General features: G+C 34.4%; 19 protein-coding genes, 1 long non-coding RNA gene, 1 other non-coding gene and 10 pseudogenes across 23 annotated transcripts; 15 read left to right on the top strand and 16 right to left on the bottom strand.

Moving 5' to 3' along the window:
- Positions 1 to 16052: 16052 nt before the first annotated feature.
- Positions 16053 to 19546, top strand: LOC120151765 (homeobox-leucine zipper protein MERISTEM L1-like). Its single transcript, XM_039164129.1, has 11 exons — positions 16053 to 16182; positions 16524 to 16789; positions 16892 to 17009; positions 17089 to 17277; positions 17363 to 17800; positions 17887 to 17988; positions 18056 to 18256; positions 18339 to 18534; positions 18619 to 18890; positions 18972 to 19067; positions 19150 to 19546. Exons 2-11 carry the CDS (start codon positions 16569 to 16571, stop codon positions 19513 to 19515), a joined length of 2199 nt encoding a protein of 732 aa, XP_039020060.1. The 5' UTR covers positions 16053 to 16182; positions 16524 to 16568; the 3' UTR covers positions 19516 to 19546.
- Positions 19547 to 22851: 3305 nt separating this feature from the next.
- On the bottom strand, positions 22852 to 29006 carry LOC120151855 (polyadenylation and cleavage factor homolog 4-like). Its single transcript, XM_039164180.1, has 9 exons — positions 28471 to 29006; positions 28287 to 28388; positions 27930 to 28187; positions 26224 to 27027; positions 25656 to 25797; positions 24613 to 24933; positions 24215 to 24318; positions 23585 to 24132; positions 22852 to 23079 (listed from the first exon to the last, which is right to left on the bottom strand). Exons 1-8 carry the CDS (start codon positions 28756 to 28758, stop codon positions 23650 to 23652), a joined length of 2502 nt encoding a protein of 833 aa, XP_039020111.1. The 5' UTR covers positions 28759 to 29006; the 3' UTR covers positions 22852 to 23079; positions 23585 to 23649.
- A 33436-nt stretch (positions 29007 to 62442) lies between these two features.
- LOC120151707 (glucose-6-phosphate/phosphate translocator 2, chloroplastic-like) lies at positions 62443 to 64291 on the top strand. Its single transcript, XM_039164087.1, has 5 exons — positions 62443 to 62581; positions 62617 to 63140; positions 63229 to 63454; positions 63541 to 63763; positions 63883 to 64291. Exons 2-5 carry the CDS (start codon positions 62622 to 62624, stop codon positions 64106 to 64108), a joined length of 1194 nt encoding a protein of 397 aa, XP_039020018.1. The 5' UTR covers positions 62443 to 62581; positions 62617 to 62621; the 3' UTR covers positions 64109 to 64291.
- A 9562-nt stretch (positions 64292 to 73853) lies between these two features.
- On the top strand, positions 73854 to 75480 carry LOC120151721 (annotated as a pseudogene).
- A 6397-nt stretch (positions 75481 to 81877) lies between these two features.
- On the top strand, positions 81878 to 82679 carry LOC120151749. Its single transcript, XR_005518643.1, has 3 exons — positions 81878 to 81926; positions 82022 to 82111; positions 82553 to 82679. It is a non-coding gene; the product is annotated as an uncharacterized LOC120151749 (long non-coding RNA).
- Positions 82680 to 102678: 19999 nt separating this feature from the next.
- Positions 102679 to 103976, bottom strand: LOC120151847 (probable serine/threonine-protein kinase PBL23). Its single transcript, XM_039164177.1, has 4 exons — positions 103938 to 103976; positions 103693 to 103882; positions 103199 to 103590; positions 102679 to 103124 (listed from the first exon to the last, which is right to left on the bottom strand). Exons 1-4 carry the CDS (start codon positions 103974 to 103976, stop codon positions 102882 to 102884), a joined length of 864 nt encoding a protein of 287 aa, XP_039020108.1. The 3' UTR covers positions 102679 to 102881.
- Positions 103977 to 103978: 2 nt separating this feature from the next.
- Positions 103979 to 104905, bottom strand: LOC120151734 (probable serine/threonine-protein kinase PBL23). The gene is made up of 2 exons (XM_039164108.1): positions 104659 to 104905; positions 103979 to 104151 (listed from the first exon to the last, which is right to left on the bottom strand). Exons 1-2 carry the CDS (start codon positions 104792 to 104794, stop codon positions 103979 to 103981), a joined length of 309 nt encoding a protein of 102 aa, XP_039020039.1. The 5' UTR covers positions 104795 to 104905.
- Positions 104906 to 118228: 13323 nt separating this feature from the next.
- LOC120151709 (cardiolipin synthase (CMP-forming), mitochondrial-like) lies at positions 118229 to 120777 on the top strand. The gene is made up of 8 exons (XM_039164089.1): positions 118229 to 118730; positions 118809 to 118875; positions 118986 to 119060; positions 119159 to 119210; positions 119697 to 119782; positions 119906 to 119980; positions 120205 to 120299; positions 120381 to 120777. The coding sequence occupies exons 1-8, from the start codon at positions 118255 to 118257 to the stop codon at positions 120472 to 120474; spliced, it is 1020 nt and encodes a 339-aa protein (XP_039020020.1). The 5' UTR covers positions 118229 to 118254; the 3' UTR covers positions 120475 to 120777.
- Positions 120778 to 125199: 4422 nt separating this feature from the next.
- On the bottom strand, positions 125200 to 127682 carry LOC120151735 (annotated as a pseudogene).
- A 2249-nt stretch (positions 127683 to 129931) lies between these two features.
- On the bottom strand, positions 129932 to 131304 carry LOC120151708 (mediator of RNA polymerase II transcription subunit 21-like). Its single transcript, XM_039164088.1, has 4 exons — positions 131004 to 131304; positions 130838 to 130915; positions 130686 to 130737; positions 129932 to 130146 (listed from the first exon to the last, which is right to left on the bottom strand). Exons 1-4 carry the CDS (start codon positions 131208 to 131210, stop codon positions 130070 to 130072), a joined length of 414 nt encoding a protein of 137 aa, XP_039020019.1. The 5' UTR covers positions 131211 to 131304; the 3' UTR covers positions 129932 to 130069.
- A 911-nt stretch (positions 131305 to 132215) lies between these two features.
- LOC120151755 lies at positions 132216 to 134665 on the bottom strand. The gene is made up of 2 exons (XM_039164118.1): positions 134611 to 134665; positions 132216 to 133607 (listed from the first exon to the last, which is right to left on the bottom strand). The coding sequence occupies exon 2, from the start codon at positions 133604 to 133606 to the stop codon at positions 132905 to 132907; it is 702 nt and encodes a 233-aa protein (XP_039020049.1). The 5' UTR covers position 133607; positions 134611 to 134665; the 3' UTR covers positions 132216 to 132904.
- A 1260-nt stretch (positions 134666 to 135925) lies between these two features.
- LOC120151846 (uncharacterized GPI-anchored protein At1g61900-like) lies at positions 135926 to 139894 on the bottom strand. Its single transcript, XM_039164176.1, has 9 exons — positions 139883 to 139894; positions 139499 to 139829; positions 138314 to 138493; positions 137624 to 138226; positions 137207 to 137452; positions 137047 to 137058; positions 136716 to 136859; positions 136561 to 136605; positions 135926 to 136350 (listed from the first exon to the last, which is right to left on the bottom strand). The coding sequence occupies exons 1-9, from the start codon at positions 139892 to 139894 to the stop codon at positions 136274 to 136276; spliced, it is 1650 nt and encodes a 549-aa protein (XP_039020107.1). The 3' UTR covers positions 135926 to 136273.
- A 2939-nt stretch (positions 139895 to 142833) lies between these two features.
- LOC120151737 (ATP synthase gamma chain, chloroplastic-like) lies at positions 142834 to 144384 on the top strand. The gene is made up of 2 exons (XM_039164109.1): positions 142834 to 144194; positions 144301 to 144384. Exon 1 carries the CDS (start codon positions 143023 to 143025, stop codon positions 144154 to 144156), a length of 1134 nt encoding a protein of 377 aa, XP_039020040.1. The 5' UTR covers positions 142834 to 143022; the 3' UTR covers positions 144157 to 144194; positions 144301 to 144384.
- Positions 144385 to 164714: 20330 nt separating this feature from the next.
- LOC120151865 lies at positions 164715 to 164802 on the top strand. The gene has a single exon (XR_005518648.1). It is a non-coding gene; the product is annotated as a small nucleolar RNA snoR114 (small nucleolar RNA).
- Positions 164803 to 171883: 7081 nt separating this feature from the next.
- LOC120151844 lies at positions 171884 to 175294 on the top strand (annotated as a pseudogene).
- Positions 175295 to 178301: 3007 nt separating this feature from the next.
- On the bottom strand, positions 178302 to 180708 carry LOC120151714 (lactoylglutathione lyase GLX1-like). 2 transcript variants are annotated; one of them, XM_039164094.1, is made up of 9 exons: positions 180651 to 180708; positions 180254 to 180390; positions 180005 to 180129; positions 179719 to 179783; positions 179427 to 179639; positions 179149 to 179196; positions 178923 to 179030; positions 178668 to 178820; positions 178411 to 178452 (listed from the first exon to the last, which is right to left on the bottom strand). In XM_039164094.1, the coding sequence occupies exons 2-9, from the start codon at positions 180367 to 180369 to the stop codon at positions 178411 to 178413; spliced, it is 870 nt and encodes a 289-aa protein (XP_039020025.1). In that variant the 5' UTR covers positions 180370 to 180390; positions 180651 to 180708. The 2 variants fall into 2 exon arrangements, with proteins under 2 accessions (XP_039020024.1, XP_039020025.1); XM_039164093.1 differs by lacking the exon at positions 180651 to 180708 and having other exon boundaries at positions 178302 to 178452; positions 180254 to 180369.
- Positions 180709 to 183591: 2883 nt separating this feature from the next.
- On the top strand, positions 183592 to 186318 carry LOC120151733 (glucan endo-1,3-beta-glucosidase 1-like). Of its 2 annotated transcripts, XM_039164107.1 has the most exons (5): positions 183592 to 183791; positions 183881 to 185155; positions 185752 to 185779; positions 185878 to 186080; positions 186119 to 186318. In XM_039164107.1, exons 1-4 carry the CDS (start codon positions 183722 to 183724, stop codon positions 186032 to 186034), a joined length of 1530 nt encoding a protein of 509 aa, XP_039020038.1. In that variant the 5' UTR covers positions 183592 to 183721; the 3' UTR covers positions 186035 to 186080; positions 186119 to 186318. The 2 variants fall into 2 exon arrangements, with proteins under 2 accessions (XP_039020038.1, XP_039020037.1); XM_039164106.1 differs by having other exon boundaries at positions 185878 to 186318.
- A 6088-nt stretch (positions 186319 to 192406) lies between these two features.
- On the top strand, positions 192407 to 193722 carry LOC120151843 (probable F-box protein At4g22030). Its single transcript, XM_039164175.1, has one exon. The coding sequence runs from the start codon at positions 192407 to 192409 to the stop codon at positions 193625 to 193627; it is 1221 nt and encodes a 406-aa protein (XP_039020106.1). The 3' UTR covers positions 193628 to 193722.
- Positions 193723 to 194001: 279 nt separating this feature from the next.
- Positions 194002 to 195636, top strand: LOC120151853. Its single transcript, XM_039164179.1, has 2 exons — positions 194002 to 194451; positions 195288 to 195636. The coding sequence occupies exons 1-2, from the start codon at positions 194169 to 194171 to the stop codon at positions 195491 to 195493; spliced, it is 489 nt and encodes a 162-aa protein (XP_039020110.1). The 5' UTR covers positions 194002 to 194168; the 3' UTR covers positions 195494 to 195636.
- On the bottom strand, positions 195575 to 197104 carry LOC120151852 (annotated as a pseudogene).
- LOC120151851 lies at positions 195575 to 200200 on the bottom strand (annotated as a pseudogene).
- Positions 200201 to 213716: 13516 nt separating this feature from the next.
- LOC120151842 lies at positions 213717 to 228889 on the top strand (annotated as a pseudogene).
- Positions 222447 to 224719, top strand: LOC120151752 (pyridoxal phosphate homeostasis protein-like). The gene is made up of 7 exons (XM_039164117.1): positions 222447 to 222746; positions 222862 to 222928; positions 223123 to 223169; positions 223433 to 223520; positions 223821 to 223954; positions 224036 to 224134; positions 224476 to 224719. The coding sequence occupies exons 1-7, from the start codon at positions 222462 to 222464 to the stop codon at positions 224548 to 224550; spliced, it is 795 nt and encodes a 264-aa protein (XP_039020048.1). The 5' UTR covers positions 222447 to 222461; the 3' UTR covers positions 224551 to 224719.
- On the bottom strand, positions 225067 to 228380 carry LOC120151751 (glycosyltransferase BC10-like). The gene is made up of 10 exons (XM_039164116.1): positions 228029 to 228380; positions 227832 to 227948; positions 227656 to 227756; positions 227309 to 227392; positions 227059 to 227140; positions 226685 to 226765; positions 226443 to 226484; positions 226152 to 226211; positions 225801 to 225947; positions 225067 to 225595 (listed from the first exon to the last, which is right to left on the bottom strand). Exons 1-10 carry the CDS (start codon positions 228311 to 228313, stop codon positions 225416 to 225418), a joined length of 1179 nt encoding a protein of 392 aa, XP_039020047.1. The 5' UTR covers positions 228314 to 228380; the 3' UTR covers positions 225067 to 225415.
- An 8198-nt stretch (positions 228890 to 237087) lies between the features above and the next one.
- LOC120151753 lies at positions 237088 to 241653 on the top strand (annotated as a pseudogene).
- Positions 241654 to 241740: 87 nt separating this feature from the next.
- On the bottom strand, positions 241741 to 244920 carry LOC120151841 (subtilisin-like protease SBT2.4). Its single transcript, XM_039164174.1, is given in 13 exon segments — positions 241741 to 242162; positions 242220 to 242402; positions 242405 to 242491; positions 242571 to 242838; positions 242923 to 243262; positions 243325 to 243508; positions 243511 to 243628; positions 243720 to 243789; positions 243872 to 243938; positions 243941 to 243966; positions 244058 to 244455; positions 244542 to 244683; positions 244775 to 244920. Coding segments are annotated over 13 exon segments (2442 nt in total). The 3' UTR covers positions 241741 to 241749.
- A 2428-nt stretch (positions 244921 to 247348) lies between these two features.
- Positions 247349 to 249909, bottom strand: LOC120151740 (annotated as a pseudogene).
- Positions 249910 to 261940: 12031 nt separating this feature from the next.
- Positions 261941 to 263175, top strand: LOC120151798 (uncharacterized protein At4g22160-like). Its single transcript, XM_039164151.1, has 2 exons — positions 261941 to 262489; positions 262989 to 263175. The coding sequence occupies exons 1-2, from the start codon at positions 262044 to 262046 to the stop codon at positions 263035 to 263037; spliced, it is 495 nt and encodes a 164-aa protein (XP_039020082.1). The 5' UTR covers positions 261941 to 262043; the 3' UTR covers positions 263038 to 263175.
- LOC120151797 lies at positions 262978 to 281681 on the bottom strand (annotated as a pseudogene).
- LOC120151840 lies at positions 274577 to 277555 on the bottom strand. The gene is made up of 5 exons (XM_039164173.1): positions 276988 to 277555; positions 276290 to 276439; positions 276048 to 276209; positions 275316 to 275818; positions 274577 to 275230 (listed from the first exon to the last, which is right to left on the bottom strand). Exons 1-5 carry the CDS (start codon positions 277553 to 277555, stop codon positions 274577 to 274579), a joined length of 2037 nt encoding a protein of 678 aa, XP_039020104.1.
- LOC120151839 lies at positions 280060 to 283431 on the bottom strand (annotated as a pseudogene).
- Between the last annotated feature and the right edge of the window lie 4927 nt (positions 283432 to 288358).

Below are 288358 nucleotides of genomic sequence, written 5' to 3'. Positions count from 1 at the left end.
ATATATATATATATATATATATTTATATTGAATCTAATTTTACATTTATTATATTGGTGGTTGATTTTATATGCAGTATATATGTATGTGTGTGTAGATTATAATTATATCTTCAAAGAAATTTGACAGAGAAAAGTAAATAATATTAATAACATTGGTTTTTATTAGGATTGTAAACGAACCCGGTTCGAATTTTGTTGATTTTGATTCAACTCAAAAATTTACGAGTTTAAAATTATGAAGTTCGATTCGAGTTTAAAAAAATCAAAGCTCGACTTGAGTTTAAAATTTTCAACTTCTACTAGAAATTAAAAATTAAAACTTGACTCGATGTCCAAAAACCTTAAACTTGATATATTTTAGAATATATATATATATATATATATATATATATATATATATATATATATTTATATTGAATCTAATTTTACATTTATTATATTGGTGGTTGATTTTATGCAGTATATATGTATGTTTGTGTAGATTATAATTATATCTTCAAAGAAATTTGACAGAGAAAAGTAAATAATATTAATAACATTGGTTTTTATTAGGATTGTAAACGAACCCGGTTCGAATTTTGTTGATTTTGATTCAACTCAAAAATTTACGAGCTTAAAATTATGAAGTTCGATTCAAGTTTAAAAAAAAATCAAAGCTCGACTTGAGTTTAAAATTTTCAACTTCTACTAGAAATTAAAAATTAAAACTTGACTCGATGTCCAAAAACCTTAAACTTGATATATTTTAGACTTAGTTCAATTGAAGCTCAAATTCGAGTTCGAATATGAACCTTAAGTTCATAAAAGAGTTATTTTGTATATTTTTAAAAAAGAACAATATATAAATATTAACATTATTAATAATTTAATTTAAAATTTTAATATATTATTTTTTTCGAGTTATTTAATTTTTTTTACATAAATATAAAGAAGGAGAAGAAAAGAAAGAAAGAAAAGAGGAGTGGGAACCACAAGTGCAGAAGACTGGCCTCATTAATGTTACATGGTCAATGCTATGTTCCCCTAACACTAATCTGCCTATATCTTTTGAAATTTTCTAAGATGTTGACGATTGAGCCGCAATTACTATTACTTTCTTGGTAAATTACATCTCATGTCATTATATTATAAGTAAATTTACAATTAGAATATTATATTTTAGAAAGTGAAAGTCAAGTCAAAATCAATTTTCCCAAATCTTTTCGAACATGTCCATTTAACTTTTATGAACATGTTTATTTAACATTGACAAACATGTTTTTTAATGGTCAACAATCAACACTCTCCTTTTACCTTTTCTATTTACAAGTTAACAAAATGATGAAATTACGCTACTAGCCATTAATTTATTTAGATTTCACAATTTAAACTTCAAAGTTTACCTTATGTTAAATTTAGTCCGTATTTTCACTAATATTTAAAATGCAAAAATAAAATAGAAGAAAATGAAAAGGAGAACCGAGTAAACGAGTCAATAAACAAGTTTATAAATAAGTCAATAAATGTGTCTGTTTGTACACAAACAAATCTGACACACATATATTAGTGTTCGTTCGTTTATTAAATGAACATATAAATTTTGTTCATATTTGTTTATTTAGCATAATAAATGGATATAAATGAATGTTATACGAACGATTCACAAACATTTTGTAAAATGTTATGTTCATTTACCTCCGGTAAAGAAAGCAATTAGCTAATCCTTTCCAAGAAATACATCAAAACTATGCATACTTAAGACAAGTTATTATTGTTGGTAATGCTCAATCCCGCATTGAGTGGGAAATACATTGGGATTGGGTATTTAAGGTTTACATTCTCAACTCCCTTGTTGAGTGACAGAGAAAAAGGGGGCCTTCTTGCGTGTTGCATCCGTCTGTCCGTCTCGACATGGCTCGTGGCTCGTTGCAATATGTGTTTTCGACATGTCTGTACGGATTCTCTATCTTTTTAAAGAAAATTAGTAAGGAATTTTTCTCTGAAAGAACAAATAAAATTGTGAAATAATTTTCAGTCTAATATTTATAGGCTATGTTTGAATTAAATTTCAGAGCGTAACAGTTGAGATTTTTTAAATTTAAACCAATTTCTGGAATTTAAATAGATTGTTTTACATCTCTGTTCAAAGGGAATTAACAACTGATTATTATGTCACTTACAGGAGTTACAATAATAATATCATGAGTTACAAATAGCTAGAAAATAAACTACGAATCTGGACTATTTTGAGGCCATGTTCATTTGTTTAAATCAGAAATAAATATGATGCATGTTAGATCATTTTGCCCTTGACGTGAAGCCTATAAATCGAGAGGCTATTCCATCTTCTCAACTCTATCAATTCACTCTCAAATAATTCTCTCAAAAGCTCTTACAACTACTAAGAGATTTCTGGCGATCTAAGGAGAAATACCACCGACAGTCCACTCCAGTTCCGGGTGTGCAGAATTTGGAGTGATCGTGTTAACATCGGGGGATGATCCGCCTATTAGAGCGATTACACACATCGAGGTGATTCCGTTTCTAAGTTAGTGGTCCCACTACGTCACGATTAAGGGTTTTGAAATTTTCCTTTAAATTTATTATTCATAGTCAGTGCTAATGGTGTGGTTTTGCAGTTCATATTTCCAACAATTTAGAAACAAGTTTCTCTTGATATACTGCAAAATGTCTACACCACTTAGCAAGTTGATTCCAGGTTTATCAAAGCTCGATGTACTCGACGGAAACAATTATCGAAAGTGGTCCCAACACATCCTTATATTCTTCGAGCAGCTTGATGTTGATTACGTGCTACTCAAGCCTCTACCAACCACGTTGGTAATCTTGACTACAACTGATACTACATCTATTAGAGATAACGTGTTACCTGATGTCAATCCGGATACAACCGTGATTACCAATGGAAAGTATGAGAAAGAAAATAAGATAGTTTGGGGTCATCTCCTAAGTCACATGTTAAACAAATTATTCGACATGTTTCTTAAGGAATGAAGTGCAAAGGTTATTTTGGACACGCTCGAGAAAAAGTATGGCGAGATGATGGGGTATCAAGAAGTATGTCGTCGGAGAGTGGCTCAAATTCCAGATGATGAACGCCAAGCCGATCATGTATCAAGTCCATGACTATGAGAACCTCTACTCTGACATTATGAAAGAAGGGATGCATATGTGCGAGGTGTTCTAAGCAAATATTCTAATCGAGAAACTCCCCAAGTCATGGTCCAACTACCGTAACTTTCTCAAACACAAGAAGAGGGATATTTTGCTTCAGGAATTGTTGGGCTATATGAAGTTTGAGAAGGTCAACCACTTGAAAGATAAGGTGACAGATTATTTTACTCAAATGTCTTTTAAGTCTAACTTGGTTGAATATGGCGGTGCCTCAAGGTCTAAGTTCAAAAAGATCAAGAAAAAGGGATTTCAGAAAAAAGACGAAACCAAAGAAAAACACCAACTTCTAGAAGCCATCCAAGACCAAATCTGACGGAAGGACCCTAAAGTGTTATATCTGCGTCAAGCTGGTCACAAGGTGTACCACTCTCAACACAATTTAGACCACCATAATGAGAACAAACCACATCTAAACATGGCAGAGGATAATGCTAGAGATGTCATAGCAGGGATGGTTTACGAAGTCAATCTGGTGGATAACATTTTTGAATGGGTCATGGACACTAGTGCATCCCATTATTTCCATGTAATGAATGATTTATTAACTGAGTTTGGTGATAGAAGTGCTAGACCAAGGCAATATTTTACTCAAGCTGAAATCGGGTAAAACTTTAGCTCTTAACAATGTCCTGTATGTACCTATCATGTGTAGAAATTTAATAAATGGAAAACTTTTGAATAAGGCAGACATTAAGTTAGTTTTTGGGAAGATAAACTTGTACTATCCGATAATGGTGATTATGTTGGGAAAGGTTTTCTGAATGATGGTTTATTTTTCATAGAAAATCAACTTAATGAAAATAAAACTACCACTTCTGCTTATATGATTGAATTTGTTGATATGCACCATGTTAGATTAGGACACATTAACATTCATGCTTTAAATAAATTAAGGAAAATGAATGTTCTGCCTAAATTAAACTTAACTAGCTTTAACAAATTTGAAATTTGTGTAGAAGACAAGCTTGCTAAACATCACTTTAACATTGTTTCTAAGAGAAAAACTGAATTGTTAGAACTTGTTCATACCGATCTAGCAGACTTTAGAAACACTGAAAGTAATGGAAGAAAATACTATTATATGACCTTTGTAGATGATTACTCAAGATACACAAAGGTTTATCTTCTTAGAACTAAAGACGATGCTTAAATCTTCTTTCTTATTTATAAGGCAGAAGTTGAGAATCAGTTAGATAGGAGAATCAAAAGAATTAGATTTGATAGAGGTGGTTAATACATATCAAATTTCTTAAAAGATGTGTGTGAGAAAAATGTCATAATTCACGAAACTTTCACTCCTTATTTTCCACAACAGAACGGTATAGCCAAAAGGAAAAATATAACTTTAAAAGAGATGATGAACTCATTGTTGATAAGTTAAGAGTTTTCTGACAACATGTGGGGGAAGTCATTATATCAGCAAATCATATTTTGAACCGAGTACCTCATAAGAAATTAGATTTCACCCCATACGAACTGTGGAAAGAATATGAACCAAATTTGCAATACCTTAAGTATGGGGGTGTTTGGCTAAAGTAAGATTTCCATAATTCAAGAAGTCCACCATTGGACCTAAGACCATTAATGTTGTATTTATTGGGTATACAACAAACAGTGCCACATATAGATTCATGTTCTTGCATGACCATTCTATTTGTGAGCCGAGAGATGTCATTTTCTTTGAAGATTCTTTTCCTTTAAAGAAACCTAAACTGAATGAAGAAACACAAATAGAAAACATTTCATCTACTTCTTCTAGTGTACCTCTTAGGTCTACTCAAGCAATTGAATTCGAACCTAAAAAAAGCAAAAGACAAAGAACTGAAACATCTTTTGGACCAAATTTTATAACTTCTTTTATTTATGAGATAAATGATTTAGACACCTTGTCCGATCCGATAGCTCGAGTCTTTTCTAATAAATAAAGATATGAAGACTTACGATTATGCTATGAGGTCGATCGACGCTATTTTATGGAAATATACGATTAAGGATGAACTAGATTCGATAATGTCTAATCATACGTGGAAATTGGTGGACTTGCCTAGAGAATTCAAACCGCTTAACAACAAGTGGGTCTTCTAGAAGAAACTCAAACCACATGGTTCAATCCAGCGGTACAAGGCAAAGCTAGTTGTCAAAGGGTTTACTCAAAAGTTTGGTTTATACTTCTTTGATACTCACTCTCCCGTGACAAAAATATCAACGATTCGTGCATTTTTTGCACTACCTTCCATTCACAAATTGCAAGTACGTCAAATGGATGTAAAGACTACTTTCTTAAAAGAAGATCTAAACGATGAGATCTATATGGAGCAACCTCTAGATTTTGAGACATCTGGTATGGAAGGAAATGTGTGCAGGGTCAAAAAGTCTCTTTACAGCCTTAAGCTAGCTCCTAAATAGTATGAGAAATTTCATAGAACTATCCTTAGTTTTGCTTTTTTTTGTGAATGGTTCGGATGTATGCGTGCATTCAAGGATGTTCGGTGTTAATTGTATCATCATAAGTCTGTATGTTTAATCTATGTTGATTTTTAGTATGAACATTGAGTCCATTAACAAAACAAAGAGTTTCTTATCCATTAAGTTTCAGATGACTGATATGGGAGAAGTTGATGTGATATTGGGAGTCAAAGTCACCAAAATTGAGAAGGGATTTTCTTTAAATCAAATGCACTATATTGAAAAAGTGTTAAAGAAGTTTGATAGATTTGAGGTCATCCTTATTCGAACATCTTATGAATCTAGTATATATCTCTTCAAGAATAAAAGGAGTAGTGTTTCCCAAATCGAATATGTTAAGATAATTGGGAGTCTCATGTTCTTATTGAACTATACTAGGCATGATATTACATACTCTATGAGTATACTTAATAGATATACCCATAATCCGAGTGGTGAACATTGGTTTGCTCTCATACGCTTACTCAAGTACCTTACGGGTACGATGGATTAGAGACTTGAGTTTGTTGGCTATCATGTCGTGTTAGAAGGATATTGTGATGCCAAATGAGTTTCTGATAATGATGAGGTCATCTCTATGAATATGTATATTTTTACTTTATGAGGAGCAGTAATCTCATGGAAATCCACAAAGAAGACGTTCATTGCTCGATCTACGATGGAGTCAGAGTTTATTGCACTTGACTTGGCTGGGTAGGAAGTCAAGTGGCTCAGAAATTTGTTAGTAGAGATTCCTTTGTGGGGAAGACCGACACCTCCAGTCTCTTTGTTGTGTGATTCATAAGCTGCAATAAGTGTGGCCAAGAACTAAGCTTACAATGGTAAGGAAAAAACACATTCACATAAGACATGAATCGGTTAGACATTTGATAAGGAATGGAGTACTCGTTTTAGTGTATGTGAAGTCATAAAGAAACCTAGCAGACCCATTTACCAAAGGGATAAGTCAAAAATTAGTCATAGATTCGTCGAGGGGGATGGGTTTGAAGCCCATTGGTTAAGAAATTCATGGTGGATACCCAACTTAGTTATCTAAGTTCAATATGGTCAAACTAAACCAATGAAAGACTCATAATGTACATTAATCAATTTATCCCAATCACAAATAATGTACATACTTAGGATGAACTTAATTGCTCTTAATAAATTCATAGCCCATGTTTTAGGTGGTATTAGTAAGAAAGACATGATGAATTTACCGATTTTGGTTGAATATCTATTCTGAATAAGTTCATAACCCAAAGTTGAGTGGGTAGTCCTAATTGAGAAGGACAAGTTTAACTTGCCGCTAGAAAGTGTTGAGTTTTATGAGAGAAAAAAACTCTTAATGAATTCAAATCCTAAGTTCGGATGATCCTAGTGAGAATGGCATATTTAATTCACCGACTAAATAGGTTGAGCTGTTGTATAAGCTCTTAATTATTTCACAACCCGATTTTGGGTGGTTTATGTCGAGATAAACCTGATGAAATAACCTACATAAGTGAGAAGAGTTAGCCACCTTCTATGAAAAAAGGTGGGTCGTTTCTCTAGTACACTTACTAGAATCCTGAGGTAATATGGCCAAATATATACTTTTATATATATATATCTTACACATTGAGGACTCAGGTGGATGGAGGGGTTAGTTGTGTGTTATGAGTTTACCCCATCTTAGAAAGTTAAAGACTAGTTTCACTTTTCTAAGAGAATGATTGCTCATTATCACTATGTATTAGTTCAAGATACGTTCACTAGTACTTAAGCAACAAATCTCGCTATTGCTCTTCTAGAAAGATTTTTTACGAGTTTCAGAAAAATCCTTTCGCATTAGTGGGGGAATGTTGGTAATGCTCAATCCCACATTTAGTGGAAAATACATTGAGATTGGGTATTTAAGGTTTACATTCTCCACTCCCTTGTTGAGTGATAGAGAACAAGGAGGCTTATCGCGTACCACCGCTGTCATCCGTCAGAATAGTCTCGGCTCAACTCGTGCTCATTGTCGTGGTTGAGGTCGTAGCTCGTAGCAATATATGTCTTTGACATGTCCGCACAGATTCTATCTTTTTAGAGAAAATTCGTAAGGATTTTTTCTCTGAAATAACAAATAAAATTATGAAAGAATTTTCAGTCTGATAATTATAGGATGTGTTTGATTTAAATTTTAGAGTGTAAAAGTTGAAATTAATTAGTTGCCATTTTGATTTATGAAATTTAAACCAATTTCTAGAATTTAAACCGGTGAACCGTTGGATGTATCTGGACTGTTTTACATCTCTGTTCAAAGGTAATTATCAAATGATTATTATGGTAGTTACATGAGTTACAGTAGTACTATCAGAAGTTACAAACGGTTGAAAATTAAACTACGAATCTGGACTGTTTTGAGGCCATGTTTATTTGTTTAATCCTGCCGTTACAACAGAGTTTAAATCCAACAATTAAATTAGAAATAAATCTGATGCATGTTGGACTATTTTTCCCCTGATGTGAAGCCTATAAATAGAGAGGCTAATCCAGCTTCTCAACTCAACCAATTCACTCTCAAATAATTCCTCAAAAGCTTTCACAGATGGTAAGAGATTTTCGGCGATCTAAAGAGCAATAACATCGACATTCCACTCTGGTTCCAGGTTATGGAATTTAGAGAGATTGTGTTAATCTCGAGGGATCATCTGTCATTTGGAGCGATTACACACATCGGGGAGAATTTGTTTCTAAGGTAGTGGTTCTACCACGACACGATTAAGCATTTTGAATTTTCTTTTAAATTTATTATTCCCAGTCAGTGCTAAAGGTGTGTTTTTTCAGTCCATATTTCCAAAAAATTTGAAACAAATTTCTCTTGATATATTGCAAATTGTTGACCCCACTTAGCAAATTGATTCCAGATTTATCATATCTCGATGCACTCGACAAAAACAATTATCGAAGGTGGTTCCAGCGCATCATTATATCCTTCGATCAACTTGATCTTGATTATGTGCTACTCAAGCCTCCACCAACCACATCGGTGATCTCGATTGTCGTTGATACCACAACTACCGGGGATAACATGTTGCTAAATGTTAATCCCGATATAGCCGTCATTACCATTGGAAAGTACAAGAAAGACAATAAGACAGTTCGAGGCAATCTCCTAAGTCACATGTCAAACAAATTATTTGACATGTTTCTTAAGGAGTGAAGCGCAAAGGTGATTTGGGACATGCTCGAGAAGAAGTATGGCACGAATAATGCGGGCATCAAGAGGTATGTCGTTGGAGAGTAGCTCCAATTCTAGATGAATGACGCATAAATCAAGTCCATGACTATGAGAATATCGTCTCCGACATTCTGGCGGAAGGGATGCATAGGTGCGAGCTGCTCCAAGAAAATGTTTGATCGAGAAACTCCCCAAGTCGTGGTCCTACTACAGTAACTTGATAAAACACAAGAAGAAGGATATTTCGCTTCAGGAATTGGTCACTCATATGAAGATTGAGAAGGTCGACCACTTGAAAGATAAAGTGATAAATAATTTTAGCCAAATGTATTTTAAGTCCAACTTGGTTAAATCTGGAGGTGCCTTAAGGACTAAGTTCAAAAAGACTGGAAAAAAGAGATTTCAGAACAAAAAGACAAAACCACAAAAAAGTACCAACTTCAAGAAGCCAGTAAATACCAAATCTGACGGAAGGACATTGAAGTGTTATGTCTACGATCAAGCTATTTACAAGGCGTACCAATCTCAACACCGTTCAGATCGCCAAAACGAGAAAAAAACCATATATGAACATGGCGGAGGACAATATTGGAGATGTTATAGTCGCGGTGGTTTCCAAAGTTAATCTAGTGGACAACATTTCTGAATGGGTTGTGGACATTGGCGCATCCCGATATTTCTGTGCAACAGAGTTCTTCACTGAGTTCAAGGATGGGAACGATGGTGAACATGTGTACATAGGAAACTCTAGCAGCTCTGAAGTGCTAGACCAAGGCAAGGTTTTACTCAAGCTGACACCCGGTAAAACTTTAGCACTTAACAATGTCTTGTATGTACATGCCCTGCGTAGAAAATTAATAAGTGGCGTAATTTTGAATAAGGTAGGCATTAAGTTAGTTTTTAGGCGGATAAACTTGTACTCTCCCGTAATGGTGATTATGTTGTAAAAGGTTTTCTGAACGGGGTTTATTTGTCATAGAAACTCAACTTAATGAAAATAAAGCTACTACTTCTGCTTATATGATTGAATCTGATGATATGTGGCATGCTAAATTAGGACACATTAACTTTCATGTTTTAAAGAAATTAATGAAAATGAATGTTTTACCTAACCTAGACTTAACTTGCTTTGAAAAATGTGAAATTTGTGTAGAAGCCAAGCATGCTAAACCTTACTTTAACACTGTTTCTAAGAGAAATACTGAATTGTTAGAACTTGTTCCTATTGATCTATCAGACTTGATCTATCAGACTTTAGAAACGCTGAAAGTAAAGGAGAAAATCACTATTATATGACCTTTGTAGATGATTACTCAAGATACACAAAGGTTTATCTCCTTAGAACTTAAGAAGATGTTGAAAACTTCTTTCTTATTTATAAGGTAGAAGTTGTGAATCAGTTAGATAGGAGAATTAAACGAATTATATCTGATATAAGTGGTGAATATGGATCAAATTTCTTAAAAAAGATATGTGAGAAGAATGACATAATTAACGAAACTTTCACTTTTCATTTTCCTCAACAGAGCGGCATAGCCGAAAGGAAAAATAGAACTTTAAAAGAGGTGATGAACTCATTGTTGATAAGTTTTGGGTTGTCTGACAACATGTTGGGGGAAAACCATTCTATCAGCAAATCACATTTTGAACCGAGTACCTCATAAGAAATTAGATTCCACCCCATAAGAAATGTGGAAAGGATATGCACCAAATTTGCAATACGTTAAAGTATGGGGGTGTCTGGCTAAAGTAGGATTGCCAGAATCTAGGAAGTCCACCATTGGACCTAAGATTGTTGATGTTGTGTTTATTGGGTATACAACAAATAGTGTCACATATAGATTCATGTTCTTGCATGATCATTCTATTTGTGATTTGAGAGATGTCATTTTCTTCAAAGATTATTTTCCTTTAAAGAAACCTAATGTGAATGAAAAAACACAAATAGAAAACATTTTATATACTTCTTCTAGTGTATCTGCTAGGTATATTCAATGAATTGAATTTGAACCTAGAAAAAATAAAAGAAACAGAACTGAAACCTCTTTTGGACCATATTTCATAACTTCCTTTATTAATGAGATAAATGATTTAGACACTTTTTCGATCTGATAGCTCGATTCTTTCTAATAGACGAAGATTCGAAGACTTACAAGGACGTTATGAGGTTAATCGACACTACTTTATGGAAAGATGCGATTAAGGATGAACTAGATTCGATAATGTCTAATCATAATTGGGAATTAGTGGAATTTCTGAGAGGATTCAAATTGATCATCAACAAGTGGGTCCTCTGGTTTGATCCAGCAGTACAAGGCAAGGTAATTCATCAAAGGGTTCACTCAAAATTTTGGTTTAGACTTTTCTGATACTTACTCTCCCATGACAAAAATCTCAACGATTTGTGCATTGTTTGTACTAGCCTTTATTCACAAATTTCAAGTACATCAAATAGATGTAAAAACTGCTTTCTTAAATAGAGATCTAAACGAAAAGATCTATATAGAGCAACCGCCAGGTTTTGAGACATATGGTATGGAAGGCAAAGTGTGCATGCTCAAAAAGTCTCTTTATGGCCTTAAGCAAGCTCCTAAATAGTGGTATGAGAAATTTCATATAATTATCCTTAGTTTTGTTTTTGTTGTGAATTGTTCAGAGCAATGCTTGTAATCGAGGATGTTCGGTACTGATTATGTCACCATAAGTTTGTATGTTTATGATATGTTGATTTTCAGTACGAACATTGAGTCCATTAACAAAACAAAGAGCTTCTTATCCACTAAGTTTCAGATGACTGATCTGGGAGAAGTTAATGTGATCTTGGGAGTCAAAGCCACCAAAACTGAAAATGGATTTTCTTTAAATCAAACGCACTATATTGAAAAAGTAATAAAAAAGTTTGATAGCTTTGAGGTTGTCCCTTTTCGAACACCTTATGACTCTAGCATACATCTCTTCAAGAATAAAAGGAGTAGTGTTTCCCAAATCGAATATGTTAAGATAATCGATAGTCTTATGTTCTTAATGAACTATACTTGGTCTAATATTACCTATGTTGTGAGCAAACTTAGTAGATATACCCATAATCCGAGTGGTGAGCACTTGTTTGCTTTCATATGCTTACTCAAGTACCTTAAGGGTACGATTGATTGAATACTTGAGTTTGTTGGCTATCCTGCCGTGCTAGAGGGATATTATGATGACAATTGGGTTTATGATAATAATGAGGTAAGTTCTACGAGTGGATATATTTTGACTTTGGGAGGAGCAGCAATCTTGTAGAAATCCGCAAAGAAGACGTACGAGTTTATTGCTCTTGACTTAGCTGGGCAGGAAGCCGAGTGGCTCAGAAATTTGTTAGCAGAGAGTTCTTTATGGGGAAGATCGATACCTCTAGTCTCCTTGTTGTGTTATTCACAAGTTGCAGTAACTGTGGCCAAGAACCAAGCTTACAATGGTAAGAAAAGACACATTCGTATAAGACATGAATCGGTTAAACACTTGATAAAGAATGGAGTACTCACTTTAGAGTATGTAAAGTCATAAAAGAACCTATCAGACCCGCTTACCAAAGGATTAAGTCATAAGTTGGTCTTAGATTTGTCGAGGGGGATGAGTTTAAAGCCCATTGGTTGAGGAATTTATAGTGGATACCCAACTTATTTATCTAAGTTCAATGTGGTCAAACAAAACCACAGAAAGACTCATAATGTACATTAATCAATTCATCCCTATAACGAACAATGTACATGTCTAGGATGAGCTTAATTACTCTTAATAAATTCATAGCCCAGACTTTGGATGGTCTTAGTGGGAAAGACTTGATGAATTTACCGATTTTGGTTGAATATTTATTCTTAATAAGTTCATAACTCATAGTTGAGTGGGTAGTCCTAATTGATAAGGACAAGTTGAACTTATCTCTAGAAAAGGTTGAGTTTTATGAGAAAAACAACTCTTAATGAATTCAAATCTAAAGTTCAGATGGTCCTAGTGAGAAGGAAAAATTGAATTCACCAATTAAAGACGTTAAATATTTATTCTTAATGACTTATTATCTCAGAGTTTGGGTGGTTCAATTATAGTGAACTTGAAGAAAGTCAACATACTCTTTGTGATGTTGAGTTGTTGTATAAGCTCTTAATTATTTCATAACCCGATTTTGGGTGGTTTATGTCGAGATAAACCTGATGAAATAACCTAAGTAAGTGAGAAGGGTTAACCACCTTCTATGAAAAATGGTGGGTCATTTTTCTAGTACAATTACTAGAATCATGAGGTAAGATGGCCAAATATATACTTTTGTATATATATCTTACACATCGAAGACTCATGTGGATAAAGGGGTTAGTTGTGTGTTACGAGTTTACCTCTATCTTAAAAAGTTCAAGACTAGTTTCGCTTATCTAAGAGAATGACAGCTCATGATCACTATGTACTAGTTCAAGATACATTCACTAGTGCTTAATCAACTAATCTCGCTATTGCTCTTCTGGAAAGATTGTTTTCGAGTTTCAAAAAATTCTTTCGCATTAGTGAGGGAATGTTGGTAATGCTCAATCCAATATTGAGTGGGAAATGCATTGGTATTGGGTATTTAAGGTTTACATTCTCCACTCCCTTATTGAGTGATAGAGAAAAAGGCAATAAGTGTCTTCGTTCTTCCTTCTCGGCTCGGCTCGTGGTCGTGGCAGTACGTGTCTTCAACACGTTCTCGTGGATTCTATATTTTTTAGTGAAAATTCGTAAGGAATTTTTTCTCTAAAAGAACAAATAAAATTGTGAAAGAATTTTTAGTATGATATTTATAGGTTGTGTTTGATTTAAATTTCAGAGTGTAAGTAACGTAGGATGTATTTGGAATGTTTTACATCTTTATTTAAATGGAATTAACAGCTGCTTATTATGCCAATTACAGGAGTAACAGTAATAATAGTAGGAGTAACAGTAATAATAGTAGGAGTTACAGACGACTGGAAATTGAACTATGAACCTGGACTGTTTTGAGGTTAGGATCATTTGTTTAATTCAGCTATTACAATAAAGTTTAAATCCAACAATTAAATTAGAAATATATCTGATGCACATTGTACCTTTTTGCCCCTAACGTGAAGCCTATAAATAGAGAGGTTATTCCAGCTTCTCAACTCAACCAATTCACTCTCAAATAATTATCTCAAAAGCTCTCACAACTACTAAGAGATTTTTGGTGATCTAAGGAGCAATACCACCGGCAGTCCTCTATGATTCCGAGTGTACGAAATTTGGAGTGATCGTGTTAACATCGGGGAATGATCTGCTTATTGGAGTGATTACACACATTGGGGAGAAATCATTTCTAAGGCATTGGTTCCACCACGACACGGTTAAGGGTTTCGAATTTTTCCTTTAAGTTTATTATTCCCAGTTAGTGCTAACGTTGTTGTTTTCCGGTCCATATTTCCAACAATTATTGTCACGTAAAAAACATACTATGCATACTTAATTGTGAACCCTTCTAAGTTATCATAATTTGATATTTAAAAGTTTAATTATAAATTTATGTTAGCTAAAGTTGATCATATTCTTAAGAGTAGAAAAATATTTTCATTTATATTAATAACTTCTGTAAATTTTTAAAATTATATATAATTATCCTATTATCTATTCATTTATTATCATAGAGTCCAAAACTTTCTTACAATATTTAAAAAAAATCAAAATTTTTACAATTAATGACGTAATTCTATTTTTAAGTTAACCTAAGATATTCTATAAAACTAATTATCTTTATTCTTACAATAAATTTGAACTTTATTGTAATTCACATATAATTGTTTTATCACACAAGTGATTTTTCTAAAATAATTATTTTAATAAAGAAAGAGGATGAAAACTATGGAATAAATCTATTAAATGTCATCTGTGTTAAAAATTAATGTTGTTTTATATAAAAGTTCTAACTTCGAATAGTTATATTTGCAGAGTCTGTGTACGTTATCAATTATTAGGAAATATTGTGAACATATTATATATTTTAATGACTCATATTATTCAAAAAATATAAAATGTGATTTTTTAATGAATAAATTTAAAGTTCATGTCTATTAAAAAATTGTAAAAAATTATTAGAAAAAGCATGAGAGATATACAATAGTATGGTATTTATATAGTTTAAATATCACATGGAAAATGACATTAATTTATGGAAATTTATACTGTTTTTTGAGATGTTGGTTTTGCCTTTCATTGTCTATAATTAATTTATATATACATATATGTCTAAGAAAGAGACGTGACTGAATTTTGTTTGAAAATTATGAGATTTGCAGCATAGATTTTGGTAGGCAAGCATATGTAGTAGATGCATATGCACGCGTTTATCAACATTATTATGTATATTATAATGCTTCTGAAATCTGCAATTGATTATGAGATTTGCAGCATAGATTTTGGTAGGCAAGCATATCTAGTAGATGCATATGCACGCGTTTATCAACATTATTATGTATATTATAATGCTTCTGAAATCTGCAATTGCAGAACAGCCTATACTCTTCAGACTCAGCCTGTATATACTGTGCTTATATATATATATATGCATGGTTATTTGAAAAAATCTATATATATTGAAGCTTGGGGGTGAAAACCTAGTTGAATGCTTTGGAAAGTAAATTTAAACAAAGGGAAGGGAAGGTGCTTTTTTCTATATGACTAGCAATTAAAGCTCTCACCCACCATTAATGCTCTGCAATTAACTCCTCATCCTCCACCTGTTTCTTCAATTCTCTTCATTTTTCTTCTCTACCAATCTCCTCTCTATTGGTGGTAGGTTTCTGCCAAAAACCACCGTGGCCGTGGGATTTTTTCCAGTGAACGCGAAACTCTTAAAGACCCTCGATCCTTTTTCATTAATCTTTCTCAACAAATGCTCAAAAAGGGTTTCCCTTTCGTATTTTGCCTGTGACAAAGTCTTTACTCTCGAAACCAGTTTTCTTTCCCCTGGACCAGCTTGTTAATTAATGGCAGCGTATCTTTGTTGACAACATTTTTCTCCATTCTCCCTTTCATATATTTGGTTATATAATATTTTGCTAAGTTAAAAAGAGCACACGAAAGAAGATTTTATACATTTCAAATCAAATTTTATACATTTCAAATCAACCCTAATAAGGAATCCGAAGCCTAGAATCTAACAAGCAGGAAGGGGGCAGATATATGTAACTTGTACGGCTGCTGCTGGTTAGGGTTTTAAAAGTCATCGGCTGTCTATGTTTCCCAACATGATGTTTCCAATGACCGACTCAATGCTGCATTTAAGACGAGAAGATTATCGCTCTATGCTCTCAGTCGTCTTCTCCAATAATCTTTAAGGTAATCTTTAGCTGCTAGTTTCTTTCACTTCTTCCATGGGGATAGAATAGCTTGGTTTAAGAAATAAATGGTTGCTTTTATGGTTTGACTTGTTGGTTATTTGAAGAAAGATCCTTCGATAAGCGAACTTCGGTACATGGATTACAGCTCTATGGTTTACTTGTTTTTTTTTAGTTTGTACTTCCATTAAGCACCGGTTTTGACTTTTTTATTTTCCTTCTAGACTTTTTTTGTACTTTGTTTTTAGTTAGCTGTTTTGTTTTCTTCTTAATCCTTTATTATTCTCTTTTGCTGTTCAACTGTTTCTTTCTTCCATTATTTTACATATGTTGTCTTGGCAGAACTCAGAAACTCCATAGGCGTCGATATTTGAGCATTTCGTTATCATGTTTAGCCCCAACTTATTCGACAGTTCCCATATGTTCGACATGGCTCATAAGACCTCTGAGAGTGAACTAATGGGGAATATCAGAGATGATGATTATGAGATCAAATCTGGTACTGAAACCATGGATTCTCCATCGGGGGATGATCAAGATCCTAACCAACGCCCCAAAAGGAAGCGTTATCATCGTCATACACAGCATCAAATCGAGCAGATGGAAGCGTAAGTCTTCTTCTTCATCTTCTTCTTCTTCATTCTTTTTTTTGGCCATTGTTCATCTTTGGAGAATGAATTCTTTTGTATTTTTGAGACTTTTTTGCTCAGATTCTTTAAGGAGTGCCCTCACCCCGAATATAAGCAAAGGAAGGAGCTTAGCCGCGAGCTGGGGTTAGAGCTTCTACAAGTCAAGTTTTGGTTCCAAAACAGGCGAACCCAAATGAAGGTAAATAACCAAATATCCATGTCTATGTAGTAAGATTTCATATCCTAGCTTAACTGCTAGATTTTATCTTCATAAACAGGCCCAGCATGAACGCCATGAAAATGCTATATTGAAGGCTGAGAATGAAAAGCTCCATGCCGAGAACAATAGGTACAAGGAAGCTCTCAGCAATGCTACATGCCCCAGCTGCGGAGGCCCAGCTGCTCTTGGAGAGATGTCATTTGATGAGCAGCATTTGAGAATAGAAAATGCTCGGTTAAAGGAAGAGGTAAATAAAAAATCCTACACACTGACACCCTTCTCTTCTTCTTTTTTGTATTTGCTTATTATGTTTCTTTGTTCTTCTTTTACAGATTGATAGGATATCTGGAATAGCTGCTAAATATGTTGGCAAGCCTTTATCTTCCTTTCCTTACCTTTCTTCTCACTTACATTCACGCTCTGTTGATCTTGGAGCTAGCAATTTTGGGACACAGTCAGGATTCGTAGGGGAAAGGAACCGCAGTGGTGATCTTCTAAGTTATGTCTCTGGACCTATAGAAGCAGACAAGCCTATGATTGTTGAGCTTGCTGTTGCTGCAATGGAGGAATTAATCCGATTGGCTCAATCTGGTGAACCACTGTGGGTTCCTGGTGATAATTCTACAGATGCATTGAACGAAGATGAATACTTAAGAACCTTCCCGAGGGGAGTTGGATCAAAACCTTTGGGGTTGAGGTCTGAAGCTTCAAGGGAATCTGCAGTTGTCATTATGAATCATGTCAACCTAGTTGAGATTCTCATGGACGTGGTACGATTTCATTTTCATTTCCAAATTTTGGTCCATTACACAAAATTAGATGATCCACCCCACTTAATAAAATCATTGATTTTCAGAACCAATGGTCAAGTGTGTTCTGCGGTATTGTTTCAAGGGCTATGACTCTTGAAGTACTATCAACTGGTGTTGCAGGAAACTATAATGGAGCTTTGCAAGTGGTAATGAGCACTTCGATTCTTCTTTTTTTGTCGATTCGGCCTTAAGATTAACATGTTTCATTTTCAGATGACGGCCGAGTTTCAAGTTCCTTCACCACTTGTACCAACTCGGGAAAATTACTTCGTGAGGTACTGTAAGCAGCATATTGACGGAACTTGGGCAGTAGTTGATGTTTCCTTGGATAATTTACGCCCTAATTCTGTGTCCAAGTGTAGAAGAAGACCATCTGGTTGTTTGATCCAAGAATTGCCAAATGGATACTCTAAGGTAAGTTACTCTCTTTCAACTCATATGTATATGTACATGTATATGTATGTGTATATTATGACTTATTTTCCTGATACTTCAGGTTATATGGGTTGAGCATGTAGAAGTGGATGACAGAGCTGTCCACAACATATACAGACCAGTAGTTAACTCCGGTCTAGCTTTCGGAGCAAAACGTTGGCTGGCGACATTAGATCGACAGTGCGAACGTCTCGCGAGTTCAATGGCGAGTAACATTCCAGCAGGGGATCTATGGGTAAAACAACATTTACCATCTTGTGTTCTTATAGATACCTTGTCGACTGCAATGCACTTCATGTGACTCTGACGTTAACATTCGGTTTACTTATTGATCTCTGCAGTTATAACAAGTTCAGAAGGGAGGAAGAGTACGTTGAAGTTGGCTGAGAGGATGGTGAACAGCTTTTGTACCGGCGTCGGTGCTTCTACGGCCCATGCTTGGACGACTCTAGCGGCAACAGGTTCCGACGATGTACGAGTTACGACCCGGAAGAGTATGGATGATCCAGGCAGGCCTCCTGGTATTGTGCTTAGTGCTGCAACTTCCTTCTGGATCCCAGTCCCACCGAAAAGGATATTCGATTTCCTAAGGGACGAGAACTCTCGAAGCGAGGTACATTAAGCTTCCAATGTAGAATTCAAGCACAAATTTGCAGAATATATACTAATTTGCAGCTTGAACCTGAATTTCTAGTGGGATATCCTATCAAATGGTGGCCTAGTTCAAGAAGTGGCTCACATAGCCAATGGCCGTGATCCAGGCAATTGTGTCTCTTTACTGCGAGTAAATGTAAGTCGGCAATGGCAAGTTAACATTTCCATGACAGTCATCCATTATGCTAACATTTTCCGATTGTAAATCCAATCCACAGAGTGCAAACTCTAGCCAAAGCAACATGTTGATACTTCAAGAGAGCTGCACTGATGCCACAGGGTCCTATGTGATATACGCCCCGGTCGATATCGTCGCGATGAACGTCGTCCTAAGCGGCGGTGACCCGGATTATGTTGCGCTGTTGCCGTCCGGTTTCGCAATTCTTCCCGACGGTCCAGGACATGACGGAGGAGGAATTCTCGAAATCGGTTCGGGTGGCTCCCTCCTCACGGTTGCCTTCCAGATTTTAGTTGATTCAGTTCCAGCTGCAAAGCTCTCTCACGGATCTGTGGCTACCGTCAATAGCCTAATTAAATGCACAGTTGAAAGGATCAAAGCTGCCGTAATGTGCAGTAGTGCTTAATAAACCAAGCACAGACCATGTGCTTAATAAACCGAACATAACTTCATCAGTTGTAATATTAGATATGGTAGGAGAACTCACCATTTTGAGAACACTACGAAAATTTGTCTAATTTCTTTCCGTTTCATGTGCTATCGTTGACGCATTAGTTTCGACTCCTGTTTTTTTTTTCCTCCATCATCAAACATTTTGTTAGATTCTGATCTAATTTGTGATTTTTATTGAATAGTTTAGGTGTTGCCTTTGTTATACTTTGTTTTATGCATTTATTGTTGGACAATGAGGTGTTGTTGAGTATGCTGGACCGCTAAAGAATTTTGTAAGAAATTAGTTTATTCTACATGGGGATGGGCATGTACCACAAATCCGACCGGTTCCGACTCAACTCAATCAGGTCATTTTTTTATAAAAAAAATTTGGGTTTGGGTTGGGTTTTTTAGAAGTTGTATTCGGTTCGGATTTAAAGTGAAAAATACATGACTCGACCCGTCCCGGAAAAATATAATTTTACCTTCTATATTTAGGGATTATTACAATAACACCCCTTTATATATTATTAGTTTTAATTAAATCCCTATATTTATTGAATAAAATAATATTTTTTAATAAATATATTATTTCAAGTGGGATCGGGTTCGGATTTTATCTCAAAAGTTCGGGTTGGGTTTAGGTCGGGTTGAGGATGTAAAATTTTAAGGTCGGTTGATGATGTAAAATTTTTGGGTCTGGTCTGATCAGGTGGATGATGTAAAATTTTTAAGTCTGGTCGAGTTGACAGAACCCGAAACGTGTCCATCCCTAATTCTACCTAATGTTATTGTTGATCCATAATCGTTGCATTTGAATAAAAAAAGAGTTTTTGTTGTTATTTAGATTTTTTAACCCTAATTCATATTCATCACTCCTCCATGTTTACCAATTAATCTCCACCAGTCATCGTCGATCTCATCTTTCTCATAACGTATTAGAGTCATTTCAGCTCGTTACCAGTAATCATGACACTGCCTTGTTAGTCGACGATCGACTTTCTTCATCACGAGTTTCATTTGTGTCATCGATTGCTTCCTCTATTATTATTGTAACACCTCAAAAATACTAGTCCAGAAATTTTTAGATATCAGATGATCGAGTAATAATTCTTTTCTGATAATTGTTCTGATATTTCTGAATTTTCAAACATGAGATTAATTTTATTAAATAAACGGGATTAAACTATAATTTGCCTCGAAATTGTTTAAGAAATAAAATGTGATAAATGAAAAATGGACCCAAAGTAGAAAAAAAAAATGAAGGCTTGATTTAAACTTGTATTGTATCCACATGCATGTTTTCTTCTTTTTGTTAAAAAACTTGTATCCACGTGATATGATGGACCAAAAGTGGTTGAAATTAATCGATAGATGGATATCCATCCACGCAGGTCAGACCTAAGGGAACGGGTGGGGCGGTCGTCCCCTAAAAATCTAAAATTATTATATATTTTAAATTTTTTATGTATTTTATATTAAAAATATGTTTTCATTCCTTAAAATTTTATAAGTTTAAGTTCACCACTGCGTCCGTTCATGCATCCACGTGATATTAATTAATTAATAGGACCACTATTCTGACAAGTATAAACCAATTTCATCGTACCATTTGGTTGCGTCCATGGTGATGCTGAGTTCCCAGCTTGTGTTGCTTCTGTACTTTTACAGGGTCATAAAGTCTGTTCAAATCCAACAAGCTATTGGTTCAGTGACAAGAAATGATGTAAATTTCAAACCATCATTTAAATTTACATATGCATGTGCAAAAAAAAAAAATGCTGAAAAGTAACGTATATAAGTTCAAATTTCGTACTAAAAAAAAAGGAGAAATTGCCATTGCTGGTGTCGAGTGCAATAAAAGCTCAGTTAATATGGTGTCGTATAGTTGAGCCCCCGAGACAAGTGTAGTAGCTAGTGATGGATGATGGCCGTGGAGCCGATGACTGCCGGCATGGTAATCGAGAGCATTGTAACATATACAAACTGATTCCATTAATACTTTTTTTGTATAAAGAATGCCAGCATCGATTTTATCAGGCTCAAGCCAGTACACCTAAGTTCATCTCCGGTCCAAAAATCACGAAATTCGACCTAAACCCAAACTCGAGGTCAAGTCAACACTTAGAGTTTGGGAACGTCTATGGGAGTGTTTTTAGTTCAAAATTATGTTTGGAACACAAAAGCATTCTTAACCAACTCATTTTCAGTTAAATAATCAGTTTAAAACGTAACTATTGATTTAAATCAAGAAACTGACAAACTACCATATCCCTAAAATTTCGATCGACCATCGTTCTCATGCTCATATATAAACTCCCTAACCGTTTACACAAAAGGGGAACAAACAAACTGAAAAAAGGGGGGTGACATTGGTTGTATGGTTTTTAGCGATTCCCAGTGACTGGAGCAACGTTTTGGAGATTCAAACAGTGTGAAAGTTCATCGAGACAAGGAGAATCACATACCTTGAAACTAGCTCAATTCGATGGTGGAGGAGCGAGATCGGAGATCAACAACGTAAAGGTCTAAAGCTAGATCTACATGCTTCGAAGTATTTTCCACAAAACAAACACCGGATCCTTCTTCAAGGCTTTGAGACAAACCGATTGGTAAAGTTCAGTGGCATTCGGCCGCCGTTAGCTGTGGATGATTGATGAAGACAGATGATAGCGACCATCAGTGTAGGCGGCAACGACTAGCCAAACTTCTATAGAGAAATCAAAGATTAAAATTTTTTAAACTTGTAAATGTCAATTGATCATTTAGATATGAGCTTTTAAATCTGAAGTTATGAGCAATGAGAAAAACTTTTAACTTCTTTGATAATCATATAAATGAAATATTTTTTTTTCAGAATTGGAGTTATAGACATTTGACATAGGATAAAAGATTACACCTTCCACATCCCACTTGAAACAAAATGAGACCAAAACAAGATAAATTCAACAATTCAGTACACATGATTTCAGAAACGAAATCAACCAAATCTCACGACCAATTGGAGTTTACATAAAGATTTCAAATCCTAAGGGTAAAGGGATTGAATCTGTATCCTGTTGCTGCTTCAATCAGAGAGCCTTTCTAACAGCATCTGCAAATTGAAGCTTCCCATGCGACCCTGCAGAATATCACAAGGGCAGGAAAAAACAAAGAGACACAGAACAAAGCAATGTTCCCCATATAACATGTTTACGATGCCAAGCCGTGCGACAACTGTCGACACTATAAAAGAATGTTTAATATGTTCCTCTGTATGTTTTTGCAGGAAAGAAACAAGGAGAATGCAACAAAATTTAGGAGCTGAGGAAATCTGTAACCTCTTTTGCTGCAAGATAATGTGCATGATACAAGTTCAACTATACATGTACAAGGTTTAGGCATGTAGCCAAGCTACTGCAAGGACCAGCATTAACATAAAACTTAGCAAGAGCATACCACTAACATGAAACTCAAACCAAGTTACCCAAGCTTAGATGCCGATCTACTAAGATTAGCTCCGCAATCTTTTTCTTTGAGTATTGTCCTCAGGATTTCCCTGTAAGTAACAAGAAAATATAAGACAAGATGAACTAGATATAAATATTTACATAACTCAGCTTGTCACGACATCCTCTCGGCATTTAGAAAAGCAAGAATAAGATGATCAAAACATGTTTATAATTGCAGCCTTGCAGGAACAAGAAGCCCTACATGCAATTATAATCTTGAGGTATAACTCATGGTAAATTTCTGTATTCCTGAAAACAAACAAACCAAGCCAAACCAAGCCAGATAATATCTTGTCTCACTTCACCCCACTGATCAAGCTCCCACAATGTAATGCTAAAATATACAAACGAGAAGTATCCCACCCATGTTCACTTCTAAAAATTATCAATATTTAATTCCAAAACAAATCTTCTTTCGAAAATTTACACAAATCGCATTTCAGCCTGAACATGGAATATGATGAAATAACAGAATGATCTACTAAAAGATAATATGGGCAAAAGGGAAATAAATATGGCAATGCAATTAGATGTAAAAATAAAAATACCTACCCCATCATATCCTACAAAATCTTCAGGGGGAACCACACTAGATTCTGACCTGCATTTAGCATGCACTATGGACCTAACTGTGATCTATCAATGCCTTCCACTGATCCATTGGGTGCATTCATGTAGACAGCCCCTCTATACATCCACTCCTCTGTTTCATCACTATAAAAATCATCAAAAGGCTCACCACATAATGCACATATGCTCTGATCTTCATCAGCGGGAACTGCCAATTCTTCATCATCCTTCTTTTCTACAATGTCCTCAGTAGGGAAAAACCCAGGAACTGAATTAGTTCCCAATGCTTCCGCACCACTAAGCCAAATACTACCACTCACAAACCACTTCCGGGAAGGCTTATGCTTAAGGTTCTTAGACATCCGATTTCTTGTCACATGCCAATCCATATGAGTACTATGCTCCTCTTGGAACTTGAACCGAAGGCCACATGTTGTGCACTGCCTTGGAAGATCAGCATATAAAGAACTTATAGCAGACTCATGTCGCACCTTGAGGAGGTCTGCATCAAACTCAAGGCCCAAAGAATCCTACAAAATAAATTGCTTCATTGAGATAAATTTCACTACAGGAAATATATACACCACAGAAGAACCTCATCTAAACAAGTACCTGTGTGGTAGTTGGATTCGTCAATGAAATCAAACCTTGAGCCATGAGGGAACTAATCAAACCAGTAAACGCACCACCCTGAGGTTGGTTAGGAAGCAGTGGACCTGCATTTTGAGAGGCAGTAATCATTAGAGATGCCGGAGGAGGACCAAGAGGGAGAGGTGGCATGGCTCCCCCCTGAAAATGTAAAGAGCCAGTGGGCATATTTGGGATAGATGAAGGAGGCTGTGCAACAGGCATTGAGTTAGATGGGACCACACTCATAACAGCGCCTCGCATTTGGGGAGAATAACCATGATTCAAGGATGGTGCCAATAAGCGAGAAGGTGAAGGTCCAATTGCAGATGAAAGGAAACCATCACAAACATCATGAGGAAAGTGTGGGTGCAAAGAAGTACCATGCAATGAGTTCCGTTGTTGCAATGCAGAACGTTGTCCAGGAACTTGCGTTGCCATTACCAAGCTTTGATCTTTCCTTTCAAGACCATCAAACTGTTCAGGCATATATGGATGTTCGTTTTGACCCTGATTCAAGGCAGCATTGATAGGATTCAGTGAATCAAAATGACTCCTGCCATGCTGCTGCAATGAATAGTTAGAGTGCACAGTCGGTTGCTGAGACTTATGAACATCTACTGGGGGCCAAACCCCACTTGTCATTGGTAAAATGGTCGGCTGGGCTCCAACAATAACAACATCAAGGCTAGAAGAAGCAGATCCTGGCACAAGTAGGGCTGTAAATGAGACGAGACAGATCGAGCTACTCAAGATCGACTTGATCAAGGCTCGATAAATACTCGTATCGAATGAACTCGACTCGAGCTCGACTCGAGTCCTTAACGAGCCGAAACTAGCTACTTGATATTCGAGTCAAAAAGCTCATGAACAGCTCGAAAATATAATATATTAAGATTTAAAAAAAATTATTAATAATATAAACATTTTTGTATTGATTTTTTAAAATAATACAATAAGATTTTCATGTATTTAAAGTTCAGGTTCGAGTTTGATGCTTCAATCGAGTTAAGTTTAAGAATATTTTTTTTCATTTCGAGCCTTTTCGAGCTCATGAGCTTCAGTTCAGGATTTCAAGTTTAAGAATAATATAAACATTTATGTATTGATTTTTTTTTAAAATACAGTAAGATTTTCATGTATTTAAGGTTCAGGTTCGAGTTTGAGGCTTCAATCGAGTTAAGTTTAAGAAAAAAAAAATTCATTTCGAGCCTTTTCGAGCTGCTCATGAACTTCAGTTCAGGATTTCAAGTTCGAGTCGAACTTGAAAATTTTAAGCTCGCGAGTTTTCAAGTCTAGTCAAGCTCCATTTCAGAGTTTTCGAGTCGAGCCGAGCTCAGCAATACTCGAGCTCGACTCGGCTCGTTTACACCCCTAGGCACAAGAGCAGGAGAGACGATGTTGTCCCCAAGTAAGGAGGATATACCACTAGCTGAAAAGGGCATTTGGAAATCCCTTCCTCTTCCTTTGGCATGAAGGGGATGCGATGACTGGGAAAAAGAGTATGAGGAACTCCAAGCATCCTGAGGATAACGCGAATGTTGAATCGTATTTAATCCACGACCAGACTGCAAAAAATAAATTAAAATGTGTAAATGTAAAATGGAATATATCAACTGACAGCATAAATGTCAAATACATAAGAGATACACCGCAAAACTATAAATTGACAAAGAAAATGGTGTCTGGAAATTCAGAATGGACTAAACAACAGAGAAATGAAAAGCATAGAATGCCAAACAGGCTGCACCAGCACACAAATCCTCACGATTTATGAGATTTTATTTTTGAATCAACTACAAAAAAATTAAGTTAGAGGTCGGTGATAGAAATATCACCTGTGATGAGAACTAGAATATCCACCAGTCTACATAAGTAGAAAAGATAGGGAGAGGAAGCAAGCTTTTCTTAGTACATATATATCTTGTGTTGTATTAATACTAAGAAGGATGTTTGAACAACAAAAGGAACAGATAAAAGTTGAACTAGCATACACTCAGGGAAGAAACTGCATCTTCAGGAATTGCTGAAGAATCATCAACAAGGGTGCGACTGCTCCTACTATTAGACTCTATTCCGGCAGGTCTTGCTCCGATGCTTCCAAAAGCGGGAACAGATGACACTGAAAATTCATTGCTCCTTCGAGCTGTTAATGTTGGGCTCATATCTTCCCAATCAAACTCTTCCTCTTCAGTATTCTGCCATGATCTTGGAGTCACCTTATTTCCCAATCCATTTACATCCAACCGCTCAACATGTATAGGCTTCCTGTTAGGCATTCCTTGTCCTCTATCATTACCATATGCATCTATTAAAGCCCTGAGTGTTTGGCGCTCATTTCCATTACTAAGCTTGTATGCATTCAAAGAGCTTTCAGAAGAATTACGGTAATCTCCATACAAGTGCTTCTTCTTCCACTCTCTTGTTTCATCATCTCTGATGGTTCCTCTTCTACATCCAAAATCAAAGCCAGGCCGAAATGGAGACGCTATCTCAGCAAACCTTCTAGGAGAATCATCTGATGGCAGATCATCAACTTCTGATGATATTAGTCTATCAGATCCAGTCGTTGATGATGAGAAGGGTCTTGAAACTCTGGAAGCTGAAGAAAGTTGTGGCTTCTTAGCCCCAATTGCAACAGAAGTACGCCCAACATTTCCAGTTGAGCTCAATCTTTGTACACCAATATGTGAGGATGGAACCACAGTATGATCAGAATCAAATTCATCGTATCCAATGTTATGTTTTTGACCATACAATTTTTGACCGGAAGACATGCTTCTTACATGCTGAGTATTCTGCGATGATTGAGAACATCACTTCAGATGCTATTCTGTACAAAGCAAGCATATAAAAATGCATGTACAGTGACACAACAAACATATTTTTAAAAAGATTTCCCAACGTGTTTAGCAGTCACAGTTAGCAATCCTAATCAATAGCAAAAGAGCATACGATTTGTGTCAAAAGAAAGACATTTTAAACAAAATTTAAGGAAAAGAAGCACAATGCTCAACACAAAGTTGGGAAGGAACAGGAAGGGAAAAGGAAAATTTAATAAAAAAGCCATATAAGCGCAGTGGAAAAGACAATAAAGCTTTCCAGCTTTCCCACTACATTCCCTCAAAATCAGAATAATAAGTTACTACAGCCCAGTTGTTCCAATAGATCTAGATTTTAGATTTGTAAGTTTCTTAAAGTAATTGCACTCATAGATTTCTTGCTCTTCATCTCCATTGTTCTCTTGAAGTTCTAGAACTAAAAAACCTGATATCATGCTGCTCACCAACACTGAACAGATGATAAAACAAAGTTTACTTTTACTTGCTGAAGTCCCATGTTAAGGCTCTCATCTCATAACAATGTTCCAACTAATTCTCAGCAAATAACTTAACAGAAAGAAATCTTAATATATCAATTTCCCTAAACATCCCGGCAACTCTACCCCTCATTCCAGCCCATCCCCAGTGATCAAAATATAAATCGGCTTTTACCACTTTCCTGAAGTACCAAAAACAGTTCTGTCAAGAAGGATATATAACTGCAAGCAGCATCTAATTCAAAGAAATTTTCAAAAGAAAAACATGATTTGTAGTTATATCCTAAATAGTGCATGTGTATACAACTACAGAATGGAGCAATAAGCAAGAATCTACTAATAAAACAGAGGATACAAAGAAGAGAGTTTTGCATTGCTTACACTCTCTTCACCTGACTGTTGTTCAAACTGCCGCAAGTACTTAGGATTAACATGTATGCCATGTGCTGGACGAGGCGATTCGGAAGTCTGCAGGGAAGTTACAGTAGACGATTTTTGGCTTGCAGGTTGAGCAAATTGTAACTGCATCTCGATTTCACGGAGGACATCAGGCGAAAACACAGTAGACCACGTACCAAATAAATGACGCATTGCAGGATGCATGTTAGGATTAACTTGCCTGTATGCCTCACAAAATACCTACGAAAATGAAAACCAAAATAATTAACTAAACGTATAATCAACATCAAACTAATGGTAAAGAAATGAACTTTATCAAAAATATTGCCATTGACTCACCTCTGGCAAACGGGAAGAGAAATACCTAACATATTCTCGGCCAATATTTTTCACAATGCTATCTAATAGATATAAAGAAGGAAGTTTCTGCTCTACTGGAACCTGAAAGCAATAAATTTGAAATTGATTTTTAAAATGTTCAAATCACTAAGCAGCTACAACGGAAAACCTAATTTTAACTAACCTCAATAATTCGGGAGCAAATAGCATCGGCAATGCCTTCGCCGTGCTCTCGCTGTTCACCGGCAATGATCGTGAGATCAGTAATTATCGGCTTTGAATTGAAAGTAAGTTCCGATAACACAATCTCGTACAGCTGCAAAATCTCCTCCGTGGTCAGCGTTGCCCCTAAATCGTCATCGGCGACACATCCGGAAACCCTTAGTTCATCTTCCCGTTGCTTCAATAAAGCCTTGAACCGCTCGGATATCGACGGCAGTTGCTTTTGCGCTAGTTCATTGGGCATGGCCATGATGTTATTGCTACAGTTGATATTGGTTTAGGGGGGAAATGGTGATAAATTTCTAGGGTTTTCTTCGGGAAAGTGCGATTTTCTCCGACTCCACGCATGTATCAGAGAAAAGAATAACCGGAATGGTGAAGGGATTAGTGGGTGCCGCACATCGCCAATCGATGAGGATTAAATTAGGGTTTTTGTGGCCAGCATCGAGCAGGAAACAGGTGCTGTTTTAGTGTGTTGCAAATATGAGTCTGGTACTTTTTTTTCTTTTCCTGAGATGAGAGAAGATTATAATAATAATACTATTATAATGTAAAAAAAAACATCCCTAGATTTGGTTTAATCCACGGTCGAAACGAAAAGGACGTTTCTATGGGGTCCACATTCCTATGACGTGGATGTTATTAATTGGCGTACAGATGATTTCCCGTGAGCAGGGACACAGACAATAACGGCCCAGAAAACTTGTAATAATATTACGTAGGATAAGATTTTTCATAGGACATACAGCAAATGTATTTTTTTTTTTTGAGAATATATTATTCTTTATTAGTAATTGATTTTTTTAGGAAGGAAAAAACTATAGGACTCGTTAAAAATCTCTTCTAATCATAGGAAAGGAAAAGAGTGTCCAAATCTATTAATCAAAGATTAAGTACATCGTTTATAATTTCTTGAGAAATAATATCAGGACACACCGTTTCAAAAAATAAAGAACCACTCGAAAGTAAAGCCCAGTTAACTAAGATATGAGCAACTCGATTACATTCTCTAGAGACATACATAATACAAAAATAAGGATGATCCTAAAAAATAGTACGAGCCTCCTGAACATACACCCCCAAGATAAAAATATCCATAGAAGTTCGTGTAATCTTATTGATGAGCAACAAAGAGTTAATTTAAAACTGAACATCAGACCATCTCATATCAATAGCCATCCTAAGACCTGCAAGCAAGGCATAAAGTTCCACAAATCCCGCCTAAAAATATCCAATAGAAGTCTGCCAAACCACCACAAACCTGCCCACTCTTATCACGAGCAATAACTCCAAGAGCTTCCAGTCGTCGCTCCTCAACAAATACACCATCCATATTTACTTTGATGATCCCCTCCAAAGAGGAACCCATCTAGTAATTATATCAGCAGTTCGCGACGTATCCATCCCCATACTAAGAGACTGTAAATAATCTTGATGGAGTACCTTAGCATTGGTCACCAATATCCAAGTCGGTTGCAACCTATCATTATGAACAAAAGTTCGGTTATTCCAAATATTCCATAAAATAGTCAAATAACCAGCAAAAGAGTCAATTCCAAGAATTGAAAAAAAATCCTCCAGCCATAAAAGAGAACTATCTGTAGTACTCAAATAGACAGAAGCAGGTAAATCCGCCATACGTAAAACCTCCAAAGTTATGGGCAGTCCCTCAAAACATGTACAATCGTTTCCTCCCCAGTAGAACACAGAGAACGTAAGCCATCATTTAAACCCGCACTTATAAGGAAACTACCTAAAGGCAAGGCATTCCGGCCTACCCGCCAAGCAAACACACGAATCTTAGGAAGAATTTTCAATTTAACTATAATTGACCACAATTTAGATTTCCTCTCGTTATCATGAGATCATTTATGTAACCACCAATAACCATATCTAACTCAATAAAGACCCGAATCATGATTAGCCCAAATAATAATATATTTGGCACAAGGTGCAATAGGAACTGAAAGGACCTGTAAAGCATCGTCCCTTGAAAACAACCTATAAATCAAAGGTTCATTCCAAACATTAGTACCATCAAGCATAATATCAACACAGGAGAGAGGGTTAAAATCAAAGTCAGAATAACTCTATGTAAGACAAACAGCTTTGGAGCCACCCCAGATGTCATGATAAAACCGTTTATTACTACGAGCACCAATACGCCATAAAAGACCCCCATGCAGCTCTTGTAAGGTATGATACAATCCTTTCCAAGCATAGGAACTTCTGTCTTTTAATTTAGCATTCAACAGATTACCATTTGGAAAATATTTAGCACAAAACACCAGAGATAGTAAACTATCCAGATCTTTAATAAAACGCCATAATTGTTTACCCAATAAAGCCAAATTAAAACTATGCAAGTCCCGAAACCCCATTCCACCTTCTCTTTTAGGTTTGCCCATTGTTTTCCAAGCTACCATTGGCAACCACGTTTATTAGCATCACCATATTACCTACAAAACCCTAAACTAAACTCTCATGAAGCATATAGCATGATATAATATACTGGGGAAGAGCTTGGGCGACAGCTTTAATAAACATCTCCCGACTGCCATAAGAAAGCAGATGCTTTGTCCACCCGTAAATACATTTAGACACCTTTTCCTTCAAATAACCAAAGGTATTTCTCTTATTTTTTTTCCAATGTGAAGAGGAATACCCAGATAGTAGCCTAACTCAGACACTTCACCAATACCCAAGATACACGAAATTTGGACACGACATCCTTGACTTGTACTTGGACTAAAATATAAAGACGAATTCTCAAGATTAACTTTCTGGTCAGATGCAGCTTCATAAACACAAAGAGCATTACGAATAGCAGAAGCCTCTTTCACATAATTTTTAATGAAGATAATGTTATCATGGGCAAAAAACAGGTGAGTAACCTTATGCCCATTCTGACTAACCCCTAATGCCACGAATCTGCTTTTGATCTTGTAAAGAGTTAAGTAGAATAGATAATCCTTGAGTACAAAAAAGAAATAAAAATATAGATAAAGGGTCCCCTTGTCTTAAGCCATATTTTGGACAAAACTCTTGCATAAGGCTACCATTGATACGAACGGAAAAAAAGACAGTTTCCACACATCGCATAACAAGATTAACCCAATCAGAACAAAAATCCAAATTTAACATAACCTTTCGCAGAAAAGACCACTCCACTTTATCGTACGCTTTCTCCATATCCAATTTAATGGCAGCTTCTTTATTCGGACCATTCTTAGAAGAATTCATATAATGAAGAAGCTCATGTGCCATCCAGATGTTATCTGATATCTGACGACCAGAAAAAAGGCAGCTTGTGTCTCATTAATACAAAATGACATAAGACCCTTAAGTCGACCAACTAGTACCTTAGAAACAATTTTATAGACAACATTATAAAGACTTATCGGTCGCAGGTGCTTTATTTGTTGAGGATTTTAGATATGAGGGTATAAATTTAAAATATTATATGAAAAATTTAGAAATGAAATAGTAATCGAGAAATTTGAGAGAGATGATGATAGAATTGATAACTTTTATAAAAAGAAATATATGATCTTTATTTTGCACATTGATCAGTGTGAAATAATTTTAAGAAAACTTGTTGTAATTTTTTAAAGGCATAATGCAATAAAATAACCCTAATGTTTGACAGTGGTGTCAAACTTGCTCGTATTGTATTTTTTGGAACATTTGACCACTCAACGTTTAGTTTTGAGTCAAAAACAACCAACAGTGAATGAAAACCGTCAGTCGGCTGACGGTCAACGCCTGATGCTGACAGGGCACGCTCACATGGAGGGAAAAGTTGACGTGTATGTCTTGCTCATGGTAATTGATGACGTGGCATTGCCACATCAGATTTTTAAAAAAAAATAAACTTTGTTATTTATATTTAATTAATTGTTGCCAATTAGAAAATGACACTTGTCACTCTCTGATTGATTTTTGGTTAATAAAACAATGAAAATGTGAAATGCATGGGGAGTGACTCAAACCTGGGTCTAAAGGATGAAATGAAATTCACTTTGCTACCATATCAAGCTACTTACTTAGTTATTTAATGAAACAAAACCTATTTAATAGATGATTCAGTTTGAATTTAATGAAAAAAATTAAAACACTTGTTGCTATTCCCCTTCTCTAATAATAAACGTCATCAATCACCCTGAGCTGGACATCCACCTTAACTTTTCCCTCCATGTGTTATTGCCCCTAGCATCAGGCGTTGACCGACGGTTTCCATCCACTGTTGGTTGGTTTTGACCCAAAACTAAACGTTGAGTGGTCAAATGTTCCAAAAAAAAAATAATACGGGTAAGTTTGACACCAATGTCAAACGTTAGGATTATTTTATTATATTATACTTTTTTAAAACAACATAGAGAATTGTGAAACCCGAAACATAAAATGCCATAAGAGCTGATTCAAGTATGCCCATGGAGCATGCACCATTAACTCGTACAAAACTCACTGCATAGCACGACGAAGGGATAATCAACTGCAAAAGTCACCGTATCCAACTCTTCAAGGAGAAAGGCAACTACGGTCAGCCCATAGTCACGAACACGATAGCCAGGGTCGTAGCTGAACTTGGATAAGAGGGACACCTATTCGAAACTTAAAATAAAAGTCTATTTATTTTATGTGAGTAGTTCTATACTTGGGTGTTCAATAAAATTCATTGTTGTTTTTTATTTGAAATATGATATATTTATTAGATAATTTATTAAGCGTAATAAAAAATACAATTTACAAGTAGATTAGTTTACTTTTTTCTTACTCTTATAATTCAAATTTTCTCCACATTTGTTATTGGAGGTCTAATATCTATGTTCGTCCATAGGACACCCAAATCTAAAAAACGGACCTGACGATAGCTCTTCTAAATCACTTGTGTCTGGTGGAATACAATCTGTAAATTAACAATCCAAAGCCAAACAATACTAAAATATGGCCTTATATGTAGGGACGAACGTAAAATCTTATTTTAGTTATACGAACTTAAAATTTTATATTAAGATTTTAACGAGTGCACAATTATATTATTAATAAAAAAATAAAAATAAATAACTAAATTATAAAAACCTAAGAGTCTGTTTGGTTTTAAAAAAATATTGATTATTTTCATTTTCATTTTCTTAGAAAATAAAAAACGTCGAAGAAAACATGGTTGGTTGTAAAATTAGAAAATGATTTCTGGAAAATAAAAACAAAAATAAGTGAAAATAAGAGTGTTCAAACGGTTAATTCGGCCACCGACCGAACCAAATTACCATTAACCGAATTAACCAAACTTTTTTTAACCGTTAATCGAACCAAACTTTTTTTTTGAAAATATTAACCTAACCGAACATAGTTCGGTTATTTCGGTTGGTTAACCAAATTAACCGATTTTTTATAATTTTTTATAATTATATTAATTTAAATATAATAGGTTTATATTTTTTATTTGAGTTAAAAATTAATTAGGTATTGACAATTTAATAAGTCTATTGTGATTAAAAAATAATGGGTATTAATTTTAATGTGTTTGAGCTTAAAATATGTTTATAATACATATAATATTTAATAATTTTGGTTAATTGACCGAATTAACTGTTAACCTAACATTGAATCAGTCGATTAATCCGGTTAAAACCGAATAGTGAACACCCCTAAGTGAAAATACGAAAACATAAAAAATATGTTTTCAGTATTTTCATTAAAATTGTTTTGAAAAATTGAAAAATAAGGAAACATGATATCTAGATTTTTAACTTACACAAGTTTAAATCATTCTAACATTAATTTTTTGATTTAATGATATTTGAAACCCTCAAACTTTTATAAAAAATCAATATGGTCCCTAAACTTCTTTTTACACTCAATGTAATCCTTAAATTAATTTTTTAATAATTTAATTGCGTAGTATTTTTATACTTAATGTATTGATTAATAAATGTTTGTATTTTATTTTTTTAATCTAAATAATTATTTAATTTTTTAAATTAAATAAGTCCTCAAATTTTTTAATAATCAATTAAGTTCATCTATTACATCATCGTCCATCGAGTACTACCACAACAGTATATTGAACGATCACATCAAAATTGTAGATTACCATACAAGTTTATAAACTAACATGTAAGTGTCGTGACTGTCAACGTTTAATTCCTCTATTTAAAGGGTTGGATTAATTTTTTTCTAAGTTTAAGAATCATATTTGGTGCAATAAAAAGTCCAAGTGTCGACAATCATTTTTTTCCGAGACTATATTATTATTATTATTATTATTATATTACAATTATTATTATCATATTATTATTATTATTACAAAAAAAACTGGGAGCCCATTTACAAAACCTGAGGCCCAGATCCAGACATCGCCCAAGACTCGATTCAGATACTTCTAGGGTTTCCATATCTTCTCCAACTGCTCCCTCCAACTTGTCGCCGCCATGACGTCATCGCCGCCTCCAGGTGCTCCAACCAAATGCTGCCACGACGCTGCCGCCTCCAACAGAAGGATCCAGAAGAAGTGAAGATAGCCACACACTTCATCATCTATATGGTGAGTCACCATTGTAGATCCGGTGACTCACCAAACGAACAGTGTTTTGAGAGCTATAAAAAAGCCTTGATTTCCCTGTAAAAAAGAGAACACAACGGCAAAAACGGGAAGATAGCAATCAACACCAACGAGCAACAAACAAACCGAAAGGAGAAGAAATGAGAGGAGATCTTACCTTCGTCGAAGCCCAAACGTCGTCGGAAAAGTTATTTTACCGAAGGTAAAATCTTAGATCTAGGCCGTTTTGAAGTTTTTTAGGGAAATATGAGGGTGGTTTCGGGTTTAGAGTATTTCGATCTACAATTTGAGCTAATTTGATTTTTTTTGACCGTGAATAGTTACCAGAATAGTAACCGGCGACGATGAATAGTGACCGGGCGGAGGTTTTCGACTGGTGATCGGCCGGTGATTGGAGCTCCCTCCGGTGAGGGAGATTAGAGAGAAGTGAGAGATTCTCTCTCCTTAGAGAGAGAAGCAAAATATAGAAAATGAGAAGAATTGGTCTTTTTGAGCCAAATTTGGGGTATTTATACACTCCTCAAAACTACGTCGTTTTGGGGAGGGAGTGTGTGTGCAATTTCAAGATTAATAAATCACGTCCATGGTCTCTATATTCTGTTATCTTCTATTATAGTCACCGAAATCAGGTTTCTATATCTTTTAATTTTGTCTTCACATTTCATTTATTTTTTATTTTAGTCACTACCCGTATATTTACATATATTTAAATAATATTTTAGGATTATTTACACTTTTAATATATATATTTTATAATATTTTGAATATTGACCAATAATTTATATATATTTTAATTTAATCCTATATTATTATTTTGGTTATTATTTAATTGTAACTTTATTTTATTTTTATTATTACCTTTTATGTTTAAATATTTTAAATCTAGTACTTATCTATTACTTTTTATTTTAGTCACATATGTATCCTAATAATATATACTAGTTTTAAAATAAAATAATGAATAATTAAAAATAGTAATAAAGACACAAAGTGCTAGCATTATTAATAGTAATAATAAAAAATTAAAAAGGTAGAACATTATAATTATGGATGCTCCACTTTAAAAGTTTTATTTTAACATAAGGTAGAACACTAACTTTTGTCCATAAATTTGGTCATATTTTAATACAATCCCACGTTTTTTTCTTAATTTTAATGTTTCACTTAATTTTTTTATTTTTTTCTTGAAATATGTATTTAATTCTCTTAATTTTAATATTTTTAATATTTTCATATTATTAGAGGATTATTTACAACTATAGTACTTTGCATATTAAGTAGTTATAATAGTAACCTTAATTTTTATATTTTCTTGATTAAATCATTAAAATTATTATATGTAATTGGGTTATATTATTTTATACAATAAGTCATAAAATGTTTTCTTAACTGATTAGGAAAGTATTTTAAATGATTTGTTGGTATAAAATAATATCCTTACTATTTTTACGGGATCATAAATTGAAATTAAATACAAATTTGTTAATTTATTACAAAGACAATAATTAATAAACAAAGATACCAATTTTGGGTGTTGTGGAGTGTTAATATACACCATACGTAACTGAATTCTGAACTCATTTTCTGGTAAGTAGATCTTTTTTGTGTTATTTTAATATTTTTTTATAAATTTTATTAAAATAACATAGTATTTTTTGTGACCAATCACACGTGGCGACTCCACAAATTGTGTTTTATCCTATACCAGAAGGAAAACATTTACTTTTTTAGACGAGATTTAGAAAGCAACGACACTTGTTTTCGCCAGGCGAAATATCGTCTCGACAGCTTGGTGACTCCGCTGGGGACCTTTTTTTAAAGAGAGTCAAGTCACCAGTTTATTAATTAATTGTCTTTGCAATAAATTTAAATTTGTTTTAACTTAGTTTTTTTCCCTTAATTATTTTAATAATCATTTTCTATATAAATAGTTGTACTAACTGGTTTGCTATTGTTTACAGATTTAATTATTGGTCGTTAGAATAAATTAGCAGGGTGTACATTATTTTCCTTTTTATGTTTTTCCTCACTAACTGTGCATTGCATTCATGACATGAGCTAAAACCCCGCTCTATACCATTTAGCTTGAATGAGAAACTACTCCCTCATATGGTTTTCACCTCCGTATGGGATAGGGGACCATTCCTTGAGCTCACACCTTATGTTCCTCGTGTGGTTTACACCTCCATATGGATATAAGAAAGTGTGTTCCTTCAAATTGAACTCAGTCCGAAAGTCTGTAATGGACCAGGATTGAGGGCTTGGTAGTCCAAGGGGGCACCAACAAAGGACAATTCGTTGACCCTTTTTACCTTGGAGCCAAAACCCAGCATATAATAAACCTAGAACTTGAGTCTAGGTGGAGCCTAACCCAAATAAGTCTCGTAAGGTTAGCATACAAGGAAAAGCATGTTGAGTCTTTTAATTTATGCATTATTACTTTATTTTCTGAATAAATATATGTGAACTAGAAATCATGCGGTTAGGTTTATTTTTCCAAACAAAGCATGGAACTAGAAAACATGAGGTTAGGATGTATATATAGATACCATGATAGATAGGATATTTTCCTTCAATTAATTGGTACTAACCATTTTATTTTTTCTTATTTTTATCTATTCTGTAAGATACATTTTTTCTCTAATTTGTTTATATTGATTTATTTTGTTTGCATTGCAGGATCATGGCATGATTCAAAGGTGTTGATTTGTGAGTGGTCATCAAAATAAAAGGTTTTCATTATGGATAAAGGGTTTCATGATCAAGTAAACTATAACACAGCTAGAGGATGGCATCGTATGTCTGTCAAAGAGCAAAATGATATACGAGAAATAAGAGAGCAAATGTCCAAGATGATGGATAGAATATCTGTTTTGGCCAAAGGAAAATAGACTTCTACACAAAAAGAGAGAGAGTTCAATGAACATAATCTTGCAATATCATATATACAAGGGACTTGTGATCCTAACCAATTTGAGATATCACATACATCCATTCATATCAACAAGTTGTCTGGAGATACCAAGGAAATGGTGACAACTGTAGAAGTTCCCAGAGATGAAAAAAAGTCATGCAATCAGAATTCATCGGTATTTAAGAGTCTTTTCCCAACATCGGAAGCTCAAGACCAATCCAAGATGAAAGGTGGTTATCATATTAATGATATCCCTATACCATATAAGGAGTTGTATGAAAAGCTATTAGAAGTGCTCGAAGTGGCTCCGCATTATGTGAAACCGTGGCAACCTCCATATCTAAATTGGTATGACATCAATTTTCATTCTGAATATCATACCGGAATTCAAGGACATTCCATTGAGAATTGCACCTCTTTCAAGCATCGAGTTCAAAATCTTTTGGATTATGGAATTTTAGAATTCGAGGTAAAAAATCAACCTAGTTTGGTTACTGATTATCCTATCAGGTTGATACCAAAAGTATTCAAAGGTAAAAGTGTCCAGAAGGAAGAAGATCTGTAGAAATATGAGGCTCAAGTTCATCATTTGAAAATTGAAAATGATAAATTGAGTACATAAATAGAAACCATACGTGAGGATTTCCAAAAGATCAGTCAAACCTTTCAAAAGGATGGTATGGGAAATACCTTGGAAGAGTGGATAACAGGGGTCATTAAACTGAAAAATAATTGTAAGACACACAAAGGTCTAGCCAAGAAGTTTTCTCATGATTTTTGGATTGCAAAAGAAATATTCAATACAACTGTCATCAATTTAGAAAGATGTCAAGTCGAAAATCAGATGTTGAATAGGTCCATTACTAATATGGAAGCTTCATATCAACGCCATAAGCAAGAAAATAATGTTGAGTTAGAAGCCACTAAAGCCAAGAAGAAGACATTGATGAGGATTGTAGATGATTGTAGAGATCTTATACAAGGGCTTCATAACCACAAAGATTCTTTTACAAGAGAAAATGAGCAATATTGTTTGCAAATCCAATAATTAACCTGCAAGATGAAGGAAAAAGACAATGTCATAAAGGAAGTTGTTGTCCAGGCAAGCAATGTGGCTCATAAATTGATTGATTTAGTTGGCTTTATGCAAGAATTAAAGCAGATTGTCAACTCAACACCTGAGCATGAGTGGAAGATAATTTGACTTTTGAGGGAAATAGAAAAACTGGGAGTTAAAGTTATCCCTTATCTGTAAAGTTTGTTTGATGTATCAAAACTTTTGTGTTCAATGAAAGTTGTTTTAAGATAATCACTCTCGAATTACACCTTTTGCATGCATGCATGTGCATTGCATAATTTGCATTCCCATTTCTGCATTTTCGCATTTGCATCACAATTATTCATTATTTCATTCATTAATTATAAGAGCATGTAAATAATTCATGAAAGGTTTTATAGTAGTAAAACCGAGATCATTCATTCATATTACTGTATCATCATGGAGTAATCTCATGAGGGATCACAAGATCAGCTGCAAGAATAGTTTGACGGGTTACATCAAGAGACGAATAACGAAACATTGGGATCTCTACAAGATGAATCGAATCATATGGTCCAAGTAATGGAAACTAAGACTGCTGATAAAGAAGAGATGACCGTTAAAGAGCAACAGTGCTATTAGGTCAATGCGTCAAGGATGATAACATAATCTGGGGCATCCCACTCGAACCTAAAGAATAAACTCATTAACTATGTACAACATGAGAAGGGATTCAAGCAGGTTGAGGAATCAATCAGAAATATGAAAGGTGTTAATGCCTCCCACAAAGAATTAGAAGTAAGAGAACTAAGTTTGGTTCCAGATCTAGTTATCCCCAAAAATTCAGGATGTTAATTTTGAGAAATATAATGGCACCAGTTGTCCCCTAATCCACTTGAGAATGTTTCGCAGAAAAATGGAAGGGTACCTAAATGTTGATGATTTATTAATTCACTCCTTCCATGATAGTCTCGTTAGGCCAGCAATAGTATGGTACAATCATTTGAAATGAGAGCAGATTAAGAGATGGGTTGATTTAGCTGATGCATTTTTGGGACAATAGCGATATGTTAAAGGCTTAGCTCCCAAACGTAAGGATCTTCAAGAAATAAGGATGAAAGCCAATGAAAGATTTAAAAAATATGCCTTAAGATGAAGAGAAGTGGAAACACAAGTTCAACCTCCCATGATAAAAAAAGAGATATCATATATGTTTCATGATTCCCTTCCAGCTCCTTTCTATGAGTTAATGCTGGCAAGTTCGAGGGATGGATTTAAGCATCTTGTGACAAGTGGAGAATTGATTGAAAATGCAATCAGAGAAGGAAACTTAAAAGTCACATCCAAAAGCCTATCTGATCAAAAAGTAAAAGTTGATGATGTGAATGAATGTCACATCCAGAATCCCCGTAATCGCTAAAAAATGAGTAATTAGTGGTTCAGACCGACCAAAGAAAATCTCATGATCAAGAAATACTTTGGAGGTATTCCAAACTTCTATCTCAGATCTGTACACTCATTTGATTAAGAGTTAATACATCACATCAAGGCCAATAAAAGTGTCACCAAACCCTTCTGCTCATAGCTATGATCAAGATAGTGTTTGTGATTTCCACTTAGGGATACTTGGACATTCTACGGGGAATTGTAGGTCACTGTTAAAAGAGATAGAGATGCTTGTTGATAATGGGGCATTGACACGAGAATTAGTGGAACAATGGATGACAAGCTCAAGTGGGGCATCAAAGCATGATTAAGTCAATTATTATTACATTAGATGAGTAATAGGACATCTTAATCAAAGAAGAGATCATCTTATCAGTCATAGAGCTTTAACTTATTTTTCAGCATCTTGTTTGAACTTTTTCTTCTCAGTCTTCGTGTAAATTTGTGTTGCTTTTATGGTTATGAGCAAGGAATCAAATTTTAATATTGAACTTTTCGAGTATCATGTAAATTAAATATTTTTTTTAATTTTTGAAGACTTATAGATCTTTGGCAAGTGGTAAAATTAGACCTCTCATATTCCATACAATTTCCTGATCTATTCTTGGTCCTTATCAAAACCAAATCCTGACATTACATTTATCTGAGACTCTGAAGTAATGTCTCTACCTGTTTTTGAGACAACAAATCCATATGTTTACACTCTCGGGTAAAGCTGATTGGTTTATGATATTACCTTCCACCATATATATGTGGCTTCAAAAGTCACACATTTGTTCTTCCAAATACAAAATCGTCATACTGGTGAAACCAAAAGACCTCAAAAGTACCAAACCTACATTTATATGTTAACCTTTTTACAAAAAGAAACGAGATGATGCATCATGAATCAACTTGTCAAAGAGAATCTCGAAATAATTGGGGCATTTTCGAAATAAGAAGAAGAAGAAGTAGATGGATTAATTTAGATAAATATATCATGCATTAATTACATTGTTTTCATGTAAATAAAAGTTAATCTTGAATATTCATCCCCTTGGGATATCTCTTTTCACAAAGATTTTTGTGTATGAAGTGATGAACGGCCTTCTTTCATTTATCCCTTCGCAAAAAAAGAAATTATATCCTTTATTATTCTTATTTGATCCTGAATATTTTTCTTCTGATTCAACCCTAACCAAGAATCACGCTCCACACTGGGGGGCAAGGTGAAGGATATCTGTTCACAGGAATAAAGATATTCAATCCAGTTTTATTACGAAGGCAAATCTCCATGAAGTAAAGAGAGTTTTGAACTACAAGGTATGTCAAATACAAAGTGCTTGAAGATCAAATCCAGTCAAGAAAGAATTTCTAAAATGAAAGAGGAAAATGATATACTCGAAGCAATTGAAGTCTTCTACTCATCTATCAAAGAAAAAGAGAAAAGAAAAAAAGAAGAAGAAAAGAAGAAGAAAAAAGAAGAAAAAAGAAATTGAATCAAGATGGGTGACTCATTGAGCTTCAAGCTACAAGGTTGATCAAGTGCAATCAGTTCACAGATTCATTTTCAACAAGAAGCACAAGAAATGTTGGAGATATGAGGGACCAGAAAAAGAAATGATCCAAGACAAGCAAGGCAAGATTGAAGGCATCAGAATGAATTGATCCTTGGTTTAATTACCCTTAAACACTCGTTTGGGCCTTTTATCCCTTTCTTTCGGAACCATAAGCCCTGGCCTACGTTACTTACCTGAAAAGTCCATTCTAATCATACATGGATTTATATGTGAAAGAGACTAACTTAAGATTTTATTCTGCCTCTCAGGATTGATTTTTTATTTGCAAAAAATTGTTTTTTTAAATCTTTAATGCATGATATGAAAAATGATAAAAGGGGGTTCAAGATATAAATTTTGAATAACATCTTGAAGCCAAATGAAGATTCGAGTTGAAAACCTGAACAGGCGGCTCGAATATTGAATGGTGCAATAATGATATAAGAGACGATCTTAAGTTCTTGATGAAGCACCGCACATCCCAAAAATGTTCTTGAGAATCTGGAACCAAGAAGTATCTCTATGAGATGAGCATAACAACCATTTCTTCAAGTTAGTGGACACTTAAAGAGACATATATGCTAGACCTTACTTTACCAGAATCAACTTACACCTTAAATCAGTCAATAATTTTGACACATGCCATAGGACTATGATTTTTGAATGATTTAAAAGAGTAGTTGATTTATTTGATATTCATTAAATTCATGCTTATGATTTGATTCAATTGTGAACTTGTAAGGGGTAATACTTTACAAAATTCTTTCATTTTTTGATAAGAAATGAGAAAAAACATTTTTAAACAGGACATTCTCAAATGAGGAAGGTCATTGAAGCAAGTTGATGCCTGATATGCCTCTATTGGAGAAAAAGAATGAGCGATGTCAAAATAATGAAGCACTTCACATTCTTAAAAGCAAGTGGTCCAGAAAATCAGGAGGGCTGGAGGAGAGAACTTGTAACATTCTCTTGTGATTGTCTCATTCAAAAAATGTCACATATCCCAGTGCATAGAAAAAAAGGAAAGAATACAACCACTCAAGCAAAAGATGACCACCTTATTCAGAAGATGCACATATCTCAGACATTTCTGTCAAAAAGATTGATCACTTCTTAAGTTTGTGACAATATGAAGATAATCTCTCAAGTTACTTGACAAGATTGTTGTTTAATAACACCAGAATGAGAGCATTCAAGATTAACAAATTTGAGCACGAATAGAGCCACAATGATCCATAAATGAGGCATTATCAAAGTTATACATCGTGGGAATCATGAGATTCAAATTCAGTGGACATTGAGAGTGAACCTTTTGGCTTGAAGGTTGGATGTATTTTGAAAGTCCATTTTAACCAAAAATAGAATGTTGGGACATTTTGAAGGCCCATTTTACATAGAAATTATCCATGTGGGGCATTTTGAAAGCTCATATCAATAAGAAGCAAATGTTGGAGCATGATGAAAGTCCATTTCAATCAGAAATAGGAATGTTGACCCATTTTGAATGTTCGTATCAACAAATGTTGGGGCATGGTGAAGGCCCATGCCATCTTTCAAAAAGGTAATTGATTTGAACAAATATTTCCAATGAGATAGAAAGATATGAAGAATGAAAAATGGTGAAATAGTGACAACGGAGATGACCATATATGATCATTTTATTCATCATATTGTTGCATTATACTGGTTATTTCACCTACATTAATGCTGACAAGTTAAAGCATCCCACTTGTAGTCTCAGTGAGCTTTGTTCTTAAGTAATGTCCTACAAAAGCTCCGAATGATATGCAAAGAGCTTCATTGACAAAAAAAATTGGGCAAAAGTCACAGGAAAGAATAAATGTGTTGTCAAATGTTCTACGAACCAGTAACTATGGTGCTAAACCAATGTTACAATCATATGGTATTCCCATTTGTTGACCCAAGATGAAGGTTGTATGCTACAACTCCAAGGGGTAAAAATGAGAAATGATAAAGAATACTTTCCACAGAAAAAGGGCATTGAAATTTTCAAGAAATTAGTGAAACCAACTAAGATTGAAAAATGGGTTGTTGCTTAAATGTCTCAACATGATATGGTACAAATAATCTTGTTCGAGATCTAATTAGATGTGGAGACATGAAAGGAATTAGGATAAATTTTCTTTTGATGTGTTTCAAGAGTCAAATTAGAACAGCAGTTGTTATCCTAATTAATCTTTGCCAAGATACATTCTTCAAAGATGATACATTCTCCTTTCAAAGATGAAAACTTTATTGGATTTCTACACAAGTTCAAATAAACAAATTCGGTTTTATCACAGACAAAATGGGGCAGCAAGGTCATAATTCTGAGTATGGCAAAAGTTTCATGAATGAAACAGTTCTTCTTAAAACAAGGAAGACGCAAAGATACAAGTTGACCAGATGGTTATTCAGAAATGCAAGCTTGATAGCATAAAAGTTGCTACATTGATATTTGAAGTGAACTCTGGAAAGGACTTATTAAGTGGAAGAAGATTGAATTCGCCACTTTGAAGTCAAATGAAGATTGAATCGACATTTTGCATTCATAAGAACATTATTTGCATAAAAGATCGTGCATTACATTTGATTGCATTTGAATGAATATATTTTTATGCAGTGACAAAATACCTTACAAGTATAAGGTAGAATTCAAACCAAATGAAGGAATCATGTTAGGAAAGGCAAACATCTGAAGAATAGATGGATGCAATTCACAGAAGAAGTATTATTGGGGCATGCCCAACCAACAAGTTGTTTTGGAAATGAGAAAATGATTTTCAAAGTTTCTCATTTAATCTTTGCTAAAAATGAAATTATTGAAAAGTAAGAAGTTCCTTACTCAGTAAATTATTTCCCACAAATTTTTAAAACCTCCGGGTCATTTGTAAATCCTCCGGGTGATTTGTAAAACCTCTGAGTCATTTATAAAACCTCCGGGTCATCTGTAAAACCTCAGGGTGGGATGTTTTCTCATGAAAATTAAATCTTTCAAGTGATTTGTAAAACCTCTGGGCCATCTATAAAATCCCAGGGTAAGATGTTTTCGTATGAAAATGAGAAAACGATTACCAAAGTTTCTCATTTAATGTTCAAGAAAAGTAAATCCTCCGGGTCATCTATAAAACCTCAGGGTATGATGTTTTCACATGAAAATGAGAAAGTGGTTACCAAAGTTTCTCATTTAATTTTCAAGAAAATTAAATCCTTCGGGCCATCTATAAAACCTCAGGGTAGGATGTTTTCGCATGAAAATGAGAAAGTGATTACCAAAGTTTCTCATTTAAAGTTCTAGAAAATTAAATCCTCCGGGTGATTTGTAAATCCTCTGGGTGATTTGTAAATCCTCCGGGTCATCTATAAAACCTCAGGGTAGGATGTTTTCGCATAAAAATGAGAAAGCGATTTTCAAAGTTTCTCATTTAATGCTCTAGAAAATTAAATCCTCCGGGTAATTTGTAAAACCTCTGGGCCATCTATAAAACCTCAGGGTAGAATGTTTTCGCATGAAAATGAGAAAGCGATTTTAAAAGTTTCTCATTTAATGTTCTAGAAAATTAAATCCTCCGGGTAATTTGTAAAACCTCTCGGTCATCTTTAAAACCTCAGGATATGATGTTTTCGCATGAAAATGAGAAAGCGATTTTCAAAGTTTCTCATTTAATGTTCAAGAAAATTAAATCATCCGGGTAATTTGTAAAACCTCCTTGGTAATCTGTAAAACCTCAGGGTATGACTTTTCGCATGAAAATGAGAAAACGATTTTCAAAGTTTCTCATTTAATGTTCTAGAAAATTAAATCCTCCGGGTGATTTGTAAAACCTCCGGGTCATCTATAAATACTCCGGGTAATTTGTAAAACCTTCGGGTCATCTGTAAAACCTTTGGGTATGATGTTTTTACTTTCGATTTCGTAATAAAAATAAGTAGCATGACGAAAATATATTGTTTTTTTATCTTTGGTCTACTCTTGTTAACACAAAAATGAGCAAATGGGGGCAGTTGTCGACAATCATTTTCGTCAGAGACTATATATTATTATTATTATGTTACAATTATTATTATCATATTATTATTATTATTACAAAATAAATTAGGAGCCCATTTACAAAACCGGAGGCCTAAATCCAGACCTGGCCCAAGACTCAATTCAGATACTTCTAGGGTTTCCACATCTTCCCCAACTGCTCCCTCCAACTTGCCACTGTTATTACGTCATCGCCGCCTCTAGGTGCTCCAACCAGATGTTGCCACGCCGTCGCCGCCTCCAACAGAAGGATCCAGAAGAAGCGAGGATAGTCGCACACTTCATCATCTATATGGTGAGTCACCATCGTAGATCCGATGACTCACCGAACGAGCAGTGTTTTGAGAGCTATAAAAAGCATTGATTTCCCTGTAAAAAAAAGAGAACACAACGGGAAGATAGTAAGCAACACCAACGAGCAGCAAACAAACTGAAATGAGAAGAAAGGAGAGGAGATCTTACCTTCGTCGAAGCCCAAACGTCGTTGGAAAAGTTGTTTTATCGAAGGTAAAATCTTAGATCTAGGTCGTTTTGAATTTTTTAGGAAAAAAAGAGAGTGGTTTCGGGTTTAGGGTGTTTCGATCTACGATTTAAGCTATTTTGATTTTTTCCTGGTCGTGAATAGTGACCAAAATAGTAACCGACGATGGTGAATAGTAATCGGCCGGTGGTCGGAATAGTAATCGACCGGTGGTCGGAATAGTAATCGGTCGGTGATTGGAATAGTAATCGGCCGGTGGTCGGTCGGTGACTGGAGCTCCCTCCGGTGAGGGAGTTTAGAGAGAAGTGAGAGCTTTTCTCTCCTTAAAGAGAGAAGCAAAATTGAGAAAATGAGAAGAATTGATCATTTTGAGTCAAATTTGGGGTATTTATACACTCCTTAAAACTATGTCGTTTTGGGGAGAGTGTGTGTGTGTAATTTCAAGATTGATAAATCATGTCCATCGTCCCTGTATTCTATAATCTTCTATTATAGTCACTGAAATCATGTTTCTATATCTTTTAATTTTGTCTTCACATTTTATTTATTTTTATTTTAGTCATTACCCGTATATTTACATATATTTAAATAATATTTTAGGATTATTTACACTTTTAATATATATATTTTAATATTTCGAATATTGACCAATAATTATATATTTTTTAATTTAATCATATATTATATTTTGGTTATTATTTAATTGCAACTTATTTTATTTTATTATTACCTTTTATGTTTAAATATTTTAAATCTAGTACTTATCTATTACTTTTTATTTTAGTCACATATGTATCCTAATAATATATACTAGTTTTAAAATAAAATAAAATAATGAATAATTAAAAATAATAATAAAGAAACAAAGTGCTACCATTATTAATAGTAATAATAAAAAATTAAAAAGGTAAAATATTATAATTATGGATGCTCCAACTTTAAAAATTTTATTTTAATATAGGTAGAGCACTATTTTTTTCCATAATTTGGCCATATTTATTACAATCCCACGTTTTTTTTTGTCTTAATTTAATGTTTCACTTTTTTTATTTCTTGAAATATGTATTTTATCTCTTAATTTTAATATTTTTAATATTTTCATATTATTAGAGGATTATTTACAATTATAGTATTTTGCATATTAAGTAGTTATAATAGTAACCTTAATTTTTATATTTTCTTGATTAAATCATTAAAATTATTATATGTAATTGGGTTATATTATTTTATACAATAAGTCATAAAATATTTTCTTAACTGATTAGGAAAGTATTTTAAATGATTTGTTGGTATAAAATAATATCTTTACTATTTTTATGGGATCATAAATTGAAATTAAATACAAATTTGTTAATTTACTGCAAAGACGTTAATTAATAAACAAATGTACTAATTTTGGGCGTTGTGAGGGTGTTAATCCTTTCCCATACGTAACCGACTCCCGAACTCATTTTCTGGTAAGCATACCTTTTTTGTGTTATTTTAATATATTTTATTAAAATAACATAGCATTTTTGGTGACCAATTACACCTCGATAAAATAATTGGTGGTGACTCCACAAATTATGTTTTATCTTATACTAGAAGAAAAACACTTACTTTTTCGAGACGAGATTTAAAAAGTAACGACACTTGTTTTCGCCGGGCAAAATACCATCTCGACACCAAGTATTACACTAAACATATTTTTTTATGTTAATGGCACTTTTTTGTGCTATTGCTTATAACAAAATTTTGTGTATTTTTTTTAAATATAATTGATGTCCAATATACATTAACATTATATTTTTATTATAAACTAAAATAGATTTTGTGTTATGAAATCTTTTATTAATTTTATTGTTTTATATTTACACGATTCACATGATAAGTTTATGTAATGAATTTTTTTAATAATTAGTTTAATTTAATTATTTAATAGTTATTTGTTTATTTCTATTTTAAAATTGAACACAACATAATTTCGTTTGTATATGGCATTTTGTTAGTCGTCGATGTTCGTACCGGATGGGACTGCAATTAAGGGGAAATTGTTTTTCCATTTGTCCGTTTTGGATATTTTTTAGATTTTTCTTCTCGGTATTTGATGTTTGGAGACAATGGAATTATTCGTCTCTGTATACCGTTACATCAATTGTTTATGCTATTGTTCATCAATCCATCGCTAATGCTCACCGTTATATTTTACATATGGTAATCAGAATGTATTTATCTAATATGTATATAACAAGACATTGTTAATAATGTTTTATTTGGCTAATGATATATGAGAAAAATATTGTTCCCGTTACTTTCCCATACCACCAGAATTACGATTAATCATAGTCATCTTTCTTATTATGTTGGTAAACATCTCAAGGTGAGATTGTCTCCGAAGTACAACTTCCGGTAAAAATCACGGACACACCATGAACACGAGCATGAACGAACATGAACATGATGGTATTTTCTTTAGCTCCACTTCGTCTCTTCTGATTCCAGTTCTGGTTTTTTTTTCCTTTTCATCTTCTGATACTGAATCTGTGTATTGTACGAAACCCAAAGCTTCATCGTATTGTTTTTTGTCATGGTCAATGGCGGATGCAAGGCTTGTCTAAGCTTGCCCGAATTTTTGCGTATTAGTTATTTATTTTATTATTGGTGTACACTGAAATATTTGGTGGTAACATTTGTTTTTGGGGTTCGATGTGTGCAGCCGGAGCTTTTGGTTATGGATCACTGGCACTAAGCCTTGGCAATAGATTCCTCCCATGTAGTGGTTCTCCTCTCTTCAGAAATGAAGCTGGTTGTGGTTCATCATCATGCTTTAGAGAGAAGTGAGAGCTTTTCTCTCCTTAAAGAGAGAAGCAAAATTGAGAAAATGAGAAGAATTGATCATTTTGAGTCAAATTTGGGGTATTTATACACTCCTTAAAACTATGTCGTTTTGGGAGAGTGTGTGTGTAATTTCAAGATTGATAATCATGTCCATCGTCCCTGTATTCTAATCTTCTATTATAGTCACTGAAATCATGTTTCTATATCTTTAATTTGTCTTCACATTTTATTTATTTTATTTTAGTCATTACCCGTATATTTACATATATTTAAATAATATTTTAGGATTATTTACACTTTTAATATATATATTTTATAATATTTCGAATATTGACCAATAATTTATATATTTTTTAATTTAATCATATATTATTATTTTGGTTATTATTTAATTGCAACTTTATTTTATTTTTATTATTACCTTTTATGTTTAAATATTTTAAATCTAGTACTTATCTATTACTTTTTATTTTAGTCACATATGTATCCTAATAATATATACTAGTTTTAAAATAAAATAAAATAATGAATAATTAAAAATAATAATAAAGAACCAAAGTGCTACCATTATTAATAGTAATAATAAAAAATTAAAAAGGTAAAATATTATAATTATGGATGCTCCAACTTTAAAAATTTTATTTTAATATAAGGTAGAGCACTATTTTTTCCATAAATTTGGCCATATTTTATTACAATCCCACGTTTTTTTTTTGTCTTAATTTTAATGTTTCACTTTATTTTTTATTTTTTTCTTGAAATATGTATTTTATTCTCTTAATTTTAATATTTTTAATATTTTCATATTATTAGAGGATTATTTACAATTATAGTATTTTGCATATTAAGTAGTTATAATAGTAACCTTAATTTTTATATTTTCTTGATTAAATCATTAAAATTATTATATGTAATTGGGTTATATTATTTTATACAATAAGTCATAAAATATTTTCTTAACTGATTAGGAAAGTATTTTAAATGATTTGTTGGTATAAAATAATATCTTTACTATTTTTATGGGATCATAAATTGAAATTAAATACAAATTTGTTAATTTACTGCAAAGACGTTAATTAATAAACAAATGTACTAATTTTGGGCGTTGTGAGGGTGTTAATCCTTTCCCATACGTAACCGACTCCCGAACTCATTTTCTGGTAAGCATACCTTTTTTGTGTTATTTTAATATATTTTATTAAAATAACATAGCATTTTTGGTGACCAATTACACCTCGATAAAATAATTGGTGGTGACTCCACAAATTATGTTTTATCTTATACTAGAAGAAAAACACTTACTTTTTCGAGACGAGATTTAAAAAGTAACGACACTTGTTTTCGCCGGGCGAAATACCATCTCGACACCAAGTATTACACTAAACATATTTTTTTATGTTAATGGCACTTTTTTGTGCTATTGCTTATAAAAAAATTTTGTGTATTTTTTTTAAAATATAATTGATGTCCAATATACATTAACATATTTTTTATTATAAAACTAAAATAGATTTTGTGTTATGAAATCTTTTATTAATTTTATTGTTTTATATTTACACGATTCACATGATAAGTTTATGTAATGAATTTTTTTAATAATTAGTTTAATTTAATTATTTAATAGTTATTTGTTTATTTCTATTTTAAAATTGAACACAACATAATTTCGTTTGTATATGGCATTTTGTTAGTCGTCGATGTTCGTACCGGATGGGACTGCAATTAAGGGGAAATTGTTTTTCCATTTGTCCGTTTTGGATATTTTTTAGATTTTTCTTCTCGGTATTTGATGTTTGGAGACAATGGAATTATTCGTCTCTGTATACCGTTACATCAATTGTTTATGCTATTGTTCATCAATCCATCGCTAATTGCTCACCGTTATATTTTTACATATGGTAATCATGAATGTATTTATCTAATATGTATATAACAAGACATTGTTAATAATGTTTTATTTGGCTAATGATATATGAGAAAAATATTGTTCCCGTTACTTTCCCATACCACCAGAATTACGATTAATCATAGTCATCTTTCTTATTATGTTGGTAAACATCTCAAGGTGAGATTGTCTCCGAAGTACAACTTCCGGTAATAAAATCACAGGACACACCATGAACACGAGCATGAACGAACATGAACATGATGGTATTTTCTTTAGCTCCACTTCGATCTCTTCTGATTCCAGTTCTGGTTTTTTTTTCCTTTTCATCTTCTGATACTGAATCTGTGTATTGTACGAAACCCAAAGCTTCATCGTATTGTTTTTTGTCATGGTCAATGGCGGATGCAAGGCTTGTCTAAGCTTGCCCGAATTTTTGCGTATTAGTTATTTATTTTATTATTGGTGTACACTGAAATATTTGGTGGGTAACATTTGTTTTGTGGGTTCGATGTGTGCAGCCGGAGCTTTTGGTTATGGATCACTGGCACTAAGCCTTGGCAATAGATTCCTCCCATGTAGTGGTTCTCCTCTTCAAAATGAGCTGGTTGTGTTCATCATCATGCTTCAGGTTTGTGTTAGTTTCGATTTTTCATTGTTTCTTAATTATTACATTGAAAATCAGAGTTTTGAATGTTTTTAACATGTATCTTTTTGCAGATAAAATGTAAAAATCCAAACTTGTACGACGGTAAAGGGACAAAGGTAACACTAATTGATCGTAATTACGATAACCGAACCGACTTTATTCTTAATAGCAAGGATTCAAATAGCGGCCGGGTAACGGTATAACAGTCGTTATAACGTAATTACGGTGGCTGCCGAAATCACTATCGCATAAAATAGCAATGTGAAGCGGAATTACACTAATAGTGATGAGATGCGATCTTAATTTAATGGATAGCGGTCAATCGTGACAATAACAGACTGCTATTTCGCTATTATTCCGTTATTTTAATTTTTAGGAAAAATATCAGTTTTTTTTTAAATCAACTCATTTAGGAAAAATTCACGACCGCGATAACCGTAATGATCACAATAACATCTATTATATCTGTAACTAGGGATTTAAATAGCGTTCGCAGCCGCGTTTTTGGTCGCGTCGCGTTTATCCCGGTTGCGAACATAACAGATGCCATGGCGATCACTGCAGGTGTCGCGATCGTGAATTTTTTTAAATTTCGCACAATTTATCCTACAACATAATAATAAGCATAATAATAATAAAAATATACATTTTTAATGATTTTTAGAATACTTCAATTTCAAAAAACTGAAATTCGTATATACTTAAAGTTAAAAAATGTATTATTGAACTTGAATTATTATTTAATTACATTAGTTTATCATGATAATAAAATTGTAATGAGATATGAAAAATGAAGGTTAAATGTGAATGGAATTTAAATAAATTTAAAGAACCACAAAATGACTATATTAATAAAATTTAAATTTAAATTGTAAAAATTAGATACTGGAATTAGGACTAAATTAAAAAAAACTAAAGTTTACATTCTAAAAAAATGATTAAATTCTAAATTCTAAAAGAGTAGGGATGATAAATTAACATATCACTTAAATATATTTTAAAATTTACTAAACATATTTAAAAAAAAATGGGAAATGGGAGGGACGACCCAAAAACACACAGATATATTATATATATATATTATATATTTGAATTGAAAACCTAAATATATATTAATAGTTAAAGAAAATTCCAGATGGTAGACCATCTCTTTAAGGGATGTTTAGATCAAGGAATGTGGGATTTACATGGGAATGGAATCAACATTCACATGTTTGGTTGGCCGAGAATCTCATTCCCGGTAATGTTTTATTACCAATAGTAGATTTTTTGGGTATATTACCAGAATGTCGTTATCTTTCTTTCCTTAGGTATTGTTGGATTACCGCCGTTTTGGACTAAATGCCCTTAAATTTTTTTTCTTTCAAAAATATTCTTCTTCTGTCATTGAATAATAAAAATTCTACGAAGGTTAAATTACAAATTTATCCTTAAAATTTTAGATTTACAAAAAAATCTATATTAAATTTTATACGAAGTTTAGGGTTCAAATAAAATAATTTCATGGCCATGGCTAACAAGGGCAAGACTCTAGATATTCTGAAAGCAGGGATTTGAACATCGAATACAAAGGATACATTGGAATATAAAAATCAAACTTAGTTGTTAGAGTCGAAGAATCAAGCCAAAAAAACATATATATTACATACAACTTAAACAGCTATACCAAGGTTGTCGGATAGAGTTATAGCCATTGATGTAGCTCGAGTGGTGATAGAGAAGCGACAACGGATGAATGAATGTTGCTCTTGTTGAGAATCAACATAGAAGCTCTAGACTTGATAAAAAACGAGAGAGAATATTGAGATGATATGGGAGGTAGCAAGGAGATAGTATGTAAGATTTAAGGTTTGCAATAAATTGAGAAAATTGAAAGATTAAGACAAAATAGATAAAGATAATATAAAGACAATGAAAGATAAGGGTAATGGATAAGATAGAATAGGATACTTAGTCAAATTAGGATTTTCAACAAAATTGATCCAGACACAAAACGAGACAAGAATGTAGGCGTTAGTTATATGATATTATAGGGAATATAAATATGAAAACGAATTTGAAAAATAATGAATGGATAAGAGAAAATTGAATTTGAAATTTTCCCCTGATATGTATATGTTGTCGTAAAGCTTGTGGAGACGATGGAGATGGCGTGAATTTGATGATGATGATGGATGATGTAAATAGATAGACAAGTGTCCTATCAAACCCTCCTAGTTACAATAACTAGGCAAATTCGAAAATACGACTCTAATCAGCCCTCCTAATCGCAATGAATAGGCAAATCGGAGTGTGAAGATCTCTCTCTCAAGAACTCGAAAGAATTGAAAGAAAAAAGAAGCTTCGAAGGTACAAGACTATCAGCTCTTACAAAAACGATCTCTTATTGTATTGAACAAAAGAATAAACTTGATGTTTACAATGATGGGATGAGCATCCTTTATATAGGTTTTGAGGAGTCCTAGTTGTAACATGATTAAGGAATAAAATAAAAATAAAATAATAATAAAAACTATCATGTAAGGTGGCATAGCTTATGATAAGCAAGGTGATGGAGGGTGATTAGTTATCTGCATACATTGTCTTTACTAAAATGATCATATCTTGAGTTCCCGATATCAAATTGATGCAATTCAAGAACCATTGGAAAGCTAAGAGATAGACGGTCGTAACCCCAAAAGACATGTGGACCAAACTACATCAGGATCCCATTCAAAAAGCAGTCGTAAATATGCTAATCTTCTGTTCTTATTTTCCAAGGCTTGGTCGTGTGAGTCCTTCGGAAGCGTTAGTCCATCTTCCTTTGACGTGAACCTTGTGATGCATGTATCAGGTGGGGTCTTCTTTGATATAGAACTCCATGAATACAAATTATGGGGTTCATTGGGATACAAACAAATTCCAGAAGAAGAAAAAGAACCAAAATTTACCATATTAAAATATGTGTTCAGTGTTAAAAATATTTCTAAATCTACCACTTGTCATGGTTGAAACCCATAAAGATTCAAAGTGCTCAGCCTAAAAAATATTTATAAATCTACCACTTGCCATGGTTGAAACCCGTAAATACCAGAGTTCTGGAGGCTGCTAAATATGATAAGCCACTCAAAACAAAACAAAACAAAACAAAAGGATGTCAAGTAAATCTATGGCGATTTCGAGAAGATGAAACAATGACAACTCATTTCACCGAGAGAACATCTCACGAGTTCCGTCAATTCTTTGTTCACGACAGGCAATACAAAGAAACCAAAAGCTCATTGTCAATGTTGTTGTCTTCTTCGGCATACGTAACGTTAGGACGAACGTAGAATTTTATGATAGGGGGAGTGGATTTATAAAATTTAAAGGGATATAAATTTGTAAAATATTAAAGATGAAAAAAATAGATTTTTTAAATAGAAATATAAAGAAAATATTTAAAATTTATAGGAATGACCATCCTCACTCGTTCGATTCCCACTTAGATCCATCCCTAAACGTAAGCCATGATCAAAAGAGCCTTCATCGTTTTTAAGATCATTTTTAAGCAAGAAAGTATACAATTAAAGGATATGGAAATAGGGAAATCGCCATCGAAAAATGAGATAGAGAGAAAGTTTCAGACAATGAAGAAAACAAGGCGAGTTGAAGAAATGACTAGAGAGACAGTGAAAAGTGTGACGAAAAGAAGCAGAGATGGGCACGGCACTCAAACTCAATGAATTTTAACCTGATTTGGTTTTATTAGGTCGGGTGTTTTAGATTATGAGTTCAAATTAGAAAAAAATAAATACCTTATATATTTAGGAATAACTACAATAATACTAATCTATATATTATTTTTTTCAATTATATCTCTATTTTATTACATAAAATTAATATATATATATATAGTACGTCATATCTAGTGAGGGTTTTATCTCAAAAGATATGTCGAAGTTACCTTAAACTTAAGTCGGATTAAATTTTAAGTTGAGAGTAAATTTTTATCGGATCATGTCAGATTAACCGAAAACACAATCCAACCCAACTATTCCCATCCCTACGATGAAGCAATGTTGGGCACAAATGACTGCATGATAACATAAACAATTAGAACCAAAGCCTTCTATTTACGATCAATCAATGCCTGTTCAGAGGACTACCTACCCTGAAAAAAATCTAAGGTTCCTCTCATACCAAATCATATAAATCACCGCATTCCACGCAAGCTGGAGCACAATTGTAAGAAGGAAATAAGCCTGTCTCTAGTGGATAACTGATTCAACACAGCCATCCAAGAGATCAAAGAGACACAAAGAGTGTCTAGGGATGTGAACATCATGCCACAATAATCTATGCCAAGCAACTTTATCCTTAGGGACTCTAACAACATTCCATAGCTCATCATTATCAGGCAAAGAGTTAGAAACCATACCAGCCGAAACCAACGCCCTTAAAATTTAATTATTATTTGTATAATTTGTCACGTTTTTATTAATTTATCTAAATTTTTGTACAAATTATAGAAACATATTTTTGAAAAAATAATTAATTATTGAAACCCTAAATTTATCGCTTTTTTCTTACATTACGTCTGACTTTTTTTCTACATTAATGCTTAAATTTTTATTATGGAACATTTTTTATCCTATTTTAATGGTAAAATTATCCAAATAATGTGATGAAAAAAATTATTGATTGATTTGGGATATATGAAAAATTATTTTCTCAAGTAAGATAAAATAAACAACGTTATCTAGAAGACGTTGGAAATACAATACGTCTTTTAGAAAATGTGAAGACTATTATGTGTCTTCTGTATAAACTTGTTGATGTAGTTAGAGAGAAGATGATGAATACAAACATGACTCCTAATACTGAAGACGCATTATCGTCCATGACCGAACTAAAAATACGTTGCGCTCCATACGTCTTCTGCATTGCACTATAACCTCGCACTAATCCAAGAAATAATTCTTGGTGAAAATTATTTTGGAAAACTTTTTTCCCAACACATTATCTCTATCATTTTACCTTATTCTAATGATGACATGACACCCTAATTTATGATAGTCATGTACAAATCTCCCTCTGTCCGGCAGGATACCAACCGTAAACATTCCGAAGTCATATAACATTAGATTAATACTAATTGTTAGGAGTGTCCAATCAGTTAATTCGATTAGCCGACTGAATGAATTATCTAATATCCATTAATCAAATTTTTTTTTCTTTTAGTCGTTAATCCGACCGAATTTTTTATTTTTTTTAATTGAACCGAACTAAGTTCGGGTAATTAGTCAGTTAATCGCATTAACTGAAATTTATAAATAATATTTACTATATATTTAGTATTTTCAGGTAATTTTTTTAATAGTTAATCCGACCCTTTTTTAATCGTTTTACTATTTTTAACATTTTTCGGGTAATTTTAATAATTTTTTAATCTTTTTACTGTTTTTAACATTTTTAATAATGTTCATAATTTTTAATTTTTTAATAATTTTAATATATTTATTCATATTTTAATAATATTTATTCATTTTTTAATTTTTAATCTTTTTTTAAACATACCATAGTAAAAGATTACAAGGATTATGGAAATAAATCAAATGGATCATGCATTATCCAAGTGATATACTTACCATATCCAACTTGCAAGGCTCTTTAGCTCCAAGGGATGGGCTAGCTTGGTTCTAGATAGGCCCAGGATATTGTTGATGTGGTCTTGGGCAACTTGGATCGGACTCAGGGTTGAATATAGATCGGATTTTTAGTCAATTTGATTCGACTCAAAAAATATATACCCTCTAATAGAAGCTTGATCCTACTCGGTTAAAGTGATTTTATCCGATCTGAAACCTAACTTGCCTTTCGAGATAAAATCATAACTCAATCCGAATTGACACAAATATGTTTATAAAAAATTCTAACCTTTATTTGATAAAATTATGGATGGCAATAGGTCGAGTTGGGTTAAGTTTTTGATCAATCCGAGCGGACTCGAAAAATATATATCCTCTACCCGAACTTGATCCGATCTAAAAATTATATATCCTCCACCCGATTTCGACCTGACCCAAATTTTTATAGTACATATTCGACCAGTTTTGATCCGGTCTGATATAAAATAAGGACTTAATTTTAAAAAATAATAATAAATAGAGGAGATACTATAGCAATTATCCATAAATTTATTTAAAGAAATTACATTATTAACTCGGGTCGAGTCTAAGTTTTTCACCCCCATCCGAATCTGAATCGATCCGACCTCACTCTCTTAAAAAAATTGACCCTAATCAACCCGAACCCATTTTTTAAAAAAAAATCTGACCCTATCATATCGAGTTAGATCATAACCCGTCGATTTCGGGTTAAAATGACATCCCTATATAAAAATAGAGATCTAACTGGAAAAATAATATTGAGAGAGATCATTATAATTATTCTTAAATACATAAAGTATAATTGTATTATTTTATGGATTGAATATTTTTCACCTTAAAATCGAATTCAACATGATCCAAACTTATTCTATAAAAAATTGTTTCGACCCAATTTAAACCTAACTTTTTTTAAAAAAATTAACTCCATAGAATTAGTTCGAATCAAAACTCATCAAATTCATATATTATGTCCATTCCTAATCGCACTGGTCTCGACCCCGAACTCGTGGTTCATGACATGATTATATCTGTAATTAGAGAGGAAATTAGACGAAAGTTAGTGACGAGGTTCGTTTTTAAATCGAAAGTAGTATAGAGATTGAGTGTCACGAAATTAAAATACACAGGTTTAATTAGAATAGTATAAGAATTTATTAAATTATTTTAATAGTGAAAAATATTATATTTTTTAAAAAAAATTTGAATTTGAGTAGTTACATTTATAAATGTAAATGCGTGTTATCAATTAATAAGAAAGGAACAATATAATTAGAATTCATGAATATCCAGTAACATATCTATGTGTAAGCTTAAGTAGTTACGTGTTCACTTTGAAATTCGAATTTCTTTATGCTAGTTTTTTATTGTAGTCATGATATCCACCCTGAAATTTTATTTGTGTCTATCTCATATAAAAATTTATATTGTTAACATACACGTGTCTACTCTTATATTTGTGTTTATCGTGATTGGTAATCAAAGTTTTTGCATTTGTATCGTTTTTAAAAAAATGAAGAAGATTGTGAGGAGACGGAAGTTGAGGCAATTTGACAGTAGGGGTGTGGTTGTTCGTGGTTTTTCTGCGAAGGTGTTCGTTGATGATCGGACTGGGATTGTTAAATGAAGCGAGGGCAACGTTTCGCGTGGGTGAGGATTTGGGCGCTGCTTTCTCAGTTTTTGGAAGAGTATGTGACTTTAAGTTTGGAGCACTTTGTGCTCTCGGTTATAGATAGTGGATGAGTTTTTCGCGTTTAGTAGAAGGTTTGTGTAAGGGCAGAACTAGTATAGATCTAAGTCGTTGTTTTGCTATGGCCCGCGATGGATTCGAGTGTTTTGGAGTTGTTCATAGTCCCGTTCCTTTGCTGTTTGGTTGGCGTTGATAGGGTTCAGATCAATGTTTAGTAACCTTTGATAAGCATATACTCTACTATCTTTTGTCTCAGTGATTGTTGCATGATTTTGTTCTTTGTTTTTGGATGTGTGTAGTTCCTTTTCGAATTTCTTTCAGGGGTAGTGTGTAGCTACATTGATGTTGTCTTTTCGGGTTGTTCTAGTGGTGTGTTATCGACTGTTTTTCTTGTGGTTCCTTGGTTATTGTTGGACCTTCTTCCATCCCAATGTTCACTCTTTTTCCTCTACATAGAATTAAAGAAGTTTTTTAATGAGGTCCTTGAGTGGTGTACTTTGTGAATTCTAATACAAAGTAACCATTTTTCAAAAAAAAAAAAAATCAACCACCGTTACTTATCAGGTCTTTACACACTCCGTTTACGGGCCGTTCTTCGTTCAATGCCATCAATGACACCTTTCTCACATTGGTGAAAGTATATTCGTTTGTAAACTCCTTGAGGGTCAAATTTGGAATCCCAAAGGACACAGAGGTGGCCACTTGCAGCCATGAGGGGTTGGTGAAATGTTTTGAATATCACAAAGCCAAAGCCCGTAAGACATGTCATTGGCTGTTGGGATCGTCTGTCAGCCACAATTACAATGAAACAATCTCATGCTCACCCTCCCATGGGGTCCAAACGACAACATGTTGAGCCTCACGTGACCATTCCCACGTCGATATCACACCACACTATTCAAGGTTGTCCCAACTGGAACACCTACGTTTACATCTTGCACCAGCCGTCGAAGGGTAAATCAATCAAACTTATTTTTTACTATTTTTAATTTAGTCCCTATATTATATTCAATTTTCACTTTAGTATCTACTGTCTTTTTAGACTTATTTTACTACCTTTACTATCATTTCTTTCCAATTTACCCAAGAAAAAAGCAAACAACCTTTAATAAACAACGTCAACCCAATAATGCTCAGCAGCTCAAGGACGGAGCCATTAAAGAGTCGAAGGGGCTTTGCCCTATGGGTATATATTCAGTTCGGTTCGGTTCGGTTTTTTTATCAAATATTGAACTGAACCTAAATAAACGGTTTTTCAATATTTAAACTGAAACCGAAATCGATTGGTTAAAAAACCGAAAAAATCGAAATCGATTTTTTCGGTTCGGTTCGGTTTTTTAATGGTTCGGGTTTTTCGGTTCGGTTTATCGGGTTTTCAATGAAAAAATCACTTGAAACTATAAAAAAAAATTTAAAAAAATTGGCTATTCGGTTCAATATAGAACAAATTGGTTCCATATGAAAAATCCGAACCGAACCGAATCAAAAGAATAAAAACTTTAAACCGAACTAAAAACCAAACTGAACCGTTTTACTCGGTTCGTGTCGATTTTTCGATCTTCTCAGTTTCGTTGCTCAATCCTACTTTGCCCCTTCAAATTTTTTGGTATAATAATATTTTAGGCATTTTTGTTTAAACATTAATTAAATAAAATTCTCATAATTTCTAAATTTAAGTAGTAATATATTTTTATTCTTTCAATATAAAATAATTTATTTATTTTTAATTTTTGAATTTAAATATTTAATAGATTTTTATGACCATCCTAACCAAGTTTACTCTATTAATAGTCGTCAAGATTCGAACGTCTAATCTTATTTAAAAGATCTAATATCTCATCATACTAAATCATGTTATTGTTGGTCTATTTTCCATTGTTTTAAGAGTGAAAAATTTGGATCCGTCAAAATAATACAGCATGGAAAGTGCAACATAAAAAGAAAAACGTGGGGCATAGATATTAACGATGAAAACGAGCATATGACCAAAAAAGAAGATGCAATTGTCTGTGTTGTTCATTGAGATATTTTGCATTGTTTGGGCACGTGTCTCGACATGGTCAATAATGGGGGAGCTGCAACCAAATTAGCGGTGAGGAATTGAGAGAGCTGTTACATCAACTTCGATGGCAGGAATTGGGACATTTGGCAAGAGTTTTTCGAATTATTAAGTAATTTATTTTAATTCGTTAAGAATTTCAGTTAAATTCGATCGAATTATTTATTAAATTTTGATTAAATTAATCTTAAATAACTTGTAATCTATCTCTGTAGGGTCCTATTTGGTATGTCCACAGGGGGCTGAAGGCACATAAAAATCATATGAAATTGCTCTGATTTTGCCGATTTGGAAATATAAACACTGCCTGCTGCTATGGTATAAGTGCTGGTGGGGCAGAAACAATGTGGAAAAAACGAGGAAAAGAACGTTCAGGATTTTCTGGTTGCTGCATGCTTACACCTGTCCATGAATTAGGTCAGGATCCGGAATTTTAAAAAAAATTATTATATGTGGGTTTAGACTTTAGTTTGCAACATATTTGGGTTTCTAGTTTCACCGTCTGTTATGATGTCAAATTATCTGATAATGTTAAATCTACATAAAATCTATGTGGTGATGTTGGGTAAACGAGGGAACATATCTTCTTTGCATGTCCCTTCTCGGATGGTATATGGAAGGTTGTCTTGAGATTGGGCAATCTTCGGGGTGAGGGTGGGTCGTGGGTAAGGGAACTGTCTGGGGCTGTCACCTATTTAAAAGGTAGATCCTTCCTTATTTTCCTGTTGAAACTTGGTTGGAATGGCTTCATCTAGCTGGTATGGAGGGAAAGGAACTGCAGAGTTTTTAGTAATATTGCTAGTTGGCATGAAGATATTTTTGCTTCTGTTCGTGATATTGTTAGAATTAGATGCATTTATGTACTTTCTTATTACACCATTTCATCTTGAGTAACTGGAACAGTCATGAGTTGACAATTACAACAATTTGTAACTTCAAATACTGAAATGAGAAATCAAATTTCTTCAAGTGTTGTAGTGTAAAAGTAAACAATTTGGGGGGTCAAATATAATTTAACCCGCTTTTCTTGTCATAAAATTGAATGATATTTTGGTAAGAAAAGGTGAAAAAAGAATCTAACCGAGTAACCGTTGGGAGCAACCGCAGGAGTAGACAAATGAAAAATCAACACTGCCGCCTCATCTTGGAGGCGTCTTCTTCTCCCCTCTGCTCTTCCCTATAAATTCCCTCTCTTCTTTCCTGCCTAACCCAAACCAAACCCTTTCCTTTACATTCCATTCCATTCCCACATTCTCTACAATTAAAGCTCAAATCTCTTGAATTCATCTTTCAAACTCTGTTTTACCATCGAAGTTCCGGTTTTTCCAAGAAAATTCACGTTCCTCTCAGTGTTAAAACTATACAAAAATACTATGTTTTCTTCAATAAAACACTCCCCGTCTTCTTTCACCTCCACAGATTTCTTCCCCAAGAAACGTTCAATCCCCAGACCCCAATTCTCTCCGTTACCCATTATCAAGAACCTCCATGTTAACATCCCCAGCCAGTCTTTCTCTTCTCATAAACCACTCCACGTTTCCTCCATCGAGAATCTCGCGGTTTCGAATAAGACCCAACAAAGAAAAACAGAGTGTCATGCCTACGAAGCCGACAGGTCCAGGCCTCTGGACATAAACATCGATTTACCCGACGAGGAAACAAGTCTTGAAGCAGCTAAAAAGATTAAGATCGGGATTTACTTTGCTACTTGGTGGGCTTTGAATGTTGTTTTCAATATATATAACAAGAAGGTCCTCAATGCCTTTCCTTTCCCTTGGCTTACCTCTACTCTGTCTCTTGCTGCTGGCTCTTTGTTGATGCTCATATCTTGGGCCACTCGAGTTGCTGATGCTCCTAAAACCGACTTTGAATTTTGGAAGACCCTTTTCCCTGTAAGTTTGAAATTTGAAGTTGCAGAAAAGAATTTTTAGAAACATATAGAGAAATGGACAGAATTGATGTATGGATTATGTTTTTCAGGTTGCAGTGGCACATACTATTGGACATGTAGCAGCAACCGTGAGCATGTCGAAGGTTGCTGTTTCATTCACACACATCATCAAAAGTGGTGAACCGGCGTTCAGTGTTTTGGTCTCGAGATTTCTACTTGGTGAAGCGTTTCCGTTGCCGGTTTACTTGTCGCTGTTGCCGATTATTGGTGGTTGTGCGCTTTCGGCTTTCACCGAGCTCAATTTCAACATGACAGGTAAAAAGGGAAGCTTGATTAACATCAAATCTATGCCTCAAATTTCCAAATACCGAGGTTTGCAATCGTTTATTGTGTTTACATAGGTTTCATGGGGGCCATGATATCGAATTTGGCGTTCGTTTTTCGCAACATATTCTCGAAGAAAGGAATGAATGGGAAATCAGTCAGTGGGATGAACTACTATGCATGTTTATCAATGTTATCTCTGTTGATCCTTACACCTTTTGCAATAGCTGTTGAGGGTCCTCAGCTTTGGAACGTTGGCTGGCAGAAGGCAGTCTCACAAATTGGACCCAATTTTGTCTGGTAAATTGCCAATCTTTCTTTCTTTTGGCTGTTTTTAAGTGATTCAAGTAACCCTTTTTTATCTCCTTCAATGTGCTGCTTAAAATCAATTCAAGTAACCCTTTTTATCTCCTTTGCAGGTGGGTGGTAGCTCAGAGTGTGTTCTATCACTTATATAACCAGGTTTCATACATGTCTCTGGATCAAATATCTCCCTTGACATTCAGCATCGGGAACACGATGAAGAGGATTTCGGTTATCGTCTCGTCTATCATCATCTTCCACACGCCCGTTCGACCGATCAATACTCTTGGAGCTGCCATTGCAATCCTTGGAACCTTCCTTTATTCACAGGCGAAGCAGTGAGAAAGGTGCAGCGATTTCGAAGATTTTGGTGAACTGACATGAACGATGATAGAAGCTCGATGAGATGTATATTAGGAAGGAATTCATGATAGTGGAAGCTTTTTGATTTGTTGATGCTGAGAATGGACTTGGTTTTGATGCAATGCTTGTGTTTATAGTGAAATAAGACTAGTTTGTTGATGCTTGCTGTGCTTTGAGCTATGCAAATTTAATAAAATCATGAACACATTATGAAGGATACAAGCCTGCTATAAAAGAAACTGTAAATTTATACCAAATTCAAGCAATTCTCTTATCCCATGCAACATCATCTTATCCCATGCAGCCGCTGTGAATTCCTACAAAGCCAAGTACCAGGTATGTCAATGGCACTAAAAAAGCTCTAAATGCACCATTGGCTTTAATGTGGACTTGTTTACGGATCATGTCCCCTTTAATCAAGGTCTCCCTGTACCCTCGAGAGGGTCGGAAAACATAGCTTGGAGACTAAAACAGCCTCGTACGACACTTTGAGAACACAATAGCTTCCGATTATCGAGGAATGACTGAGCAACCGCGAGATCCTCCAACGTCTTCAACTTCCATAGATGTTCCAATAGCAATATTTAAAAGTGTAACTTTCAATGCAGGTTCCTAGACCCTGTTGTTTTTGGAAGATATCGTCCTGAAATGTAAAGGATATTAGGATCTATTTTATCGGAATCTTCGACAACAGAGAAGGAAATGCTAAGAAACGATCGGATTTCGTCTGAATCAAACTCTAATTCGAGTTATTATGTCCAGGATTGTGTTTGTATGTTCTCTCTGTGTGAAGTGTGAACCGGGGACAGGAACCCCAAGGACTGAAGGGTTATTGGGACAAACGTCACAGAAAAACAGCATCCTTATAGGAGAACCTGTACCTGTATGTAACCTTACTCTTCCGTCTGTTGAAATGTCACGATCGACTGACCGACCGGGTACTCCCATACCATTTTCCCACACACACACATCACTTGAGGTTTGTGTGTACAGCGCAGCCTGGGGAAATGAGAGTTCCCGGTCCTTTGGTCGGTCGGTCGTGACGTACTGGCTTAGCATCTTAAACCAGAAGCTAAATCCTTTTGCTATGCAGGCTGATGTGGACTGGTATATGTTTACCCTAGAGGAATGAAGAAGATCATAAACTACCTTAAAAGAGATCCAATAGAATCCCAATGATCATTACAGAAAATACTAGGATAACATCAAAGTGTCATTTAAAGAATTAAAGTTCAATTTCAGTGACCAAACCAGATCCACCATTGAAGATTCCTTAGAAGACATCAAACGAACCAAGGGCAGCAATCAGGTGAAAAGAAAAACAAATAAGAAACAAGCGAACATCCATTACATTGCTCTGTCATTGCTAGACAACTTCGAATGGCAATATTGGTTCACGAGTAGATTCGGACTTCACTGTGTTAGGGATCGAACTTTTAAAATTTTGGAAGAATTAAATATTAAAATATATATTTAAAAATTTTCAAAGGAAACTGCTGTCCTTCCTACTTCTCTCGATCTATCATTGCCTATAACCAGAATAGGTAAAATGACAAAGAACTCCAATGAAGTTGTCACTAAATAAAATAAGAATATCTTATCAAGCACGTATATTTTATTAATCATACATTGTATTTCCGAAATATCATATCAAGCACGTATAATTTATTAACCATGCATTATATTTCCGAGCACGAATTAAAGTGACCTTTGTAGTAAATGAATTGTTGTTATTCTTTGAAGACTGAGTTTAAGTACCATAAATACCACGGGTGTAAGCGATTAATGTCGAAAAATTGAGAGTTATCTTTGAACAAATACTACTATGTACTTACCCCAAATTATTAAAAAACAAAATACATTATATTTTTTAAATCATTTCTATATACATTGACAGTGAATAAAATATTGGATGAAACTATGCTTAGTCATGGGGGCAGTATACCCAATTCCTTTTATTAATAATATATATATATATATATATATATATATGAATCAAACGACCGCGATGGTAAAAAAATATTATTATTCCTTAAAATTCTCATGAATGTTAGGGGTGTGAGTGTTTAAAGTCAAATTGTTGATATTTTTTAACATATATTATCTTATATTTATCTCATATTAATAAAAAAATTAATTAGGCCCTTTAATTTTAATTTTAATTAATTTTAATTTTTATTATTAATTACATTTTTACCTTTTTGAATTAGTATTTTATCTCTTTAGTGTTGATATATATATTTATTTCTACAAATCCTAAATCCTTAATAAAATACGTAATTTAATATAAAAATAAGTGTCTAAATTATACTCAAAATTAACTGCCTAACAAAACTTTTCGCTAAAAATAGGTGTCTAAAGTTTTCTTCATTACACTTTTAGGCACTTATCGTTAAAAAAATCGTTAAGTGATATATGTCACGTCCAGATTTAAAAAAAAATAAAAAATATTTTTATTTTAAAAAAATAAAAAATATAAATATAACACGTTCCATTTAACGATTTTTTAAAGATAGACACCTAAAAGTATAACGAAAAAAACTTTAAACACCTATTTTTAACGAAAAATTCTTTAGACAGTAAAATATTTTTTGAGACATAATTTAAACACCTGTTTTTGTATTAAGTCTAATATTAAAATTAAAACTTGTGAAAGTATATTTTTAACTGATTAAAATTATAAAGCCATATTAAATAGGAGAAAATGTAGGTTTATTTGAGTTTCTTGAAGAAGAAACATTACTATTCATATTGTCCTTCCCGCCAAAAATAATCCTAATCTAATCTCCTTTTTTTCTATTAATTAAAAATTATACTCTTAATATTAATATACAAACGCCACCGAATAAAATATTTAAAGGATTAATACACTTTTTATGTGCCTACAGTTATATTTTTTAAAATTTTAGGTTCATATCGTTATAATTATTTTATTTTTTAGTTTTTAATAATAAAAATATTATTTTAAAAAAATAATCTTGGATTGTCCCTCTTCCTCTCATCCCCACCGTTGATAGAGAAGGGTAACCACCGATCGTGTTTTGTTCGAAGAATGAGGAATTCAACGGTGGTGGCCATGTAATGTACGGACGACTGTATCCGTCGAAAACAACAACGAAAAACCTAGAAATACAATGACATTCACGACGTTTTTCACGACGCTTGGGGGAATGAGTTTTAGTCGCGTCGATGAGACGATTCTGATGATGTCATCGATGACAGCCATGGATCGACGGTGGCCGATCGATGGCAAAAGATGTAAAATTTAGGGTTTTTTATTCTTTTAAATTATAATATTATTTTTTTAAAATTTTATGTATGTGACACGTGTCAGGTAACGGCTGTTACGGTTCATGCACCTGAAAGTATAACGCTGAAAACGTTAGACACATATTATTAACAAAATATTCTTTAGGCACCAAATTATATTTTACGGTATAATTTAGACAATACAAAATATATTAAGCTATATCTGAAAATATTAACTATTTTTATGATTAAATCAATCTAAGAGCGGATCTATCATCCAAGTCCGAAGTCCAGCTCGATACATGTACCTAGAGTTGGGTATATGGGTTAAGGCCCGCGGGCTACCCGTTTAACCCGCGACCCGTGCATGCTTCGGGCCTCAAAAATTGAAGATCGTTTAAATTGTGGGCTTTTTAGCCCGGACCGTTAAACCCGCGGGTTTAATAGGTATAACCGCGGGCTACCCGTTAAACCCGCTAAAGCCCGCTTAATTTAAAATTTATAAAATTTTAGAGAAAATAAACTTAAAGAATTTTATAGAAAAAGAAAATAAATTACCTATAAATATGATGTTACTTATAACTATTGTAGTTCTTAAATTTATTAGGGCGTTTGTTATAATTTTACCGTTGCTTGATATTTTTTTCATTTAAATATACATCATTATTATTTTGGTATTTAAAGATCTTTTTATTTAATTTTGACCTTTATTTTTTTCGTGAAGTATGTTATCCATTTTGTTCTTTAATTATAAAAAATCACGTGATATTCTAATAATATATTACATGACACGTAATATTTGGATTAAAAATAAGAAAGAAAAGTAAAAGAAAAAATTGAAAATATATTTTTCAACTTTTAAAGACTTTTACAAAATAAATATATTTTAATAAATTAATTACTTATATTTTATCAATTTTAGTATAATTGTATCTTTTAAATTTACTCTTATATTGTAAGTATTTTATTTTATATTTTCATATTATGTTTTAGTATTTCTCTAAAGTATCCATAAAATACAATTATTAGGAATACTTGACAACTTTCTTGTTAGATTTGTATAATGTTTGACTTTGTTGAATTTTTATGTTTGAATTTATGCTTTCAGACACTTATGTGTCTTCATATTATAGCCTTGAATAATCGTGTTTTATAAAAGTATAATGTGGTTATTGTTTTATTTGTTTTTCAATTTGGTGATATAAGTGAATATTGTTTTTTTTTTAATTTAAGTTTAAGTAATTATATCATTATATATATATATTAATGATTAAAATATTAAAAAATATTAATTTATAATCATTTCTGGCTATTTAAAATAAATTTAAATATTATTTATTATTTTGACGGTGTTACCTTCCTTTTCAAGTTGCTCGATCATTTTTAAAGGTGTAGTAAGTTAAAACATTATTTTTATTGCATTTAAAGTATTAAAAATTATTTTTATTAAACGGGCCGCGGATAAGCCCGTTTAGCCCGCGGGTTAAATGGACGGGCCGCAGACCTTAAAATTCAAAATCGTTTATGAATGCGGGTTTTTTAGCCCGCTCCGTTTAAGCTCGCACCGTCAAAACCCGCGGGCTAAACGGGCGGGTAGCCCGTATACCCACCTCTACCTGTACCTAAAATTTTGGATTGTTTAAAATATGAGACAAGACATGAATTCTATTAAATATATATTGTTATATAAAAAATTTGATTTTATGTAATTATACTAAAGACAAGCATAAGACCTGAATCTGATGGGTTCCGAATCGACCTGATCGGGTCAAATTTTTTTAAAATTCGGGTTCGGGTCGGGTTGAGTCAGGTTTTTTTCCCCAAATATGATGTTCGGGTCGGGTCGGATTCGAGTTTAGGGTGAAAAATACTCGATCTGTCCCCCAAAAAATATAATTTTACCTTATATATTTAGGAATAATTACAATAATACCCCTCTATATATTATTTTTTTTTCAATTAAGTCATTGTTTTATTGAATAAATATAATGTTTTTTTTATTATTTCGGGTCGAGTCGGTCGGGTTCGGATTTTCTCTCAAAAAAATCGGGTCGGGTTCGGGTCGGGTGAAGGATATAAAATTTTTGGGTCAGGTCGTGTTGGCCGAAACCCGACCCATGCCCATCCCTAAATTATACACAGTATATAATTTCATTTAAAATTTATAAATTATTAAAATTGATATTAACATAACAACATTTTAGGTTTAAATAGTATATATAAATAATTAGATCTATCTAATATATAATAAATAGATGTAATTATTTTAAAAAATATACATATTAAAATAAAAATAATTTTTTTTGACAAATTCTAAATCTAATTCTAATTTTATCTAGAGGGGTTAGGAAAGAAAACTCTAAAAGAAGGAATGAGAGTGCTCCTAATAGGTCTAGAACCCATAACCTAAGAAAATACGAAGAAACAAAAATGAGCAATTTGACCATCTAGCCAAATTTAATTACTTATTAAAATCAAAGTTTTATGTATATAATTAAATCATATCATAATTTATATATCACATTATATACAATTTATATATCACATTATATAATTGATCAAACTTTATGTATAGTTTTATTATTTGTCTTAAGAATATGTTATTTATGTTAAAATTTTAATAGTAAAAAAATAAAATTATTAAATATTCAATTGGAATTAATAAAATTATATACATCAATATAAATTATTAAACTATAAACGAATTAATTAAATAAAATTTAAGATTCACATCTCACATGGCATATCAAAATTGTGTAAATATGATTTAAGTGGTGAGCAACTTGATACCACTTAAGTAAATCTTGAGTTCGAGTTTCCGTGTATATAAAAAATCTCTGTTGAGAGACTCACTCACTAAAGCCAAGTGTACGATACGGGTCAGTTCAAACTAATCAAGACAAAACCGTACAACCGGGAGGAAAAAAAGTAAACATGAATTATATGACACTAATATAATGACCGGATCAAATTCATGGATACTTCTATTTAGAATACGGTAATATATATATTTAGTACTTAAACTATTAATTTTGTTTCATTTTATTACATAAATTTTTATTTGTTTTAAAATCGTACCTAACATTTACTTTTTGTTTCATTTTAGTATTTCGCTGTTAAAATCTTAACAACACTACATTTTTATGAGTAAATTACACCATCCATCACTCAACTATCTTCTCACTCCTATTTCAGTCACTAAAGTTTAAAAAATTTTATGAGTAAATATTTAAAGGCTTAATACACTTTTTATGTGCCTACAGTTATATTTTTTAAAATTTTAGGTTTATACCGTTATAATTATTTTAGTTTTTAGTTTTTAATAATAAAAATATTATTTTTAAAAAAATTAAAAAAATAATCTTGGATTGTCCCTCTTCCTCTCATCCCCCACTGCTGATAGAGAAGGGTAACCACCGATCGTGTTTTGTTCAAAGAATGATGAGGAATTCAACGGTGGAGGCCATGTAATGTACGGACGACTGTAGCCGTCGAAATCGTCGAAAACAACAACGAAAAATCTAGAAATACAATGACATTCACGACGTTTTTCACGATGATTGGTGTAATTTCACGATGAGTGGGGGAATGAGTTTTAGTCGCGTCGATGAGGCGATTCTGATGATGTCACCGATGACGGCCATGGATCGACGGTGGCCGATCGATGGCAAAAGATGTAAAATTTAGGGTTTTTTATTCTTTTAAATTATAATATTAAGTTTTTTAAATAAAATAAAATTAAAATTTTATATATATGACACGTGTCAGGTAACAGCTAAATTTAACGGCTGTTACGATTCATGCACCTAAAAGTATAACGTTGAAAACGTTAGACACCTATTATTAACAAAATATTCTTTAGGCATCAAATTATATTTTACGGTATAATTTAGACAATACAAAATATATTAAGCCATATCTAAAAATATTAACTATTTTTATGATTAAATCAATCTAAGAGCGGATCAATCATCCAAGTCCGAAGTCCAGCTCGATACCTGTACCTAAAATTTTGGATTGTTTAAAATATGAGACAAGACATGAATTCTATTAAATATATATTGTTATATAAAAAATACCCGACCAGACCCTAAAAAAATATAATTTTACCTTATATATTTAGGAATAATTACAATAATACCCCTCTATATTATTTTTTCAATTAAGTCATTGTTTTTATTGAATAAATATAATGTTTTTTTATTATTTCGGGTCGGGTCGGTCAGGTTCGGATTTTCTCTCAAAAAATTGGGTCGGGTTTGGGTCGGGTGAAGGGTATATATTTTCAGGTCAGGTGAAGGATATAAAATTTTTGGGTCAGGTCGTGTTGGCCGAAACCCGATCCATGCCCATCCCTAAATTATACACAGTAATATAATTTCATTTAAAATTTATAAATTATTAAAATTGATATTAACATAACAACATTTTAGGTTTAAATAGTATATATAAATAATTATATCTATCTAATATATAATAAATAGATGTAATTATTTTAAAAAATATACATATTAAAATAAAAATATTTTTTTTGACAAATTCTAAATCTAATTCTATTTTTAGCTAGAGGGGTTAGAAAAGGAAACAAAAATCAAAGTTTATTATTAAAATGAGAGTGCTCCTAATAGGTCTAGAACCCATAACCTAAGAAAATACGAGAAACAAAAATGAGCAATTTAACCATCCAACCAAATTTAATTACTTATTAAAATCAAAGTTTTATGTATATAATTAAATCATATCACAATTTATATATCACATTATATACAATTTATATATCACATTATATAATTGATCAAACTTTATGTATAATTTTATTATTTGTCTTAAGAATATGTTATTTATGTTAAAATTTTCATAGTGAAAAAAATAAAATTATTAAATATTCAATTGGAATTAATATAAATTATTTTACCCATTTTAAACGAAAACGGGAAATAGTTTTTATGTTAGTCGTTTTATTACATAAATTTTTATTTGTTTCAAAATTGTATATAACATTTACTTTTTGTTTCATTTTAGTATTTCGCAGTTAAAATCTTAACAACACTACATTTTTATGAGTAAATTACACCATCCATCACTCAACTATCTTCTCACTCCTATTTCAGTCATTAAAGTTCAAAAATTTTCAATTTAACTACTCAACTTTCAAATTACTACTATTTTAATCTATCCAATTTATTTTATCAATATTTTTATGAAATGGCATTTTTATTATTTTACTAATATATAATTAAAATAAAAATTATATATTTGAAAATTAAGAGTGATTAAATTAGGAGTAATCTGAAGTTAAGTAATTAAATTAAAAAAAATTAAACTTTGGTGACCAAAATAAAAGTGAGTGAAGAGATAGTTAAGTGATGGATGATGTAATTTACCCATAAAAAGGTGTCAGGTACAACGATTCTGTTAAACTTTTAATGTTGATATACTAAAATGAAACAAAAAGTAAATATTAAGTATGATTTTAAAACAACTGAAAGTTTAAGTATTAAAACAAAAAAATATAATTTAGGTACTAAATGTGTAATTCATCCTTTATAATATATTAAATATAGAGCTAATACAACAGTTAGTCCTTTTACTTGGTAATGTTTTCTATATCGATCTCTAATTTTTTTTATCTCTGTTAATTTCTGAATTTGACAAAAAGTCAACCTCTGAGAATTAAAATAATTATATAAAATCCAAAAAATAAAAAATGATGTGACATAAAATCAAGGTGGTGGATCTGTTCCTTAAACATAATCTAAAAGACGTGACAAATAAGTATTTTTTTCCTAATTAAGGCATGAACGAAGTTAACCCTATCGTATGTGCATGTGGTAGGTAAGCAGCTCCTGCTGGCATTAATCCCTGTTACCGTTTTAGGTTCACCCCATCAACGGACAACCACCAAATAATTCACACATTCATCCCCCACCTAATCATTAATTTCAGCAAACACCAATTTACAGTATCACCCCTATAGTTTGTCTTGATTCTCAGTTTGGTCCCTATAATATATGTTTCCCATAGCTAATTGTCTCTTCCAACAAATAGTATCACCCTTTTAATTTGGAAGGAGAGAAAACCCGAGAGAGGTGCCTAACGAGTAACTAACCGTTATCGACAAACTGGTTCGAGGTGGTCGCCGGTCGGAATCACATTGCGGAATAATGCTTTGATAGATATACATGTGGGTGCCTAACAAGTAACTAACTAAATCGGCGCCTGCAATTTGATAAACTAAATGGCCGAGCAATTAGCATACATACGTAGGCATGGCCGCTGATCCAAGAAATTAGCTGTAAAACAATGTAATGTGTAATTGGCATTAAATCTTAGTGACCCCAAACACCGTTGACATTTCATTTAATGAAAGAAATTAATGTACAGATAGCCGGTGGATCCAATTCATTTAATTCTCACTCTTTTTTGTTCTATAAAATCTACCACCAAAATTTTCATTCCCGTGCTGTATACTACCTCCGATTTAATTGTGAAGAAAAAGATGGAGTTCATGGACGTTTTCGTCGTTGGTTTGGCACTTATTTTAATCCGTCTGTGGTGGCGGCGTTGGTCGGTCACCGGTCGCAAACGTAAGAATCTTCCCCCTGGACCGCCTGGTTGGCCGTTGGTTGGAAATTTGATTCAGATCATCCTCCAACGTCGACATTACGTCTTCATAGTCGGCGAGTTACGTAAACTGTACGGTCCGATTTTCACCTTGCAAATGGGGCAACGTACCATGGTGATCGTTACGGATTCCAAGCTCATCCATGAAGCCCTGGTTCAGAAAGGCCCCGCTTTCGCTTCCCGACCACCGGACTCGCCGATCCGGCTCGTGTTTAGTGTCGGTAAATGCGCTATCAACTCTGCCGAGTACGGACCTCTATGGCGGACCCTACGGAAGAATTTGGTCACCGAGCTGATTACCCCTACCAGGGTGAAGCAATGCGGTTGGATCCGAAAATGGGCGATTGAAAACCACATGGAGAGGATCAAAAGTGAGTGTGTTGAGAAAGGGTTCGTTGAGGTAATGAGCAATTGCAGGCTCACTATATGTAGCATCTTATTTGTTTATGCTTTGGTGCAAAGATCTCCGAGGAACGTATCAAGAAAATCGAGAGCATACTCAAAGATGTAATGCTCGTAACATCGCCGCAGCTACCGGATTTCTTGCCGATCCTTACGCCGTTGTTTCGACGGCAAATGAAAGAAGCTAAAGCATTGAGAAAGAGGCAAATTGAGTGCTTGACCCCATTGATAAATAATCGAAGAGCTTTCGTCGAGAAAGGTGAAAACCCTCACCAGGAAATGGTGAGTCCGATCGGTGCAGCCTATATCGACTCACTCTTCGGACTCGAGCCAGCAACCCGAGGTCCATTGGGGGAAGAAGAGTACGTTACTCTATGTTCCGAGGTGATCAGTGCCGGTACCGATACGAGTACGACGACCGTCGAATGGGCAATGCTTAACTTGGTTATGTACCAAGACATCCAAGAGAAACTTTACCAAGAAATTGTGGACTGTGTTGGGAAAGATGGAGACATCAAAGAAGACATAGAGAAAATGCCTTATCTCGAAGCCGTCATTAAAGAAACGCTCCGGCGACACCCTCCGGGGCATTTCTTACTATCTCATGCAGCTATAAAAGACACTGAGCTAGGTGGCTACACAATTCCAGCTGGGGTTCACGTTGAGTTCTACACTGCATGGATTACCGAGAATCCGGATATATGGTCGGATCCGGGTAAGTTCCGACCCGAGAGGTTCTTGCAGGGTGACGGGGTCGGCGTGGACGTCACCGGTACTCGCGCGGTGAAGATGGTGCCGTTCGGAGCAGGGAGACGGATTTGCCCGGCTTGGAATCTGGGCATTTTGCACATAAATCTGTTGATAGCAAAGATGGTTCAAGCTTTTAAGTGGGTTCCTGTTCCGGATGCTCCACCCGATTTAACCGAGACTTATTCTTTCACTGTTGTGATGAAGAACCCGCTCAAGGCTGTGATAATGCCTCGGTAAAGATTAAAATTGAAACCCTAATTAGACTATATACCTATTAATACTTTATATATTTTACTTCAATAATATATTTGGCATGTTTTGTTTCTTTGTTTCAGTGCTTAATTATGTATTCATCATTTAATTTATAATTGTTTGTAAAAATTCCCGTCACTTTCTTTTTGTGATAATGAATACGATCTAATCGAATCATAAATACAACTATCGAAGCTACAACTGTCACCAGATAATTGAAGTGTGTAGGAGACTATTGAATTTTGGTTACCATGTACATTGTATTATTGGCAAAGGGCAGGTGAAAGTTAATAAAGTGTCAGCCTTGGGGTATAGGTAACATTCAAAGCTAGAACATAAAGTAGGTGAAGCAAATACTTGTAAGAAAATCAAATATTTATATTTTCTGAATTATCTGAAGTCGAAAGCCATTTGAATTCACAATTTAAATGAATAATATAAATTTATATAATAAATGAATATATTATCTGTACAATATCTAGCATGTTTTTCCAACACTTCTGATAATTACACGAAATAAGATTATGACTATTTATAAGAAAGATATGATAGTAAGACTTCAAATTTTGCTCTAGTAGACCACGTAAATATATAATAGATTTGGTATATACATTGTAGGATGGGTGTTCATTTTTCGGTTTTAACCGAATTAACCGATCGAACCGAAATAGTTCGGTTAATTAGGTCGACTGCCGAATTAGTTCGGTCAGAGAATGGTTAATATTCTTTTTCAATATTCAGTTAATGGTTAATTCGGTTCGAAATCGATTAATTAACTGAATTAATTAAAATTATTAAATATATTATATATATTAAATACATATTTTAAGCTCAAAACCATTAAGAATTAAGACCCAATTATTTTTTAACCATACTAGACTAATTAAATTATTAATACCTAATTAAATTTTAACCTAAATTAAAAAATACTTCTATTATATTAAATTTAATTTAATTAAAAATTATTAAAAAAAATTCGGTTAATTCGGTTAACCGACCGAAATAATTGAACTTTATTCGGTTTAGTTAGTATTTTAAAAAAAAAGTTATGTTTGGTTAACGGTTAAAGAAAAAAGTTCAGTTAATTCGATTGATGCTAATTCGGTTCGGTCAGCCACCGTTTTAACCGATTGAACACCCCTATATTGCAGCTGGCTTTGAAGGTTATGACACTCTTGTATAAAGAGGAAATTGATTCTTTGAAAACTGTGATAAACGAAGGAGTCGATTTAGAGGTCTTGGCTAACAGAAAGCTAATAGTTTCCGGAGATCATCTCCAGAGGTATAACACAATTGATCTATACGAGATAAAATATCCTTCGCCTCTCAACACATATGATTCTAGGATTTTCTCCATCAATCTTAATAGAGTATAGTCTTAAATCCTTTTACTTTAAAATGAATGTCTTTTTCTTTTCAGTATCTTCAATATTTATTTTACAATCATTTCAACCAAAACCTTATGTAAGTACATTTTCTCATTCCTTGAAATTCCTTTTCTTAAGCATGAGTAGAAAATATTTAATAGCAGATATTATGGTAGCAATAAATAAATAATTAGCTGAATATAAAACAAAACATAAATAAAGTTGAAATTCACATTTTAAGTAAACAAATAAATTCAAAATTATGGCTAATCTCTATCTCAAGATACCAAACACTACTTTAATATCAAGTCTTTGGACAATAATGTTAACAGTAAACGATACTCTTGTTGTAGTAATCAAACATTGACAATAAGCTATGTCGAATAAAAGATTAATCTTTTGACTAATGTAATGCTCACATAAAATACCTTATAATTGTCACATATTATTACCACATGTGTCGCTTGAAATTCCGCCAATTATTAACTTTCCTTTGGATCCATTAATAAGAAAAACATAATCATCTTGATATTTTAAATAAATCAATCTTCACAAAAGATTTCACTTTGGCGACATTATGTTTCAACTATTCTATCAAAATATCAAACATAGTTATAATATGAATTAATTTGTTTCAAAATATATATTATAATAACCAACAATCAAACTGAACAATCGAATTGAATATATACATATATTGTATTAATAATATAAATAAAATCATATAAATATTGTCAACCAATCAATTTCTCTTAATTTTTTCTTTTATTTAAATTAAAAGATAACAAAAATAATAATAAATTTGAATACACTTAAACATTATCTCGAGATATCAGATACTCCATTAATATTTCATCTTTAGAAAAAATATTCACCTTAAGTGGTATCAGATGTGGTAATTAAACACTAGTAATAAAAAATCTTCTTTTGGGCCGATTTATTACTTACACATTGTTGAACCATGTTTTATAATATTTTGATATAACAAATTAAGGAAAAATGTTTTTTGACTTGAATTGAATTTATTCAAAGTTTTCAAAAATAAATCAAATTCCATTAAAAGTGAATTTGAGAGCAAAACTGATTTTCAACATACGTAGTACTAATACTGTTATTACATTATTGATACTATATAAACAGTATCGATATTGTTCATGTGGTACCGATACCCTAGGTAAGAGAAGTATCGATACTCTCAAGGTAGTACCGATACTACCAGCTTGGTCAAATCCAGAATGCAAAATAGGTACCGATACCCAAAGGGGTACCGATAATACTTTACATAGTAGTATCGATATCATGGTCATAGTATCGATACTGTTAGGCCCCAACGGCCAGTAACGACTAGTTTTATTTAAATATTATAAAGGTAGTATCGATACTCCTTATAGGAGTACTGATACCCTCTGTCCTGAGCAGTTTTATTTTGCACGAAATTTCATCCCCAACGGCTAGAAACGACCACAAACACATTCCAACATATAAATACAAGTTGATGACACTTGAAGAAGAGTTAGAACACCTATCCAAGCAATCAAATACAAGAGAAAAGCTTTTTCACTCTTTATTTTATTTCTATTGTAAATAGTTATGTTTTGTGAGCTTTAATTTGTAAACACCCTACCTTGTAGAGGTTTTATTGTTTACTTATTGTATCCTTTTGAAAAGGGATTTTTGGTTCTAGCTAAGCCCTTGAAAAGCTAGGGAGTTTGTAAAGGTTGTCTCTTTGTCCTTGAAAAAAAGAAGAACAAATTAGTGGATTTGTTGGAAAATCCTAAGTGAGGAGCTTAGATAGTGGATGTAGACTTGGTTGATAAGTTGAATCACTATAAATCGATGTGCAATATTGTCTATCTTTTCTTTCTCCTTACTCCCTAAACACATATTGTTAATTCACCCTTCTTGGCACATTTTCGGTTGTCAATTGAGCTTCATAAATCCCAACAATTGGTAGCTTGACTCATTAGAAGGCTTCACATCCTTGAGACGATCCTTGAAGAAGCTCTACCGATTCCCGACTCAACCGACAATAAGAAACTGATAATAAGATGGCTTCCACCTCCAACTCGTTCTACATGAAAGACTATCAATCTATCAACAAGCATCTATATTTCAATGGAGCAAACTACCGTCATTGGAAGAAAGTAATGAAACCATTAATCCAATCCAATGATCTTGACTCATAGGTACTTTTTATAGTGTTCCAAGTTTAATATGTTTCTAAGTGGTTCTTATATTTTGACTAATTGAAGAACAAAAATTCTAGAGATTTTAATTTTTCTAGTTACCCATGGATTCATGAGTATCTCTTCTGATGTAGGCACGAAAAGATGGTTGGCTCTATCTTGATACTGGGCAAGTTTTGATTAAGAGTACATGCTCTGTGGACCGAACTGAGGAAGCTTTGAGTACATTGATACCTATGCTTCCTGAGATTCAGTATTTTCGGTTTAATCCAGGTATTATATCTTTTGGTTCCTTGATGGGTGTTGGAGTTTGCAACCCCCGTTGATGGCTCCACTCTCAATCACTTTCTTCAGCAAACCATTTTCTTATAAAAAAAATCATCTTGGAATTCTTTCATTTGAAATCTCTCTTTTATGAAATAATTATGGAGTCTTCATTTTTTATGGTTTCCCTTGCAGTTGATGAACATTGTGACATGGAGCTGGATGAGATTGATCCAACAGTTTGGATGAAGTTGGAAGCTTGCGTAAAAGTCTACATCGTAAACAATGTTGAGGCCTTGAAAAATGCATGTGAAAGACTTCTTCTGCCCTTTGCACATGATGAAAAGTGGACAGAGTGTTGGGAATTAAAATGAGAACGAGTAATTTCCCTATAACCAGATTAGTGAGAATACGAAATAAAAGCGGAAAAATAATACCCGAAATTAATAACGGAGTTCAGCCAATTATGCCTACGTCTCCGGACTGCTACAGATCTTTTACTAAAGAGAGAAAATTTACAGGGGTTTACAAAACACTCACTACTCACAAGAAAACTCTCTAGTATTAGGAGAAAGAAACGATTTGGGATGATTTTGAAGCTAAATGGGTTAGGGTATTTATAGTTGAAGCTTAAGGACTAATCTTATAAATACCCTAAAGTCTAGTGACTAATTACAAAATTTACCCTTCTCACTTTCAAATATAGTTGCACCGAAAATTGACAATTTCTGTGCATTAATTTGCACTTTCGGTGCAACCCCTTTCTATGACTTGTGCAGCCCCTTTTTATGACTTTTAACAATCTCCCACTTGAAGACTGGTTTTAATCTATCTTCACACCTCGATCAAAGCAACAGTATTTCTAGTTTTGTTATTCTAGCATGCCAACTGAAGCTGAACACAACTTCAGTTTGTCTGTAGTCACCACCCTATAAACCCACTTGTTATTGGGCAGTTTCTCTGTTGTTGCCTTGTCCCTCAACGTCTTGGCTTCCTTCGACTCTTGTCTACTAGTCTTTGAAGGATTGTTCCTCACTTGAACATCCTCGGCAAGCCCTTGCTTCAACCCTTCTCTTAAGATGGTCTCTGAAGCCATGTTCTCTACACGAACATGCTCGGCAAACTCCTTGGACACTGACAACTCCTCCTGCACTTGGATTCTACTTGCCTTGGCATAAATGAACCTTATTGAGCCAACTCTTAACGCCTCTTCAATCCTGGGTTCGTCCTCTTCTCTGGACAACTCGATCTTGGGCTCATCCATCACCTTGGATGACTCGGCTCCCATCGGGTAATTTTGCAATAGTTCTGGCATCTTAAGTCTGCGCCCCCTTGTTTGCTCGACGCTTACCCTCAGCTTATCATCTTTGACACTCAAACTTGTGCCAAGACTGCACACATCTTCCCCAGACTCACCATCTGGTTCATCATTGAGTGGATTTTCTTTTCCACTCGAGGAACAACTTTCCTCATCCTCTTACTTGCCTTCTTCACGGAATCTCTTGCCGCTACCCTCGGCTTTCGGCTTTTCTTTGGAAGTCTTGTTCTTCTTGACTCCAAATTCTTTGATGGACTCAGCGGTTGTCAAGGCTTTAGACAACTCCTTGACTTCCCTTCGCTCCAACACTCTCTTCGCCCATGGCTTCAATCCAACATGAAGGTGAAGAACCCATCTTCTTTAGTCAAACTTGGGACTTTGAGCATGAGTCTTCTGAATCAACTCACATAGTCCTTAAGTGTCCCTTTATACCTGAGACGCCTCAACTTGGACCACGCCTCCATCCTGACATATCAATTCAGAGAATTTGAAATATCAATGTTTTACCATGGCAAAGGTGCCAAATGCAGGTAATATGCCTTGTTTTCAATAGTTCTTATATATTCTAATTTTCTGGGTGCTCTGCTGAATCTTTTTAATTTATTTCGCGTTGAGCTTTGCTAGATGAGAATAGCCCTTCATTAGGCTGGAGGCGAATGTACTACTTGTTGAAGCTTTGCATAGTCCTGATTCTGGAAGAACTGTGCACCATGCTCCTGCACTTGAGTCATTTTGTGTTCGAACTGGAATTAGATTATCTCTTTTGCATGATATATCTGGGTTTTCAAAGACATTACCGGCAACAACATTTCCAACATCATTTACCTCTCCTCTGATCACTGGAAGCTTTCCTTCAAGCCCCCTTTTATTCGGTACTGACGGTGGCATGCAGAGGCTTGGCCGAATTGACACTGTACCGCCTTTAAGCTTGGATGGATTACACTCTGGAAAAACAGCTACATCACCCCCAACTTCTCCTTCAGCCCCTAGGCAGCTCTCTTTACCTGTGCGGTCTTTGCATGAGAAGTTACAGAATCTACCACAAGTGGGCATTATACATTTAACCCTTCAAAATGACTCAGTTGGCTCAGTACTAAGGTCTAAAAGACCCTCATTTTTGTGTAATTACTTTTCGGTGTAGCCTTTGCCTCATCCTAACCTTCTCGATGTTTCTTTTTTCTAGTTGGCAAAATGACGTGTTTGTTGTGGCTGAACCTGGAGAACTGGCTGATAAATTCCTGCAAAGCGTTAAGCTGAGCATGTTGTCAGTATTACAGAGCCAGCGTCAGAAGAGTGTCTCGTCTTTTGCCAATGTTACAACTATTGCTGATTTGATCCGCTTTAAACCATACTTCCAAGTTGGAAACATTGGACGCCAAACCCAAGTGTGCATTCATTTCCCATTGCTTTCAGTGTCTTGTTAGTTCTTTGTTATCAAATCTAACGAACTCTAGTGTGATTTTCTTGACATCTTTTAAAGGTCATGGAAGATGATATTGAAATTGCGGCATACATGTTTCGACGTACAGTCCCTTCTTTGCACATGACACCTGAAGATGTTCGTTAGATGGTATGTATATTTCTCTCGCTTGAACATCTGATTTACAGATCAAAGCACATGATTCCACAGGCCTATCGATGCACTCTGTGCTGCTTGTCTTAGGGCAATATTGCATTCACAGAATTAGTGCAATTTTCTTTATTTTAGTTGCTTAAACCTTCTCTAGATCTGGATGGTCTTGCCAAACACATGATAAATGCCTCTAAACGTCGAATGAATCGAAACATGTTACTAAGACCATGAGGATTATATTTTCTATAAATCTGTGGTATTAACTATCACCGGCTTTCAGACAAATGACATCCATTCTTGATGTTGTTCATGTCAACTTAGGGCCATTGGCGTCTGTCAATGGCGCCCGGAGTCTTCGTTTAGATGTTTTATATTATTTTATTTTTGTTCTCTATTGATCATGAACTGTGATTCCCGTGCTTGGTTGAATAATACTAGGTTGGAGCTTGGAGGGATAGGATCATAATCTGCATGGGAATTTACGGTCCCAACGCAAATTTGATCAAGGCCTTTCTAGATTCCGGGGCCAAAGCTGTTATATGCCCTGCAGCTGAGCCCCATGATGCATCAGTCCGGCTAGTGACTGGGACAGTGACGTGGAGAAGAATGAGGACCTTCCTACAGGTTTTGGTGATGAAGAAACTCGATATTCCGGGAAGGCGCAAGTCTCGACGTTGCCCTCAAAAACGTGCTCGCCTCCAATCGGAAGCTAAGGAATTGCTGTCACCTTCCCAATGTAAAATAGCTTGTCGAATAAATCCCATAAACATTACAATAAAAGGAAAGAGAGAGGATGTAGCATGTGTATGAATAATTACAGAAAAATAAAAGGTGGGGGGGGGGACCATTCGGTTTTGGGGATTATATAAAGAAAATCATTTGTGGTCTCAACCATTCATTACATGAACAAAGTCTAAGATTTTGACATTTTTTTACTGGGATGATATAGAAATTTAAATACCTTGTACTCATTTAAACCGTATGTCACTTTTGTCGAAACGATTTCTTAAAAAACAAATTTAATTTTTAATTAAGTTTGATTTAAAAGATCTTGTCTCGATTAATTTAGGTTCCTTTTAAAAATCAAAATAAAACAAGGTTCGGGGAGACGCCACCAATCTTTGATTAGGGTGTGATTGGGCACCCAAAATGTTTTGTCATTTTAATAAGATTTAATTTAAAAATTATTAAAACAACGTCTTAGGTCCGCGTACCAAAAATTGAGTTCGGAAGTTGATTACACGTGGCAAAGGATTAGCACCCTCACAGTGTCCTAAATCAGTACTTAGTCGATTGATTAGTTGTCTTTGCAATGAATTTTACAAGTTCAAATTTAATTTAATTTAATTTAAGATCCCTTCAAAAAATATTCTTTGAATTTTAGGACAAAACACAACAATATTTGATTATTTCCTATCGAGAAGAAACAACATCTCATGCCTTAAAGTAGTCAATTCTTACTCCAATCGAAATAAATAAATATTAAAATTCCATTCTAAAATTCATTATTAATTTAAATTTCAAAATGCATGAACAATGTTAAAATAAGTCGATTCAAATTAAAAATTATCAATCCTTTTAGAAAGAAGAAGGATATTCAATTTTTTTAAAGACGTCGAGATCAGACATTTTATAAGTTCTAACGATATTTTCTCGAAGAATTTAAATAGACGAACATTCTTTTTTCTCTCGTTCCCAAATTTTAGGTGTGGTCAAATTTTAGGTTTCACTTAATGGGATACACTTTCATTTTAAAATTATTGGAAGTAACTTTCTTATACGTTAAGATAGTCATTTGACAACAACCCTAAAATAAAAAGTCATTACCCTTAATTCAATTATTTGAATCAAATCGAGTTATACTTATGAGGGTGTTGCACATGTTAATTTTGAAAGGATAAGTAAAACCTAAATCGATATTTACAAACAAACATGCTTATATAAACACATAAAAACATGAATTATATAACATGCCATTTTATCTATATTAAGATTAATACTAAGAATAATTCAGAACAAATATCATAATCAACAAATCAAATATATATCAAACCAAGTACAAATAGGAAGAGGACCAAATCGTAGTACGGGCAACATGCTAAATTCGAATAGGTAAATGTGAGCAACCGAATGACTTAAACATAGATTGCACAAAATAAGGAGTGTAAGAATAAAATACTGAAAATAGATAGGCATAAATTAAAAGGATGAAACATTCAACGAACAAAAATAAAATAGTGACTAAAGTAAAAGAATAACAACTTTGAAGTATCAACAGTAGATATGGCTAAGAACAAGTATCAATGTAACCCCCTCATATCGATGCAGGTAACCCGATCCGATCCGGGGTGTCACATTAGGGCCACCGGAGCGACCCACCGTAAAAATCTCGGAAATTTTAAAACTTTTATTAAAACATGTAACTCATAAAATGATTTATCAGTGTTCAGAAATAAAACAGATTTTCAGACTCATACATAAAACAAAATGCAATTACATGCACTAGTACGATAGATGCATACTCTGTAAGCAACACCGGAAGAACTTCCTTACTGACGTCGATAGATGCACTAGTACGATTATTTTAACCTGAAAAGGTGAGTAACAGAGTGAGCTTTAGGAAGCAAAGTAATACAATACTACCAGTTGTTGCTACACGACATGCAGATAAATGGAAATCCATATACTTTTCCTTATTGAATAAGACGTATATTGGTTTTCGGGATAATCTGGGGTTCCACTGGTAGTTCATCGAGTAGGAGCCATAAAAATCTCAGTTCATAGGAAACATTCATAGAATCACGTTTTCAGGAGATCGAATAGGATGTCTAGTGGGTTCCAATCAAAACCAGTGAAAATATATAAATCTTTTAAAACCATACCTGAACCCTCCAACCATATTCCATTATGCAGTTTCCCATAACTGCATCCATAAGGGCTTACCCTGAGTACACAACAAAAGGGAGCCAACCTAATAGAGTATCTTGGGGCTTGAGAGCCTACCCAAGAAAGATTTCAGGCCACGGGGCCTATCTAAGAAAGATCTCAGGGCCGTAGGGCCTACCTAAGAAAGATCTCAAGGCCACGGGGCCTACCCAAGAAAAATCTCAGGGCTGCAGGGCCTACCCAAGAATGATCTCAGGGCCGTAGAGCCTACCCAAGAGTCACATTAGGTCTGTAAAGATTTACCAGCTTGATTAGAGTTGTACCTCCATATTCCAGTCCTAACCAAAATCGATATCTCAAAGATACAATTTGTACAGTAAACAGAATTTCTATAAATCAGTAATTATCATAATCATATACTACTGAAAACCAAATAATCAGATAACAGTCATAGTCCATAAGCCATAAGCCATCACCAGTAAGTCGGTGCATCAATAAAACAGTAACTCATAGATTTCGGTGTACCACATTTCAAAACATATAAACAATTAAGTAGTTCATAGGGAACACACTAGAGAGTCCATATAGTTTTCAGAGACACTTGGCAATTATCAGAATGGATAACATGAAACTGATAAGGGAGAACGAAGATTCAGAAATTTACACTCTATGTCGATCAATCGAATTATCAAACAACTCGAGTTGTACAACTCCCAGAACTAATGCTTATCGACTGGTCAATTCATTACCCTTCCAGGGTATTCACTCTTTAATACAAAAAATCCTTGTTCATAGATCATCTTCAGAATCATCGCTGGATAGATTTTAAGGGAAAAACATATATTATAATGGTCTTTATTTCATTTCCACATTGTAACAACATCAGAAATTATCGACGTAATTAATTATTGGTTCATAACCCATAGGGATGGTACATCATATAAGTTCATCCGAGTTTCCAGACTTATCCAATTCACTTGCTTAATCCTCAATCATTGAGGTTACTTAGTTCATTTAGTAGTCACTTTTATCCCGGTTACTTCAGAGTTTTCCAGAGTAATTCAAACGTTTCTAAATTTTGGATACATGTTGTACTTTTGTTCAGTTTAATTCTGTATTTATGGTTGGTTTGTCTAACGAATATCCACTTCTTAGTATTGAATGCGCTCTAGATTGAGCTGAGTACTCCCAGAATTATCATCGATCAAAACTTAAGGAGACGAGCAAACATTCAAGTGGTATCTATGCCATTCAGGTACTGACATAGCATTAGCGTTGGTCGACCGGCTTAAGTCGTGTTCCATAAATTTTAAGGGCAATGCAACATCCATGTTTATTTGGATTCCTTAATTAATCCAAGACATTTACTTATTCTTGGTCATAAGGGTATTTTACTCATTTTGGTGCTCAATTTTGTTCCTGTCATTTCATAGCTTGAGGATATTCAATCCTTCCTGTGCTTGATGAAATTCGTGGGTCATTTGCATTCCATGGGTATTTTGTTTATTTTATAGATACATAGTATTTCAATCATTTCCTTCTGTTCGATCTTATTATTTAATTCGTCCTTATCATCTATTTCAGTCTTTTCAAATAATTCTGACAAAGGAGCACCCTCAATAAATTATCCTTCACGTATTTACTCACAACTCGGAGATTTATGGATTATCACGAATTTTCTGAACAAAAGTAAGATCTTAACAATTAAATCAATAATTCAACGATTTAGGCATAACTTCCAGGTACTTTCTCATTTCGGGTCAACTAGGCTACTTTTACCTCTCAAGGGTAATTTTGTAATTTCTTAACAAAATAATTTCGATATTAACCCCTAACGAGGATAATTATAATTTAGATAACCTAGGATTAATTGCTTTTCTGAATAATCTCTGAACTTAAAATTATTCCTTATCAAACATCTAATTCTTTATACAAGCCATCAAAATTTTAATCAGTTTCGAATTTTTACTGCATTCGGATCGAGTGTAGGAATTAATTAACTACACAGATGAAACCAAACATGTTTATTCATGCATTTACCAATATCAACATGTTTTATAAAAGCATGAAAATGTAGTAATGTATTACCTCGATTTTCATGGCACGCCGATCGAGCAATAAATCTCCATTTGAACGCCCTCCATCTTTAATTCAATGTTCAATAATTACTTAGATACATATCAAGTGAAATTTTATAAAAAACGGAGCTTAATTCCGAAAAATAGATCGAATCGGGTGATTAATCAGGGAAAAACAGCTTATCGAGTTCTAATTTAGCGAAACGGACTCAGAACGTCAAAAAACGTCAGGATAGGTATACCCGGAAAAAGTCAATGCCAGTTAACGGTCAACGAGTCTGGTCGAAAAGTCGGGTCAGGTCGGACCAAGTCGGGTCGGACAACCCATTAAGTTGTCCAAAGGGTCCAAAAAATCCCGTAAAAATTTCTAAAATATTTTATGGCATTTTGAGACACTTACCAAGCTCGGTTCATAATTTTGAATGGCGGGGAGATCGATTCCGAAACATCATAAACTTTAACATCCTCACATCCCTCACGCGCAGGCGACGACGGAGACAAGAAGGGCACTGGTGAACTAACGGGTGGCCGGATCGACCTGAATCGACGAAAAACCAAAGGAGATTAAGTTAAATCCGACAATATTTCCGATTGAGATTTACGATGAACGACACCGATTCACGATGATAGGTTTGACGGCTTTTGTTCATCGGTCGACAACGAACACGATGGTGGTTTCGGATCGACGAACGGTGGCCGAACAGTGGAGAAATCGTAGCTCAAAGTAGTTGACTGGGGGAGAGGAAATGGGAAAAATAATCTGAGAAAACCAGATTACACGAGGGGAGAGAGTTTATAATTCCACATGTAAGAAAAATGGGTAAATTCAGGAATAAGTTCCTGAATTTCTTACACTTCCTAAAATAGTATGTAAACTTTGAAATTTTATAATTTAATTCTCAATTTCTCCTAAAATACCAATTAAATCCAATACTTCATAATTTCTAAAATTTATCCCCTAAATTGGGGTGTTACAATCAAAATGAAAATAACACAAAATATAAGCACTGGAAATGATAATAAACCTACAAACATACACAGGATTAAATTGAAAAATTCTGAAAATGGCATGTCAAATCTGCAAACAGATAAAAACTTCAAATAACTAAGCCTAAATACTAAAATAGAAAGCACAAAAACAATGAGATAAAATCAGGAATTCAAAAATTATGGAATAAGACCAAAATGCAACAGATTAAAGTTCGAAAGAGCTCTCAGACGATTAACCCCCCGACCAGATGCGGGTTACCTTAAACCCCGAAATGCTTTCATTTTGGCAATAATATATGAATAATATTTTGGGTAAAAAAATGTACCCTACCTCATTTGGCTTTCCCCTTTTTTCCTTCATCCATCGTTCTCTCTATCTTTCGCCGTCCCCTTACTTTTTTCATTCCTTTTCACTTTTTCTTTTTCACTCTTATGTGTGCCGCTCCTCCTCTCTATTCTGGTTAAACTCGGTAGCCACCATGGTTTTCACCGAACAACTACCCTGACAAGGGGCTAAAAATCCATCTAATGGCCTCTATTCAGACCCCAAACTCTAATCTATCCTAACCCCGATAAAATACCTCTCAAAAACCAAACCAAACCAAACCCCCCAGGATGCTCTTGGCTGAATGTTGAAACCACTCGAAAATGACTAAAGAATGAAGGCTTTACCTTTGACTCGATGGAGTTTTACTTCCGAGCGATAACGATGGAATTTTTTGGACCGAAAAGGTAAGAATTTTTCTTTATGGGATTATTATTTGGTTAGTTGGTTGTTCACTCATAAAAGGGAGGATCATTTTGGTTTCGTTCTTGTTGTGTTTTATCGTTCGAGAGAAGGAGATCGATTTTTGATCCATTGCTAAGTTCTTAGTTTTTTGCACCCTATAGAAAAGAGATACCCCATCTGTTTGTTGATTATTGTTGTTGTTATATCCCCTCCGTTCTTTTTTAATTTTTCTGATATTTTTATTGTTTGCATGCGAGGGACCATTGGAGTTTTGCGTCTGGGTTGCTCTGCCCATTGTCGAGGGAATGTGGTAGGGGGAACATACGGTTGTTGCAGGTCCTCAAGTAAAACAGAGGCGTTGCACGGGCGTGTGGAAGCTTGGGAGGAGTGTGTGTATCCCACGCGCGAATCTGAACGGTTTGATTCTCCCTGTTTGAATCTAGATCGTTGGATCACTGATTGGATTTATCGGTTGTAACACGTTGGCGGTGGCATCAATATTCTAGGGTAAACAAACCCTACATCATACCTTATCTGGACTGTTGGATCTATCCTTCATCTGACAGTTGAGGCTTGGCGACTCTAGGGACTTTATGGAAGCTAGGGTTTCCTCCAACCCCTAAAAATGCGTTTGATTCACGGAATATAAGATTATAAGTGTGAATAAAAGATTACCAGGGAATAGGATTACTGGGAATGTTGTATTTGTGTTTGGTTGGTTTAGTAGAAATGTAAGATTATCATGTTTGATTAAAGGAATAAAAGATTATTGAAATGTATATTTTACCAAATTGTTCTTATTATATATTTATTTTTTAACAAGTTGAATTCTACTATAATATTACTATAATTAATTTATATATTTTCTTTAAAAATTTAAATTCATAAAATTTTTATAATTTTTATAATTTTTTTTACAAAATTGAAAAGATAAATAAGTTTAATGAAAGGGTAAAATTTTATTTTAACCCTTGAATTTTATATAAAATTTTAATTATGAACTTTTTTTTGTAAATCTAAAAAAGCAAATTTATCCTTCGCAAAATTTTTATTATTCAACAACAAAAGAAGGATAATTTTGAAGAAAAAAATTTAAGGGCATTTTAGTCCAAAATGTCGGTAATCCAACAATACCTAAGAGAATGGGGTAATCACATTCCCGGTAATATACCCAAAAAATACACTATTGGTAATAAAAGATTACCGAGAATAAAATTACCGACCAACCAAATGGGGGAATGAGGATTCCATTCCCCGGTAATATCTTATGCCGTGAACCAAACTGCCCCTAACAGTTAAGTTGTTTGCTTCCCAGGCCTCCAGTCCGATTGGACAACTTGCATTTGGGTATATGGGTTACACATTTATAATACTTGGGCCTATAACCAAAAACCAATGGTTGTTTCAAATTTCAGCCATCATTTCACATATGTAATATAATATATTATATTATAATTAAATTATATATATAGTTACAACCCCGACATTTAAAATAATAATATCTATAATATATGGACACACCCACATGATTAATAAACAATAATAACTACTAACTTTCCCATATCAATAACACCATATATATATATATATATATATATATATATATATATATATATATATATATATACACATGCATAACTAGTAATAATAACTAATATGAACCTATATAATATACACACGCAAATGAAATTTGGACAAAACTCCGAACAAAATGAGTATCTACAAGTTTCTTCATGGGTTCTGGGATCTGACCCATTGGCTAATGTTATGTATGAAGGCCATGCCCAATTATCTCTCTACTTTTGTATAGGATTGTTTCATTTCTATTTTTTTCACTTTGGGTATTTGTGTTTAATCCTTTATCATAGCTTAATACCATTACCATGTAAACTATAATAGAAATTTGCGGGAAATAAAAATATATTTTTCTCTCCTCTTTTGTTCTTTTTCTTTAAGAAATTGATATTTGGCCATTTAAATATATATATATATATATATATATATATATATATTCCATCAGGCAACTGTAAAGGTGTATGAGCAAGTAGTACATTGTCTGGTCGGATCAAGATTTGAACCCAACAGACTGAAACTGTTTTGTACAAAAGCTTCTATTATACTTTGATTGTTGGTCAGAGTTTTAAGAATAAGAGAAAATCGCCTCAGTGACCAAAAATGCCTTATAATATACGATTTTAACCAACTTTTTTTGGATTTGCCAAAATGACCAACAAAATCGCAACGCGAAATAAAAATCGCAACGCGATCCCCAGAATCGCAAATCAGTTTCCAAAATCGCAACGCGATTCTTGAAAATCGCAATGCGATAGTACAAATTCGCATTGCGATTTTACAGAATCGCAACGCGAATATGAAAATCGCAACGCGAACACATAAATCGCAACGCGTATCCGTAAATCGCAACGTGTATCCGTAAATCGCAACGCGTATCCGTAAATCGCAATGCGTATCCGTATATCGCAACGCGTATCCGTAAATCGCAACGATAATCCGTAAATCGCAACGAGAATCTGTAAATCGCAACGATAATCCGTAAATCGCAACGAGAATCTGTAAATCACAACACTGAAATTTTGGGTATATAACTACGCAACAGCAGCAAATCATAAACTAAATCCCTAAATCGCAACTCATTCCATCTCCATCTATCACTCTCTCCGGCGACATCCGTTCCTATATCCAACGACATCCTTCCCAATCCGGCAACAGGTTTTAGTTTCGCAGCTCGTCGTTTAGTAAATTAATTTACAACCATGAAATCATCTAATGTTGATCATGTTTGGATAGATTTGTGTTTTGGAGGGTCATGGGATAATGTTCATGGTGTTTTACAATATGCCTTTACCATGAATCTTCAACTAAAATTGTCTTTACAAAAGTTAACTTATGAAACTCTAATGCTACGTGTTTCAAATAAATTGAATTTAGAGCCCCTAAGTGGATTTAGGCTATCTTATCAGAGAAATGGTAAAGTTTATTTGTTAACCGACAATGAAGATGTTGAACGATTCATTGCTTACATTAGTGTTTCACAAGATGATGTTACATTGTATGTTGTTGAACCTAGAAGTAGTATTGTTGGGTCAGTAGCGGGTAGTAATCAACTAAGTTTTTCTCAAAACCCACAACCTTTCTCTAATCCAAATCCCAATCAACTTTCAGCACCAAATTCCGGTTTTCGTATTGACCAGTTAGACGATGATGAGCCAACAGAAAAAATTGTGAGTACTAGTCAGTATTCGAAATTTGGTCTTGGTCAATATCCGACTTTGATATTGGTCAATACACGGATTTGATGATGTTTCAGAAGAAAACATACCCTGCGTGTAATGATTTTGATATTGGTCAATACCCGAATTTTGATGATGAAACAGCCGTTGCCGAAGAATGTATTGTTGATGATAATGAGGAGGAAGTTACGACTGTGAATGAACACGTTGAACATCCATTCTGTAATTCATATAATCCTGAAGAAGAAAAAGAAGAAGAAAAAGTCCCCGAAGAAAGGAAAATGCCACGGGCGTATAACTGGAATATGCCAGAATTACTTCAGATACCGGAAGAAGAGTTGGTAAAGAAAGCAGTTGATTGTTACACAAAAGTTATTCGTATCAAGAAAGATGATTGTTTTGATACAAAGGAAGACTTGAAGATAGCTTTGTATACGAAATGTGTGGAAGATGGTTATCAACTAAAAGTTAACAAATCAAGCAAAGATCGTTTCGAAACAAGGTGTATGATTGACAAAAACTGTACGTGGCGTATGATTGCAAAGAGAATAAAAGATTGCGAAATGTTTCAAGTTAGGAATTTTATTGATAAACATACATGTTCAAGAACCCAAGTTTTTCCTCACCATAGACAGGCAAACAAAAAGGTGTTGGGTGGTTTTCTGGCTGAGTTAATGTTTTTGAATGGCAGGGTATATCGGGGACATGAAATTATGACTGACATGAATGCTCGGTTCAAGATTAGTATATCATATTCTCAAGCTTGGAGAGCCAAATGTTATGCTTTGGAATTGTTGAGGGGGTCGCCAGAAGCATCGTTTGCCCAACTGCCGGCTTATTGTCACAATTTAAAGCTGAAAAATCATGGGTCGGTAACTCATATCAAAACAGATAGAGATGGACGCTTTGAGTTGCTGTTTATCGCCATTGGTGCTACGGTTAGTAAATCAATATAATTTTGTTGACTCATTTTTGTTAGTTACATGCATTTCACATTTAAATGATTATATTTCTTGTGTATATTATTTTGTAGATTCGTTCGTTTATTACTTGCATGCGCCCAGTTATTATAGTTGACGGAGCACATTTGAAAGGTCGATACCTTGGAGTAAACTTATTACTTGCATGCGCCCATGTTCAAACACTTTGTTTCAAGTACTGGATAATAACTTAAATGGGCTAGTCGATCTAAATGCAAAGACGTGTAGTTGTATGAAATGGCAAACATCTGGTTATCCGTGTGACCATGTTATAAAAGTTGCGATTCATTTAAACCAAGATGATTCAAGCGCATACGCTATGGATTGCTACACTACAGAAGTTTATCGACAGACTTATGCCGAGATTGTCTACCCTATTCCACATCCTTCTGAGTGGGACATACCAGATGACTTACAAACAGTTTTGCCACCAGCCATGGACAGAAGGCTACCTGGCCGACCAAAAAGTCACGATCGTATACCGTCTAAGGGTGAAGAGAAGAAGAGATCGACATGTAGTCGGTGCAAGGAAAGTGGTCATACAAAGTTGACATGTGGATCACCAGTGCCATCAAAATCATCTTTTCCTCTACCAAAATATGGATCCTCATCAAAATCCAAAGCTCATATGGTGTCAAGCAAAAGGCAATCATCTTTAAAATCCCAATCACAATTGGCTTTACCTTTTGGGACTGTTCTTAGGTGATTTTTAAATGCAAACGTTGTATTATGTGGATTTTATGTGAACTTTTAACATTTTCAGTTGAATTAATGACTCAGGCCAACCATTTTGACTTAACCAACTCTTGTTATTCAGTTGTTATCACTTATTAGGCATGCATTTGACTATCGCAACACGGAAATTACAATCGCAATGAGAGAATCGCAATGCGAAATGAAAATCCCAACATGAAAATCGCAATGCGGAAATGAAAATCGCAATGTGAAATGAAAATTGCAACGAGAGAATCGCAATGCGGAAATGAAAATCGCAACGAGAGAATCGCAATGCGAAATGAAAATCGCAATGCGAAATGAAAATCGCAACGAGAGAATCGCAATGCGAAATTAAAATCGCATTGCGATTCTCTCGTTGCGATTTTCATTTCCGCATTGCGATTTTCATTTCGCATTGCGATTCTCTCGTTGCGATTTTCATTTCGTATTGCGATTTTCATTTCGCATTGCGATAGTCATTTTTGCCTTCAACATAATGCAGATTGAAATCAACAAAATCAACCATTACATTTCAATCAATTAAACAAGCACAAATAAGAATTATGTTCGCATCAATTACACAAATCAACTTTTACAAATCATCTTTTACAAATCAATTAAACAATCAAAAAATAAGCAATAATTCTTATTTCCGATCATCTATTGAATCAACTTTACAAATCAATTAAACAATCAAAAAACAATCAATTAAACTATTGAATCAACTTTTGCAGCCATACATCATTTTCACGCAGTTCACTTCTGAGATTAACCTGCAGAAACCAACATTTGCTCAAACAACACTTTCTACACATCTAAAACCTACAAACAGCAAATTATTGAATTCTAGGTACTTAACCAAACATTTTCAAACCAAAAGTCTATAAACTTACCAATTGTTTATGGACATTTTTATAACGCGGATGCAGGTAGGCAGCATCTCGTATATATCGATTTAGCCATATAATGCCGAAACCACAAGCCTACTGCAGCTCTATCTCTATCGGTGGGAGGTAGATACTTGGTGTTTCCCGTCGTCAAACGCTCCAACGCCAAGCATACGAGAGGACCACAATCTCCTCTGGCTCCGCTCGTTTGTTGTGGCGCGGTCTCGTCTCTAATAACTGTAATATTGAGCTTCTTTGGCTTCTTGTTTCCAGAACGAGTCCAATAATTGATCGCATCCAAGAATTTAGCCAAATGAGAGCTCCATCCCTTAATAACATCTCTTAAATCAGCCAATGATGTAATTTATCATGTTGTCATACACTATTGTCTTAAGGGATGGGAGCTGAAGCTCGACGAGAATCCAATGTTTACGTTCCAAAACAGGGATGAACACCTGCAATCATAAGTAATAATTCATTCATTTACGCACTTATTTCATAAAACCTTTAAACTTAATCTAAAATAAATACTAACCTTATCGACCTCCCACCATGCAGGATAAGTTTAGCTTGTCCATTGCCCAAATCAAATGATTCATCTCGTGCATTCTTCAAGTGAACGGCGTTAAAAGACGTCGGCATAATGTATATCGTATATTTTTATTTTCTTAAGTTTTCTTATTATTAGAAGACGTGTCACCTATGCATCGATATGCTGTTTTACAAAAAAGACATATATTAGTGACTTACATAAATTTAAAAAAAATTAATCAAATTGAAATATAAGAAAAATATAAGACTTACCCCCCCATCGAAATAGCCATTGTCTTCGACCCCTAATAATACGCCCCACCAAGACCGATCAAGCAACAAATAGATATCATCGGTGAGCTTGCATATGTCAGTGAAACACCCTGGCTCCGCTCATGTAGATAAAAATCAACTGCGGTCTTAGCCCAAAGGGTGTTATCCAGAATTGTGTCCGGTAGTTTGTTCCCTCTCCTCTTCAGATACCGGTATGGTACTGGCCGGTAACTCATACGAGAGCCAACTTGAATCCATCATGTCCGGCACGTCAGAGGGTTTCTCAAGAAGCCTACATATGACGCCATGTGAATCGGGCTCTTGAATGGTGGGAGGGACCTCTTCAATGATGACAGTGGCCTCTTGAACGGTGGGAGGGGACTCTCGAGGAATGATAGGGGGGGCCTCTTCAACGATAGGAGTGGACTCTTGAGGGATGACAGGCGAGTCGGGCTTCTTCTTGCGGTGTCTTCGCACTATTGGGGTGTACGGAGACTTAATAGCACGTGCACGCTGTCTGATGCGTGAACTCCGTGCAAGCATAACCCGACGTAAAGCATCCACTCTATCAGGCCGCTAAATAATTAAATACAAAAATCAGTAAATAACAGACATGATATTAAACAGTGAAAACAAAGACAAATATGTTTCAAACTTGCATTGTATTCACCCAAGTCATTATTCTATCATAGTTCACAAAATGCATCAGATAACAAAGAAAAATATGTTTCAAACTAATACCCTGAAGTTAGTATTTGTCTTTGTTTTGTCTATTGGTTGAAGTAATGCAATCCATTCAAGTTTCAATTTGCAGAAGAAGAAATAGTTTACTTTCGCAACACGAAACTTAAAATCGCAACGCGAAATGAGAATCGCAACGAGAAACCAAAATCGCAACGCGAAACCAAAATCGCAACGCGAAATGAAAACGCAACGACAGAATCGCAATGCGAAATGAAAATCGCAACGAGAGAATCGCAACGCGAAATGAAAATCGCAATGCGATTTTGGTTTCGCGTTGCGATTTTGTCGTTGCGATTTTGGTTTCGCGTTGCGATTCTTTTGTTGCGATTTTCATTTCGCGTTGCGATTCTCTCGTTGCGATTTTAAGTTTCGTGTTGCGAAAGTAAACTATTTCTTCTTCTGCAAATTGAAACTTGAATCGATTGCATTACTTCAACCAAAAGACAAAACAAAGACAAATACTATTTCACAGTGTTAAAGAATACACAGTTTAGCAGAATTGGCAGCAACCGAACAAATTTACTTTCAACCAAAAGACAAAACAAAGACAAATACTATTTCACAGTGTTAAATACACAGTTTAGCAGAATTGGCAGCAACCGAACAAATTTACTTTCAACCAAAAGACAAAACAAAGACAAATACTATTTCACAGTGTTAAAGAATACACAGTTTAGCAAATTGGCAGCAACCGAACAAATTTACTTTCAACCAAAAGACAAAACAAAGACAAATACTATTTCACAGTGTTAAAGAATACACAGTTTAGCAGAATTGGCAGCAACCGAACAAATTTACTTTCAACCAAAAGACAAATACTATTTCACAGTGTTAAAGAATACACAGTTTAGCAGAATTGGCAGCAACCGAACAAATTTACTTTCAACCAAAAGACAAAACAAAGACAAATACTATTTCACAGTGTTAAAGAATACACAGTTTAGCAGAATTGGCAGCAACCGAATAAATTTACTAAGCAATCTAAGTGAAATGGCTAATCTAAGTGAAATTACGAGTAAATTTATCATTAAGTTAAATATGGAAAATCTTAAACTTACCTCGTTGCGTAGAGTATGAACCTCATTCTGCAACGATACTATCATCTCACGTAGAGCGGCAACCTCACCACGTAAAGTTGACACCTCCACACGCCATGCACCATCGTTATCGCGTAGAGTACCGATCTCCTCACGCAAGGCATTGACCTCATCACGTAACTCATCCCGTGGAGGTGGAGAACAAGGAGATAAATGTCGTGGCCTCTTTACCGGTCGCCTATCATGAGGTGATGGTGGAGAAGAGGCTCGATGATGTGACGGGATAGGTGATGGCTCGTTCTAGAGGTGTATAGTCGGGTCGATCGGGTGATGGCTCTGGGTGAGGTGATGGCTCTCGAATTGGAGGAAGTGGATGCTGCTCATCATCCGTGCCATCAAAAAACTCTGACTAGCTTGCCACCAATCAGTGGCAAGCTCTTCCTCCGTGGGTGTCAGACTTTGTAATGGAATGTTGGCCTCCTAACAATATAAAAACTCAAACAAAGTTAAACGTCTACTATTAATAACTTGTTTATATATTATATGAAAGTATTTGTGTTAACTTACATTATTTATTGTCGCATATGGTATTAAGTCTTCCCAATCCAACAGAGTTTTCCTCTTCCAGGAAATAGCCCTGGGAATATCATTTGACGTTTTTATTGCATATGTACGCATGCTGGGGAAAGCCTCGAATATCCAAATCTACAAACAATATAATAACAAAATTAGTAATTGTTAAATAATTAATTATAATTTTAGAAACATTATATAGAAATTCTTACCTTAAAGGCCCAAACAAAGCCTGACAAAGTGTATTTCGACCCATCGCCACGCAAACTTTTGCGGTCATCAAAGGCAGTAGACAACTTAGTCCAGGTAGCTTTCCATATATACGAACCCCACGGAAACAGATTCCATGCATTCAGGTCATCTACCAATATTATTAGCTCCCGAGGAATAGGTTGTCTGGCCTCTTTGCCTAAAAAGCTGACATACACAAGTAGTAGAAGGCATACTCGGACAACATCGACGTCATCCATCCGAGTGAAACCAGCTTTCTTATTAAACAATTTCTTCAGGTCGTCGACGTGTGGTTCGGCTTCTCCATTGACTCATCCGGAAAAACCGGGATAACCATGATGGGCGAGCGATATGACGAGTGTACCGGCCTACATCATCGTGTCCGAATCGTAGACCAGTGATTAAGCAGAACTCCTTCCGCCCAAAACAAGTATACGCTGGTGGAAAATGAAACCATATCTCTTCCTCACCACGTTGTATACTGTCGGGTAGATTTGATGTCATGGTCTGAAGCCACAAATGGGTCAAATTAGCATCTCCACCCGGATGCTGTACTCTCAGCCATGGCCCGAAGCAGGTTTCCTCAAACAATTGTCTTTGTGCAGGTGAAAGCTTCGAAGCAATTGTAGTGGCTAGGCTAACTTTATTCCTTAATGTCAATGAAGCCGAAAAAAATTTCTACAAAAATAATAAACATACCAAGTTAGATATACCAAAAACTACACTGTGAAGATATACCAAAAACAATAAACATAAAAAGTAGTAGTTTATTCTTGAAACTAAAATTTGCAACACTGTTTTGTCTTTTGGTTGAAATGAAAATCGCAACGAGAGAATGACTGTCGCAACGAGAGAAATGAAAATCGCAACGAGAGAATCGCAACGCGAAATGAAAATCGCAACGAGAGAATCGCAACGCGAAATGAAAATCGCAATGCGATTTTGGTTTCGCGTTGCGATTCTCTCGTTACGATTTTCATTTCGCGTTGCGATTCTCTCGTTGCGATTTTCATTTTTCTCGTTGCAGATAGTCATTTTCACGTTGCGATTTTCATTTATCTCGTTGCGACTCTTCTGCAAATTGAAACTTGAATGGATTGCATTACTTCAACCAAAAGACAGAACAAAGACAAAGACAAATACTAACTTGAAAATCGCAACGAGAGAATAGCAACGCGAAATGAAAATCGCAACAAGAGATCGTAACGCGAAATGAAATCTAAGTGAAATGGTTAATCTATTATTGAAATGACCAGTAAACTTATCATCAGTTTCAATATGAAAAACCTATAATAATGCAAAAATTTCAAAATAAAAATAATTAAAAAAACTAACCATCGGAGGTTGATTTTCCATTTCTGAATATTGTGAGGGATTTCTGACCGTGAATGGTTGTGAGGGATTTCGCCGGAGATGGGGACGGAAATCTTCGGAGATGGGGACGGATTTCGCCGTAGAGAGTGAGAGATGGAGATGGGACTGAGTTGTGATTTTAGGTTTTAGGTTATGAGTTGCGATTACGGGATTTTGTCTTAATATTCGTTTTTGTAATTTGAAAATAAAATACGCGTAGCGATTATAATGCGCTTTAAAAATCGCGTTGCGATTTACGGATACGCGTTGCGATTTTACGTATTGTCGTTGCGATTTACGGATACGCGTTGCGATATACGGATACGCATTGCGATTTACGGATACGCGTTGCGATTTATGTGTTCGCGTTGCGATTTACGGATACGCGTTGCGATTTATGTGTTCGCGTTGCGATTTTCATATTCGCGTTGCGATTCTGTAAAATCGCAATGCGAATTTGTACTATCGCATTGCGATTTTCAAGAATCGCGTTGCGATTTTGGAAACTGATTTGCGATTCTGGGGATCGCGTTGCGATTTTTATTTCGCGTTGCGATTTTGTTGGTCATTTTGGCAAATCCAAAAAAAGTTGGTTAAAATCGTATATTATAAGGCATTTTTGGTCACTGAGGCGATTTTCTCTAAGAATAAATGTAAGGGTCGTTTGTTTCATTTAAAACGATAAAATAAATTATATTTTCTGGAAAAAAAAATTGAAAAATATTTTTTGATGTTTGGAAGATGTTTAAACAATTTTTCTACTTGTTGATGAATTTTTTTCAAAATTATTTATTATAAATATTAAATAAAATAAATAATATTATTTGTCATAAAACTTAATATTATTATTTTTAAATATTAAAATAATTTATTTATTAAAATATTATTTTTTATAATTTTATTAATAAAATATTAATATTGGTATATTTTATTGAAATAAAATATTATAAATTATATTAATTATTTTTAAAGTAATATTAAAAATATAATATTATATTATTAGAAATATTAATAAATATATTTTAAATATTTTAATAATTAATATTTTGATTAAAATTATATTAAAATATTTTATTAATATTAGAATCATAAAATAAAATTATTTTAAGTATTTATTATTTGAAATGAAAAGTTCGGAAAATGACTTACGGAAAATCAGACCATAAGTCATTTTTCAAAAAATACAAAGAAAATTATGTTGACCAAGAAAATGTTTTACGTTGACCAACCAGTTTTCTCCAATCGAACACTGAAAAATGAGGAAAATATTTTTCAAAAAACGTTTTACGTGAAACAAACATATCCTAAATTCATTGATCGATTGGTTTGACTTAAAGTTTATTATGGAGACATTTATTTCAATCTAGACTTTTTCATCTGTAAAACGTTGGGATTCAAACACTTAATCTGAAGAGTGTATGTGTCTCTTACCTCACTAGACCAAGTAATAATTGATGAGTTATTTTTATATATCAAAAGTTTTATATCCAAAAGTATCTAAAATATCTAATTTTTTACTTAAGTACCTAAATATTTTTTTATCAAGGTAGTACTTAAAATTATCATTTTCAAAATAAATATTTAAATATACTACCTTATAATTACTTAAACTAATAAAAAAATGTAATTATAGATTGGATTTTTTACATAAAAACAAAGCAAAGGAGAGAAGTCATCGGCACTAAGAGCCTACCTTATGACCCCTTACTAATAACCTAAAATTGTAAATAAATATGCAAATTGTGTTTAAATAAAATAAACAAATTGTAAAGTTTATTGTTAATCTTACTGAACCGGATGGCTAACGTTATTGATTGGAATTGGGATACATATGGAATCCATATTTGATAGATTTTGATATAATTATATAATTTTAATAAAAATTTTAAGTTTAGATCGAGTCGAGAATTTTAAAGTGTAATAATGAATTAAATTTGAATATAGAATGAAAAATAAATTATTTTACCAATAACTAGTTTGGTCTAATAGAATGAAGCACTAGATCCCTTGAGTAAGGCTAGGGTTCAAATCATGACGATTACGAATGGAGCAAACTGGGTTGGGAGGGTCACCTTCGCCTCTGTAGTACCTATTCGGATTAGTCGATCAATAGATTCGATACCATGATTATACCAAAAAATTATTTTATATAATTAAATTATAATAATACATCATCTATCTTTTAAGTAGTTCTCTATTTTATTTCATATATATATTTATATTTAGGTCGGATCAAGATCATATGAGAACTTTTATTTAAAAATCAGATCGAGTTTAAATAGATGAAATTTCTTTAAATTCAAATCAATAATAAACAAAAAAAAAGTAAAAAAAAAAACTCGAATCAAATTCAAATGAATGAAAAACTGAACAGACTCTTGCCCATTCCTAATTGAGATGAAGCGAACCAATCCTAAAATCAGTGGGAGAATAGTAATTTTCTGGTAAAGGAAAAAGACAGAAAATCATCCGGAAACATGCATTGCAATTTGCATGCTTTTCACTGAAAATCACAAGCAGGCAAATGATGATGTCAACCCCTCAATTATGCAGAAACTCATGCCGTCCACTTTAACAAAGCTAACTACTTTATGTATGTCAAGAGAAGATACTCTCAAATCCAAAACAAGCAGGGGCCACCACTTTCTTCAACCTAAAATACCCTCCAAAAAAGGCCAAGATGCTGCATAAATCCACCTTCAAAGACGCCATCTTTTTCCCGGAGAAAAAAATGGTCTCCTCCGCCGCTGGTGGTGGTTCGGCTCCTATTGCTATAGGCACAGGGAACCGTAGGATCACTTCTCAAGAAGGAAATCGAGTACTTCGCCAAGTTCGAGTAGAAGCACAGGGTACTGTGGGTGGTAGTAGTAGTGGTAGTCATGGGATCCGGTGTACGAGTGGAAATAGATTGCTCGAATTGTCGTTCAAGATCGGGTTTTTGGTTCTCGATCGTCGGCTGGAACAGAAGAAAGGAGATCACGCAACGACGGCGGGTTCTTACCGAGTATGTGTTCTGCAATCGAAGTTGCAGACATGAATCGGTTAACAGGATCCCTGGTTCAATTACAGGATCCTTAAAACGATGTCCTAACTTCCGTGTGATTGTCTCTTGTTGCTTGGGAGAGAAGAAAAATATTGTTCGTAATATGGTTTTATGTTTCGAAGATGCCGATCGAACAGGGTTGAAAGAGGGCAACACTCAGGAGCATAGTCCGGATATGCAAATCAATTAGTTTGAGAAGAAAAGAATGAAGTTCATATCAATGAGCCAATTACAAATAACAAAATGAATGATGTCTGCAATTCTCCTACCGTCGAATCAACCAAAACACGGCTTAGAAATGGTTACGGTTTCGAATACACGAAACACGAATGCTACCGGAACCATTACAGCCCCTTAAATCAAATTATCTAACTGACTGACAGTTTTTTCTACACAAACATCATCCTAGTACTGTTATGAATGACTTGTAGATTTGATGATTCTGGCTCTGGTGTTGATTGTTTTAGTCCGGCAGCTCACTATTGTTTATTTGCGATTCAGCATCGATGTTTTCATTTTCTTTCGGCCTGGCTAGGTACTCGATGGCCATTATGACATCCGCGATCAATGGTCGGGTCTCGGCATCCTCCTGAAGGCACATTGCTGCAACCGCGAGAGCTTGACAAAGACCCTTCAAGGGGTAATTCCCTTCGAGCAGGGGATCGGCCATCGATGTGAACTTCTTTTCTTTAAAAAATGGCTCTGCCTGCAAGATCATGTATGATAAATTAAACTCACAATCTATCTAAAACCATGCAAATGTCATAATTTAGAACATACCCAAGCAACCAGGTTCTGTTCTTCGATCGGTCTTTCGAGATCTATAGCTCTCCTCCCCGAGATCATCTCCAGAAGCACTACGCCGAAACTATAGACATCCGATTTTGTTGTCAGCTTCCCTGTCATGGCATACTCTGGAGCACAATAACCATAGGTCCCCATCACCCTTGTTGATACATGTTCCTTCCCTTCAGTTGGCCCTAACTTTGCAAGTCCGAAATCGGAAAGTTTGGGATTAAAGCTCTCATCCAGTAAGATGTTCGACGCTTTAAAGTCACGAAAAATGATCGGCGGGTCGGCGAAGTCATGTAAGTACTCTAGTCCCTTGGCTGCTCCTACAGCTATTTTCATCCTTGTATGCCAATCCAGTGGCTGCTCACCAGGAGCTAAATCTGAACAAACATATGACATTCTCAGAACTCAAGTCCAGGAAAAAAAACGACTCCGGCAACGTAACGAGCACGAAACAAGTGAAAAATAACATGTGACATTGCCTAGTAGATGATTTTCCAAAGATCCATTAGGCATATATTCATAAACTAAAATTCTTTGATCCCCGTCTGCACAATATCCGATCAGGTTGACGAGATTCGGATGTTGAACCAGACTTAACATGAGAACCTCAGAGAAGAATTCTCGACTTCCTTGCATTCCATTTCTATCAAGCTGCTTCACAGCTACAACCTGACAGTAAAAAAAAAAGCATTGAACTATTAGATTATGAAATAATCCATCAAACGTCAGTTTCAGACAACAAATGGAGAATGTTCGTATACATGATCAAGGATTCATGTATCCTTGGTAAACCCTGCCGAATCCGCCTTCGCCGATCAGATAATCAGAATTGAAGTTGTCTGTTGCAAGAAGAATTTCCCGGAATGTGAAGATACGAGCCGAAACTTTCGCTTTTCCGATCTTCTGAATTTCTTCAGCTATCTTCTGCTGGCTGCCATCTGCACATTGATTAACATGACTAAAATTATAAGTTCACCAAGGTTGGTAGCATAAAGATATATCTGTGTTTCCATTCGGCTTACGTTACTCGTATTCAGGTTGAGTACCGACACTAGTCTATTTAAAGGTCTTTGGAGGATCATATTCCCATATCGATATCCAAATACGAGTCAGTCCTATGACAATACAACTCTTGATAATATGATCCTCCAAAGACTCATATTTGGATATCGATATCCGATACGATTACGATTAAGGGTTATATCTTCATATTCATATTCGATCCGCCATGCATGAACAAGTTTATATATATTTACCTGCTTCTGTATACTTTCAGAGAGGAATAAATGATTAACAACAGGAGTTTAGCCTACATACATACATATATATACATACATACATACATACATACATACATAAACATATACATGCACATTATATCAAATAAACAAGATTCTTATAGCAGAATCGTTCTGTAAGAATCAAAACATGAAAAAAATAAGTACCTGTTTTGAGAGACAAAGTATGCATGAAAGACCTAAATGATATCCCACTGTAGGAGGTGGTGTTGGTGTGTTTCTTATTACGAGAAACACCGCGATGATGATGCTCCTCAGACCTGCAACAAGACAACCAGCTCATCTCTTGTCTTCTTAAGATTTAACCCCTTTTCTCAGAATTCTTGCCTTGAAAAATATTTTCTTTTTAATGCAAGAACTCTACGGAAAACCCTATGTTCCAAAAAATCGTTGAAAACAAAGGAGAAAAGGGTAGTTAGAAATAAAAGATCCAGGGAAACAAATATAGAAGAAATTAACTGAAAATTCCTTGTTCATATATAGCAATGGATAAGTATTAGTTTTAATTTAATTTCTATTTATCAACCATTTATCAACTTGCTTAGTAATATATCTGTTTTATTTTGTTAAATTTACTTGTTTTTCTTAGATAAATATATAAGGCTAAGATGAATTTGAGAATATACATTTATTATAATTTTTCTTCCAATTTTATTTGGACAATTTATTATTATTCTAACCTCTCAAATTGATCGGCCAAAAATTGAAGAAAACTGAGGCAGTTGTTTGGGATTTCGACGAGCGTTCGAGAATTCTTTCACTGCTAACAGTGGAGCTTCTCGAAGTGTGGTTGGTCGAATTTTAGTCGAGGGTGAACGATGGTCACGACGGTGTGGGCAGTGCAAGGCACGACCACTGAGAGAGGGCTGATTGGAGCTCGAATGGAGAGGTTTAAAAACATTATTCAAATTTGTTTTAGAGATATTTTCAAGCGGATTAATATATAGTTAAAAATGACGTAACTGATTAAATAGGTGTTCAGTTAAAAATATTACTGTAAATGTTATATGTTTTCACCGAAAATATTATTTGTGTTGGTAATAATAATGGTAATAATCAATAATATTATCGTGGTATGTAAAATGCGTCAAAAAAATATCGACTTTAACATAACTAATTAATTACTAGAAACATTATCAATCATAATAACATAACAGATAACACTTTTGTAACGTAATAGGTAGCGTCTTTTTAAAACTGGCGGGGTCTTAAATCCGACGATAACAAAATAAGTTAATTATTTGGTTTGTTATCGATATTATTAACATATTAGATAATGCTTAAAATGTTATTAAAGTTTAAGTTAATGGAGTTTTAGAAATTCGACGATAACACAACCAGTTAATTACTGGAAACATTATTAACCATAATAACATAACAAGTAGTGCTTATTTAATGTAATAGGTAGCGTCTTTTTAAAGCTGATGGGACTTTAAGAAATCCGACGATAACAAAATATATTAATTGCTTAATTTGTTATCAATATTATCAACAAATTAGGTAGCGTCTAAAATATTATCAAAGTTTAAGCTGATGGGACCTTAAAAATCCGACAATAAAAAAATAGGTTAATTACTTATTTTGTTATTAATATTATCAACATAGATAGCGCCTATAATGTTATCAAAGTTTAAATTGAAGGGGCATTCGAAATCCCACGACGATAAAATATGTTAATTTTTTATAAATAAATATTAACATACTAGGTTGCGTCAAATAATGTTATTTTGAATAAAGAAATATATTACAATATGGAGTATTAAAGTTGTGTTTAATGATATCGGTAGGATTTAATATATTACGTATATGTGGATTATAATTATTTTTAAAATAAATATCGATACTACTATGATCTGATGGTCGATAATTTAGCAAATTAATACTTTAAAGTAAGCATAGATACATTATTATTAACATTTAGAGCATCCATACTTTCGAATTTTTAAAATATTTCAAACGGTTAAGTTGTATATATTTATCGTTTACATACTGTCGAAACATATCCATACTTTAGAGTAAGTATGAATACATTATTATTAACCATTAGAGTATTCATACTTTTAGAGTAAGCATCCATACTTTCGAATTTTAAAAAAATATTTCAAACAGTTAAGTTATATATATTTTACCGTTTACATTATTATTAACATTTAAACAAATCAGTAGTTAGTTTAACATAATAGGTAATATTTATTTAATGTAATAGATAGAACATATTTAACATAATAGAAACACCTATTTTATTTTATTTTTTACATTATTATTAACTTTTAAACAAACAAGTAGTTAGTTTCACGTAATAAGTAGTGCCTATTTTATTTTATCTTTTACATTATTAGTAACCTTTAAACAAACAGGTAGGTAGTTTAACGTAATAGGTAGTGTCTATTTTATTTTATCGTTTACATTATTAGTAACCTTTAAACAAATCAGTAGGTATTTTAACGTAATAGGTAACGCCTATTTTATTTTACCGTTTACATTATAAGTAACCTTCAAGCAAACCAGTAAATAATTTAACATAATAGGTAGGACCTATTTTATTTTAACATGTTAAGTTTTAAATATAAGTATCGATACATACAATATAGGTATGGATATTTTTTTCTGGACAATAGTTGGACATAACTTACTGTCGAAACAGTGTCCATACTTTTAAAGTTTATGTTTCAAATTTTTTAATAGTTCTTCATGTTTTCCACCTACAACATTAATTTAATAATTTATTTACACAAAAAAAAATTATTTGATTATTTAGATTTTTTATTAAATATTGTTTAGAATTTAAATTTAACAATTTAACTAAAGATAATAATAAATAGAGAAAATAACCTCAGTGACCAAAAATGTTATAATATACGATTTTACGAATTTTTTTTGGATTTGCCAAAATGACCAACTAAATCGCAATGCGATCGATAATTCGCAACGTGATCTCCGGTATCGCAAATCAGTTTCCAGATTCGCAACGCAATTCTGACTATCGCATTACGATTTTCCAAATTCGCATTGCGATTTTCCTAATTCGCAATGCGAATACGTAAATCGCAACGCGAATCTGACTATCGCAATGCGATTATGACTATCACAACGAGATTCTGACTATCGCAACGAGATTCTGACTATCGCAACGCGATTTTGACTATCGCAATGTGATTCTTACTATCGCAATACTGAATTTTAAATTCGCAACTCGATTTCTGAATTCGCAACACAAATGTTTTGGATATATAACTACGCAGCAGCAGCAACTCATAACCTAAATCCCTAAATCGCAACTCATTCCATCTCCATCTATCACTCTCTCTGGCGACATCCGTTCCTATATCCAACGACATCCTTCCCCATCCGGCAACAGGTTTTAGTTTCGCAGCTCGTTTGTTTAGTAAATTAATTTACAATAATGAAATCATCTAATGTTGATCATGTTTGGATAGATTTGTGTTTTGGAGGGTCATGGGAAAATGTTCATGGTGTTTTACAATATATGTCTTTACCCATGAATCTTCAACTAAAACAGTCATTAAAAAAGTTAACTTATGAAACTCTAATGTTACGTGTTGCAAATAAATTGAATTTAGAGCCCCTAAGTGGATTTAGGCTATCTTATTAGAGAAATGGTAAAGTTTATTTGTTAACCGACAATGAAGATGTTGAACGATTCATTGCTTACATTAGTGTTTCAAGTGATGATGTTACATTGTATGTTGTTGAACCTAGAAGTAGTGAAGTTGGGTAAGTAGCGGGTAGTAATCAACTAAGTTTTTCAACCCCAGTTTATGGTGCTCAAAATTTAATGGTTCTACCACAATTTCATCACCAAGCAAATATTGTTTCACCACATTTCCAATACCAAACACAATCTCAAAACCCACAACCTTTCCCTAATCCAAATCTCAATCAACTTTCAGCACCAATTCTTTTCGTATTAACCAGTTAGACGATGATGAGCCAACAGAAAAAATTGTGAGTACTAGTCAGTATTCGAAATTTGATCTTGGTCAATACCCAGACTTTGATCTTGGTCAATACTTGGATTTTGATGATTTTTCAGAAGAAGAAACAGACCCTGCGTGTAATGATTTTGATATTGGTCAATACCCGAATTTTGATGATGAAACAGTCGTTGCCGATGAAGATGTTGTTGATGATAATGAGGAGGAAGTTACGCTTGTAAATGAACATGTTGAACATCCATTCTATAATTCATATAACCCTGAAGAATAAAAAGAAGAAGAAGAAATCCCCAAAGAAAAGTCCCCGAAGAAAATACCACAGGAGTACAACTGGAATATGCCAGAATTACTTCAGATACCGGAAGAAGAGTTGGTAAAGATAGCAGTTGATTGTTCCACAAAAATTATTCGTATCAAGAAAGATGATTGTTTTGATACAAAGGAAGACTTGAAGATAGCTTTGTATACGAAATGTGGAAGATGGCTATCAACTAAAAGTTAACAAATCAAGCAAAGATCGTTTCGAAACAAGGTGTATGATTGAAAAAAACTGTATGTGGCATATGATTGCAAAGAGAATAAAAGATTGCGAAATGTTTCAAGTTAGGACTTTTATTGATAAACATACATGTTCAAGAACCCAAGTTTTTCCTCACCATAGACAGGCAAAAAAAAGGTGTTGGGTGGTTTTCTGGCTGAGTTAATGTTTTTGAATGGCATGGTATATCGGGGACATGAAATTATGACTGACATGAATGCTCGGTTCAAGATTAGTATCTCATATTCTCAAGCTTGGAGAGTCAAATGTTATGCATTGGAATTGTTGAGGGGGTCACCAGAAGCATCGTTTGCCCAATTGCCGGCTTATTGTCACAATTTAAAGCTGAAAAATCCTGGGTCGGTAACTCATATCAAAACAGATAGAGATGGACGCTTTGAGTTGCTGTTTATCGCCATTGGTGCTGCGGTTAGTAAATAAATATAATTTTGTTGACTCATTTTTGTTAGTTACATGCATTTCACATTTAAATGATTATATTTCTTGTGTATATGATTTTGTAGATTCGTTCGTTTATTACTTGCATGCGCCCAGTTATTATAGTTGACGGAACACATTTAAAAGGTTGATACCTTGGAGTAAACTTATTAGCAGTAGCCATGGATGCTAACAATGGGATACTACCAATAGCTTACGGGGTTGGCAAATCTGAAACCTCTGATTTATGGACATGGTTTATAGGGCATCTTAGGGATTGCATAGGTCCTATTAGCAATCTGAAAATCATATCGATAGGGCAAACTCAATGACAACGCTGTTAGAAGGTGTTTCCAGATGCTTTTCATGGACTTTGTGGTGTCCATTTGTATAGAAATCTAAAATCAAGGTCTGCTGGTATAAAAAATCACAAATGGACATACTGGAAGGCTGTAAAAGCTTATCGGGAAGTGAATTTTAATAAGCATATAAACTGTTTAAGACATGTTTTGCCTCAGTGTGCTCAAACACTAGAAGATGTCGGGTTTGAAATATGGTCAAGAGTACATCAACTTGGAGCAAGATATGGTTTTATGACGTCTAATAGTGCAGAATCAATCAACGCTCTAAGTCGTCATTCCCGGAAATTACCCATTACTATGTTAATGGAGTTTTTTCGAGCCTCTATTCAACAGTGGTACTACAAAAGAAACCATGCAGGTATTATTTCTTTAAATTCGTAACTTATCATATATTTTACTAAGTATATTTATTTAAATTTACAGGAACATTGGAACATCGTGTTACACCATGGACTGAAAAAAGATAACGAAATGTGTTGTGAAGTCAACGTCATGGAGAGTTGAACCATGTTCAAACACTTTGTTTGAAGTACTGGATAATAACTTAAATGGGCTTGTCGATCTAAATGCAAAGACGTGTGGTTGTATGAAATGGCAAACATCTGGTTATCCGTGTGGCCATGTTAAAAAAGTTGCTCTTCATCTAAACCAAGATGATTCAAGCGCATACGCTATGGATTGCTACACTACAGAAGTATATCGACAGACTTATGTCGAGATTGTCTACCCTATTCCACATCATTCTGAGTGGGACATACCAGATGACTTACAAACAGTTTTGCCACCAGCCATGGACAGAAGGCTACCTGGCCGACCAAAAGTCACGATCGTATATCGTCTAAGGGTGAAGAAAGAGAGATCGACATGTAGTCGGTGCAAGGAAAGTGGTCATACAAGGTTGACATGTGGATCACCAGTGCCATCACAATCATCTTTTCCTCTACCAAAATATGGATCCTCATCAAAATCCCAATCACAACCGACTTCACCTTTTGGGGCTGTTAACTTAGGTGATTTTTAAATGCAAACATTGTATTATGTGTGAACTTTTAACATTTTCAGTTAGGCATGTATTAGTAACTTGAGTTTGAACATTGCTATGATATGTTCAGTTGTTATCACTTATTAGACATTCATTTGACTATCGCAACGCAAATATGACTATCGCAACGGAATATGACTATCGCAACGCGGAAATGACTATCGCAACGCGAAATGACTATCGCAACGAGAGAATCACAATGCGAAATAAAAATCGTAACGAGAGAATCGCAATGTGAAAATGAAAATCGCAACGCGAATTCGTTGCGATAGTCATTTCCGCGTTGCGATAGTCTGTTTTGCATTCAACATAATGCAGATTGAAATCAACAAATCAACAATTACATTTCAATCAATTAAACAAGCACAAATAATTATGTACACATCAATTAAACAAATCAACATTTACAAATCTTCTTTTACAAATCAATTAAACAATCAAAAAATAATAATAAGAATTATTTCCTCATCAATTATTGAATCAACTTTTGCACCCATACATCCATTTCACGCAGCTCAGTTCAGGATTAACCTGCAGAAACCAAACATTGAATCAACAACACTTTCTACACATCTAAAACCTACAAACAGCAAATTATTGAATTCTAGCTATTTAACCAAACATTTTCAAACCAAAAAGAATATATATGTTTAACAACACTTGCATTTGACTTACAAATTATTTATGGACACATTCATAATGCGGATGCAGGTAGGCAGCGTCTCGCATATATCGTTCTAGCCATAAAATGCCGAAACCACAAGCCTACTGCACCTCTATCTCTATCGGTGGGAGGTAGAAACTGTGTACTTCCTGTTGTCAAACGCTCCAAGCACATGCATAAGAGAGGACCACAATCCCCTCTGGCTTCCTTCGTTTGTTGTGGCGCGGTCTCGTCTCTGATAACTGTAACATTGAACTTCTTTGGCTTCTTGTTTCCATAATTAGTCCAATAATTAATTGCATCCAAGAATTTAGCCAAATGAGAGCTCCATCCCTTAATAATATCTCTCAAATCAGACAATGATATGTAATTTATCATGCTGCCATATACTATTATCTTTAGGGATGGGAGCTGAAGCTCGACGAGAAGCCAATGAGTACGTTCCAAAACAGGGATAAACACCTACATCGAAATGTAATAATTCAAATTGTGCACTTATTTATGAACACCTTTAAAATATTTAAACAAATAAATACTAACCTTATCGACCTCCCACCATACAGGATAAAGTTTAGCTTGTCCATTAGCCAACACATATGATTCCTGTCGTTGATTCTTCAAGTGAACTACGTGAAAAGACGTCGGCATAATTGTATATCGCGTTTTTTTATATTTTTCTTCAATTTCCTTACAATTAGAAGACGTGTCACCCATGCATCAATATGTTGTTTTACAAAAAAAGACATATATTAGTGAATTACATAAATTTTAAAAAAATTAATCAAACTGAAATATAAGAAGAAATATAAGACTTACCCCATAGAAACCGTTGTCTTCAACCCTAATAATACACCCCACCAAGACCGTTCAATCAACAAATGCATATCATCGTTGAGTTTGTATATGTCAGCGTAACACCCTTGGCTCCGCTCATGTAGATAAAAATCAACTGCGGTCTTAGCCCAAAGGGTATTATCCAGAATTGTTTCCGGTAGTTGTTTCCTCTCCACTTCATCTGCCGAAATGGTACTGGCCGGTAACTTATACGAAAGCCAACAGTCATCCATCATGTCCGGCACATGAGGGGCTTCTCAATAATTCGATATATTACGCCGTGTGAATCGGGCTCTAGAATGTTGGGAGGGACCTCTTCAACGATAACAGTGGCCTCTTGAATGGTGGGAGGGGACTCTTGAGGGATTATAGGGGCCTCTTGAACGATAGGGGAGGCCTCTTCAATGGATTCTTTGCACTATTGGGGTGAACGGAGACGTAATGGCACGTGCACGCCGTCTGATGCGTGAACTCCGTCTTGCAAGAAAAACCCAACGTAGAGCATCCACCTTAGCGGGCCGCTAAAAATAAATTAATACATAAATCAGTAAATAAACATACATGATATTAAACAGTGAAAACATAGACAAATCTATTTCAAACTTGCACGGTATTCATCCAAGTCATTATTATATCATTGTTCACAAAATGCATCAGATAACATTCCAGAAGTAAGCACTTATATAAACATTTAAAAGGACAACATATAGGTTTAGTGCAGGTTCAATGACAACATAAAGAGTAGTAGTTTATTCTTGAAACTTAAACTTTCAACACTGTGAAGTTAATATTTGTCTTTTGGTTGAAGTAATGCAATTCATTCAAGTTTCAATTTGCAGAAGAAGAATAGAATCTGAAACTTAAAATCACAACGCGAAAATGACTATCGCAACGCGAAAATGACTATCGCAACGAGAGAATCGCAATGCGATTTTCATTTCGCATTGCGATTCTTTCGTTGCGATAGTAAAATTCGCATTACGATAGTCATTTTCGCATTGCGATAGTCATTTTCGCGTTGCGATTTTGTTGTTGCGATTTTCATTTCGCATTGCGATTCTGTCGTTACGATAGTCATTTTCGCGTTGCGATAGTCATTTTCGCATTGCTATAGTAAACTAATTCTTCTTCTGCAAATTGAAACTTGAATGGATTGCATTACTTCAACCAAAAGACAACCAAAAATAAATACTAACTTCACAGGGTTAAAAAATAAACAGTTAAACAGTATTGGTAGCAACCGAATGAATTTACTAAGCAATCTAAGTGAAATTACGAGTAAATTTATCATCAAGTTAAATATGAAAAATATTAAACTTACCTCGTTGCGTAGAGTATGAACCTCGTTCTGCAACGATACTACAATCTCACGTAGAGCTGCTACCTCACCACGTAAAGTAGACACCTCAACACGCCATGCACCATTGTCATCGCGTAAAGTACCGACCTCCTCACGCAAGGCATTGACCTCATTACGTAACTCCCCTAACTCATCCCGTGGAGGTGGAGGTAGAGAACAGGGAGATAAACGTCGTGGTATCTTTTCCGGTCGCCTATCATGAGGTGATGGTGGAGAAAAGGCTCGATGGTGTGACATAATAGGTGATGACTCTCGTTGTGGAGATGTATATTTGGGTCGATCAGGTGATGGCTCTGGGTGAGGTGATGGCTCTCGAAGTGTTGGCTGCTCATCATCCGTGCTATCAAAAAAATGCTTACTAGCTTGCCACCAATCAGTGGCAAGCTCAGCTTCTGTGGGTGTCAGCCTCTGTAATGAAGTGTTGGCCTCCTAACAATATAAAAGCTCAAACAAAGTTAAACGTTTACTAGTAATAACTTGTTTATAAACATATGGTAGTATTTGTGTTAACTTATATTATTTATTGTAGTATACGGTAGTAAATCTTCCCATTGCTGCAAGGACCGTTTCCACTTCCAGTAAATAGCCCTAGGAATATCATTAGAAGTTTTTAATGCATATGTCTGCATGGCGGGAAATGCCTCAAATATCCAAATCTAAAAACAATATAATAACAAACATTAGTAATTGTTAAAGAATTAATTATAATTTTGGAAACATTATATAAAAATTATTACCTTAAAGGCCCAAATAAAGCCTGACAAAGTGTATTTGGAACCATCGCCACGCAAACTTTTTCAATCATCAAAGGCAGACGACAACTTATTCCATGTAGCTTTCCATAGATATGATCCCCACGGAAACAGGTTCCATGCATTTAGGTCCTCTAACAATTTAATTAGATCATTAAGAATAGGTTGTTAGGCCTCTTTGCCTAAAAAGCCGGCTTGCAAAAGTATTAGAAGGCATACTCGGACAACATCGACGTCATCCATCCGAGTAAAACCATCTTTCTTATTCAATAATCTCGTCAAGTCTTCCACGTGTAAATTCGGCTTCTCCGTTGACAGCTCAGGAAAAACCCGGGAAAACCATGATAGTCGGGTAATATGTCTAGTATACCGATCTACATCATCGTGTCCGAAGCGTAGACCGATGATTAAGCAAACTCCTCCCGCCCAAAACACGTATACGCCGGTGGAAAATCAAACCATATCTCTTCATCACGACGTTGTATAGTCTCTGGTAGATCGCTAGTCATGGTTTGAAGAAACAGATGGGTCAACATAGCATCTCCACCCGGATGTTGTACTTTCAGCCATGGCCCGAAGCAAGTATCCTCAAATATTTTTCTTTGTGCAGGTGAAAGCTTCGACGCAATTGTTTTGGCCAGGCTTACTTTATTTCTTAAGGTCAATTGAGCCGAATAAAAGTTCTGCAAAAACAATAAACATACCAAGTTAGATATACCAAAAACTACACTATGAAGATATAACAAGAACAATAAACATAAAGAGTAGTAGTTTATTCTTCAAACTTAAATTTGCAACACTGTGAATTTAGTATTTGTCTTTGTTTTTTGGTTGAAGTAATGCAATTCATTCAAGTTTCAATTTGCAGAAGAAGAATAGTTTCTGAAACTTAAAATCGCAACACGAAAATGAAAACCGCAACACGAAAATGATTATCGCAACGCGAATTTGACTATCGCAACGCAAGAATCGCAATGCGAAATGAAAATCGTAACACGAAAATGACTATCGCAACGTGAATTTGACTATCGCAACGCGAAATGAAAATCGCAACGACAGAATCGCATTGCGATAGTCATTCTCGGTTTCAAATACTAAAATTGAAAGAAACTTGAATGAATTGCATTACTTCAACCAAAAGACAAAACAAAGACAAATACTAACTTCACATGGTTAAAGACTAAACAGTTTAGCAGTATTGGCAGCAATCGAATGAATTTAATAAGCAATCTAAGTGAAATGGTTAATCTATTATTGAAAACACCAGTAAACTTATCATCAATTTCAATATGAAAAACCTAATAATAATGCAAAAATTTCAAAATAAAAATAATTAAAAAAACTAACCCTCTGTGGTTGATTTGGTTGATTTTTCATTTCTGACCGTGAATGATTTCGCCGGAGATGGAGACTGATATCGTCGGAGATGGGGATTGATTTCGTCGGAGATGGGGATGGATGTCGCCTTAGAGAGTGAGAGATGGAGATGAGACTGAGTTGTGATTTAGGGTTTTAGGTTATGAGTTGCGATTACAGGATATACTGTGGACGGTTTAGTGTTCGATATATTAATATATTCGTGTTTGGAATTTGAAAAAAATACGCGTTGCGATACGAATGGCGCTATGTAAATCGCATTGCGATAGTCAGATTCACGTTGCGATTTACATATTCGCATTGCGATTTACGTATTCGCATTGCGATTTACGTATTCGTATTGTGATTTAGGAAAATCGCAACGCGAATTTGGAAAATCGCAATGCGATAGTCAGAATCGCGTTGTAAATCTGGAAACTGATTTGCGATACTGGAGATCGCGTTACGAATTATCGATCGCATTGCGATTTAGTTGGTCATTTTGGCAAATCCAAAAAAGTTGGTTAAAATCGTATATTATAAGGCATTTTTGGTCACTGAGGTTATTTTCTCTAATAAATATGTAATTCTATGTTTATTATTTTTAATTTAATAACAATATATACCGTAACATAAAAATAAGTCATTAGACGCTTATAATTACTAAATTAATATATTAAAACTCACTCAAAAAATAATCCTAAATTAATATTTTCCACAGTGAAGTAAATATAAATACTTATATATATGTACTAATACCTACCGATAACCAAATTTTACCGGTTATCAAATTTTTTAATAGTCCTTTATGTTTTCAATCTACAAAATTATGAGTCTATCAACATTTCAGATAGTGCTTTACCGAATTTATTAATTATCTTATTAAATTTTTGGTCATGTCGTATATTAGTTCGTATTTGTACAAACCCCAAATCTCCATGGCAGCACCTTTCACATTTTTTCTTAGCGGATAGGAGAGGGTCAAATCCAAGTTTGGGTCCTTAAACTTTTACAAATTATGGAAACAACCCTAAAATCTTCAAAAACTCACAATTTGGTCTTCAAAATATATTGATTAAACATTTAAAATTAAGCTTAAAAACTAGGGTGTGACAATTATTATTCTCTCGTCCTTTGTCATACACTATTATCTATGAAAGCATATCTGGTTATGAATTATAGGAATCCATCAAACGATTTCAGTTGATAAAAATATATTATTTTTTAAAGATTTGATTAAAACAATTATATCTATATAAAATATATACATCGTTAATGACTAACAATACTATTTATTTTCTATTTAGCTAACACCTTTTTTCTTTTGAATCTGGAATTTTTGTTTATAACACCTGTTAGGAGACTGCCATTATTAAGGTTTTAGTTTCACTTTAGATGCCCTTAATCATTTTTGGACTGCTCTACTCCTATTGAGTCTTCTAGTGGTTGTGATTTATTTATTATTCTCATATTGATTTTAGTGTTTTGGATTATTCTACTTCTATTGGTTCATTTTAAGATATAAACTTTTAATTTTTTCAACATCATATTTAAATTTAATTTTTATTTCATTTTAGTACATGTCATAAAAAATTTTAGTTGTTATTTCATTTTAGTACTCGTTCAAAGTTTAATGTTAAGTTCTGAAAAGAATGAAAGTTTAGGTACTAAAACGGACCAAACGAAAGTTTAGATATTAAAACGGACTAAAGTGATGGTTTAAATACTAAAAGCGTTAAGTTTTTAACTGTGAGTACTAAAATGAAATGAAAACTAAATATTAAATATGATTTTAAAAAAATAAAAGTTTAAGTATTAAAATAGACAAAAACTTATAACTTAAATACTAAATGCGTAGTTTACCCTATTTATTATCACTCTGGAACTAATTCTAAAAATGGATAGTAAATGAACTTTTTAATAGAAATTGCCCTATTCCAAAAATAGTATTGCTTGAACTAGGACTGTAAATGGGACGAGACATATCGTGAGCTATTAGAGATCGATTCGGTCAAAGTTTGATAAATACTCGGATCGAATGAACTTGACTCGAGCTCAAGCTCGACTCGAATTCTTAACGAGCCGAAACGAACTGCTTGATACTCGACTCGAAAAACTCGTGATAGCTCGAAAATATAATATATTAAGATTTTATTTTAAAAAATAAATTATTAATAATATTAACATTTGTGTTGATTTTTTAAAAAAATACAGTAAGACTTTTATGTATTTAAGATTCATGTTCAAGTTTGAGTTTGAAGCTTTAATCTAGTTAAATTTAATATTTTTTTTCCATTTCGAACCTTTTCGAGTTACTCACGAACTTTAATTCAAGATTTCGAATTCGAGTCGAGCTGAAAAATTTTCGAGTCGAGTCAACTCGTTTATACCCCTAGGTTGAACCCTTGGGTCTTGCCATTCGAGAAAGCAATGCTTTATCAATGGGGATTTACAGGTCTCTGCAAACCATAATTACCAAAAACCCTACCAAAGCCCGAACCTTTTTGACTGCCGCACCGGCGAATTCAAGTACAACAACTTACGTAATTCCACCTCTCTTCCACAGCCGAGTCTCGCCGTTTTCTCCGTCGCTTTCTAAATTGATCGCTCCCTTCAATGGCCCTCTCTTCCTCTCTTCCCCGCCATGGAAGCTCTCTCAATCGGCCACTCCGTTTTGGGGGAACGCCACCGTTTTGAGAAAAGTCCAAGCGTTGAATCTTGACTTGATTAGAGGCGGCGGAGCTAAATTTCCGGTCAAGCTACGATTTGGGTCGGTCTTATCAGACCCTAGTGTATTGGATCGGGTGGAAAACGAGAAACGAGGTGTTAAGGAAAGGGGAGCTGTGGTTGAGAGTTTTGTGAATTTGCCTAATTTAATTTCAATGAGTCGATTGCTTTCTGGCCCTTTGCTTGGATGGTAAGTTTTAAAATCCATCTTCGCTTTCGTTTTTGATTAATTAGTTTTGAAGATATTAGTTCAATGAATTAATTGTAGGGTGATTGTGAATGAAATGTACGATCTTGCATTTGTGGGATTAGCCATCTCTGGTGCAACTGATTGGGTATGGATTCTCTGGCTTTTTCATGTATCAATCGAAAATAAGTAATTCTCTACTTTTTTGTAAAAAAATAATGATTTTTTTAAAATCATTTCTACTGTTTTTACCCCTAGTTGGATGGGTATGTAGCTAGAAAGATGAAGATCAATTCAGTAGTGGGTTCTTATCTTGATCCTCTAGCTGACAAGGTAAATAACTGATGCCACTTTACCTCTTTATAGGTTCTTGTGACTTTGCTTGTGAGTTTCATTTTACAAGTGGTTTATCTTTGATCTTGTTGGTATAGGTTCTTATTGGATGTGTTGCTTTGTCGATGGTACACAACAATTTGTTGCACCGTAAGTTTAACCCGCAGTTGTTTAGATCATCTTCAATTCTCTGGTTATCGGTGGTAGTTGAGATATTGAGGACTTTACATGTTTTAATCGATACTTTCAGACACTCCTTACATTCATAAACAATTGTGCCATCTTGCAAATGCAGGAGCTTTCCTCTGTCGAATGCTGAAATTTTTTCGTAGCGGACTAAATATTTAAGATTTTGTACTACTTTCCCGTAGCGTCACCACTACTGTGTCACAAGGATAACTTGGAATTATCATACTGGAGGCTTATAGTTATAGGTTATATCAGCAGTTTTTTTCTAGTACTTCCTTAATCTCGATTCCTGTTTCACCTACCTTTAGTACAGGGGATTGCGGGTTTTGAGAGTTGTAGTTATCTGTGAATGTTATTTGATATTTAAATTTTTTCACGCCTAAAAGGTACTATATTATCTGCAAACGTTTGGTGATGCCTATCTTATTAGTTTTCTTTGCTGTAAAGCTGGACTTGTCGGGCTTGTTGTCTTGCGAGATGTTTCTCTCATTGGTGGTGCAATGTACCAAAGAGCTGGTAGCTTGGGTTGGCAGGTGAAGGGCTTAACTTGCACTTTACTAGCGCATGCTTTTGTTCCAATTCTTTAATGGCTTGGCTAACTTCGGTAATCGTTGATCTAAATCTTGCCTTTCATTGTTGGATCATCTTTGATTCAGTGGAAAAGTTGGCTTGATTTTGTCAATCTCGATGGGACTAGTCCACAGAAGGTTGAGCCTCTCTTTATAAGCAAAGTAAGTATCATCTTTTCTTTCCCCGATTGGGTGGAATACGGATTTAGCAATGTATTCTGCAGCACTTTGGCATTTTAACATTACAAAAGACGGTGACAACGAATAAAATATAATGGCAAGTCATGGACAATCATAAAACCATCTATTGAATGCAGAAAACCCTGAACTCGGCTTGTGAAAACAGTTAATGCTTCCATATCTGAAAAAACTTTGAATTTTCACAGGTTAACACAGTTTTCCAGCTGATTTTAGTTGCCTCGGCTCTCCTTCAACCCGAGTTTGGGACACCGGAAACTCAATCGTGCATCACATACTTAAGGTAAACTAACCGACCATTTGCTGATTATATCATAAATAAATCACAGGTCGCAAGAGCTTATATTTCATGACATGTCTACAGTTGGTTAGTGGCTGCAACAACAGTAGGTTCTACCTGTGCATACGGAGCGCAACACATGAGAAAGGGACCAGGTTCGATGACGAGAAAACCTTAGGTTGAATTCTTTGTTCAACACGAAGACAATCAATGAGTTCCTTCGCTTTCAGAAGCAGCCAACGTGTGAGCATATAGAGTCATAGATGGGAAGAAAGGAATAGTTCATGAGCCAAGGGAACTTATTGGATGTCTGTAAATAGCCGGCACCATCTTGTAATAAAAGCGACAAACAATTACGAACACAGATTCACAAAAGCATTGCTTATAGAGTAACTTGAAAGTGTAACTTGTAATGTTTTGTTACTGATGTTTAAGCTCTGTTCAAGAGATAATGCCAAGTTTTCAATGTGGATGATTTGCATTATGCCTGGATTCAAGAGAGAACTGCCCCTATCTCCTTTGGATTATTATGCATGGATTTAGACATGCTACAACACCCCTAATATTAGATTATCTTTAAGTTAAAACATGCCTTGATTCCCCCCCCCCCCCAGAATATCAATCAATGTGGTACAACATTCACCCAAACCCGGAAAACATAGGTGACAGGCCTAAAACTGTGGAGTGCAACGATCAAATGGTTGCCACTATGGTCACTGGGCTTCAACAAGCAATCCTACTGCTCTAATGCATTGTGGCCATAATTTGTGAGCTAAAACCAGACTTGGTCACTAAAAAGAAGACAGATTTAGGGTTTCCATCTTGGTTCATGTGGTCACTCACCATGAAACTAAGCAAATTTCTATCCAACAAAACAGGAAGAAAGAATCGAGTTCTGCAAGGAAAAAGGGTAAAAACATTGATCTTGTGATTGTTTCAGAAAGAAACAGGAAACTGGGATTTGAAACCTTCTGATCTGGAATCGGACGCGCTACCGTTGCGCCACGGATCCTGTTGTTAGAAAAGCATACATATATCTTAGATATATAAGTAAATCTCAGTTTGTTTCGCAACTCCCTTCATCATCACCAGGTGACAATCAATCTGAGCATCGTATCGAGAGGCAAATTAATAATCTCAACAACCTAGTATGTATGAATTTGGACATGCTACAAAGTTATTGTTATACGTGATGACTGATGAGCATTTATGTTTGTCTTATATCCGCTTTTAATGGTCGGATAGATAGGATATTTGTGAAGACATGGAAGCAAAACCTTCCCAACTGTATTTTTCTGGATCAAAATCTATACCTCGAATGAGATTTAAATTTTTATTTACACAATTAATATTTTCATCTAATTTTGTTACTAATATTTTTATCAAATTTAAAAATAAATCATTAAATTCATTAAAAACTCCATTCGTATTCTTCCACAGACTTAAAAGTATGTTGAAGAACATTGGAAGGAAGAAAAGAGTGTCTCATATTTTATTAAATAGAATACCAATTACATGTGGTAACATCGAACCCTCATATGGGAATATACACCATTACAAAAACCAAATCACCTAAAAATCTTCCATCTTCAAACAAAAAGCCCCTAAGACAATAATCCTATTTCTAAAATAAACCTCAAGATGTAAGATAACAGAAAAATAAAAACCAACAATTACAACCACAAACTAAAAAAACACCTCTGAATACAGCTACCGAACAGTCACGACCCAATTGGAGGAATAAGTTCTAATGAAACATCACAATCTTCAGGGACCCAAGAATTAGGTTTAAAGGAAGGATCAACTACATCCACCAAGATTTTGAATAAATTATCACCGACCTTCAACTCCAACAACTCATCAATTCTCCCTTGAGCCTTAGTGAGTATTTGGAATTTTGCTCGATCAAAAGACGTTGGAAACTCACAACTGTTGTCGATTGCAATTAACTTGCCCCACTGAGTTGCAATGTTTTTGAAGGTATCCCAATTCCAACTGTGAAAATGAATACCTTCGCAAACTACCCACATACGACAACACTCCACCACTAGGCTCTCTGACCAAGTTTTTACTCTGGAAAACCATTCTGCTAGAGTCTCTAACTTATCATCCTTCACGCTTCTCAACGAATCAGAGTCTTCAAAAACCATTAGAACTACATTTCCAACAACTCTCATTAGCGTGAAACCAACTAATCCTTTTGCTTGTATCTGGTTAGCAAGATTACCAATTTTGATAAAGTTCTTGAACCACCCCACAAGACAATTACTCAACACGTGAAGTTTATCATCATCCACAACACTCTCAACTTCACAGTATTTATTCCTCGAACTATCTTCCAACCCAGACTTACTTTGAACAATTATCGAGGACTTTCGCCAGTAAGACTGTCAGGGTTTATATTTAGCCAAAGAGACTCTAATTTTGCTGCCATAAATAAGATTACCATTCATCATTGAAATCGCTTTCCTTGCTTCTTCAATTATAACATAGCGAATAAACCTAAAGCGAACCCCATTCGAGTTTCTTTTTTTTGAGAATGAAGACATCAATAACTTGACCTTGTGTGCCAAATAAATAACCAAGTCTCTTCCAATGGATCTTTTCCGGTAGGTTCTCAATGAATAACGTGACACATCCACTTTTATACCCATTACTACCATTTGTATGAGCTTCCTTCCTCCAATTTTGAAAACCGTTTCTTCTCCTTCTCGCTACTTTAGAAGATTTTTCATTGGAATACCCCTTCGTAGTTATCTCCCTGGTTCCATGGCGATCTACATCAACAGCAGAAAGAGCAGGAGTTGCCTCTACTAACGAAAGCCACTCAATCATATAATTCCCACCTTGCGAAGGAGACATACCACTGTCATTAATCCTAACAGCAGGTGGTTGATAGTCTAATGTTCCTTTAACAGAACATTTTTTCAGAGATTTGGTTGAAAGAGGACGTTCACCCGACCTCTCTGAAACTACTCTTAAATTTTACTGCTTTTGGGGCATAGAAAAGTGCCTGTAGGTAGTGTCGTCGGCCTCAACTGTCCAACCTGCCTCACGGGCCAAGGCGGCCAGTACATCGTTCATATTAGAATGCTCTGAAAGATGGAAATTACCATATTGCCTCATCCGGCCAGCATACGTCTGTTGAAGGCTCACATGTTCCATTTCCGAAGCTTTGTCCTCTCCTTTTCATTCTCCCTCTCACGTTTTTCCTTACCGGAGTAGAAGAAGTTGTTGCTTCGTCAGTCCAGAGGGAGTACAAGTGGGGTTCACAGAGGCTACACCTGCCGCGGTTGTTGCAGCTAACCCACTAGTTTGCCTGTGTTGAGATGGGCGTAGGGGTTCCATGGAGAGATATGGGTAGCTGGAAAGAGGATCTTGGAAAAAACAGAAAGTTTGGAGGATAGGGTAATTTCTTGCTGAACCAGTGCACTGGAAATTAATGGAGAATATAACCGATTCTCGACACTAGGAGAGGTGGGTTTTGGTCGCGAGAAGAAGCTGAGTCTGTTGGTGAGGTGGTGTCGACCACGAGCGGCGGGAAGATGCGAAATCGGCGGTGAACTTCGTGAAGATCTGCGTCGATAGAATGACTCAATTGCAAATCTAAGGCCAAATTTGGAAACCCCCAGACGATCTTCCTTGGAAAAAACAGCTTCAAACTATGGTCGGAGTATGGCGGCGAGCGGCTGACGACGGTCGGCGACAGAGGATAACGGGTGGATGACGGTGGCAAAAATAATTCAAAAAAGCCTTGGCTCTGGGCTCTAGAGAGAAGCGGGACCTTCTCTCACTAGCTTTTAATCTATTTTACCTGTTGTCTTCTATATGAAATATTAATTAAATAAAAATATATAATTTCTTTAAATAAAACAATACCAATACTTCATTTTAAAATTATAATTATAATTAGTTGTTACGATTACATATAATTAACTTATATTGGAAATTAAAATAGATTATTAACATTAATTTTATATTAGTTCATTGTAACCTAACTTTGTGTTGAAATGTTCTGGAAAAGTTCTATTAATAGTAGAAATAGGTCTCGACTTTTAGGGAAGTTGTGCGGCAGTTTTAATATATAGTTAAAAGAAATGTTATCGGTTTTGTTATTATTTAAATAACAAAATTGGTAAAAAATAATCAAAATATTATTATTTTTACCGGTTTTAATTACTGATATAGGTAAACGCGGTAGAAAAAACCTGATTAAAAAAATAATATTTTAGGTAACGCTTTACCGAAAGATTTTTTGTTAAAAATATATGCTTAATGTTTTATCCGTTACACTTTTAGTGTCTTCCGTTTAAAAAAAGCTCAAATGACACATGTCACGTTCAGATTTTTTTAAATATATATTTTAAATAATATTTTATTTTAAAAAAAAGTTAAAAAATATAAATACTACATGTGTCGCTTAACGATTTTTTATAACGGTAAGCACCAGTGTAATGGACGAAATTTTCTATAGGCACTAAAAAATCAATTTAAGATTTAGTTTAGGTACTTAGAAGTGTATTGAACCTCAAAAATAAAGTAAAAGGACTGATAATAGCTGAATGCAAGTCAAAAGTTAAGAGGGTTTAGCTTAAATAATAACATTGTCATTGCTCATGATATTATTGCCTTTAAACGTGCCTTGATTTGTTTCTAATATATCGGTGCTCTGCAACATTCACCTTATAAAGCAAGCAAGTGCACCCTGCTGATCTGCTGCCTTGTGACCATAATGGGAGAGCTACACTCAACTTCATCTCCAAAGATTTGGGTACTTTCCACCGTACAAAGAAACATAATTAGGGTTCACTTATCTTGAAACTAAACAAGTTTCAAGCAACCAAAACAAGAAGATCAGGGTTCTGCAAGGAAGAGGGCTGAACATTAATTTTGTGAGTAAATGTCACGAAAAGCACCCAGTCTAGGTATAAATTACAAAAATATATGGATCCACATAAATGCAGTAGGAACTATATACATTGCTAATGCAAAACCAAGATATATTGTTCATAATTAGCATCCAAGCTTGAACATTTTTCTACGAAATGGCGAACCACACTTTGCAGAGATCAAACCGGCCAAGGTAAGCTCCATTGGTCTAGTCTCGTGGAGGGCGGACTAATTAATCCCTGGGAAGTTCCTCTGCGGGTGGTGGAGCAAATCTCACATTTGCAGGCTGTGCTACCACTACATCCTCATCTGCAAACAGTGCTTTGATGAGAGATGGAGTTTTTAGGGGCCTGCGACCGGTCATTCGGGGATATACATCTTCGAGAAAATAGTATGCATGACCGGCTATCATTCCCTGGATAAATAAAACATTTAATTAACAAAGAAAGGACAAGAAAAATTAAGAGATAAGAACAAGGGGCAGTCTATAGGACCACTGCATAAATTATAAAGGACTCTCGTGGTCCTTATACAGCAGATGAGAGCAAGCAACTTTCCCCCTCAAATCAGGACTCACATCGAGACCTCTCCAACAGTGATGATGATATACGATGATTATGAAAAGCTTAGTTACGCTGGTAAAGCTTGTAGTCACTCAGAACACACAAATGGATTTCAGAGATATATATGAAATTTATGCTAATAATACCATGCAAATATTTCAACATTAAAGTAGGCTTAGGAAATGGAAACGCACCAGGAGATCCACCCAAGCACTAGCACCAACAAGGACAGAGAATCCCAGAAGCACCTAAAAGACATACAAGGAAAAGAAGCAATTATAACTCTGCAACTAGGCAAAGTATGATAAAACCCAAAAATGCAGAAAGTATACTAAACTCTTTCCCGATGAGAAAATTCACCCTAAGCACTTTTTCTTTGTTTCTTCGGAACTTGTAAGTTCATAGATGAAACATGCTCAAGAAGAATAAGAAAAAGGGGATGGAATAATAAAAGCACTCACCCAGGGCAGGTAAGCTGCCGTAAAGGTAAAAAGACCCAGAAAACTCATATGTATAAAAGGATTCTGCTTGCTCCACACATAAACCTACAAGTTTTAGAAATAAGATGGCTTCCAAAATGGCTATCAGAAAACATAACCGAATAAATTGTGTTTTGCACGTAAATGAGTGCAGACGGGCTTACCATCATGAATGTCAGTGAATTGCTTAGAAATATGATTCTTGCAAATGATGCCGACAGATAAGGTATCATTCCGCCGATAAGCACAATGCCAGTTAAGACAGAAGCTCCAAACAAGAGCATGTAAAAGAAATCTGCAGTCCTTCCCCTAAAAGTGTTCTCTTCAAGGAGTTTGCAGTATCGAGCAAGAAAGAACATGTGAAACATGAAATCCAAATCTGGCATATAAACGAGTACCATGTTAAAGGTGCTAATCGATTTGAGAGAACTAAATTCAATCATAATCACATAGACATGTTTGGATAAGCAATACATGGTGATATAGAATTGATTTTATTCAAGCTTTTAAAACAACTAGAATATACAACTCCATTTCCATACTTTCACCTAAAAAAATTGGAAACATAATAGAGCCAGCTCTTGCTGTTTCATTAGGAGTATGTTTACATATTGAGCAAAAACATTCACCGCATTTTCATAATATCGGTCCACACGGCATAACAATTCAGAGATATCATAGCAATCAAACATAAAAGCACATGGAATTTACCCATCTTGCGGAAGTATAGGAAGTTAGTAACGAGGCGCCAGAATTGATAATGTTTAACCACAAGCTTAGGGTTCAAGTACAGATTATAAGGTGATATTATCTGCAAAGAAATTCGGATTAGCACAGCAATGAAAACACGTTCTAATTGCTATAAAAATCAAGATGGGACCATAAATAAAAAGGTGCCTATTATACAAAAAAAAAAATCAACTTTGCCTGCCCAAATTCATAACTTTCTTGAAACATGAATGGAAACCCATGGATCAAATTCAATGTGAATCAATAAATTTCATCAAATTGAGATAAACACGGATCAAATCAACCTAAAAAAAACATACCCATTAGCATAGAAACTTAAAAAAACGTGTCCAAATTATTCAAAACTGAAACTAAGCAATCAAAATCATTGACCAGATTGAAAAAAATAAATAAACCCCAAAAAAATGGAAAACGAGGCATACCTCGAGAGAGCAACCAATAGTGATAACAACAGCAGCTGTGAGATAAGAGCGGGTGATACCGGCATCTGCTTATACCATTCTTCAATGGCTTGAGCCATTTTCTTTTAATTTTACAAAATAAAAGAGAGCTCCTTCTTGAAATTTCTACAATAATACAAAAGAACCAAAATAATCGAAATGCTAATTCGATCAAATTGCTTAATTGATTTTCACTTTGTTTTGGGGGGGATTGAAGATCGAAACAGATTCTTTTTTCCCTTTCGGATAAACGAGATCTTCTTTTTGAAAGAAGCAAGAAGAAGAAACGGATTGTGAAAGGGCATAGAACATATAATAGCTGTAATGTTTTTGTTTAATGACAAATGCAACGCGAATCAGAATGCGCGTGGCGGGTACGAACCACCGGAATTGCTTTTTGGTGGGGATTAATAACTTGTAGGTAATCGCTCCTAGTGTTAAAATGAGACGAGATAGATTATAAATTATTCGAGATTAATTTGTTTAAAATTTATAAATATAAATTTAAATGGGTTTGACTCGAGTTCTTAACGAGTCGAAACAAATTATTGATATTTGATTTGAAAAGTCGTGAGCAAAAAATATAATATATTAATATTTTATTTTTTAAAAAAATAAAATTATTAATAATATTAAATTTATGTGTTGAATTATTTAAAAAAAATGTTGTATAAGGTTTTTATATATTTAAGATTCAGGTTCAAGTTTAAGTTTGAGGTTTTAATAGAGTTAAGTTAAATATTTTTTTTATTTCGAGCTTTTTCGAACTTTTATGAACTTCAGTTCATGATTTCGAATTTGAGTCGTGCTTAAAAATTTTAGGATCGAGAGTTTTCGAGTCGGATTTTATTTCAGAATTTACAAGTTGAATCGAACTCAACAATTCTCAAACTCGACTCGTTTAGAACTCCTTATGCAAGGCCATACTCCCTTTCAACTCATGAATTTTAGTTTCATTGTGTGATTTAATTTTTTATTTAATCAGATATAAAATATTTACGAAATGAAGATACACAGTGGATGTACGGAACAATTTAATTTGTGCAATTTTTTCTTCTTCTTTTTTTTTTCCCTGCGTAGCGATGAATACTATGAAATTCAGTTTATAAAAAAAGGGTAAATTACAATTTCAAACTTTACTTTCTCTCCTATTTTGTTACTATATTTTTAATTTTTTTATTTTACTCACTGAATTTTACAGATTGAATCATTTTACTCATTATGTTATTAACTTTTTAACGGTGTTATGAGATGATACAAACATCAAAATGACATTGTATTGAAAATTCAAATATACACCAAATCGACGTCGTTTCGAATTCTCTTCTTTCCCCCCATCACGTCATTTTTCATTCCGACCATCGTCGACCGTCATTGATGGAAGTCATGCGATCCCAAAATTCATAGGTCAATTCATCTCGACCCTCTGAGTTCGAATCTGGTAGTTACTTCACCGGAAAATATCTCAAAATCCATGAATATCAACTTAAACTTTTCTATTTCCTCACTTTCAATCTCCGATTCGTAGACTTCGAAGCAAGTTGCGAAAAAATAAAGGTCGAATTCGGGCTCAAAGTATCGAGACGAAACGACCCATGAAATTTAGACTGAACGGTAAAACTTGTAGCGTCAATTTTTCAAGTTAACATTAAAACTTTTTGAGAATTGAAATAGTGGCACAATATGATCCACATAAAGGAACCCTAGAAATCAGCGAAGGCTAGTTTGATGAGCTAAAATAAGATTGAATCTACATACTTACGCCAACTCTTAAATTGCAGGTATGGCAACAGCCTATTCTCTGAAATGATGTGAAGAACTTGCGGCTTCGGGTGCAATCGACATTATACCTAACAGATTTGCTCGGCCAGTCGGACCATCCCCGATCAGGAGGTTCTAAAGCACTCATAAACCTTGCTCGTCATCCGCATTTGACCGAAGTGCTATCAACACTCCTCCATCGGTAGACACAATCTTATGGGAAATGCTAAGGTTTTACTACTTCCCCCTAATTCAAGATAATGCTACATATTATGTTTGTTTGTTTCTGATTTCGCTATAATTTATTGCTTCCGAGATCCCGAAGAAGATATGTTCGAATCCGAAAGCTGCACAAAGGTTCCCTGCTCTTTTGAAGAGATACACAATCTTGTTGAAGAACTTTCAAGGAAATTAAACATTGAAAAAAGGTTAAGATTCTTTAACCATGAAGCTTGTTTCCTTCAGAAACCCTTTCTACCATAACTTATGTTCCTTGTCCTACAGGAATCCTTGTACTGTTGCCCTAAAAGAGATCGCAAATAGTTATCGAATCCAGTAATCATCAAATCTGTTTGCAAATGTCGACATTGAAAATGTGTTATATGTGACTGATTCAGATTCTACTCATTGAAATGAAAATGTTTTGAATTGTGGGAGATGCACACTGTATATAAAGCTGGCAACCAGTGAGCATGTCTTCATTTCATCTTGAAACCGGTACCTAGTTACTAATCGGCAAGCATAGCTTCATTTTATCTTAAAACTGTGCAGATATGTTTTTTCACAAACATCAAAAAGAGTAATTTGATTGAATTATAGTGCAGAAGCAAAGCCCAGATGGAGCAGTTTTATACAAACTTAAGTATACAACAAACCTTCGCATAAGGACTTCAATCTGGTTTCTTCAAGTTCAGACAATTATCTGCCGCTTGACTGAATAACTCCTGAACCTGTTTCAATTCCTTTTCTGGAAACAAAAACAAGGAAACATTGTACAGATAGTTAAGATGGAACCTTTCTTCGGAAGTATAGTCTAGAATCTACATCCACAACTTCAACTCAGGGAACTCGATTCTCCAGTCGTACCTACATGGTTAACTTCCAAGACATATACGCTGGAGCAACATATATAGCAGTTGAAATCGAACTAAAAAGGTCGGGGAACGACCAAACAAAGCTAACATCCTCCTCCTTATATACATCACAAAAAGCCAGAATCTAAGCAAACATGGCAACTATTGTCTAGGTCTTAAATATGTACTACACCTAATTAGTATTATTTTCATAACCATCTTTCCCTTTCTCTTTGTTCATTAAGGAGGCAGAAACTGGGAGAAAAGTCACTCTGTTGCTATCACCTAAGAACATGTAAGATGATTTTATTGCCAGGACTATCCGATTTTCTTGAAGTACTCCGGATAAAGATTCGGTACAGATATACGATTCATACAAAGTATCCAACACACAATCATGTTAGAATAACAAAGGATGTGGAAAAAAATGTACCTGCAGCCTCCAGTTGCTTCTGAAGTTCTTGACCCACAGCATCATTTTCAGCCTGGAAGACAAATGAAGAAAACAAAAACGACAATCAAAACAAAGAAATTCCAACATGAAATTCAGAAACGAATAAACAATTGGAGACTCTTTATATTTACTTGTAGTTCAGCAATCCTTCTAAGCTGAGCTTCTTCACCTCCCTCCGAAGGCGGAAGCGCAGCAACCAACGCATCAAACTGTGGAAAACAAAGAAGAAAATACCAGAAACAAAAATCATTTGACATTCCCACACAATATCTAATCATTGAATTCACCCATTCTCACCTGTTTAGCGGCCTTGACAAGAGTGGCGCTCATAAGCTTAGGTTGTTCGGCGAAATTGGTTGGGTCCTCGGTGGGATTGGGAGGCGGTTCCGGGTAATTAGAGGAGAGTCTAACGGGTGGAGCATCTCGTTGCAGTGTACCGAAAGTGTTGAAAGCTAGGGCTGCTATTGAATTCACTTGTTCTTGTAATTGGGAAATGATATCCATCTTCTTCAAGAGAAAACCCACATATTATGAAAAGGCTTTGCGGATGTTAACTTCAATGAATTCGTCTTGAAGCTTCGTAAACTGTTTGAATCTGAAAACCCAGTTGAATCTTGAAGGGGGGGGGGGAATCAATTAAAAGGACAGAGGAGGAGTCATTTGGGCCGGGCTTTCAGCTTACATAAAATTTTCTGCTCTTGACCCAATGGAATCATGTATAGGTCATACCCTTCCATATATTTTGGTGAACTATGCATTTAGTATATAAACTATCAGTTTTGATATGTTTTAATATCTAAACTTTTAATTTTTTCAAGTTATATCTAACGTTTAGTTTTTGTTCATTTTAGTGTCCGCCGTTAAAAACTTAACGTGTTTAGTACCTAAACTATCATTTTAGTATTTAAGTACCTAAACTTTCAATTCAAAACTCAACGTTAAACTAAAATGAAACAAAAGGTTTTGACAAAATTAAAAATTTAAGTACTAAAATGGACCAAAACTAATAGTTTAGGTACTAAAAAGTAATTTACCCTACTATTTTTTCCAAAAAATAATAAATTTGGCTTTTTTTTTGGCTAAAAAATTCATACAGGATAAAAAATTAGGGGAATACAAAGTTAGGGAAAATATTTACAATCTAAGTGATTGTTAGAGTAGATAAAAACTATAGATACATAAAAAATTATAATTAAATCCTAAATCCTAAACCCGATCCATATAAATCAAGTAACTTTAATGGTTAAGTGACATGTTATTATCCCGACCAATATGAATCAAAATTAGAGGATAAAAGCCTTGTTATTATCCCTAAAGATCTTGAGTTCAAGCACCAAGTATGGAGATATCTAAATTAACCGTTTGCTTTAAACCCTAAAAACCTAAATTTTATAGAGAAAACCAACCTTATCATATCAGATGGAATCAAAATCAGACAGATTTTCCTTTTTTTGCCATCCCCAGCAAGCATGAGAATGGTTAATGAAGTAGAAATGAGAGAAGTTAAAATGTAAAATGCAGAGAGTATCCATCACAAATAAATCCAAATTAGACAGAGTGCTTATCTAAATTAAGCATTTGCTTTCAACCCTAATCTACTCTATCTTTCATGCTCATCCTGTTTCCGCCTTTAATTTCCAGAACTCCAAAACCATGCATGTGGTGTTGGAATGGCATCTTTGGCATTAGACTCCACACTGTAAGTTTCGGCAGTCATTGTGGAACTGTTAACTTCTGGGACAACTATTGTCGGAAGAACGAATTCTTCAGCAGCAGACTCGGGTTCAAGCGGAGTAGTTTCTTCCCCGAATATCATTATTGGTAGGCTGGTCATGGATGCAGAAAAAGGAGCTGTTGCCGTAGTTGTAATATCGTCGCTTGCAGATAAACCATCCATGCGAGACGTGTTAGCTCCATTTTTAATCTTCTGAGCAAGCTCCAATCGAGTATCCTCGAAATATCAATATCTTGCCTTGATGAAGCCTTTTTGTCAAGCTTGTTGATCCCGGTGTCACAAGCCATAGTTTGAAGTTCGGGTTCAAAAACTCCGGGACTCTTGCTATCAACACCAAGACGTTTCACATCATCATGAACCAATTTCTTTGGCTTAAGATCAGGACTCGTGGCTTTTATAGCCTCAGTAGCTGACAAAGTAGTAGCAACATTTGCAGACACAAGCTCGGATGCTTTAGGAGCTTCTACATTAGCATTTGGCCCTTCAAATCGCTGCAGTGACAGATGCAGTCCGACAGCTTTCTCATATGCAATCGAGAATCAAAGATTTGTTCTTGCATGACCCTTTGTCCTAGGGATAGAACAGTTTCATTTATTGGCAAGTTACTAGCTGGAGGAACGAGAACAGAGGCAGATTGGCTCTCACTAACAACCGAGAAACCAGGCTGAAGCCCAGTATGTAGACCTTGGTTTGAAATGTTAGATGCGCCATTTTTTCGCTCGATGGGCTTCTCACTTTTCCCCGATGGAGGACTCACAACATGGAGACGACCTTGAATGTTTACAAACGGAATAGGAATATCTTTTCTTTTGTACATCTTAGCATGTGGAGCCACATCGTTTGCACCAGTAACAGGAGCAACTAGCCCCGGTAGAAAAACAACACCTCTGAGATGTAGATTGGTATCAGCTACCTTAACATTAAGAAGATACCCGGCATCAAATGATCCTTCTACGACACCAGAAACCATCTGACCTAACATGTCAGTAGAGGCAGGGTTACCTATCCACATACTTCGCTTGTTTCTGTTCAGATTGTCAGTTTCGGGTGTTGCAGGTGTGTTGCCCCCTTGAACACTCCCGTCCTCCCATGGACGCCTACGCTTCAGCTTCGCAGGGGGGTCTGCAGAGAAAGATAAGCTAGCCCCTTGATTCTGGAAGCTCATCCTGCAAAATGGATGCACAATTTATACTGTCGTATCATAATTCCTTTCGCAACATTTTACATGCAATTGGAAAAGAATTAGAAATCTTATCATCAATGACCACACAAGAACTGAGTGCATTAGGAAAACGGTCAGCCATATTTCACAATAACCAAAGTATAACAAACTATATCAAGAACATAATACAGCCCATTGATGCAACAGGCAAGTGTTCTTGGAGTAGACTCGGGTTCTGATGACTCGGGTTCTGATCTAAAAATTTGATATTGATATGTCCTCAATGCCATATAGAAATTATAGTGTTTGAATTTTCACAAAGGCTCAATACTAGAAATGGAGTATTCAATGAAAGAGCTATCGACTAAGACATGCATGTCACAAAGATCATCTATGTAATGGTTAGGTTAAAAACAAGAGCTGTGACATTCTTCACATTACTAATAGAGCAAACATGAAACCAAGAAAAAACCCGAAACCATCGACAAAATATGGGGAAAATCACAAATGCCAACCAAGGCCGAATCAGACAGCTCTAAAGGTCGTGTATATAAAACAGTGCAGACCAGATTCTACATTTTAAGTGAGCAACCTTCCCATTTACAACAACACCATATTATCTTGGAATAAAAGGTAGCCCAAATCTGAAGAAAATTTGGGGCTAAAGCATATAAAATCAGCAATTGACACATTTCAAAATCCCAGATTTTTATAGTGAAAAAATGGAACAATGGGTACAAATATTAAAGAAAATGGTGTATTGTTTTAACATTCCTAAGAGGCTGATGTATCTGGTGATTTCAGCTAAGTTATGAACTAACCCACAATCCCAAATATAAATCTCTTACTCAACCAATAATCATAAGAAAAAACACTAATAAAATGTGTTTATTTCACAAATTTCCATCAGGAACGAACAGTTAACGCGATGGTTTGTTTTATAGAAAAGGTACAGTTTTTACATGGGAAAAAGGACAGAAAAGGAGAAGAGAAGAAGGATAAGGTACCTTTGTCTTGTAGGAGACTCCGAATTACCTGTGAGAAAAAAATGGGTGATGAGGATGAAATCGATAAACAACCCCATATTTTACCGATTTCATTAGTTACTTTTACCCAGATTTTGTTTGGTTCGAGTAATTGTGTAATGGGCCTGAAATGGGTCAATCGATAAGCTCAAAAATTAAAAGAAAATGTAAATACACACCTGGTGGGACTCGCTGAATCGTCTGATTAGAAGTCAGACTCCCACAGGTGCTTCGTTGATCGGTTTACAATAGTTCATTATAATCATTTGAACACTGTGCATGAGTTTGTTCCAATCATATTTCTAACCGATACATGAGTTTGTTCTAATCATATTTCTAACCGATACATGAGTTGAAGCTCGACGAATCTGTGGGTTGAGCAAGATGAAGACCTTTATCAATTCAGGCCGTTTTGGATAAACATCTGATAATATTAAGTTGTTTAAGGTTTTTGGAACTTTACAGCTTATTGATCAGATAAATTGATGTCATGATTGTATCCAGCACGTATCTAACACTTTTGAACCCTCTTTGAACAGCGTTCGTTCTTCATGGTTTTAGCAGCTAAAGATTTATGTACATAAATTCTCATTTCCCTCGCATATGTTTATGTAATAATGGTCGTGAATTACCAAATCCCGGTGTAAGATTCTATGGCATCACATCTCCTAGCCTGTCACCCACCCCTCTACCGTAAATTTATCGAGGCAGTGTCAACTTCCTGTGGGTGGTATTTGGATAGCTAATGATTTGATTTACACGGTGTAGTTTAATGCTGCAAATGCAATGCACAACCGCCGCCGTCGTAGTCAGCAGCAGCAGCATTCAACTTGAAAATAATGAGTATTATCTCTAACACTTCGATTAAATCTAATGTCGAATCGAGACTAACTAAACCTAAAATGAAAAGCAAAACTTTGCCTATGAACTATTGATCCAACAAATGTTAGGTTTAGGATATTAAAAGTTGACATTTCTAACACTTGGTACTATTGAAAACAACCATGTGAAAATGAAAGGGTCACACTTCCACAACTGCAGACAGTGCACCACTGCACATTCATGTGAAATGAGTGTGAAAACATTAATGCATTGCCCAACAGCATTTACAAGTCTCTGCAACACCACCTCAAGCACAATCCAAGGACACAACTGAAGCAGGTTTGCCTCAAATGCCGTCTGAATGCGACCCTCAGATGTCGAAATCATGATCCCTTCTCATGCCTTAAATGCAGTAAAACTATATATACACTATGACCTCATACCGATGTCTTACGATCTAAGCAACAAAGATGACTGAAACAAAGCTTGTTGAACCAATCCAACATGTCTATAGGCCATAGCTCTCAAGGAATGGAGTAAAATTCTCATAAAATCTCTAATCAAAATTTACATGGTATGATCAAATACTTGTATAGATACAAGTTTCTTTTTACAAAATATTATTACAGACAACATGCAATAATCGTCAATTACTATGATCAGATGCATGAACTTGAACTTGAGTCGGTACCTGGTTGAGCATTGCCACTGATTAAACTTTCCATTAACAGGGGATCGTGTCCGTATCACTGTAAAACTTGGTTAAAGAAGGCTGACACTATATCATGCAGTTATGGATAAAGATTGAATCGACTTTGAAAAACTAGAACTGTAAGAGCATCATTATGGTCATCGAAGAAACAATGAGAAGATAAACCGCGACGTACTTATTGTAAAGACCTGCATAAGAGAGAGTGGCTGCTGAGTGAGCGAGAGAGAGGCAAAGACCACAATTAAAATTCGATAAGTTTGAGTTGTAACTTTATTCAAATATTATTCTGTCAACCCTATGTTCGACCAACGTATCTCAGCAATGCATCAATTAAACAATTAGAGTCTGCTCGTCTCAAAGTGATTACAGTTATTTGAGTAAATCAGTGCGTTTCTTACCACTTTGTGCATTTGTTGCTGCAGGTAGTGCAGGGATTCTTACAGCTGCATGCCAAAAATCCAGGTGAAATAAATAATAGAGACAAGAGAAGGAAAGAAGTAACATGTTAATATGAAATCGTTTTATAATATGGACTACCACTGTGAGTACCTACTTTTGTTGCATGATGAAGCTGGCAAAAGCGATGGATTTGGCCATGGAGCTGGAATATTATCATTCAGATCACAAATGAAACTGATTCCAGAGAACTTGTCAAATGTCGCATCAGAGGGCAAGCTTGGCAGGAGGCATCCGGATACTAAAAGCAGTTGAAAAAAAAACACATGTTAGAAAATCCACACCATATGAGCAAGTTAAAGAAATTATAAGTAACAATTAGAATGATATAGATGTTGGAAAACTTTAAAGTGCACGAAATAGGAACAAATTCCGTGTAGCTAAAAGCAAGATTACGCAGCCAATTATGAAGGGAGTAAACATCTTACCCTGATTTCCAACTGTTGCATACAAGTTGTTGGTAATCGGTGTCAAAATCGATCATGGCGGCAGAAAGAAAAAGAATCTAGTGTTAGTACCAGTTCAAAATTATCATATGAAGATCACTTCGTTTTGCTCATTCCAGGTACATCAAAATACAAAACCAACCTTGAAGGGAGAAATCCTTGAGGCTTAAGTGACATAAGCTATATACATTTTTGGTGATATTGTATTTCTGTAACTTCAACCCGAGGGAGGTAGCACAATCCAAAGCTTGTAAGTTGGTGACAAGGGTCTGCTTTTGCAAGTGAGAGACATAGCTATCCATAGCATCACAACATGTTGTCGGGTTACTTATTCCATTTCCACAGCTGTTCGCAACATGCTTCATATTGGGGAAAACAAGAGGGCAAACTGAAGGAGAAAACATAAGAAAAGAACTTAAATATGTAGTCAAAGACGTAAGAAAAACTCCTATGCTGCTCGATATCCAAAGGGATGTTCTTATATGCATTAATCAGACGGCAAGAGGTGAATTCTAATCTTAGAATATAACACGTTAATTAGGGGAAATTTGAAACCCACCTTTGTTAACATTGCAATTGGTTAGTCCTCTAAGAATTTCCTTTGCATGATAAGGGCCAAGTTTACTTGCCAGCCACCGAAGGACAATAGTTTTACAATCATTTACCCTCGTCGACTGTTCAGGTAAAACCTGGGGCCCATCCATGCTCAAAGGATCAGAAGCTTTTAGTGCAAGTCTAGTTGCAGCATCCGATATGGTACCTTGACAAACTTGGTCACAACATTCTTTCACAGGATCAATCTTTTCACATGAAGCAAGAAGCTCAGACGAATTTACAGTGTTCTCGAACTCATCATCTTTTACTGGGCAAGACGCTTCAGTGAGGTTTGATGGATGAATTGAGCAAACCTGCTTGAGATTTTCACCAGCACCCTGGCCTTCTAAAATTTGCTCAATATCTGAGAGACAAGGTTTGGCGAGGGTCCTGTTTAAAGCAAGCACACCAGTCTCTTTACTTAATTGACCAATGAGTATCACGAGAGTTGCAAGTAGCTGTGGACAACATATTACATTTGCTAACAATGGAGCAAATGCAGCCCAACAATCGATTGAGGTCATGATCATCAAATCTTGTGCAGCAGTGAAATTTAATATACAGAGTCCTACAAAAGGCCAAGTGCAAAATATAATTAGACACTTAAATCCCAACTGTTTTCAGATTCCATTATGCCCAACCATGTAAAAAGTACCTGATAGTTTCGGGATAGTACTATTTGTGAAGGGCGTCAATGGGGAGGGTGCAAGAAGAGGAAGAAATGGCTGAGGAGATGCACTCGGAGTAATTGCAGGTAAAAAAGCATCAGCTCTCCTCTCTGTTAACATATAACTTTTAAGATGATCTGTTGGGCTGGATAAACATTCATGGAAGCCTGAAATGAGAGCAAGGAAAAACATACCACACTCTTTAGCAAGATAATCTGACGAATAAAAAATAAACTTTTCTGTTTTCCACACATGATATAACTATATAAGTAAATATTCGTCTATGACATCCAACCACAAAAGGAAAGAAAAAGGATAGAAATCTACAAAACATATTCAATGCTTGAGAATTGCTACACTTAAGATCATAACTCATATAAAGCTTAATGCTTACACCTTAAACTATTGCTTTGTATTGGTCGCAATGGCAACGTCAATGATAAGACGCCTCTGATGTATGTTCATCGTATGTCAAACTATAACGTTTCCCACTTTTCCCCACCTATCTGTTTTACTCGTTCTAACATGAATAAAAGACATTTACAATTAGTCGAAGGATCTCAAACACCTTTATGGTCAACCTTCCTGTGAATGTCTAAGGAGGTATACCGAAATCAAGACCAATACATTTCTAAGCACTAGTTTTGCTAAAGTACCTCAAAGGGTTTTCTAAGATAGCTATATCCTTGTTCACGAAGCAATCATCATAAATGCTTAAACAATTTTTTTAAACACCTATAAGAATTATCTGTGGTAAACAATTACAAAAACACAGATTGGCAAGTATTCATCAGCAAAATAAATCACTAGCAACCACAACCACAATTTAGTACTAGTCAACCACACATTACCATTTCATTTTCCTTTTATCATATTAATAGTGCCTAAACCCAATAACACTATATCACATTTAACATAGAAAACAAAGCATTCAAGGTTTGTAACACTAAAAGAGTATCAAAGTAACAAATAATGCAAGAAAGGAGAGGCTCCATAAGTTAACACTTTTACAAGAAACTGCAGTGATATTTTCTACCAAGAAGAATCCATTTCCCTAGGTTCAAAAATAGAAAGTAAAACAACGGCCCAATCGCTCAAATTCTTAAAAACTAACAGATCGTGCTCAAATAAACCAAAACCAAAGAAGGAAACAAGTTGAAAACATCACCCACAGGCAAGAAACATAAGCAGCTCAATGAGTAACATGGTGAGACCGTGCTTGAGAGACACCCCGGCACTAATAATCTTCTTTTTTTTGCAACTTAAAACAAGGTTTGGCAAAACAAGGAAGAAAAACAAAGACCCAACAATTGTAAATAAGCTAGGGAATGTGAGGAACAAAAGGAAGAAGACATGGGAGAAAGAAGAAGAAGAAGAGAGGCGCCATGAATGAGCTTCCAAAGAATGGTGGGGACAAACAAAGAGGAAGAAAAATGAACAAAAAGGCCAGTTAGGAGTAATGAGTAATATGAAAATAGCTGTCCTATTGAGGGAGAGGAGACCCTACAATCGAAACTCACCCACTACTCTTTCAGTGCATTAACGCTATGTATTGCCTTTTCCCCCATTTTTCGAACTTCGTTTATTAAGGCATCTTTGACACGCGTGAGATGGTGTTGATCTCCGAGCATTGTAGGTTGTGGTCTGGCACGTGTCTCTATATTTATTGTCCACATACGCACACGAACACACGCACGCACACATAGATATATCTTTTAAATGTTTTTTTATTTAAATTTAGAATTTAATTCTTTTAAATTAGATAGGAAATTATAATCGAAAAAAAACAATTGTTAATTAATATTTTATTACAAGAAAATCGAAAGTAAAATAAAAGCATAATTCTCCGATTGATTTTAGAAAATATTTTTTTTTTCTTTTTTATTTTCAAAAAATAATTTTTATTTTTAATTTTTTTTAAAAATCAGAAAACATGTATGGTTAATATAAATGACATTTGAATTCAAAAATAAAATAGTAAAAATATATTTGGTATCTATTTTGTTTTAAATAGAAATGAATAAATAGTTATTAAATAATTAAATTACATACATTTAATATAATATAATGTTAATGCATATTGTACTTCAATTAAATTTATACAAAAATATAATTGTAAATAAGATGTTAGACTGTGAAAAAAAATATTTAATCCTTTTACCAACATAATCAAACCATCACAGCGCTTACATAATAGTTTACAAAGCTTACATGATAATCTACAATATTAATGTAATAGTTCATGGTGTTGTTGTGACAGTACATGATGAATGATGGTGTGGTAGATATGTTTAATTGATTTTTTTTTACTAAGTTTAAGGACCTAATTGATTTTTTTAGAAAGTTTGAGAACTTATTTAATTTTAAAAAAATTAAGGTATTATTTAAATTTAAAATATAAAAAATTATTAAGATATTCAATACACTAAATATAAAAATAATATAAAGTTAAATTATTTAAAAAATAGTTTAAGGACCACATCGAGTGTAAAAATGTTTAAGGACCATATTGATTATTTTGCAAAAGTTTGAGGATTTTAGATACCATTAAATCAAAAACATTATTGTTAGAATAATTTGAACTTGTGTAAGTTAAGTTAAAAACCATGACCTCATGTTTTCCTATTTTTCAAATTTTCAAAACAAAAAAATTAGCCGACCCTTATTCCCATATGTAATGGGGTAAGGGGAGGTAAGATAGTAGGATGCCCCCAACGCAGGTTGAGAGCAGCTTCCGTGGGAGACCTCCAAAACAATTTTAATGAAAATACCGAAAACATATTTTTTGTGTTTTCATATTTTCATTTGTTTTTGTTTTTATTTTCCAGAAATCATTTTCTAATTTTACACTCAAACACTTTTCTTCGATGTTTTCTATTTTCTACGAAAAAAATGAAATAACCTATATTTTCTAAAACCAAACGAAGGTTAAGTTTGTACAGATGTGAAGGGAAGGAATAGATAGATAGAGGATAATTAAATGAAGAACTCTTTTTGGATAATGATTGAGGTATATTTATACTAATTTTAACCTATGGTTAAATGTAGGATCGCTATAATTATTTACAAGTTAAGATTAAGCAAATTTTATTATTAAATTTTAGCTTTTATTTTCTCAATTAGAATGACATGAATAGTACACGATAAAAAATATATAAAATGTATGGTGTCTTTGGGAAGACGTCCGAAAAACAATGTATCTTTCTAAAAATGCATGTCTAAGAGAGTAACAAAGGGAAGAGACATTATCTTTCGTACGTCTTCTCAATGATGTCATGTAAATTCTACATCCTTGGTCGTGTAATGTTTATATCATTCTAATCGAGAAAATAATTCTTTCGATATTCTATATCAACCAATTTTTTTAACACTCCATCTAAATAATTTTGTTATATATATATATATGAGGGTTTTTTTAGAGAGGAAGATTTGAGGTAGTGGAGAAAGATATATGACAAAAGGGACGGTGGTGACAGTGGATCAAATAATCATATTCGTAACGTTTGAATTTGAACTTTTAATCTTATCTACGACAATAGTTAAGACGGATAATTTGAACTTTTAATTGTAACCCAGATGAAGTCATTGAATTGCATGCCTACTTGGTGCTTAAAAGAGTGGTTCCTTGCGGACCAATATACCAGGCTCGTTAGCTGTGTTATGCTACGTGAAATCTATGCTTTTCCTCATAAGGTGAAGGATGACAGTAAAGGCTTTTACATTAAACCATGCTGATGAGACAAATGGATTACGGTAGTAGAGTGACTCTTGGTTAGTGTTAAAGTATTTTGTCCACATGAGAAAGTAGAACATAGGAGAATAAGGGTGATGTAGTTTCATTAAGGTCACATCTTGTCATTCGGTTATGCTCAAAAGAGTTTACAAGATTAAAATGGTTGTTCGTATGCTAGCAGACTAAACGGATATAGTCATGTAGCGATGGATTTGGTTCTGGTAGGTCACATAGACCTGTCAGAAGTAATATAAGATAGTCGAGGCTTCTCGAGATTTAGAGTTTCAGGTCTTCCTTCAAGAGGCGTTCCCTCTATGTCGCCTAGAGTTTCATTGGTGCCGGAAATTCGAAAGTGTTTTAAAGGTTTTCGACGAATGTGGGACATGAGAATGGTGTGGGGTTTTTCACGGAGTGTAACACTCGAACATTTTCTCTATGTGCGTCGAAGTTTCTTTGACATCGATTAATCGGAATTGTTTTAAGATCCTCCAATTACTATGGGACACGAAACTAATGTGCGAAGGACCTTTGACATGTACAACTAACCTTTATCACACAAAAATCAGGGTAACATCAGGTAAATATTTGTAGCCATAGTTGAAGGAGTATCAAAATCCATGGAGTGGTATATGCCTTTCAGGGTAAGGAGCTTATCAATTTAGGATCCAAAACACAACCACTCAGAGCTAGCCACTTCAAATAAGGCCCCACCAAGATGAAAATGGTGTGTTGGGGGGGGGGGGGAATCAATGAACGAGAATGTTTCAAAATCCTTATCCCAAAACCTCATCCATTCCCTTCTTTTCCCTCCACTCGTTTCCCTCCGATTTCCACCATACCAGAAGAAAACAGCTCTCCAACACACACACAAAGATAAGACTTTACAAAACAAAAATCAAACACAAAGCCAATCCCTTGTAGGAAAAAGAACCTCTCCTCTTGCAACGAATCCGTTGTTCCACCATGTCTTGCTCAAATCTGACAATGTGGGTGTCTTCAAAACCTTCTCTTTCCGACACTTGTTCACTCTCCTTCCGTTCTTTCGTCACCCCGTTTCAGCTCCCGTCTCAAAGCTCAACTTCAATTAACCCTTCAAGGTCGTCTTCATCTTCGACCACGGTTCACTGCGGTCTCCGTGAGCTTAGGGACCGGATCGATTCCGTCAAGAACACGCAGAAGATCACCGAAGCGATGAAGCTCGTGGCTGCTGCTAAAGTCAGGAGAGCACAAGAAGCTGTCGTCAATGGCAGACCATTCTCCGAGTCGCTGGTTGAAGTCCTTTACAACATCAATGAACAGCTCCAGACAGAAGACGTCGATGTTCCTCTTACCAGCGTCAGGCCTGTAAAAAAAGTCGCCTTGGTCGTCGTCACCGGTGATCGTGGTCTTTGTGGAGGTTTCAACAATTATATCCTCAAGAAAGCCGAGGCAAGGATTGCTGAATTGAAGCAACTCGGACTGGATTACACGGTAATCAGTGTGGGGAAAAAGGGTAATTCGTATTTCATCCGCCGGCCTTATATTCCGGTCGACAGGTTCTTTGAAGGTAGTAATCTCCCTACAGCTAAAGAAGCTCAGGCGATTGCGGATGACGTGTTTTCACTCTTTGTCAGTGAAGAAGTCGATAAAGTCGAGCTTTTGTACACGAAATTCGTATCGTTGGTTAAGTCCAATCCGGTGATTCATACTTTGCTTCCACTGTCGCCGAAGGGAGAAATCTGTGACGTGAATGGCGTCTGCGTTGATGCAGCTGAGGATGAGTTCTTCAGGTTGACAACCAAGGAAGGGAAACTGACGGTGGAGAGAGATGTGATCAGAACACAGACCGCCGATTTCTCTCCGATTTTGCAGTTCGAGCAGGATCCGGTGCAGATTCTGGATGCTTTGTTGCCTCTTTATCTCAACAGTCAGGTTTTGAGGGCTTTGCAGGAATCATTAGCGAGTGAACTTGCGGCTAGGATGAGTGCCATGAGCAGTGCAAGTGATAATGCCCAGGAACTGAAAAAGTCCTTGTCCATCGTCTACAACCGGCAGCGTCAAGCGAAGATCACCGGGGAGATATTGGAGATCGTTGCCGGTGCCAATGCTTTGGTCTGATCAACTCGTACTTGCTTCGCCGTCGATTCTGTTTCGTTGTAGGTATTAAAAAGAAGCAATTTCCATATTCATTCCTATATACTTGTTTAAGAACAATCATGCTGATAAGATCTTTTTTTTTCATTTCTGCATTGTAATTCTAAAATGATTATCAACTCTATGCAGAATGAGAGCTGCAATGTGCTTTTGGAATAGATAAATAAGAGTATTTACCCATCTTCGTATCTTGTTTTCCCCTTCCAAGTATGAAGTATCGTACTTGTCTGGTCGCCGGAGATATATATTGCATGCAATAGATCATATTTGAGTCTTCACTTCATAAGTTATCTTTCATCGGGATATTGGACCCAGCCAGCCACATACTCAGCGGTGTCCTCTAAAAATTCAAAATTATCATATATTATAAATTCTTTTTATATAGTTTTTATTATAAATTTATTTTCGTTCTTGTAAAATTTTATAAGTTTTTCTTTCATTTATTATCGGGATAGACCAAATGAGGGACGGAAATATATAAAATTTTATGTTTGTCCATGACTTTTATAATTGAACTCGAGTTCCGGCTGCCGAGTACTTTACCGGTGCCGACTCCGAGTACTAGCAATTATGCTGCCTATGTCAGAAAACTAAAATGATCCGCGGTTCATTCAGACAAAAGCAGAACACATGATCTTGCATGACAATCGGAGATGTAGTAGTTTTACAATCGGAGAGAAATTCCTCTTCAACTTTGCACGACAATTTATATAAATATTCTTAATATTATTTTTCGAGTTTAAAATGATGATTACTCATAAATAAACAAAGTAAATATATTATTATATAATATAGTGAATTATTAACAAGATTGATAATGATCACTTCAAGAGATTATAACTGTCCGCAGCCACGGGTGCCGTAGCCCAAGATGTTGCATGCATGAGATTAACGTTGGAAAAATAATGGAGAAGAGAAGAAGAGGTTAAGGACTTTGATACATGATATATTTAACCTAACAACTTACTAATAAAAATAATAAAAATATCATATAAAGTAATATACATTTAATCTAAATCTAATGGATTAAACTTAATCTTATAGGATCAAATTTTTTAATTTGACTTTGAATCTGATCAAGTTGAAATTTCTTTAAGGGTAAGATCGAGTCATATTTGAGTTTAGGGTAAAAGAAATACGATTTAACCAGGAATTAATATTATAATTGACATTTATATATTTAAAAATAATTACTATAATATCCTCTCTATATTTTTTAATTATGTTTCTATTTTATCTAATATATATATATATATATATATATATATATATATATATATATATATCAAACCAAATCAAATATAAAAGTAAACTTTTATTTTAAAAAATCAAATTAAATTCGAATAAATAGAAAACTCGATGTGACCCTACATCACCATCTCTAACTAAAACCTAATATTTTCCTATCTCATTAAATCTGTCAATTATTGATTTTTTATATCAATTTTTTAACTTTGACTTATTATTATTTAAAATTTAGTATTGATAAAAGTATATCTTAAAAACTTTACATCGAGTAATTTTTAAATATATATTTTATAAAATTTGTTTGTTTAAAATATTTAAAATAAATCATAATCAAAACTTAAAATTTTAATCTTTAAAAAGTCAATAATACACACAATTAACCGATGGAGGGCTTCAAATTCCTATGTTGAAAGGAGGAGCAAATGATTTGGTAAAAGCCATGATCGGTGACATGGCACTCACAAAAATTATTAAAAATATACATATATTTATATACATATAATAAATAGGGTGAATTATATGTTTAATACTTAAACTAATACTTTTATTTTATTTTAGTATAAAAACTTTATTTTTTTAAAATCATACCTGACGTTTAGTTTAGTTTAAGTTTCATTTTAGTACTCTGTCATTAAAAACTTAACAATGATGTTGACGTAGCACCATAAGGTAGTTACACACTATCATTGAAAAATGTCACGTTAGCAATTTTATTAATTTTTAATGAAAAGATATCAAATTGAAACCTAAATTAAATGTTAGGTATGGTTTTGATGAATGAAAATTCATTTTCATTTGTTATTTATGATTTCAAGATAAAAAAAATCTTTGTATTTTTTATGTTTGATTGCTCGTCTTCTCTGAGTTGATGATTTTTTTTGTTGTCCTTCAGTTTTAAGGCTTTGTTCTGCCTATTTTAGACTAGCCTGGGTCGCACACCTAGTTTTGGTGGACGAATTTCTTAGCGGGTATTTTCTGCAAACACAAAGATTCGAACCTATGACTTTGCTTAAGCGATATTAAGCTGCTTACCACTTGAACCAACTCTCGTTGGCTTGAGTTGATGACTTTAATAAAGTTATCTAGTATTTACTTTTAATTCCATTTCAATTAAAGGTAAAATTTTAAAATATTTTTATTTATTTTTATAATTTTATTTCAAAATATTTGTATTTATTTTACGGGTTTATCTATAAAAAAATAAAAACTAAAACATAATTCTAGATAACATTATTATCGATCTATTTTTTTCTTTAAATTTTATATAAACAAATAAATTTAAAGGATTTATAAAATTTTATTTTGTTACGATATTTTGATATATAATAAAAAAAGTACTAAAATATTTCAATTGATATATACAATCTTTTTTAAAATAGCCCTCCAAACAGTAATGTTGAGTCTAGCGACTGACCATGATCCTTAAAATGATAAAATTTGAGTTTAGTCCCTTTAAAGTTTAAAATATTTAAATTAAGATAATATTAAAATTATATTTTAATTCTTTAAAATTTCATAATTTATTTATACCTTCAAGAAAAGTTTATGACTTCGTTCTTCCATATGTTTAGCGATAATTAAACTAATTTTTCAATCATCGTAAAATACGATGGCCAAAGTTTATTAAACTAAAGTAGGATTCAAATTCTTATATTATAATCTTTAGCGACTCACTTGGGAATAGAAAAACAGAGACTTTGGTTCGTATATAACAAAAATTATAATTTGATTTCAACCCGAGAAATTCTACAACATTCGACGAGCAACGATGAACACCACTAACGACGAGCACCATTAATTTAATTTATAAAAATTTAAACTATAAATGACTCAATGTATAATTATAAGTTAATTAAAAATTTAAAGATAAATTATTTAAAATAAAGAGTAAAATCATATCAGTGACCACCTAATTATTGTCCCTTTTCATTTTGATAAATATTTTTGAATTTTTATCAATCAGCTCACTCAACTATTTAAATGCATTCAATTAAGCCACTTGGCGTTAATATTTAATGGAGAAGCTGATGTGGCAGTTAAAATATTTGGTATAATTACACATTTGGTTACTATTACTTATATATTCTATTAATTTGATCATAATTTTAATAAATTAAAATAAACTTAACCCTCAGATCTTTCATTTTAAAATATTTTAAAAGTTACGACATATTCTATATTTATAACAAAACAAAAATTTTACTAGAAATTTCATTTATGGTTCTCAGAAGCCTCTCTTCAATGATATTGTAGCCTCTTTTGGTTTTAAGGAAGATATAGTTGATTAGCCCATGCATATAAAGTTCGTTGGACAAAATTTGTATCATACTACTATTTGTAAATGACATTCTACTAGAAAAAAAGGTGATATAGTCTGACCTGTAAAACAAAGAAATTTTATCCAGTAAATTTCTAATAAAAAAGTGTGACATATATTTCTTTCACATTTGCACAGTCTGTAACGGATTACACCAGTATGAAACACAGTCTACCGATAAGAGCGCTACATGGAACCACCGAAGTGGTTAAACAAAAATTTTCTTTATCATACTCGAAGGAAAAACATTCATTAATAATTATTTGTGATAAAATATACAATAACATTCATACAAAACAATTTACAGTCGGGAGCTCCCAAAAATATAGTTCAGAATGTACATACCATAATTTAAAATAAGTTATGACTCGACATACAAAATAAGGGTTTCAAATATACATGCCCTCTAAGAAGAAACTGAGACGTACTCTGCTCTGAAAATCTGAGTATGAATCTACTAAGCACAAAAGTTCTTCAAGTGCTCCACTTAAGAATATGCGTAAGGAAACAAATTCCAAACGCTAAGCTAACTAGCCCAGTGTCACACTAACAACTAAAACATACTAACAAGGGTTCAATTATAACATGCTCAAATAACTGATAAAAAGATATAATGAATCTATTTCATTTGTATCATTAGTGAGTATCCTTGTGATACCCACTTTCTAAGCTATGATAGACATTATGGTGCGACTGAGGGATCTCTACATCTCAGAGCTCAAACACTCCTCTAGTCTACCGAGGATGTGGCCCCCGTAATCTCTGCACCAGACACCACACCCTCGACTAGCCCACCCCTTACGAGTGTCGAACCTTGCACCCTAACTAGTCAGTTTAAAGTGCCTTGTGCACTCCCTAAGGATATTCAGACTGATTCTATACTTTCGACACTAATAGCTTTTCTAAAGGAATTCAAGTGTTCGAAATATTTCCTGAGCATCAAAACAGACTAGTCTTATGTCGCCCTAATTACTTTCATTTATATGTTTAATTATGTTTTATTATTGTTCTCACTTATAGTCTTATTTGAGAGTAATTAGAGCTTTTTGGGAAACTTATTAGCTTCTACAAAGCCTCTTAATTTATAGCCCAAAAAAAATTTGGTATCGATATTACCCATACAGTATCGATACTGCCTATCGGGCATTGATACCCTACTTGAGGTATCGATACCTCAGAACAAAACCCTTTTGTTTTAAAGAGGAAGTATCGATACACATATGGGGAGTATCGATACTCACTTGAGTACCGATACCAAAATGGCATTCTGAAAAATGGGTCTCGATACTAAGCATTTTGGTGTCGATACCGAACCCTCAATATCGATACCCCAAAAAAAGGGTATCGATACTACACTCACAATATTCATAATTTTAAACCTAAACAAGAATAGTATCGGTACTGATCCTTCTATTATCGATGCCCTCTATTAAAAAATGCCTTATTTGGGCACTTAAACTCACTCACATTGATCCCTAGAGGTTTTCAAATGTTCTTAGTGTCTTATGTGTTCAAGTAGGATCATAAATAGGGCTTTAGACATGCTTGTAACTTGAAAACATAGAATCTACCATTGATATACTCACCAAGCTTTAGTTTAAATCTTTATGCTACCAAGGACTGCATATGACCCACTAAAGAGTATGGCAAATTTGTAAGTGCGGTTACCTTGTATCTTTGGCTAAAAGCAAATCCCAACTCACTCAATAAGAACTCTTTTCCCTTAGCCTTTGAGCTTTCACCCACTTTTTTCACTAATCAAGGATAAGAAAAAGGAGTTTATAAATTAACTATGTAATGGAAATAAGGATTAGAACACTTCTTATAATCGAAATCTAACAAAAAACAACCTAAAATCCTTGGTTTCTAATAAACCTCCCAAAAATCCATTTTTGAAACCATGGTGAAAATCTTGCAAAATGGAACTTGAATTGAAGCTAGAAGGATGAGGATTCAGAATCTTACATTGGTTTAACCAAACTAGGATTGGAGTGCTTGAACTTCTTGCTTTGTAAGGGAAGAGGAAGAAAAGCAAATGGGAGAAAGAAGAAAAAGAGTGGGTGAGTATTATGGGTTTGTTCACGAAACATGCTAAAAAAAGGGGTTTTTTACCTTTCAAATTAAAATTGGGTAAACTACACTTTAAGCCCCTACACTTTCAATATCATAAAAATATCATCAACTTTCCAAAATCTTTTAGGCCCAACGGAGCCCAATTTCAAATAAACATAGTCCAAGCTATTTTAATAAATCATTTGGGCTCCAAAATAAATCTCGGGTTGACCTAAACTACTTACCCATGTTTCGGGGCATTACACAATCTTCCTTTAAAATTTTAAAAATCCATATCCTACTATAAAATTGTATGTCCATCTTTAATAAAAGTTTATACTGATAAGATTCTCGATGGACTTAGCATGAAAAATTTTGCACTAAGAGATTGACCTATATCAAAAAGGGCAATAAATTTAGTTTTCTTTAAATTTAATATCATAAATTATTGCTTGAGTTATTCATTTTTTTAGAAAAGGTTTTTGTTATAAATTTTGTTTTTGTTATAAACAGAGAATATGTCGTAACTTTTAAAATTAAAATAAATTAAAATAAAAAGTTAACTTTTGGTTCATTATATATGATACCATTTGATTTGAGGGTTATGTTTATTTTAATTTATTAAAATTAAGACTAAATTGATAGAATATATAAGTAACATTGATCAAATGTGTAATTATACCAGATATTTTAGCTGCCACATCAGCTTCTCCATTAAATATTAACGGCAAGTGGTTTAATTGAATGCATTTAAATAGTTGAGTGACCTAATTGATAAATTTTAAAAATATTGGTCAAAATGAAAAGATGCAATAGTTAGGTGGTTACTAGTATAGTTTACACTTTATTTTAAATAATTTATATTTAAATTTTAACTAATTTATAATTGTACGTTGAGTCGTTTAGAATTTAAATTTTTATAAATTAAATAATGGTGTTCGTTGTAAGTGGTGCTCATCGTTGCTCGTCAAGCGTAGAAGAATCATCCTTTCGACCTTAATAACAATACATAACAAATATTAATCTATACCAACAACCGGTTAGTCTAGTAGAATGAGGTACTATATCACTTAAGCAAGCTCAGGGGTTCAAATCATGGCGATTACGAATGAAGCAAACTGGATTGGGAGGGTCTCCATCTCCTCTGCAATACCCGATCCGGATTCAGATGTCGATGGTTATACCAAAAAAAATATTAATTTATATGTTAATTTAGACTTTGGAAAATGTCATAGAAGCCTTAAAGAAGATAAAGGATCTTGTCAACTACCCAAATCAATTGGTCAAAAAAAGTGGTGGACCTTACGTATAAGTAACCGATACACACAAAAAGTTCAAATTGCATTGGTTAAATCTATGTAGCGTACCAAACAAAGGTTAATTTCTCTCTTGAATTTCAATTCCCAACCAAAAGGAAAAGGAAAAACAAAAGCTATACACAAAAATATATATAATAATCAATACACCTTGAAAATATCCCAGAAAGCCTTAGTTTTCTTCTATGGGTTTCCTTCAAGCCACCATGCATGCAGCACTCCGCAATTGTTAATAGAACTACAAAACCCTGCACTCAACACATACGTATATATATATACATACATATTTGTTGCAGATTAAAGAGGAATGGGGCTTACCTTGTAACTCCGATAATGGTTACGTGATATTGGCACGGCTCAATCAGATAACATAACTCTCAACCTTTAGAGCGATACTCTCGAATTGAACCGCACCAATATCTCGATATCATTCTTCCTTTGTGGTATTTATACATGTGTGTGTATATATATATATAGGGAAGTATGTTTGTATATGTTTACCTTCAACTTCAATGGATGATAGGAAATGATGAACAAAGAAGAGGCTCTAAGCGTAAAACAAAAGCTTTCCGATAGATTCACAACCAATAAAAAGACACATAAAAACCCAGTTTCAAGGTGAAAAGAAGAAGAGAATAAACATTAATGGAGGAGGAGATTTAGGGTTTAGAGAAAAAGAGGGATACACACCAAATGAAAAAAGAGAGAGGTATAAGCAAAGTGGTAAAGAGGTCAGGCCTAAAAGGAAGGGGGAAATGGCATAGCATTGAATTTGCTACCAACCCAACAACAACAAAAAGAAGTGGGTACATTAAATATTAGGCTCAATACCTAAAATGGCCCCTTTACTTTAATAAAAAAATCCTTTAGTCCTTTTACTTTTTTCAATCAGTTTGACCTCTTAATTTTCAATTCATTATGACTTTAGCCCTTTGACTTTTTTTATATAAAAAAAAGTCACATTGTGCAATCAAGCTCCACCATGTGACATGAACTGATTGGGGTTGCATTATCCATTTTTTAAAAGGAAACCACCTAGGGATTAAAGTGATCATGAACTGAAAGTTGAGAGGTTAAACTAACTCAAAATAAAATAAGAGAGTCAAAATAAAATTTTCACTAAAATGGAGGTGCTAAAGTAGGTATTAAGCGTAGGTACAAAGTTGGGGGAGACAAAATAGGGGAAAGTTTTTATTGAAACAAACCCTTGAGCTTTGAATTTTGCATTTATGAGGTGGGAGGGCCTTGTTGGGGGTGTGCTGCCAACACCATTTGAATTTCAAAAAAAGATAATAAAGTCTTTGGTTGGTGAACTTAAATTTTTAGGTAAAATAGTTTTTGATTTATTATTATTGTTGTTGTTGAATTATTTTTAGTTAAATTATCATTAATATTAATTTTTATTTTGATCGCTAATCGTTAAAAATTAACGGTTAGATATTTGTTAGAATTCCATAAAAAATATTTAAATTAAAATATATCATCACCTAAAAATTAATATTTAAATTAAACCATGTCATCCCCTCAAAATTAAATCAACATGTGATTAAAGAGGATAAAACTTGGGACCTTAATAAAAAATGTCCAATGTTTAACCACTAAACAATGTAATTATTAATTTATTATAATTTCAACTAATCTAATATTTAACTTGAACTGTTATTAAAATTGGAGATCAAATTAATATTATTTTCCAACTTTATTTTGGAATTAAAATTAATTAATTAAATAAATATTTATTTTTATAAAATTAATATAAAATTATTTTTAAATTTAGATTTATAATCTTTATTTAAAGATAAAATTTAAATTTATTTTTAATATTTTAAATTGTTCTATTATAATTAAATACTATAAATTTAATTTTTTAAAAATGCTAGTGTTGTTTTATACAAAAATAATTTGATGACTGAAGTAGAAAAAATAGATTGATGACTAATGATGCAATTTACCCAAAATATTTTAAGTATTGTGAGACAGTACCAGACAATAATAGCTCTGAGACCCGGATGTTAGGATGTTCAAAGGACGTAATTAATCAATTTTGCAATTAATGGGTCAAACAACAAGTATATATATATATGTTCATAGTGATTGGTAAATTATTCGTAAATCTTTCGATTATCTTCGGTTATAAGTTCGTTTATTCGATTTTTTTTCCTTTTATTTTTATACATTTCAAATATTAGTGAAGGTGGGAACTAGATTGAACACATGATGCACACAGAGTGTGTGCAACGGACATGTTCGCAAACGCGAAAGGGACATTGTAACCCCCTAGACCCGGCCTATACGTTTCGACTAAGTCTAGTGGATCACATTATGATTATTAAAGACATTTTCCGAAACCGTTATTTCATCAATATAAAATCACATTATAAATGACATGAAATTATAAACAAATTATACTATCAAAATCCAACTCGTAAATATAGTACCAATAAATAATAATTTAATTTAAAACATGTCTTCAAATTCAAAATCACAATAAACCGAGCAATAATAGCAAAAGAGTCATCATTATAAAATCCGATATTTTAAAATAAGGTCCATGTCACCAAAATAAAGTCAATTTGCAAGATAAAAACATTACAATCTGATTTACTTCAAGAGATATGTTGATCCTCCAAGTGCTCGAACCGAGGTATCTAACCAACAGTATCTGAAAGGGGGAAAACATTTTCAAAAGGTGAGCTAGACTCAGTGTGTCCCAACATTTCCATAAAATCACAATAGGTACAAATCATAGTCCAGCAATCTCACAAATTCGTAAAAGAGTTTAACTTTTGAAAATCATAGTTTAAACCCTTTTCTGGTACACCATCAGTAGTTCCCAAAATTATTTTCCATATAGCTTACTTTATGCACATAGCAAAAAGAAAGCCGACTTAAGGATAGGCTCTGAAGCTTGTATCCTTAAGCCCAAGTCAATAAGTTCATATAGCTTACCCTAAGCACACAGCAAAGGAAAGCCGACCTAATGAAACATCTTGGGGCCCTCAAGAGTCACATTAGGCCCAGTTAGCTTGATCAGAGCTATTCCATCGTAATTCAATTCCAAAATTCAATTGCACCGTGACATAAATTCCATAAATCCAAAAACATGGTAATCATATACCATTTCAAAACAAAAATTAGATAGCAGCCATATTCCATAAATTGTCACATTAAATTGGTGCATCCATAAAACAATAACTAATGAATTCGGTGTACCATATATTAAAACTAATAAAACAGTTCAATAATAAGTAGGGAACACACCTCGACAATAGGTTCAAATAAAAAATCTACTGATTGCTGGTTACACCACGCGCTGTTACAGTTTTCGAACCTATTTTACAATAACACTATATTACTTATGAGTAATATAAATAGATCTCTAAAATCATAAAATTTACGGGTCTTACGGGTGAATACTGGCACACGTGGTTTAACTGATCTAGAAGAGCTGGGTCGAGCTGTCGAACGATCCGGAGAGTCTCTTGTACCTTCAAACAAGAATATTTATCAGTCTCAAATCCTATTTAATTGTTCAAAGCTAAACTTCTTAAGTATATAAGCATTTTTCGGGTTTGACTATTAATTTGGGGTATTTTGAGTCTGAATTTGGCCAAACGGATTGCGGAATCGGAATCAGGGCGTCGAAAAACATAAAGTATGACTTTCTGAAAATTCAAATTCTTGGTCAAAGTCAAAGTCAACCACTTTGACCGTCGATTTGGAGACCTTCGGGTTCGAATTTGACGAAACGAACCACGGAAACGGATTCGGCACGTCGAAAACTATCATGATAGGTATACTCAGAAAAGATTAACGATTGTTTAATAGCCGGTCAAAGTTCTGGTCAAAGGAGGTCAACAAACTGTTGAACATTTTACACAAATAGCACCTTTTTAAAATAATTACCAAAATAGCACCCATATCGACTTAATTACTAGAATAGCACCAAAACCGAATTATTTACACCAAAACCGAATTATTTACCAGAATAGCACCGGTTAACGGTCAACAATCAGGTCGGGTCAACGGTTCGGGTCAACGGGTCGGGTCGGGTCAACGAGTCGGGTCGTGACCGGTCAAACCCTTAAGAAAACCGGTTGAACCGATCACTCACTCGCCCAACGGCGGCGCGTGTGGCGCGTGAGGTGTCTTCCGGGGCTCTAAAAATTACGGAAAATTTTCTAAAAATTATTTTGAGCGTTTTCGAGATACTTACAAAGCTCGGTTCAAATTTTTGAACGTCGGAGAGCTCGAATTCATCAAATCGGGAAGTTTGATCGGTTCACCTCCCCATGCGCCGCCGTCGCCGGAGAAAAAAGGGAACACCGGTGGACTCGGAACGGCACAAGGAACACGATGGTGCAGGAGGTGTCGTAAACGGAGCAACGATCAACAATGAATTTAAGATTTTCTCGGCGATAGAGCTAACAAAAACGTCGCTACTTTGACTGGAAATTCCCAACGTTTGGCCGCGTTTCGCTTCAATTAATTTGAAGGGTTTGTTCCTCGCTCGATGATGAACACAACGGTGGTTTCAAAACAACGATCAGAATTCGGACGGCATCGGAATCGGGTTTGGAAGTTGTGTGCGTGAGGAAGGATTTGTGAAATTGATTTCTGTTTTTCAAAACAGAAATCACGCATATATAAAAATTGCCTGCCGACACTCCAAGGTTAAATTCAGGGCTTGGTCCCTAAATTTTCTTTAACTCTAAAACAAGCTCCAAGTTTTAAAATCTTTCAATTTAGTCCCAATTTTTGCCAAATTTTCACAATTAAACCCTCCAATTTCAATTAAATATTATTTTAAAAATCGGGTTGTTACAATTCTCCCCCTCTACAAGAAATTTCATCCTCGAAATTTACCTTATAAAAATAGATGAGGAAATTGAGCCTCCATTGACTCCAATGTCTCCCAAGCAGCTTCTGAGGGGCCTCGATTACTCCACTGAACCTTGACCATTAGAATACGCCTATTCCGAAGAACTCGTTCATCTCTCTCTAAGATCTGAATGGGCTCCTCATCATATGACAAATAGGTCTCAGGTCTACATCCTCAACCTGAATGATGTGATCTGGATCTGGATGATATCGCCTCAACATTGATACATGAAAGACATCATGAATACGACTGAGCTCAAAAGGCAACTCAAGCTGATATGCAACAGGTCCTACCCTCTTCAAGATACGAAATGGTCCAATAAATCTTGGACTCAATTTACCCTTACGCCCGAATCTCAATACTTTCTTCCAGGGTGAAACTTTCATAAAGACCTGATCTCCAACCTCAAACTGTATATCCTTCCTCCTTTGATCTGCATAAGATTTCTGCCTATCAAATGCCTCTTTCAGACGGTCACAGATTAATCTGACTGTGTCCTCCGTCTCTCGCACTAACTCAGGTCCCAACGTTTTCCTATCACGCAACTCAGTCCAACAGATCGGAGTGCGACATTTACGCCCATAGAGTGCTTCATATGTGCCATACGAATGCTGGTATGATAACTGTTATTGTAAGCAAATTCAGCCAACGGTAAAAAGTTCTCCCAACTACCATGAAAATCGATTACGCAACCTCGCAACATATCCTTCAGAATCTGAATCACTCTCTCAGATTGACCATCAGATTGTGGATGAAATGATGTATTATAATCCAATCTTGTTCCCAAAGCCATATGTAGCACCTTCCAAAATCTCGAAGTAAATCTTGGATCTCGATCAGAAATAATAGACAATGGAACACCATGTAATCGTACAATCTCTGAAATATACAATCTCGCTAGCTTGTCCAAAGTATAATTTACCCGCACAGGAATGAAGTGAGCTGACTTTGTAAGTCTGTCAACAATCACCCAAACTGAATCCTTTTTCAAAGGAGTCATAGGTAAGCCGGTAACAAAATCCATAGTAATACGCTCCCATTTCTATTCTGGAATCTTGATAGGTTGTAACAAACCTGATGGATATTGATGTTCTGCCTTAACTTGCTGACAAGTCAAACACCTAGCCAAAAAATTTGAAATATCCTTATTCATGTCGACCCAATGATACCTCTCTCTCAAATTCCGGTACATCTTATCTCCACCGGGGTGCATAGCATATGGACTACTATGAGCCTCAGTAAAGATAGTCTGCCTCAACTCAGCATCATTAGGCACACAATACCGACCTTTGAAGCATAAAACTTCATCCTGATCAAGGGTGTAATATGAGTTTGTCCCTTGCTCTACTTGCTCTAAAATGGAAAGCAAGGATCTATCAAGGGGCTGCTTAGCCTTGATCTCATCAACCAAGGTCGGCTTAACTTGCAATTCTGCTAACAAGGTGCCATCGTCATATAAATTCATCTTGGCCATTAAAGACCTCAACTCTGATACCGTCTTTCGACTCAAAGCATCCGCTAAAATGTTAGCTTTACCAGGGTGATAATCAATCACGCAATCATAATCCTTTAGAAGCTCTAACCAGCGACGCTGTCTCAAATTAAGCTCATTCTGGGTCAGAAGATACTTTAAGCTCTTATGATCCGTGAAAATGTAACACTTCTCTCCATAAAGATAGTGTCTCCAAATCTTCAAGGCAAAAATTACTGCTGCCAACTCCAAATCGTGAGTAGGATAATTGCACTCATGCGGTCGCAGCTGACGGGATGCATAAGCCACCACCTTACTTTCCTGCATTAAAACACAACCAAGTCCTGAATGTGACGCATCACTATACACTGTAAAATCCTTCCCGGACTCTGGTTGAATCAACACCGGTGCTTGAGTCAAAACCGCCTTTAATTTCTCAAAGCTCTCCTGTTGTGCCTCGCCCCAGTCAAACGACACATTCTTCCTTAACAACTTTGTCAAAGGAGAAGCAATGATCGAGAAGCCCTCAACAAAACGTCGATAATAACCAGCCAAGCCCAAGAAACTGCGGATCTCAGATACGTTCTTAGGTCGTTTCCAATTCATAATAGCCTCTATCTTGCTGGGATCGACCTGAACACCTCGCGCAGAAATAATATGCCCCAGAAACGACACTTCTTGAAGCCAAAACTCACACTTGCTTAATTTGGCATATAGACGATGCTCTCTCAAAGTCCGCAGAACGATCTTCAAATGCTCGTCATGCTCTGCCTCAGTACGAGAATAGATCAGAATATCGTCAATGAAGACCACCACAAATTGATCCAAATATGGACGGAACACCCGATTCATCAAATCCATGAAAGCTGCAGGAGCGTTCGTCAAACCAAAAGGCATCACTAAAAATTCATAATGACCATATCTAGTGCGAATGGCCGTTTTTGCAACATCAGATCCTTTAACTTTCAATTGATAATACCCCGAACGAAGATCAATTTTAGAGAATACAGTAGCTCCTCGCAATTGATCAAATAAGTCATCAATCCTGGGTAGTGGGTATTTATTCTTGACCGTCATCTTGTTCAATTTCCGATAGTCAATACATAATCTTAGCGACCCATCCTTCTTTTTCACGAATAGAACTGGTGCTCCCCTTGGTGAAGTACTATGTCAGATAAATCCTCGATCGAATAATTCTTGCAATTGGATTTTCAACTCCTTAAGTTCCTTTGGAGCCATACGATAAGGTGCCATAGAAATAGGTGAAGATCCCGGATAAGTCTCAATCTCGAACTCTACCTCTCTATCAGGAGGTAATCCAGGCAACTCCTCCGGAAAAACATCAGGAAACTCGCTAACTGTACGAATCTCCTCGATCGGGGACAATGCACCTTTGGTGTTTAAAATACAAGCAATGAATGTCTCATATCCCTTCTGGATCATACGATCAAATTCCATCGCTGAAACTATATTGGAGAGATAACCACGCCGTTCACCAATTAACACAACAGTCCGACCATCTGAAGTCTTCAGAGTAGCCCGCTTGTATTCGCAATCTAGATTTACCTTGTGTTTATTCAACCAATCCATTCCAAGAATTAGATCGAACTCCTCTAAAGGAAGCTCCATAAGATCAGCGAGAAAAATTTCTCCCTGAACCTCGAGAGGACAACGCCAGAATACTTTATTCACTAATACCGCTTGCCCTACTGGACTTGTAACTGTAACAGTATTTTCAGTGTTCTCGATCGAAATCTGAAGGTTTCGAGATACTGAGCTTGATACATAGGAGTGAGTGGAGCCATTGTCCAATAATGCAAAGTATGGAGTAGAATAAATAGTAAATGTACCTGCAATAACCTTAGGCTCATCTCTGTCATCACGACGTCTAGTGGCATAAACCAAAGCTGGCTGTCTAGCCTCAGAAGCTGTTGGCCCTCTATTTTACTGAGGTCGGGCTCTACTGTCTGTCCTGGACGCTGATCCTCGAGTCTTTTCTTGACTACGATCTCTAATTGGGGTTTGTACTGTAGTCTACGAACGCACAGGAGTTTGGGTAGCGGTCTGCTCAAACGAAGCTAGCTGAGGACAATCCCTCCGATAATGACCATTATATCCACACTGATAGCAAAGACCCATATTCTTACGACACTCTCATGTATGTTGTTTACCACAATACTCACAAAGGGGCCCATTATAATGTGATGAGGAACCGCCTCGACTGACAGCTAAAGGTGAGGATGCTGCAGGCCTGAAACGTGTATTGCTTCTCTGAGGGACCAAAGTACGAGTCCTCTTCCCGGAATGTACTGATGACTCAACAGGGCCTGAAAATTTCTTAGATCGTTCTTGATCAACACGCTCTCTACCAGAAGCTAAAACCTCCACCTCTTCCGCATCTTTGGCTCTGCCCACCAGCACATCAAATATCTCATCCTGATGGGTTACAACTTGCCTACGCAGCTCGTATCTGAGTCCAAGGGCAAATTTACAACATCGATCTCTCTCCGTAGGTACCATACTGAATCCATACTTCAGCAACTTCAGGAACTCGATCTCATATTCAGAAACAGTCATGTCTCCCTGAACCAGGTCTTGAAACTGTTGTCGTCTCTGAGCTAAGTAGCGCTCTCCCAGAAAACGGCTCCGAAAGCGATCCTTAAAGAAATTCCAGGTCAAACGATCGGTAGGAACACTACTGGTCACTGACTCCCACCAAGTGTAGGCATTGCCATCTAACATCGCCATAGCACCCTGATATCTCTTAGTTGAGTATCCTGGAGCCAATCCTCAGCTTCAGTAGGAGCTCCACCTATCTGTCCCCCAAAAGTTCTAACTCTATTGGCAATCAAAGTCTGCGAAATAGGAACCTCAGATACAACACCAGTAGCTCTGACTGCTCCCTGTATTAACTGCAGAATTTGTCTACCAAAATTCTCATCCAATGCAACTCCAGTAGACTCTGACTCAATATCGGTCGCTCCTATGATCGGTGTAGTCATGCCAATGCCATTGGTAGGTGGCATATTCGTTGGGGTCATAGGAGCAGGATCACCTATCGGAGGTGGGGGGATCTACTCGACCTCGTCCACGGTTAGTTCGACGACCACGTTTAGCACTCATTTTTGGTAGATCTCGAGATTACTACAGAAGATAAACTTAAGGTTAGATAAGCACTTGGAGTCTCGAACATAGTTAAAATCTTAATAACTTTGTGACATGGCCTTAGTAACTCGTTTTGTAAAATATTTCAAAACCGTATTTTCAATGTGGACTCATACACAGTCCGATGGTTAAAAACCAAAAGCTCTGATACCAATAAATGTAACCCCCTAGACCCGGCCTATGCGTTTCGACTAAGTCTAGTGGATCACATTATGATTATTAAAGACATTTTCCGAAACCGTTATTCCATCAATATAAAATCACATTATAAATAACATGAAATTATAAACAAATTATACTATCAAAATCTAACTCGTAAATATAGTACCAATAAATAATAATTTAATTTAAAACATGTCTTCAAATTCAAAATCACAATAAACCGAGCAGTAATAGCAAAAGAGTCATCATTATAAAATCCGATATTTTAAAATAAGGTCCATATCACCAAAATAAAGTCAATTTGCAAGATAAAAACATTACAATCTGATTTACTTCAAGAGATATGTTGATTCTCCAAGTGCTCGAACCGAGGTATCTAACCAACAGTATCTGAAAGGGGGAAAACATTTTCAAAAGGTGAGCTAGACTCAGTGTGTCCCAACATTTCCATAAAATCACAATAGGTACAAAATCATAGTCCAGTAATCTCACAAATTCGTAAAAGAGTTTAACTTTTGAAAATCATAGTTTAAACCCTTTTCTGGTACACCATCAGTAGTTTCCAAAATTATTTTCCATATAGCTTACTTTATGCACATAGCAAAAAGAAAGCCGACTTAAGGATAGGTTCTGAAGCTTGTATCCTTAAGCCCAAGTCAATAAGTCCATATAGCTTACCCTAAGCACACAGCAAAGGAAAGCCGACCTAATGAAATATCTTGGGGCCCTCAAGAGTCACATTAGGCCCAGTTAGCTTGATCAGAGCTATTCCATCGTAATTCAATTCCAAAATCAATTGCACCGTGACATAATTCCATAAATCCAAAAACATGGTAATCATATACCATTTCAAACAAAAATTAGATAGCAGCCATATTCCATAAATTGTCACATTAAATTGGTGCATCCATAAAACAATAACCAATGAATTCGGTGTACCACATATTAAAACTAATAAAACAGTTCAATAATAAGTAGGGAACACACCTCGACAATAGGTTCAAATATAAAATCTACTGATTGCTGGTTTCACCACGCTCTGCTACAGTTTTCGAACCTATTTTTACAATAACACTATATTACTTATGAGTAATATAAATAGATCTCTAAAATCATAAAATTTACGGGTCTTACGGGTGAATACTGGCACACGTGGTTTAACTGATCTAGAAGAGCTGGGTCGAGCTGTCGAACGATCCGGAGAGTCTCTTGTACCTTCAAACAATAATATTTATCAGTCTCAAATCCTATTTAATTGTTCAAAGCTAAACTTCTTAAGTATATAAGCATTTTTTGGGTTTGACTATCAATTTGGGGTATTCCGAGTCTGAATTTGGCCAAACGGATTGCGGAATCGGAATAAGGGGGTCGAAAAACATAAAGTATGACTTTCCGAAAATTCAAATTCTTGGTCAAAATCAAAGTCAACCACTTTGACCGTCGATTTGGAGACCTTTGGGTTCGAATTTGACAAAACGGACCACCGAAACGGATTCGGCACGTCGAAAACTATCATGATAGGTATACTCGGAAAAGATTAACGATCGTTTAACAGCCAGTCAAAGCCGGTCAAAGTTTTGGTCAAAGGAGGTCAACAAACTGTTGAACATTTTACACAAATAGTACCTTTTTAAAATAATTACCAAAATAGCACCCATTTCGACTTAATTACCAAAATAGCACCAAAATCGAATTATTTACCAGAATAACACCAAAACCGAATTATTTACCAGAATAGCATCGGTCAACGGTCAAACAATCGGGTCGGGTCAACGGGTCGGGTCGTGACCGGTCAAACCCTTAAGAAAACCGGTTGAACCGGTCACTCACTCGCCCAACGGCGACGCGTGTGGCGCGTGAGGTGTCCTCCGGGGCTCTAAAAATTACGAAAAATTTTCTAAAAATTATTTTGAGCGTTTTCGAGATACTTACAAAGCTCGGTTCAAATTTTTGAATGTCGGAGAGCTCGAATTCATCAAATTGGGAAGTTTGACCGGTTCACCTCCCCACGCGCCGCCGTCGCCGGAGAAAAAGGGGAACACCGGTGGACTCGGAACGGCACAAGGAACACGATGGTGCAGGAGGTGTCGTAAACGGAGCAACGATCAGCGGTGAATTTAAGATTTTCTCGGCGATAGAGCTAACAAAAACGTCGCTACTTTGACTAGAAATTCCCGACGTTTGGCCGCGTTTCGCTTCAATTAATTTGAAGGGTTTGTTCCTCGCTCGATGATGAACACAACGGTGGTTTCAAAACAACGATCGGAATTCGGACGGCGTCGGAATCGGGTTTGGAAGTTGTGTGCGTGAGGAAGGATTTGTGAAATTGATTTCTGTTTTTCAAAACAGAAATCACGCATATATAAAAATTGCCTGCCGACACTCCAAGGTTAAATTCAGGGCTTGGTCCCTGAATTTTCTTTAACTCTAAAACAAGCTCCAAGTTTTAAAATCTTTCAATTTAGTCCTAATTTTCGCCAAATTTTCACAATTAAACCCTCCAATTTCAATTAAATATTATTTTGAAAATCGGGTTGTTACAGACATGCTAACAAACATATAAACGAATATGTTTCACAAACGTTAAACAAACAAAGGCAGAAATTTCAAAAATAAATAAACGAATACGAACATGATATTAAAAAAATTAAACAAACACGAATCGGACATGAACACATTCAAACATAAACAAACGGACACAAACACAACGTTACTCGTTGAAGCTCGGTTATTTAGTTTCCTCTTTCTACTAGAGCACTTGTTCATCATCTGCTGCTTGATGATGATGATGATGATGGGTTGGGAACTAAGCCGTCTGCTTGCATGCAATTCCTGAGAGCCACTGGTGCATTGAATATTACCATAAGACTAGCAACTTAAGGTCATATAACGATCATACATGGATAGATTAAAAATTTAACTAAGAAACTTGAACAAAGATAGATACAAACAGATCTGATCGTATCAATAATCGAATCATAAAAGGGGATCAAGTTATTGAAAGACCAACGATAAACCGCAAATCAGATTCGAGCGACGTGAAAAGTTATTCACGAGCACAAATCGGATATCTAAATCTAATATGAGGGTTCAAAGCAAAGAAGATCAACAAGATATCAGATTAGGGGCATCTTAATCAGTTGCGACTATGTCTAATCAACTCTTAAAAAAATAAATGAAAAAGGACAAATAAGGAAAAACATGTAAAAAAAACATAAGAAAATATATCATAAATGTATATGAAAACGTGTATAAACAGACTTATTGAAAATAAAAAAATAAAAGAAATAGAATATGATATAAAAATAATAAAAAAAAAATATCGTCGGTTGACAATTAACATTAAAATTAGTGTCGTCGTCGATCAACAAAGATGAAAAAAAATTAACAAGAGAAAACTATTTAACGCTCACATTTAAATTTAAATAACATACGTTAGTAGTATAGTATCGAATATTTGAGAAACTCTCTTCGAATATGCAAGTGAGATTTATGTCATGATTGGCGTGTTCTTAACCTTTTATTAGGGGTTGTTTGTTTACTTCAAAATGATTAAGCGCTAAATGATTCAAATATTGAATGATTCAGAGACTCTGTATGAATTAGCTCTGAATGTGACATTCTGTTTGATAATGGTTCTGAATAATTCAGAATGTATTTATGTGCTGAATCATTCAACATTGTTTTGTTGAATCAGTCAGCACTGAATCATTCAGAGATGCGAAACAAACGCGTTGAATGCTGAACGGTTCAGCAAACAAACAACCCCTTAATCAAAGTTTGTTTGTAAATTTTGATTTTGACTTTGATTTCTTTACACTCTTTTTTTCTCTCACCAGTGGTCTAGTGGTAAAATAGCACCCTTCCACGGTACAGACACGAGTTCGATTCCCGGCTGGTGCATCCTCGAGGCAGTGATGATAGCTGCGCTGAAATGAAGATTCGAGTTCTTCAAGATAATCTGTTTAATGGATTACACCATAGCGCTTCTGAGCTTCGTTTTTATTTTGTTACTGAACGTCCTTTCGGTGACATGGTCCATGCACTCAAGTTGTTCGATCAAATACCTGAACGGAAAAGTGTGTTCCTCTGGAACACAATGATCAAAGGTTACTCTAATAGTGATTGTCTCAACCGTGAGATTTCAATGCATTTAAAACATGTTGAGACTGATAATTATACGTTCCTTTTCCTCTTTAAGGGTTCCGACAGAAATGTTGAGCTTTCATTTGGGGAAGTGTTGCACTGTCATGTGGCGAAATTTGGTTTGGTTCCAATGTTTTTGTGCAAAATGCTTTGATCCATATATGTACTCCTTGTGTGGACAAATGGAAATTGCGGCTCGGGTTTTCTATGTTAGTTGAAAAATCGACGTGATTACTCGAAATGTGTCGATAACCGGATATCATAGTTCGGTGAGATGGAGAAGAATGTAGTGGTTCCTTCTGTTACTTTGGTTTCTCTGCTGTCCGCTTGGTCCAAATTAAGAGATCCGGTGATCGGCAAGCAGGTTCACGAGTGTATCGGAAGGTGTGGGATACAGCCTAAGTTGATTCGGGAAAACGCTATGGTATTGTTCCGCCACCAAAAAAAAGTTCAGAGGCGCTGTGTGTTGATTCGGGAAAACGTTTTGGTATTATTATTATTTTGCTTGAGGTATATTTTATTTATGTAGTAGACTCAATTTATTATTTTTGTCATCATAAATATTTTCGCATCAATTTAGCACTTCGTAATTAATTGCATCAATATTTAAAATATTTATTATTGTTTAAGGTTTAGGGTTTAGGGTTTAGGGTGATTCGATTAAACAGTTTTGAGAGCTAAATTGATGCAAAAATGATAAATTATACCGAAGTAAAAGCAGCCCTTAAGCTTAATTTTTTAGGGTAAACTACGCATTTAGTATTATATGTTTTGGTTTGTTTTGGCACCTAAACTTTCAATTTTTTTCAAAATCATACCTAATGTTTAGTTTTTATTTCATTTTAGTATCCTGACACTAAAAAGTTAGCGCATTTAGAATCTAAACTATCAATTTTGGTACATTTTAGTACCTAAACTTTCAATTGTTTTCAAAAACTTAAAGTTAAATTTTGAACGGTGGTACTAAAATGAAATAAAAAAATTAAATTTTAGGTATGTTTTGAAAAAAAAAGTTTATGTACTAAAATGGACAAAAAATGATAGTTTAGGCACTAAATACGTAGTTTACCCTATTTTTAGTACTAATTTATTTATTTTATCTTAAAACTATATAGTTAAATTTTAAATGTTTAACACATTTAAATAAACTAATAAATTTGTTGCTCGATACTTGATCGCCGAGCTATGAGGCATCTATGAGGGGTTGATCACTACATGGGGCTTGGGAATGAGGAAGATTATTACCGAGACAGATAGTATGGACTATGGAGGTTCTTGTTGTGCTTCTTAGAGACTCGGGGTTTTCGGATATTTCCACGCATTGCTTCTCTTCTTGATCGAGATTGGACTTTTTCATTCACATATGTGCCTCGAGCAGGGATGTTCATAATTCGGTTAAAACAAATTAACCGATCGAATCGAAATTTTGGATATCAAAAAACAAATTCATAACTGTATCGAAGGGTGTGGGATAGAGCCTAAATTGATTATGGAAAACTATGGAAAACAAATTTACATGGCCATGGTGAAGGTCTTGGTATGTTCTATAACATGCTAAGATCTTCAAGAAGACCATACCAGATATCCTACATTGGTGGTGTTCTTTGTGCCTATAGTCATGCAAATATGGTAGATGAAGGACGAAAGTTCTTCGCTGGCATGGATATCGAAAATGAGATCGAGCCCGATTTAACACGCCATGGGTATTGTATGGTTGATCTTCTAGCTCGAGGACTTCAAATGTGCCTGGGTATCTTTATGCACTTCTGAGGTGTTATTGATCATAGGGGAGGGGGATAAAAAGAGCATGCTGTACAAGCGCAGCCAGGAGTTTTTTTTTTTTATAATAAGAATGAAGATCATTACAATAGAATATTAATTGCGAACAAAAGCAGGACCATGAAGGTCACGAGTGAGATGAGGGATGATCTCCTGGGGGATTCCAAATATATGCATGATTGACCATTGACATTAGTAGTGGATTTGGTAAGGGAATCAGCCACAACATTAGCTTTACGACGAATGAGAAGAAAATCAAGCATCCATGGTTTAGAAATGAGACTTGCAATAGAGCGAACAAGTGATATGGGCTGGAGTTAGCCGTTGGTGAAGACACTAGTTTAAAAGCTTCCGCACAATCCGTTTGGCATTGAAGATGCTAAATTCCATGGGAGCACGCTAGTTGAAGTCCTTCAAAAATGCCCTAGAGTTTAGCTTGCAAAAGAGACAAAATCCCAACCGGTTTATTGAATCCAACAATCCAATCTCCATCATTATTTTGAATGAGACCACCAGCCGAACCAAGAGAAGAAATATTATGAACCGCACCGTCGGTGTTGAGAGTGCACCAACCAGCAGACGCAGGTTGCCATTGGACTAGCCCATGATAGGAAAAGTCAGCACCGATTGAAAGAGAAGGCGTTGCTGTGATGAAATATTGAGACCAATTCTTACTTAGACATATTAATTGGCCATTGGAGAGGTTTGGGCCAGAAAAGATGATGGAGTTCCTTCGCTTCCAAATCTGCCAAGTTACAGAAGAGAATAATTTTCCAAGAAATGTTTGTGCCAGCAAATAACCTATTAGACTCAAGATTCATCAGAAGCCAGTCATTAGCATCAAGAGTAAAGAAATCCAAGAAGTGTTGCTTGGGAATAACCGACTGTCATAGAGCAGCAGTGGTATTGCAATCACACAGAACGTGCATAGTAGATTCATCAGTAGAGCCATATATTTGACAGAGCGAATCATTGGTGAGATTCCTTGAGCAGCGATTAAGGTTTGTGAGTAAGCTTGGACCATTTAACATCTTTGATATCCCAAGAATCTTTTGAAAAGAGAATATAAGCAGGTTTCACAGAGAAATCACCATGCTTGCCATGAGACTAAATACAGCGATCATAATCGGCATTGGGGTCAGGGGGCTGAACATTCAAAAAATGTTGAAGCGTAAAGGGGTGAATAAACTACCGAAGTAAATCCCAATTCCAACTACCGTTCGACAAAACGAGATCACAAACCAGAAGGTTATCGTTGATGGTAATACCCTCTTTTTTTCAATCAGAGAGGCAACCAAGTTTTCGGCAGCCAAGTATCTTGCCAGAATCTGATAATAGAGTCATCGCCTACAGACCAAGAAATGAAATCATAGAAGCTAGACCAGACTTTTGATAAGGCTCTCCATAGATAAGAGCAATTCGACCAGAAGATGGAAGAGGGGCAAGTAGAGAGCACCTTGTATTTTTGCTGAAGAAGCTTTATATAGCAACTCTCCGTATCCGAAGCAATGGCATTACAAAGTGACACTTTAGGTGCTCGGGCCATCAACAATGTTAGTTACGTGTCACAACCTGATAGTTTTGAAATTTATTTTTTTAAATATTAAAAATAGTATTATATTATAAAAATCCTAAGTTTTCTTATATTATAAAACAACCCAAAAATCTCAAATCCTAACCTTAATATGTCGTCACCGCTCTCTCCAGCCACGAACACCACCACCGACGTAGTCCTTGCCATCATCATAGTTATATGTCGTCGTAGTTGTTGTCGATTCACCATCAGAATCGCGTAGGATCACGATTTTCATCTTAGGGTTCACGGGATTTAAAACGTTAATTTGTCATCAATAAATCGTCAACGGGTCACAATTTATAGGGGTTTTGGTCGTCAGGGGAGGGGAGGTCGGGTGGAGCTTCTTCAACAGCAAAAGGATGCGGTCGGCGTTGGTTTAGGAGTTGAAATGAAGGTTGTTGAACTATGTTTCGATATAACAATTTAAGGCAAAATGATTTTTGGACTTGAATTGAATTTACAAAATGTATTTGGACTTAATTGAATTTATTCAAAATTTACAAAAATAATTCAAAGTTCTTTTAATTTAAAATTGAGCACAAAAATGTTTTTATGAATAGTAATTTACTATTTGAACAGTAAATCACTGTTCATCAGCCTAACGGTCATAATATTTGAATATTTATGAAAGAGTATCAATTCCCTATGAAGGGGTATCAATTCCCCTTATTCTGGGCAGCTTATTTTTACAGAAAAATCGGACACTTGAAGAAGTAAGAGAACAACTATCCAAGCAATCAAACACAAGAGAAGAGTTTTTCATTCTTATTTCATCTTTCTCTTGTAAATATTTTGTTCTTGTGAGCTCAATCTTGTAAACACCTACCTTAGAGAGGTTTTCTTGTTTACATTTCTTATCCTTTTGTAAAGGGAAAGGTTCTAGCTAATCCCGTGTAAAAGTTAGGGAAAGGTTATAGTTTAGCCCGGAAAAACTAGGGAGTTTGTAAGGTTACTCTTTACCCTCAAAAGAAAGAACAAATTAGTGAATTTGTTAGAAAATCCTTGGTGATGAGCTAAGGTAGTTGACGTAGACTTTGATTGAGAAAGTCGAACCACTATAAATCGCTGTGCAATTCTCTATCTTTCAATCTCCTTACTCCCTAAACACAAAATCGTTCCGACCCCTCTTTACAAATCGTTCCGGTTGTCGTTTCGAGCTTCCGAAAATCCTAACAAATGTTTTCAAAGTTTAGGGGTTATTTCAAATTTTATGTGTTTTCTTTTAAAAATATATATAATTTTATTTTTTTTAATTCTATATAAAAATTTTAAATTACCAAGTTGTGACATGTGTCACTTAACTGAGAAAACTAACACCTACAACCCATGCATCTAAAGTGCTAACATTTGTAACGTTGGGCACCTCGATAGGGTAGAAATGTAGGTACTTATTTGACACAAATGATATTGTTTGAGCATTAACCCTTCATCTTTTGTCAACTTTTCTCATTAAATCTGAAAATTCATAAAAATAAGAATATCTTTAACGATTTCAATGGTTAGAAAAATAATAAAAAATTATAAATTTAAACAATTATATTTGTAAGATATATATACATTTTAAATAAGGTTTAATATTAAAATAAGTGCTCAAATTATATCTCTTTTTTCAATTAGGTGCCTAAATTATTTTTTTACTCATCTTGGTGGTTAATGTTATAAATGTTACCCATTTAGGTGCTCGGGCCGTCAACGGTGTTAGTTCCTCAGTTAAGTGACACATGTCACAATCTGGTAATTCTAAAATTTTTATTTAAAATTATATATATATATATATATATATATATATTTTTTTTTTTTAAAAAGAAAACACAAATTTTGAAATAAACCCAAAACTTTGAAAACCTTCATTTCAACCCCAAACCCACGTCGTTCGCCACCTTTTTCCGTTGATGAAGCTCCACCCGACCTCCCTTCCCCCCGGAGATCAAAACACCCATGAAATCGTGGTCGAACGACGGTGAATCAACATTTTATACCTCGTGAACTCTAGGATGAAAATCGTGATCCATCGTGATTCCGACAGCCAAACGATGAAAACTACGAAGACGTATGAGTAGGAGGATGGTAGGGACTATGTCAGTGGTTGTGGATGAAAAGGGCGGCGACGACAAATTAAGGTTATGATTTAAGATTTTGGGATTGTTTTATAATATAAGAAAAATTAGTGTTTTTTATATGTAAATATCATAATATTTTTAATATATTTAAAAAATAAATTTTAAAATCACCAGATTGTGACATGTGTCACTTAACCGGGAAAATTAATGTCGTTGAAGGCCTGTGCACCTAAATGGGTAACGTTTGTAATGTCAGACATCTGGATAGGTCAAAAAATAGTTTAAGCACTTATTTGAGAAAATCGATATAATTTAAGCACTTATGTTAGTATTAAGCTTTAAATAATTAAGAAATATTATAAATATATATATTATATTTTGGCTTAATATAAAAATAAGTGCTTAAAGAATGTCTCAAAAAACGTTTTAGTGCTTAAAGAATTTTTCGCTAAATATATGTTCATAAAGTTTTCTCTGTTATATTTTTAGGTGTCTACCGTTTAAAAAAAACCTGTTAAATGAAACATGTCACGTTCATATTTTTAAAAAAATCTAATATTATTTAAAATATATATTTTTTAAAAATCTATACGTAACACATATCATTTAACGAACTTTTTAACGGTAAATACCTAAAAATATAATAAAGAAAATTTTTGTCACTTACTCTCATATTAAGCCTTACATTTTAATAACCTAAACTATCAAAAGGAATCCACAGAATTAAACCCGCTCAATTGTTACTGTAAATTTTGGAAGGCTATGGGTCCATTTCCAGATTATCATCGTTCACTGCCCATTTTCACTTTCTTTTATTTTGTTTAATCATTCCTATTCAATTTATTTTTTTATTAATTTAAATTATTTGCATTCCATTTATTATGGGTTGTTTGTTTGATTCTGAATAAAATTATTTAACATTGAATGTTAAATCATTTAATATTTAGCGTGTTTATTTTTTATCTTTGAATGATTCAGTGTTGATTGATTCAACAAAATATTACTAAATGATTCAACATCAAATATATATTCTAAATGATTTAGAGTCATTATCAAACAACATGTCACATTCAAAGTTAATTCGTACAAAAACTCTAAATCATTTCATATTTGAATCATTTAATATTTAAACGTTTAATCTTTACGATGGAAACAAAGAACCTTAATCTATTAATCGAATAAGAAAACGTTTAGCAAACTTTCTCATTCCCAACTACTCTTTTTCTAGTCTACTCAAGTTCTTTGAATTGCTTACCTCTACTTTACTTCGATTTTTTTCCACTTCAAACCCACCTCTAAAACCCCAGTTGAAAACAAGAAAAATTTGGGTTTTTTTGGGGTGTTATTTGGGGTCCATTGATTCTTTAACCTGCATTCTCCATTGACAGTGTCTTACATTGTTTTTCATTCCTTCATTGAAAGATTGAAGCTTTGCCCCTTCTGTTCTTTCCATAGAAAACAGCAGAAAACAATTAACATTGTGTGTGATTCAGTTTCTAATTCGCTTTCTGTTTTCAATGGCGTTGAGGTTTGCTCCATTTGTGATTTGCACTCAGAAGCCTCTTCTCGAGGTATCGGGTTTGGGGTCTGGCAGAGGTAGGATCGTGTTGGGTTTGAGGTCTTCCAAATTGAAATGCCTTGCTTTGGGTGCCGAAGATGACAAGCCTTGGGCCAAGAAAACTCTCACTGAGAAGATCAACGAAGATGGAAGCACAGTCTCCAGGGCGTTTCACAAGGACTTGAGTCTTCTTCCTAGTAAGCTAACTCGGTTTCAGTGCTCTGCTTCCTGAGTTTTATTGTGGAATTTTAAGTGAGATGGTAGACATGCTTTGTTGTGTTAATTAGCATTAATCAAAGTTCAAGTCACATGGAAATCTATTTTAATTGAGGTTGAAAAGAATCCTGAAATATGTTGAGGGCAATGTAGATTACTGCTCCTGGTTGTTGTTGTGGTTCTACTTTGCATGAGTTTGATCCTTAAAAGACAGCTGCTTTGAATGAGTTTGAATGAGTGGTAATTGGAACTTTCATTAGGATGAATGATGCTTCGTTTGATATGTAGAATGCCATTTACGAGGTTGACTGTATTCGGTGTGGGTTGTTTGAATGTGGTTCGAGGATGTATAACTGTGAAAAGATAAGAGATGGTTTCTATTCTCTTCTGCCTGGAACCAATGTTCTGGACAATTAGATCCCATAGAAATCCAAAATGAAATTCGTTGCATCGCAGTTAATATTTACTTTGTCGTTGGCGATCTATGCTGATCTTTAATTATGTTCTTTTCAAGCTGAATCAGGCATCTCGTACTTTTACGAGATAATCGGATAGCACATGTAGGTATGATTAGGAGGAATGTTCTTTTTTGGAACTTTTCGAGTATCGTGCATAACAGGAAGCTACTCACACGTGGACGAACAAACTTGAGGTGTTCTAGATTTGATAACGATCGAATGTACTTGTTCTACACGTGTGTTGGTACGGAATGTAACCGTTGAATGATTTAGGCAGGTTGGTCTCGGTTGATACTATAGATTTTAATAAGGTTTGATTGTCTACTGGTATGATCTAGTATTTCCTTAAGTTATAAATATTTGGTTTAGACGTCCAAAAGTTGCTAGATGAAACACATTGATTGTTAGCTAGAACTATAAATATATTTCCAGTTTTCTTGTATTGTTCTTTTATAAGGTGTTGTGCTTTTCTTTTAATGACTCGGACCGTTACATGGTTTTTGTCAATGCAATTTCTAAGTCGAATATATATATGTTCTGTAGAACCGCTGTCCATAACCGATCTATCTCCATTTCCTGCTAATGGTTCAAATGTGAGGATTGCTTATCAGGTCTGAAATCTCTTCATTTTTTGACTGAACTCCCATTGTGTTTCTTGCTATGCTTATATGGTTATACCGGCCGTTACATATTTTTAGGGAAACCCGGGTGCATATTGTGAGGACGCTGCTCTTAAAGCATACCCCAATTGTGAGTCTGTTCCATGCGACCAATTTAAATCAGCCTTCAATATCCGGATGGTTAGTACTTCGTTGGTATTTTGTTGCTGCATGAACTATACCGAAATATGTACGTTACATTGTTGCATTCTTTTAACAGGCAGTTGAACTTCGGTTGGTGGATAAAGCAATTCTCCCCATTGAGAATTCTGGCAGTGGTAGCATACACCGTACTTACGACTTACTCCGGCATAGGCTACACATCGTAAGGGAGGTACAGTTGGTTTTTAATCACTGCCTCTTGGCATTGCCTGGCGTCACAATGCAGGAAGTCAAGCGTGTTTTCAGTCAGACCCAGGTTGATCACGTTCCTATCTCGATATCATTTTATTTTCTTGTTTGTTCTGGAAGTCGCCAAATCTTAACATGTAAAATATATAATCGCTTAGGAATTTACTTTATCGAATGTGCAAACTTCATGCCGAGGTTGGGCTTTTCGATTCTTGAAGTCTTCATTTCGCTAACAATATCCTCATTTTCAGGCACTTGCTCAATGTGAGATGGCCCTTACCAACTTAGGCATTATTAGAGTTAATGATGATGATTCTGCTGGTGCTGCTCGGGTACTTTCGAGATCTTCTTGTGCTAATTCAGTTTCTTCGTGTTGTATCCTGTTCATTTCTTGTTATTTTATTGGTCATGATGCTCTACATACCATGATACCGGAACAGATGGTTGCTTCGAGTGGCAAAAGGGATATAGGCGCAATAGCAAGTGCTAGAGCAGCTGCTTTATATGGGCTTGATATTCTTGCAGATAAAATCCAGGTAAGAAACCTTCAGTATTCTTATCCCTCTTTAATGCCACAGAGATGTCTCGAAGAAGATGAATGCTGGCTTCACTATGCTCGTGGCATGTATTAAATAACATTTCCTTTCTCGGCCAAAAAAAGACACATTTCTTTCTTTTGTTGATTTACTTCATCTCGTGCATCAGGACGAGGATGATAACGTTACCAGGTACTTGGTACTTGCAAGAGAACCCATAATTCCCAGAACGGACAGGGTTTATAAGGTATACCTCCTTGAACTTGGTCATTTATTCGAGTAATGTACCTCTTTCATTGATAATCTTTCGACTTTCCAGACCTAAAAGAAGGTCCTGGCATGCTATCAAAGCCTTGGCTGTGTTCTCTTTAAGGGATATTAATCTAACAAAGGTAACTATAGCAGAGTGTGCTTCTTTGTCTTATCATTATCGGAGAAGATTCTGATTGTTATCTCGCCTCTTGGAGCAATTTTCAGATGGAGAGTCGACCACAAAAAGGGCGTCCTCTGAGGGTCGTCGACGATGCTAACAGAGGGAGTGCCATGTAAGTGTCACTCATATTCAGATGGAGAAAGCAAAGCACAGCTTTCTTGACAGTGGGATTACCATAACTAGTGATCAAATTAATGCTATTAATCCGGTTTATGTGTGGTGCCAGGTACTTCGACTATCTTTTCTACCTCGACTTTGAAGCTTCGATGGCTGAACCGCGTGCCCAAAATGCATTGGAACATTTACAGGTCAGTCATTTCGCAGTCTTTTATTCGTCTCTAACTCGTAACGGTCATATTTTTCCTACCAAATCTCTTCCTCTTCTGGCCTGAAGAAGCACTCGTAATCCTATACATTCTGAAATTTCAATGCGATGCCGGTGTTCAAGTCTGCATGTATTGTTTCTTTGAATATCGAAATCTCATCGGTGGCGATAGCATGATTTCCATAGGTCTGTTCGTTTCCCTTAATTCACGCAGAGTGATCTGAAGATGAATTGTGTGCTCTTTGGCAGGGATATGCCGGATTTCTCCGAGTCCTCGGTTCCTATCCGATGGATATGGTTCTGTAGATGGATATCTCCCAAACTCAGTAGAATATGTCATCATATACCTCAGTTTTCTGTCAAACCTGCAACGATGGTGACGGTTCAACCCACAGGCTATGCATGTACGTGTAAGTCTTGTCTTAATCCAGCTGAAGATGGATGGAAAGTTGGCCGGAAATCGTTGTCGTTGGAAGGTCGACTTATTAGTTCCAAAGCTTATTCGACATGAACTATTTCTTCTTTCTTTCCGTTCATATTTAGCTCTTTTATCCCCATAGATTTTCGTCACCCTCCTAGAGAAGTGGTGTGCGATGTTGTGAAACTTCAAACATGAGAGAGTGAAGAGACAATGCAGAGTCACAGTGATACCTATATATCCCCCTCTTGAGGGCCTTTAATCTTTGAAACTCAACTTTGTTTGCCAGTTTTCTTACAATTATTATTATTATTATTATTCACAACCATCCAACAAAAAATGGATTTTTCATGGAATCCGTCGAGAAATGCAGATGCCTGAGATGGATTTACCACGATGGCAACGAGTGGTTGGATAGTTTTTTTTTTCCGATATGAAGTTGAATTCGGTATGCTTTCAATGAAACTTGATTCTCGAATTTAAATATAATTAAGAGATTTTAATTGAATTCAAAGTTTTAATTAAAAAAATTTATCTAATATAATATAATATTATTTTGAATCAAGTTCTCACTAAACCTGCCTCTCAAGTCTTTTTTTTTTTCTTCCTGGTAATCAGTTCACCAGTAGTAGCATGTATGGGTCAACTTATTTGTATAAAATTGGAAAAGCAAGAATCCCACATGGATAAGCAAGAATAGGTATTAGTTATTTATATCTGTTACTACCTACCAAATAAATCTCCGAGCTTTGTAACGGAAGTTGTAACCCGAGTGGGGTCACCGAGATGGTGGGACATGGGTTAGGCTCTTTGAATCGGATCTTATGTGGCTTTGCCATGGCTTGCCCGTTCTAAGCCAAGAGGTGAGCTTATGGGACCTCAGTAGAAACTGTGGGTGTCGTGGCTCGTAGAGTGAAGGGTACTGCGTGAGGCTGGTTTCACAGAGCAGCGAAGACCTTCCTCTCTTGGCAGTGGGAGGATAACAAGCTTGATCCACTAAGAACCAGCATGTCTCACTGAGCCGATCTTAACTGGACCATCAGCTTCCACTTTTTTGACATATTTGCTGCTACTGCTGAACTTGAACTTTGTTTGCTTCCTCCCAAAATCAACCCCTTTTTTCTCAGGAATGTACCATATTTAAGTTTTTTGCGAATTGGATTGCTGCTAGCTTGAAGACAACAGAAGAGTACGTGCACTGCTTTATTAAATGTTACATCTTTAAAGTATTGCTGCTATTTACTTTTTTGCAATTGGGAGAAGAGGCTTTCTTCTTTGCTTAACTGTTATATATATATATATATATATATATATGTCTATAGTTAAACATGACTAAAATAAAATAATCTAAAATTAATATTTACATTTAATAATCATGCACGTTAAAGAAAGAAGGGAAAATTAAAAGTAATTAGAATGTATACAGGATTAAATTGCATCAAATTGAAAATTGAAGAAGAGATGTACAATTAAATCATGACTAAAATGAAAGAAATCAAAATTTACAAAATAGAAAAACCATAATTATTGGAGGAGTACAAGTCTAATTAACCCAAAATATCTTACGGGACACTTATCCCACCTCACTTGGTGTCAACTTCCCAATTTTCCAATTCCCTCTAAATTTCCAAATAAAATCAAAATTTTCCAAACAAAAAAAAAATCTTTCTTCCACCACTTACTTTGAATATATATATATATATATATTTATAATCTCAAATAAATTCATCTTATATGTATATTTTAAATTTTTATGTTAAATTATATTTAAATTATTAATTAATTATTATATAAAAATAAATTAAATTTATAAATACTTAAATTAATTTTATATAATCTAATAAAATCATGCTCAATAAATAAATTATTTATTGAAATTAATTTAATGATTATAATTAAGATTTTTAATATAAGGATTATAATTAATATAGAAAATAAATTTATTAATTTAATTATCATAACTAACAATTTATTTTAACTTTTAAAAATAATCATATCGATTATCACACTTTATTATAAATTCAAAATCTCACAACTTCATCAATTATAATTTATAAGTCATATCAATAACAAGTCGAATTATTTACAGGTTGAGTCAATTACATGTCAGAATGATAACAGATCATGTAATATCAATTATTTTCCAAGTTAACATCGGTTTCGAGTTCATATCAATCAGATGCATGTTGAGTTCGATTATTATATTATCGGTTTAATTTGGATTTAGGTCATTTTCAGATCTGGTGCAAGTCAAATTCAAATCCATAATTTCCAGGTCCAACTCGGATTCAGGTTAACACCAATACAGACTCGAATCGATTTCGGATCACCATCTTTATCGCCGCAAACAATTTTGACTCGAGTGTGGGGTCGGCCTTTTACATCCCTAATGTAGCACCTAACTCTTCAAAATTGCTGTCCTTTTTACAGCAAGTAATGGAAGAAAAGGCAAGCATTTTACATTGAATCTTTGCAAGTTCGAAATTGAGCTGTATGCTTATGTTGAACCTAATATTTTACACATTATTTTCACTCAAAAATATTATTTATCAAACTTCTTTTTAATTATTAGTAGGTATTCACTAATTTTATTTTAGGTATTCTTTTTCTAAATATTTGGATTAAAAAAAGGCCCCTGGTCTGAAACTCAAATTTCATCAGAAAAATTGACCTACAAAATGATACTTAAATACCTAAACATGAAAATAATCACATAATTAATCTAAAAACTTAATTCCATTAAATTTTATACACTCAACTAGACAACTAATATGATAAAAGAAAAGCTCAAACCCTCTAAATACTTGAGGGCCACCTAAGGACCATGTTCACAGGACAAAATATTCATCAACCATACAATGAAGGCTATAAAAGAATGAACACCATCAATCTGACCATTTTAAAGGCAAAACCAGTCCATATTTATAATCAACTGATAGTGATTTTAAAGGCAACATGCAAGAACCGACAGCTGACACGAGTGGGAAATGGTTCGGATTGCATAACAAAGACCATATTTAAACACACATTTGTTCGCTAGTACAACTAGATAGTGATTTATTCATATAGTAGCATTACTCAGCTTAGTGTCTACTTGAGTTCCTTAAGGAAGTCTTCATTGTCAACCAGGACCTGCACACACAAAGCATAACCGTATTTATAAACTTGTCATCATAAAAGGATTCCACTAACACGGAAAAAAAATGTCAGTATTCCGTTATTGGTTTATATACAGGTTGATGCAGGTTCTGGGTCCTTTTCTCGCTTTAAAACTGTTCTATAAACACCTATGCAATGTACTTCAAATGGCCCCTAAATGTTTCATTATTTAGTTGGTAAAAGCTTACAGTTTTCCAGCCATCGGGGTCTAGGAAAGAGGTAATTTTAGTGTTGATTCCGGGGATTGGCCCTGGTTTTCGAGTAACCTTTCCACCAAGCTCTTGTATAACATGTTCCACAACCTCACCACTTTTGTACACATCATCAGTACTGATAGCAACCTAGAATGGGGGAAATAATCACCGAAAAAGGGCATTGGAATCAGTACTAACAGAGACTTTTGTTGCAAGATATAGCCAAGTATAAAAGCATTAAAGAATGACCTGTGCATATGCATTTCCCTTGGTATATTCAGTCACTCCATAATTGTAAGTCAACTCGAGAACAGTAGTCTCGTGTTCTTCTGCATACCCCATCATGGCAATGGAGTACTGTTAAGTGCATGCAACAAAATCGAGAGTTTAGTATGCGTCTTCCGTTATTAAAGGATAACTTTCATGTCTCAAGCTAATAATCTAAACAGAACGATCCAACTAGGGCAGAATTTACCTTGTATTCAGGCCTGTCAACATTCTTTACAAGCTTCATTCCCAAGGCCTGCAAAGAAGTGAACAGATACCGCAAGGAAATTACTAACTCGTTTAAAATTTTAAACAAAGAAAAAACAATTAGGAGAAATGACAGCAAGTAGTCAGCACTAGGTATAATAACATTTTCATTTAGGTGATTCATGCACTAAAAGCACAATGAATTTTTCTGTTCCAGTTGAAACGGAAGATTAATTAGAGCGAAAAAAATCAAGAAAAAAGTTATTTACTTCGTACAACCTTTTCATAGAATTTGACAGATCGGTCTAAATCCCCAACTCGAAGCATTACTTGACAGAGTGGCTCAGGAGTAGAAGCTCTTTGGATGAGCTCAAAAATATAACCGTCAGGATCCTTCACGAAAGCAATGACAGAGGTTCCACCTTTGACTGGACCAGGCTCCCTAGTAATATCGCCACCCTTAGCACGGATGTCCTCAACCATTTTGTAGACCTAAAATACAAAGAAAAATAAATATCTGCATTTGCAATGAATATTTTTGCTTGAGTATCGCAATAAGTTAGAAACTTACATCGGGAGTTGCAATTGCAAAATGCCCAAAACCAGTTCCGATATCATATGAAGTTACTCCATAATCTGTACAGAATAATAACAGTTCTTAAATCTTAGAAACAAAACTAAAAAAACTTGAAAGGTCCTCTGCTATTATCACTTATCAGTATAAACTCTTTAACAACGCCAAAGGCACACACTTAGATTAACAATAGTGAAATATGCCACAACAGATATTGCATATCTATAACGTATATTGAATAGAAAGGAATCGAAATGTTAACTGTTCGAGTAAAAGAACGTACTGTATGTTAACTCAAAAACGAAATGAGACTCCTCCGGGCCAAACCCGAGAAAGGCATTGGAGTATTTCTCTTCAGGAATATCTCTTTTCCTCAACAATTTCATCCCAAAACACTCAGTGTAGAACCTAAATACAAATTTGTATTAAGAAATAAGCAAATCCAAAGTAAAATTCCAAGCCACTAGTTAAAACCAATTTCGTGTACGATCTAGACAACCCAATCGCCTAACTAAGAAAGAACCATAATTACTTGATAGTACGATCGAGATCTCCAACACGGAACACGGCGTGAAGCATCCGACGCTTATCTTTCTTCGGCCATTCCAACAACTCAGTACTGGGAACTGCAGCTGAACCCTCAGCCATCTTTCTACAAATCTGATTCCTCTGTAATCATTCATAAAGTCAACCAAGTGAATCGAAAAATACATAATAAAAGCTACCTTTTTCGTTTCATTTTTCAATATCCTAATTGAAGATCAAACCAAAGATCGAAAAATTATTACAAAGACGAATCACAACAAAAAATAATTAAAATCAGATTAATGGAATAAGAGCTTGAACAGAAGTTGAACTAAACACAAATATAAACAAACAAAAAGAAAATAAAATAAAATAAAAACCCTAATTTGGAACCAAGAGCTTACCGGAAATCACTAGAGAGAAGGACAGAGTGAGTGATAACAATTTGAACCACACACTGACAGGTGACAGCGTCGGGACAGATTTATAATCTTTTTAATCTTCACTTCCCACTAACATGACATGACGGTTACTATATTATAATATGACTGACAAACACGTCTCCAAGTAGTTGCAACAAACGAATCATATATGTACTTCTCGTCTTGCAAGGAACAACTGCTGTTGTTTTAGATCAAATGAGTTTTACACGTGGGAGAATAGATTATTAGAAGGAAAAACCCGGGTCTCGTACAAAAAGTATTAATAAGTTTACAATTAGGTCATCATATTTTAGAAAATCATTATCAAATCACTCAGTTAATCTATTGTAATAATTAGATCATTGCTTCATTAAATCTTAAAAAAGCATTAATTTTTTTTTAAACATTTTGATCACTCAATTTCAAGTAAGCTTACAAAAGAATATGTATAAACTTGATGTTCAACGATGACGCACTACAACAGAATATGTTTATAGCGGTGTTCTTTTAGTTTTATAACGACGTTTAATAAAAAAAACGCCACTATATGAATTCTGTTTCGACGTTTGTTTAAAAGATGTCACCAAGTACAAAGTACAAGTCTTTAGCGGTTCTTTTCCAAAAAGTCACTAATGTTACGATTTTATGACGTTTTAACCGTGATATGTATAAAGTTTATGGCGTTTACTATCAAACCGCCACTAAAAACACCGCTACAAAATAATTTGTTATAGAGACAGCCATAAAACTGCTACAACAAAACAATTGGAAGAGGTCATTTATGGGGATTTGGAAAGCTGCAGACTGTTATCTTAAAAATTGTCAGTTTGGCCCAAACTGATGAATTAGAGCAAAAGGGGCAGAACCTTTGATCTTTGATGTCCACAAGACCAAAGCTAAGCCCAATCCAATACTTTCTAACAAAAGCTAATGAGTAATGACTCATATGATCCCTGCTTTTTCCAAATAAAAGTGTTATTTTTTCTAAAATTTATAAATATATTATTTAAATAAAATATCATTATAGTCTACAGATATATTACTGAATATTAAATATAAATCAATTTTATTCTTCGAAACTTATATAATTTATCAATTTGATTTTAATTCGAAAGATATAAATGTAACCCTCCATATTTAAAGTTTTATTATTATAGTTTTTATTATTCTTTTAAATCATTTTTTTCTTTGATTAAGCTATTAGGATTATAAAGTAGTATATGCTCTAAATACCCTCAACCATTTGACGATAAAAGCTCAATCACTCTATGACAACCGCTGGTGCTCAAACCCGTGACATCTAGGAACAATAATAATTCCTTTAACAACTGATATAAGTTGGTTCGTGCTAAATCATTTGTCCTTCTCTTAAAAATGTTACATTATTTTCCTTGTATAATAGCAACTTGATAGTAATTTGTTGTTGCTTTATGACATAATGTAGTTATTTAACTACTGTTTTGATCCGATTGACTTGCTTGTTTAAACATTATCACACAAAGAATGATTAAATTGATGACAATAAGAACGTATAGATTTTGGGAATTAAAAATTTTATTAAATCGTACCTAAAGTTTAGTTTTTCTTTTATTTTAGTATCATGTTCAAAATTTAACGTTAAATTTTTTAAAAGAATTGTAAGTTTATGTATTAAAATGGAACAAAATTGATAGATTAGGTTCTATACGAGTTAAGTTTTTAACGTTGGAGTACTAAAATAAAACAAAAACCAAACATTAGATGTAATGTAATTTTGAAAAACTGAAAGTTTAGGTATTAAAATGTATCAAAACTGATAATTTAGATACTAAACACGTAGTTTACCCTAAAATTATCCACGTCAATAAATGTATAATAATATTTTAATAAATGGTATATTTGTTGCCGAATCGGCAAATAACGATGTTGTGTGTAATTTACCCCTTTTCTATATTCCATTCTCAGCAGACACCGATAAAGAATTGCTGGATTTTTGTATGGTCCTCGAGAAAGCTGCATTTACGAATCTTGAGTAACGCAGAATCAAGACATCTGACATGTTATACTTGTGTAAATTGTAATAAGAAAAGCATTAAACCCTAAAACCAAACAAGGGAAGGTTAAAGAAAGACAGCACAATTATGGAGAACGGTGAGCCTACATGTGACAGTGGTGGTGCAGCAGCAGTGTTTCTGATTTAGGCTCGTGACTACACTGCCTCTTACGGTAGTGGTACAACAGATGCTCTGTTCTTTTCTTGTCGTCTTCTCCATTTCTGTCACTTTTTAGCATTGTTCTTGTCTCGTATTTTGGATTTTTCTTTCCACCTCAATCATGCAGGAAGCACTATTAATATTTAATATATATATATATATATATATATATATATATTTCAAAAAAATTACTATCTCATTATAAAAATTTACATTCATTTTTTATTTTAACTTGAATTCATATTCATTTTTGGAAAAAAAAAACAGCTCCCGCTCTGTGCTCATCCCTAGTTATTTATTCTTTAGGTATCGGATTTGAATTTTATATTCAACTAAAATCATTAGATAAAATTTAAAAGTACATAATTAGGTGACCAAAATAGATACGAAATAATAAGTGTGTGACTAAATAGATAATTTACCCTAATTTACAATGTTACCCTCTCAAGCTTGCATTTTTCCCAGCATCATATGATCATATCATATTGCTTGGCACTTTTGCCAAGCTCATTGACATGGTCACCAACTATCTGATTGGAAAGCATTTGTCCAATTGGGCAGAAGTCTCATAATCGTGTAAGAAAAAGCCACAGCTTCACTTGTCGGGTGTGAAGGGCATTGCAGTAAATCCATGTGTGAATTATGGTAAGCAAAGGAAGATCACCTTGTTAAACCCCACCAAAGACCAGAATTTGTTTGATCTTTCTGATAAAAAGGTAGCCTTCTTTCTTCTTACTGCAGCAAATCTCACTTAAGTCAGTCTTAAGCACACTGAACAGAAATCCCACATCGGATAATGATAGGATTTCTAGTGAAGACTGAAACAGAGGAGGCAGAAACAAAGCTTAAGCTCCTCCTTCAATGGTGAACTCTAAGCTTATTGCTGTTCTCGTCGCCATTGTTTTCTTCTACTTCACAGTTCCTTCAACAGGTAATGTCTGGAAAGAAAACCCAAGTTTTGGAGAAACCAATAAGGATTAAAGGTCTTAGTTTTTGTACCTTTGTTTTTTTTTTTCGCAGCAAATCAAGAACAAGACAAAGAACCGTTTGTTGGAGTTAACATAGGAACGGATGTTTCAAATCTGCTGTCTGCAAAGGATTTGGTATCGTTCTTGCAGGTGCAGAAAATCTCACACGTTCGACTCTATGATGCAAATCCGGATTTACTCAAAGCACTGGCGAACACAAAGATTAGGGTCATCATCGGTGTGCCAAATAACCAGCTTTTGGCTATAGGTTCATCCAACACCACGGCGGCTTCTTGGATCAACCGAAACGTCGTCGCTTATTACCCCGAAACGCTCATCACTCATATCGGCGTCGGCGATGAGATTTTGACGACGGTGCCGTCGTCTGCTCCTTTGCTGCTGCCTGCAATTCAGTCTCTTTACAGTGCTTTAGTGGCTGCAAATTTGCATACTGAAATCAAGGTTTCAACCCCACATGCGGCTTCTGTTGTTCTTGATACTTTCCCTCCTTCTCAGGCTTACTTTAACCAAAGCTTGATTTATGTAATGGCACCTTTGCTTCAGTTCTTATGGAAAACCGGATCTCCATTGATGATGAATCTTTATCCTTATTATGTGTTTATGGAGAATAAGGGTGTGGTTCCCCTTGAAAATTCGTTGTTTAAGCCGTTGACGCCGTCGAAAGAGATGGTCGATCCGAATACTTTGTTGCACTACACCAATGTGATTGATGCAATGATTGATGCTGCTTATGTTTCCATGAAAAACTTGAATGTTACTGATGTTCCGGTGCTTGTTACCGAGAGCGGATGGCCTTCGAAGGGGGATTCGAAAGAGCCTTATGCTACTATCGATAATGCGGATACTTATAATTCGAATCTTATTAAGCATGTTATAGATCACAGTGGAACCCCTCTGCATCCGGAAATCACTTCCAGTGTGTTCATATATGAGTTGTTCAACGAGGACTTGAGGTCGCCTCCTGTGTCGGAGGCGAGTTGGGGTTTGTTTTATTCGAATTCGACTCCGGTGTATTTGCTTCACGTGTCCGGGAGTGGGGCTTTTTTGGCTAACGATACGACGAATCAGACTTATTGTATTGCAATGGACGGGGTCGATTCGAAGACGTTGCAGGCGGCTTTGGACTGGGCTTGTGGTCCTGGGAGGGCGAATTGCAGCGAGATTCAAGCCGGGGAGAGCTGCTACCAGCCTAATAATGTGAAGAATCATGCTTGTTATGCTTTTGATAGCTATTATCAAAAGGAATTGAAAGCTCCTGGGTCCTGTGACTTTAAGGGTGTTGCAATGATAACTACCACTGATCCAAGTAAGTGTTTATCGCAATCATTACTCCAAAGGAAATTGCTTTCAACTTTTCTTGTTGGCTTGTAGCCATAGGTGGTTGAATCTTTTCCTTTGATCAAGTTCCTTAGAACATCATCCGGACATCGTAGTCTAAAAGAGTTGATCATTCACCGTCGACTAGAGCGACGCTTTAGTTGATCAAGAGCTGAGTTCTATTACTTTTCCAGTTGTTTAGTTCTTCAAATGTCTTATGAACTTGCACTTCTTTACAGCTATAAAGTTGCTCAACCCCAAATATTTAGGCTTTAGAGTATGAAATAATTGCATTTCCAAGGTAGAATTCACGTAGGGACGCTCCCCGGGAAAAGGGTGGGATTTGTTCTGATTGGAAGGTGGAAAAGGGTATGGAATTACAGTTTCTTGTTTGAGAAGGAACTATTATTTCGATTTCGACCCTGCACACCATTACCGCACTAGGACATCGACTCATCCGCATGTTCAGATTGGCTCAACCAAAGACTTTCTGCTTCCATACATGCTAGCAATCATCTTCTGTTATCGTACGAATCCGAAATGTTTTTTTTGTTTCCCTTACAAGTTAGTGGGGTACATTTGCAGGTCATGGGAGCTGTGTCTTCCCAGGAAGGTGAGTCAGTCCAGCCATTCGAAACACTCCAGTTCACGTTTTGGTTAAACACATTGCATAACGTTCATAACAAAGAATTTTCAATTCTGGCTTTGCAGTAAGAAGGTAGTCCATAAGACGAGAGCGGTCTTAAACTCGACAAAAGTAAGCAGTGGAGCCGAAAGGTTAAAACTCTTTACTTTCAGCTCCAGCCAAGTACCTGCAACCACAATAGCATTCTGTATTTCGTTGTTCATTCCTCTCGTTATCGCTTGAGGAGGAAGAAAACGAACCAATGTATCATTATTTAGCATCGAATTCGCCGGGGAGAAGAGTAGCCCCTGTTGAATGGATCTGTTGATTGGTAGTTGGCATTATATGTGATTGAAACAATGATTGTGAAGGTTAGGAATTAGCACAAAGTGTGATCATAGTGCAACATGTAGGAGCAATGGGATCAATTTTGGGCACTTTTTGTTGTTACCAAGATCATGAGACTTTGTTGGAACAAAACCAACTCTTTAGTGAGTCTAAATGCTTTGTATTTTTGTTTCTGAACAGTTTTGTGTGATGGTAAATGCAGGATTGATATATGATATGTTAGAGATTACAATTAAGTATCGATACGGTATCGGTGCTCGATTTTCGGAGGTCTCTTTCTACCAATGTTTAAGTTGCCCCCAGGACTTGGAAATAGTACTATGCACCGACCGTTAGGAATGAGTAAAACTCAACTCGAAAAAATTTCAAATAAATTTCGATCGAATACTCGTATTCGATTGTTTCTCCATGGCTTAGGAGCGTTTCCAACTTTATACTTTTGGAAAGGGAAGGAAATGATCGGAATAAAATGATGTTTCTTTACCACTATGAAAAAGCACCTCTTTAATTGATCATCTTTCATTAATCTAATCTAATGCACCTTTTTGAGAGGAAGTTATTAATTCGATGAGCTATGCACTTTTATTTTTATAAACATAAAAACAAATTCAATATCAAATATTAAAAGGAATCAAATCTTAGGGGATGTTTGTTTATTTTAGAATGATTAAGCACCGAATGATTCAGAGGTTCTGAATGGTTTGGCTCTGAAAGTGACATGCTGTTTGATAACTGGCTCTGAATGATTCAAGATGAATCAGAATGTACTTCTGTGCTGAATCATTTAGTACTGTTTTGCTGAATCAGTCAGCACTGAATCATTCAAAGGTGCGAAACAAACGCGTTGAATGCTGAACGGTTCAGCATTCAGTACTGAATGATTCTATTAAGAGGCAAACAAACATCCCCTTAATGTAGATAATGATATAAGTCTAACCAATCACTTGATTGTTATTTACTAAATTTAAGGAAAAATAATATTTATGACCACTTAATTATAAGTCAATAGTTCATTAAAAAAATGAGGAGTAGAAGAAATGTCACATCTGAATCATAGCGTGTTGCTGGTATGCTAAAGGATCCCAAGAACAAATGTAAAGTCTAAAATATGTAAGATTAGCAGTCAATTGTACCTTGTGAAAGACACGTTTGATATAATGTGTCTTTATCTTATGTGACATAAAATGGTAGTTTTTTTTTGGCACAATATCTCAAGACGATTAATTTATTAGGGTATTAGGCCAACCTAGCTTTTATTTTGAGAAATACGATAAATGCTACAATGTACATGAAACTCATCATCTTAAGGTAGCGAGTTTCCTTAGATATTATTTTTAAATGGTCTCTGAGTAATGGGTTCCATGTAGGCTATTATTTTATTGTCATTAATATGACTCGTCACCTCGACGTAATGAGTCTATTAATTTTTTTTAAATTGAAAATAAAACTAAATTTTTAAATTTTAAAAAATCGAGGTGACGAGTTCCTTCAAATTCAAAAAACTAACAGTTGATCAACGAGCAGATGCAACAGTCACTTGGAGCTCATCACCTAGAGGTGACGAGTTCTACCAAAATTTTTAAAAAACTAGCCGTTTATAGTCGTTTTGGGTAAGACTATAAATAGGGTTTGGGGTTTTAATTTTTCACCAAACACTGAATCCAAAAATTGCAAAAATTAATACGTTTTGTGAAAATCTCAAAAATGGCAATCCGAGAATATATGTTGCGCCTAGATAATGTCCATGTTTCGCCGATCCAATGCCGGCTAGAAGATGAACAGAATATTTGTAAGCGGGGATGACATATGGAGATTCGCATTAGCGGATGCTGATATATATGTAGCAATCCGATTTACTTTTGTTCATATATGTATTTGGCTTCAAGATGTACTCGATGTTGATTGAGGCTTTGGTCGAACGTTGGTGGCCCGAGATGTACACATTCCATTTCTCAAGTGGTGAAACGATGATTACTTTGGAAGATGTCACTTACCAACTCGGTGTTCCTGTGAATAGAGCCCTCATTGTGAGGCAGAACATTTATGACCTCGAGACGTTGGTTTATCAACTTTTGGGAAAATGACCACCATCCGACGTCATCGAGGGTTATCGGGTACATATAACGTGGTTGGAATTCAAATTCCAAGTGACGATCGACTCTTCTGAGGAAGAGGTTATTTTCGTATCCCGAACATATCTTCTCCAACTAATCGGAGGGGAATTATTATCGGTAATTTGGCGCATTGTAATACCCTAAATCCTGGATTAGTAGTTTGGGTTGACCCAAGACCAATAGATAGAGCTCGAAGGACTTACATCTAATTAAGTTGGAATTGAGCTTGGTTACGACCAAATGTTTAAGGGATGAGAATCATTTTAATATGAGAGAGTTATTAGGAGTATTAAAAGAGTAATTTACCCCTTGTTGATTTTGAAAGTTGAAAACCCCTTTTTATATCATGATTCATGTATCCATTCCCCTTTAATCTCACCAAACATTTTTCCTCACCATCTCATCATTCTACTCATCTTCTTTCTCACTCAAGAGAGCAAAGATTGAAACCTCAAGAATTTCAAGTTTAGTTGGGTTAAATAAAGGTAAGAAATGGAATCTTCATTCCATGAGCTTCATTTTAAACCCTATATTTCAAGTTTTGGTCATAATTTTCAACAATGGATTTTAGGGAAGTTTAGATGCAACAAGTTATTCTACCTCGTTCTTAGTATATTCAAGTTATGGGATATATTCTTAATCATAATTCAAGCTTCTAAATGAGTTCGCCACTCATTTACCTTATTTTTTATCAGTGAAAGAAGTGGGAGAAAACTCAAAAACAAGAGGAAAAGAGAAGTTGACCCTTGGGTGATTTTGGGAAGTTTCCATCAACTAGATCACCAAGGTAACACCTTTCTAACCTTCCAATATCAATTGTAAGCTCTTTTATGCACTAGTGTAGCTTGCATTAGTTTTTGAAGTTTAAGAACATGTTCATGGAAATTAAATTTATATGTTTCTAAGTTTTAAAACGACTCCTAATGACCTTAATAAACTCAAATAAGATACTAATAATGTTTGGGAGCTTTTTTAGGGCCTTTGAAATGGTTGAGAAAGGGTTGAATATGCCCAAATAGGGCATTTCTGGTGCCAATATCGATATTATTTTTAGGCAAGACAAAAAAGCTAAGAATTATTAATTAGAAGTATCAGTACTCAAGTATAGAGTGTCGATACTATAGGCTCAGTCTTGATACCTGAAGAAGGGGTTTCGATACCCATTTTCCAAAATACAATTTTGATACCAATATTCATGGGAGTATCGATACCAAGGGCTGAGTATCAATACTCCCCATAGGGGTATCAATACTACCCGTACTCTTAAAGTTATTTTTAAGTTGTCGATATCGATCTTCTGATAGGGGTATCAATACTCTTGAACTGGTATCGATTGATAAGTCAGTATTGATACTACCTCAGTTTTCTTTATTAAGAAATTGAGAATTTAGAAACATCATTGAGGGACCCAAACCACTAATTAATTCTTCAATAAGATATAAGTGAAAACGATATTGACCAAATTAAATTTCACTTAGAAACCCTATCACTTAGGAAATAATAAGACTTGTCTTGTGTGATGTTTGGGAAACAAGATAGACACCTGAATCATTCTAGTAGAGGGGGACGCTTGTATGATAAGTTATGGCCAACCCCAAGATAGTGCACTAGGCATTTCTTTGCTAACTGGGCGTAGATGCCCTAAGGTTCGACGGAGCAAGTTAGCTGGGCGTGTATTTCCGATGTAGAATTTTGGATTTTCACCCTAGGTAGGATAGAGGGGTGCTTGAGCTCCAAGATGTAGCCCCTCAGCCGCACCATGATGTCTACCTCTATATGTTTGATTTCATTAACATACCCGTATGCTATCATTTATGTTATAAGTATGTGAAATAAAAAATGCATATGGTGTAGTTTGGTTTTTAGTGTGGAACTGAGCTTGTGAGCTCAGCATTCTGAATTTGTTTCCGTGCGTAGGTTAGTAGCGGGAGCTTTTGGAGGAGCCATCGCCTGGACTTTATAGCAGCCATCCGCCAACTCTTGAATATGTCGCCGACTTTTGTTAGTGGGCATGTACTATATATAGATCGTTTATGACAATATATGACTTTATGTGGATTATTTTGTAAACTTATGTTCAAATTATTTTGGTGTGTTTGTAAACAAGTATTATATATTTATTTTGCTAGTTATGACAATATATGAATTTATGTGAAAGGGTATGTTGTTTAAAAGAAATTTTTTGGGTTAGCCACTCAGGTGGTCTGCGTGACGTCGTAGTTCGTTGATCTTTGGGTCGTATTAGATTAGGATGGTACATGTACATTCAATATCTACGATATTTGGAAGACTTCGCTATGTATTGCAATACCATTTGAGGCTCGATGATTTTGGCCTTTCTGTATCGAGAGCTTTGCAAGGCTTTAATTGTCCAACCGAGTCGAAAAACCAATGTAGCAGGCTGTCCGATACTACTACAGTCGTGGGCTTGGTGTCGATTCTATTTTTTGACACCAATTACAACAATCCCAGTCGAGTTTCCGCTGGCTGCAAGGTAATTATTTAACTTCTTTATTTAACATTTTTTTAATTTTATAAATTTAATTATTTTTTATCTGTTTGTAATATTTTTTATTTTTAAATATTTTAGATGGCGCCATAAAATATCCGAGATGAAGGTTGCGGGTTTCATTACACGAGATATGTAACACCCTAATCCAGTCTGACCTGAAGATCCATAGATTATGATGCCACACGAAACCACCAAAATGATCAACCCAAAAATTTTCTTTTTAAAACAGTTTATAACCATCGAAAACGTCCATCATACCTTATACGAAATAAAAATAAAGTTTACAAAATATGGGAGTCTCCCAAATACATACAATATAATCCATGAGTTTGGAAATCAAAATAGAATTATGACTTGAATACACAAGGTCCATATAGAATACATGCCCTCTACAAATACTCAAGACATACTCTGATAATCGGCCAGTCTGAAATGGACAAATGTGATAGGTTCCCTCAGTGATCATTTATTAACATGCGCACGGAAACACATTTCATACACTGAGCACACAAGCTTAGTGCCACAAAAATAACTATGCAATACTACATATGCATTCATTACATGAACATGCATAGGTATATATCAAACATGAGATAGGCCAAGTGGTATGGTCGGAGGAATTTACGCGCATCTCTGGCAACACACTAGCCTATCTAGAACGTGATAGCTTCAGGTAAAGACTGGAATTTACGTGCATCGGAACTTAAAGCCCTTAGTTTACCTCGGATCCTCGAGTGGTCGGGGTGAGGTCAATGTCAAATAGTAGGATAGAATTTGAGCCCAAAATAAGTTGAAATGTGATTTTTATTGAGAACTTGGAAGTTGAGGGTCTTGATGAGTGATTTAGCCATCAATTCAAAGCATGATCTGCACATTTTTAATGGACCTTTGTTTGGAATATGTGAATATAAACGGGACATGAGCAGAATGACTTTGTTGCACAATTAACACGTAGAGATTATATTATTTTTTTAATTAAATAATTAATCTTCTAAATAAATAAATAATGGAGCTCATAGTTTATGTAAGCTGAAAAGAGAGAAAAAAATCGTGTAATCTCAACGTTATAGTAAATTTCCCCTCTTTTCATCTAATTTTTATCTTTCAAAAAATTTCACGTAAAATTTATATATTTTTTTAATGAAGTTTAATATTATCGGCACGAGAACGTTATGATTTTGCAGAATTTTTAAAATCCCAGAACACAAAGAATGAATGAATTTATATCTTAGCCAACCACCCGAATTATTTGACTAAATCATCATTAAGAAAATGCTTAAACATGGGTTAGATGTGGCTTGAGGTGCTTCGTTCTACGTAGCAGTTTTTGGCATTTTGGGAATAATTCTACCAAGAGTTCCGACATGTTATGCATGAGCTAAGACAAGAAGACAACCTTGGTTTTGTCCCAATTCCGTTGTCTGTTTTGAAGATGTGTCGTTGAAAGTAAGCGAATCAAGCCCCCTGCTGGTGACTTGACTCGGCCATCTGATCTTGTTCATACCTTCATGTTTCAACGACTACACCGATATGTATACATATATATCGATAAGTTTCTTCAACAATATATATAATTGAGTCTTCTTCAAATCCAATCCACTCTAGTTAAACCTTTCGGATTGAGAAGCCCAAGCAACATCCATGGCAGGTCTTGAAGTTTCAAGCAGCAGGTTGTTTTCAAAGCGTAATTTTCCGTCGTTGTGTTATCGTCGTGGAATAGTCGGCTCGACCCTTACCGCACCGAGGGTCCATCTCGGTCCAGTCTGTCTCCCGAAGCTCTCCAGCAGAGATTTGGCCGAGGAATTCGAGAAGAGAACCGGTTACCCGATCGCTAGACAGACCACAAAATCATCTGATCGTCAAGTGATCGCCAAGCTTTATGCAATCATGGAGGCTGTTGCGGATAGAGTGGAGATGCATAACAATATAGGATATCAGCGTGATAATTGGAACCGACTCCTTTCGACTTCCATCAACACCATGACTTTAACCGGCGCAACCATGGCCGGACTAGCCGCCACGGTTGCTGCAGAAGGGGCTCCTTTTACGGCACTCAAGCTATCTTCTGTCGTACTTTACGTTGCGGCCACGGGATTGTTGCTGGTTATGAACAAGATTCAACCATCCCAACTCGCGGAAGAACAAAGAAACGCATCGAGATTGTTCAAGCAGCTCTATTTTCAGATTCAAACAACTCTGTCTGTTGGCAAACCAGATACAAGTGACGTTAATGAAGCAATGGAGAAAGTTTTAGCACTCGATAAGGCGTGTCCACTTTCTTTAATGGGTTCCATGCTTGAAAAATTCCCATCGGAAGTAGAACCGGCAAGGTGGTGGCCAAAACAAAGGCAAAAGCAAGTGTCTCTGGGGGAAAACAATGGCTGGAACAGGAAGCTAGAGAAAGAAATGAAGCAAATTGTTAGTGCTTTGAAGAAGAAAGATTCGGCAGAGTACATTGATTTGTGCAACAAAACATTGAAACTCAACAAAATGTTGGCAACATCTGGTCCCTTATTGACCCTTTTAGCGGCATTGGGGTCTTCCTGTGTGGGCACTACTCATTGTTCGTGGCCGGTGACGATCGGAGTCATGGCAGGCGCGATGGCTGCCGTAGTGAACACGGTGGAACATGGCAGCCAAGTCGGGATGGTGGTCGAAATGTATCGGAACAATGCCGGATTCTTTAAGCTGATTGAAGAGAACATAATGTCAAATATGAGTGAGAAAGATGTTGGGAGAAGAGAAAATGGAGAAATCCTTGAAATGAAGGTGGCTTTGCAGCTAGGGAGGAGTTTATCAGAACTTGAGCAACTTGCAGCAATTGCAGAAAGTAGTGAAGAATCTGCAAGCAAACTATTTTGATTGATATATGAGCTTAGACATATATAGTTTTTGTATATATGCATAATCTAAATTTCAAACATTGGTATCATCATATGATTTTAACACATTGGTTGATTCAAGTATATTATAAAGGGTTACATTGGATTTGTTTTCTAAGTTGGAGGGTCACAATGAAAAATAATAATAATATGAGGACTACACTATTTTTTTCTTCAAAAGTACATCAACCTCATGCTTTTTTGCCTAAAAAGAAAGCCTTGCAAAGGTAAGATATACAAGGGAAAAATAAAGTGCCCAAACTTTAAAAGTCCAATACTTAAATAAAAGAAAGATTTCGAATAAACAAAAACATAAGGGGGCTTATAGGAAATAACCCAAAAATCTTTAATATAAAACTCCACGATGCTTACGAGAATCGCGGTCCTTCTTCTTCATTATTGAAAAACTGATCTGTTTTGTGCTTCACGGTGTTGGGGTTCCATTGTTACTGAAAAAAGAAGAAGCTTGCTTTACGCTCCTAATTTTGATCTTTTTTGTGGGTTTCCAATAACGTTTAAAGATGATCCAGTTATTGTTCATTGTGATATTCGTAGAGATGGTGGTGATCGTCTCATTATCCTTCAAAACACCTTTAAGGAAGCTGATATTGCTGATTCTGGATCGGATCAAGAGAGGAAGTGGACCGGTGGTGGTGAAGACGGTGGCCGGAACAGTGGCCCTTGTGATGTTGTCGTCCGTTTACAGCATGATGATGATCAAGAAGCGTTGGATCGAGGATGGAAACATTTCTCAGACCGACGATATTCTCATGGCCAAAAACCTCCTCGAAACTACTCTCATGGGTAATTTAGTTCTTTCCCACTTCGAATTTATTGGAACCCTAACCCTAAAATTTTCTCTTATGTTCTGTAATGCCATATGAAATTCTAAATCCATTTCGAAATTATTATGATTGGGCTTATTGATTGAACTTTGTTACCAAAAATCGCTGTCTGTTCATTGATTTTCGAATCAGTTTGTACAATCTCAACCAGAGAATGCTAGCTATCACATTCACTAGCACTAACATAGAGTTTATTATTAAGTTATTGAGTAAAACAAACAATATTTTACATTCTGTTGAATTATATATATAGAAGTGGAGAAGATTGCTATATTCAATTGCATTTCATATAAGTGGAGAAGATTGCTATATTGAATTGCATTTCATATAAGTGGAGGTGTGCATTTCGTTCCTTGTACTGGACCGATCAGTTCCGAAAAGAATCCTGGTTCTAAATTCTAATACTATCAACATCCTTTTAATTTTTATTCAATTCCCAGAAATGTTTACATTGTTTTTCATGATTTCATGGTTATTTTCTTATATTAATTCCCAAAAGTTGTTACCGTAGGCTACGCTGTTCCGACTCTTCATTTTCTTGACGTATCCGTGTTTGATATTCATGCCCGACATATGGATATTAGGATATGAGCTCCAAACACATGAAAAAACTTAGAAAAATCTAACTAAATCAGTGTCGGATAAATATTCATATTTTACACTCACACCCGAGTTCGAGTGACATAGGTTGTAGGCTTCATAATTCAGCTTGAATTTGATTAGGGTAGTCTCTTGACTTCCTTTAGGTCTGATGAACTTTGTGTTTGTAATGGTGGGGGAACTTTTTTTTTGCAGGGGGGTTGCTGTTCCATGCATACATTATAGACAAATTACACCATTATATTAAAGAACTTCGTATAAGAAGGAAGACGATGGAGACTGCCAAGAAACAAGGTCAGGGATTTGAAGATGCTGGTGGCTCGGGCACGGACAAAGTTACGGCCTTGCAGGAAGAAATAGCCACGCTGAGGGCAAGGATTAGGCAGCTGGAATCTGATTAGAGCTTGTCATATGCAAGTGGTAAGAAGAATGAAATGCCAAAGGAATTTGAGCATCTCTTGCAGTTTCACTAGTTTTTTTTCAAATAAAGTTTCCGCAGGAGTCTTGTAATGGAGTTTGATTGTTGTAGTTTAGTTTCAGTTCATGAATTGTGCCGAACAGATTAATATGTTGAATGAATCAATGGATGAGTTTTGATCTTTGATCCGAACAAAATGTTTGATACTGGAGTTACATTCGAATACGGTTTTCAGAATATGGTCCTTCAAATATCTTCCAGAATACGGTTTTCAGACACATTCTTGTATTCGATACCGTATTCATGTTCCAGTGAATTATATTTATTTCGGGACTCGAGCAGCTGAATTCAAAGTTATGCAAAAAGTCAGCATGGGATCATCGGTGTCGCACAATAGCTGATCGGCGTTGGCAGCGGTGAGCGTAGTTAAGCAAAGGAAAACCAGAAGAGACATTACTGATAACACAAACATTAACAAAGTAGCAACATGAGATCTCACCTCTACTGCGTATTGAATAGCGGCAAGGCAATGAAGGTTAATGGGAACGAGTATGCCCACCATGCAACATTAAATTTCCTCATAGATTTCTTGAAAAGAAATGGGCTACACACCTTTAAAAACCAACCACAGTAAAAATCAGTATATATATGTGTTTTTGTGTAAATGTATGTATGTTTAACGTTGTTTGCTGTGAATTTACCAGAGAAATGAAGAGGAACAGGGAGAAGAAAAACAGCATCTTCGATATGTTGTCGAAAGCTCCTGAAATGGAGTTCCAAGCAAAACTAGCCATGGTGGGAGCAGCAAAGAACATGAAAAACGTTGATCATTAACTCGTCGGAAGGGAATTCCGGCCCAACAAGCGTTGATAGAGAGTAACAAAGAGCACTAAACAGTGAACTATACCAAGTGACCACATACAAACAGCACTCTCTTTCCACCTCAGCTCCGCTGCAGCTCTAGCTGCGACCAAGTTCCCAATCACCGATATTTGACTAGTCGGTTTTGTCATTACCAACAGAAACAGTTTCTCCGTCGTTAACCATTGTCTGTATATCTTAATATCGAGCACTGCCAAAGGAACAATAAAGATCCAACAGAGATTCAGATAGAGAAAACTAGTATTCAGAAGAAGAATCGGAGCAGATTGAAGTAAAACAAGCCCTGAGATCCAAGGAGCATACATATAGATAACTCCGATATGGTGCAAGAACTCTGCCTTAACCGAGTGAAAGTGAAATCAACATTGGAGAGCGTACACGAAAGACAGTGAAACCTGTGTTAAAACAGCCAGACACCATAGCAGCAAACAAACCTTCAACAGTTCCTTGACGAAAACATGCAAAAAACACATCCGGAGAAGCCCCATCTGGTCGGGTGAAACTTAAATGGGTGAAACTTTTAATGATAAAATAATGTGTCGGATGTTGTATCCGATACGGTCGGTCCGAGTAACATAAGTCCAAGGAACTTGCTTAAGATAAAGAATGTAAGGCAAGCTAAAATACCAGAGAGGTCCACGGGGAGGAGGAACATCCAAAGCCATAAAGCCACTGATGCATTGAACTTCAGAACTTCACCAACCTTGAGGATGTACTGGATTACATAAACTCCGGAAAACCATCGTCAGTACAATGTGTTTTTGGTCGGACAGTTTGGAAACAGAAAGTTTCATGAACATTAAATAAGCAGATACAAGAGCGCCATTTCCAGAAAACTAAAGAACAATTAAGGATAGAGAGTACCTCTGTGGGGCAAGCTTAAAAACTTTGCCGCTAATAGTGAAGGAAACGGGAGGCATGGAAGAAATTTTATTGCAGTCGACAACGGATTCTCCCATTGGGTTTGGCATCCGATCGCAAAGCTCCAAAAGCATCAGATTTATGAATCAGGACGAATATAAGCAAAAACTGTAAATCGAGTCTCAGTCAAGCACATCTCACCTGGCTGGCATAGTTCAATATGCGGTCTTGTGTCTGATTATCCATCAGTTGATTCTGCATCCACACAACTGCCATTTCACAAGCAGAGCACATAGCTCCGTGAAGAATTCCAGATGATTTGCCACTGCTCTCATCTGCTGCACTCTCAATGCCCAGCTATACAATTTACACATACATTTGAACACCATTACTTGTCTGCTTTAATGATGTTTTTCTATCTTTGAATAAAGTGGAGAAAATAGAAGGTCTAATTTAGTCAAAACAAACACAAATAGATTAAACAGAGCCCTCACCTAACACCATGAGTACCATCAAAAGCGCACAATCCTATTTTGGAGCATACTTTCACGGGTTGTCCCTGTTGGAAACAATAGGAAAAAAACCAATCACCAGGTTGAAATAGTAGTGGTAGAGTGACGATCTCGCGACTGATGTTACAACAAATGAATACAAACTACTTGCAACTTTATAGGTAAATGTAAAACTAGTAGTCACCCCAGCCACAAGTAAATCGATGATGGTTTGCCCATATTGTTGAACCACTGCCTTGCACTCCTGGCTAGCCACTCCAGTAGCTCCAATTGCTTGGTTTATCATGGTAATCACAGTCTGCATCAAGCCAAACAAACAGTCAGAAATGAAATCGATAACCGGGTTAGCAAGTAACACAAACCTACAGGACTTGGCCAAAAAAAAAAGTGCAAAATTAAATACCCGGAATATTTTTAAATTTGACAACCACATTAAGCTAAGGTCAAGAAGGTTAGAAATCAACTAGATAAACAAAAGACTGAATACCAGAACTAACAAGGAAGCGTTAGGACTTACTGTTGGACCTGCCAGCAAGGAAGTTCCAGAATCTGCAACTGCTGCACAACCGCCACCACAATATCCTGAACAGCATAAACTAAGTCAGGAACACAATGATCTATTCCAAAACCATGTTTTTGCTTCAAAGAAAGTAATTAAAGATAACATTTTTAAAGTACACGAGGGATTACAAGGAACATACCAGTCGGTTTGTCACCAATAAGAACATCGCCCATGTCAAACTATATTAAAAAGGAAAGATAATTATGCAAAATGTGAAAGAATGAAGTGTGTGTGTGTATAAAGCATTTATGTGGCACATAATAATCTAAGTTTGAAAGGTCAACCTGCCAATAGCCTTTTTGTGTTACAGGGATGTATGTGTGCTTGCCCTTGTAGTGGTTTGGATCAGCCCCACCAAACACAAGTTCACCACCCACTTCTCCTTTTGTATCGCGGTTAAGCCAAAATGAAAATACCTGGTCCTTGATAAGACCTTGTTTGACCATGTTGTACCTGTAAGATAAGTGGTTCGTAAGAAGTTCATGAATATCCAGAAACATCCATGAATATCCAGAAACATCTTAACAGAAACTGAATTAGAAATTAAAATGCAAACATACCACACTGGGACAGCATCCCCAACTGAAATCTCCTGAAACCCAAGTCCTAATATCCCATCAAATTTGGCTGCCAAAAATGTAACACCTGGTTCCCTAGTAGCTTCTATAAAATCCTGATAATGAAAATAGATCATCAGTTACCAAGTTCAAACTTTTAAACTACTAGATCAAAGGCAATGAGAAGATTAGCTCCACTTACCTGATCTTTCACAACCAAGTTGCCAACTTGAACGTTGTCGTTACTAAAGAAACCAGAAATAGCTCCAGTACCATATTGAATAGAAGCAGATTTCCCTGTATCAAATATGATAATCCAACTTCTAGATTATTTTAGCATCCATGGGACAAATACACACTGTAATGAAATATACGAAATAAGCCTATAAGAAGATTATTACAGAAAGAATTCATAACTTATAATTTTGATAATATTGGCCCCAGAAGCATGCATAAGGTTATATGTTGGAGAAAACCATCTTTCTACTTAAGTTTGAACTACCCCAACGGGGACCAAATAAAGAAACAACACCTTGCATTGACAATCATGATCAATACCAATCACTAATCAATACAATAGTTTCGGAGTCGGCCATAATTACTTTTTGGGGGAAAAAATCACATGTTATCATTCAAATGAATAAAATGAAGAACTTAAAAGCTGCTCTGATGTCATTAATATGAGGAAGAAAAGAGTTTCAGAAACAATTACGAGAGAAGTGAAAAGAGCATAAGACATACCATTCTGCTTATAAGTACTTGAGGCACCTGACCTGTACTTGGAATGTACGTAACATGCAACCTACACCAAAATATAACATGAATCATGTTCCTTAAACCACATTTGCTTTCACAATTACCAAAGCCAAAAGTTTTATTTCCTATGCATTCAAAGTAAACATAAATGTAGGGGCTCACCGAGAAATAGCACTTAGTTGATGGTACCCACAAATTTGAGCTTCCTGTGTCAAATACCACAGTAAATTTTTGGGGTGGAGTTCCAAACTTCCAATACCAATCTCACCATAGTACTGAGCATCCATGTAGTTCTTCAGTGCAACAATATCAGTTTCCTCAGAGTCTCTGAGATCATCAGGGAAGTGATACTTTTTAGCAATAGATATTCTGAGAGCCTCTCGGTCCTTGGAGTCAAGCTGGCCAGCATGCCGATTGTTTGGATCCAATTTAATCTTTTTCAGCCCGATTCTAATCAGCCCATCATCAGATGCAAATATCGCAGAAAACAATAGGGACGAGATGAAACAGAGGTCAAGAAAATTATAATCTAATATCAACACCATCTACCATAACTCTAGGCAAAGCTAAAAAATCGTATACCATCTTACAATTTCTAAAGACACGTTAATGCCTTCACATTTTGTCTGCTTTCATTAGCTTCCCAAAAGGAGTCTCCTTTACAATTTTAAACAGATAAGCTAATTTAAAAATAAGATAAAACAGAGGTCAAGAACGACAATATAAACCTTCACAAGTCATAGCTAAATCAAAAACAAAAAGTCCTCATTTTTCCCTCAAGTAAAACTTCATTAAAAAACTTTGGTTCAAATCCTATAAAAGGAATTTGCCCCAAGCGTATTTTAATGAATTTAGTCATCTACTATAACAAGATTATTTCTATTAATCGGTTTTCCAAAAAAACATATCCATATACATTTCGGCAGCATTTCTTCAGCTAGACGATTTTTTTTGCATATTATAAAAATATATAATATTTGTTTAAAAATGACAAGTTGTATACCTTATATTTTATATTAAAAAAACCTAGTCAAATCATTTAACCAAGCTAATGGCGAAAAGTAGATTGAAAAACACTATTCAAAAAGTTGAAATGATCAAATTCTCCTATCCGCAGTAAATGCATTCTATACAAATTGAGTAAAAGGAACTCACAGTTACAGGTTAAAACCGCTAGAAATAAAAGCAAAATAAGTCACCGCAATTTCGCATGCTAGTCGATACTCTAACGAAGAAGAAGAATGAGTTCACTGCTAACAAGCTAGAAACGACTAATCCGAACAGTAGACAAAATTAAAAGAAAATCTTAAATTTCTCATTGTAGAAACAACGATAATCCAGAAGCTGGTGATCGAAGCTTCAAATCACTCAGAGAATCATCATCGTCATAATCCGATGAACAACAATTAATATCAATAAAATACAATAATTCAAAGTGAAAATTGAAAATGCTCACCGAGATTTCGAGACGGCTTGCGGCGGAAGCAACTAGAGGAAAGGAAAGATGGTGAGTGGAAATAGACGAGGCAAAAGAGAATATATATTTATGGAGGGAAAGGCCGAAGGAACCAAACAGAAAGGGAGTGGGAACTGGGACGTTTCAGTTTTCAAAAGTGGGGCCCGGATAATCGAAAACTATAATTTCGGGTATTTTTACATGACGGTGCCGTTTTTGTTTATTGAACCTGAGCCGTTTGATTAATAAAGAGGTGGGATTGAAGCGGTCAGATTTAAATATTGAGATGGAGGCACTCGATTTTCTTGCTGCCGGACCCTTTTGCTTTTAACGAAAGCATAAGTTGATGATGACATATTATAAAAGCTTGTACTAATAACTTATGATGACATGGAAAAAAAAGACTCTGAATCATATGTTAGATTATATTCAAGATTTAATATTAATTAAAATTGAATCTATCGAGTGACATTAGTGATAAAAAAAATTTTATTCTCTTCAAGGATTTTAGGTTCGATCAGTTGCATTTACAAAACGTACGTGATCAGGCATGTCCATTAACAATTATAACTTATGATATGTCACAGAACCTCAAAATTTAGGGGTCTCAGACTTAAAAAAAATATGTTAACCCAAAAAATTATTTCTTCTACTGGACAAAAGTTCGTAGAAAATTCAATGAAGAAAACTTAATTTCACATGTTTGAAATTTTTATTTTTGTAAGAAACACCCGTAATATAATAAATTTTGATATTTTAGAATTTTATCTTATTATAAAATATTTTAAAGACCTCATTTTAAAAAATAACACATGATTACCTCTTCTTTTAGGATCAGCCTGTGTGTCATCGATAGGTTAAGAAAATTCTAAATGAATACTATCTTATAATCATCGGAGATTATTAAAAAAATTATTTAAAATTAAAATACTACTAGTATATTATTATCAATATATTGCAGGTTTGGTTAATGTTGTTATGGGTTAATTAGATATTTATTTTGTACTTGACTCATCGGGTACCGAGTATTTATGATCTGAAAATACGAATATTTATTTGTCGTTACATTTTTTTAATAGTATAAAATAATTACATTATATTTTATGTTCGAAAGATTTTTAATTTGATAATGAATGTTGAAACTCTTTTACAAAACATCGTGCTTAAATTCACACCATTTAAAGGTTATAATCATCATTTAATAACTAAGTAAATTGGCTCATGCTTTTGAATACTCATACGTAGTTTATTGCTCTCACGCCAAACCTACCCAAAAACCCATTCGGATTATTTGGGCACTCACTCACGCGACACTTGCCCCAATACACACAATGTTTGTTGTCTGATTGTACCTTTTGCCCCCACCTTTCTAGGGATAACAACTCGAATCCGACCGGTTTCGACATGATTTGATTTGATTGAGTCGATTTTTTTTAAAATTTTGAGATCGTATCGGGTTTTTTTTAATGTACTGTTTGGGTCGGGTCGGGTTTAGGGTGAAAAAAATCCGACCCGACCCGACCGAAAAAAAATATATAATTTTATTATATATATTTAAGGATAATTACAATAATACCTCTCTATATATAATTTTTTTAAATTAAGTCAATATTTTTATTGAATAAAAATATGTTTTTTATTATTTCGGATTGGATCAGATCGGATTTTTAAGTCATATATTCAGGTCGGGTCAGGTGAAACCTTAATTTCTTCGAGTCGGGTCGGTTCACGGGTGAATGATCATTTCTTCACAGATCGAGTCAAATGACCCAAAAACCCAACTCGTCCTATTCCATCCCTACACCTTTCTGTCCACAAGTTATTTATTTATTGCTCGTATCAACGACTCTATGGAGATGGTCAGATGGGATGTTGAATCTTGTGGGGAGAGATACTTCAAAGGCTTAATTATAAAATTGGTCCTAAATTATTATCATATTTTCTCTAAGATATCATTTTTATAAGCCAACTCAAAGAAGTCAATAATAAAGGAACATGTGGAATGCTATTATTGGATGCTGTCAATCTTTCGAAAGAGAAATAATTATAATTGGCAAAAGGGTAACTTTTGCCCCTGTAATAGATCAAATTTATCACTTTTTCTCCTATCGTATTTTTGTATTATTTTAGTCCTTGAAATTGCTCGATTTCATCATTTTATAACTCTATCCCAAATTTAAAACTTTAAATTATAATCTTAAACCCTAAACCATAACACCATTACCTCTAAACACTAATTTAGGATTTTAAATTAGAGGAAGGACATAAAATGATGCAATTAAATAACTTTAAGGGCTAAATTGATATAAAAATACGATAGGGGCAAAAATGATAAATTTGATATACTACAGGGGCAAAGGTGACCCTTAAGCCATTATAATTTAAATAACACTTTTGACCTAGGGGTGTTCATTCGGTTAATTCGGTGGCCGAACCGACTGAACTATCATTTTCGAATTAACCGAATTTTTTTTTAACCGTTAACCGAACTGAATTTTTTTTCGAAAATATTAACCGAACCGAATAAATTTCGGTTAATTTTCGAATTAACCGAAATTTTTTAAAATTTTCTAATTTATATAAAAATTAAATATTTTATAATTCAAAAAAATAGTTTATAATTAATTTAAATAATATATAATTATAAAATATAAATTTTTTAATTAATTAATATTGATTTATGTTTAAAAGTTATTGGATCTTAAATTATTAATTGGGTTTTAAATGGTTTGGGTTGAGCCCATATGTTATATATAATATATTTAATATTTTTTAATTTAGAAAAACATTTTACAATTAATTTAAATAATTTATAATTATAAAATAAAAAATTTATATAATTTTTTTAATTAATTAATATTGATTTAGGTTTAAAAGTTATTGGATCTTAAATTATTAATTAGATTTTAAATGGTTTGGGCTGAGCCCATATGTTATATATAATATATTTAAAATTTAAAATTTTATTTTGGTTAATTAACCGATTTCGAACTGAATTAACCGTTAACCGAATATCCAAAAAAACCTTAACCGTTCCCCGACCGAACTAATTCGGTGGCCAACCGAATTAGTTCGGTTCGGTCGGTTAATTCGGTTAAAACCGAATTTTGAACACCCCTATTCTAACCCAATAAAAGGTTTAGGTACTTAAGTGGGAACATTGTATAGTGTAGGGACCCGATTTTAGTATTAAACCTATTCAAAATAAAACAAAAATTAACGAACTCGATTGCAATCAATGAACTTTGCTACCAAACAGGGACGGAAGCACTAAGTTCATAAAATAATATTGCATAGATTTACGTGAAAATTAAATATAAATGATATAATCTTTGACCTGCAAAGCCAATGTTTTTCATACAATTAAAACACAATTTGGACTATGCTGTTCTACAAAGAATATTAGCCTTGGGGCCTTATTGCATCTATTGGGCTTTAGAGGGACTGTCATTCGTTTTTAAGTATCGAATCCCTCTTGATTAGGGGTGTAAACGAGCCGAGTCGAGTTCGAGTATTGCTGAGCTCGACTCGACTCGAAAACTCTGAAATGGAGCTCGACTCGACTCGAAAACTCGCGAGCTTAAAATTTTTAAGCTCGACTCGAACTCGAAATCCTAAACTGAAGCTCGTGAGCAGCTCGAAAAGGCTCGAAATGAAAAAAAAAATCTTAAACTTAACAATATTGAATCCTCAAATTCAAACTCGAACCTGAACCTTAAATACATAAAAGTCTTATTGTATTTTTTTTAAAATCAACACATAAATGTTAATATTATTAATAATTTATTTTTTAAAAAATAAAATCTTAATATATTATATTTTCGAGTTACTCACGAGCTTTTCGAGTCGAGTATCAAGTAGCTCGGTTCGGCTCGTTAAGAATTCGAGTCGAGATCGAGTTCGAGTCGAGTCCATTCGATCCGAGTATTTATCGAGCCTTGACCGAGTCGATCTCGAGTAGCTCGCGATCTGTCTCGTCTCATTTACAGCCCTACTCTTGATATGCTGCCTAATGTCGTTTGACTTCAAAATTAAATTATCATAATAATGAACTATTATAAATCGCAATTTAAATAATAACTAAAATATATTCAGACAAAATTCACACAGGAAATATTAGGAGTGGGCAAAGGCCTTATTTAACTAATATTTAAATTAAAAAGGACCTAAAATGCCATTATACCAAAAAGTTTGCCCCTCCCATGCACCATGTAGATCCGTCCCTGCCTAAGATATAATAATTCTGGTTTCAACCTTAAATCAACGTCTTTAAAACTTTTAATTATTTAATATAATATATTATCACATCTATAATCAATATATGTTAGTAAAATATTAGTGTTGTGATCTTTGTCGGAAGCAACTCGCTCGTGCGTATAAAAACCATTAAACATAAAAACAAAGCAAAAGCTTCCAACATAATGTGTTTAGTGTCAAGGAAGAAGATAATGGCAGACAAATCCCATCAAATCAGTAATCTTTAAAGGAAGGAGGTAAGTAATATGGCATTGAACTTCAACTTCACTTTGCCAAATCTTTCTATAAAAATGGTCTATGGTTCGTTGACGCTCCACCACCACCGCCACCCCATGTTTTTCAACTTTACGTGTAATAAATAAGCAATACGACCAATAAAACGGTCTATGGTTCGTTGGCTTAATTTCCGATTAAGTTGAATTACGGGTGCTATATTTAATAGTATCACGGTTTGAGTTTAGTCGATTCTAAGATTAAATCAAATTTTATGTTGTGTTTTAAGTCGATATATATATATATATATATATATCATTTGGTAGTTTATTTTAGTTATTCGATATTACGTTGTCACTGATGCAATTAAATTATTATTTTCTATCAAAACATGTAATATATGTTCGAGAGATTCATAAACTTTATGTCTCAACATCTGTTTCGATTGATTAATTTTTCCAATATCTAGTTTACACCTACATTGATTATCCAAATGTGTCGTTGAAATAATTTCTAATAAGATTTAGAATTGATGGGAAACCATAATAATAATTATCCTCGAAGAGATGTAATATTAAAACATCTTTGTCAAAAAATTTAAAAAAAAATGTTAATGACAACTATCAAACCGAGAGAAGTAGGGATGGTCATGGGTCGGGTCTTGGTCAACCCGATCTGACCAAAAAATTTTACATCCTTCACCCGTCCGAAAATGTATACCTTCCACCTGACCCGAACTTGAATCGATTTTTTGAAAATTCGAACTCGATTTGACCTGACTCGAAATAATAAAAAAATATTTTTATTCAATAAAAATAGTGGTTTAACTGAAAAAATAATATATAGAGGGGTATTATTGTAATTATTTATAAATATATAAGGTAAAATTATATATTTTTTTGAGTAGTGTATTTTTCACCCTAAACCCGAATCTGACCCGACCCGAACATCACCTTAAAAAATCCCGACCCGACCCAAAGCCTAATTTTTTTTAAAAATCCGACCCGAACGTGTCGGGTCGGGTTCGGATCCCATGCCCATCCCTAGAGAGAAGTAAATAAATTAATTTATTAATCAATATCTTTGATAATTTAATCGGCTTTCTTGATAATATATATATGTGGTTAGGATTCACTTACAGTGTATAAAACTATTTTAGTTTTACATCTTTTTAGGATCATTGGATTAAGGGAAATCAAAAGTCGAGATTAACTTACTTTTTTCCCAGTGAATTTCTTTTCATTTTTTATTGTTAATTTTAACCTTTGATTTTCCATCATCCAACTATCCTAAAGGGGTGTAAAACTAAAAGAGTTTTACACTGTAATTGGATCCTACCCTACACAGACATATATATATATATATATATATATATATATATATATATATATATATATATATATATATATATATATATATATATATATATATATATATATGAGATTAACTCATTTTTTTCCAATGAGTATCTTCTCATTTTCTATTATTGATCTCAACGTTTAATTTCACATCATCCAATGATCCAAAGAGATGTAAAAAAATTAGTTTTACACTATATAATTGAGTTAAACCTATATATATATATATATAGGTCATGATCCACGAATACCTATGTAAAACTAAGTACGACTAAAACCTCAGTGGTAAAGAAATTGTTGTTATTCCTTGAGGTTCCGAGTTCGAGTACCAGGAATGTCAAGGGTGTACGTTTAATGTCAATGATTAAGAGTTATCTGAACATATATTGTTCTACTTACACAAGATTAATAAAAAATAATAATGTAAAACTAAAAGTTTTACGCGAATCAATTCGGCCACAATAACATGCACCCACTACGTACCGCCTCACGTCCCTATTTCAAACTTCGCGTGTGACAAACAATTCGGCCAATCAAAGACAGAACAAAACCATTGATCTGGAACCGAATTGGTTGATCTAGCTAAATGAAACATTAAATTCTTAAATAATATTTAAAATATAAATTTAATTTTGAAAATAAAATAAATAGTTTATAAAATTATCTCATAATTAACCTCGATAATATCTAATCTATTCCCACTAACGAATAAAGTATGAGGCAATTAAATGAGTTAGGTGGCAATCGACCTAAGACCATAGACTTAATTATTTATATTGAATTAAACTTTATATTTTAAAAATAATTATTTAAATTAGTTAGTTTCGAAATTCTTATAATTTTCATGTTGCGTTGAAAGTCCATTTCATATGAAAAATATATTATTGTTTTTAACCTTGAGGTCGTGAGATCGAGTCTCGTGGAGGGCATTTCATAATTTGGAGGTTTCCTACTGAAGCTGCTTTCAACCTAATATTGGGGACATCCTACTATTTTACCTTCCCTTACCCCATTACATATGAGAACAAGGGATAGCCATTTTATACAACACACATTCATATAGAACCAACGAAATTACATATCAATCTAAAGGTTTTGGTTTATTAAATAATATTACAAATCTTATTTATACGAGTGGAAAAAAAACATATGCGCATCATACATGATTAGAGAGATGTTTAAATTAGAAACTAATCAATTTTATATCGTTATTATAAAAAATAACGTATAAATTTAAACAGAATCTCGAACAAATATATATGATTGAACTCGACTCGAATATATATAACAAGTTGAACAACCACATGTATCTCGAATTAAAACTCTTGCAAATGGACCTCACATTTGGTCATGCCCCTCATTTATTAATCAAACCAAGTTTGGTGTGTTTTCTTCCTGCACGTCTAGAAAATAGCTGTCGTTATTTTGACTAATTCGATCAATTTTTATTCTTTTTTTCAAATAGAAGAAAGATTTCTTTTATTGCTCTCCAGTTTCAAGGTTTTACTGTGATTAATCTGGACTCAAATTTGGTTTTAGTGGACGAGTCTCCGAGCAATGATTTTTTGCATACACAAAGACTCGAACTTAAAATCTCTTTACTTAAGCGATATCATGTTACTTACCACTTGAACCAATCGTTTTGTAATTTAAGAATACATATTCATGTAATATATCTCGTGTTCAGTGGATCCATGTTAATTGTCGAGGGACCATGGCCGTCTAAAAAGTTAGGTCAAACTACATCATAGGTCCCTAGGTATTTTTAAACTAGGTAAATCAAACACTTTCTCTCTAAATTTTTGGATTTGATTATTTTTAGGTCCCTATTAACTTTTAAACTAGATAAATTAAATTTTAACCCCCATTTTTCGGTTTAAATACTTCTCAAATCCCTATCAACTTTTATATTATGCAAAATAAGCGTTATCCGTATTATTTTTATCTAGATATTTTTAGATCTATGGCAATTTCAAAACGTACTGTGAAGTATGAACAAAAACCCACATTTTTCTTTTTTTCTTGTATAACTTTCAAATGGAATTAGGTTTGTGTTGTGGGACCAAACCCTAATATTCCGACTTTGGACGGCGCCTGTTTAAAGGGGAAACCTCATTGCTACTTTTCCTACGTTTTATTCTTCCTTGTTCACAAGTTTCTCAATAAACATTAATGACTGGGGAATTTTATTTTCTTCATGAAAAATAAAATCGACAATGAATAATGTTATGCATCAATATAAATGGATCATAATATATATATATATATATATATATTAAAAAAGACTTTTGGTCACATATTCCAACTTCAAATGTTCAGTTTTCAAAAGGAAACATAAATGAAAAGTAAAAGATTAAAGAAGAAAAGACAAGAGTTATCAAGACATGTTGAAAAATAGGGTGTCCCACATCGAGAAGAAGATAAAGTTTGCCTGTCATATTAATAGGGATGGTCATGGACCCGAACCCGACGGGTTCAGACCCGATCGGGTCGGATTTTTTTTTAAAAAAATGGAGTCTAGCCGGGTCGGATTTTACCTTATATATTTCTAAATAATTACAATAATACTCCTCTCTATATATATATTTTTTAATTAAATCACTGTTTTTATTAAAAAATAATTTTTATTATTATTTTCGATCGGATCGGGTAAAACCTTGTTTTGGTTAGGTTAGGTTGGGTCTCGGATGAAGGCTCCCTTGGCTCCCTTGTTCTTGGATCGGGTCGGGTGGACAAAAACCCGACCCGACTCATTTGGGAAAGAAATCTACGTGCATGTTATCAGTGACAAACAAAGGCGACGACTTTAACCCATGCACCTAAACTTCATGCAATGAATAGATGCATGAGATATTTATTTGGCTCTGGCAGCGAGGAATTTGTTCTTTCTCATGTTTTTTGAATATTTTTTTAAAAAAAGGTTATATAAAATACAAGGGTCAGGATGATCTGATAGTGCCTAAAACTCCATACAAATCTTAAAATCATTTCTAAAATATGATCGTATTGTGTGTCACGTTACGTGTTTTAAAAATTTGGGTAAAGTATACGACCGGTTCTTTAATTATAGGAGTGTTGCTTTGTTGAGTTCTCCGACTATCAAAATCATAAAATTGTCTCTCAACTATAGGATGTCGTTTTACTGAGTCCTGACTATTAAAAGCTACAAATGATCTAAATTCGTCGTTTTTGTTAAAAATTTGACGACATTATGATTGAGAATTAATCTATTGTCTGAGATATGATAGTTCATGTATCTCAATTTATAACGACTACGTGTTATGAAATAAAGAGAGTAAAAGAACAATGAGGTCAAAGGTCATGTGAGTAAAAATAAAATTTGATATTATTTTTTAATGTGATATCTTAATATTTTTTCAAATTTTATATTTATAGTCATAAGAAGTAAATTTTATTTAAATTATATTGTAATAGTTATAAAAATCTTAATAATAAATATATTAAATAGTATTTAATGCATAAATTTTAATTATGATAACAATATTGTCTTAATTACAAAATAGACTTATCACAACTAATATGCAAATCAAATCTTATTTAAAAAGGTGTAAGTAAATGACTCGGTCCTACCGGTAAGCAGTCAACCAGAGAATAGGAGACCAAGACAAGTAATTTAATTGGCCAACAAAAAGAAATAAAGGCCACTGCTCGATCAGGTCACCGGTCATAGCAGAGCCGGGCCGTCAAATTCGTGGACTCGGCTTCCACCTCCTCTTCACCATTCGTTTTTTTTTCCAATCACGTGGAAGGCGCCGCACCGTACGGGACGGTGGATTTTTTTAAAAAGAAGAAGTCAAACCCTTTGTTGACCAAACGTAGAAGAAATCTTTTTTGTCCTTCGAAAAACGTTCAACAGCTATGGTCTTAAAAATTATTATGGAATAATATAAAAAAGTCCTTAATGTTTGACTAAATAATTACTTTGGCCCATATTTATTTTTTTAGACTATTTTGACTTTTAATATTTTATTTGAGGCAAAAACTTCCTATATTAATAAAAATAGGCAAAAATGCCAGAATAATGCATGTGGGGAATATTTTTTCCCCAACTAATGCCCTTTGCCTATTATTTCCCCAAATGGGGTGAAATATACAGTGCTTAATGTGGTTCTTTGGAAAGCTCGGCGTCTTTAGGCTGTCGTCGTCTTCAACTTGGATATCCCGGCGTCTTCAGCAGATGTGGAAGCGTGGGAGCTGTGCATGATCTCTCGGCGTCTTCAGTTGGATTCTTCATAGGAACTCTCGGCGTCTTCAGTGCTGTGCATGGGACTGGACGTGAGAATCACGGGTTCTGCAAGGAGAGAGCACGGGTTCTGCAAGGAGAAATCACGGGTCCTGGGTCCTGTGCCCTCATTGCTTCATAATCAATCTCCTGCATGTGAGGGGTAGGTTCATACGATGTCGAATATTCATCAATATTGATATCAGCTTCATCACCATGGAACATGGCATCATCCTCAGCCAAAAGAGGTTCCTCAGTTTCTTCATCTTCACTGGAATCTTCAAGTATTTCTTCCCAGCGGTTTTCAGCATCATACTCTGCGGCTCCAGATGTTCCACCAACTTCATTTGCGCTTTCCAACATCGCCACAAAGCTGTTCATCGACCTATATGTTGGGTTATCGAAATGACTCTCGAAACCCATTGAGATGAAGTTTCAACCGCATTTATTGATGACCCAGGCACATTAGATATATTACACACTCAACAAATACTCAATAATTGGAATATTTGTTGAGTCATGTAATTCAACCATAGTTATAATATCATCGTCTTCTTCAAGTGGTACTGCAGCATACCTGACCGGATTGGGACATACCATAAATCTGTACCTCAAACCATCAACTTTAGCACGTATTTTTCTTTCTATCCTCTCCTTGATCTCTGCAAATGTGATGTCCCTTTTAAACATCATATTATAGGTGTTTCAGACTGAAAAATAACTCCGACCTCATTTTCCATCATATGTCCATTGTAATGGACAATCGTGAAAATTTGTTGCTCATTTCTCTACACGTAAAAATATAGATATTCAGAATAAATTACATTAATAATGTAATGAAAATTAATTATTTACAAAACTATAAATAATAAATATAAATTATGTTAACAATTGTTTTATAAAAATAATACTTAAATACATTATTATTACGGTAAAAATATCAGGATTACATAATGGGAATTTTTTTCCACTAAATCAAAATAAAATTCTAATAATTATTATATAAAAATACAACTAAAAATTACACGAAATTTAAATTAACAATAATACTCAACTTAAATTTTCTGTATACCTAATCATCAAACTTACATTTTCTAATTTTAAATTATCATTAGTACTCTAAATTACATTACTATGGTCTCATGAACAAAATTTAAATGTATCATTCTCCTAACATATATGAGCATTCTTTCAACACGAAAAAAACAGAGTTCGCATGGGAAACGAGAAAGAACTTACGTGTTTTTGAACGACGTTAAACCAAAGCTCGAAAAATTATCGAACCAACAAAAATCTCCAATATCACTTCAAGCAGCAGCTTCAATTGAATCTAATGCAAAAAAAAATCCCTCACTTGCTTCTGTAAGTTACAACAAACTGCATGCAATGAAATACAATACCCACCCCTCTTTTATAACAAGTAATTGAAGACTTCGAGTAAACCAACTTGCTTCAGACGAATCTCACGTTTCAGACGAATCTCACGCTTCGGACACAAAGAAGACAGGCGCATGCAGAACGAATCTCGGAAGAAGAAGACGCCGAGATATCACGACCACCTGCAACCAAATATTCTCCATGTATAGCTTAAGACGCCGGAAATCAAACGCCCCTGTAACCCTATTAACTAAAGACGCCGAGCACTCCTATTATTATATTCAACTGTTAAATCAACTCTGCATGCATGCAGAGATGAAGACGTTCAGCCCCAGAATGCATGCACGAGCATTCCCATCAGACGACAGGTGAAGACGCCGAGAGATCCACCTTGGCATTCCTTGTAGCATGCAGAAGACGCCGAGATATCCCACAGGCAAATTGCTTGAAGACGCCGAGCATTCCCATAGTTTCATAACCCTAAAGACGCCGAGAAAGCAATCATGGAAAATTAACCCTAAAGACGCCGAGCTTTCCAAAGAACCACATTAAGCACTGTATATTTCACCCCATTTGGGGAAATAATAGGCAAAGGGCATTAGTTGGGGAAAAAATATTCCCCACATGCATTATTCTGGCATTTTTGCCATAAAAATAGTTAACTAGCAAATGACTAAGGCTCCAAAATATGGGCATTTCTACCTTAAAATGAAATGTTGAGAGCTAAATGAAAAAATAAATAAAGACCAAAGTGACTATTTTATTAAATGTAGGGGTCTCTTTGTCCTAAATTAAAAAATTGAGAGCCAAAATGCTTAAAAATTAAGAATTAAATATCAGAAATTCCCAAAGGGTGAGCATTCTGTGTCAAATGGTTTAAAATTATCTTTAAACAAATATTACATTGTATTTGAGTGCCTCAAATCTATAAAAAAAAATACGTTTAAATTTTTGTACTTTTATGACATGTTATTTTGAAGATAAAAAATAATAATGTAACCTTGGGGACTAATATTAATATAGAAAAACGTTAAAGGGTCAATTTGAAAAAATATTTAGGGACTAAATTTTATTTTATCCATGATAATTATTATATTGTCAATCTATTGACTACTATGTTGTTCTACGTTGCAAACCCTTTTTATAGGCGATCCCATTGCACCGGTAGAAAACGTCTAACACTTCACAATACATATTTGCACTCTTTTTTCTCTTTCAACGCCATCTTTGCTCTCTTTCTTTTTATTTTCTCTTCTCTTCCTTTCATTCTTCTTCTTCTTCGATATGGACAAAGGATGGGGTCTTTCCCTTGATTCTGGTTCGGTTTCTAATTTGTTTTCCGATAAGACCAACTTCAGTACTAAGCAGCAGCAGCAGCGAGACATGTTTCAATTCCCTGTTTCCGTCGATGAGGTTGACTTCTTTTCCGGTGATCGTGACGGTAAGAAGAAAGCCGCTGCTTTGACCGTCGTTAATGTCAAGGAAGGGAGGTTTCATGGCGAAAGCGGTCCGGGTTCTGATGTTAATGTAAGGGTTTTGTAGTTGTTTAATCATGATTTTAGTCCCTCTACCATATCAAAATTCAAAACTTGGTACTATTTTTAGGGTTGTTGAACTGGATTGTTGTTGATTTGATTTTGTTTCTTTTGGTTTTCTGAACATATATAGACCGGGTTGCATCTTCTCACTGCTAATAATACTGGAAGCGATCAATCAACGGTTGATGACGGGGTATCATCGGATGTGGAAGATAACAAGCCAGAACGAGGTAATTAAACTGATATGCATGGCATCGTCCATCGAACTGAAGTCTTGAATTCCGATCTCCGGCAACCTATATCCGATCATCTCCAACATGCTTATTCATGTATTTCAGGTGGCGCAATTACAAGTGAAATTGAACGCATGAATGCCGAAAACCAGAAGTTAAAAGACATTATTAGTACTGTCGGCAACAATTACAGTGCTCTCCAGATGCACATGGCAACCTTAATTCACCATCAAGGAAATCCAACAAAGCTCGATAACGCAGTTGAACACATGAAGAGCAAAAATGAGGTTTCCCAGCTCGATAACGAGACTTGTAGTCTCCGATATGGGAAGAGAATCGACGGAGAAGAAAACCCGAATCGAACAAAGCTCGAAAATTAAACCCGACCAAGCGGTTGATCAATCCGGTACTGCGGCTACCATGAGAAAAGCTCGTGTTTCTGTTCGAGCTCGATCAGAATCTCCCATGGTATATACAAACACATATGCATATATAAATGTTAGTGTTTTAATGCAGTTGTTGAAAGGATTCAGTCAGAAGTTATTGTTGGGAAACTCATTGATATACAGATAAGTGATGGATGCCAATGGAGAAATACGGACAAAAGATAGCGAAAGGAATCCCTGTCCTAGAGCTTATTATCGGTGTACAATGGCAGTTGGTTGTCCGGTCCGAAAACAAGTATGTTTCAATCTGCATTCAATTTGGGTCTAGAATTTGAGGCAATGGACTGATAAGAATGCTTTTGGTGTAATTCCCAGGTTCAACGATGCGTGGAAGATCGAACAATCTTGATAACACTTACGAGGGGAACCATAACCACCCACTTCCTCCGGCTGCGGTGGCTATGGCGTCTACAACGAAAGCGGCCACCACCATGTTACTCTCAGGTTCAATGCCTAGTGCCGATGGTATGATGATGAACCCAAATTTGCTTCCATGTTCTTCAATGGCTACGGTTTCGGCTTCGGGTCCATTTCCGACCGTAACACTGGACCTTACTCACTCACCGAACGATCTACAAGGCCAAAGACCGAACACACAATCGCCTCAAGTACTTTTTGGTCAAGCTTTGTGTAATCAATCAAAGTTCACAGGCCTACAGCTGTCTCAAGACACGGTGTCTTCTTCTCAATTGCAGCAGCCTCAGTTAGCCGACACGGTGAGGGCTGCCACGGTGGCTATGGCGAATGACCCAAACTTCACTGCGGCCCTCGCGGCCGCTCTTACCTCCATCATCGGTGGTGCTCACCCGAATAGTAGCGGCAACACTTCCAATGGCACAAACAGCAGACAGTAATAGATTAGCAATCTGTGTTTTGTAACCATTCGTTTTTTTTTCATTTTCAAATTTTTTGTATGAGATTACATCAGTTACCCATGCTCTTGTCTGTGATGGTTCCTTTCTTTTAACTAATGATTAACATGGGCTGAATTTACGAGATAATGTTGTGAGAAAAAAAAATTCACGAGGTAACACTTTCTAATAATTAATTGTTGAGATAGGGTGTTTGCTACAGGTCGAATATAGATCGCCAGGTGATCTAGGCAACCAATGAAGGTCCCCAGGTGGTCTGGGCGCCATGCCGTTTGAGTTTGGGAGAAACAAAATGTAGCGTTATCTCTTCCTAGTCAAATAATAATTGTTTGGGTTAAATGCAAATTTGGTCCTCATAACTTTGCACTCTCATACATGTATTTATTTTAGTCACAAACAATTATAATTTAGTCATACATGTTTCTTGTTTATCCTATTTTAGTATGTATTTATTTTAAAATTGATTATTGGGATATCTTGTTTTGTATTCAATAATTTTTAAAGGTTCTACGTTTATTTATTTCGAGTATTTTCACTATTTTTTAGTTTTATTTAGTTTTATTTTATATTGGAAAAATTTGCGAAATAATATCGTTGGTAGGGAGAAATAAATACATACTAAAATAGGATAAACAAGAAACATGTATGACTAAATTATAATTAAACATAAATACTAAACAGTGGCTAAAATAACATGTGTAGACACCAAATTTCATCTCATTATAATATTTAATATAAAGCATATTATATATATATATTATGGGTTATATTATTTATTTATTATTTCATTACATGTTGCAGGTCCAATGAAGGACCATTACGAGACCAAAATATCAAACGGTCCAATGGTGCTCCATTGCCCAGCAAGTGGCCCAACAAGACAAGTGAACCAGAAACCCTAACGCCCCACGCCTCTCCTCGTTTTTCCTTTCAACAGGCATCGTGAGTATGTGGGTCTCTAACCCCGAATCATCCGACACAAGGACCTCACGAGCATCACCAACAAACCCTCGTCAACAACTAAATCCCGATGATCTCGGGATTTAGTGGAAACAAACTCTTCCGGTGAAGCTTATAAATACCTGCAAAATGAAGAACAAAAGGGGGAGATGGACAGTACAGTAAACCAAGGGGGGATCCCGATTACTCTGGTTTTTCAGGGGAAAATTAGCAATAAAAATACAGAGAATTTTCACACGAAATACATACTGAAATTTGAGAGAAATACGAAAGGGAATATACGATTTATACACAAAATATACAGAAAAATCAGGGAAAACCATACGAAAAGGAAGGGAAACCAGAGAGATTTATCAAGGGTGTTCGAGCGCCTCGTCGGAGCTTTCTTTCATCGTCGGAGTCGGTTTGGTTCCGTCGGGGTTGGGTTTCTGTCCGGTTCAGGAGAGGCTTTGGTCTCGATTAAAGGAGCTTGGCGTTGGAGTCTCAACAGTGAGAAGGCAAAGAATTTACATTGAGAAGAAACAGAGGAAGGAGCTTAGAGAAGAGTGGCCGTAGAAGGTGAGGTTGTTTAAAAATATTAATTTTTTTTAAAAGCATAATAATGCTTGCCACCAAAGCACCACTGTTTGGCATTTAGTGGATCTCTCTCTCTCTTTCACGTGAAGCCTTCAATGTATCAGGAATATGTGCATTTTTAGTTAAGGGTTAATTATCGTTTAAGTCCTCCATGTTCTTGTTTGTTTCATTTATTTATTTATTTATTATTTATTTTTCTTTCTCACTTTTTATTTCGTTTTTTATTTCTTCTTTAACGTGTTTTGTATTTTTTTACTTTATTATTTTATAAAAAAATTATTTGATTATTTGATTTTTATTATTTTTCTTTTGCTAACTTTATTTATCTTTATTTATCTATTTTCTTTAATTTTATTATTATTATACTAACATTTTTTCCTTTCTGTTTTTTATTTATTGTTATTTTATTTATTTCATCTAACATATTTTTCAGTAGTAATTCCAATCGATCAAAAGTAAGTAACTCGAATCAGATCTTTGAATTTTAATTTAAATTTTTAACTTTTTGCATTTAAAGACAACCGATAAATTAATTGGTACCGAAAGGACAGTTCAAGGGTGCTAATCCTTCCTTGACCGTAACCGACTCCCGAGCCCGACATATTTCTGGTGAAACGAAGATCAGGTAAGATGGTGTCCGACCCACCTAAATTCGTTTTAAAGTGGTCGGTGGCGACTCCAACCCACTCATTTCAAGTCGAAGCCCAAGTTTGGGCCCAACCGAAAGACGGTCGCGACAACATGTTTACAAATTTCATGACCAATTTCGAAAATTAAGGAAAATATATAAAACACATGAAATCAGTGATTAAAATGAAATAACTAAAAATATTATGATCAAAATGAAGCATACACAAACTTGACAGAATAAACAACTAGTGACTAAAATATAATTATTAAAATATACATGCCTGAAACAAAACATTAAAAATGTCACTAAATGATTAAACAAATAGATTACAAAGCATAGGGGACCGAAAATGCTATTATCCCCTAAATATTAAAACACGCGTATGAGAGTGTAAAGTTGTGAGGACCAAATTTGCATTTAACCCAAACAACTAGTGTTTGACTAAGATGAGAACACTACATTTTGTTTGTGAAACAACCCAAACCCAAACGCATGACGCCTAGCATACATGGCGACCTTCATTGGTCGCCCAGATCACCTGGCGACATTCATTGGTCGCCCAGATCACCTGGCAATCTATATTCGAACTGTAGTAAACACCTTATCTCAACAATTAATTGTTGGAACGCGTTATCTCGTGAATTTTTTTTTCTCACAACATTATCTCGTAAATTCAGGGGCAAAAGTGCCCAGATAACGCTACAGAAAGTGTTTAATTCCCAAACTAGCGTGCTCATCCGATTAATTCCCTAAATGGGATGTTTTCTACAATAGATTTGGGATCTCTCGGCGTCTTCAGGGTTGAATCAGATTTTTTTGACGTCTTGCTTGGGATTTCCCTGCGTCTTCAGGGTGTTGGATTGTTTATGGGGATCTCCAGGCGTCTTTAAGTTATCAGTGAAAAAATTTGGCCTTTTTACACAAATATCAACTTAACATAAATTAATTACTTGTTAGACATTGTTTAAGAATATTTTACGGATCTAGCCATTTTTTAAAAACTTTCTATAAAATTTTTATAAATTTATATAAGTTTACTCAGTATATAATTCACCTAAAATATCAGTGGCACACCACTTAATGATGTTTCCATTGTAGCCCATTCTCTATTCTTTTTACAATAATATTTTAACACCAAAAAGTATCGGTCAAAAATATACCGAACTTTAGTATAATGTATGATAAAATATATAAGTCTTTAGTTTTGTACAACTTAATATTAAATTTCAATTTAATTTAATATTTATAAATTATTAAATCGTTATTGCCGTGCTATTATTTTATGGGTGTCTAGGAAAAAAGAAAAAATATCTCAAAATTATATACAACTTAAATTAAAATTAAATAAAAAATAGTTAACATATATTTACATATGATATATCGAGAAGTGTATTTTACACAAATTTAATGAAAAGGAAAGTGTTTTTTATCATGAATCTCATACATTGTAAGATCGAAGTTTATAAGTCCATCCTAAAAGATGTGTATGTCTTGTGTTATATTTTAAAATAATATTTTTAAAATATTTTATAATTAAATAAATTTATAAAATATCAAAACTTTTTATATTATTTAAATGGTATTCTTAAAATTTTGCTAGATCTGTAAAATATTCTTAAACAGTGCCTAACAAGTAATTAGTTTATGTTAAGGTGATATTTGTGTAAAAAGGCCAAATTTTTTTCTTGATAACTTAAAGACGCGAGATCCCATAAACAATCCAACACCCTCAAGACGCCTAAAGACGTCGGGAGATCCCAAGCAAAACGCCAAAAAAATCTGATTCAACTCTGCAGACATCGAGAGATCCCAAATATACTGTAGAGAACACCTCATTTGGGAAATTAATCGGATGAGCACATTAGTTTGGGAATTAAACACTCCATGTAGCGTTATCGGTGCACTTTTGCCAATTTATATGGGCTGATATCAAAATTATGTCGGTGTATCCTTTTTCTCATTCAATCAAAGTATCACATTTATGAATTCGATAGTTGGAGAATGGAAGTTTTTAAACATGCAATATTAACAATTTTTAAGAGCACTAACTGCTTATAGGTTTTAAAAATTCAGTAGCTAAAATGCAAGATGCCTAACAAGTTTGATGACTATTATGTAGTTTATCCTAGACCAGGCAAACTTGACTCGAACCCGATTACCCGACCCAATATTTGATATTAACCCAAACATGATAATCAAATTTGATTCGATGGCCAACCCATATTTTAGCAAAACTGAAATCAACCAGAGCCGAAAGCAACCGAACTGAAATTAACCCGAACCAAAAGAAACTTGAACCGATTTTTAACCCAATCCGAAAGCAACCCGAACTGAATTTAACCCGATCCAAAAATAACCCGAACTGAATTTAACCCGATCCAAAAATAACCCGAACATATTGAAATTGATCAAAGTTATTAAACGATAAAAGTTATTTTCAAGAATAAATTAATTTAAATAAAATTGATAATTTATTAAAAATATTAGGTTTATAATAAAATAATAGAAAGTTTAAGAGGAATATAAAAGTAAAAATCTAATTGTAAGATTGAAAATAGTAATAAATAAAGTTTACTTATCTTACTTGTTATAAAATATTATATTTATATAAAACGACTAAAAAAAAGGAAATAATATTAGATTTACAATAAAAATAATATAAAGTTTACTTATGTTATGACTAAAACTTAACAAATAAAGTTATGTATTATTTTTAAATTTAATAAAAATACTAAATTTATAATTGGAAATAAAAACTTTAATAAAAAAATATTTTTTATCAAATAGTTTTCATTATAAACTTTTCATGCGAGATTAATATAAAAATTTGATAACAAATTCTAACACATATTATAGGATCGTATTAGTGTCAAATTATCGATTTATCATCTCTAAATGATGGTTTAATTCAAAATATTGAACGATTGAGAATTGAAAGTAAACATAAATGATAAAATTAACAAATATGAAGACATATTTTTACAAGTATATATCAATTATTTTATATATACTTGATTTTTATTATACTTATAACTAATTCAACCCGAATTGACCTGATCTATATGTTGACTTAAACCGAAAATCAACTGATCTTATATTAATCCAACCCAAGATCTAACCGATCCGGTATTAACCTGACGCAAAAATCAATCGATCCAGTATTGACCTGACCTAATATTGACCCATTCCAAAAATCAATCGATCTGATATTGATCCGAACCGTAAAACTATCGATCCTATAACCACCCGACCCGAAAATTGACCTGACCCGACCCAATTCACTGTACACACGTACCAGATCTGATCTGATCCGAACAAAATTAAACCAAATTTAATATAGATTCGAAATTACCCGATCCAAACCGGATCTGAATGACTCGTTTGCCACCTCTAGTTTATCCTAACATTAATAGCTTACAAAATGACTTAATATAAAAATAAGTGTCCAAACTATTCCTAAAATTAATTTTACTGCCTAAACAATTTTATGTGTCTATCGTTAAAAACTGATAAATAATATGTGTCACATATATATATTTATTGATTTTTTAAAAATAAAATATATTTTTTTAAATGTCACTTAATATTTTTTAAAAGGTAGACACCTAAATGTGTACCGGAGAAAACGTTATCGCCTACTTTTAACAAAAAAATTGGCTAAACTATACGTTTAGTATATGAACTATAAGTTTTTGGCTTGTTTTAGTACCTAAAGTTTTAATTTTTTTAAAATCATACCTAACATTTAGTTTTTGTTTCATTTTAGTACCTCAGCAATTTCGCCATTAAAAACTAATCATGTTTAATACCTAAACTATCAGTTTTGGTCCATTTTAATACATAAAATTTTCATTTTCTTCATAATTTAATGTTAAGTTTTAAACATGGTACTGAAATGAAACAAAAACTAAACTTTAGGTATGATATTGAAAAATTGAAAGTTTATGTACTAAAACAAATCAAAACTAATAGTTTAGGTATTAAACGTATAGTTTACCCAATATTCTTTAGACACAAAAGTTAATTTTCAAGGATAGTTTGAACACTTGTTTTTATATTGGGTAAATTACATGCTTACTCATTGAACTTTACTCTCTCTCCTATTTCACTCATTGTACTTTCAATTTTTTCAATTTACTTATTAAACTTTTGACATCGAACTTTTTGGTCACTCAACCGTTTACTCAGTAACGGTGTGCTCACGTGGTTTATTTTAATAATAAAACATGTTACACATTTACTCACTAAATTTTACTCTCTCTCTCCTATTTTACTAATTATACTTTTAGTTTTTTCAATTTTAATTTAACATCGTTAGAAATTTAACAGTTGAGTAACAAAAAAATTCAATGTCTAAGTTCAGTGACCAAATTAAAAAAATTAAAAATACGATAAATAAAATAAGAGAAAGAATAAAATTCAATGAGAAAAATATGTAATTACCTTTTTATATTAAGCCTTTTCAAATTGACGTTCCAATAAAAATCCATTAGATAAAAAACGCGTGGCACAAAAAAGTCAATCAACAGTGTCATCGCTAAAAACGCACCGTATTATTCTATGGTTAAAACGCATCGTTTTGCTTAATCCCGATGCTGAACTGAGCGAAAGGGGAGGAGAAGTACTCCTTAGAGCGAAGGAAATAAGAATCACAAATACTGATGAACAATCTGGAAGAGTCCAAACCGGATCTCTACCCACAACAAGAAGAACAAGAGATGGCAACCTCGTCGGCGGCGATTGACGGAATAGCAGCGTCGGCTCTACGTTCAGTTCTCCAGAGAGTCCACCAGGCCGCCGAGCGATGTGGTCGTGAATCGCAGCGGATCCGCGTCGTTGCCGTCAGTAAAACGAAACCCGTCTCCCTCGTTCGCCAAGTTTACGACGCCGGTCATCGATGTTTCGGCGAAAACTACGTCCAAGAACTTGTCGAGAAAGCCCCTCAGGTTCTTCCTCCACTTCATTCAAAAGAAAAAACTTCGAACTAGTCAAAAAAATCATTTCCATTTTGAAAATGATAAAGTACCGAAGTAATAATCATTTCCGTGCTTGCAATCGCAGCTTCCGGATGACATAGAGTGGCATTTTATTGGGAATTTGCAGAGCAATAAAGTGAAGCCTTTGATTGGTAAGCAAAGCTACGTTTTTATTAGGGACTTTCGATTAAAATGTCTTTGTTTACATCATAGTTTATTATTACTGCTTCTAAGCTGAGTTTTTTTCATGGATATCTGAAATTGAACTTTTACTTAATTTGGTTTTGCTTGTACTTCTGGAGGGCAATATTTGTTGTGTGTTTACTTATTATTCATTGTTACACAGCTGGTGTGCCGAACCTCGCCATAGTGGAAACTGTAGATGATGAGAAGGTAATTCTGTTCATTTCCATTAGTATAATTGCTATAAATTGTTCCTTTATGTATTGGAGACAGAATTAGAGAACTTTTTTAATTAATTTATACCTAATTTTGAATCTAGTTTAGTGAGAATGACTGATATGATTTTGTTTTTTATATCATTAATCATTATGTCAAAGCTTTCAATTGATAGTGTCAAGAACAGCATTCATACTGTGGCCAAGTATTTGTGTTTTTTCCTTATTAAGCTGAGCATCTTCCTTATTTTGGGCTAGATTGCAAATCATCTTAATCGTGCGGTTGGAAACTTTGAAAGAAAGCCTTTGAAAGTCTTACTCCAGGTGAACACCAGTGGAGAGGAATGTAAGTAAATTTCTTTTTATTACAACGAAAATATATTGTTTTTCGTTGAGTTGTGTCAAGGCTTTGCACGTTCAAGCTTGTTGTCATGACTTTGTCTTTAAGTTTGCTAGATAAAACTGGTCTTGTTTCTTTAGCTTCCGGTTCCGTACTATGCTCTATCAACATGGGTATTGGAACCTAGTTCATTGGGGCTAAGTACCTAGTTAGATTAGGTCAAGTATATTTGCTGACAAAGAAGCTGCTTTTATCAATCACTTGGAGGTTGTTTTCATAGTATTTCCCTGCATCATGTTATTGCAGCAAAATCTGGTGTTGAGCCTTCAGGTTGTGTGGAACTTGCAAAACATGTTAGTCTGAATTGCCCGAATCTTCAATTTTGTGGATTGATGACAATCGGGATGCCTGATTATACATCAACTCCGGCGAATTTCAAGGTGGCTGGAGTTCTTATCTCGGTTTTTCCGTCCTTTTCAATCGATTCTTTATTTTTCTAACAATATTTATTTGATACTCAGAGATTAACAAATTGCCGAAGTGAAGTCTGCAAGGCTCTTGGAATACCAGAAGAACAATGTGAACTGTCGATGGGAATGTCTGGCGACTTTGAGCTAGCTGTAAGGATTGTTTTCCCATTACCATCTAGATAAGGAAAACTTTAGATTTGTATGCAATTGGCTTTGTCTACACTTTAGTACTGAAACATTGTTGTGCTCCTGCCACATACCGTGCACAAAACCATGCTATGTTACTCAAATTTGGGTGTGTTAGATATGAGTATACTTAATTTTTTTCCGAAGTTTCTCATATATTTCGAGAACCCTTGTAGGGTTGTACCTTTATACTCATGTACCTATTGTGTTATATTCCCTAACCAAACCCCATAGAAGTAGCATTCAATTCTTTTAAAGCTTACGAGAGAACGACCGTCTAATGGATTGTCTCATTGTTTCCGCAGATTGAAATGGGCAGTACCAATGTCAGAGTTGGATCAACCATCTTTGGGGCAAGGGAATATCCAAAGAAGAAATGAAACGCTGCATTGTTGTTAAACATAATCATCGGGTTGTTATTTTGTTACGCCGGGTTGATGTGGTTTGATCCGAGAGAGAATACACTGACTGATAGTAGAATCCATTGAACTTGTTTGTTCCTTCTAAATAATGCTAATAAAACTGTAATTGTAATTGTTTGATCTGAAATTCGATTCTTATTGTTCGGCTGGAAAATTAACCTCATTGTTTCCGCAATTTGTAATTGTTTGAGTCTTTCGTTAAATCAGTTCCTCCTCACAAGGATCCCACAATGAAGTCCTCCCACCTGCATATCCAACACACCCAGATTCCCACACGTTTCCCGGCCTCCTCAAAGCTTGCACTTCTCTGTTACGCTCATCCAAACGAGGTCTCGAGGCTTGAGAAGACTCCCGGGGTGGAGTTTTATCGACCTGCACAATACGGTTACCACATTTTTCTCCGGTTAAAATGCTCACCCGAAATATGAACTAGTTGCTACACTGTCGATTCTGTTATGGGAAATAACTATGATCATTGTAATATCTATGATAATTATTGTAATTATGGAGTTGTTACACTAAAAATAATTATACAAAATGTAATGCAAGCGTCAAACTTTTCCCGGCCAGTAAAACATATATGACCAATCAGACGGACAGCTAACACCAATGTCAATGGGGTATTCAACTCCTGCACTGTGTTTGATCTTCTAACTCCTCTATCTGCCTCCAGAATCTGTTTCGAATCTAATAACTATTTCTGCGTATACAGTAGTGTTGTATATCAGGCAAAACTTTAGCAGGCAATCTGCTTGTCACCCTAATTGTTCTTTATAGGCGGATCAGCTGAGAGTTGGGCGGTTCTAGATATTGTGGTCGGCAATCAAGACGAATTGCCTAATAACGACGAGGTATCAAAGGGAGCAACCACCCCCTCACTCAAAAGGCGCAAGGCGGCTCCTCTTGAGAACTTCCTGGTAAATAAAAAACAAGCAACGGATGTAGAGTTAACTCGACACCACTCTGTCCGGGATTCACTCTCGTAGTATATATGGTTGATGTCCTGTTCGAATAGTCAAGTAGTTGGAATTGATGAGATACAAGGTGCAGAATAATGGACCATGAAAATATGTCAATTAAGATCAATAAAGAACAATGCAAAACTGAAACATAAAGATCAGAATATGACTAAAATAAAACAAATGCATAAAGTAGAACACATACGAAAAAAAATCCGACTAATAAATAAAACAAGTCAAAATGATAACCTTTATTTCTTTGAGTCGTTTAGGGCTAACATCTGCATAGTTGAATGTAACAGGATGCCAAGCTTTGTTATCCATTTTCGTAGCCGACTGGTTCCACAGGGTATAGGTCAGTGATCTTCGTTCTATCTCACCTTCGAGACCGCTCATCTGATGAGTAAAAAGAAAACTAGGACTACTTAGAAATGTGATTTCAAATGAAACACAATCAGAAAAATCATGTATGAAAACTAGGACTAATTTTACTTATCAAGAATATGGCTAGAGGACACCCATTAAAAAGCTAAGAAAAAAACAGAAAATAGTTCGGAAAAGAGAACACATGGGAATGGGATATACTGATTGTTTACTTACCGCAAACAATGTTGGCACGTAATGTTCATCCGGGATACAATTATGCTGTTTTTGAAGTTTCTGCACAGTCAAAAGTAAGTCATCAATCACTTTGAAGGAAGTAGATTCTCGGTCATAATATCTGAAACACTAAACTTGAGCATATCTACGAAACACGAGAAACTATGACACCTATGGGGATCAGATCTCACTACTAAATCAATATTCTAGCCCCTGAATCGACTATCAAAACTGAGAAAAGGTTCCTATTAATCAGCCTCATTGCATTCATTTTGGGAATTGAACTCTTACAATATTCAGCCGTCCTTTACTGGTGTCCACAGGAGGCCGTCGCTGCAAATCAAGAAGTAAATTTAAGTTTCAGATTGAAGTTTCATATGATCCAATATCTTATCCTAGCAACATGCCAAAGAAGGGGGAAATATCTCTAAAAAGACATAATCTGTTGATAGGAATATTTTCCAATAACGAGAAGAGAAAATTGATCGAAAATAAACACATAATATACTATAATCAACACTTCAACAGCATACCTTGCAGAATTTCTTAAAGACCGGAAGAACAACCTCATCATCTACAACGACTTCGGCATGGCTCCTTATCAAAGAGATCCACTGCAAATACAAGGCAAGTTAAATTCCATCGATACAAAAAATGCGTACTGAACTCATAGAAATGCACAATGATGAATAATGGGAAAATGGGGCAGTTCAGCCATTTGGCTGCTGAAGGAAGTTGGCTTTGCAATTCATATAACAGCATTTCTCAATGTTAAAGCCAGATCTACATAAAATATGTAGGGCAGACAAGAGATCAAAATTCGAAACAAGCTCTATTGAACCTAATTATGAAGTTATTCGAATTCAAAAGTCTCAGATCAAATCATCAAAATTTCCCAAAATATAACCTGAGATCCTTTTCTCCACTTGTTCCTCGGTACAACAGGAGACATTTTAGGGTGGTAACGCCCATCCTTCAAATCAAGAAAGCTGCAAAACAAGATTTTTCATTTCTTCAAATCAAAACAAGAACTTGTTCAAAGATCATTCAATCTTTTTCCCCCCTGATGTATTATGTATAAAAGAAAAAAGAAAAAAATGACTGAATACATCACTCAATGCTTGGCACCTCAAGAATGAAAAAGGCCCGCCATCTACCTGTCCACAAAACTGTCCACGAAACTCCTAGGAGAAGCCATAAGATATCTATAGATATAGCTGAAGTTGTATAGAGGTACACAACTGCACAAATATAACACAACTTGCTGTTAGAAACAAAACCTTCATTACATTAATTATAATATTAACAAAAAAGCACCCATCAACAAGGATGAACCGAAAAGTTAGATATGTTTTTGTATTTTTTTTATTGATAATCTGTTTTCGATTCTAGAATTTTATATATCCGCACCCTTAAAGCTTAAATTTTATAAATTAATCATCTAACATAAAATCTTGGGCCTACCATCAACTGCCATAAGGTAAATTAGTTAAAAAGTACAGACCTTTCAGACAGAAGAACAAATCTCTGATTTGCAGGGTCCTCTAGAGCATTTGAAAGTAACAACCGTTCGGCTTCTATCATACTCGATTCTCCCCAAGAAACCTGCAACGAATATGATGCGATCCATGAATCCGAATACTGTTAAAAAAAGTTGAAATCTTTTGAGTAGTAAACCACCTGAATGCTATCAGTCAATTGGCGATTGTAAAAGAAATGCGACCGAGAAGTCGATTCGTCGAAGACGAAGCCAGGGGCGGAGTGAATGTAAATGGAGAAGTTAGCCGTGTCAGCGTTCTGTAACAAAATCCCACATCAAAAAAGGTTAAATTTTGGTAAAAGTGGAGGAAAAAGGAAAGATGGATTTTGTAAAATACCTCAAAGAAGCTTCCCCAGAGAAAATCGAGAGGGAGATTGAAGCGGGAAAGGAAGAGGAAAGCGATCTTAGGGGTGCCGTTGAAGTTGTTATATCGAGGAATACGAGATCTCAAACGCGCGCGAGAGAGATAGTTAGTGGGAGGAGAGATTTCCGGGGAGAAATGGAGGAGGAGGAGAGCATAGAAGAAAAGGGCAAAAGAGAAGAAGAAGACGAGTTTCCAGCTTAACCAGACAACGTGGCGAACTGGTACCGGAGAGGCGGCAGCGACGGCTTTCTTCTTCATGATTTTTCCGGCAATAATCACTTCCTAACTTACAAGCTAGCTTCTATCATCTCCCAATTCTTCATAAATATAATGGTTTCTTGTATAATAATCCAATCAGTCAACAAGCAATAAGAAGAATAAAGAAAAAAAAAGAGAATGTGTTTACATTGAAGGGCTTTTAGTTTCTTTCTGGGACACATGGCTTGAAAGGGACGGACGGAGCATTCAAAGATTTTAAGAATTACTTCATAGGTTACTATGCTGGGTCGATGCGATTGGTTGTATCGGCCATGTCAACAGCGAAACTATCGATTTGGGGTTGGTTTTTGTTGTTTTCGTTTTCCCACTTACCCACCCATCGGCCACCGGCCACAGCCCACCGCCATTAAAGGATGTTGGGCTCTTGGCTGATAGCCCATTTTCCTTTAAAGACAAGTTAATCAGATTCAAATATAGTTAACTTAATTCCAATTTTATGGATGCCCAAAGCCAAGATCCAACAACAACAACAACAATCCTATAGGGAGCCGTCTTGTTCTTGAAAGTAAAAACAACAAAAGAGGAGTTTCAATGTTCAAACTTCAGAGCTCGTGAAATATGGTCGTACGATTTCGAACATGAAACATCCGCACATGTGTTCTTTGATATGCATTTGTAATGTGGTGTTTGCATGCTGAGTTCCGCCACTGGGCATGAATATAAATACCGGCAGCATGAGTATTACTGAACGCCACTCGCCTTGGTGTTTTGACGATCCAAGATAAAATTTAAGATCTTGGGAACAAAGATTCTCTTTTTGATCGGTTTTCCGTCGAATATACTGAGAGTTTTTCGTCTTTCGAAGCCGACGTAAAAGCATCCTCCGACGATCATCCTTTTTCGACCTCAATTGTTGTCCAGCCAGGTTGATTCCTTCAAGTGCATAGTGTCATAACGTCTCCCCGGGAGAGTCCGTTAGACTTAAAAAATTTGTTTTCGGGGAAGGTGATAAAATATTTTTGGAAAACAGTTTAATTTTGGAGTCGCCACCAACCATTAAGTTAGGTAGGTTGAAAACCATAAACGAAAAAAACGGTATGTGTTTTACCAAAGATTCGTTTTTAAGAGTTCGGGAGTCGGTTACGTGTGGGAAATGGTTAGCACCCCCACAACGCCCAAACTTTGGTACCTAAACGATTATATATTGTTTAAATATTGAGAATTACAAACTCGAAAATATATTTAAATTACATTCATTTTATTATTTAAAAAGTGTGAATAATCTTCGGGAACACACTTCCTTTATAGTTAGGAGACTTTCCCATAGATTCCCCTCACAAAAACATTAATTCACAAATTTCGCCAAGATAAAATAAAATAAAACAAAACAAAATAAAATTGAAAAACGATGAAAAATACTCGAAATAAATAAACGTGGAACAAATAAAGTTATCGAATATAAAACAACGTTTATGCGAAAAATCCTTGAAAATACAGCTTCCCTTATAGTCGGGAGATGTCTTCGTAGATTTCCCGCATAAAGAAATTTTCCATTTTTTACATACATACATGAAATTATAACTATAAAACACAATTACAAATTTGGACTAAAATACACATTTACAACATGGCCGGCTAAAATACAAATAAAAAAATAAAAATAGTTAAAGGGCTAACATAGCAAAAACATAAAGTTAAAGGGCTAACACAGCAAAACAAAAATAGAAACTTAAAGGATTAAAATAGTAAAAATAGACAGTTAAAGGACTAAAATAGCAAAAACATAAAGTTAAAGGGCTAACAAAGCAAAACAGAAAATTAAAGGAATAAAAAGACAAAAACAGAAACTTAAAGGGCTATGATAGTAAAAACCGAAAGTTAAGGGACTAACAAAGCAAAACAGAAATTTAAAGTACTAAAACACAAAATAAAAATAAACCAGAACCCAAATCGAAAATGTTAAATAATACCGGCACCAGAAATGAAAATATCCCAAAGTAATGTTTATGGACTAAAATAAAATAAACTAGAAACATGGAGGATCAAATAATAATTAAACCATAATATAACAGTGTACAACACAGTGACTAAACTGAAATAATTACAAACATTGTGACCAAAGTCAAATATTCACAATAATAACAGAATAAGTAAAAACATGACTAAAATAAAAATAATAAAACATTAATACTCACAATAAAATAGAATATAATTCATTAACTGTCTGAAATGGCACATTACAACACATGGAGTACCTATACTGCGATTTACCCTAAAAATGTAAGAAACACGGGTAATATTACAAAAGAGCGAGGACCTAGGGTGCTATTAACCCATAGAAAAATAAAAACACGGGTGAGATATACAAAAGTCATGGACTAACTTTGATATTAACCTTTTTTCAAAAAAAACTCGTTGATACCTTCCCCTTGAAACGATGTCGTTTTGCTGGCCATATATAAGCCCCATCAAAGGACTTATTTTCTCCCGAAATCCTCATTTACTTCAGCTTAGAAACAAAGGGATGAGAGAGAAAATCATTTTCTCTCAACTCCCTTATCGGAGAAGAAAAAGGGTCGGTGGAGTCCACGGCGACGTACGACGGCTGGAGCGACCCAAACAATCCCAAAATAAACCTCTCATCACCCTCAACCTAGATATAGCCTCCTTGTATCCTAAAACTCAACCCAACACCCCAGATTTAACACTTTACCTTTCGAAGGTTTCGGAAATCGGCGACCGTTAGCGTTCCTGACTGACTTCGAACACCTGGTAAGTTTATAATCTCTTCTTTTTGTTATATTTTTCTTTTTTTGTTCTTGTTTGGGTTCGATTCTCACTCTCGTTCCTTTTTTTTCAAATCCTCTGTGTTTTTTCTCTTTCTCCCTCTCTCGTATTTTTTCTCTCTCCCACCCGAACGGTTCTATGTCTTCTCTCCTCCTATTTTAATGTATGTCTTTGTTTTGTTGTGATTGATGTTGCCTGAAAAAAATGCTTTTTGACATCTTAAGATTTCCTCGGGATAGTGAGGATATTTTTTTATTTTCTGCTGCTTTTTTTCACTGTTGAAGGACTGATAGATGGCTTGATGGAACTTCGATCACTGTAGGTGACAACAGCGATGATCAGCTCCAATGGTGGCTCAGGAGGTCAACGGCGGCAACTCACGCAGCTCGGGGGTACGGCGATGAAGTGAACGCACCGGATGGGAAGCTGGAACATCACTGGCGGCGGCGGCTTAAAGATATTTTAGGGTTTAAAATGCTAACCCTTAATGATATGAACCGGGTCAGATTCGAGCCTCATTCAGGTTAGACTGGTACGGATTAGACCTTGGGTCGGGTCGGGTCGTTTGGGTTAATGGATTGGGCTATGGGTGCAGGTTTTGAGCTTGTATTGCTGGGCTTGGGTTTTGGGCCTCGGTTGGTCTGCAAAAGTAATTGTAAATTAATTAAATAATACTACTACTAATAATAAATAAATAAATAATTTTTTTTCGACCCGGACAAAATAAGTGTTTACACATAGGATCATCCTGCCATAGCCCTAATTGGATTATGAACAAGATTGTGAGGTAATCACACTACCACACCTAGGGAGGGCATGAAACTCAAATTTTGATGAGTTTCGACCTAATCGAGTAAGATTCTTTAAAAAAATCGAGTTTAGATCGGGTTGATTTTTTAGAAAATATGTTCGGGTCGGGTTTAAGATGAAAAATACCCGACCCAATCTGAAAAATAATGTAAATTTACCTTATATATTTAAGGATAAGTATAATAATAATCCTATATATTATTTTTTTCAATTAGATCCATATTTTAATTGAATAGAAATAATATTTTAATAAAAATATTTATTTCGGATTGGGTTAGAAAAGATTCGTGTTTTATCTCAAAAAATCGAGTCAAGTTAGGATCGATAAGTCATCCTCAAACTCGTGTAGGTCGGGTTTTAGATGAAGGGTTTGAATAAATATATTCAAAGATTGTTCTTGTTCAACCTCAATGCTGAACATGGAACAACAAGTGTTGTTTTAGTTTTCAAAAATTCTTGTAATTTCGATATTATAGAGAATTCTTTATTTCTTGGATTATCTTTAATTTTAATTAAATAATTTTATTGTTTGTGATTTGGTCATTTATTTTTTATTTCTTAAATTCTTTTTTTTAAGTTTATTTTTTATTAAATTTAAACCACATGTTCTTCAACCACAATAGAGAAATATGTAACGTCCATTCCTTTTTTTGACAAAAAAAATATTTTTCAATTTAATCCATCGATTTTATATATTATTCAATTTGATCATTTGATAGCAACTTATTGTAAATTATTTTTTCACATCAATTCATTGTCTCTCTTTTATACTTGCATCAATATTCTTTTCATCAAAATAATTTCTTTAAAAAACAATATTATAAGTATATTATATAATTTTAGATGATATTTGATTTATTAAATAATATTATAAACCTTACCTAGACATTTTACAAGAAGAATATTAAGAATAATATATATGTGTGTATTTTATCTAGTTAGAGAGAGACGTTTAACTCGAAACTAATTGATCTTGTGATATTATAAATAAGGGTAAGCACACAAACTATCTCCAGACTATATGACACTATTTGAACGAGTCTCTCGACTATTAAACGTTATAAAATGATCATATGACTATTCATATATTTTAAATTCGTCTTTTTCTATTAAATAATTGACGATCATCTAAGCTAGGCGTCAACCTACTAATTGAGATATGATAAAATTATATTTTAATAATATTTACTTTTTCATGTTAGATATAGGGGAAAATAAAAAAATAATATAATTCCCTTAACGCAACTCAAATACCCCAAACTTCTTCTTTCAAACTTCATCTTATTTTCCCACCCGACACTTAATTTAACTCATATTTAGGGAAGATTATTCATACTCGAAATTTAACCCGACTTTTAAGATAAAAATTTGTACTCGACTTGATCCAACACAAATGGATATGGTTATCAATTTTATTAAGTAAAATATGGACTTAATTAAAAAATATAAATAGAGAATAATTATAGGAACTATCCCTGAACATATAAAGTTCAATTATGCTAAAATTATCAGATCAAGTATTTTTCACTTTAAACTCGAAACTTGACCCGACTTTATCTTCCAAAACACCCAATTCGACCCGAATCTGATTCTATTTAAAATGACCTTATAGGATTAGATTTGATCGAAAATCGCTAGATTCAAATCATATGTTTGTTCGTAAGAGAATCAAATCTTTTAAATTTTAAATTTCAATATAATTTCAATATTTTTTATATCTTCAATTAATAATTAAATTTTACACCTCTAAATTTCTTATATAACTTTTTAAAAGTTTATCTAGTCTTAATAGAGGGAAATGCTTACGTGCAGCAGCCTTAATATACGACTAAAAAAAGCGTTACCGGTTTTGTTATTATTTTAAATAATAAAACCAATAAAAATGACTGAAAATATTATTATTTTTATCGGTTTTGTTGTTATTATTAATTACCGATATAAGTAAATTCGGTAGAAAAACCTCATAAAAAATAATATTTTCTATAAAACGCTATCTAAAATATTTTTTTTACCGAGTTTTTTCTACTGAGTTTACCTATATCTGTAATTAAAACCGATAGAAATAATAATATTTTTATTTATTTTTATCAATTTTATTATTTAAATAATAACAAAATTAATAACATTTTTTAAACTATATATTAAAACTCCGCACCGTATAACTAAATAGATGATCCACTATCCGTCCATCAATGATTAGTTCATTTTACTTTGTTTAATTCTAATTTATTTAAAGATAAATTATTATGGAAAAGCCAGAACTGGAATAGCTGGAGGTTCCTTTCAATCATCAACCCCAACTAAAAGGTGATTCAAAATGCCCTAGAGTCAGAAAAGGAAAACGAAAAGGCAAAGTCTTCCATCCCATGACCTCACAAAAGGACATTATAGTCATTTTCTAGAGAATAGCAAAGTCTCAAATTGTTGGTTTGGGGTTGGGGGCATGCAGGTTCTTTCCATTGGTCCTTTTTCACCTGCTCTTATGGTCCCTCCTGCATGTATATTGCAATGGCGTTTTTACTTAAATATCATCTTCTGACTCATTAATTATATGTTAGGTACTTTCTCTCTTAATATTATTAATTTAGTTTTTTTGGCAAAGTGTGGATCACCATCCATGCCTTCACGGAGTTTTGTTCGAGCTGACGCCACGTAAGGGAAAACGCGTATCGTTAAGAAACATAACCTAAACATTTCAATATACCTATATAAACTAACTCAATTAAACTCTTCAACTCATGGATCTAATATGTATTAAATTACGATGTTAATTCCTATAGTTTTATTTTTTTAATTATTTAAAACATTTTTTTAAATGTTTTGAGGGATAACGTGGAATTTGGAAGACGTGACCCTTGAAACGCGCATTCTCACGTGGCACCATATCAACATTTCCATATATGTCACCATGATTTGCGCCTTCCATATATGTCAGAGGTTTAACGAAGACGATGATGACGATACGCGCCTTCCATATATGTCAAAGGTTCATCGAAGACGAAGATGACAATACGCGCTTTTCATATATGTCAAAGGTTCATCGAAGACGAAGATGACGATCCGTGTTTTCCCTTACGTGGCGCTATCTCAGATAGAATCCCAGAAGACGTGAATGGTGATTTACGCTTTACTAGAAAATGTGCTAGATTGATAATATTAAGAGAAAGAATATCTGACAGGTAATTAATGAATCTATGTGTGATATTTCGATAAAAACGTCACCCTAAAATTATTCACATAGTTGATTTCTAACATGGAACCATTCACATTTCCCTTTCAACATCCCACTTTTCACATTTCTTCAATTTTTTTCGAATTCGAATACGAATTAGCTTTAATCCTATTATATATATATATTCACATTATTTTATGTTTGAAGTTTATGATTGTCTCTTATAACAATATTATTTTATGAAAATTTGGAATTAAATTGTAATTTTTAAGAGGGTTAAAGTGTAATTTTATCATTTTATTGATCAAAAGATACACAACTTTTTAGGCTATTTTTTTTTCAAATTGAAGGGGGTCAAAGTGAAATTTTATTATGTTATTTATTAAAACTTTTAAAGCTTTAAAGATTGAGAGGATAATTTTACTTAACCAAAAGGGTCATTGGCCCTACTAAGTACTAACCCTTGACGGTGTCAATGACCTTATTTGTTTGGTAGACCACAAGGTTCTTAATTTTAAGGTCGTGGGATCGAGTCCTACGGAGGGCATTTCATAATTCGGAGGTCTTCTACTGAAGTTGCTCTCAACCTGGTGTTGGGGACAACCTATTTATCTTACCTCCCCTTACCCCATTACATATGAGAATAAGGGACATCCATTTTATATAAAGTTAATAATTTGTACTTATTAGATTAAAAACTTGAAATATTTCGAACTTAATTAATCTTAATCCAAAATATCACAGTTAAAAATGATTAAAAGTTTAAAACAATTCAAAATGATTCAAATTTAAAAAATAATAGAAAATTTGGAAATATAAATATAATTTTTTTAATTAAAATACAAATGTATGTTTCTTTATTGACTGAGTCATTAACATATGGTTTAGTGATAATTCAATAAGTACGATACTTAGGATTTTTTTTTTCTTCTATTTAAGTCTAGGTTTTTTTACGAGACTCATATCGATGTCCTACTTTGTACGGTCCCGTGATTAATCATACAAATTCTCTTTTAAAAAGAAATTATTTTTTGAGTAGTAAGAATAATACTATGCTGAAGCATTAGGCTTGATGGGTTTCAAATGGGGGTGTAAACGAGTCGAGTCGAGTTTGAGTATTGCTGAGCTCGACTCGAAAACTCTTATATGGAGCTTGACTCGACTCGAAAACTTGCAAGCTTAAAATTTTCAAACTCGACTCGAACTCGAAATCCTGAACTGAAGCTCGGGAGCAGCTTGAAAAGGCTCGAAATGAATTTTTTTTCTTAAACTTAACTCGATTGAAGCCTCAAACTCAAACTCGAACATAAATCTTAAATACATGAAATCTTACTGTGTTTTAAAAAATAATAATACATAAATATTAATATTATTAATAATTTATTTTTTTAAAAATAAAATGTTAATATATTATATTTTCGAGCTGCTCACGAGCTTTTCGAGTCGAATATCGAGTAACTCGTTTCGGCTCGTTAAGAACTCGAGTCGAGCTCGAGTCGAGTCCATTCAATCCGAGTATTTATCGAGCCTTGATCGAGTCGATCTTAAGTAACTCGCGATCTGTCTCGTCTCATTTACCGCTCTAGTTCCAAAAACGTGAGATTTAACGTATGGAAATTGATTGGTTTTAGCTTGTGATATTATCAAGCTTTTATTGGATTCCAGAGCTACCTGCTATGAAAATGAAGGTAAATGGGTCCAGCATATGAAACTCATGATGAGCTTCATATTCAATTCACGAACAAACGATTGGTATTCACCAAGTAACAAAAGTAATCGATCCAACACAAGATTTGAATGAAACAATTTCCAGGAAACAAAGATATGAAAGCAGTTTGAAAGAGAAAAAGAGAAAAGCAAAGGATTTTCTTTAAAAGTTAAAGAACAAAAAAGCAGAGGATCGAAGCTCGAATTTGACAGTGAAAGGAACCTGAGACAAGTGGAAAAAATGTCAATACCTTGCTTGCCAAATCTGTCTGAACCCAACCATTTTTGTATTTGAGTTTATTATTAGTATATTCTATTTAGAAAGTACTGATTTTTCTTCCAAATTTTACTGCCCACTCTTCTTGTGCCGCTTTTGACCGACACCCTTGTAATAAAATACACACACATACCATCTCTCTTCATTACTAGGCTGCTGCCCCAAGCTTCGGATCTCTTTCTCTTTCTTTCTTTTGCTTTAATGGCGATGTCTTGAATCACCGAGTCTCCCAACGTCTATTGCTGGCCTTCATTTTCTTCCTCGTTCTTCATCTTCTCCAGCTGTGCTTTGGGTGCCTATTTCTATGGTTGTCTATCATGTGCTTCACCTCATCTGATCCCAAAATACCTGCAACAACAACTACTACAAGACTTAAAGAACACCATAAAAGTATTAACAAAAAGAAGCTAGCAATGGGTTACTGTAACATGCCTTTTTCTCTTTCTATGACTCGTTTGCTGCTCAATGAGTTAGTCCTACTCGTCTTGATCTTTACTTCTTCTCCAGCTCAATGCACCACAGATCCTACAGATGGTATTTTTGTTTTCCATTTTGGGTTTCTTTTTCTTTTCTAATTATTTAGCATTGCTGATTTGTTTGATGTGGTTTAGGGTTGTTTGATTAGTAATGATATGATTTTGACTATTCTGCATACTGTTTTGCTTGGAAAGCTTGAATCTTTTATGCTGTGTTGTTTGTTTCTCGAGAAAAAAATGTCAGTAAAATTAAGGGGGAAAATTTGCTTGGATTCCTAGGGGATCATTGAATGGAGGGTTTAATCAATTAATTCAATCTAACCTTTATTTGATTTATTAATGTTTGGAACCTGGATATGTCTTACGAAGTTGTTTTTTGATTCTTTTGGGCAGTTCAAGCGCTTCAGGTTATGTACACTTCATTGAACAGCCCTTCAAAGTTAACAAATTGGAAAACTAGTGGTGGTGATCCATGTGGAGAAACATGGAAAGGGGTTACCTGTGAGGGCTCGGCCGTCGTTTCCGTGTACGAGACTTTATATATGTTCGAATATAGCTACTTATCTTTCCGGAAATTTGTAGTTTTGATCGGTTTATGTTTCGGTTAACGAGTGCTTCTTGTTGTTTATAACAGTGATATTTCTGGGTTAGGACTTTCTGGAACCATGGGATACTTACTCACCAATCTTATGTCATTGAAACATTGTAAGATTACTCCATTGCTCCGATGTCGATCATCATTAATCTCTCATTCAGATTGTAACTCTTTATTGATCAGCTAATTAGTTCATTGGTTTTTTTTGGTATTATGTTAGTGATTTGAGTAACAACAACATGCATGATCCGATCCCATACCAGTTGCCGCCGAATCTTACGAGCTTGTAACGTCTCTGATTCATGGTTGTTTTCGTTCTTTTGATTGCTTGATCTTAACAGCTTATTTATTGCATGATGATGCAGGAATCTTGCAGGTAACAACTTCAGTGGGAATATTCCGTATTCCATTTCTAGTATGGTTAGTCTTACTTACCTGTAAGTAACATGTCTCGAAGGCTATAATGTTTTGTTTACTCACCACATAATCGAGTAGCAAATCGGAACTTTCTTTCGTTACCTAATTCTAAATCTTTGGTTATAGGAATGCAAGCCGTAATTCGCTTTCCCTGTCTGTTGAAGACGTTTTTGCTAATCTTTCCAGACTTGGGACCTTGTAAGTGGACTTAAATTTATATGATTATCGTATCGAAGTTGTTCCTCGTGCATTAGTATTCCGAATATATTTCGACTGGTGTAAATTCGGGTACCTTGTTAATGCAGGGATCTTTCCTTCAACAATTTTAGTGGGAATCTTCCTATGTCATTTAGCTCATTGAGCAATCTTTCTACACTGTAAGTGTTGCATCATTAATAGTAAAAATGAAAGGGAAAACGAGTGCTATTCGTGCAGCTTCTTGATCAAGTGGTATTAATTGTCTGAATTTGTGGCAGGTATTTGCAGAACAATCAATTGACTGGTTCGCTTGATGTTCTTTCGGGTTTATTACCTTTGACGACTCTGTAAGTTACTTTTCTCGTACCGCACTTGGATTTTTACTCTCTTTCGGTCTGTTCTTATGCACCCTCAATTCTTTACAGAAATGTTGCAAAGAACAATTTCAGTGGATGGATTCCTCGAGAGCTTTTTTCGGTCCCAACTTTTGTGTAAGGCTTAATATAGTATTGCTTTCTGAATCTAGTTTGTGCAAAATTTGAAACTAGTTGTAAAAAAAAAACTGAAACAGATACGATGGCAACTCCTTTGCCGACGGGCCTGCACCTCCTTCACCACCTGGTGGATCTCGTAATAAACGTAATCCTCGATCTGGAGCTCGTTCATCCCCGGCTTCTGATGGTCAATCATCAGATTCTGATAATGGACTATCAGCCGGAATTATTGTAGGCATAGTTCTTGGCTCTTTGTTACTGCTTGTCCTTGCAGTACTTGCTCTTATTTTCTGCATCCGTAGAAACGAAGGAAAGGTGAACGGTGCAAGACCTTCAAGGGAAAATCTTTCGGTTAGCACCGGTAACGGTAGGTTTTCGGCTTCGTTTTTCTCTTTTCAGGCAGTACCTAATTGATTTCTTTTGTTACAACATTTGATTGCATAATCCTCATTGGAAATGTGAAGTGCAGCTGCATTCATTAGGAATTGATTTTATTTCTAATTATTCGACTCAAGTACCCAATGAGTAGCTTCTTGTTTTGCAGTACATACTGAGATGCAAGAGCAGAGGGTGAAAAATGTCGGTGCCGTCGTAGATTTGAAACCCCTAGCGGCAGAACCAGTAGCGGTTGAGAGGATGTCCAAAAGCGGGTCTTTAAACAGAATGAAGTCGCCCATCACTGCTACAACATATACGGTTACTTCTTTACAAACGGCAACTAATAGTTTTAGCCAAGAATATCTCATCGGTGAAGGGTCACTTGGTCGTGTTTACAAGGCAGAATTTCCGAACGGAAAGGTAACTAGAATAAATGTTTAATATCGAAGTTCTCTCAAGCAAAAGAATCCATGCCAGATAACTTGTGACATAATGCAAGATTTTTCAGAATGATTACTTACTCCTTTGTATCTTTTACGATCTAGACAATGGCTATTAAAAAATTGACAATGCGGCACTATCATTACAAGAGGAAGACAATTTTCTGGAAGCCGTTTCCAGTATGTCCCGCTTGAGGCATCCCAATATCGTTACATTGGTTGGATTCTGCGCAGAGCATGGACAGCGTCTTCTAGTATATGAATATATAGGAACCAATAGTCTTCATGATATGCTGCACTTTTCCGACGATGGTAGTAGGAATCTAAGCTGGAATGCACGTGTTAGAGTGGCTCTCGGCACTGCCCGAGCTTTAGAGTATGTTATATATGTATTGTTTTCTCGAGTCTATCTCATATGTGTTGCGAGTATTTGTCTACTTGGTTGCATGTTCCTTTCTGATGAAGCTGTTGTTGTCAGATACTTGCACGAAGTGTGCTTGCCCTTGGTTGTACATAGAAATTTCAAGTCCGCAAACATCTTACTTGATGAAGAGCTCAATCCTCACTTGTCAGACTGTGGTTTGGCTGCTCTTACACCGAATACCGAACGACAGGTAAGAAACAAAGTCGCTCTCGCTGTCTGTGAATAGAAGTTTAATTCTAGCTCTTAACTATTTTTTTTTGGTTCAATTTAATATTATGCAGGTTTCCACACAGATGGTTGGTTCATTTGGTTATAGTGCTCCCGAGTTTGCACTGTCCGGAGTATATACCGTAAAGAGTGATGTATACAGTTTCGGGGTGGTGATGTTGGAGCTACTGACTGGTCGGAAACCACTCGACAGGTAAAAACCCATTTCCGGTTTCGTAGATTATGTCTCTAGAAGTTGGCATTGTTACATGCTTCGTCTACCTGTCCCAAGCAAAGTTTTGTTATGATGAATGACTGTATTCTGCATTTTTTAGTTCAAGGGCGAGATCCGAGCAATCACTCGTCAGATGGGCCACGCCTCAACTACACGATATAGATGCCCTGGCAAAAATGGTAGATCCTGCACTCAATGGCATGTACCCTGCGAAATCTTTGTCTCGCTTTGCCGATATTATCGCTCTCTGTGTACAGGTAAAGCTATTTATGAATGCTTTGGACAATCTGGACTAAATTAACATGAGTGGTTTTGTAGGGTAAAAGAAAAGAAAAATTTGCCAACTATGAAATTTTCTTCTATGCAGCCGGAACCAGAGTTTCGTCCCCCCATGTCCGAGGTTGTGCAAGCTTTAGTGAGGTTAGTGCAAAGGGCAAGTGTTGTCAAAAGGCGGTCGAGTGATGACTCGGGCTTTGGGCATAAAACTCCAGATCATGAGATTGTCGACATGTCATTTTGAGTGTCGGATTGAAACCAGAAGCTTGAATCGACGCCTTGCGAGCAATCATCCTTAGGTTCGAGATGACAAAAAGAGCAGACAAGTTGAAGCGAAAATGATCCACAAGAGAATCAAAATCAAGAAATGGAAGAGAAAAGGTTCTGCAATTATTTAACACATGCAAATACATAAATTGTATTATTGGACATTATGATGCACATTCACGTTTTGCATCTTTACAATAAGAAAAATGAATTTTTCTGTAGTACATTCAGAGTACATAACATTCCTTTGTCTTGCTGTCATGTTTTCATGCTTAGTATAGTCCGAGTATCGACTGTTTACGAAATCGACCTAATTTATACCGGCATTCTCACGATATGATTCAAACTTCCTGTTAAAATAATTTCCCCGAAGCTGAACACGTTGGTCGATTGAGTCGCAGTTATTTCTATGTCCAAATCTTGGGTTCCATCTGGGGCTATAGTAAACCAAGGTGGATGTAAGGTAATTGTTGTCCCGTTTGGCGGTATTGCTAAGCCTACATAAGTCTCCGGTTTCATCGCCACGTTCTTGAAACTCCGTCTCACTGTCAGCGATCTTCTTAGTGCAGATATCGTCACCGACGGTATGTTCAAGTTAGCCGGGTGGCCAAGCGACTGACTGCACCATGCTCCAGTGGCAACTCTGATTGCAAAGCGATCAATGTTCGGCATTGAACACAAAAACCTGATAGTCTTCAAAGTCTGCTTCATGATAGCATTATGAAGAACTAAGTTATATATGTTGGTCAAGCTTGATAATGGAATTTAAAAGTGAAAAGGTTTACCTGATGATAAGACCAAGCCTGGATCCATGGCACGTCTTGGATTAACAAAGCCGGCGCCGAAATCAAAATTATTACCGGCATACGAGCTTCGAACTTCAAATCCTTCTGCCATTATAACCCGACCATTGTTATCAAACTTGGTGGCCGTGGTTGACATTGCAGATACGATCATCGATGGCGTCAGGAAGGATGCTTTTGCTTAATTAGTGCTGCAATTCCGGCAATATGAGGTGCAGCCATGCTTGAACCGGATATCAGAGCGAAATTATAGCCTATATAAATAGTTTCAAAGCCTAATCAACTCTTTATTTCCAAGCAATTAGTAAGAAGGTTGATGATCATTTTAGTTACCAGTTAGAATCGGGTCGAGGGCACTCAAGGGGCTCCAGGCTGCCCAAATTTCATGGCCCGGGGCGAGAATATCAGGTTTAAGTACATCGGCAGGGTTCCGGTCAATGTCGATAAAATCGGGTCCCCTTGCTGAGAATCTGCTAACAATGGGTGCTTGGCCACCAAACGAAGCAAATCTACCGTCTCGTATCGCAGCTCGTGCATTGAACTGTGTCACAAAGCCCCTTGCATCCCTTAATGTTTGCTGTTCATAATATTGAGATAGAATCTACAAACAAACATTATATTGTGTTAGAACTGGTTGTTGACTATGGGAAAATTTGCCTGTTGTGGAATGATAAACCTGTTTTACCTTTGCATCTGCAACTTTTGTGATCAAAGTGCCAGAAACAGAATAAGGAATCGGTTGGCCGATGAAATCGCCATAACTCGGATTCGCAACAAGAATGAATCCCATGAATCCGAGAACTGTCGCGGTGTCGATGACGGCGGTTAACGTGGATGTATCGTTATAGAAACCAGCTGAAAAAGTGCATATAACAATACTACCCCTCACTATGTTAGGGTCAAAAGCTTCCGGATATTGGCACTCCTCGACATACGGCGGAGTCCTAGGGAATGTCCCACTTAAACTGATAGCATCCTTAGCCAGCACTAGCTTATACAGTAATGTTCCATTTCCAAAGTTGGAGCTACCAAAGACAACATATATGTATATGTTACTGTCAGTTTTAAGGTTTTTAGAACTAATTACTTGTGGTCCAAGTAGGCATTACCTGATAACCCCACACCAGAAATATTTAGTCCATTTCCAAGGAGAAGAGAATCAATGTATCGTCGGTCTGTCCTGGAAGCGGCTGCACCGACACTCCAAGGGCTGTAAGACAATACCATCGAAGGACCAGGGCCTGAATTTCCAGCAGCCTGTACCACAAAACCCCAGCTCTTCGTGCGAATAACATGGCTATGTCGAAAATGCTCAAGAATGTGACTGAATCTTGTGGTGGTTCATCTGGTCCGATCGACAAATTCAAGATATCCACTCCATCTGCTACTGCCTGTGGTGTTCACGTCACAAGTTTTATTAGAAACTTGCATGGAAGTAATGCATTGTTATATCAGAAACTGATGTAGATATCAGAGTCCTACTTGATCAATGGCTGCAACTACATCCGCAAGTGTTCCTACTGTAGGGTAGACAGCCTTATAAACAGCAACTCTATTTCCGAAAATGAAAAAGAACCCAATATTCAATATCATTACTAGAATTATTTCATAATAACGAGTTAAGTAAAACGGACCTTGCTCGTGGTGCCATCCCACTGGCTCGTCCATAATAGAAGCTGTTAACCACCACAGGGACCCGGCGTTTCCGGCTGCAGTCGATGCTACGTGGCTGATCCGAAGAACACATTGTCTCCGGCTTTACAAACACAATACATAAATTACAAAGTTAATATGTTTCCTTATTTGTTTCATACACTTACCTTCCATGGCCTACTGCATCCGCCGGTGAAGGAATATCGATCGTAGCATTAAGCGGAGTGAGCGCTTGAGCTCCGGCTATGAAAAACCTGGCGGAAACAATCTTACCATTGCACGAAAACGACGGGAATTGAGGACCAACCTCACATGCACCAGAGAAATGAGAGATATTGGACGTTAAAGGATTGAGTATGTCATAAGCAAAGCTTGGGTGAAAAGGGTTAATCCCCGTGTCGACGAAACCGATCACGATCCCGTCTCCTGCATTTCGGTCGCCGCCTTCTTGAGTCCACACGGTTTCCGGTAACCCTAAGAACTGAGGACTGTAAGTAGTCATCACTCTGGTTCTTCTATCTCCTTCAACCAGCTTCACTCCCGGAGAATGCTGTAGTTTCTTAGCCTGAAATTTTCATGGCAATTACAGTATGAGAGAACGAAAACAATGTGTAAAACACACACACAAAAAAAAAAGTACTAGGAAACAACCTGGGATGGTGTTGTGTGTACAGCAAAGCCATTAAGAACATGTTTGAAGCTGTATAACTTGTTATAGCTTCCCCTATCTAGAGTTCTTTGAAGAACTTGATCATGAGAATCGACCAACTTTTTTGCATGATCCATGGAAGAGCTTCACTAATCATTCGATACAGAAAACAGACAGTGTTAAACTACAATTTTGAACATCAGCTTTCCAACATTATACTTAGATGTTTTGTAACCTGTTGGGATCGAATTTTCTTCCATGAAATGCTACTGCTTCTCCTTCCATTAAAACCAAATATATCGATCTTCCTTCCGCAACAGATGCAATCGAACTCTTCACGAGAAGATGGAAGAGAAGGAGAAGAACGACGCCGTTTGCCATGTTTGTGCAAGGGAATGAATGATTAATTTCAAGTAGTCTTGTGTGTTTACACATAAAATGGCTATCATACACATTGTTAACGTGACTAAAGCTGTTTCCTTTTATGAATTGTGACAGTTACCTTCACTTTTCCTGCTTTGGTTCAAACTAAATCTGGTAGAAATTAAGATAAAATCATGTTGCTCATGTTTTGCCAATGCTGTTTCACACCTTGTCTTAAAACTCTGGAGAAAAATGCTTTCCTCGAGTTCCCTACGAGTCATGGTACTCGCGCTTATTTTAGAAATAAATTTATGATATTTCAAGGAATGATGACGAATTTATTATTAACATAAAATATAAATATATAGATAAAAATTTAAAATTTTCAGAAGATGACTCCTATCCTTTGATACATGACTGCTCACGAAGCATCTCGATCGGCTGTAAAGGCTTCTTGTACATCTTTGCGTCATTATTATTTATGAAGGTTGTACTTATATCATTGACACATTTTACTTATACATGCATCTTTACATTGAACACTCATCATTACATACATTTTCAACTAATAATCGTGTCTTTCTCAAAGACCACAATATTATTTTCCCTTCCGTTAAGGATTTCATAAAAATCTCGTCTTTCTCAAGATCATTTTATTGAGGGTGTCTTTAAAAAAATTTTAAAATAAAAGATCTCGCCTTTCTTAAGATCATTTTTCTCTCTTGAGGAGATCTTGTCTTCTTTAAAGTTGTTCCCCTAAAAATTTCACTATTGATTGTTTCCTTTGAAACATCAAATTTATCATTGAGATTATCTATCTTGAAACATCAATTTCTTTCCTCTTAATTTTGTCCCACTCGAGACGTCTTTCCTCGAAACTAATATATTGTCTTCCTTAAGATTGATTCCCTTGAAACACCGATTTTGTCTCATTTAAGATGGTTTCTCTCGAAACGAAATTTAGTCTCACTCAATATAGTTTCCCTCAAAACAAAAATTTTATCTCAGTATTTGAGATAGTTTCTCTCGAAACAAAAATTTGCCTCACTTGGGATAATTTTCCTTAAAACAAATTCGTCTCACTCAAAACAGTTTCTTTCGAAACAAAAATTTTATCTCACTTGAGATGATTTTCCTTAAAACAAATTTCGTCTCACTTGACAATTTTTCTCAAAATAAAATTTTATCTCACTTGAGATAATTTCCCTTGAAATAAATTTCATCTTACTTTAAACAGTTTCCCTTGAACAAAAGTTGCATCTTACTTGAGATATTTTCTCATGAAAAAAAATTAGTCCAAGTTGAGATATTTTTTCGACATGGTTCAACCTGTAAAGGGGAATTATCTAAAACTCGACTTAACTCGCAATAGAAGAGTCGACCACAACTTATCTCAACTCGCAACGATGAGCTAATTTTCTACATTTTAGGCCTACATAAGAGCAATGCATTCATGACTTTACACACACGTATATAATTTTATAGATTTTCTAATCAAATTTCAACATCACGATGAAGGATATTAGACGGGAAGAACATCCAAATATGACTTGATTAATAAAGTAGTCGTAAAGGAGGAGTCAACCTCAACTTCACCTCCTCAAGAAGGGAACCAATCGCCTTTACTAACTTTAAATATTCACAAATACGCTTACCAATAGTTATGTTGGCTTTTGAGATTCATCTATTTTGGGACCAGGATATACCAAATAAAGATTTTTAGACCATCTACTTGAAGATGTAGACAAGCTCTCGAAAATGGACTCAAAAAGACCCAATCATTCTTGAAGATGTATCAAAAGTGGAAGAGCATATCAACCGAAGGTTAAAAGAAAGCGATAACACTATGGAACGAAGCTATATCAATTGAACAGAAGTCGACTTTTTTTTTTATCTTTATTCAATTCTTTCATGTATTTCTGTTGGTTTCTTTTCAATCAAGACTTGACTACAGCTCAAAATCAGCATCAAAATCTTCCCCTACTAACCGAGAATTGAAATCATACTCACCAAGACTTGATTGAGAAGAAACCAACAGAAAGAAATGAAAGAATTGACCTAAAGATTCTAAACTAAAGAAGGAATTCACCTAAAGAACTCCTGATCTTCTAGCTAAATGAGTATGATGGTTAGCGAGAAGATAATGGCAACCATGAAGCAAACAATCCATGTGAAAAAGCAGTCACAGTAATCGGAGCTGATGAACGACAGGTGGTCGGAGTTGATGAGCGTGGAAGGAGAGGAAATAAGAGAGACGCGTTATATAGAATAAATAGGCTCAAAGTACATACAAGGCACATGCATGCATATCAGCATAAGATAATATGACATAAAACTATAATCCAAATTCATTATATCACAGTTTCTTTGCATATAAATGCAAATATTAGCCTTCAAACTTCTTGCCAGCAGCAGCAGCAATACAGGCACAAGTATTGTTGATCTTTCACAGAAGAGTCTGGGAGAGATCCATAGGAAAGGGATTGGCCAACACATTGTCCATATAAAAGTGCGGATGTGGGGTCCATTACCACAAACTGCATATCTTCCGATGGTTTCCAGTGCCTTTTCCTTTGGTTGATGAACCAGTTGTTTATCTGCTTCTGATCCAGACCGGTAGACTCGGCCAACGCAAGCTTTTGCGACTCCTGTAATCGGCATTTTCGGTTAACAGATAAAGGAGATGATATTCGGTAGAGATAACACGACCGAACGTGTACTTACAGATGGGTAAGGCCATTTGTAATGTCGACTCCACCAGTCCAGCAGCTGTTGCCTTGCTTCCTTGGGCAACTTCCCTTTCTTCCTCTTTTTCATGAACTCCTGCTTCAGATTGCCTAGATATCCGCTGTATTTCCGCAAAAGCTGGCCTTTGAGTTCTCGGTCTTCGGCGAGGGGATCGATCGAATTGTTGTTCACATCGACGTCTTCCTCAGATGGTACATCCCTGTCAATACCCTCTCCAGAAGCTGAATATAAAAGAATTAGTATGCAATCTAGAATAAGAAGAATGTCTTGCTCGAAACAAACCGGGGCAGCATATTGCCAAATCAATCAAGTTCATAGATTTCCACACACACATGTTAAGTTCTGCCAGGCCGAAAAAACTAGAGAATTTCTCAGGAGATAATGAAGCCTGCTCTGCTTTCAAGTTATACAGGAAAATTAAGCCATGAAGATAAACAATACTTTACATGGAACACAATTTGAATTGATCAACACGACGGTTCAAGAATTTCTAAGACACATTGGCCTATACAAAGGGCAAAAAGAACGAGTAGACTTCAACAGATCAGATGTCAATAAAGCGAATTTGGCCATGCTTTCTCTAGAGATTTGGGGTTCTTCATAGGCATTCATTTCCTTTAAATAAACACCTCAACAAAACTGCTACAATTAAATTTTGTTTTATCCGAAATCCTTATACTATATAGGACAATAGAAGTCTGAGCACATCCCAATACGAAGAAGCCGACATCATCAGAATGAAATAACTCTAAAATTACCTGTGGAACTTCATACTAATGCCTTCAACAAAGTCCATCGGAAAATGTATGAGATGAAAGAAACAAGGGAGAAAACAAAACATGAAAAAACAGCACCTACCCTACGTCACTTGCAGATGGCATGCAGATGGCATCTGAAATTCTGAATAATAATCAAGCTATTCCAAATGCTAGATCAAACCTAAATGCAAATCCATTAAATAGAAAACCCAAGAAATGGTATAAAACAATAGAACACAACAACACTGAGAAATTGTATCAGCACCATATATCTTCTACTAGAATATGGCAACTACAACGTAGAAAACTCGAGAAATTCAGACCCCAACGCCCTTCCGAATTTATACCCTAAACAGTAATCCATCTACAACCCTAGTTTGATCAAGCCCTAAATTCTCAAAAGTTTTGATTATTCTCTGACAACATGATCATGGTATTTGAACAACACCTTTCAGTTTTCTAAGCACTTCAGTACATTTGCATCTCAATATCACGTAGGCTAGCCCTAGAAAGCTGCAACATATGTATTTCCATTGTTTTGTTCATCACTTGACAATCTTCAATGTAAATAACCTAACTTAACCTGATGTTTGCCCCATATCTAGCAATCCAGACAACTTCACAATGAGCACACATCAAGAAGATGACTAAGAACAGTTCCATATCTGACATGGTGGAAGGATGCAGAAGAAATTTTGAAGAGGGTTAAAGAGAAAAAGCACAGAGAGGAAGATGTAACGAAAAGGAATGAATGAAATTTTGCAGACATGCATGTTGTTTTAAAATATAATATTAGAAATAATCAAATATATGAGGGGGAGAGATCATTGTTACCAGAAACTGGAAAGGAAAGTGTGAGGGCTTTGAACTGACACCCAACCCTTTGGAGAAAAAGCATGGCTTCTTTGAAGGGTTTAGAGAGTTCTTGCTCGTATTTAGTCAGCATCTCACAATAAGCCTCCATGAACTGGTCAAGTGCTGGATCCTCGCCTATGCAGCTGCTCCTTGCAGGAACCATAGCGGCGGCGGACGCGCATGCTTCTTCCAACCTCGCCACCACTTCAGGCGGCGCTCCTACCTGCTTGGTTTTGTTTAAGTTAATACTGCTTCCATTATAGAAACTAGACTGACGATAGGTTTATAAAAGCTTCCACCTTTTGGCAATTGACATAGGCGGCCAAGAGTCGATGGTAGTGAGGATGAGCCATGATCTTGGCCTTGATAGAGGAGCTGCCATCGTTGCTGCACTCCATGAAATAACATCCAGTATTGCTGTTGTTGTTTTGATGATCGTCTATAATCATAGAGGAACCACTGCTGCTATTGTGGTTATGGTCTTGATTTTTAGTGGGAGGTAGAGGAAGAAAAAGGATCCTGATGAGTCTGTATTATGATGATGATGAGAAGTCATGGGATGATGCATCATCGACATAGGACACAATCCATTGCCATTGTGTCCAAAAGCCATCATGCAAGAAGTGCTATTGGAACAACCTTCCATTATCTCTCTCACTACCTTGTCCCTCTTCCTTTTCTTCTCCTAGCTGTTCACTTGGTTTCTCTTTCCTACGCAATTTATTCTCCCCTTTGCCCTAAAGATTGTTTATATCTAAAGAACTCTCCCGAGATTCATGCTACAAAGAATTAGGCTTTTCTTAGGAAAACACCTAAATAGTGGTAGCAGCAGCAAGCAGTGAGTTAATTTCTGACAAAGCCTGTTCATATTTCCTTTTGGAAAATAGGAGTTTGATTGTTTGTTTATATAAGTCATTAACAGAAGAGCATTAATTCTCTCGAGCTTCTTTTTCACTTGTTTGGAAGACAAGAAAGTGAGAGAAAATAGAGAACAGATGGCATTCAAAATTTTCATGGCACTACTACTATTATGCAGACGACTGCCTGTGTGGATGCAAAGCTTTACCTTCCCGATGGAACATGCACTGCTAACTGGTGCACACTGCCACTACTGGCAAACAACAAAGAGAGATTAGACGTTTATAAATTGCTTTCTTATCTTTTACTTCATGTATTAGGAGAAGGAAATAGAATAAAAACGATCAAATCGAGGAAAAAGGTTTATAGGGGCACGAAATCATCAATCATAACACTCTTCTTCTACAACTGAAACTGTCATTATAAAATTTAAGATTTGTTTAAAAATCTCTCAACACTCGTTAGTCTCCTTCATAACATCTAATCCGCAATTATTTAACATATAAGGAAAAGAAAGAAAAAAAATTAGCTTTTTTTACCTCAAAATTATCCAAATAATTAATAATTACACGTCATAGTAATTGATCAAAAAATTTATTGATCTAACCCCCATTTATTGACATAAACAGAAGACATAGATTATTATCGACGTTTTTCTGAGTTTTTATCCTCGGAAACAAAATATGAATCACCATTCGCGCCTTCTATAAACATCATCAATCGTATGTCACTCCCCCTTAATTATCATCTACCTTTCCCCTATAAATATCACTTCATATAACTCTCAAACCATACAAAAAAATTCTCCTTTTTACTTCTATCATTCCTATTAACATGTTTCAATTAGATTTTGTTATTGTTTTTAGAAGATAAAATTATTTTATTATATTATAAACATTAAATAATGTATTATTTTATATTTGATTTTGTTAATTTTTTTTATATCTTACACTTATAAAATGAAAGACGGGTTGTTGTGTTTAGATAGAAATCATATCTCGAGTCATTTTGTTGATACGATAACAATTTAAAATTGTGTTATGTTAATTATCTTGAATGTTTTATTTTTTTTTAATATTAGTTTATATTTTAATTTATATTTTAATTTATATACTATTTATTTAATTAGGGGAATGATCATATATTAGATTCATTTATTCGTAACGTTAAGTTAGAGGTATCGAATTGTGTATAGTCGTATTGAGCCGATGATGGATTCGATTACACAACTAGATATGAAGGACATAGTAACCTTTAAATCCAACCTTATTTCGGCATTGGTCGAGAGGTGAAGATTGACACACACATTTCATCTATCATGTGAGAAATGCAATATTACGCTGGATGATGTTTCTTTATATTTGGGGCTTCCGGTAGATTTTGATATCATTTTTGGTGTGACGAATGGTGATTGACATTTCTTGTGCGAAAATATCTTGGAGGTATCTCGTCTAATTTCAACGGTGGTTAAATACCATTATTATGGTAGACTACAAATTTTCGATAGTTGAGTGATGACTGTTTCGAGGAAGAGGCTAAAATATTTGCTCAGACTTACATATTACGACTCATATGTGGGATCTTGATGCTCGATAAATCTCGCAACCAAGTTCATTATATGTGGTTATGTCACCTCGTTGATTTTCGAGTTGTCAGGTCATTTAATTGGTGCTCCGCAATTTTGACATCTCTGTACAGAGAAATGTGTCGAGCAACTGATTATCGAAAAAATACTATCAGTGGATGTTTCCTGCTATGTAGTCATGGGCGTGGTATCGCATGTCCTTTTTATGTCCAGTGGTGAAGAACCTGTTAGTCTTGCCGTTATTGCTGAGGTAATTTCAATATTAAACCCGTATATAAATAGTTTTTTGAGTGTATAATGAATATTTTTTTACACTGAATAGGTGATCATGCGTAAGGAAAGATCATCGTGAAATACTGGACGAATTAGAATAAATTCGACTACTCATTGATAAAAAAACTGGTGCACGAATATGTATTTAAATTTTATTACTTACCTTTAATTATCGTTATATAATTAAAATATTACTTTGAAAATAATTATATATATTTGTTATAGTTTCAATGTAGTCCTTATGCTACTGACGAAATGAGGCATTGTATCCCATCTAATATGAGTGACCCACTACATGTATGGATGATGGTTGTTCATCTGATATGTTATGCTATTGTCGAGTGGCATCCGACTAATCTCGTACTCTGACAATTTAGTTTCGTACTATATATTTCAGAAGCACTTATAAATCTCAATAATTTACATAACATCTACAGACGGGGAAAAGAAGCCAAATGACTAATGAAACACAGCGACTGAGTGATGATGTGGGAGGACCAATGTTAAAATTGCCTTATTCCATTAACTCTTGCTCATATTATAATTAGAGGTGATTATCGGATTGAGTTAAAAATTTTAATTAATCAATTCTGCAAGTCTTTCAATCATTTTAATCTTATTTATATTTTTTAATTGAATTAAATTATTTAAGTTTTTATTTAAATTTAATTATAAGTATTTATAATATTATTGCTATATGGCCACCTTACTGAGTTGTGTACCGCTGCTTTCTTTCTCAGAATTGGTCTTTGTCTCTGCCATATGGCTACTAGCTAGGGTTCCATTGTACCCACTAATGTCTTGTTTTAGTGACTCTTTTCGAATGCGTACAATAATGCAAATACATAAAGGACACTTGCCTTAATCCTTTATACAACTACATGCACCAGCACCCTCCTCTTTCAAGCATAATTGTTCTTCAAGGGAAATTTAGGTACACAATAAAGCACACTTGTCCTGTCGGGTTGCAGAAAATTCTTTCACGTTTAACTAGAGATCGATGAACATTAACCCTAAACGACTAAACCTCAAATAGAAACAATGAACAGAAGTCTGTGAAGTATGCAGAGAAAAACACCAACATGTAAACAAGGAACATGACAAATTCATTACACAAAACATCAGTTCCATTTCACTCGATTTATAATAATAAAACCAAGACAAAGGAAAATAGTTTGTAGAGTTTCTGTCCATGATGCTAGTGGCATCTTTGCTGTAAAAGCCAATAAACCCAAAAATAAAGGGGAGGTTTAACCTATGGTTTTTGCCCTTTCATCACAACATCCGAGTTATGGGTTTGGTCTCAGGATTTAGGGTTAGGGTAAAGGGAGGGTCCCAGGTATAGGGTTTGAATAGACAGATAGAGAGAGAAAAGGAGAACAATAAAAAGCAAAGAAAGAAAAATGTTAGGGAAGCGTCACTGGTTACATGTTCGAAGCTGAAAAGCAGTGAATGTGGCGGAGTGGGAAAGAAAGAAAGGAGAAATAGTATATAAATTTACTTATTTATTTATTTTGAAATCACTTTACGTCACTTCCATCAACAGTTGATGATAAGAAGGTGATAGATTAAACAAGAAAGGAGAAGGAAATGAGATGGAAGAACAAAGCACTGCAGTTTATCTGCACAACCTGGAAACTCAATTGACAGATAGAAAGAAAGAAAGAAAGATTGAAAGGAACAAGATACTTGGGGGTGTTATTTTCTTAACCTTTCGCTTGTCATGACTTGCATTCGACCTCATATTGATTTAGATATATATTTTTTATTCACGAATAGTTTTATCACGTCATTTTATAGTTCGTTTGTTGATGTAGTCATATTTATTCGTATTTTTATTTTATTCGAGTTTTTTAATTTATCTTTTTAACTTTTTCTTCTTTGGTCATTGTGCGATTTAGATAACAAATTTTTGTACTAATGATTATATAAAAATACACTAATTATAAGTTAATTTATATTTACTATTATGCTTATGAATCTTTATTATAATTTTAAATATTTTTAATTTTTAATAAAACCAACTATTTTCTAATAAAATTAGAGTTTATCGGGTAAAAGTATATCTATCATTCCAGTATTTGATTGAGTTATAATCAATTATAAAATTTTAGATTAATAGAGTTATAAATGTTATTTTATTATTTAAATTTTATTTGACTTTTTAAAATTAATTTAAATAGGGTAAACACATTCTATACTAATTATCTTTTAATAATGTCTTTATCATGAGGGATTAAATTATTAACATGAGTATCTTAATCTTAAAAAAAGTAATAGAGAAAATACTTATATTATAAATAAGCACCTAAATAATATTTTTTTCCATATAAGTACCTAAAATATTTTTTGATCAAAAAGAAATATCTAGAGTTATCTTTTTTTTTGTGTGGTTAAAATAGGTACTTAAAGTATTTTTGATCAAAATAAGTACATAAAGTATTCAATATTTTTTTTATCTAAGTTCTAAAAAAGTTAATATGTGATATTAATTAAAGAATAATTTAGATATTTATATGAAAAAAATTGAATACTTTCGGTACCTAATTTGACCAAGATATACTTTTGGTGCATATGTTGACCAAAAAGATAAATTTAGATACTTATTTTGACAAAAAAATACTCTAGGTACTTAAATAAAAATGATGATATACTTTAAGTACTTACTTGTAATATAAGCCTAAAGAAAAATTATGTTATTAACCTTTTCCACTACAACAACAATGATATTAATTAATTAAAAAGATTTAAATTAATTTTTTTAAATTATTTACACATACAAATTTTATTTTTTAGATAAGTTTTTTATTAATGCATACCAAAATCAAATCTAAATTAAAGGATGTTTTTAGAATCTTTATTAATGTCTTTTCTTCTCCAACAACACAATAAAGTTCACGATTTTATCTTAATGTTGCATATTAGCATTCAACTTTAAGGAATCATATGTAAGAATTCTTACATGTGGACCAAGATAGATGCGAGATGTTGAACAAATTTGTACATCTAAATTGGCTTGAAACCTGGTTTTTTTAGTCCATTATCTTCACCTTATGATGAAAAAAAATATTTTTTATATTTTCTCCCTAAATAACGGGATGCACTTAGTCCCCTAAGGAGCTTCGTGCATCCGCCCCTATACCTTATTTGTTCAATGCTAGGGGTAGATTATGTAGAACATAGTATTATAAAAAAATTATTATTATATAGATTATTATCGTTGTTGGCAACTCATTACCCTTGTGTCGTCACTAATTCTCAAACTCTAATCTCCATGGGCAATGGCCTTAACTTATCGTTTATTTCATTAATGGTTTTTGATGAACGTTGTTTCACGATGAGACTCCCTAATATGCCCTAAACAATTCTCATTATCTCATATCGATCAATGGCGGTATAAAGGCACCAAACCAAAGCACGAGGACCCTACCCACCCCCGGATTCCGTGGTGCGGTTGTCAGTAGGGGTGTAAACGAGCTGAGTTCGAATATTGTTGAGTTCAACTTGATTTGAAAACTCTTAATTAGAGTTCGATTCGACTCGAAAACCTACGAGTCTAAATTTTTCAAGCTCGGCTTGAACTTGAAATCATGAACTAGTTCTCGTAAAATCTCAAAAAGGCTCAAAATGAAAAAAAAACTTATACTTAACTCGATTGAAGCCTCAAACTAAAACTCGAACATAAACCTTAAATACATAAAAATATTATATTGCATTTAAAAAATCAACACATAGATGTTAATATTATTAATAATTTATTTTTAAAAGTAAAATCTAGATATATTATATTTTTGAACTGCTAAGAAGTTCTTCGAGTCGAATATTAAATAGCTCGTTTCGACTTGTTAAGAATTTGAATCGAGCTCGAATTCGAGTCGAGTCCATTTAATTGAGCATTTATCAAGTTTTGACTAAATCAATCTCAAAAAAATTGTGATCTGTCTCGTCTCATTTTCAATCTTATTCTCAAGTGGGTTCGGGGCTACCACATGCGCCAAATAGCACCAAGGGCCCCTTTGTCGACCGAACCCGGATCTGCATAAATCTTTTATAGCATCAAGTATGTTGTTATGGTAGCTGTGGTCAATGGACGTCTTGCTCTTTTTGACGTCTGATCTATTTAACTACAATCAATGGAATCGCACGTCTCCTGGCCGACCCTCATAACCCTTTCTTTACGTCTAAAGGGAGTGACGCGTGAATTTACGTGAGAAATGCAAACATAAGAAGATATATTAAAAAGGGTTAACTATATAGATGATCATTTGTGTTTGTATTTTATCTATTTTTGGTCACTTGTTTCAAAAATAAGATATGACAACTTTCGTTTTTATTTAATTAAGATACGGTTACTTTCGTTTTTTATTTAATTAAGATATGGTCACCCGAGTTAACTTTCGTTAACAATAGTTAAATATTTTGATAGCATCACACACATTTGGTCCATGTTATTTACATATTCTCTTAATTTAATAATACTTTTAATAAATTAAAATAATTTTGATCTATCAATCGAATGATGCCACATGTCATGTCACGTAAGGGTGTTAAAAAATACTCAAACTAATTGAACTGACCTGTCGACCCGCCTACCCAATTAAAAATACCGGGTATTTATAATAAAAATACTTGATTTTCTAGGTCGGGTACCCAAACTGCTAATTTTTCGAGTTTCTGGGTCGGTCCTGGGTCACAAAATATTGGTCACCCTTTGATTGGTACAAAATAAATATGTTAAATTAAAATAATTAAATTAAATCATCAAATTGAATGGTGAGACATTACAACACCTCATTAGACCATTAATTTTATTTTAATTTGTTAAAATTATGACTAAATTCATATAATATATAAGTAAGGGTGACAAAAATGTAATCATACCAGTTTTACTAACTGCCACGTCAGCACTTTTGTTAACTGTTAACAGCAAGTGGCCTAATTGAATGCATTTAAATAATTGGGTGGTCTGATTGGCAAGAATTCAATAATGGTGGTCAAAATAAAAAGAAACTATAGTTGACCCAAAATTTTATAGGATGTAGAGTTATAAAATTTTAAAAGATGCAAAATTAGATAATCAATAAAAATACAAAAAAAAACTTTAAATATAAGGGAACTTAAAATTTTCAGGGAGTGCGATCGTTCCCCAATATCCTATTGATCCATCCATCTTCCCACCAGAGCATCATGCTTGGATGAAATTAGGATAAATGACCTTGCAGTATGCTAAACGCGATGTCCCCCTGAATTTGAAGCGTCCCCAAATTTTGAAGAATCAACTTTAATTATTGCATGCTTTGGATCTCGTGTTATGCGTAACGCGAGGTCCCATAATTTTAATTACATTAACTTAATTGTTATATTTTTATTGTATTATAAAGTATATAATAAAATAAAATAATTTATTGTAATAAATAGATAATACTTATTGCAATTAAAACTCATTTTATTATAGATTAATGGCGTTCTATTGTAACATCTTACAAAAAGTTGCTTGTTCCAAAACAAGAATCGTACAAGTGCCGAGGTTGTTCCTTGGTTGCTTGAAGTATGCAACAATTATTATCAGAACTGTAGTCTTTAATTAATTGGAAAGGCAAGTTTGGTACGACTCTCCGACATTAAGCGTACAAGCCATTAATCTCTGAACGATAATATCTAAATTTATTTTCTTATAATCGGAGAGATCGTGAGTTTTCACGATTCGAAGTTTTTCATCTCTTAATTCACCCCAGAACAAATTAGAATAATGTCATAGTCCACTCATACATCATCGCAAAATTTCAAACATAGTCCGATATTTGCCTATCACTTTTATTGTAAAAGCGACATATTATCGGTTGGCTACCCTTTTTGCAACATTGGGAAAGCAAACAGTTGACTGGATGACAGGTGGCCACATAATCCACCCAGACCTCCTCGTGAAATTCTAAACATTTGTGCAATATTCAAACGCGATCAATGCGATTTGTGTCTCTCGCAAACAAAATAAATTTCGTGTTTCGAAACATTCGAGGCCATTGGAAGGCATACAACACATCACATACGTGGTTAACCTATAAGAAAACACATGGATCTGCAGAGTATTCTAAATATTCAAATACCCATATGCGCACGTCATTGCCTCTTGTTCTTATGTACGGATTCACTACATGCAATTCGTTGATATGATATACTTACTTTTGAAACCGTATTCAAGGTTTATTAAGTCAAATTTCCTCCTATTAGAAATGAATGAGATCCGGATGAAGTTGATGATGAACCTACAATATGACCAGATTTTACACTACGACACGTAAAATTGGGTCATCTACGATCAATGCAGATTTACTATGACGAGGATTTGGTTGAACATAGAGAAGAAACGGCAACCAAAACTGTGCACTCTATAGGAATCCCAAATACATGAAACAAATGTCCTAATCACACACCCTTATATCGATTTTGTGCTTTTGCGTTGTACTACTTTTGTAATAATCAAATATGTTTGTTAGTTTCAATTTCTTTGGTTTGGAACTATTTTTAATGCGATTTTTACCCCCTTACAATGTCTCGTATGTGTCGATATTATCTCAATTGAAAGATAAGTACCAATACTACTACTATAATCTTATAAGTTATGAAAATTTTTAAATTAACTACCCGAAAATACTCCTCGAAGATGTCTATCAAGTCATTTTTAGTTTATTCTTTTTTCTTGCACAAAACAAGCTTTAGAACCATTTTCAACGAGAGTTTTACCCTCTTACAATATCTCGTATGTGCCGATATTAGACTCAATTGAAAGATAAATTTCAATACTACGCCTTTAATCTTATAAATAAAAAAATTTATATTAATTACTCGAAAATACCCACGGAACATGCCTATAAGCACTTCTGGTGTGGGTTGGAAATTCACTAATCTTGCATACGATAGGACTGAGATTCAGAATTCAACCCTCGATAATTTTCTCTAGACTGTTCAATTTTTCGTGGACATTGCTTTTAGTATACTATGAGGTCATTTATCCTAATATTAAATTTGTTTATCTGAACAATTCTTACACGTCAGACTGGTCTCGCACCCCATAGAACACGAGTTCTATACACATGTTTTACAAAGTACGAGGTAGTCCTACGTGGGCAAGTTGGGGTGTATTTTTCCAAGTAATTCATGTTGAGGCTATTTTTTTAATAAATTAATTTTAGGGTTTATTAATTTGAGAAGATTATTATAGGTCTAATCGAGCTAGGTTCTTAGTTTATTTAAATTTAATTTAGATATTATATTTTTCACTCATATTCGATTTAATTTATATTTAGGTTAATTTCTTTAAACTAGAAATTTAACTTGATTTTTAAAGTGCAAATCTATATTTATTTGACTCGACATAAATATATATTATTTTTATTACAAAAAAAGAATTTAATTAAAAAATAAAAATTATTTTAATTGTCTTTAAATATATAAAAATTATAATATTATTTTCAGTCGAGTCAAATTGAGTAAGATTTATATTTATATAAGGGACATCATATCATAGTTTAGCGGCATCATATGTAATTATCTTTAATCCAATTAAAAATAATCATACTACAACGTATAGACTTATACATTGTAGATTCAGATAATATTTGAATTTCAATATTTTAATTATTATCTAAAACGTATTTAGAATAAATGTAAATATTAATTCTACAACATTATTGTCTAAATCTATCTTATTTTTATAGATAATAAATCTATATTATATATATATATATATCTTATTTTCGGTCGGTATCTCTTTCCAAAATCACTTTTAGTTAAAAATCTCGTTTTAATTATAAAATTAATGTCAAATGGGTTAAAAAATAAAAACTAAATTGCGATGAAACCGATAATTTCAAACAAACCGTAAAAGTTAGAATTTTTAGCTTTTTCATTTTTAACTTTGCATTTAGAAGTAAATTATAATTTTAAGCATGAACTCCACTCAATTATATATTTATATATTTTTTTAATATTTTAATATTAATATCATTAAAAATAATTTATTTTAATTACTCAAAAATAAAAAAAATCATAGTTTATATATTAAAATATTAATAGTGAGTTATTATAAAATATTTTTTATTATAATTATATCTTTTATATTTTTTTTATTAATAATGGAATGAATCAAAATTACATTGTATCATAATAAAGAGATAAATTTGGAGATAATAGTCACCAAAGTACTCAAACAAAAGTAAATATAAACCTAAAAATACGAAGAAAATTTAAACATTCCATTTATAATGACGACCAATATCCAAACACAATAACCTTCATATAAACTCATTGTTTATGTCGAATGAGACACGTGATGAAGTGATAAAGGAGTGAAAAGTGAATCAAATAATCTGGCAGGCTGCTTCACTACATAATTCTGATTATATCGGCAAACAATCTTTTACCAAGAGAGGGAATCTGACTATACGTGACCACCGACTAACAAATCAGAAAATAAATGTCATGATGGATTTTGTGTGTGAACCTAAACGACCGCAAATGTATGCGAAAAAAAACGTACCGAAAAATATGAGAATCGTGCCACAAGAGCATAGGAAACGCGTGCCACAGGAGCATAGAAAATTCATGTCATAAGGACAAAGATGCTTATTCAAAATTAAAAAGGCTTAAGAAAAAAACACAAAGACATATTAAAAAAAATAAGAAAACTAATATTCCTAGCGATCGGTAACCAACATTAAGATTGATGCCGCCGTCGACTAGACAAAAATCAATGAAAAAGAAGAAGATGACATAAAAATATTGAAAGAAAATTAAGTTGAGAGGAAATAGAGGCTATTATTTCGTAATATCAAATGTTTAACTTTGCTCGATGATCTAATATCTCATCCCACGAAAACAACCTTTAGTCTTACTTAAAATATATAATACCTCATCCTCTAAGACAACTAATTATTTATTATTTTTTGTTAATAATTTAACATTCTAATAATCAAAATGATTTTTTAAATAAACCTATCTCAAAATGAAAATTATCCTTAATGGTAATGATCAAAAATATAAATTAATAATTATTATTAATGTAATTTACTCTTAATATAATAATAATATAGTTAGATTAGATTACTTAAGTTTAATTCATTTAATTATTATACAAATTAAATCACCTCAATAGTCAAAAAGATTGTTGCTATTCTAAGAGGTCTCAAATTTAAATGCTAACTCTATAAAATATTTAATTATTTATTATTAAATAATTAAAATATTTTAGAACATATATTGCTATTTATAAATTATAATTACCATATAATAAAAAGGCTTAATACCAAAATAAGTGCTCAAACTATATTCTAAAACTCAAATAGGAGTCTAAACTAATTTTTGTCTTATCCAGGAGCCTAACGTTGCAACCGTTACCCATTTAGGTGTTCAGACAGTCAACGACGTTAATTTTTGCCATTAAGTGACATATGTCATAATATGATGATTTTAATCCTAGGATTCGAGCGGTTTAAAATATTGATTCGTCGTCGATCGATTGTCGACCAGTCACAATTTCATGGGACTTTTGGTCAACGAGAGGAGGGGAGGTCAGATGGATGTCGACTGCAAAAGGCGGTTACCGACGTGGGTTTATGGGTTGAAATGAAAGTTTTCAAAGTTTTAAGTTTATTTCAAAAATTTGTGTTTTCTGGTTTTTTAAAAATATATTATTTTAATTTTTTAATTTTAAATAATAATTTTAAAATTATCAAATTGTGACACGTGTCATTTAACGGAAAAATTAACACCGTTACCGAATCAGACACCTAAATGGACAACGTTTGTAATTTTAGACACATTGATGAAAAAAAACTTAATTTAAACACCTATTTGAGTTTTAAGATATAGTTTGAACACTTACTTTAGTATTAAACCTAATAAAAAAAACCATACAGTTATTATATACAGAATTTGACCAACCCTGAGGAGAGGAGATGATATAGCATCAACTTTTGTCTCATTTACCGACCACTTACCCCAAAAGCAGCGAGTGAATCTTATCCTCTTCAATCCCATTGTGATATCGTCCACGGAGGGTAGCGTTAATGGCAGATCCGAGTGCTCCGGGCCAACCCACGGTCACCAACGACGAGAATTGTCTAAAATACACCTGCGATGCTGGGTTTTTCTCTAACGCATACCCCTCCGACACTCCTAACCACGACGAAGAAGATTCCAACGACCCACCATCCAACTTTGATTCCGATGACTGCGACTCGGAATGTGATTCCAAGCCGTTGACTGATCTGTCAGCGGGTCTTCGGGTGTTCTCTGATTCCATTCTTAGGATGGAGCTTGCCGGGATGGAGATGGTCAAGGCGATGGAAGCCTCGAGGTGTGAGGCGGAGAAACGGAGGGCGGAATTGGAGGCAGAATTGGCTCGGATGATGTTCCGAACTCAGTCCCAGATCGCTTCGTTTGTCGCTGGAGATGGAGAAAACAGGAAAAGGAAGCGCGAAGCAGATGACGCTTCAAGGGACTCCTCCGTCAGGTGAAAACGAAGTCGTTTTTCTTCATATTTTCATTGGTCTAATTTTTTAATTAGTCCTTTATTGCGCTGAAACTCAATATTTAATCTTTTATTTGATTTTTCTTCTAACAAAATTTGAACTAAATAATTTTATCTATTTAAATGTTAGATGTTTATTTAAGATTTATGGTTTATCGTTTTAAATTTTAGGGTTCTAATTTAATGATTAGGCTTAAACAGTAAGATTTAGAATTTGTGATATTAGGGTTAAGGATTTAAACAGACAAAGTTATATATATCAAGTAATTTGCCTTAAGAAAATCATATCATCACTTCAACAATTACTAAAGATATTATAAATTTCGGCACAATAATAGAATTAAAAGTAGAGGCTCAAATTATTCCAAATTAAGGGATTAAATCCTAAATTTTCAACATAGTAGGACTAAAATCGTAATCAGACCTTATTTTCTTTCAAACAGTGAACATTGATCCCGGTTATTTTTGTTGGTTAATGCAGACAAAGAGCTTTGCTGCTGAGCTTGTTGCAGTGCAACTTACTCTTCTGAATTTCACTAAAACTAATGGAATAATCTTTGGCTTATCTATCAAAGTTGGTGGTGACAATAAAGCCAAAATCTATATCTATGTAATGTACTAATAATTATTTTAAATGAAAAATCTATGTATGGCAGATAATTACCATATTTGTCTATCTACATAATCACCTACATTGCCGCTGTTGATCGTGAAGATAACAAATCTAACTGAGGTTTCTGCGAAAGACAGCTATGGTCTTGGTTTCTCAGCTCCGCCACGCTGAGTAGAGCCTTTCTTCGGTTCATGGCACTTTTTATATATTCCTCCAAGGGTGGGAGGGGTGGTTGTTCTTTGTCATTCTTTGCTTGTCCTCGAATTAGCTGCCAAATGCCATGAATGAATGTAAATACTGCATGGTATATTTTATTCGAAAAATATTTGATACTAGAGGTTTGATAATTAATACCTTTGATGCCCATGACCGCTCTGCTTGTTGGCATGCATCCCGGATGGCCCTCCCAGACATTCTGGATATGTCGATGGGCAATCCTCAGTTGATTATGATTTAAACGTTGCATATAAAACAAAATATACATAATTTACTTTAAAGAAATTAAGATCACAAAATGTAATGGACTTACTCTTCGGTGACTCGAGCGAGTTAAGCTAACTCTGCTTCTGTAAGGTGTTTTGCGTACTGAGCTGCTATTGCCTGCCAATTGTGCTCATCAGGTAGACCGAAGACAATCATTGAATCAAAACGACTGCAAAAACAAATGTGCAATGCAGAAACATTTCATTGGCTTTTTATGATATAATTAGCCTCATCGAACGGGACTGAGACTGCATCTTTGTTACCTAATCAATGCAGGATCAAGATCTTGCTTTCTGTTTGTGGCAGCAATGACAACCACTTTCTTGTCCTGTTCAAATCCATCAATCTGTAAAAACAATAATACATTTTCATTAATGGCACTTAACAGAACTCTATCAGATATTGCAATATTTTCAGGAAAAGGACATTGCATGCTGAAATTAAGAGCAAAGAAATTCATAAAACCTAAAACAAAAAAGTAAAGGTTTTTAACAGGCTAGCTGAGAGGCGCATTTTCATTTGAAACCAAAACCACATGAAAATCCACTTTAACCTGTCGCAATAGCACCGACAAAATTCGACGTGTAGCTTCATGAATTTCACCACCACGAGCAGTGGCAAAAGAATCAACCTGAAATAGAGGATGTCTTGTCAACAATCTAATACAAATGAAATGCAATCTGATGATGGTAAAAACAAGGAAATCAGTGCCCCATATAAATGATTAATCATTACTGGCTTCATTTACCTCATCTAAAAATATGATAGCACCATCAAGAAGCTGATTGGCAAGAGAGAATACTTGTCCCAGTAAGCGTTCACTTTCACCATAGTGCTTTGACACGATAATCTCTAGTGGTACATACAGCAACGGGACACCCTGAAAAGCATAAGCATGCTTCAGATTATTACAGATTTGAATAAAACAATCTCTGGTAGAAACCATCATATTTATACGACGTATTCTACAAAGAACAAAGTGAACTATACTAAGCAACAAATCTATTTTAATATGTAACTAAAAATGCATGTTATAAACATTAATGTTCTAGATAAGAAACTTATTGCTCACCGCCTGATTAGCAATAACACGAGCACAAGATGTCTTCCCTGTACCTGAAATATGTAAAATTTTGACATAGATGAATCGGTTCGAAATTGCTTTCCACGTAAATGAGTTAATGTTTCTTTCTGGGTTGAAAAGAAAACCTGGAGGTCCTTCAAAGAGCACAGCTCTGGGTCTATTAGACTCAAAGTTTTGGCGAGTTCCACGTGCAATATCATCATATACTTGAGGGCTATTTAGAGCCAGCAAAATTGTATCTTCTATTTCTCTGACAAAATGAGTTGTCCGTGTGAATATAAATTTTACAGAACACCGTCTCTGCATAATCTATGTTTGATTGAAAATGGAAGAACAAAGGATATTGAGTCTTTTACATACTGTTTTTGTTGATCATATCCAATATTGTCCCATGATATCTCACCGTGTGGTTTATTCTGATGTGGCTCATCAAGTCCATAAATTCTTACCCCCATGGCCTCTAGGCTAGAGATTGATTTTTGTGCAGGCATCTGTGCAGAACCGTCCTTCGGTTTGTTTACCAGGGTGCTACTTTGTGCAAACCTGCCACCAGCTAGATCTAAGACAGAGACCAAAGCATCAAGCTCCTTCTGATTCAAACTTCCTTGTTTTATAAACTCAATTTCCTATGATATTTTGATGATTAAACAGTTACTCTGTGAAACATAAAGAAAATAACACAATCTCACTCAATACTAAAACATTGTCAGAAGTTGTAAGAAATTAAGACCAACCGCTTTGTCAGAGCTTATTAGTGAACGGAAAATGAGGATGCATAAGTCCCTTTCGTCTCCACTCCTATATACTGAATGCCCCTCGTTTACTCCAGTTTCCTTCTGTTTCTCCAGTGGATTAAGAGTCAGCTGCCTGCCAGGCAACTGAACTGAAACAATAAAAAGGTTGGAACTTCACATGATTTTAATGTCAACATAAATGCAGCTTTAGATGAGGTTTGAAAAGAATTTTATCATTGACAACCTGTCCCATGCACGCAATAGCACATCTGAACCACCACCATGCTCTTCAACCTTCAGTCCAAGATGTGAAGCAAGGTTTGCAATCAACTGGGCAACTTCACAACCAGGAGGAATCTGGAACTTGATCGTAACCTATAGCAAGCGTACTCTTATTAAAATACTTGAGCAGAGCAGAAATATCATGAATCCAGTTATATATACATATCGAGTTTACAGATGACAATTAGCAAAAAACATGCTTTCAGAAAATGAACTACTTAATTTAACCCAAAAATAACATTGTAAATCATCAGGAAGAACAGATAGATCATTAGGATCATCAAGGTGAACCTCCACTTCTAACCCATGAATGAGGGCTACGGTATCAAAGAGGAAAAAAAAAAATAAACTGAAACACAATGAAACAACCTTTTGGCCCTTGACAGCAACAGTAAACCGAGGATAAGAACCATATCTAATTCCTTTATCTTTAAGCCTCTGTTCAATTCGCTGCCTCTCTTTCTTGGCAGTTTCCTCAAGGTTGACTTGACTTACAGGAGGTTCTGATGGAAGAGGAGGTTTGGAGGAGGCCTACAAAAACCAGTTTCACTTCAAATCAATTCAAATAATACAAGCTCCGATAAGCGTAAGCTTATGGTAATGGTACACGTTTGAGGAAACACTGTTATCAGTATTGAGCAAGACAAAACATAGTTTAGGGAGCTTATTTCAGAAATCGTAACACATATAACAGGTAAAAGAGGAAACTAAAATAGAAATTTCGGAAAACATTTGCATCGGACACCAAGAAGCATAAATAGCACAAACCTCATCAGCATCAGCATATGCTGTCTCTATCATTCCTGCTCCAAGCAAACCAGCTAAGACAGCTGGAAGTATAGACTATAGAGTATGACCCTGAAACAGCAGCCACCAACCTTAGCTGCTGGACATCTGATCCGACAGTAAAATTTGAGCTTCTAGGGAAACCTGCATATACTCGGAAATAAGAACTCATTTCCAAAAGATCAAAATGGAAAGTGTAACCCACGATGATATAAAACCATCTTCACTAACAATCAACCGTCAGTTCAACAGCCCATGAATCAACAAAGAAGCATCCAATTTATATACAAAGACAAACGTTTCTTAAAATAACCAAATTAAGAACAATGACCCATTAGAGAAAAAATGATGATCATGTAAGCAATGAAATTTTTACGAAGAAGTTTCCATACAACTAAATTCCAAACATTAATTTCAGGCCATAAATTCCAAAAACAAATAGAAGAAACTTACGGTGGTAGAAAGGAGGAAGGAGATGACGTGAGGGAGCAGGTGAAGGGGTCAGGGTTTTAGGAGAGGCGATCTTTCGCCATGAAGGAGCAGTAGCTCTGAGAAGTCGCTTCAAAATTGCCATTGGAGAAAAAATAAACGAACTCTCTTGGAATCTCTAGATTCTTCACTCAGCTGATTATTTAAAACCCTAAACCCTGAAAAAATCAGTGAATTGTGTAAGTTGAGCTGAAAGGCAAGGAGTTCAGAAAATTCTCCCGCAAAACTAAAGGGTAAATTACACGCTTACTCACTAAATTTTACTCTCCTATTTCATTCATCGTACTTTTAATTTTTTCGATTTACTCATTGAACTTTAAACATTTAACTTTTTTTGTCTCTATTTCATTCATCGTACTTTTAATTTTTTCGATTTACTCATTGAACTTTAGACATTTAACTTCTTTTGTCTCTAGATTGTTTACTCCATAACAGGGTGCTCATGTTGCTTATTTTAATAATAAAACATGTCACATAGGACATATAATTAAAAAGATAAATTATATGTTTACTTACTCAACTTTACAGTCTATCCTATTTTACTCACTATACTTTTAAGTTTTTTCAATTAATATAGTAATGTCATAACACCTTTAGAAATTTAACAGTCGAGTAACAAAAAAGTTCAATGTCTAAATTTCAATAAGAAAATTGAAAAAATAAAAATATGGTGAGTGAAATAAGAGAGAGTAAAATTTAGTGAGTAAACGTGTAGTTTACCCCAAAATAAAAAAGGCAAAAAGATTAATTATAGTTTTGGCCCCTGTACAATACATAAATTCATATTTTGGTACTTCAAAAAAATTTCATTTTCCATACTCTTTCATTCCATCTATCACATCAAGGAAAGTAAAGGAAAGATAATATAATTTAAGACTAAAAAAAGACGAAAATATGTACAGTTGAAAATGTGATAAAAATAACATTTTAAGTTGAACGTAATTTAAAATGTTATATTTTTTTTAATATTTTTTATTGAATTTAAAATGTTATCTTTTTCTTAATATTTTAGGTTTAATCGAAAATGTTAAAGAGAAAAATAATATTTTTTATTAAGTCCAACCTAAAATACTATGGATTTTATCCATTTTCTATTACGTCCCATTTCAATTATTTTTTAGACTTAAACTAAGTTATCTTACCGCATCATTTCAAAAAAGGTTATCTTACCGAATAACTATCGATCACATTAACCCATTATCCTTATGATTCTTGTTGGCGTTGTTTAGAATGAACCCATTATTCTTAGAGTTATTGTCTTTATTAAGGTGAATAAAATTTGATTCGGAAAAAAAAAATTTCGAGTTATTTAAGTCAACTCAAATTATAAATTCGGTTTTCGAGTTTGAGTTGAGTTGAAAATTTAAATTTTCGAGTTACTCAAAAAATTTGAATAAGTATTTTGACAGTTTTACGATTTAGTCTTTAATTTCAATATTCCTTCAATTTTTCTTTCATTTTAAGTCTTTTTTTTACCAAATTTGAACTACATGCTCATAAACCATCTTGGAATACATATTTACTTTCAACTCATCTTTTTTATAACAATTTTTTTAATTTAGTCCTTATTTTTTCCTATTTTATTTATTTCTTCAATTCATCCTTTATTTTAGGTCAATCTTTTATCAAATTTGAACCACATGCTCATAAACCATCATAGAATGCATATGTACTTTCAATTCCTCTTTTTGATAACAAATTTTTTATTTTCCAATCTAGTCCCTTGATCTTTTATATTTTCCTTATTTCTTCAATTCATCCTTTATTTTAAGTCTTTCTTTTACTAAATTTGAACCACATGCTCATATACCACAATAAAATTCCTATGTAACTTTATTCTTACTTTTTTACTAAAATTGTACTTTCTTTTTTATTTAGTCCCTTAATTTGCATTTTACTCAATTTGGTATTTTTGACTATAATTGTTTACAAATTCTTTCTTCCCATCAATTCCTTAACTCCTTTATACTTTCATCAATATTTTACACTCAAAATAATTTCTTTAAATATAATATTATGAATATATTTCATAATTTTAGATTGTATTTGATATTAAATAATATAATGTTACAAGAATATAAGATATATATATATATTAGAGAAAGTAAAATAATGGAACAAATGATTGTCATAAAATATAAATAATTCTAATAAAATTGGTATAGAAACTCGAATAACTCTACTCGAATTTCTTAAACTCGACTTGAAAAAATTTCAAGTTAAGTTCGAGTTGTAAAATACAACTCGTCAACTGGAATTTTTTTTATCTCAACTCGATCGAATGCTCACCCTAACCTTTATTGGGAGATTTGGCTTGAACCCCTTCTTTCGACCAATTTAATATAGTTTTTGAAAAGTGATTTTTAAAAGTGTTGTATAAATAAAATTTTAAAAATGATATATAGAAATACATTTTAAAATTTTACTATTTAGGATTACTGTTAAAAAGTGAGATTAAAAAGATAAAATGTATATTATAGATATTATATTGTAAATTAAAAATATATCATTTAAATTGTATTTACACTTATATAAGAATCATATCAATTTAAATTATAATAAATTCAAAAAAATTATTATTATACATGAATTATATATCAATTTAAACTATAATAAAGATATAAAAAATACAAATAAAAAATATAATTATAATAAAAAAATATATTTTATATAATTCACTCTTAATATTTTAATATATAAATCATGAATTTTATTGATTTTCAAATAATTAAAATAAATTATTAAAAACAATAAATTATTTTTAAGGATGTTAGTATTAAATTATTAAAATATAATATAAATACATAATTGAGTGGAGCCCATACAATAGAAAGGGTAAAATTATAATTTGCTTCCAAATGCAAAATCGAAAAAAAAAAAACTAGAAATCCTAGCTTTTGTAGTTGGTTTGAAATCATTATTTTCACTGCAATTTTTTTCTATTTGACATTAATTTTGCGGTTAAACAGACTTTTAACTAAAAGTGTTTTTAGAAAGCATTACCAAACGGATCTATCTAGTCATCAGCTTGAGTAAGGAAAAATAAAAGCAAAACACACAAAATCATACCTTACGTTTAGTTTTTGTTTCATTTTAGTATCATGCCTTTAAAAACTTAACAAATGATTCACACGTGGTACCTTTTTATGGGTAAATTACATTATTCATCACTCAATTATCTTTTCACTCACATTTTGGTCACTAAAGTTTAAATTTTTTAATTTAATTACTTAGCCTTCAAATTACTCAAAATTTAATCACCTAACTTTTAAATTTAATTTTTAATTATTTATTAATAAAATAATAATAAAAATTTTATGTCACAAAAGTTATTAATTAACCAAATTAGAGTGATTAAAATAGAAGAAGTTTAAAGTTGAGTAGTTAAATTGAAAATTTTTAAACTTTAGTACCAAAATAGAAGTGAGAATATAATTGAGTGATGAATGATGTAATTTACCCATACAAATTGCAGTGTGGTTAAGTTTTAAATGTAATGTACTAAAATGAAATAAAAACTAAACGTTGGGTATGGTTTTAAAAAATCAAAGTTTAAGTACTAAAACGGATCAAAAGTGATAGTTTAAGTACTAAATGTGTAATTTATCCAAAAGAAAAAAAGTCAAAATACTCGGCTTCTTCCTTTTACAAATTAAGTTCAATGTAATATTTGTGGGCTTTTTTTTTTGTTTCAGGTTAAATGAACATCGAATTAACGTCATGAGAGTAAGATCTATCGTCTGTCAATGGCAACGATCGTCAATAATACAAATAATGAATGACGTAGTGGTTAAAATGTCAACAGGTTTAACATAGAGACAAAAATTAGATGATAAAAAGAAATGAAAATAACGAAAGAGGAAAAATAAAAATAAAAATTAATTTTTATAAGAATCTAAATTATATCATTTTGTATGAAATTAAAACCGCGTTATTTTGGTGTGTCATTACATCGTTTGTTATTTAACAGTGAAGTGACTGAAACATGAACAATTCAAAAGTTTAATTATTAAATAAAAAAATCAAATTTACTGACTAAAATGAGAGTGAGAGAAAATGAGTGATAAATTTAAAATTTGCCTTTTTACTATTGTTTTTATTTTTTAAGAAGATAAATTTATAATTATAAAAAGTTTTCTTAATATAATAATAAATGATGATAGTTGTTTCAAGTACGGTGTGTAAATTCAAATATCGGATCCGATCCAAAAATAGGATGCTCGAATTTTCGGATCGGATATCTAATTATCCGATCCGAATATATCTCTTATTTATTTAGAATTCATCGTTTCAAGTCACAAAAATTGAAAATGAAGGAATTTAGGGCTGATTTTCTCCATATCTTATATTCATCCTAAGAGTAATCTCCAGCCCAAAATTCAACCCAATCCGAGTTCATTAGAGCCTTCAAATAAATCGTTCAAGTTTCATCGACAGATTCAGTCTAGAATCTTGTCGAATTTCTTGAAAATTCTAGGAGTAATTTTGTGGTGAAAATTTTCAGATTGAAACTCCATATATTGAAGACCATTCACAAAAAAAATCAGAATTTTTGGAGATAATAACACCTTAGAACAAAGCGATCACAAAAAAAGATTGTTTGAGGACTCACCTTTCAACAGAGTCTACTAGATACTACTGAAGGTATTTGGTTCTGAAATTTTACAGGTGGTTTCTACACACATCAAACGACATTCAAGAATTTTTCCAAAATTTTTGGACACCTGTAACCCCCTCAAAAACGTTGCTCAAGTTGACCCAACGTTTTCTAGGTTATGTGAATGAATCATTAAAGATTCTAATATTGCTCCCTTTAATGTTTCAGATTCGAGGACGAATCCTTTTGAGGAGTGGGGGAATGATACGTGCACCAGAGTCCATAATACATGCTTCTTTGGACTAATGTTTCTACTCGAACCTATTAGAAGAACAAAGTCTCGAAGATTTAAAGCATATATATTCGGTAAGCATAATGTGAATGAATCATTAAACGATTCTAATGTTGCTCCCTTTAATGTTTCATATTCGAGGTTGAATCTATTTGAAGAAAGGGAGGATGATACATGCATCGCAAGGCTCAATTCAAAGGAAGAAGTAACAACTCTTCCAAATGATCCACTCGTCCAAGCCTTGGAAAAGAAGATCAGAACAACATCAGAATTGCAACGACTTTTTGAATGAGATCCTCATCTTATTTGGTCAACATGTCTGGATATACAACCTTCTGTCTCTTAGCTTTCCAATGGTTCTTGAATTGCATCAATCCGATATCGGGAACTCAATATACGTTCATTTTAGTGAAGATGACACATGCAGAAATTCCTATACGAGATTAATACGTGATTTTGTAAATATTAAGAATTTTCAATATTTATATTGATTATTTGTAATATAATTTTATATGATGATGAATTATTTTAGGATTAGATTTATTATTTTATTAGGAATTAAGGTTGAGTTAAAACATTAATTTTAGTTATTATTATTTTATTAGTAATTAGAGTTAAAACATGTTTAGTTTGTTATTATTTTATTCATTAGTTATTTAGGACCTTTAGAACTCACCCCCTATATAAAGGAGGCTTTATTCAACTTTGTAAAACATATTTCTTTGATTAATAATACAACGATAGTTCGTTTTTGCAAGTACTAATTGTCTTGTGCCTTCGAAGCTTTTCTCCTGGAGTTCTTTCAAGTTCTTGTGAGGGAGATTAATCTTCACACTCCAATTTGTCTTTTCATCGCGACTAGGAGGGTTGGTTAGAGTCATATTATCGAGTTTGTCTTTTCATTGTGACTAGGAGGATTCGATAGGACACTTAGAGCCATATTATCGAGTTTGCCTTTTCATTGCGACTAGGAGGGTTCGATAGTATACTTATCCATCTATTTTCCACAAATCCATCCTCGCCATCATCATCTTTACCGTTCACCTTCATAAGGGAGCCACATTCTACTATTCACCCCCCTTTGTTCGTTATCGAGTCTAGAGCTTTCTAGGTTTGATTATTCAACAAGAACAACGTTCATTAATCCACCACCGCTTTCCTATCACATAGTGTCGAGGTGAAGCGACCCATAAAATTTGGGATCGAACTATCACCATCTAAAGTGATCGACGATGATGATCGATCACCTTTTTTTATTTTTTATTTTAAATTATTTTTATTAAATAAAAAATGTCATGCCATACAAAATAATAATAAAATAATTCGAAATGATCAAAACATTAGTAATTCAAAAGTCCAGTGAGTAAATTAGAAAAATTGAAAGTACGATGAGCAAAATAGGAGAGAATATAAATTACCCCAAAAAATTATGGGAAATACTACATATCGTCGTCTAAGATGTATCAACGGTTTCTTCAATAATTATTTAAAATATTTAATAGTTATAGATTAGAGGAAAAATTACACATTTAGTACCTAAACTATCACTTTTGTTCTATTTTAATACTTAAACTTTCATTTTTTTCAAAACTATACTTAACATTTAGTTTTTGTTTCATTATATTATCCTGTCGTTAAAAACTTAAAAGACGGGCAGACAGGGCGTAGTTCCGATAGACGAACGACCAATCCAAACAATAGACCATGAGAAATGACAAGTCGACTAACATAGTTTAGTTTCAGGTCCATCGGACGGTTGACAACAGAGATATGAAGGATTAAGAAGTCGAAGAGTCAATCGTCGATTTGGGGATATTGAGGCATTTTCCGATGAAATGGAGGTCGGAATCACATTCAATGAGTCGAAAAGGTACGGGCTAAAAAGTTTGGGCTTCATCCAATGGATGTGATGGTTAACGACTGTAGACGTGATGGTCGATGAACCCATACGTTAAGTTTTTAACGGTGAGATACTAAAATTGGGGAAAAACTAAACTTTAGATATGATTTTGAAAAATTAAAAGTTTAGATACTAAAATGAACAAAAACTAATAGTTTAAATATTAAACGTATAATTTATCCTAGATTAAAATCACTCCAACATTGAGTTTTTTATTTAAAATTAATGATTACATAATGAGATAAAATTCCAATATTATTGAAGGCTTAACAAGACAAAATAAAATTCCAAAAAAACACCAATAATAATTAAGGTAAAGTACATAAATGTATCTCTTGACTATAAGATATTGCTTTGTTGAGTTTCTTAATTATTAAAAGTTACAAAATCACATTTTGACTATAGGGCATTGCTCCACAACTATTAAAAGTTACAAAATGATCACTCGAGTACTATTTATATGTTCCAAACTCGTCCTTTTATGTTAAAAAGTTGACGACAATCTGAGCTGGACGTTAACATTGACTATGATATGATAAAATATGATTTCAAGATCTTAAACGACTATCATATCTCAATCATAAGTTAATGCCCTACTCAAACTTTCATCAAATTTTTAAAGAAAAAGAACAAATTTAAAACGTATGAATAATTGAGTGATCATTTTGTAACTTTTAATAGTCTAGGAACACTTAACAAAGCAACACCCTACCGTCAAATGATTATTTAGTAACTTTTAATAATACTCAACTAAACATCAACTAAACAACATTGTGGTTAAGGGACCATTTATCTACTTACCCTAATAATTAATGCATAGCTTTCGAGATTGAAGTCTTGGTCAACTCCCAATTGCCAGGCATATTCTTCCTGAGGAAATCAAAAATGGTCTTCGCAGCTGCAATGGAGTACTCGTAGTACAAAGGGAACTGAAACAACGCGAAGATGCCGCTGGGAAGGAACGCTGCCACGTATGTTAAAATCGCAGTCCAAGTTTTTTTCAAATGAACAAGCAGAAGAATCGTGGCCGTGAATGTAAGCATGGTTGTCGTGATGGAGAAGAAGAGGAAAGTAAATCCCAGCGAGAGATTACGTGGGACTTTGTTTTGGAAATCTTCGAACTCCAGTGAGGAGGTGAGGATCGACAGGAAGATCACCACCGAGGTCAAGGAGCTCGCGAGCCCGGCCACGTCCATGACGGTGAAGAACGAGTAGAGTGGTTTCTCCAGGAGGACGGGCTTTCCGTCGCCCGACTGGAAGCCCCCCGGGGCTGTGTACGCGGCTGCAAACACGACGGCGGTGACTAGAACGGCCACCGTAGAGCATGACTGAGAGGTGTTCTTCACCCACTCTTGCGCCGTTTTAAGTTGCTCCAAGTGCGTTTCCTTGAACAACTTATCGGCTGTCTTGTTGTCCTTGTTTCGGTGCAGATCGAAATGCGGCGGAACATGAGTCCTCACTTCCTGCAACATGAGAATATTGATGACATTTGTTGATGAATAAACAGGGTTGAGGTGATTTTTTACCACTATCGTTCAAATCAGTTACCTCAAACCATTTGAATTCCTGTTGCAATTTGATAGCAGGGGTATGTCTGGGTGAACCATGATGATAATATTTGGTGTCAGCAGCATGGTGCAATATGGTGCAGCCATGATTATCGATCCCTCGAACCAACCTATTTTTCTCTTCACGACACATAACCGCATCATACACTTTGTATGTACGATGTAAAGTGACGACATGCAATATGTTCTGCCCCATTTTATTGATGTGCTCAATTGCTTGAGGGTACTCCTTGAGTATCTCCTCCACAATTTCAACGATCCCGGTGCTCGCCGCGATAAACAACGGCGTATCAGGTTCGGCGGTCACACTTCTCTTCACCTCTTCTTCTTTGTCTTCCTTTCTCTCCAAGCAAATCGTATCGTCCTCTTCTGGTTCATGAGACTCGAACCAAGACGAATCGGTTCGCACCAAAAGATTCGCGAGTACAACAGCTGATGAATGCATTTTCTTTTGACTCCACATCCGATCAATTATTTTCCATCCTGTAAATACACCCACATATGGAAAATGACATATATTTTGGATGTTCATATAAGAATGTTGATTTGGGGTGTATATAGCGGAGGATTTAGACGCTCTTGTAGAAACAATGTCGAACTTCTCGGAGCAGAGGTATCTGATTCTTGACGCTATTATACATCGCGTCAAGAATCGAGATGCCTCTAAGTTCTACATTATTTCTGCAAGAGCGTCGAATAAATGATTTCTAACCTGTGGCAAGGCACCTCCAGAACCGGCAGTACAGCTTGAACCCCTTGGAGTGGCCCGATTGATGGCGAGCTTTGCTTGGCTCACCCTGCTCCAAATCTCTGCTCTGCAGAACTATTGGGAGCTTGTCGCTCTCATCTCCGCAACATGGTTCGTCCGGAACGCCTTAAAGAAATAGACGACGTATGAATTAAACGGTACGATATTATCTGATTCGTCGACGACATATGAATCAAACGACGTACTATGATAGACGAATCGCTCGAATATTCCATAGGAAAAACTACTCCTGAAAGCAGTGGTCATGGCAGCCAGCAGATGAAGACCCGTCTTCCCATTGTTGTCTTTGTACTTTGCAAGCTGTGGATACTTTTCCACAGACCAAATTGCAGTGTCTGAAATGCAAAATATAGAAATGTTATCGATAGTTTTGCAATATTTTAAAATTTTTAATTCTAGTTTCAGTACCTCTACTATGCTGAAACTTGGAATTTAATCATTCTACTATGGTTATTACTAGAGATGGCATGGGTAGGGTCAGGTTTTTAGCCCACTTAAACCCGATCCAAAAATTAAACCCCTCAACATACATTCGATCTGATTCGAGTTTAGAGGATTTCGTTCGACCCAATTTTTTAAGTAAAAACCCACACCGACCCTCCTAAATATATATAAGAATTTTCATTGTTATTAGATAAAATAAAGTTCTAATTGAAAAAATAATGTACAAAAATGTATTATTACAATTATCTCTAAATATATAAAAGATAATTATAATATATAAGTCGAGTTTTTATTGTAGATTTAAATCCGATGAGACCACATCCTTTAAAAAAAATCTGATATAACTCAACTCAAATCCGAATTTGAATAAAATATACATATAGTTATTATAGTTGAAGTGATCGATGTACCAAGAATCTAAAACCGGAATTAGACATACCAAAGTGTTGGCCGATGACTGCAATATGAAGAATGGAGACTCCATCGTCTCTGGTGTAATGCTTATGAAGATTCCCCACTCGTTCAATCTCCCTAGCCAAATACATCACCATCATCTTGTTCCCATACTCCGCCGCTCTGAACAACGGCGTCTCCCCAAACTTGTTCCGATCCGCCAGTATCTCCTCCCTTTCCCGCGCATCATTTTCTCCGTCGACGGAGAACAACAGCTCGCTGATCAACAAGTCAGCCGCTCTGATTTTACCGGTGGTCGCCGCTTCGTGCAGAACGGTGTTTCCGTAAACGTTCTTCATCCTGATCAGCTCGCGTTTCCTCGCCGGCGGCACCAATTTAACCAGCATCTCGAGCATCTCCTCGCTCCCTCGGTAAGCCGCGACGTGAAATATAGTGTCCCTGCACACGGTGACTCGACTGAACAACGCTTCAAGGTTTTCGTGGTAAATCTTCTTCAAGCCGTGAACGTCGTTTGCCAAAAGCTTGACGTAAGCCTCTTTCATTTCGTGGAAATTGTTCGACTCGGAGTTGGAGATGATTATTTCTTTCTCCATTGTTAAAGCTTTGAGATAACTTGAGGAATGACGACTTCCATGGGAGGATTTTATATCTCGATGTTGCTGAAAAAAATATACGTGCATGGCATCTTACTTTGCTTAACTAACTTATAAAGATGATAACAAGAAAAAGAAAATTTGAAGAATTCTTGAGCATATTAACTTTAATGCAAGCCAAGCTTAGGCACATGCATCGTGATACACACTACATTAAAAAATCATGGCTGGAAATATCATTGGCATTTGTACTTAGTTTAACTACTTGATAAAGTTTGAAGAATCAGTGATAAAATGAATGTCGTTTTTCTTAGAAGGCTTTGAGTTCGATTAGTTGTGTCTACTAGATGTACATGGGTGGTCAATTGATTATGAAATTATAAACTTAATTAAAATATTTTGTTATAATCGATGATTATTTTGTTATAATCGATGGTATTTATATAATGATATAACTTTTTAGACTTTAGTGATAGAAAGAAAAATTCGCCTAAATTTTTAGGGACTGTTGGTATAATATTCCTAAAGATAAATGTGAGGGGAAAGAAAAAGTTGAAGAAATCTTGAGCATATTATAAAGTTAAAAAATTGCAAGCGAAGCTTAGGGACATTGTGATTAACAGGAGACACTTAGTTGAATACTGTATTATGTAATTTTTCTGTTCAACCTACATAATTGAATCAATTAAGCCTGATCATAATGAGATGTTTAATTAATTAAAAATCTTTATAAAACTTTTTAAAGCATTTTTTAAAAAATTTAATTTTTTTAAATTTTGTTATTATTATTTTAATATTTCTTTTACACAAGTTACTGACATGATATTCGTTTGTCAAAAAGATGCAGTTTCTCAATTCAGTGGTTCAATTTTTTTTGTTATTCCGGTTCTCAAGGCTTTACTTTGATTAATCCAGATCGATTCGGATCGTAATAATTTTAGTTGGTGAGTCTCTCAACAGAGATTTTCTACATATACAAAACTCGAACTCGAGACTTGCTTAATAAAATAATAGTGCGGGTAAAAGATATTTTGATATAAAATGCACTTACCTAATAATCTGAAAATTAGTCACTATCCACCTAAATTTTGAAGAAAATCACATACACCCCCTTGACAATCATTTACTAATTCAATAGTTTTTTATGCAACTAATTCAATTGTTGAATTTTAATCATATATATATATATAATGTAAAACGTAATTAATAAGGACTTAAAATACTATTAGACCAAAATTTTGGGAGAGCAAGAACACCTTTCACTCTCCATGCCTCCCAATATATATATATATATATATATATAGGTTAAATTCACTCACACGCAGAGTAAAACTTTTTAGTTTGACATTTTCTTATGACCGCTGGATTGAAAGAAATCAAAGGATGAGATTAACTCATTTTTTAGTGAATATTTCCTCATTTCTTACTGTTAATCTCAACCTTTGATTTTTCCTCATCCAACTATCATAAAAATATATAAAACTTTTTAATTTTAATATTTTGTGTGGAGGTGTTGGGGGGTTTTTTAAGATCGGAGAGTAGAAGGTGTTATTGCTCTCTCAAAAAGTTTGGTCTAATAGTATTTTAAGTCATTACTAATTCAAGCTTATCACCTCTCTAACTTTTTAGATTAAATAGCTAATATTTAATTTTAACTTCTTATCTTATTATTTTTAGGATAAATTACATGTTAAGTACTTAAACTATCAGTTTTTATCATATTTTAGTACTTAAACTTTAATTTTTTTCAAAATTATACCCAACATTTAATTTTTGTTTCATTTTAGTACAATTCCATTAAAAACTTAACGAAATTATTACAACTTGAAACTTTTTTATGGGTAAATTACATCATTCATCCCTTAACTGTGTTCTCATTCCTATTTTGGTCATTGAAGTTTACTATTTTTTATTTAATTACTTAACTTTTAAATTACTCCTAATCTAATCACTCTACCTTTCAAATTTATTTTTTTAATTATATATTAATAAAATAATAAAAAATATCACATCACAAATTATTATTAATAAAATAACTTAGAGTGATTAAAACATGAGCAATTTGAAAGTTGAGAATTTAAATTGAAAAATTTTAAACTTTAATGACCAAAATAGGAGTGAGAAGATTGTTGACTGATGAATGATGAAATTTACACATGAAAAATTGTCACGTGCAAAAATTCTGTTAAAATTTTAAATGTGGGAGCTAAAATTAAATAAAAACTAAACGTTACGTATTGTTTAAAAAAATGAAGGTTAGGTACTAAAACATATTAAAATTGATAGCTTAGGTACTAAATTGGTAGTTTACCCTTATTTGTTAATGTCTTGTTCTACCGCAGTTGTTTTACCAGCGATATCCAACTCTTCTAGGAACAACAATTTCAAATCAAGTGTTCTAACAAAGAGAATTCATGGCCAGATAATACCATAAACCAGTAGAACAGAGAAAACTAAAATGCATATCCAAGGAAGACGAAGCAAAAGGAACTTAAAAAGTTTCAGTTCATGGCGCCGCCAGGAGAGCACTGCCTTGCTTGATGAGCACGAAAACGCTCCCGCCATCTCCTCTCGAAATCCGCAGTTCTTCGCCGAGGTACGTCGTGAGCAACCATGATTCAGTGTTGGCGATCGACAGCGGGATCTTCAACAGCGGCTGACTGGAAATTGTGTTTTGCACGGCGGCGAACATGCCTCTGATCGGACCGAGATCGATGTTTTGTCCAAGAAAGTCAACGGTTTCCGGTAAATCTATGGAGTCTGTCAGCTGGGGAGTTCCGATTTTGCCTTCTTGGAACTTGATCTACGTATAAAGAAACATTTCCTTTATTAATGCCTGGGCAGTAAAGGGAACACTACACTGGTGGTCCTTAAAACGTTAGAAATTGTCCACTTTGGTCACCAAATTTTTTAAAATTATGTTATAATCTTCTAACTGTTAATTCACTTTTATTACAATTATAATCCTCCCACACGAGTATTGTAATTCCTTCCTTTATTATCATTTTTCGGTATTCTTCTAATCATCTTCTATAACCACTAATAGTTACAAATAATAAATAAAAATAAACAAAGAAGAAAAAGGAAAAAAATGAAAATCATTTATTTTGATCTTGGCCATTGATCTAGTGATTGTTATACAAGTTTAAAAGTTTAGGGACCAAAATGAAAGCATATTAAAAATTTAGTACCTGCACACGCTTGGGACTTCAAAGCTCAAATATAGCATTTGTGCTTATAGAACTCGAAGCCAATGGCCCCGAGATGAGAACATAATTCTCGACGGTGAGATTTTCAGCATCGATCGTCTGCGATCTGCGTTATTTCCTCAATCTTAACCAATGGCAAATGACCACTCGACAGCAATGGAAACAGACCCAGGAACGATGTGTACCTGCAGGAAAATCAAGATCCGCCATAATGAAATTTCACAAAGTAAGAGAATTAGCAAGTAAAAAGTGTCAATTTCAAGAACTCATCAACAATCCTTATAAAACTATTCAATTTATGTATGATTGAAGAATAATATCGATATTGTTCTTACAATATCAATAATGTTGCTACTGGGTACCCTATTTTGGCATGAAAAAACTTATCTTCCGACCCCAAATGTCCTATTGAGGTCCTCAACTGATATTTAAGTATTTTATTTGATATTAGGGGTCATAAAGGACCGAAAACATGCTGAAAACACTCAAATGATGAAATCTACCATGAACATGCTTCAAGCTTATGTGTAACACCCCAACCCGTACCCGACTCGGATACGAGTCTGAGATGTCACATTGACTTTTTGAAACAATATTCTTACAATATAAAAAAACATTTGAACTCATATTAAGAAAATACAATAATATACTATTATTATTATGTTTCATTATAAAAATTTAAGGCAAAAACGTATTTATGAACAGTACTATACGGTATGAACAATACCATGATCAGTGCTGAACAATACCATGAACAGTGCTACAGTGTGCCAATGCACTGCTATAGTGTACAGATGCGATGCAAAAAAACATTGAATATAATTTGTGTATCGATGCACTGCTACAGTGTAATGATGCACTGCTACAGTACTTTCGTAAAACGTACATAAAACTCGTAAAAATTTACCCTTTCTTCGCTATACAATTATATTTACATAAATACGTTTAAAACATTACAAAACTCGATCAGAGCATAATTACTTAATTTACCGACTTTGTTTACATGCCAACCTATTTATCACATAATAATACATACTGTGTAATTTACTTCTGATCTGATCTTTGAACAGAGTTATGTTGTTACTTTGAACCTAGCTTTGATCCTCCTGCTTCTTAGTACCTACGTGTAAATCACTTAAACGCTAAGTCATAGACTTAGTGAGGCATAAACATAATATTGATGCATTTTTCATGAATATAAACATGCAATTTATGAATTCAATCATGTCACATATGATTCAGTATACATAATAACAACATAATAACATACGATAATGCAAACACGTTTGTCATATAAGCATATACTGAACATTTCTATACATACCATGTAACACATATATTATTTCACAGCAGAGCACACATATTATCATATCAATTGATTTATTTACTCTCTTTAAAGACCATGTATTAGCCCATGTATACTTTTGAGAACTTAAGGTATGCGAGTACATTGAGGTTGTGCACAATTATGCAGTCACCACAACTCGTATAAATGTCCCGAATGATCAGTCCATAGATTCCGAAGAACCTAGGTAAATGGTCCATATGTCCCGAAGAAACAATCCATATGTCCCGAAGAACATAGGTAAACAGTTCATATGTCCCGAAGAACATAGGTAAATAGTCCATATGTCCCGAAGAACATAGGTAACCCTCGACCCTTGGCATGCCAATTATACCCCTAGCTCTCATATCACATAACATGGGCATTATCATTTATAACAGTTCACATATTCACATCATTTCTCTTATAAACACATATCTCTTCTTTTCTGTCACGTATCACATGTACGTGTAATCATTGATCTTATATCATAAGACTTTCTCGTATATTCTCATATCTCATTACCACATATTCATTTCATTCTCTATATCCTTATCACATAGCTTATTTCACATTCATATGTCACAGAGTTCATATCACTTTGCATGTAATCACATAGATCATATCATATAGCCTATATCATTTCTCATGTTTTTATGTAAACAAATATGCCATGTCTTGTTTACTTATGTTCATATATGTATATATATATATCACACAACAAACAAAATAACATGTCAAACATATTACATATACATGTAATCATAAATCATGTCACATACAATAACATTTTAGGAGTCACTTCTTACTATAGTAACTACATCACTGGCTCATCGCAAGCCAATGTTTATTCGATAACATAAGTACAAATTAAATTACACTAACCTTAGCCTTGCTTGCTTTGATCCTAATTCTTTGATTGTTCCGGAACTTGGTTAGGCTCAATATCTACATAAACATAATTTCTGAGACGATTATCAGAAGCCTAAACCTTATAACTTGATGTTAATAACTTAAGCTAGTTTAATGAACCAAAATTTCATTTTTTTTCCTTTAGGGGTGTACCGATGCACTATGAGTAGGGCTGAATAACGAAACCGAGAAAACTGAAAAACCGACACGAACCAAGTAAAACGGTTTGGTTCGGTTTAACCTTATACGGTTCGGCCATTTGTTCCATATTAACCCGAATAAACAAATTGGTTCGGTTACCCAGTTACCCTTACCCATAAGTGGTAAGCCCAATTAAAGAAAATAAAAAAACCCTAAATCTAAATAACAATATTTTATTTTTCTCCACTCTCCAACCCTTACTCAGCCGTTCTTGACTCTCCACTCTCCATTCTCCAGTATCCACCATTTTCATTTCTATAATGATTCGACAGAGCTTCAAGTCTTCAACTGCAACGATTCGACAGAGCTTCATCTCTTTCCCTTCATCTTAGCATCTTGAATGTGATTTCATAAGGTAAATAATATTAAAAATATTTTGGTATGTTAATTTTGGGGTGTGAATTTAGGGGTTTTTTGTGGGTTTCAATGTTGCATTGATGATTGCTATTTTGTTTCATGAAATATATTATTTGCATGTGGGTCTGTGTTCTGTTGATCCTGTTTTGATGGTGGATGGTATTGTGGGTTGTTCTTGGGTGACTTATAGATAAGACTAGGACTAGGTTGAGTCACTCAGTGGTTGCTTTCGTAAATTAACCCCCTAGTAATAAGGGCCAAAGATAGGGGGAAATCTTGTCTAGTTGATAGTTCATTAGTGGTATTATGTACGTACAGACTGATAGAGCAATTTTATATACGTACAGACTTCTGACATAGCAAGAGCTTAGGAGATAGTTTTGGAATTGTTTCATGAATAATGAATGATTATCTGGCAAAACATTTTCACATATTGAAAATGCACAAACTGGAATCAATATAAATGGCACTCCGTGCAATAGAAAAATCACAAAACAATTACTGAAAAGGAGTCAAATGAACATGGAATTACATCAAGGTAGAGACTAGATACTAGGAAATAAAAAGATAAATTCTCTGAAAATGATTCGAGATTTGATTAAATTATGTGATAAATATGTGTTTTTACATTCTACCTTATTTAACATGTGTTTAAAACTTTAATTGTTTTAACTGATTATCTCAATAAACTTTAAGCTCGTTAAGTTGTTTTCAATGTCATTACATGACTTATAGGTAAAGTTCTAATTGATTTATGATAATATCACCTCAAAGTCATAGGCCAACCATTTGTATATGTAAATATTCATTTTTACAACTTCTAGAGTATAACCATAGAATCATTTTTGTAATACTCTTTTGTTTATCTTGTTAATCCGAGCATTGGTGTGTATTTTAAGTTATTTGAGTTATGCTTCTTCATGCTTAATATGTAGTGAGATTAATGGTTTGTGTTGCTTTGATTGAGTTTAGCATGATGATGATTTCTGTACGATGAACATAATTCATGTTTTGATTCAACTTCCTCCTTTTGCTTCAACTTTCACTTTCTTCAATCTTTTCTTGTCATTGTAAAATTTTTTTCCTTCAGAAAATGAAATCTTCATAATCTAGTGGTACTCATATGTTTCGCGCTGAAGATGAAACTCCTTGTGATACTCCAAATAATTCAAATGATGTTGTCAAAACTGATCAATCAGCTGAAGCTTCTTCAAGCATCCCATCGAATCATCAGTAGCCTTTAAAAAAACCAGGAGGCAGGTTAGGTACCACAAGTTTTGTAGTTTGGGAACATTTTACAAAATTACCTTGTGTAGTTGGAGATATTCCACAATGTAGCTGTAATTATTGTGGAAAAACCCTTAAATGCCCAACTAAAAGTGGAACTAGTGTCATGAATAATCATATGAAACGTTGTCTTAAGTACCTATTTAACAAGGTAGATGCAAAATAACAGAATTTGTGTTTTAAATCAGAGGAGGATGGGCAGCAAAGTTCGAGTTCATTTATTTGGAAATTTTACCAAACACAATGTAGAAAATATTGTGCTAGGATGATTATCATGGATGAATTACCTTTTAGAGTTGTTGAGTATGATGGATTTCGAGATTTTTGCAATATGATGCAGCCTAGATTCCAAGTTCCGTATAGGTTCACTATAACAAAGGATTGCATAGAAATTTACTTGGAAGAAAAAGATAAACTTTTTAAGTATTTTAAGAGTTTCAATCAAAGGGTTTCTCTCACTACTGACATATGGACTTCTAAGCAAAACCTTAGTTACTTGTGTCTCACTGTCCATTTTGTTGATGATGAATGGAAATTACATAAACGAATCTTAAATTTTACACCCATTCCAAGTCATTCGGGTAATGTGATAGGGAAATGCATTGAAAAACACTTGCTTGAGTGGGGAATAGATAAGGTGCTCACAATCACAGTTGATAATGCTAGCTCTATTGATGTTGTGATCAAGTATATAAAAAAGGCTAAACAATTGGAAACATAATATTTTAGGGAGTGATTACATTCACATAAGGTGTTGTGCACACATATTAAATCTAATTGTTAGAGAAGGTTTGAAAGATTTGAATGACTCGATTTTTAGAATTCGTTCAGCTGTTAGATATGTTATGTCATCACCATCTAGGATGCAAAGGTTTAAGTTGTGTGTTGAGCAAGAAAAAATTGAGAGCAAGGGTTTAGTTTGCTTGGATGTTGAAACTAGATGGAATTCAACATTTTTAATGCTAGATGTTGATGTGAGATTCGAAACAACTTTTTACAGGTTTGGAGAGGAGGATTTTAAGTATAGAGATGAGCTTTCAAGTTCAAAAATGAAGAGTCTACCTATTGACTTAGATTGAGAGCATGCTTGTGCTTTATTGCCATTTTTAAGAGCCTTTTATGATGCTACATTGAAGCTGTCCGATTCTTCATATGTTACTAGCAATTATTATTTTCATGTTGTGTTTATCATTGGAATAAGAATTAATGATAAGCGAAATGATCCAAACTCAAGCATAAAACTTATGGCTTCAAATATGAGGGAAAAATATCACAAGTATTGGGGGAATGTGAAAAATCTTAATCCACTCTTATTCATTTCTATGATTTTAGATCCTAGACATAAGATGGATTATGCAATCTTTGTGAATTGTGATTGATGAAGTTTACGATGCTGAGAAAGCTGAGCAATTGAGTGAAATTGTAAAACAAACTTTAAGTGAGTTGTTTGATCATTATAGTTTGTTAAGTGGTAAATCCCAAGAGGAACCAAGTGTTGCTTCTCAATCTAATGTCTCTAGGGTTGAAACTGATGATGCTTGATTTGTTTGCTTATTCCAAGACCAAGTACAAAAGGAAGAGGGCTGAAAGTGTGTTTAGTGAAGGAAAATCTGAACTTGAAAAGTATTTGGAGGACAAATTAGAACCTGATGTTAAGAAATTTGATTTGCTTGATTGGTGGAAGATACAAAGTCAGACTTATCTCATAATTTCTATAATGGCTCGAGATATTTTGGCAATTCCTGTAACTACAGTGGCTTAAGAATCTACTTTCAGCACTGGAGGTCGTGTTCTTGACTCATTTCGGAGTTCTTTAACTCCAAAAATTGTTGAGTGTCTCATTTGTGCGCAAAATTGGTTGAGAGCATCACCTATAGCAATCCAAAAAGAGGAACAAATTGAAGAAATTGAGAACATTGAGAGTGGTAAGTAATAATTATGTAAACACTTGTAAATATATTTTCTAACTCATTTATGTAAATATTATTACTTCTTGATATTTTTGACTTTTAATAGGTTTCGAAGATTTAAGGCTAAATGAAACAATGATGACCATTGATGATTGATCGAAGATGGACACTTACAAAGGTAATTTCTATGATTTAATGTTATAAAGCTTATGACATGATAATATTTGAAACCAAACCGATTGAAATTTTTATGATTTAATGTTACTGCAGCTTATGACATGATAATATTTAAATATTGTTTCTGTTTATGATATTGAAATATTGTTTTGATAAAATATTAAACATTAGTTTTAAATTTAAATATATTTCAATTCAAATGTAATTTGTTAATTAGGAGGAAAAGGTTAATCAAAATGTGAAATAATGTTGCTTTTAACATAAAATATGGATTGTTATTGATTCGTTAATGTGTTGGTTTAGATTCTGGTATGGGTGATGGAGAGCTGACTGAAAAGCTAAACTTGAAGGCTGAAAAGTTTTTAGCATCTGCATGGATGATTATAGTTTCAAGTAACTTTTTATTTAACTTTGATAGTTGAATTACACTTTGATTTGGTTGTTTAATTTGTAGTGTGAACCGAACTGCGAACAATACGAGGATTATAGTTTTTGTATGGATTATATATGTGGAATGTGGATCATCCATAGCAATTTTTGTATGGATTATATATGTGTTTACTAAGATTATATATGTGGATTATATGTGTTTTCAGCATCTGTAAGGTATTTTTTTGAATTTATAGTTTTTTCTTTGAAAATCAAAGCAGACAATGATTTTTTTCAATTATATGGAATACTGTTTTCGGTTTATGAAACCTCGAATTAACGAACCAAAAAAATCGATTTCACATATTTCGGTTTTTAACCATTCGGTTTCGGTTTATATTTTAAAAAATCGTTTATATCGGTTCGATTCAATTTTTGCTAAAAAACTGAACCGAACCGAATACACCCCTAACTATGGGTGCATAGGTACCCAAAATAGCTTCGAAATTTTCAAGCATCGATGCACTCCTTAATGTATCGATGCACCTTAAAAAATTGTCTTAGTGCATCGGTACCCATTCATATTGTACCAATGCACCTGTTAATAATAAACCGGTTTCACCCGAAAATCATCAACACTTCACCCAAATTTTCATGTATAAAATCCTTATTATGCTACTAAACTCATCTATAACAACTTTAACCAATTCCTATCATTCCAACACTTTAAAATCTTCCATATTGCATCCAAATTCTTAAAGTTAAGAATTATACCCAATTTTCTATGTTATCCAAACTTTGATTTAACACTTAACACTTATAAATTCTTATTCACACCTATGACAATTTAAATTTAGTTTCAAATTCAACTTATCAACTCTTTTCCAGAAATTCACTTAAAAACACATTCTATTTAATCTTTCATAACTTCATCATCTTTTGATTTTAGGATAAATTAAGCTTTCCTTAAGCTTAATTATCATCTAAGGATCAAAACCCATACTTAAAATCAACAAACCATCAATAAAACAGAAAACTCACATTTGCTTGGCCCTCT

This window comes from Hibiscus syriacus, unplaced genomic scaffold (assembly GCF_006381635.1).
Source record: "Hibiscus syriacus cultivar Baekdansim isolate YM2019G1 unplaced genomic scaffold, ASM638163v2 tig00111069_pilon, whole genome shotgun sequence".
Lineage (NCBI taxonomy): Eukaryota > Viridiplantae > Streptophyta > Magnoliopsida > Malvales > Malvaceae > Hibiscus > Hibiscus syriacus.
The sequence above is the reverse complement of the archived record's forward strand: the minus strand, read 5'-3'. Positions and strand labels throughout refer to the sequence as shown.

Coding starts and splice junctions, on each gene's coding strand:
- LOC120151765 (XM_039164129.1), top strand. CDS start 16,569: ATGTTTAGCCCCAACTTATTCGACAGTTCCCATATGTTCGACATGGCT. Junction 18,535..18,618: donor AAAACAACATTTACCATCTT/GTGTTCTTATAG, acceptor TGATCTCTGCAG/TTATAACAAGTTCAGAAGGG. Junction 18,891..18,971: donor ACGAGAACTCTCGAAGCGAG/GTACATTAAGCT, acceptor CTGAATTTCTAG/TGGGATATCCTATCAAATGG.
- LOC120151855 (XM_039164180.1), bottom strand. CDS start 28,758: ATGGCCATGCCCAATGAACTAGCGCAAAAGCAACTGCCGTCGATATCC. Junction 25,798..26,223: donor ATGCAGTTTCTTCCCTGAGT/GTATGCTAGTTC, acceptor TATTTTTTGCAG/TCTGGTCGTGGATTAAATAC. Junction 24,934..25,655: donor AATGCCCTTTTCAGCTAGTG/GTATATCCTCCT, acceptor TACTTGTGCCAG/GATCTGCTTCTTCTAGCCTT.
- LOC120151707 (XM_039164087.1), top strand. CDS start 62,622: ATGTTTTCTTCAATAAAACACTCCCCGTCTTCTTTCACCTCCACAGAT. Junction 63,455..63,540: donor GCTCAATTTCAACATGACAG/GTAAAAAGGGAA, acceptor GTGTTTACATAG/GTTTCATGGGGGCCATGATA. Junction 63,764..63,882: donor ATTGGACCCAATTTTGTCTG/GTAAATTGCCAA, acceptor TCTCCTTTGCAG/GTGGGTGGTAGCTCAGAGTG.
- LOC120151847 (XM_039164177.1), bottom strand. CDS start 103,976: ATGTATACGAACATTCTCCATTTGTTGTCTGAAACTGAC. Junction 103,591..103,692: donor TTTGGAAAATCATCTACTAG/GCAATGTCACAT, acceptor ATGTTTGTTCAG/ATTTAGCTCCTGGTGAGCAG. Junction 103,125..103,198: donor AACAGAACCTGGTTGCTTGG/GTATGTTCTAAA, acceptor ATGATCTTGCAG/GCAGAGCCATTTTTTAAAGA.
- LOC120151734 (XM_039164108.1), bottom strand. CDS start 104,794: ATGAGCTGGTTGTCTTGTTGCAGGTCTGAGGAGCATCATCATCGCGGT. Junction 104,152..104,658: donor TACTTTGTCTCTCAAAACAG/GTACTTATTTTT, acceptor ATCAATGTGCAG/ATGGCAGCCAGCAGAAGATA.
- LOC120151709 (XM_039164089.1), top strand. CDS start 118,255: ATGGGGATTTACAGGTCTCTGCAAACCATAATTACCAAAAACCCTACC. Junction 118,731..118,808: donor TCTGGCCCTTTGCTTGGATG/GTAAGTTTTAAA, acceptor AATTAATTGTAG/GGTGATTGTGAATGAAATGT. Junction 119,211..119,696: donor ACACAACAATTTGTTGCACC/GTAAGTTTAACC, acceptor TTTGCTGTAAAG/CTGGACTTGTCGGGCTTGTT.
- LOC120151708 (XM_039164088.1), bottom strand. CDS start 131,210: ATGGATATCATTTCCCAATTACAAGAACAAGTGAATTCAATAGCAGCC. Junction 130,916..131,003: donor TTGTCAAGGCCGCTAAACAG/GTGAGAATGGGT, acceptor TGTTTTCCACAG/TTTGATGCGTTGGTTGCTGC. Junction 130,738..130,837: donor GAAGGATTGCTGAACTACAA/GTAAATATAAAG, acceptor TTTGTCTTCCAG/GCTGAAAATGATGCTGTGGG.
- LOC120151755 (XM_039164118.1), bottom strand. CDS start 133,606: ATGAGCTTCCAGAATCAAGGGGCTAGCTTATCTTTCTCTGCAGACCCC.
- LOC120151846 (XM_039164176.1), bottom strand. Junction 138,494..139,498: donor GCTGCTTATGTTTCTTGCCT/GTGGGTGATGTT, acceptor CTCTCATTTCAG/GCTTCCATGAATGTTTATCC. Junction 136,351..136,560: donor AGCAACAAATGCACAAAGTG/GTAAGAAACGCA, acceptor TCTCTTATGCAG/GTCTTTACAATAAGTACGTC.
- LOC120151737 (XM_039164109.1), top strand. CDS start 143,023: ATGTCTTGCTCAAATCTGACAATGTGGGTGTCTTCAAAACCTTCTCTT.
- LOC120151714 (XM_039164094.1), bottom strand. CDS start 180,369: ATGGCTGAGGGTTCAGCTGCAGTTCCCAGTACTGAGTTGTTGGAATGG. Junction 179,784..180,004: donor CGTTTTTGAGTTAACATACA/GTACGTTCTTTT, acceptor TATTCTGTACAG/ATTATGGAGTAACTTCATAT. Junction 178,453..178,667: donor ACCCCGATGGCTGGAAAACT/GTAAGCTTTTAC, acceptor TTGTGTGTGCAG/GTCCTGGTTGACAATGAAGA.
- LOC120151733 (XM_039164107.1), top strand. CDS start 183,722: ATGGTGAACTCTAAGCTTATTGCTGTTCTCGTCGCCATTGTTTTCTTC. Junction 185,156..185,751: donor GATAACTACCACTGATCCAA/GTAAGTGTTTAT, acceptor GTACATTTGCAG/GTCATGGGAGCTGTGTCTTC. Junction 185,780..185,877: donor AGCTGTGTCTTCCCAGGAAG/GTGAGTCAGTCC, acceptor CTGGCTTTGCAG/TAAGAAGGTAGTCCATAAGA.
- LOC120151843 (XM_039164175.1), top strand. CDS start 192,407: ATGGCAGGTCTTGAAGTTTCAAGCAGCAGGTTGTTTTCAAAGCGTAAT.
- LOC120151853 (XM_039164179.1), top strand. CDS start 194,169: ATGATCCAGTTATTGTTCATTGTGATATTCGTAGAGATGGTGGTGATC. Junction 194,452..195,287: donor CCTCGAAACTACTCTCATGG/GTAATTTAGTTC, acceptor TTTTTTTTGCAG/GGGGGTTGCTGTTCCATGCA.
- LOC120151752 (XM_039164117.1), top strand. CDS start 222,462: ATGAACAATCTGGAAGAGTCCAAACCGGATCTCTACCCACAACAAGAA. Junction 223,521..223,820: donor GAACACCAGTGGAGAGGAAT/GTAAGTAAATTT, acceptor ATGTTATTGCAG/CAAAATCTGGTGTTGAGCCT. Junction 223,955..224,035: donor CAACTCCGGCGAATTTCAAG/GTGGCTGGAGTT, acceptor TTTGATACTCAG/AGATTAACAAATTGCCGAAG.
- LOC120151751 (XM_039164116.1), bottom strand. CDS start 228,313: ATGAAGAAGAAAGCCGTCGCTGCCGCCTCTCCGGTACCAGTTCGCCAC. Junction 226,485..226,684: donor TCTTTAAGAAATTCTGCAAG/GTATGCTGTTGA, acceptor CTTGATTTGCAG/CGACGGCCTCCTGTGGACAC. Junction 226,212..226,442: donor GTAAAGGACGGCTGAATATT/GTAAGAGTTCAA, acceptor TTGACTGTGCAG/AAACTTCAAAAACAGCATAA.
- LOC120151798 (XM_039164151.1), top strand. CDS start 262,044: ATGGCAGATCCGAGTGCTCCGGGCCAACCCACGGTCACCAACGACGAG. Junction 262,490..262,988: donor TCAAGGGACTCCTCCGTCAG/GTGAAAACGAAG, acceptor TGGTTAATGCAG/ACAAAGAGCTTTGCTGCTGA.
- LOC120151840 (XM_039164173.1), bottom strand. CDS start 277,555: ATGGAGAAAGAAATAATCATCTCCAACTCCGAGTCGAACAATTTCCAC. Junction 275,819..276,047: donor CTGGAGGTGCCTTGCCACAG/GTTAGAAATCAT, acceptor GTGTATTTACAG/GATGGAAAATAATTGATCGG. Junction 275,231..275,315: donor AGGAATTCAAATGGTTTGAG/GTAACTGATTTG, acceptor CTCATGTTGCAG/GAAGTGAGGACTCATGTTCC.